Source organism: Glycine soja, chromosome 18 (assembly GCF_004193775.1).
Source record: "Glycine soja cultivar W05 chromosome 18, ASM419377v2, whole genome shotgun sequence".
NCBI lineage: Eukaryota > Viridiplantae > Streptophyta > Magnoliopsida > Fabales > Fabaceae > Glycine > Glycine soja.
Window position 1 is genome coordinate 55265765 of NC_041019.1, and position 250294 is coordinate 55516058.

Here is a 250294-nt window from a genome sequence, read left to right on the forward strand (position 1 = left end):
CTCTTACCATATTTTGTATAAACAGTTTCTATGTTTTTCTAAAGATTTTCATACAGTTATCAATATATTCTTCTTTTATATAAAAAAAATTGTTTATAAAAAAACACAATCTATTTTTCTTTAGTTAGTAGATTTCGGATAGAGAAAACAACAAAAACAAAATAGTTTTTTGGTATGTGCTACGGTGGAATTTTGCCATTGTTTTCACGTATGTTTACCTTAAAGATTTTTTTTTGGTGGTGGGATATACAACTTTCTATGATTGATGTAGATAATTAGCAATGGGAGGTTGATAAGTGCAACTTCTTCTCCATCCATATACTAATATTGATCCATGACATTTGGAGAATTATTAGGAAACTTTTTGAACAAGGGTCCTTACTTTGAATCAGAATTGTGCATATAACCCTCGAAGATGATGCCAGTTTACTTGTATTCATAAATAAGTTGAAAGAGCATCCAAGCTTTGAATAATTTATCTTACGAAGATCAAGGCTCTGTCGCCAATCTTTTACCCTTTATCTTTCTCTTGAGGATTTTCTCGAGGTCTTCTGAGTTTAAATTTTTTGTTCGATATTTGTTCTACATTGTATATCATGATCGCCGGCCATATAATGAATGTGAAACCAGCACGGAAAGAGAATTAGATTATATTAACGAAAAATTCTCTAACTTGATGAGATTAAGAGTCATAAGTTCAATCATATAAAATATAATATAGTAGTAGAATAACAAATCTTGGAGATACTGAATTAAGTATGAACATCAAAGTACGACTGGTTTTGAACGAAAGTTTTATAACTTTAATGTGACATAAATGATAGTATTATATACAAGCATGTTATAGTCGTACAAATCCTCTGCAAGCTGAACCTATTGCAAAGCAAAGTTTAGAAAATCAAACAAGATTCCAACATAAATCAGGGGATAGGGGAGTGAGCTTTTAAAGTTTAGTTTTTAATAACTTAAAAATGCCGTCTTGCTAACAATAGATAAGGTTCATAATGATGGGTTTATCAAGGGAGTTCTTGTATTAAACTTTAATACTTTTCTGATTGAGGTAGAATCACAGAGCAGTCATTGATCTAACTTCCAAATCTATCCCTAAAAATATAATATAACGCAAAAATTAGAGACACAATATCATATATACCACTTATGTTATTAAAGGTTTAATAAAAGATTTAGAGGGTTAAAACACAATAATATATACTGTGTTCTATGTATGTGTTTAGTTATAGTGAGGGTGTCTAGAAGAGGAAGAGCAAAAATTATAGACTGAAGTGATTTTAATATCAGTGTTCTTTTATTACTGGTTTTTTAGCATCCAGTTTCCTGCATTCCTTTCAAATTTATACTAGTACAAGATTCTTACAATGACAGCTACCAATATCTCAATTAAATTAAACATGATCACCCCAAAATGCTTACTGTGACTGTTTTGAGTCAAAATACTATACTTTCTTAAGCATCTCTGTCTTCTGTATTGTATTACTGTATCATTCCCAAGGGAATAATGGTTTTGGACAATAAGGTATAATGAGCATTGGTGTTTGTGATATCTGCTTGTTCCTGCAACAAAAGAGCATGCTCAAGTTGCACCTCTACTTCACCCATTTTTGGTCTCTCATCTGGTTTATTCTTCACGCATCTTTCAGTGATATCTATAAAGACTTGCCACCACTCTGGTGCAATCTTACCTTTGATGTTCGCATCAATATTCTAGTAGAACCACACCAAATGAGTAAACATCACATTTATCTGTGACGACACGCCCCTTGTAATACTCTGTAGCCATTAAGCAGTACTTGCTTAGTTTAACTGACAAAAATTCAGTGCATATAATGAGGTTTACTATATCTAACTATCTATCTATACAAATAGATATGGATTAGTTAGCCACCCCTATGCATATATCTATCTATACATATACAAAACAAAAGTTATTATTGAGGGTGTGTGAGAATATTCTAACGTAAATCAAAACAAGAAAAATCAGCTTTTACATCAGATAAGAGTAAATTTTACATCTGTAGTGAAAAATTACTACACTATCGTGTAAAGAAATGAATTTCTTTTTAATTATTCGAAAACGTTACCGATGATTGATCACGGAATCACAAACCTTCCAAGAAGAATTATATATAGAGACACATCTATTTAAAATCACGTGTTTCTTGTTAGTTTGTTAATAACCCGATTTTTATAGTATGGAGTAATAGTCAATAGTGATAAATGATTTTTCAATTTGTTCCTTTAATAAAAAATTATTAAATTGATCCTTATCAATCAAAAAGGCAGTCAAATTCTAATGTTTATAAATTAATTATATCACCTTTTAACACCAGAAACCTATCAATTCAAATGTTGTGATCTGAAAATTAATTTTATTGACGCCGAATGTTGTCTATGGTATAATTGAAGACACCTAATGTTTTACAATGATCGAAGAACTAAAAAAAAATATAAAATAAGATAATAATCCTAACATGATGTTAGCTAATAGCTGCAGTTCTCAACAGTTCAATGTTGGAGGAATATGTGGTTTACATGCAGGAAGGAGAGTAAGAGTTTGGTAATTGGTGGTTGACAAATTCTGATGTCCAAAAGGTTATCATAACAATGTTGGTGACCGCTGATTATTAATGCGCATGGGATTCATTCGGTGAAGTCATAGTGAAGGCTACTTTGTTAAGAAAAATCATTTTTAAGTAAGAGTTTGCATCCAGAGAATGGGGTTTGATGCTTACAGGAATCTTGCAAAATAGCTAATTGATCGTAAGGGATTTTGGCACCTTTAGCTTTATTTGATCTCTAGTATGTATCCTTGTAATTTCTCTAAACAATCTTGGCACTCCTTGTGCACTGCTTGGATCTTAATAATATTGCATTTGCCTACCAAAAAAAAACGATAATAATCCTTGAACAACAGCATTATGACTTATTAAATGTAGAAATTTGGATTCTGTATCATTATATCAAGCAAAACATGCATGAGTTATTTATTGAATCACTCTTAAGCAATTATACAAGGTACATATGTTACATGTTTCTAAAATTTGAAAACCTACTGAAACTGTCCACGATAAAGTAGTAGCAATTTGAGCAGACCAATTCCATGTAGTAAAACCATGCTCGCCTGCAGTAAGGATTGATGTATAAAGCTATTGCTGTTGCCAACAATGCTGCTGAGAATGACACTGCAAAGCTCACATAGAAAACATACATGTCCACCAAACTACCATCGTCTACATGAGTGTGTGAATCATTTGGTATAATACTAGGTGGAGGATTGCAACTTTTTGACAGTGGAGGTCCACAAAGGAAGGGGTTACCTTCATAGCTGCTATTTTCAAAGGTCGAAAATTGTCCTTTCCATTCAGGTGTTGTGCCCGATAAGTTGTTGTGTGCCACACTGAATACTTCAAGGGAGGTTAGCTTACTCAGTTGAGGAGGAATTTGACCACTCAACTTGTTAAATGAAAGGTCTAAACTCTCTGTTTGTACCAAATTGGAGAATGTAGCTGGAATTTGCCCAATCAAATCATTATGAGACAAGTTCAATGCTCGAATTCTTGTCAAATTTCCAAGATCAAATGGGATATTCCCATTCAGTTTATTGTGGGACAAGTCAATTCCAGACATATAAGCAAGGATGCTCCTTGTGTAAGTGTCGGTTCTCTTCTTTGAAGTGAAATTTACTTTCTCTTCCACATTTGGTAATTGTGATGGGAAAATTTTATTTTGGCCTGTAGAACCCCAACCGGACAATCTTTCCAAAAACCGTTCAGGATCCTTATTCTCAAAAGACATTTTTCCCAAGCAATTGGGTATTGCACCAGAAAAATTGTTATGAGAAAGGTCTAATATGCTTAAGTGTATCAATTGGCATAACTGCTTTGGTATGTCTCCAATAAAGTGATTACCTTTTAAAAGGAGAATGTTCAACCGTGTATATTTAAGTTCCTGTATGATATCCTGAACACTATTAGTTATTTCATTGTAGCTAAGATCTAGTGTCACTAGGGAAGATGTTCCATTGAACATTCTTTTGGGTAATCCTCTCAAATGATTGTTGCTCAAATGGATAAATCTCAAGGAAGGATTTACAAAAGATGGAACAGAACCAGTCAAGTTATTTTTCGAGAGATCTAAATAATTTAGATCTTCAAGTTTCGCCAATTCTAACGGAATTGAGCCTTCAAAATGGTTATTGAACAAAAATAGTTGCCTCAATCCAGAAAAGTTTTTTACGAGGCTTGGAATCTTTCCCATCAAATGATTATTGCTTACATCCAATGAAATGATGGATGCGTTAAAAATGTTGCTTGGGAGTCTACCGGTAAGTCTATTATCGTTCAATAACAAGGTCTCCAAACCATTAGGGATATTCAAAATAGGTCCCTCAAGCTTATTGTTTGATAGTTTCAAGAAGTTGAGTCGGTGACCAACTCCAAATATGTCCTTTGGTATTTCTCTAGACAAGTGATTGTCAGAAAGATCCAATGAATCCAATGAGTTCATTTGGCCTAACTCACGAGGGATTGAACCTTGGATGTTGTTTCTAGACAAGTTAAGAAATTGCAAATTTGGATAAATTGAACTGATATTGTTGCTAGGGATTTGGCCAACTATGATATTGTCAGACACATCAATTTTCGATAAGTTAGGAAGGGAACGCATTGGTAGCTGGAAAGTACCAGTGAAAGAGCAATTTCTAAACAGAGCTTCAGTCATTTTTGTGTTGTTTTCCAACAACCAATAAGGAAAGTCTCCTTCCAACTTCCAACTACTGAAGTCTAGGCTGATTAAACTGTTTTGGTATAGAAGAAAATTGGGGAGTGGAAGAGACTTAGTTTCAGTTGTTGAAGACACACTAAGCTCTTGTAACTGAAATTTTGGAATCCAAGTTGGTAAACTATGTTGTGAGTCCAATATGAATCTGTTTCCTCCACCGTCGATCAACTTGATCTTTGAATGATTGGCAAATGTTGAGAAAGAAACAGGAACTTCAAATTGGTTTTCTGTAAAACCAAAATATTCAAGTGATGTAAGGCTTGCAATGTTAGAATCGAAATTTCCAATGAAGTGATTATGAGAAATTTCCAACTCCCGAAGAGATGTCATGTTAACAAAAGACGAGGGAAGTGGTCCCTCAAATTCGTTGCCGGATAAATCTAACTCCTCTATCTTCTTTAGCTTTGACCAATCTGAAAAAAGAAATTTTGTCAAACAAAAAAAATCCACCTTATTAGTGAGATAATGAAAAGGATGATAATATTTGACCAAACTAAGAAAAAATTATATAAAATAAATGTCATGAATAAAAAAAATCAAATAATATAATTACCTGCAGGAGGAAGGGTGTCATTTATATTGCAATAACGAAGAGACAAAACTTTTAAAGATGTCAATTCTCCAATACTTTTGAAAAATTCATTCTTCAAGTTATTACTGTAATCCATTGTCAAATGTTCTAGGTTACTTAAATCATGAAAATCTGCATAATACACAAACAAAATTTGATATGAGCCTTAATGTGACAAAATTTTACCCATAGAAATTCATAAATATTTGTTACCTCCAGCAACAATTGTTCCTTTAAATTCATTTTCACTCATTGAAAGCATCCTAACAGATGAAAAAGCTCGCAACGAGTTTCTTAGCTTGCTTCCATCTATCATATTCCCATCTAAATATAGGGCATCCAATCTACCTAGACCTTTTGAGCCTGAAAGATTTAATGTGATCATCAACTAAAAAAATGTAAATAAGTTTTAATTTGGTAGATTATGGCAAAGTAGATAAGTCTCAAATATGAAGGATACATACATTTTGTTAGATGTAAATAAATGAACTTCGGCCAAGTAATGAGATTCAATAACTTGTAAACTTTTTAATTTTATTTTCTTAAATACCTTGATGGACCACAAAATCACTAATATTATTAAAACGTAGACCAAGAATCTCCAAGCTACTCAAAGCTGATAATCCTCTAAGAGATAAATAAATGGAGAACCGATAGTAATCACTAAACCATCAATCGTGTAGAATAACACTTTTCTTGTATAAAATTGAAGTATATACATAAGAGAACATGTTTTCGATACATACCACAACATAAAAATGGTTGGCATTTAATGGGTTGGAAACATTAAATCATAAAAATTTAGATATAAAAATTAAGATTTGCATCCTCTTTTACGTGGGAAATGACTCAGCCCTTGAAATAACAATAATGAAGTAGGCAAAAATATTTTGTTACAAATATAAATACATGAACTTCGGCTAAATAATGGGATTCAACAGCTTTTAGGTATCATGAATTTATCTATGTAATGTTCATCGCTAAACAATGAATTAAATTTTTTAATTTTATTTTCTTAAATACCTTGATGGACCGCAAAATCACTGATATTATTAAAACGAAGATCAAGAATCTCCAAGCTAATCAAACCTGATAGTCCTATAAGAGATAAATAGAAAACCAATCACTAAACCATTATTTGTGTAGAATAATACTTTTCTTCACTTATATAATTGAAGTATATACATTGGAGAAGGTGTTTCAATACATTAGTGATTCTCATTCATCTTACATAAGAAGTACAATAATCAATATGAAGATTAAAATAGGAGGTCTAAATTAAAAATATTTTAAATTTAAATTAAAACATCATTTAATCATTAAATTTTTAAAAAATTTACTAATTATAAAATCAAATATCTAAAATATTTAATTTATCACATCTTGCATTATCATGAACTATGATAATTTTTATTGTTGTAATCTTCATCACAATCATAATTATTACCACCACAATTGTTATTATTGTTATTGATGTTATTACTACCACCACCATCACTACCACGGTGATAACAATAACAACAGTGACATTTAATGTGATGATAACAATCACAGTGATAATGAAGGTAGTGATAATAAATTTGAAATATTTTAAAACATGATAAATTATATTTTTTATATATTTAATTTTTTAATTAAATCTTTTAGAGATTTTGTGATTAAATAAAATTTAAATTTAAAATATTTTTTATGTAGACCCTTCATTTTAATATCTCCTTTTATACATAAACGTACAAGTCAATGTATATTCACTTTCTTTTTTTTATCATTAATTTCTGTAAGTATCCAGATTCTTTTCTTTCTCTAATATTTCTCTAAGTACTTATTATGTCTACTTCCCTCTATCTTATGCTATTTTTTTTTCCAAATATTTCAGTTATAAGTTTTTTAATTATTTTTTAACTCCGGAGATTTCTCTCTATCATTAATAATTTCAAATCCTTATATCAGTTTATTTTTAAAGTTAATATTAAATCCTAATTTCATATAAAGTTATTTATTTTAATTTATTTCATCTTATTGTCCATTATCATTTTGCATAAAAAGGGATTAAAGTAAATAATGTTTTGCAAAGTAAACAATTATTATGTACGATATCTATTTTAAAAATAACATCAATAATGATTTCTATTTTGATATGGAAAGATAATAAATAATTAAGATTGATATTAATTTAGTGCATTAGAATTATTTGAAGAGAAATTTTTTCTTATTTTTTAAAATATTTAAAGTAAATTAAATTAATCCCATATATAGATTATTGTTATAGAATTTTTTCTTATTTTTTAATATGAAAAGTATTTGGTATACTAAAAATTGATTTCGAAGTCAATTCACAAGATACTAAATATAAATATTTGAGGGATGAAAGTCCACTCAAAACAAGTGCACTGATGTTGAAGTTGTTGTCGAACAAGTCAAAGATCTCTAAATAACTCAATTTTGATATATCTAACAATAGATACACCGAGTGCAGTTAGATTCAACCAAACACAAATGATGAAAATTTCTAATATGAAAAGTATAACTTACTGAAAATTGAGCTTGAAGTCAATTGATTATATCCTAAATTTAAAGATTTGAGGGATGAAAGTCCGCTCAGAGCAAATCCAATATCAGTGTCGTTGAAGTTGTTGTAGAACAAATCAAGGATCTCCAAAGAACTCAATTTTGATATATCTAACAATATATATACCGATTGCAGTTAGATATATATTTCAACCAAAAACACAAATGATGAAAATATCTAATATGAAAGGTATGACTTACTAAAAATTGATCTTGAAGTCAATTGATTATATCCTAAATTTAAAGATTTGAGGGATGAAAGTCCGCTGAGTGCAGATCCAATATTAATGTGGTTGAAGTTGTTGTAGGATAAATCAAGGATTTCCAAAGAACTCAATTTTGATATATCTAACAACAACATATACAATGATTGCAATTAGATACATTTTTCAACCAAACACAAATGATGGAAATTTCTAATATGAAAAGTATGACTTACTAAAAATTGATCTCGAAGTCAATTGATTATATCCTAAATTTAAAGATTTGAGAGATGAAAGTCTGCTGAGTGCATATCCAATATCAATGTGGTTGTAATTGTTATTAGATAGGTCAAGAACCTCAAGATTCCTTAACAATGAGCATAAACCTGCAAGGAATTGAATATATAGTTGTTACCTCTGAAGCAATCAACTAATTCCTCCATTAAAACACCAATGCTTAGCTTTATTAATTAATGAAATGGAAAAATGATCCTACCTTGAATATGAAGATCTGAGTCCAATTGAATTCCAGCCAAATTCAGCTCTTTCAAAGATGTGAATCCCCCGAGGGATGGCAGGATGTCATTAGTCAAATAGTTGTTACTTATGTTAAGGACCTCCAGATTACGCAACTTTGAAGATAGAGTTTCAAAAACTTAAATGGAATTTGTGGGAAAATAGTACCAAAAATTAGAAGAGGTTAACAACAACATTTTAAAACATATAAAAAAAAAAAAAGAAAGACAACTGTAGCTAGCCTCACCGTGGAATGAAGATGTATTCAACCTGTTTCCTCTTAAAGATAGAGACTTAAGAGATGAAAGCCCATCCAAACAAGATAGAATGCCAGCAGCATCCAAATAGTTGTAACTCATGTCAAGGACTTGCAGATTTTCCAGCCGCGCTGCAAAGTATGTAAATTAAAGTTGAAATAATGAGTATGCATGCCACATAATTAACAAGCTTCATTTTCAGATCGACAATGATATATAAATCAAGACATATATAGAATTTGTAGGAGAGATTAACCTTGATTCCCTACACAACCGGATATGGCATTCCATGACAAGTCGAGGTTGTTCAAATCTTTGAAGACAACAAAATGTGAGTAATTAATATATGGTTCGGGGAGGCAAGCAATATCAGTCCTCAAAATGAGTTGGGTGAGTCTCCCAGTGGAGGAGTTGCACTTCACTCCTTCCCATTGACAACAGTCTGGGCCTTCCAAAGAGAAACCCGAATTCAGGACCAAAAGAGCATCTCTCTCTTCCTTCCAACACCCTTCACACCACATCGCTTCCAACAAAACCAAAATCAACCAACACACCCCTACTACACTACTCTTCATTTTCCTATTCATAATCATATCCTGTAAGTAACACAATCGATTTGGTCTTCTTTAAATAACAAAACTAACACCAACTCGCTGCAGCCTATTTATTGTTTGTGGTCCTACGCGCAATCGCCAAGTCATATTTACGTTCAAACGTGGTTGACTGGTTTCATTAATTTTCGTCCCTTGCTTATTGCTTTTCTCTCAATACCATACAAAAAACAAGAAAAAAAGAAAAAGAGAAACAACACTTTGATTTCCACATCAAGGAAGCCTTCTCATTAGGATCTTGACTTGCCTCTGGTATGTATTTTTTGGGATCAAACAATAACATTAATAACATTAATGTGTTAAGTCAATTATGTTTGATGATGTTTTTTGGAAAGTCGAGTTGTTCCAATATCATTTATAATTAATGGAATTTCATATATAACTTCATATATCAGCTATCTATCCATTATATTGTTTGTTCCGTATTTTTATTTTTATTGGTTTGCATTCTGGCTAGCTTAATTAGCAGTTAGCTAGCATAAACCATGGCCACTTGCAAGTTGCAATTAATGTCGAATGCGACAGTGTTGGGCAACGTCAACTCTTTATTTTATTAAGTTGCTTTGTATAATTATATTTAAACTAAATAAAAGTGAGATAAAATAATTGATATGACACAAGAGAAAAAAGTTGAAGAAAGTATGTCTAGAAATAATTAATACTAGACTTTAAACCTGTGCAATGCACGGTTTTTTAAAATTATATATATATATAATTTTATATTTATTTATATAAATAAAAATTATAATTTTTAAATATTTTATATTATATCAAACATAATAATATTATTAATGAGATATTTGTTTAATTATATTTTTAATTGAATTAATTTTATCCTAAAAATTAAGTATATTAAAATTTATTATAATTTTTTATTTAAAGTAATAATAGTGATGTAATATCTTTTGAAAAATAAATATACATAAATAAAATTTTCCATTTTAAATATTTTTAGTATTAAAATAAATATATAAATATTAAAATTAAAAAATAATATCAAATATTATATTTTTAATAAATACATGTTAAACTTATCAAGTCTATTGAATTTCAGTGTAATTTATTTTTCTTCGAGTAATAATAGTAATGCAATATCAATATGAAACATAGAAGTTAAAGAATAATAAATAATATATATATAATATTTATTTAGATTTGAGAGTACATTTATGATAAAATTCAAATATTTTTTAAATTTGATAAAATGATATGAATTCTATTAAATAGACATGGTCATTAATTATTTTTAAAATTTTAATTTTAATTATTTTAAATATATTAGTTTTGTGTAATAATTTTAAAGTTTTAAAGTTTGAATTAACCTCACTATGTAATATAAATTGAATAATCTTGATATAATAATAATTATCATTATTATTATTTATTTCTTCTTAGTTTTAGTTTTATTTTCATTGCTTATTAATTTTCAAAATTTATTTATGAAAATAATTATATGTTTCAAACTTTAAATATTATCGTCTACGTATTTATTAAATTATTAAATATGTCACCAATTATTTGTATTTATTACTAATCTTTAATATGTTATTATTATTTATAATAATAATTATATTATTACATAAATTAGCTATTTCAAATTAATGATATTTAATTTATGCTTAGTTGGTGAAGCAGAAAGTGGTCTTCTTATTGTTAAATTGATTGTGTTAATGATAATTATTAAATTATTTACACTGATAGCATGTATTTTAAAGAAAATAAATTAAACAATTAATAGTTAAAAATTGTCATTCATATCATATGACAATTGATTTGAGTAGTAAAAATAAAAATTTCTAATAAAATTATTCAAAATATAATTGAGAAAAAAATAAAAATTATCAAAATAATAAAATCTCTTAATGTCTTGTTGAACAAATATAATGCAAAAGTAAAATTTCTAATACAATAGTTATAAAAAAAAACATAAAACATATATAAAAACATGAACAATAATAACAATTAAAACTTATAATAATATAACATTAAAATGAAGAAGAAAAAAGAAAATTAATAAAAGACAAAGAGAAACATAATTTATGTAAGAACTTTTTAATTAAAATATGATACTGATTCAAACGTTTACTCAATTTTATATAAATTATTTAAGAAAATAATTAGACCTAAAATCAAAATCTAAATATAAAAAACACTAAAAATAAAAATTTGAATGTTAAAGAATATTATACTTAATATTAAATTATAATCAATGACTATAAATATTATTAATTTTAAAAATAATTTCATTATCAAAAATTTTAAATAATAGTGAATTTTTATATAAAAAAAAACTAAGTGAAAAAAGGCAAGAAACAAATAATATATTATACTATTTTAATATATAATAATAATGTCTACTATTTTATTATATATATTAATAAAATTGTCTTAGACAATTTTAATATGTATTATTTTACCGTATATAATATTATAAATATTTTTAGTTATTTTATGAAGTAGTATATAAATTAATGTATCTTATTTTTTTAAAAAAAATATGTGAAGTCAAATATTACTTAATTTACAGTTAATGTGAAAATTATTATTTAAAATAATATAAAAATTATATAATTAGGTCTAATATATTTAAATGATTATGGATAAACTTAATTGAAAATTATATTTCATAAATAAGTTAAATTTGAGTTCAGATTTATTTATTTTATATAAAATTTAATCTTAAAACTCTTTCATATATATATAATGGTTTCCTATTAATCTTGTTTAATATGATTTAATAGTATTTTAATACATGTAATCGTTAAATCTTATTGGTATTCATTGTGTAATTTCATTGTGATATTAAAATAATTTAAAATATAATTAATTATTTTTATCATTGAACAAAAAATTATTTTAGAAAATATAATTTAAAATTAAAAAATATTGTTAACTTTATCATAAGATAAATTTTGTAACATATATTTTTACATATAGCTGTTTTTTTATAAAATTAAAACCAATAATATTTATTATTTTATTATTACATTTATAGTTTTAAAAAAAATTAGTTTATAAAATAAAATTTGTAATAAAAATAATATAAAAATTCTTATATTTATATTAATGTGAGAAGTTGTTGATTTTATTAAAATATATGATCAGCTACACATTGGTATTACTTTGAATTAATGTAGTGACACAAAATGTATAATGTTTTTCTTCCTCCAAATTACTAATTTTGATTATATAACAATTAATATTGAAAAAATTCAACTTATCCTCCTTTTTTCCAAATCATTAGTTTTGCTAACATCAGGGTGTGAAACTCGACTTTTATATAGTATAAATATATAGATACTTTTATGTTAGAGGTAGAATCACATAGCAGTTGTTGATCTAACCTTCGAACTCTATCCCTCCGAGTAAGTATAATATAACGCAAAAATTAGAGATACAATCATATATACCACTTATGTTATCAAAGGTTTAATAAAAGATTTAGAGGGTTAGAACACAATAATATATACTGTGTTCTATGTATGTGTTTAGTTATAGTGAGGGTGTCTAGAAGAGGAAGAGCAAAAATTATAGACTGAAGTGATTTTAATATCAGTGTACTATTATTACTGGTTTTTTAGCATCCAGTTTCCTGCATTCTTTTCAAATTTACACTAGTACAATATTCTTACAATGACAGCTTTTGGAAAAATCAAATGCTAGAAACAAGGATCTCAACAAAAGCTACCAATATCTCAATTAAATTAAACATGATCACCCCAAAATGCTTACTGTGACTGTTTTGAGTCAAAATACTATACTTTCTTAAGCATCTCTGTCTTCTGTATTGTATTACTGTATCATTCCCAAGGGAATAATGGTTTTGGACAATAAGGTATAATGAGCATTAGTGTTTGTGATATCTGCTTGTTCCTTCAACAAAAGAGCATGCTCAAGTTGCACCTCTACTTCACCCATTGTTGATCTCTTATCTGGTTTATTCTTCACCCATCTTTCAATGATATCCATAAAGACTTGCCAACACACTGGTGCAATCTTACCTTTGATGTTCGCATCAATATTCTAGTAGAACCACACCAAATGAGTAAACATCACATTTATCTGTGACGACATGCCCCTTATAATACTCTGTAGCCATGTAGTAAACAGTACCTATAAATAAAAGTATTTGCTTAGTTTAACTGACAAAAATTCAGTGCACTGAGCTCATAAATTAAAATATTACCCCTAGTGACGTGATCTATTTTAATTGGTTTTGGCTTTGACATAAAATGTGCTCCCTGTATGCTAGGTCGAAACTTGCAAGTTTTGGCTCCATGTTGTCATTCAAAAGAATGTTTGCAAGACCAACGTCACGGTGAATGATGATGCGCTTGACTCCTGCGTGAAGGTAGTGTAGTGCACGCGCTGTTCCTATGCAGATCTCTAGCCTTTTCTTCCATGACAGTGCTTCTGTATCTCTACCTCGTAGGTATCGATCTAGAGATCCGTTGGACATGAACTCATACACAAGAATCTTCCATTTTTTGTGGTTGCAGAATCCTATAATAGAGACACAATTAGGGTGACGAAGCTGGCAGAGCAACTCTATTTCATTCCTGAACTCTTTGCATCCTTCAACGTCTTCTGCATTAAATCTCTTTACTGCAACTGTATAATCAGAAGCACCATTATGTTGGAGATAACCTTTATATACTTCAGCAAATCCTCCACGTCCTAATACTCTTTTTTGATCAAAGTTGTTGGTTGATTTTCTAAGATCGGCCAGAGAAAATTGATGGCACAACTCTTCTATTACCGTTGGTACTTTCTCTGAGATGAACTTGAATGGCAAAAGCCCAAACAGTTGAGAAACATTATTCCAATTTGTGACTCCTGATTGGTTAAATACTTTTCACTTGCCAAAAGTATTCACTTCAAATCCTCTTCAATCTTCACAGCTAAGCTAACCTTATATATTCATCTCTAATTTCTAATTCATAATTAACATTTTTGCAGACCCCTCTTCTTTCATTTGCGTGTTTCTTGTTTCTCAAGTTTATGCTGAAAATATTGAAGTCTATGCAAAAAAATATTAAAAACATAACGTGGAGATTGACAGATTCAACAGATCGAGTTGAAAATAAAAGTTAAGTTACCAATTTGGACAACCAAACCGAATGAGTGTACGCTGCATACTCAAAGTTCCAATTTCTCTGTTTAATTAATGGTGGTAGTCAATGTGCTGCGCATATAATAATGTTTTTTCTATTACTTGATTTCTTTCAATAATACTATATAAAAGCAAAGGGCAATGCCGTTTCAAGATATATACAAAATTATACCTGCTCAAATAAATTAATACAAAAGACTTCTTCTATCTCATGTTAACTAAAAATTCCCGAACAGTTGAGATAGCGGGTCAAAAGTTCAACCATAAAATATAATATAGTAGCGGAATAACAAATGTTGGACTTGCAAAACAAAGTTTGGAAATCAGACAGGGTTGCAACGTGTTTCCCGAGGGCAGGAGTGTGAGCTTTCAAAATTTAGTTTTTAACAACTTATAGTTCCATCTTCAACTCCCATATACCGATCCATGACATTTGAAGGATCCTTACTTAAGACCAGAATTTCGCATAGAACCAGTTTTACTTGTATTCATAAATAAGTTGATTGAGTATCCAAAGTTCAAACTTAGAATAACTTATCTAGTGATTTTACTTCATGAAGTCCAAGGGTTTGTGGCCAAACTGTTATGGTCAATCTTTTTCTCTAAAGGAGAGAATTTTCTCGAGGTCTTTTGAGTGTCCATTATTTGTTCTACTTTGTGTGCACCTCCATGCATATAATGAAAGTGAAACTAGCAAGAAGGGAATTAGATTGTGTTAACAAAAAATAAAATTCTGTGGCACATGAGAGTGAGTGTCATAAGTTCAATCATATAAAATATAATATAGTAGTGGAATAACAAATGTTGGAGATGCTAAAGCATGAATGCAGAAGACTTGTTTAGAACGAAAGTTTTGTAGCTAAAGCATGAAGTGAGATCAAGCAGATGTTCATAGTCTTCCAAATCTAATGAAATTAAAGCTAAAAAACTTTCGATAAAGGTAGGAAGAGATTGATTACTTCAAGAAACTACAAGTTGAACCTATCACAATGCAATATTCCAACCTATCACAAAGCTGAGGTTTCAAAATTTAGTTTTTTAACATTATACAAGGCTAATGATGGGTTTATCAAACATACTTCTGTGAGGAGGTACAATCACACAGCAGTCATCTAACCCTTCAAATGTTCTATTAACATAGCTCGTCTATATGACCGTGTTGTATATATCAGTGTCTAGTTATAAAGTGAGGGTGTCCAGATTCCAGAAAAAGAAGAGCAAATTATAGAGGGAGTTCTGCCAAATATTTCTTGCATTAGTTTCAAATTTATAATAGTAAAAGATTATTAAAATGACAGCTTCTCATAAAATCAAAATGCTAGAAACAGTATCACAACAAAAGCTGCAAGTATCTTAATTCCTGTGACTGCTCTTACACAAAATACTAACCTGAATTTGATATTACCTAATCACCTATGAATAAGATACATTTATTAAGTATCACTTTCTTCTGGGTTGGATTCCAGTTCCAGTCCTAGGTGAATAGTGGTGGTGGAAAATAAGGTATAATCACTGTTGGTGTTTGTGATATCTGCTTGTTCCTGCATTGAAAGAGCATGCTCAAGTTGCACTTCTACTTCCCCCATCGTTGGTCGCTCATCCGGTTCATACTTCAAGCATCTTATTATGATATCTATAAAGACTTGCCAACACTCTGGTGCAATCTTTCCTTTGATATTCTGGTCAATATTCTCCTCAACAGGCTTCTCCAGAACTTCTGTTTCTGTTGGAATTATTAAACAGTTTCTTCCACACACAACTTCTAGTAAAACCATACCAAATGAAAAAACATCAAATTTATCTGTGATGGTACCATCAACGATATACTCCATAGGCATGTAGCCCAAACTACCTATAAGTGAAAGTATTAGTATGGTTTACAACAACAAAGCTTATCCTACTAAGTAAGGTCACATGAATCACACAACATCATTCAGCATGTTAAAAATCAAAGCCTCATAAAATAAAATCTTACCCTCAATAACATATACTTTAATTGGTTTTGGCTTTGACCCATAACGTGGTCCCTGTATGCTAAGGCGGAAATCAGTAAGTTTTGACTTCATGTTGTTATCCAAAAGAATGTTGCTAGGGTTGATGTTACGGTGAATGATGGTGCGTTTAGCTCCAGTGTGAAGGTAGTGTAGTCCATGCGCTGCTTCTATACAAATCTCTGGCCTTTTCTTCCATGACAATAGGCCACCTCGTAGGTGTTGATGTAGAGATCCATTAGACATGTACTCGTACACAAGAATCTTCTCTTTTTTGTGGTTGCAAAATCCTATAAGAGAGACACAATTAGGGTGGCGAAGCTGGCAGAGCAACTCTATTTCATTCTTGAACTGTTCCAATCCTCGACTATCTTTCACGTCCAATCGTTTTAATGTGACTGAATAATCAGAACCATCATTATGTTGAAGACAACCTTTGTATACTTTACCAAATCTTCCATATCCAATTACTCCATTTTCATCAAAATTGTTGGTTGATTTCTTAAGATTGGCCAGAGAAAATTGGTGGCACAGCTCTTCTATTACTGTTGGATATTTTGTTTGAGATGAACTTGTGTGCTTTGAACAGCAGAAGGCCAAACGATCGAACAACATCGTTCCAATTTGTGACACCCGCTTCCTTAATTCCTTGTCACTTACTAAGCTAACTTTATTTTATCTGTATTATTATTAGTTAGGTGGGAGTAATTTCTAATACATAAATGACATTTGGCAACCTCCTCTTCTTTCGTTTGCGCGTTTCCTGTTGCTGAAATTTCCTCAGCAGCTTCCACGTTTTGGATTTGGATCCACGTTTTGGATTTGGAAGCATTCAAATTTTACACGCAAAAAAAGTTAAACACGCATAAGGTGAAAAACTGAAAATTTGTCCCTCAGCACCTTCCACGTTTGTTCTTAGGTTGTCGGATCCAAAGCACTGTTTTTTCTTTTTTCTTTTTAATTAGCAGTGGTAGTTGATGTGCTGGGCTAATAGTATATAAAAACTAAAAACCACAGTCATTGCCATTTTAAATAGAAAAGTGATATCTGCTCACCCATGACAGATCTTACACAAAAGTCTTCCTCGAACTTTTGATTCTTAACAATTTATACGGATATTTAAAAATATATGCAGAATTTAAGAGAATAAAGTTCACTAAATTTATCAAATCTAACATTGAATTTTTTTTGTTTTCATCAAAGTTGGTTGTGGATTTCCTAAGATCGGCCAGAGAAAATTGATGCAACGGTTATTCTATTACGGTTGGATATTGTCTCTAAGATGAACTTGTGTTGCCCAAACATTTTAGAGGCATTGATTCAATTAGTGACACAACTGCTTGCTTAATTAGTTGTCACTTACACCACTACTCCTCTTCGATCTTCATAGCTAGATCCGGATTGCCTTGGAATCATGAATAAGTTACTTCCGGATTTTCTCAAGGTCTTTGAATTTAAACTTTTTGTCCTATATTTATTATACTCTCTGTTTCATGAACTCGGGACATAGTAATACCAGGGCATGAAGAGAATTAAATTGGATTAGCAAAAAATTTTGAAACACTTGAGATTGAGAATCATAACATAAGTTCAACCATACAATATAATGTAGTAACAGTTTAGAAATCAGACAGGATTCCAAGTCCCATCTTGGTAACATTAGATACAGATACAGCGAATTTTGTGTTTACTTTTCAGCTAAATTTTATTTTCATTTGTTATTAATTAAAACTAAAATAAAATTCATTAATTTATTATGAAATAAACATAAAATTCACTAAAATAGAGATACAGAATTAGGGTGATGAAGCTGGCAGAGCAACTCCATTTCATTCCTGAACTGTGTTCACTGGAGTTCACCTTAAATCTCTTTACTGCGACCGTACAATCAGAAGCATCATTATGTTTATGTTGGAGACAACATTTATATACTTTACCGAGTCCTCCACGTCCAATTAGGCAATTTTGATAATCAAAGTCATTGGTTGATTTTCTAAGATCGGCGGGAGAAAATTCATGACACAACTCTTCTATTACCGTTGGATACCGTCTCTTAGTCTTAGACCAACTTGTGTTAGTCTTCGCAAAGGGCATATTAGACATATTGATTTGAATATCTAAGACTAAGAGACGGTTTTTTTAGCGATTTTAATATATATATCAAGTTCTTTGCGAAGACTCAATAACTAAGATGCATTAAAATTACATTCTACATGTTTGCTAAAGCATGGGCATTGAGGCATTAAGTCATGTTGACCCAATAATTTCTTTCTTTTATTGTTCTATTAAGCGTTACCCTCTCCCGAGTGGTCTAACCCTTAAAATCGATTCACGCATTCATTCCTTATCCCTAATTAGGTTTTACCCTCTCCCGAGTGGCCTAAAGACTAACAGAAAACAAAGTCCGAGAGATGGAGAGTAGGCAAGAAAGAAAAGCAGATAAAAGATACCGGAAGAAAAACCCTTTAAAAGATAACCTGATAATTTCCAGCTTTTAGTGTTCTCTTAAGCGTTACCCTCTCCAAGTGGCCTAATCCTTAAAACAGATTCAAGTATTCATTTCTTACCCCTTATTAGGCTTTACCCTCTCCCGAGTGGACTAAACCCTAACAGAAATCAAGTTCAAAGATACAGGATGTAAAAAGAAAGAACGGTAAATAAATAAAGAACCTGGAGGGAATTCCTCTTTTTATTGATAACTCTTGAAATGCTCCATACATCATTTTTTTTATTGATAACTCTTGAAATGCTCCATACATCATTGGCTCCATACGCCATGAGGGCTTTACAATGAGAGGAGGGGTGAAAGAAAAGAGAGTAAATGAAACCCCTAGGAGAGGGGGTTCTGTGGTGGTGTGATCTTTTCCCTTGGACTCGCTTTCTATTTATAGCTGCTGAAGTGGGCTTTGGACCTTCGTAGGCGTGCGTATTGGACTGGGCCTTCTTCAAATTTTCTTCTTTTCTTCAATCCCTTTTTGCTTGTTACACCTCCAATTTTATATCTGCAACCAAAAATTCAATTTAATTAAATCTTTCCAAATTAAAGCATAAATAACTGCTAAATAATTAATTCTAAGTTAATTTTAGACCGATTTTCCACTATTAATTCACTATTATTTAGCAGTTATCAGAAGTGGAAGAAACTCACTTTCTCTAGCTATTCTCCCAATTAACATTTTTATATATTTTTCTTGTATGATTTCTTGATATTCTCGTATCCAAATATATTTATCAAATTATTTTTGAAAAGTAGTTTAGGAAATTATTTTATGTCATCTCCTTTTGAAACAAAAAAAAAATTATTAAAAAAATTCTCAACTACACAATAGAAACGTACATATTTCTATCGTTAATAGAGGATGTGAAAAAAATATGCTACAACCAAAATGCATTCTTGTTTTATGTAGCTAGACATTCAATTATATAATGGAAACAAGTTTCTTGTTGTATAAGTCATGGATATACCCAATGAAATTTTTGTTGTGGGGGCATTCTCATCAATATTTTTTTATAAAAAAAAATTGGAGGGGTATAGCAAGTCACGAGTGCCAATAGCAAAACCCTAACAAAAATGATACCACATTGGATCTAACTTGGTTAACAAATTACTATTTTTGAAACGTAGTATCGAATTTAAAAAAATTCATGGACTAATATGAAATAAGTGAAGTTTTTTAAAGACCAAAACTAATATTTTAGATACTTAACGTTATATTTTAAGAATCTAAAATTCAATTGGTTTCTTTTTTATCAGCAAAATAAACTTTATATATAAAAGAGGATAAAGGATACTTGGATTACTCAACCCTTACAAGCTATGAAACTAGTAAACTAGCACCCAGCTATAATTGGAATATTATCCTCTTTCCCCCTTGGGATGAACAAGAAAAAGACTTTGCTATTGGTATATACGTAAAACATTTCATGGATCAATTGCTTTTTAACTCTTCAACTTATTATTACCTGCATCAAGAAGATTTGACAATATTTGAACCTGAATCATACTTGCAAATGGAGGCAGAAGTTGCAACCAAAAATTAATCGTAGGCAAGCAGTTATTAATAAATAAAATTTCTAAATTGCAATTAACTTTTCAACGATAGGATGGGTACATATACTGGCTACACAACATACCCCGTAGCGTTTAAAAGTACAAAAATTACATCACAAATAATACTTCCTAAGGTGACAAACATATTGAATTCTTTAGATAAGCCACCGAAGATTATTCACGTGCAAACAAGATATGTATAAATTTGTATGAAATTTGAGAGGGGCATGCATTAACGTGTCTATAAAGTGCACTTTCCTACGAAGGTTTTAAGAGCAATTCTTGTTCAATTTCAGGACCCTTGCTCAAGAAATTTCTCAAGAACTCTTCATATGTAATGGACCCGTAGATTGGGCGAGCACCAGAACTTAACAAAGGCTTTGCAGGTTCTATAATCTGTTTATTTGTTGGACGGATGAAATATGCAACAGTGGTCCTCCCAATGCCTGAATTTGTGACAACACGGTGTTCAGCACCAACCAACCTTCCATTGCTAATGATCTGCACAGTGATAAGTCACAGACATTAAGTTGAATTTCATCATGCAAAACCTTATCAAATCATGAATGAGAATTAGGAACCAAATCACTTGACCTATTTACCCTTTTCATGTTTTCCTAATTAAAAATAACGCATGGTCGATCATTAAAAAAATAAAATTGGAAAAGACTATAAGAATATACTATTCATTCTTGGTACCACAACTCAATTTTTAATTTGAGAGAACAGAGAAAGAAATAAGACACGAGAGCTAGTAATTTCAATCCCATTAAGTAATTAATCATCATCTAACACTTAGATGTGATGTGTTAGAAAAAAGTGTACAAATACTATGTCAACTAAACATATTATAATTATCTTCTAAGAAAAGAAATTATATATAAAAAATTATTATTTAAATTTTAATATAATATTAATTATTTTTTTACTTATATTTTTTATAATATTAATAATCGATAAAAAAAATTATAAATAAAATAATGATAATATAAGATTAATTTTATAAAATTATTACTCTTTTTTTTATTTTTAATTGTATAAAATAATTTAAAATAACTATTATTTTGTAGAGTATATCAATGTCAAATAGTTTATTAATTTCTGAGCCGACATGATGGATAAATATGTACCTGCAACATAAGCCCAATGTTCACCACAAAAGCATAAGGAATTGGTTCAACAACAATCCATTCCCCATCCTTGAAGACTTGAAGTGCATTTATATCATTTTCTTGAAGCAGAATGGTTGCAAGGTTAGGATCTCGGTGCTTGGGAGCTCCCAAAGTTAAAGTTGGTTCTGGGCAAGGCGGGTAGTGATGAGCTAGCAATAATGGACTATCACTAAGTTCACCACAACAGTAATTTTGGTCAAGTCCTAATCCTTCACATAACAGCTCCAAAATTTTGAGTCCTAGTGTTCTCATTTCTTGTGCGTATTTCGCAACAACTTCACTGCAATGTGCCATCACCAAAAAAAAAGAAGTTAAATTATTGAACATTAAACTAATAGCCAATTTGTAGTGGACACCAATAACTTTTTCATTAATTTTTGTTTTCATTAATTAGAATGAGTTGAGTTTTAAAAGAAGATAAATAATACTCACTCAAGTCTTAAATATAAAAGAGAAAAAAAAATGATTCTCAATGACTAAAAAATTAGTTAATTACATTTAATTATATCAATCTCCGTTAGCAACTAAATTTTTCCTTATAATTTATTCTGCATTGAAACTAAATTAGTTAATTACATTTAACTATATCAAACTTGATATATGAAATAAAAAAGATTCATTGGAACTATAACCTTAATTAAATGAAGGATATTTTAAAATAATAGCATTAAATGAAATAAAATTAGTTAATTTTTTTATATTTAGGATAAAGAAAAATATATTTATTCTTTTTCTTATATATGAAATCTCAGAGAGAATATTATTTTTCTTGATAAGATTAGGATCATTGATAATACCAATAGTAATATAATAACAATTATAATTAAGACAATGACCCTTTAGAATGGGCTTTTTTTAAAAACAAAATAACTTTCTCATATACGGAAAAATTGTGAAGTATTTGTCAGCTGGATTTGTGTGTGTGTGTGTTTTCATGAAGAGGGAAGGTAGTTAGTTGTACGTAATGGGGTGGTAACTACTATATGAAAGTGTTGATGGCAATTGTACTGATGTTAGCAGAGACTATATATGGTGGATGTGCTCATTAATTGTGACTTTTTGGTAATTAAGACTAGATATGCAACAATAGTAACGGTAGGTAGAGATGATAATAATGGTTACCAACACAGTGATGAATGGAATGTACTTAGTGGTAATGACAGAAGTGGTCTTAATTAAACCTTTAGCTGCCCGTGGTATAAAGAATGCATACGGACATTGCAGAAGAATCAGTGGTGACTCATGGATGTTCAGACTAAACCAAGTGTAATGGTTAAAATCTCATTATATATCAACTATTTTAGGAAATGCCTGAAGCAAAAAAAAATAAAAAAAATTAGAAGAATTTGAAATATTGTAGAAATAAAATTTATAGGAATTAATTATGCTTCAAAGAATAGAATGGAATTAAAAAAATTGATTGTGACCTACTATAATTTTGTAAGACATCATTGTCAGCTGACCCGAGGACACATCAACTTCTACATTCAAATTAGCACCTCTTACTAGAATTGAAATTTATAGTATCATTATCAATGTCAAGGATTTATAATTTATTCAAATGCTGACTCAAAGATGAAATAAGATTGCATTTCGTGAAGCTCATTGAAATTAAGTTACAGAAGAAGCAATATATATATACTTCAAATTAAATACTATTATTTACACACACAAACTACATAAAATGAAAGCAATAGACAGAAATGAAGATTATTTTACTGATATTTTGCAGGTTTTTGAGGCAAAAATTCCATGAATTCTCCTGAAGGTGGACAGATGTGTCTTAATGTGTCCCTCCAAAACTGAACGACATCTTTGTCGTTAATCTCGCGGCTTGTATAAAGCCTGCAACTTCCATTTGGGTCCCGGGAGCTTTCCCTTATCTTTTCTTCAGCAGGCATGGCATGAAATTCCTTGAAAATATCCAGTGTTTCATCCATTAATTCCTTGGAAACTCCATGGTTGATAACCTACATCACAGTTTTTTCATATACATTAACCAAATCAGTTCACGATTTTAGCAGAGGTGAGGAGGAACTTTGACCTTAAGAGTCCTATAGACCCCATTATGTGGGAGTTATAATGTCATTTGGCTGCTCTTTTTTAATCATACATATTTGACTTAATTACATTTTTATTCGTATTGTACAACTTTGATCCTCCAAGTAATAGTTGTACAAATTAGGTTATTTAGATATATTAATTATGTGATTTTGATTCATATATCAAGCTTTCATTAAATATTTAATAGATTTTTACTAACATGATGTTAGAAGATGACAAAACAATTGAAGCTACTTCACACATGTTGGCATAGATTAATTACATTTTTAATCTCTATAATATTACATTAATAAGGAATTAAAAATACAATAAAATCACATTAACATGTGTTACATGACATATCATTTCCACATCATCATCAAGTATAATTTGAGTGGAGTTTGTGAAATTTATTTAATATATTTAACAAAAAACTAATGGAAGAAAAAGAAACCCTAAACTTACAATATCTTGAAGATCCTATTTATGCAATTGAAATTCTAGGTACCACAGTTGCACAATGTAATGCATAAAAGACTATAAGTATAATTAACTCTACATATTGTTAGCACATGAAAATGAAGCACTTTGTTATCTGGATTTTTTTTTACAATATAGTAATTACCTGCTACGCGTGCTGATTAATTTTAAAAAAGAGGAGTTCTGAGATATGATGGAAGTAGAAAATACATAGGTACTGAAATTACTTATGACAAAGGGAAAGAAAATTATTCAGAAAGAACCTGGAAAAATCCAAACTCCTCGGAGGCTTTCAAAATCTGTTTCAAGGTTTCAGCACGATCATGTAGCCCAAGATCCACCACCGGGATTTTTCTCTTGCTGGAAGCTTCAACCATGCCTGGTCTACTTTCCGGTGGTTGCACGTAGGATAAGGGCACTGAGGAATGAAGATGGAACCAGCTTGAGACAAGCTTTTGATCCATGTTATTGTTAACGCCTATATTCTCTTGAATGTGTGTGAATGTGTTTTCTATATATAGTGTACAAGGCAATGAAGGCCTAATTTGATTTCATAGATATATTCCTTATATATATATATATATAGAGAGAGAGAGAAAAAGAAAATTTTAAATTATGTATAAATTCCTTTTTTTATTTATAACGTATTAAGTCTGAATTCTGATTGGTGGAGTTTTGACTTTGAAAAAAAAAATAAGGCGTCACCTACTTAATAAATGTATAAGATTCATTTACGCAATTCACACATTGACTTTTGAAGTCTACTAAAAATACTAGTCTACTACTATAACATTATATTGCCACCTCACCGTTATCATCAACTTCGATAGATAATTATAGATAATTGTAGAAAATTTAGTCAATTCATTGAATTATAGTTACTTATCAAGTTGCAATTGAGAAGTAGATACATTATAACCCTAAAAATAGAGGTAGATATACTATAGACAGAAAAATCATATTTTATATTAATTAATTTTAACTGCTTTAGGCCATATTGGTACTATTTACAGAATATAAGTTTTTTTTATTGGTATTATTTTAACAGGAAACTGGCATTATTTTTATAAAGAAGTATATATCATATATAGTACCAAGAAACTGGTATTATTTTATTTTAAAGAGGTATAGTTAAATTAAAAAGATAAGGATTACCACTGTTTACACATTAATTAGTTGTCATGAGCTTACATCATAGTAATTAGTTTTAAAAAATAATAATAATTAACTTTAAGATATGTAAAAATAAAAATGATTAATCTATTTAAATATTAAAAAATGATCTTATAAAAAAATTCTTAAAATTAAGAATTTTTTTATAATTAGAAACAAATCAGATTACATTTTTATTACAATTTCGTGGGATGCGTAGCCCAGCAAGATAGAACAGAATATGTTGAAGTCGGCAATTTGGAACAGGTCAACTTATGGACGTTCATAATTAATTCATAAACAATGTCGTTTTTTAATTACTAAATTGATTATTGAAAAACATGAAGATTCCGAGAAAAGTTAAAATGGGTGGGAAAACAATGACTACATCACATGATGACTCAGAGTGAGCAATCTGTTCGTATTACCCCATGTTAAACAACTAGTTCATGACGTGGATGCTTTTTGCTTATGCTGTTAAATAAATGCCATTAAATTTAGCTGTTTTCCAGTAATCTTGATCTGACCGGCACCAGCATCTGTTTCCTAATGCCATTTGATTAATCTTGGATTAAATCTCGAGCCCATTATTACTTGTTACTTAACTTTTTTAAAATTACATATATGTGGTATCTGGAAAGACACATCCATTTGAAACCAAACATGTCAATAAAGTCTTAAACACGAATCAAGTTTACATTTATTGTTTCTCTTCCTTGACAAACATTTAGGGAAAAGGATAATGCTCAAAGAAAACAAAAACTAAACTAAAAATATATATTATCCTATATCAAAGAGAAAATTAAGTAGAAATTCCAAACTTAACATTATATCTTTCTCGACTCAACTTTGAAATTAGTCTACCTACATTGTTGAATGTTTTTTTCCCTTTAGTCTACTCTTTGGCCTATATCAAAATGCCAACCTAACTAACTCTATTTTACACATTAGCGAAATATATATGTGTACGGGCAAATTTATAGACCCACTTAGCATATAAAAAAGACATTTTCCATTTAGATTCATGGTAGTACTAGCTAGCTAGTCAAGATTATTACAGCAAACAACGTGGCGCAACATAAACAGATAGATGAATTTACAGTCATACAGCCATCCACGTTGGGCTAAATCATTAAATGTAGTACATGCGTGAAAATTTGACCCCAAGATATTCGTATACATTACAAATGCTTCCATACCCACTTTAATTTTGTATTAAGTGGTTTAAATAATGGCCATTGTTCTCTTACATGCATGCTTGATGTGCCAAAATATGGGTCATGTTGAAGGCTGGTGTAACATAATATTGTAATGATCAATATATTTTTTTATTCTTTATAATTTAGATGTTTTATTTTTTAATAGTTTCTATAATATTATTTTAGTTTTTAATATATATATTGTATTTTTTTTATAGAGAAGTTTCGTTAAAAAAAAGAAAACCAAACGGAGTGCCACTTTCCCACGGGATCATGAGAACGTCAGAGAGTGGTTGGCCAACCGTCCTTTGCCCGGAAGAAAAAGGTTTCGTTGGAAAAGACAGAAAACCGCTGGAAAGAGTATTGCCATGCATTTGTAATTAGCAAAGTCCTCTGTCGACCTCTTGTTTTCTACTTGCAAGTCAAACTAATATGAATTTTCCATTTTATGGTAGAAATAAAAGGATAAGTAAATAAATAAAACACAATATGAGAAGAAGAAAAAAACTCCAACTTTCGTTGTGTTTTTTAATTTATATTTTTTTAGGCATACATATAAGTAAAATTAACTAATTTTATATTAATTAAAAAAATTAATTAACATCATTTAATTTTATGATATAGAATATAAAAGAGTCTTTGAAAATAAAATTACAATAAAATGAATAATGTTTTAGGAAAGATATTATTAATATTTTTTTTATATTTGAGTCATAAACAAAATAAATAGGAATATTCAGTACAATTGTATAAGTAATTCACAACTTTGATTTGATCCAAAATCAGCCAATAAGTTTGGATTAGATTTATTGAGTGTTTGGTATTCAAACTCTATCATGATTGAATCGACTCCTGGGTTTTAAATTTTAAACTCATGAATTCATGCACCCAATCTGTTGATCCATTGATGCGATATTAAATTTTATTAAAATTACTATATATATACTAAATTAAAAAAAAAATCAAGTACTTTGTTAAGCAATCACTTTCTTTTAAAAAAAATCACTGGGATGATGCGTCAGTGATCCCAGGCTTAAGCTCTGATCCTGCACTTTTACAACTCCAATCTTTTATCATCCATATCTTCATCCCTTCATGTGGAAATTAATCCAAAAATTAATCAAACTACTTTTTATCATCCAAAGAAGATTTATTTTATTTTTTAAACCTTTTATTTGAAAATTAAAAAAAATCTAAAAATCATTTTAAAAAAATAATTACTCACAAAATAAGATATGAAAAACCATTATCTACCAATTAAGTGTCAATCTCTATTTATTAGTATACATAGGATATGAAATTGAATCTATGGAAGTCAATCTATCTTAATACCTAAATTCCCACCTAGTCATTTCCGTTTTTCATTTTGATTTTCTAAATAATGAGAATATTGCACTCCATACATTCATTGTCAAAGTAATCAGAATTTCTGTTGTCTACTATTTTTTGCCCTTATCAGAACTTCAGTTTTAGAATATTTAGCATAAAATTTAAATTGTCGAGGCCCAATTTGATCCAACTTAAATCAATTCATTTCTAATTGGATTGGGTTGAGTTTAAAAAAAAAAAACTTACAAAAATTCAACCTAACTCAACCAAGTGATTAATTTTGCTTGAATTGAGTAATGGGTTTAATTAGCCAAATTTAACTCAACCGACTATAAACACCTCTAAATATAAGAGGGAGAAACTAAACCTTGTTTTTTTTAAAAATAAAATTGTAATGGCTGATAATAAAAATAAAAAACAAATACCCAAGATTTTGAGTGTTCATCCAAATAAAATTAGGTTTTCACACACATACTTCGTAATGCACATCATAAATATTTATATAACTAAAATTTATAAGAAGCAAATATTTTGAATATATAAATTATATTATAATTAAAATTTAATAAATAAATATTTTTAACATACAAAGGATAAAATATATGTTTTCTGTTCTTATATACTTCCGGTAAAATTTGATTTTAGTCCTTCACTTGAACTTTAATAAATTTGGTACATAAACTTTACAAAAAGTATTGTTTTTCATCGCTTCTCATAGTGACAATCGCTTATGAAAAGGAATAAAAATCCTTGCTTTCTAAAGTTTCTGTACAAAATTGATCAAAGTTAAAATATAAAAATTAGCACCAATTTTCATAAAAAAAATATAAGGACCAAAAAATATTTTATGTTTATAGTAAATAATTAGATTGATAAAAAATTTAATTATTTAATTAGACAAATAAATAGAGTGACAAAAATCATATGGACAAACAAATAAATAGAGATATGCAGACAAACAAACAGAGAGATTGATATGGTTTGTTAGTCTTAAGTCTTAATTAACACAGTCTACTGAACGACGATCGATGGATTGCTCCTTCAAGAATTTAATTTCAAGAGCTAATCAAAGAGCAAGCTTTAGAAAGGTTTGTTAGCCTTAACACCGTCTATTATTCTCATGTTATGAGAAACTTTTTCTCGAACTTATCTATTAACGAGAATGGATTTATGAAAAATGATCTCTTGCCAAGGAAATTTATTATATACTCAATAATAAATTAACGCACGTTATGAGATGTTTAAAGTGTGTATTACACTAACAAAATTCGTGACCCTGATGATGTAGGTTATGTTTGGTAAAATTTATTGAAAAGTTAATTAAAAGTTGAAAAATTAATTGATAATTACAAGTTGAAAAAATCACTTATTAATTTGTAATTATTCAATAAAATCAACGGTTAAAATAATTAAAAAATATAAAATGACAAAAAACATAATAAAATAATAATTTATTTTAAAAAAGTAATTAAAAAATCTGATAAGCATATTAAGAATTAATAATAAAAACAAAAAAATATAAAAAAATAATATTTTAAAAAATATTAATTCAAATAGCATTTAAAAATATTAAACATTATTAAAAAAATTATTTATTAAATAATTAAACAAGTTTTTTAACTAATAAAAAAATAAAAATTAACTAAAATATTTTGTCCAATATAACTGACGAATACTATGATATTGGGCGGGGATAACATATATATTCATTTGTGCTGGATTTATCTAGGAGCTAAGGCATGCTGGGCGATGTACGTGCAATAATCTTCGATGCTCGACGCTATTATGAGCATAGAGTACGAAGGGTCGGCATATTCTTGCTACAGAATAAAACTTTGAAGTCAATTGTCGTTGATTTTGCATTATTGCTCAAAATTAGATTTGAGGAAGAAGATCGTAATCTTGCATATGTACACGTGCACGTAAACCCCACTAATATTGTCTACTTTGAATGGCCAAATTTTTTAGCCAAGAAGATCTAAAAAGCATTCCATTATCTTTCAGCACTATCAAATCAAGGATCCCATACCAAGCCTATGAAACTTTAGAAGATCTTGAAGTTTCCTTGCATCTTTTAGCAAACACCTTTACATTTTTCAATTGTTTCAGTTGCTATCAATACCTATTTACGGGCAAAACTCCTTTCATTATCATATGAATTAAGCAATTAAATTGCACCAAATATGCTACCAATTACAGTAGGAAGGCCACGTGTTGGCTAAGCGACTCACCTTTCACATAGTCATGTTCCCCCATTATACCTTAATTTGGAATCCTATGCTGAAAATTATGGTCAGTTTCATTGAACAATTTTAAAGCACACAACGAAGGTTGGTAAAAAAACAAAATATACCATTCTTTTCAAATGTATTCTAATAATAATCAATCTACATGCATGTAATCTAAATCCGGAATTAAGGATTTATAATTAATCATACAGCTGTTGGACTAGCATTGGACCAAAAGCCACTTTCAAGGGAACAACAAAGCACTCCTGTTTATTTTATTTTATTTTATTTGTCTTGATTAAAGATTATGTCGTGCATATATGATGAACCATTTTCACTGGAATATATCTGTACTTAGTTAATTATTATATTCCGTGCTGGATCTTAAGATTTGCTTTTGATCCACTAGCCCCATTCTCATTGGAAAGGTAATGAAGCTGTGAGACATGGAATTAATATATAGCTGACATCACAATAAAGAACACTGAGGAATTGATTTCAAAGTTCTCAATGATAATACTACCTATTTAAGATGGCCCCTTATAACATGATATAAATGGAGCATTATATGTTATAGAAATCGCAGATATAAGTAGGATCGTGTCGAAGAAGTTAATTAAAGTGAAATCATGGTAGCTATGAAGGGTTCACTTGCAACGCAGAAAGAGTGGAGGAAAGGCCCTTGGATTGGTGAAGAGGATAAGTTGCTATGTGAGTATGTTAGCTTGCATGGAGAAGGTAGGTGGAGTTCGGTGGCAAAGCTTACAGGTATATATAACTTACACTTTGATTCCCATATGTTATGAATTGTTTATGAATTGCACCGTACCACTCCTACATTATTAGGGTGTGCACGATAGAAGTGAAATTTGGGAATGTGAAAAACAAGGAGAAAAGTGAAAAATGGAGAGAAATATACATAGACAAAAAAAAGATTGAAATTAGTCCACTTTTTTGTATGCATGCATATATTTGTTTGCCCTTTTCGCAAACGTATTACATATATAGGTATATTATTTTACCCTAAAGTGAATGGTAAAATTTTACTCCTTTGCAATTTAGTTCAATCACTTGATTATAAGATCAGTGTGAATGAAATGTGACTATATAGGTGTGAAATTTTCCCTAGTTATTTTTGTGTGACTTATATGACACACACTTTTGATTGAAAATTAAGAAATTTCTACATATTTCCCTAGCTTCAACCTTCTTATTACACAGTGTTCTACCTTGTTAATTCTCCTTTAATTGAATTTCAGGATTAAACAGGAGCGGCAAAAGCTGCAGGTTAAGATGGGTAAATTATTTGAGACCCGGCCTCAAGAAAGCTCAATTAACACCTCGGGAAGAAGAGATGATTATTGAACTGCATGCAATCTTGGGTAACAAGTAATTAATATATAGACATCATATTCTCCTTTCCCTCTTTTTTCTTAATTTCTAAAACTTAATTATTATTATTTTAACGGGAATTACAAATACATGCAGGTGGTCTACAATCGCAAAGTACTTGCCAGGTAGAACTGATAACGAAATTAAGAACTACTGGAGAACCCACTCTGGGAAGAGGGAGAGATCCAAACACAACAAGAAGCTACAAAGGCCAAAAGTGAAAAACGTGCTTAAACAATTGAAACAAAAACAACAACATGAGCAACAACCTCAAGAATATGATATCAAAAGCAGCATGTCTCATGAAGAGACCGAAAACGAAACAAAATCCTTCCACACACAAAATAATAATCAGCAAGAAATCTTAGAAATGGGCTTCATGTATCCAACAACAATAGAGCACCAATATACCGTTCCTTCCATGCATGACGGATTCTCGTCCACGTGGCAAGACACTCTAGCGGATGATGGCTCATGGTTTAGTTTATGGGACTTTGATGAACCACAAGGTTTTTCTGATTATGTTGACCAGTTTGGCAAATGTGCCATGCCAAATCAAACTTCCTTTGGAGCTGGAGGGGATTATTCCATGCAAAATCATGTTAAAACTTCTTGTTTTGTTGATACATATGATAGCCTCTTCTATGGAAAAGACATGTTTGTATGAACTTTCGTATGTTTGGCTTTGCATGCAGCTAGTTGAATATACTTATATGCATGTTTTTACTAGGCTTTCCTGTGATTGGCATAAATTAACTTGTATTAATAAACAAAATATTATTTTTATGTAATGTATCATTTTAATACAAATATTAATTTATTTTCTTAGAAATATTGTTGTAAAAAAAAACTTACAAAAAATTTAAAGGAATCATTATTTTAGATAAAAAAAATAAAAAGCTAAAAAAAACCATTACTTGGGCCGTGTAATAAGTTATTCCACTTGCTATTGCTTTCTGCATTTTTTATGTTACTTCTTGTATTTTCTTTTTCCTTTCAGAATGTCTATTTTTTCATAATATAAAATTATATTTCAGAATGTACTTTCCTTTTGGATTCTGGAATAATCATTCTAAATTAAAGGTTAAAAAACATTTCGTAAAGAGTGCAGAAATCAACTTGGGAGGGCAGGAATTCGAAGCAATAGCCCATTTCACGTCTTGTCCCACAGATTCCTTGACTGGTGCAACATGCTTGTTGCCTTGTTCCACTGATGTGTTGGGCCTCGCTTTGGCCCATCTTAATTGAGACGATGCCCATATTCATTAACTTACTCACAATTTGGAACGCAATAGGTCTATTCCATTTACATTAAAACCCTAAAATTCATTGCACCATCCTTTATGATTTATTGCTATATTGATGTCGCAATGTCACATGATGCCTAGGTCTGCTAGTGTAAAAGAGAGAGCCATACTGTTGAATCTGAGTGTTGCATTTGCGTCGCATTGGTGCATTGGTGCCTGTGAGTGAGTGTGTGAAGAAGAAAACGGGTTATCAAGAGTATTTTAATATCGAGTTATATAGATATATTGTATAATTGAGGAGTGCTAGAAACATTTTTTTTCAAAAAAAATTTCTATAATTAATTAAATTTTATTAAAAATTATAAAATTAGGAGAAAAAATAAGTAAATATCATGTCAGACTAAAAAAAATTGTTATCTTTAATAAATTTTAACTAATAAAAGAAGATGCATTAAAAAAAATTGAGTTCCAAGCATTTTTTTCCTAATTTATTAAGAGCTATTTTAAAATTAAAATGCGAGAGGTAAGACTTAAATGAACTAAAGAAGCTTATTAGCAAAACAAAAAAAAAGAAGAAGAAGAAAGAAATAAAGCATAGAAGAATAGGTTGCTTTGCCCTCCCCATCTAGCTAGCACTTCTTTATTTCCTCTAAATTCAGGGTTAAACTATTCTACACTGTGCTATAGTTTTGTTAAGCTTTTAAATAAATTCTTATAATTTAAATTATACATATTCTACTTGTGAGAACTGTTGTGGAAGCTATCCTCTTATCAATTAAACCAAAATCTTCCGGCAAGTGTGTATGATTTCAATTTGGTGTGATCTCCTTTGCTCCTTCTTCTTGGAACCAACTGAATATTTATGTTTTCTTGAAAAATTAGCATCAATTTTATTTTCATAAGCACAATTATATACATGAATTAATGTAAGAACCAACAAACATGGATATCACTTGCCGCTTGTCTCTAGCTGGTACCATCTTAGTTCCTCGGTGTGCCCTTATCCTACGTACGTCGAGCCACCGGAATATAGACCAGGCATGCATGGTTGTTGCTTCCAGCAAGAATCCCCAAAATGAATATTTTTAATCTATTTCATTCTATTATATTCCAATTCATTTTAATCTCCAATTCACCTTGTTCTCATCTACCGCTAATTAAAACTAAGGCATACTCGGTGATGTATACTGTGTTGAGATAACATAGAAGAATCAATTCAATTCTACAAAATCATGATAATATCTTTAAAAAGTAAAATTAATTATTTATTATTTTCAATTTTATCATAAAAACAATTAATTATTTCTCATTATATAAAGCTAATCCAAACATATACTAGCTAGTAATCTCTGATACGGACATTCAGCATATTCTTCCTACTAGAATAAAAAATCACTTAATATACTATGCCAAACATTTATATGGAGAAAATTTGAAGTCAATTGTCCTTAATTTTGCATCACCAGTCCAAATTAGACTTGGGGAAGAAGATCATAATCTTCTCTTGCGTAACACGTGCACGTAAACGCCAATAAAATATGGTTTACTTAGAATGGTAAAATTCTGAATCGAAGAAGATCCTTAAAGTTTTCCATTATCTTTCACTACTATCAAATCGAGCATCCCATAAGAAACTTTAGAACATCTTGAAGCTTCCTTGCATCTTTTCGCCAACCCATTTACATTTTTCAATTGTTTCAGTTGCTATCAATACCTATTTATGGGCAAAACGCCTTGCATCATCATACGGATTAAGCAATTAAAAAATGTTCTAACTCACCAAACATGATACTAAAAGCAGTTAGGGAGGCCACGTGTTGGCTAAGTGACTCGCCTTGGACAAAGTCATGCTCCCCACTATACCATAATTGGAATATTATGCCAATAATTAAATGGTTAGTTTCATTCAACAGTTTTAAAGCACACATCCAAGGTTGGTAAAAAATAAACAAAACGAAATAAAAATGCCTTGCAAATATATTATAATAATAATCGATCTACATGTAATATCAATCCTAAATTAAGGATCATACACCTGTTGGATTAGCATTGGATCAAAAGCCATTTTCAAGTGAACAACAAGGCACTCAAGTTTTTTTTTTTAACCTTTTATTTATTAGCTTGATTAAAGATTATGTCCTGCATAAGATGAAACCATTCAATTTTCGCTAGAAAATTTATTTGTATTTAATATAATATTCCGCACGGCTACTTGAGGATTTCCTTGATCCACTTGGTCCATTCTCATTGGGAAGGCAATGTAGTGTGGTACGGTGAAGCACCGCGTTTAACACCGGGATTCAAACAAATTAACGTGGAGTATATATAGCTGACATCACAACAAAGAACACAGGAAAAAATTAGATTCAAAGATCTCAATGATAATACCTATTTGATATAATTATTAATGTGGCCCACTACAACATGGTATAAATATCGAGCATGATATGTTGTGGAATCACAGATATAATAAGGAGGATCAAACCGAAGAAGTTAATTAAAGTGAAATCATGGAAGCTATGATGGGTTCCCTAGCAACCGAGAAAGAGTGGAGGAAAGGCCCTTGGACTGGTGAAGAGGACAAGTTGCTAAGTGAATATGTTTGCTTGCATGGGGAGGGTAGATGGAGCTCGGTGGCCCAGTGTACAGGTATATATAACTTAATACTTTGATTCCCATGCAAGCTAATATATATATATATATATATATATATATATATATATATATATATATATATATATATATATATATATATTCCTGTTTAATTATTACATATGACAAAAGCTTGAATGGCAAAAGCTAATATATAAATATTCCTGTTATATATACTAATTAACCTTTAATTGAATTTCAGGATTAAAAAGAAATGGCAAAAGCTGCAGGTTAAGATGGGTAAATTATTTGAGGCCCGGCCTCAAGAGAGGTCAACTAACACCTATAGAAGTAGGAATCATTATTGAACTACATGCAATTTTTGGTAACAAGTAAGTAATTGACACCTTATTCTAGCTCGCTTCCCTCCTTTTTTCTGTCCTCAAACTTCTTAATTTACTGGAATTACAAATATATACAGGTGGTCTACAATTGCAAAGTACTTGCCAGGAAGAACTGATAACGATATTAAGAACTATTGGAGAACTCACTTCGAGAAGAGTGGGAAATCCAAACACAAGAAGCTAGAAATGCAAAAGGCAAAGGTGCTAAAACAGTTGAAACAAAAGCAACAACCTCAAGAGTATGATGTCAAAAGCATCAAGTCCCATGAAGAGACAAAAAATGAAACAAAATCCTATGAGACAGAAAATAATAAGCAAAAAGAAGTGGATTTCATGTGTCCAACAATGGAGCACCAATACATTGTTCCATCAATGCATGAGGGATTCTCATCCACGTGGCCAGACACAGTACTAGGGGATGATGGCTCATGGTTTAGTTTATGGGACTTTGATGATGAACCACAATGTTCTGCAGATTATGTTAACCAATTTAGCGAAAGTGTCGTGCCAAATCAAGCTACCTTTGGAGTTGGAGAGGATTCCATGCAAAATCACGATAAAATCTTTTATTTCGATGATATATAACCCTCTTCTACGAAAAAGACATGTTTAGATGAACTATTTCATATGTTTTGCTATGCAGCTAGTTGAATAAATAAGTTCAACCCAAACATAATATTGGAGTCAATAACTAATAAACCAGGCTATATATGTTCAACGACTCCATCTTATTAGTTTTTTCTTTTCTTTTTTCTTTTTGGTCATTCTCGGTACCATGTTGAATCCATCTTTTTGCTAGGCTTCCTGTGACGTAAACTTGTTAATTATAATGCGCACTAATATTACAATCATTGCTTTCACTCGTTGTCTGCCATCAAATCTCTTGCATTTTTTCAATTTGAGAAAAGAAAAAGAGAATAAATAACTAAATAAAGAATTTTATCAATAGAAAGAAACTAATAGGAAGACTAATTAATTTTTAAATGATTTAGTTTGAGGAAAAAATTTAGCATGAACAGTAACAAATAATTTTTTTCTTGAATATATAGATAATTATGTCCTTAAGACTTAATAAAATACGATTATTTATAATAGATAATCTTGTTTTCCCCTCTTTCTTGGGATGGATATATGAAGAGAAATCAAGACATGTGGAATGTTTTTATTTTTTATTTTGCTTTCTCTGCTACCTTTCGAAACCGTTGAACAAGATAATAATTTAAAAATATGCATTTTCTATATCTTCTTTTTCTTTCTTGGCAAATTTTTGTTTACCAAATAAAGTGTTAAAGTCTAAATACAAAGTTTAGGAATCATTACTCAAAAATTATACACTATTAGAAAACTAATCATAATTTCTTACATCCGTGCCACTAGCAAGCCTAGTTGAAGCCCACGTTGGTAAAGAAGATGAAGCCCAAGCTAATATAGCCAGCCACCTTCTATGGCCCAACTATGTTTCAAATACCTGATTTTTCTTTTCTGAAAAGCGATGTTATTACATACGGACCCAAAAAAATATTATATGAAAGAATAATATTGAGTGTTAACATGGTAATTTTTAATAATTTTTATTATTATAAAAAAAGATACGGGTATTTTATAAATAAAAAAACATCTTTTTTTTTATAAGCCAAGACAATTTATTGATGTGAAACCATTTAGACTTGAGAATAGGATGTACGTACGAGTAAGATACAATTATACAAATAACAATCTAAAATTAATTTCAATGTAATCAAGGGGGAAAAAAGCCAATTAATAATACAAATAGCTTGCAATACAGACTATAAGGATAACAACTAGAAAAAATTCAAATATTACAAGAAATTGTATGAAAGTAATGAACTGCCCTCCATTAATTTGTATTCCAAGTGTGCGTTACTACGTTTTAGTAAGAACAACCCAAGTACAACCAAAGTATGTTTGTCCATCCCTTCATCTTTCAATGAGTATTTGTTGTTGTATATCTCGAAAGAGCTAGCTATCTACATATCCTATTTTTGCAATTTGGATCCAGCTCTTCCGAAATAGGCAATTCATTTTAGAAGATAAATTAAGTAAGTTTAGTCATTAGTAATAAAAAATCAACTTAATCTTATGGTTAATTTTCACATCATAACCTAAAATTGCTTCTTTTTTTTTTGTCTCTAAAGTGAATTATTTATTTTAGAGGATATGAATCTTTTGTGTGTCTATATAATAGCAGCAATGAGATTCCAACTTAAGATTTTATACAAATCACTCAAATCGTTCCCCGTTAAACTAATCATAATTAATAGGTGATATAAAGTCCATATAACTCTAGGATAATAGGAAAAATAAAATGAAATCCTTTCATCCTAACTATCTTGCAGCATTAAAAAGCAATTGATGAAACCGATTCCATGGCCACTTGTTTTAGCTATGTTTTTTTGTTGTTGGCATGTGTGCATCTTTCTTAAGGATAAACAGGAATAATATTTTCGTCTTTCTACATTTTAAATTACAATCTTGGCAACATGGTAAATAGTCTCTTGATCAGCATCTGGCTTTAAATGTGGGGAAGTGCAAAACCATAGTAGCCTTTTGGAATGAAGAGGGGTGTAGAACGGGACCATAAGTTAGATTCTTTACGCAAATGACTCCTAGTTGAATTTGCTTTCTAGTCTAGGCTATTTAATCAAATTAATTAAGAGCGAATACTTTACAGCATGAAGCAAGCATAATCTTGAAATGGTTAAAGTGAACACAAATGCTGCAAGCATACTTCACATATATTCCAAAACATAATCCAAACTCTTTCCCTTAAAAAGATTGGCAAGCAAACCGTGTGAATAGAAGATTTTCCAGGTGCTTTTGGAAAATTAAGAAAAGTGCACATTTGCAGTTCTAATATATACTGTTAGGAGGCACAGCCATGAGGTTCAACTTTGGATAAGAAACAAAAAAAAAATCAAATTGGAAAATTAATGCTACCAATGCCCCAAAAATACTAGTTAAGGAATAAAAAGAAAAAAAAAGTATTTAAATGTTATTGATGCACTTTAACATGATCTCACATGCATCTTTCCGATTAAAACTTTTTATTTTGATTTCTTGATCAATATTATAGGAATGTTTGGTAGGGGATTCTTTTTAAGTTTTCCATGAATATTAGATTAGGTATATTAAATTTCTATGTTTAATATGAATATTTTAAAAACCATTCTTAAGAAAAAAATTTAATCAAGTTTCCTGCTAAAACTATGCTATGGATCAAAATTGCTTTCCAAGAAGGAATAGTAGTGATCGAGAAGAAAAAAAGAAAATCTCTTGCACCTTAGTTGCTACTGGACTTTAATTAACCTCTATCTATACCTAAATGCTGAGACAGCCTCACCCAAACTACATTGGAGCATTTTCGGTTTCAGTCGCTCGTTCAAAAGCGCTTCGGTTTGAAGCATGCGAATTCCAGATTTGCTAGTAATCATTTATTCATTCCTCATATATTTAATGGTAACTTCGAAAGAACATGATAATGTATACTAAAAGGAAGTAAAAGGTCAACAAACATTGGCATAGCTAGATAATAAAACTCCTTAAATATATTAATTAGAATTTGTTTCACATCTTTGTATAGAAAAAACTTTATAAAAAACATTATATTCACTTTTATTATCTTTCAAGTCTCAAAAGGAATTAAACTTCACTGTTAGTTGGACGACATTTTTGGAGTACAAATGAAAAAAAGAGTAAAAGAAAACAGTTTTCATTTATTGTGGTGAACATTAATAAATATAACTTTCACAAAAGGACCTGTTACTGCTAGCAATGCCGCGTCGATGTAAAAATTATTTACATTGATGACTGAGATTTTCTTGTGCAAATTTCGCCCATTTTTTTAGGTGGATTGTAAAAAGCTCCACCACAGGTCCAAAATGTCATGGCTTGGGACACATGGAGAACCTCAATACAATTTACTGCATGACAAGTTTTCCTTTGTTGGGTCTAATCATGGGAATTAATCCACATAGGATCGTAATGTTACAGAAATTTAATGCATGCAATTTGGTAAGTTAACATATTTACATTTATTTTGAAAAATAATAAATTTAATATATGAATCTTGTGAATGATTTCTTTAAAAAATTTAGTTAATTAAGAACGTTTACATATCTAATATACTGTATTAAATGCTTTTAATTATTTAAAAAAAACAATAAATGTTTTAATATAAAAAATTCAACTAAATAGTTTTTTTAGATCCTCACTATCGATCATCTGAGTTGAGCTTAGTAAATCTACTTAACTGAAAATTAAGTAAAGCTCTATTAACACTTACGTTCCATTTCTAATACCTAAACTCAGACTTGACTTACAAATAATTTGAGATTAAAATTTAGCCTAAATTAAAACTCAATTTCAAAAAAGTAATTATTGGAATACTTTTTCAAACTCAGATTATAAGCTTAACTTTTTTAGGTTATGTAACCCAAACATGGCATTAGATTTAATAAACATTGGTTAATTAAATGTATTTAAACATAAAGACACTTGTGAATATTTTTCAACATGAATGTCTGTATCATTTTCCATTTCATCTCATATTCATATCATTTTTCTTATCTCTTTTTTTTTCACTCTAATCTATACATCCCATTTTGTGAGTTTGAAGATGATGATTGGACGTTGTGAGTGAGCGATGGAAAATCTACAGAACAGAAGAGAAAAGAAGTGCTCTCATGCCTCGTACGTACATATTGCATTTCAGTTTCACGGCACCCGTCCTATCCTATAGAACAATAATATATAAACAATCATTTATTTTAAACAAAATATCAACATCTTTAATTTTTTTATATATCTCTTTTCTTATTGTGTAATAAATCTTATAATACTTATCTTAGTTGTTCATAAAATATTTTTCAACATAGAAATGCAATGACCTCGTGCTTCTGTTCTCCCGTCACGACACGTATCACATTATCCACGGCACACTTCACTCTGTAACTGGTGATTCTCTCTCTCTCTATCTATCTACGACGTCGTTGCACTGCTGCAGGGTTTTCGCATCAATCAACTTTGTGTCGCCTGCTACTTTACACTCTCCCATCCCATCCCATGTCGTCGTCGTCGCTCTCTCTCGGCATGGTTCTCTTCTGTGCCACCCACTTTTTTACCGTTGGAAATTGATCAGAATTTGAATCCACGTCCATCTTCTTATTCTTCTTATTATGCACCATGCATGTTAAGGTGTGTTAGCAATGCAACAGTGTACACAACGCTACGCTGTGTTGTTGGACTCGCAGAAAAATTATTAATTGCATCACAGAATCGTTAGTTATACATCGAATTAACGCATGTACTTTTAGTACGTACACATTTTGATTGACAGTTCAAAAAGTACATTTTGGATGTTAAATCTATTTTAGAGAGTAAATATGATTTCGTAACATATTTAGTTATTCTCAACGTTTGCACATTAAAATTTTACCTTAAAATTCAGTTTTATAAAAGTAGGATTTAGATTTAAGTTTAATTCAAAATTAAATTTTTAAACTTTAATTTAAATGTGTACTTATTTGACTTAATTCCATTGTTAGTTTCATATTATAAATGTGTGATTTTTATCGTGTGAATTAGATTCTTATAAATGTGATTTTGATTCTAAAATCATGTCAACCTTGAGTTAATTTTTTAAAATATTTTTAAAATAATTTAGTGACATATCAATTTTGTGTCAACTAATGTATTATCAATCATACATGTGTTAACTTGACTTAATTAGACATTTAATCCATTTGTAATCGCCATAATAAAGGATAAAAGTACAATTAAAACACATCACTAACATGTGTGAAACAATAGGTCAAGTGCTATATCTTCAATATTAATTAGTTAAATATTTAATAGAAAACTAATAAAGGGGACCTGAACCAAACAATTAATTGCGATGTCTAAAGATTAAAATTACACAATTATACAATTATAATATCTAAGTGAAAAAAAATGAAATTAAACCTTTTTATTTTTACCGTTTTATTTGTTGTTCAAAAACTTGGAATTATTTATTTTATTGAGAGGGATCTGAATATACTCTCAAATCTTCTACAAAAACATTTCCAGGTCCAAAAGGAGAAGAAAGATATTTTTTTAACCTGGATCTTAAATAATACAGTCTCAAATCTTCTACACTTACATTTCCAAGTCCAAAGGGAGAAGATAATTTATTTTTAACCTATAAAACTTTTGCCTTATACAATTTATATAAATTCTAAAAAGGAACTTACTTGTTACTAGATAAACCGGTGTGAAATTATTTTAATTTAATCAATACTTTTGAATTCAAATTTAAAGTATGTAATAGTGTTAAACACAAAAAAAAAGAGTTGTATAGTTTGTAATAGTACTCTTACTTTATGGACACTAGATTAATTAGTATGAAATTATTTCAACTTAATCAATAATTTTAAATTCAAAATTAAATATACAATTTTAAAAACTAAGAAAAAAATATAAATTATTAGATTATATTTAAATGATCAAAATTAGACCAAATCACATGTTTTTTAAGTGGATATATGTGACCGATAACTATTAATTTTAATTATTTATATATAGTTGTAAACTCCAAATTCATAACTTTCATTTCACACAACAGTTACAAGTTGTAAAAAATTATACACCTAAATCAATTTATTTTAAAACCAATTAACTAAAATAAAATTTATGAACTCGAGTTAATCTAAATTCAAGTTTATAAATATTCACTTAAATAGTAGAGTTAAAAGCTAAGATTATATCAAGATGACATTGATTTAAGAAATATTTTATTTTAATCAAACCACTTTTTGTAGAATGAGATTCTTAAAAATAGGATTGATAAAAAAGATTACAAAATTATTATTATTAAACTCCTTTTTAAAAATAATTAGTTTTGTTATTATTTTGGTGAAAAAGATTTAATAACTTTATAGTCAATTATTATGAAAAATGCTTTATTTTCTTTATATCAAACGCCACCTATTAATAGGTAAGACTTGGAAAAAGAAAAATAGAAAGTTTTGCCAGTGTAATAATTTTTGGATAATATTTTAGTTTTGTTTAAGAGAATGTGTAAAGCACCAGGCACCCGTAGCATGAATATAATATCATAATGTACTTGTTTTTTTTTTTCTTTTTTGTTGGTCTAATAATGGTACCTGCTGCCTTATAAATCATTATCAAAGAAGAAAGCAGCAAAATTGGGCTCTTTCTTCAGCCACGAAAAAAAGATGCAACACATTTGTCATTATCAATAATTCAATATGTACGTAGTTATGAGACTTTGAGTGGTGAATTTTATTAGATTAAAAAAAGCCCACATTTTTCTTACTCGTTTGGGATATATGGAACTATCAATTCTCACAAAAGCTGTATAATATCATGGAATCACCCAAAGCAGAATCCAACTAAACTTGTCCGTTGACCAAGTCGTGTTTTGCAACTAACTAACCTATCAAATTAAATTTTTTTGCCGTTTCTTTATAGGATGTGGTTTTGGTGTAATGATGGCACCAACAACAAGAAATGACAATTAGCTAGATTTGCAGCACCCAAAATAACTGAGGAAAAATATATTGTAGAACATAAGGTTGGCGTCATGAACTCATTATTTATGGAAACGAAGGTTGGAATTTATTCTATTAAAATCGATATTGGTATTCTTTCGTGTTTACAAATATTTAAAAGATTTTAACTTCTTCCTTTTAGTAGAATAGAATAGAATTTTGGTTCTTGAGAATGTAATGTGTTATCACATCAGTTCCTCAAATTAAAGAAATTCTAAATAAATTCTTAAAATTTTAATTGTTTCATTTAAATTTCTAAACTTAACAACGTATAGGTATTTTAATATTGTCACTTAAGTAAATAAAACAATTTTGCATTAATGAATGTTGAATTACACTTAAATGGACTTATTAAAAATTTCTTAGTTTTAAAGACCAATATAACAGTATCGCCATATATTTTCAGGACTAATTAAAATGGTGGTTTATTCGAATTTTTGGAGATTTCATTACAATGAAGTAAAACGGTATAATTACTTAAATTCGATTGGGCTTTAATTGTTCAAAGTATTCGAAAAATCAATGAAGAAGGCCAGGGTGTTAGTGGGCATTTTTATCAGTATAGATGTCAAAATCAATGAACGAATAATACCTAACGAATAATGCAATTCTTCATGTCTAGCCTCAAATTGATAGTTAGCGAAAAAACATTATTCCCACAAAATGTCTCATTGCACTAATTGGCTTGAACGCTTCCCGGACTTTGGAAGCTTTGTTCTATTCAACATAAATGTGGTTTTGTACCAAGTCAATTTCCGTGTATGACATGAGAAATGATTAAATTAACCATGACATGTACGTATTGGAAATGTATGTCCAACAAAATAAGGAAAGATAACTCAAAATTAGTAAGAGAATGGATTTCCCATATTTGTTCAAAAGCTTACTGCTTTGCCGTGCTATACTGCTATTGCACAGCTATATATATCTATATCCAAATACAATATAGCAAAATGAAATAAATTTAGCAAGATTAACATAAGTATAATAAGATGCTTTTTCTTTTAATTAGAAAGTATTTTGTACATTGAATAATTACTTATAAGTATAGATAAAATATACAAAACTAAAAATCATATTTCAAAAGTATTGGTTTATTTAATGAAAATAAAATATTTTACTACAAATAAAATATAAAATTAGGTATTTAGGAAATAAACAGTTATTTAATAAATAATTAATTAAAACATTAAATTGATACTCAAAATTAAACAACATATGAGAAAATCGATAATTACATGAGAACAGTATTTCTCACTCTCAAGAAAATGAAAACTAGGATTTATTAAATCGGTAAATAATATATTTTTAATATAGCTATGTTGAATGAACGAATTTATAATCACTTCTTGAATTTAAGAAAGATCAATGAACGAATTTTCCAAATTATTTTTCCATATTAGAAGCTACTTTTTCTAAATAATACTTTTTGACAAACAAAATTTTCTAAATAATAATCTCTTGTAGTTAAGAAATTAGTTCCACATCCTAGCGTAGGGAAGAGGTAGGTAGGTGCTAGAAATTGTAACCTTCAAGATCACATCTTATTTTTCATTGTACTGAGTGATGACAACGTGAGTTTCAATTTCAAAGATAACGACTAATATTAGGGATGTTAACAACTATAAATAGATTCAATGCATACCCACGAAAATTACTTATGATATATAGCAAGGTAATTATTACTATTAATAAAAAAAAAAGTATGAAACCGGATAAATATGATTTTTTTAAAACCCGGAGGATATTTTAGTAACCTTCATAGATCTACCCCATTGCCACCCTAATTAATAATGTACAGGAAAATATCTTACTAGTCACTTTCAAATTTCAACCAACAATGTAAATTCATTATTATTCCCATTGATTTTTTTTCACATCAAGTACAACTAGCGTTCCATTTAATGAAAAAAAAAAAAACTCATCTGTAGGAACCTTCATAGATCTACCCCATTGCCACCCTAAAAGTTTATGTAAATTATGGTAAATCTTCTATATTGTATTTTTATTTTTACAATAAAAAAATACACTGACGAATTTAAAGTGTATAGAAGCCAGTGATAAAGTGACACGTGTGGAATCCATTTTAAGGCATGGGACGACGTTATGATACACTTGACCTGCCTCTCTGAAGACAGTGGAAAATGACACAGATTTTCACTGCAAACAGTAAATTATACGTAAACGGAGAGATAGATTGAAAAAACAAGGTCACAAGAAAAGTAATAATGTAATAAAAAACGGTTAATGCATGAAAAAATTTATTAAGAATATCATTTTTGTTAAGTAATAGTATCTATCAATATGACAGCTGTCACTACGCGCCAGTGTTCACCCACGGGGGCAGCGAGTGTTGAGTGTCTCACACGCGCCAATGCTGCGTCGGGGGGAGGTGATTGTTTTCCAAAAATACGCTAGCATGGAAAATCATGGGAAAGAGAAGTTACATGAAACCAGAAAGAACTCAAACCCTAAGCTAAGCTGCACTCCATTTTTTTTTTCTGGTGGAGATGGAAAATCCTGAGGATAAAAAGGAAACTTAGAATAGAGAGTACATATAATACAGCACAAAAAAACTTCACACACACAACACAACACTTTCCTCTCTCTCTCTCTCTCTCTCTCTCTAGGGTTCCAAGTTTGAACTTGAAAGTGTTGAACTTTCTCTAGCTTTTTCACAAATTTGGTTGCACTTGCAACTGAGGCAGGAAAGAGGGATCACCAGGGGGCACGAGAGGAGGAAGAGGAAAGAGAAGAAAAAACAAGAAAAGTAGAGAAAGGGGTAGGTGTTGTACAGAAATAGAAATTAAAAAATTGAGTGAAAAATTAAAAGGGAAATTTTTTTAGAAGAAGAGTGATAGGGATATGGGGAGGGGAAGAGTGGAGTTGAAGAGGATAGAGAACAAGATAAACAGGCAAGTCACTTTTGCAAAGAGGAGAAATGGGCTTCTCAAGAAAGCCTATGAGCTATCTGTTCTCTGTGATGCTGAGGTTGCCCTCATCATCTTCTCCAACCGAGGCAAGCTTTATGAGTTCTGTAGCAGCTCTAGGTATGCAGTGTTTGTGTATGTGTTGATCCTTTTTTTTCTAGTTTGCTAGCTCTGTTTGTGAAATACTAAAACCACTTTTTCTTTGTTGACCTATGAGATCTACTTGCTTCATTGTTTTATATTTTATTTTTTTGGTGCCTTTAATTTCTTTGGATTTGTTTAATTTGTTTGCTTCAACAATTAAAGGGAAAATTATTTAGTGTCTTCATCTCTTTTATTATTATTATTATTATTATTATTATTATTATTATTATTATTATTATTATGTGAACTTGTGGATTTTATAAGAGGCCCTATATGTGCTTCATTGCTTCAGTAGAGTAGTAAGAGTTCAGTTCTAATTTGATATTTTTTGTCAGGGATGGTAGATTTATCAGATCTAGTAATATGGCACATGATCTGGTGAATATCTAATATTTTGTGTACTTGTACGGTAAATTTGTTGGATGATTGTTTACTTTTTTTATATATTTTTTCTTTGTCACCTTTCAGTTTTAACTTTTCCCCTTGAAATGTAGCTTTTGGTCAGCAATGAGATCAAGATCTTTACTGTTTATTGACCTAATTTTTGCTTGAGTTTTCTTCTTAATTGAGTAATTTTCGTTGGAAGTCGGTCTAGCTAGGTGAGTTTCTGACAGGTTCTGTATAACTACTTCTACTACACAGGTAGTCCCATGAAGCGGTTATAAAGAACTAAAGATGCAGTATTTTTTCCACTAGAAAAAAATAAAATTTCTATTCTCTTTTGTTAAAATTAATCCATGTTTTTATTTCGAAAGAATGAAGTGTTAATTTCAGCTTCCTACTTTGTATATATCGATGTGCTTATCCAAAAATTTTGCAATTACATTTTTTGTGCTTGTGGGGTTTTGGGAGGAGTGAGGGCGTGAAGATTATTATATCTGTGTATGCTAAAATGTTGGTTATCATGTCATTTTGGCATTTCCTTGCAAAATCTAGTTAGCTTTTTTTTTCATTATTTAATTTTGTATGATGTCCCAACTTATTTACGTACTTTATATCATTCCTTATTCGATCTTTTTTAATTCCTTCAAATCTCTGTATGTAGGGATTTAATTTATATATAAGTTTTTGGTAAAAAAATTATATATAAGTTTATATACTAAAGTGGTAAATAAACCAATAGAATAATCCTCGTTATAATTCGTATGATTGATGTAGACATAATTAAGTACCAACTAACAGAACAATGCTTAGGATAGTTATTAGAACATTTATAGTTGTGGACAATTATGTAATGTTGATAAAAATATGAAATTTAAATACAAATACAAGGAATAATAAGCTTCAGAATTTTGCTGCTGTACCATTAATATGTTGATGTTTTATTGAGTTAAATATGTATTTGGTTTATGTAAATATAAAAATGTTTACTTTTTAGTCTTTAGAAAAAGCATTTTTTATATCCTTTAATTTTGTATGATGTCCCAACTTATTTACGTACTTATTTACATGTTGATGTTCTACTTTTTTTTTATAAAAAAAAAAAAATGCGACAACTCCATGCACACATTCCCTTATGTATTTATATACATGTCAACCTCTACTAAAAACTTGAACTGTACGTGTTAGGCTAGGGCTCAAGTTTACAATTTATCTGAACATTTGAGTTGAGACTAGGCTCCAGGTGGAGCCCTGTGCACTATATATGAAGTCATATTTGCAGTTGTGTGGAACTGCCGTGAGTATTTACAAACTAATTTGAAGTAGTAGATCAAGGAACTTTCATTCATGCAAAACCGGAATAGCATTTCTTCCAATGTCTCGCAAATATCTTTCTGTCCAATGTAGCTAAACCAACAATGGAAAGGATATTGTCCAGCTTTTGAACCCTTAAAGGGTGTTAAACTTTCAGAGAACTTATTTAGACTTATATTTTTTTTTTAACTTCTTTCAATAAATTTCACCGAATAATATATCAAAATTAAATATTTATAACTTATTTTAACAAGTTCTTTAATCTTACTTATGAATAAGTTTTAATCTAAGATTTAAATATATTTTTGATCCCTAACAAATATTGATTTTTGTATTTATTTTTTAATAATTTTTTTTTTGCGTTAAATTCCTAATAAAATAATAATTTTATTTTTTATTCTTGATATTTTTTTAATTTCTGATAAATTAACGAAATTTATGTTTGATTCCTAACAAATTTATGTTTGTTTTTAGATAAATTAATGAATTTTGTTTTAGTTCCAATTAATAAAAAATGAATTTTTTATTGAGAAATAAATACAAAATTTAGTAATTTATTAAAGACTAAAAATAAATATCAAAAATCAAAAATAAAATTATTATTTTATTAAAAACTTAATATAAAATTAAAATTTATTAAAACACAAACATAAAATTCAAATATTTATTAAGAATAAAAATATATTTAAATCCATTTGTCAAAGATATAGATATTGTTACGAAGATAAAATTAAATTTGAACTTGTGTTGAGTTGAATCTTGTCAACTGAATTGATTAATTTGGTCTTTTACGAGACTGATAGAAAAAAAAAACTTATTATATTTATATATTCAACTTCTCTTACTTTCATTCGATTTTTCTTCCTGTCTCTTTCTTTATTTTCCATCAGTCATATCTATTAATTTCACCTATATACCCTAAAAATGATGTGTATGGTTACCATTTTTTATGTTATATATTTTTTAAACACAATTAATAACCAGTCACTTACAACTTCTTCATTTGATATATATAACAATATGCATTCATCCCAACTGGATCTTAATGTTCATTTCTTCCTTCTAAGATGTTAATTTAATGTTCTACATTTCCATTGTATTACATCAGATGCTATAATGAATCCACATGGAGCAAAAGATAGTGCATGTACATGCTAGCTCATAGTGGCCATTCAAGAATATTAGTATTTAATAATAGTATAGGAAAATTTCTTAAGGCAATGTTTTATGTTTTCATATTTGCGCATCAGTTGTCTAAAAGTAGAAGGGGAATACAACCATACGAATTTTTAAGCTTAACCTACAAACTTTTGTAGTGTAGTATTTAATTAATGTTAAGGAAGATTCAGGTTTGATATATATAAAATAAATGGTAACTAGTTTTCTTGGGTTGTAGTCTGCTCTTGGTATAACTGAACGATATGATCATATAGGTGCATCTCATGTGCTGATGTTAGATTTGTGTCATCAAAATCCATCTACTTGCAATGTAATTTTACCTTTAAGATACACAAGGAGTCCAGTACAATACTAAAATGGCACAAACACAAGATATGGAAGGTTGATTCATTGTTGATAACCTTTTAGTAATTGTGGTATGCATGGTTATCCATACATCATCTTAATTGATATGACTGTTCTTCCTTTCTTTGTCTACCTTCAAATCAGCATGCTCAAAACACTTGAAAGGTACCAGAAATGCAGCTATGGTGCTGTGGAAGTTAGCAAACCTGCCAAAGAGCTCGAGGTATATAGCAACTGCAGCTCTTGCTGTTTACTGGCATTACAGCTTATCTCAGAAAGTTCATATAGGAAACTATAATATAATTAATTATGTAACATACCATATATGTAGTTTTTCTTTATTATTGTTACATCTTTCAATTCTGGTTACTTTTCATTTGTAGCAGAGCAGCTACCGTGAATACTTGAAGCTGAAAGCAAGATTTGAATCACTTCAAAGGACCCAAAGGTGATTATAACAATTATAACTTTCGCCTATTTTCTGTTCTTTTCTTGTGCGTTAAGATTTAAGATCTGAGAAAAAACTTCTAGTGATCCTTTCACCAAATAAAATTTCATATTTTTTTTCATAATTAGTTTGCCAAGATTTAATTACTTAGACCGTTGCATTTGTCCCTGCTACTGCAGAAACCTTTTAGGGGAAGACTTAGGCCCACTGAATATCAAAGAACTTGAGCATCTTGAACGGCAATTGGATTCATCTCTAAAGCAAGTGAGGTCCACAAAGGTAATAATGGATAATTTATACATAAAAAATGTGTTAAGTTTTTGGCAAATTAATATATACATTAAGCTTATTAATGTAGTTCTTGATCAGTAGTTGCAGCAGCCTAGCGTAATTTCTCTATTTGATTTAAGCATCTTTCCGTTTTTCCGTACAATTTGTTTTTGCCAATACTATGGCCGATGCAACATTAGAATAGGATTTATCATTCATTAAAGATTTTGGATATTTTTATATGTGAAGAAAATGTACTGTTAAGGAGTCATATGTAACATATTCTTCTTTTTGTAATGAAAAAAAATAATGCATGTGGTAAATATATGATTTATTGTGTTTGTATCCTTTAATTTTTCACTACTGTGTAATTTTCTTAAGAAAAGCTTATTGTGACTCCTTTTGGTTACTTGGCACTGTCTGAAAAACCAATTTGCAGACACAATTCATGCTGGACCAGTTATCTGATCTTCAAACCAAGGTACATTGTTGGACACATATAATTAAAGGAATAGAGCAACTTTATGGGTACCTAATAATTTCAAGCTATTGTTTTGTTACAGGAGCAGATGTTAGTAGAAGCAAACAGATCCTTGACAGTGAAGGTAATTTTATTCCATTATCCTCGATGTTCTTCCCCTACCTATCAAGATCGATTTTGTAACACAAATATATATCCAGCTTAGATAATTTGATATTCTTTTTAGTTTTAATCAGTTTGGGAGTGTACTGTACTACCCTGCATCTGTATTTTGGCCTATCAGATTGGATACCTGCAAGTTAAAATTTTCTTCAAAATAGTCCTAACATTGTTTTAAGGTGGTGAAACAAAAATAAATAAAAACCTTAAGGTGGAAATATTATTCTGCATATTGTCGATATAAATAATCAATCTTAGTCATTTTACATTAAGGTCCTCTGCTGATGACATGATTCATGTCTAACTACTTGTTGTCAGCTGGAAGAAATCAATTCAAGAAACCACTACAGGCAATCATGGGAAGCTGGTGATCAAAGTATGCCATATGGTGGTGGTGGTCCAGAGAATTCTCACTCTCATTCTCACTCTCAGGGCTTCTTCCAACCATTGGAATGCAACCCTACACTACATATTGGGTAATATATGTTCAATTAATTACTTTTCTGTAATCTTCTAGCTAAATGTGATTTTGAACTATGTTTTAATGTGCCTCTTTCGTTCAGTCCTGATTACAGGTACAATGCTGTAGCTTCAGATCAGATAACTGCCACAACTCAACCTCAACAAGTGAGTGGCTTTATTCCAGGGTGGATGCTTTGAACTAATTAGACTCAGTGCATTCAGGTGGAGACATAAAAAAGCAAACACCTTACAAAGGGCAAAAGCCAAAAATGCATCTTGGTGTTGGCAAGGTGTAAATGCAACCCTGCTTCTACAGTTATTTTGGTGTATAAGAAACTGATGTTGTGACTTGTTCAAACTTTTGAACTTTTAGCCATAGACATATATGGCAATTTATAACATTAGGTATCTTTTAAAGGATCCCTTTTTATTATTAAATATCTGAACGACCGATTTCAATTTTCTTCTATTGCATTACATATTAATCTTGGCTTGATGTAAGCTCAGTTTTCTTCTAGGTTTTTGCTTGCATTATAAGTGAAAGATTGTAAAATTTCATGAAGCTCTGAAATCTCTTTTCAATCTTTCATATATAAAAAATATACATCAATGTCGGATCTGGTCTTCAGTTTTTATCTTTTGAGAAATAAACTAGTTTTGATTTTTGTTATTCATTTTGTCCCTGTAATTAAAATTGTCTTAATGTTAGAGTGCCATGTCTTAAGTGTCTTAAAATTGGCTTTACAGTTGAAAACTATATTTTAGGGCTTTAAAAAATTCCTAATTACTTTTAAACTTTTCTTGTTACGTAACAATTTTTTATTCCTTCTCAATTTTCAATGCTTGAGATTGCAAATTAATAACTTTCAACGGTATCTTTATATATATTGAAGTAATTTATTCTTTTGAAAGCAGCTTAAAGAATGACATTTCTTGTTTATTTTTTATTTTAATTTAACTCTCAATTCTCAAATAATTATGCATTCTTTTTTAATCTTGTTTATGCTATCTTATAATTTGAGTTTTTAGTATTACACATAAAACTAATTGTGCTCATTTTTATTTTATATATATTTTTAAAAATATATATTTAATAATACATGTACATACATGAAATATTTGTTAGTTTGTTTATTTGCTTTACGTAACCGTAACATGAGATTCAACTTCGGTAAGTAATTTCGTTATTTCATTTTAGTTGTAAAGACTGAGTTGCATTACTTATTTCATAAATAAATAGATTAATCGAACTCTTTTTCGTAAAAACACGGCATATTGGGCTTGATCAACCTTTGTTATAGGCCCAATAGCGTGAACATATAAATGTATGAATATTTATGAGCATAATTAAACAGGCCCGATACACCTAACAGACGTGATAAACACAGTCTCTCTCTCTCTCTCTCTCTCTTTTTTTTTTTGTACTAATCACACTATCCTTTTCTTTAATGGAATTTCAAAATTACTCTTTTCTATGCTAATTTAGACACCGTTCTCAAACCATTCATCTTTTTCTTGAAGCTATTTTCTCTTCATTCTCCAAAATTTTTATTCTTCTTTGGAAATTAAAGAGCTTTCATTCCTCTGGTTCTGCCTAAATAACCGATGTTTTAAAACTTAATCCCAGTCGCATATTTTGCTTTGGCCGAATTAGATCATGTTTATCACAGACAGATTAATAAGTCTGACTTTGTGATAAATTGTGCCTTTGAAATTTTAGTTTCTCCAGGGAAGGGGCAAAAAGTTATTTCAAAACTTGCTTCACTTAGATATACTGATCGAATTTGCCTTATTCCTAAACCAACCATACTCAGGGATTAGATATTCTTAAACCAAACATACTTAGGGATTAGATATTATTAAAATCTACCATAGTTACGAGTATATTACCGTTCAATTTCATGGTCCCCAATAACAATGAGTTCTATATGAAGCCTAGCTTAGATTCCTAATTACTTCAACTCAAAAGAAAAAAGAAAAAGAAACAAAGCATGTAATTATATTTTTGTTTAAAGGAAGGATGAGACCAATGTAGAGCACAAAACAATAAAACAAATATGGGACCACATAATAGTGTAGTCTTTTAATAGTACTACATATATTAAAATGGTGCTTCCATATTCAATTTCACTTGATGGCCCACAAGTGCACATGTACATCCGTTGTTGCCATAACAAGCATATAGCATATTTCTAAGTTTATGCCTGTTTTTTTATATATCTACATTTTTTACTGAGCACAATCCACTTGCTTTTTTTTATAAAAAAAATTAACGTAGGGAAATGAGTCCGGATTAGGTTCTTGACCAATGATTTGAGAGTCTCTTTTTTCTCCTATTTTCACTCATTAATACACGTAAACTAAATAAAAATAGACTGCCAGTGGATGATGGTAAACTTGGCACCACAACGGTTCCTCTATAAAATATTAACTGCGTGGTACTATATTTAAGTATCCAAATTAAAATGATTCTTGCACATGTTTCCTTGTTTTATTATACTCTACAATTTTTAATGGAAAATTGTATTTGTATAATAAATTTTTTATTATCTTTGTCCGGCAAAGAGATGATAACACTTAAGAGAGACAAATACGTTATAAAATAATTAATATGATAAAGAAAGATAATATATAGAGAGAAAAAAGAAATTAAGTTATTTTTAAAATTTATAATAAAAAATATTGTATTTATCTTAACTTTCAAGTTGGTTATATTTGTTGAGAGCATCCCAATATTAATAGTAGAAAAACATTATTTGTCTAACATGAAGATTTAATGAGAAAGGATGTAGAACAAATATTTGGTATGATTGTACATGATCCAATTTATACTTGACTCATAAATATAAATAAGCATATAATATACATGTGTATCTTATTGGTAATATGATTATTGAAGACAGACGATACATACAATATAATGACAATCTTAATTATCATCATGTAAAAATGATATTCTGAAGCACTGCATCTAATGAATGACCTTCATTCCGATTTTGCAACATATCTAGAAGAAGAACACGTTTTAGTATGAGATCCATGCTATGTGACTTCTTCCAAGTACAAGTAATGAATGATAATTAATTACTTTCTCCATTATAAAATTATTGTTGTTTGGGATTGATGCATATAGATAATAAATCATTAATTAACTAAAACAAAATTTATTACTAGTATATCTTAACTAAAATATTTTCATTTAATATTTTTTACTTTAAGTATTATTTAATTATTCTAATTTCTTCAACTTTTTATGAATATCAATTTATGTATATTGAGAATTATAGAGAGAAAGTGAAAGTGGCTACATTAAAGAGTGGGTAATTTAAAATTAATTGATAGTATAGTTAAGTGAGTGATTAGCACCAAAAGGAGATAAGAAAAATGAAAATATAATTATTAAAAAGTAAAGAAAGATGACGTGAAAAGAAGTGGTAGAAAGACAGAGACAGAGTTAAATATAGTTAGTCGAACATGATTTTTAATTAATTATCCTACAATTCATAAATAAGGATATAATTAAACAAATTATTAAGCTTGAATTAAAAAATAACACTAATTTTGAAAGAAAAAAAAATACAATGGTTTTGAAACAAAGGAAGTAAATTTCTAACTTTCCATATTCTTGTATATAGTAACTCTTTTGCGTTAAAAAGATAACTCGAAAATGACATCTCTTTAATTGAAAGCTTTCAAACTTTTTCAATTTTTTTTGAAAGAAAAACTTCAAACCTTTTTCAATTGTTCATCGTTATTATAATTTATAGACAAAAATACACTTAGTTTTTTTTATATTTTTAATTATATTTAATTTTATATCTTATCTTTTAAAAATTCAATTTTTATAAAAATTTTATATTTTTAAAGTAAGTTAAAATAGTTTTCTTGTAAAGCGACGATCATTTTCAATTTGGTACATACTTTTTAAATCATTTTTTATTTATTTGAGACATAACATTTGTTTCATTTAGATTTTCATGCATAAAAAATATAGAACTCAATCTATGTTCAAACTAAAAGAGATTATAAATATGATGAAAATGGCGTGAAAAGTGAATTCAACAAATAATTAAAAATACTTTTAACATAATTTTTATCATGTTAATGATTCTTTTTTTATCCGAATATTAATTAAATTTCATAATTTTTATACAAAGTGAACTCCATATGTCTAAAAATAAAAAATAATCATGGTTTTAGAAGGATATTTTTACTTATTCTAAAAACATAAAAGAGTAAAAATGTATTTTAATCTAATTTATATGAATATCTATTAATTTTAAATTTTTTAAGATAAACTTACTAAGATGATCTCTATGTGTTGTTAAAATTGGTTCTTCCTATTCAGCACATCATCTCATTAAGAGTTAAGACCCAACTGTTGGAGGCTGTTCATATCAAGTACTACTGCACTAGGTGATCTGATTACTTAAGAACCAGTGCTTGTCATTTTGTGTGGGATCCTGAAGGTACAAAACAAGGGAAAAATAATGTTGATGAAATGTAGAAATGTGAGAAATGTATAGGTCTTATTTAATAAAATAAAATAAAAATTGTAGAGTTGAAAAGAAAAATTGCTTAAACTATAAAAAAAAAAAATTACATGTAACAGTACAATTTATTTAAGGCGTATAAAAATTAATAAAAAAATATTTAATTACTCATTTAGTTCTTATAATTTTATAATTTATATTTTTTATTAAAAGCAATTTTTTTCATTTCTATAATTTATATTTTAATTTTCTTTTAATCTGTATAGTTTAAAAATGATTTTTTAGTCCTTTTTTGTTTGTATTTTAATTCTCTTTTATTCCTTATAATTTAAAAGTAATTTTTTAGTCTCTATAATTTGTATTTTAATTACCTTTTTAGTATATATATATATATATATATATATATATATATATATATATAATTAGCTACAAATTAGTTATAAATTATCAATTATTTTTTATTACAAAAATTATATTACAATAAATTAGTTATGAATTATTTGCTAATATTTTTATAGTTAATTTTAATTGATAATATTATTCATACTTTGATGGTAAAGATTAAAAGAGAATTAAAATATAAAATATAGGATTAAAAATAGCACTTTCAAACTATAAAAATTAAAAAATAATTAAGATGCAAATGATAAAAACTAAAAAGATTACTTTTAAATTATAGAGATTAAAAGAAAATTAAAATATAAATTATAGGAACTAAAATATTACTTTCAAACTATAAAGATTAAAATATATAAATTATGAAACTATAGAAATCAAATAAATAGTTAAACCATAAAAAAAAAGTATCCTAGTTGAAAATAGCCTAAGGCTATGTTTAATATACAAGAGAGAAATAAAAAAAATAAAAAAAAGTGAGAAATAAAATGATAAGTAAATATGTTTGATTTAAGAGAAATAAAAAAGAAATAAGAAGACACACAAAGAAATAAAAAAAAAGTCTGGATAGAAAATTTTATTCCTTGAATATATAATCATCAGGTTGGATCTCTCACTATTTTGTTAATCAAAGAATACCAAAATCTAATACAATAAGATCTAATAATTTTAAAATGATTTCTTCTCATTCACTTCCTCTCACCTACTTAACAAAATACTGAAATAGTATCAAAATAAGACAACACTTGTTTTCTTGTCGTGTTTGGCTAATAAAAGTATGCCCGATTCATAAGTTGAGTACAAATGGTTTGTTTACGCAGAAGGCATAAGAGAAATCATAAAGCTGATAAATGAAAAGACGCATGATAACAAAGTCACAATCATGGCAGCAGTGCAGAGTCGCTTCTTCCAGTTTTTGGGGGATTCATTTAGGGCAGCGAATATTTTTATTCCTTTTATTGCTGACTGAAATAGAGAAAAGAAAAATAATGGAATGTCAAATTATCAGCGAGAACTAAAAATATTTCTTTATATAAAAGTAAGGATAAAATTTTAAAAATACGGAAATCAAAATCTGATTAATTTTTTTTAACAAAACATATTTAATATTAAAAAGGTAGAAAAAAAACTCTGGGTTACATATGTTTTAAGTACTTAAACTATTAGCAAAATTCACATTTATAAACAAAACTTTTAATTTTTTTTGTTATTGTGCTTTTCCTATATTAATGTTTTGCTCTTTGTCATTAAATATAAATTCCCATTAAATGATTATGTGTGATATTTACCTGATTTGTTGATAACGGTAAATATGAGATATTTTTATAATAAAAATATATTAAAAATATCTTTAAAAATATTTATTTAGTAGTTATTTTTGGATTAAATGATAAAAATTGATATTTTTCTTATTTATGACTTACAGATATGAAAATGAGAGATTAAAAGCAAAAACAAATTCAAAAAATATCAAAAATATAAATAAGGAAGATTTTTTATATCAGACTCAAGTTCACTCCAATAGCTATAAAAAAGGAGTCAAGTCAAAGAGAAAACATACCACCCAAAAGACTCAGAGCTCTCGCTAATGAATACATCTAAGTCTGAGTGTCTCTGGCAAGGGAAATCTTTCTTTTTTCATCCCTTCTCTTCCATCAATTCCTAAACCCCTTTTCAAGTGTAAGGCATCGTGTGGCTATGAGAGACTAAACCCTTAGTTAAGGTCTAACAAGCCTAAAAAATCAAAAGATGTATCGTACACTTCATATCTATCAATGCAAACAGGTGTTTTCTTTCCTATTATCCTTTCTTATTTCATGTATAATTCATTCTTGCATCATCTTCGGAGGTTAGGTGCTCGACAGAGGGTAATCCTTAATAAAAATACAAGGAATGTCTTACATGCATCAGTTTTAGGGATTAATAGCTCGAAAGAGAATAATTTCTAATAGAACTAAAAGGAAGGGGTATATTAATAAAATCATTGTTAGACATAGAGTGATTGCATTATGTTCATGCATTAAAGCAAACATTTGGAATCAGAACTTCATGCATCTTAACTATTGAGTCTTTGCAAAGACATTTGGGAGATAGATAGGTAAGATATGCTTGTCATCCTGAGACATCAGGGGCAAGTCTAGGTCCCAACGTTATCACATTTTGAATTTAACTTTCTTTATCTTCATCTTCATCTTTTATTTTTCTTATCCTTTACTTTTTTATCTTTATCATCTTTTAATTTAAATATTTTATCTTCTTTATCTTTTATCTCTATCTTTTCTTTTAAATCTTTATCTTATCTTTTATTTTTCTGCATTTTTTATTTTAAATTCTTTATCTATTGCTTGTAATTTGGGTTTGCATCAACAAAGTCTATGTGGATTTAATACCCGGATTTCCGAGTACTTTATTACTTGTGACAAATTTGGTGCACTTGTCATCGAGTTAACAAGTTTTTGGCACTGTTGTCGTGGACTTTGTTCTTCATACTTTGTTCTTCGTGGACTTTGGCTTAAATATTAAGATTTGATATTTTTTTTATTTATGGCTTGCAGATATGAAAATGAGAGATTAAAAGAGAAAAAGATTAAAAAATATCCAAAATATCAAGAAGTCTCACGAAGATATGATTAAAAGCAAAACAAATCCAAAAAATATCAGAAAGGAAGATTTCTAGCATCAGGCCCAAGTCCACTACAACAAATATAAAAATGGAGTCAAGCCAAGCAGAAAAGAACACACCACTGAACCCCCTCTCGTAGGGGTTTCATTTACTCCCTTTCTTTCTTTCACCCTTCTTATCTCATCAGTTCTTATACCCCATCCATTTTAAAGCTCTCAATGGCCATAAATGGCTAAACCCCTAGTTAGGGCCTAACAGACCTAAAAAGCCAAAAGATGTATTGTACATTTCATATTTATCAATGCAAACCGGTGTTTTCTTTCCTATTATTTTTTCTGTTTATATTTTCATGCATTATTCATCTTTATATTATGTTAGGGGTTAGACCCTGGAGAGAGGGTAACTTCTAAGTAAGATTTAGAGAAAATATGCATGCATTAGTTTTAGGGGGACACTCGGAAAAGGGTAACTTTTAATAGAACAAAAAGAAAGGATTTCATAAGAAAGTCATTACTAGGCATAGAATGATTATTTTATGCCCATGCATTCTTGCAAACATCTAGAATTCATCCTTCATGCAATTTATTTGTTGAGTCTTTGCAAAAGAATTTGGAAGATAGATAAATAAAATAGGTTTGTCATCGTGAGGAATCATGGATAAGTAATTGAACAGATGTGGGTAGAATAGAATCACCTAAATTGATAAAGAAAAATCATAAACTCATACATCTTATGCAAACAAGGCAGACTTTCAACATTATCGTGTCCTGATTTTATTTCTTTTATCTTCTATTTTTATCTTTTATTTTTCTTATCTTATATTTTTATCTTTATCTTTTACTTTTATTTTCTTATTTTCTTTATCTTCTATTTTGATCTTTAAATCTTTATCTTATCTATTTTTTTATCTTTATTTTAAATTCTTTATCTATTGCTTTAAATTGGGTTTGCATTAATCTAAGTACAAACAAAGTCCTTGTGGATTCGACACTCGGACTTTCGAGTACTTTAATACCTGTGACAATTTGGTACACTTGCCAACAAGTTAACAAAGTCATTGTCAAAGCTTTTTCTGAAGGACTCAAACACTTGAAATGTTGCATACCAATTTTTGTGAAAATGTTGGTTCCATGAAGGTAAGTGTTAGTTCAAGTAGTGGAGTATGAATCACAACAAAGAGAGAAAAGGTTAGCTTGTTTGAAAGAAATCATGGTGTGGTAAGCCAACAACTTTGTTTTGTCCCGGTGAGTTGTGTGAAACTTACTTGTGAGAGAACGTATGTTTTTAATTTCCTGATTTAGCATCATTCTTAAACTGTTAGATTAATTACATGAGGTGAAAATTATCAAGGCCCTGTTTCTTCTTATTTTCCGCCACTTAGCCAAAAAGTCAACCTTTAATGATAATTTACCCCTTGCACCTTATTTAAGTAAAAAATGATAATAATGTTTTTTGTAAAACCCTTAAGCCTACTTTAATTATCTCCTACCTTATTTTAGGATTTAAGAAAGCATAAGGATGTTAATCATGATATGCCCCTTATTTGGCGGAGGGTTAAGGTAAAAATTGTCTCAGGAAGGTAAAACAACACACAATAAGGCGCCCTAAAAAAAGCTTGTAAGCCCAAAGTTTCTTTCCTGAAAAAAAAAATAAAAAAGAAAAAAAGAAGAAGAAAGAATAAAAAGAGAGAAGAATAATAAGGGCAAAAAATAAATAGGTGTCATAAGTGCTGTTAGAATAATAAATTGAGGCTGAAAAACAAATAACCCTAGGTTGAATAAGTGGAAGTTTTTCCAGTATAAATGCTTTCTTATAACCCTAATTTTTGAAATCCTAGAAAAACCATAATTTCTTTGATTATCCAAGCCACATTACAAGCCCTTAGTGATCCACCAAGTGTAAGCAGGATAACTTTAACTGAGTTGAAGTGAAAAAAATTGGGAACATTAATTGCAAGTTGTAGAAATTTAAACACTCACCAAAGACACTTGTGTGCAGAGGGAAATACTAAACCTTGTGAGGAAAAGTGAGGCAAGTCGACCTGATTGATTTATGCTACTAACCAATTCTATCTCAAGGTTTGTTTGTGCTTCCATTGTAAGATAATGACAAATGCAAGAAGGTCCAGCTAAGGGGAATTTGAAAAATTACAGTTTTGGAAAGTGTTTGAGCATTTGGAGTCTGCTCTCATATTTGTTTTTGCCTAAAGACAAACAAAATTTTTAATTTGGAGAATTTTGATAACCGCTAAATATGAGATATTTTTTATAATAAAATATATTGAAAATATCTTTAAAAATATTTATTTAGCATTTATTTTTGGATTAAATTATAGGAATTTATATTTTTCTTATTTATGATTTGCAAGTATGAAAATGAGGGATTAAAAGTAAAAAAGATCCAAAAAAATATAAAAAATATAAACAAAGAAGAATTTTGGCATCAGGTCCAAGTCCACTCCAACAGGTATAAAAAGAAAGTTAAGCCAAAGAGAAAACACACCACCCTGGAGACTCAGAGCTCTCTTATGAATACATCCTGTCTGGGTGTCTCTAGTAGGGGAAATCTTTCTTTTTCCATCCCTTCTCTTCCATTAGTTTCTAAACCCCTTTTCAAGTGTAAGGCTCCTTATGGCTATGAGAGACTAAACTCTTAGTTAGGGTCTGACAGGCCTAAAAAGCCAAAAGATGTATTGTACACTTCATATCTATCAATGCAAACAAGTGTTTTCTTTCCTATTATCCTTTCTTATTTTAATTTCATGTATCATTCATCATTGCACCATCTTCAGGGGTTAGGTGCTTGATAGAGAGTAATCCTTAATAAAAATACAAGAAAGCTCTTACATGCATCAGTTTTAAGGATTATTCGCTCGATAGAGGATAATTTCTAATAGAACTAAAGGGAAGAGGTATCTTAATAAAATCATTGTTAGACATATGGTGATTGCATTATGTCTATGCATCAAAGCAAACATCTAGAATTACAACTTCAAGCATCTTATCTATCGGGTCTTTACAAAGACATTTGGGAGATAGATAGATAGGTTTGTCATCATGTGACATCAGGGACAAAATATTCTAACAGATGTGTGTAGGAAAAAATCACTAAATTGATAGAGAAAAAATCTAAAATAATACATCTTAGACAAATAAAGCAGGCTAAGTCCCGACATTATCACATCTTGAATTTATCTTTCTTTATCTTCATCTTCATCTTTTATTTTTCTTTTCTTATCTTTTTTTTATCTTCTATTTTTTTATCTTTTTCATATTTTAATTTAAATATTTTATCTTTTATCTCTTATCTTTTCTTTTAAATCTTTATTTTATCTTTTATCTTTTCTGCATCTTTTATTTTAAATTTCTTATCTATTACTTTTAATTTGGGTATGGATCAATCTAAGTCCAAACAAATTTCGTGTGGATTCAACACTCAAACTTTCAAATACTTTACTACTTATGATAAATTTGATGCACTTGATAACGAGTTAACATTTGTCACCATATCAACTAGTCATATATGAAAAATTTGTGCAATTATATATATATATATATATATATATATATATAATATTTTTAGTTTCTTATATATTTATAAACTATTAAGTCGTGAAAAAATAAGGAACTAAAAATATAAATTACAAAAATTATAGACATAAGTAAATGATGTGTGAGTTCTTGTGTTTGTCAATGTAATTATCATATCATCAATTAGGGGTAATATAATTAATAATAGAGACCAAAAATTTGTTTAGGGATTTAAAACTATACATGTTCAAACAAGATTATGAAGACTAAAAAACATGTTTTTTTTAAAAAAAGATTACACATAATTATCCTATTAGATATTTGATAATAACAAATTAATGAATTGTCAATATATTGTGTGATAGTTAACACTCTTAATTAACAAAAGGGACTAAAAGTGGTAACTAATAAAAATTTAATTTAGATTAGGACTAAAAGCAAAAATTTTAAAATTTTAAGAAACAAAAAGATAATAAATTCAAACAAATAAATGCATGTTTAATTTGAAATTGAAATTATTATATTCTGTGTACTAATGCAGATCCATCGTATAAAAAAATGAAAACAAAAATAATGGTTATATATAATCCTTTTGCAAAAGTATTTTTACCTCAAAGCTATTTTTATTTGATTTCAAACGTGATTTAACACACATGCAATATGCAATACACAACTTATTTTTCCAAATATTTTAAAAAATAATAACACAACTCAGGGGTTTTGAACATAAAGATTCCATTGACATGTGAAAAATGGACCTAGTCCCTTCCATAGCATCTGATTGACATGTGAAAAATGGACCTAATCCCTTTCCATAGCATCTGATTGACATAAGCCAAACATGAATAGGAAATTAGACGAATTTAGTGACGGAGCCACAAGCTAGCAAGAGGCCAAACAAAGTAACAAAAACAATATTAACTTCATTTTTATAAATCAAGTTATTTATTATTCTAAACAAATCCCGAAAATCCAAATTACTAATTATCCAAGACCTAAAATTCCCAATTATAAACTAAAATTCCCTTCTAGTTACAAATGCTTTTTAACAAGCATTTTCCCGAATAGGACGTGTGAACCAACAAAACACACGTTAATGTAATGTTAACATATTATTTTTTAAAAAAACAATAACACATTCACACAAATACATATACACAAAAAGTGAAAAATAAACTCCAAATGAAATAAGAATTAATAGGGTTTATCATCTTTTTGTTTCAATTATAAAAAATTGTTTTTAGTCTCTTTAAAAAAATTGTTCCATTTTTGCTCCTATTTTGTGAGAGTAAAAACGGAATGAAAGTGTTTTTGAGAGAAAAAAATGAAACAGTTTTTTCAAGAACTAAAATTAGTCACTAAAAAATTGACAAGAGATTAAAAACAGAAATTCACGATGAAGACAAAAGAGTTAATAACCCTAAAATAATACTATTGTTGATATCCAGAATTCTGCATACACCTCACAAAATGACAACTGTTTTTTCTTCTTTTAATGTTCTCTTGATTTGTTGTTTGGTTTTTAATTATAAGATATAATTGATTAATTCTATTTATTAAAAAAGTTAATTATTAGTATTATGTTGGTTTATAAATATAGTATTTTTTAAATTTATTCTTAACTTTATTGAAAGTCTAACAATGTAAGTTTTTTAATTTTCATAAGAGAAAAAGAAAATCAAGAAATTTTAATTAAAAATAATTAATGTATATGAAAAATGAAATAAAGTCTTATAATATGTTGAAACAGAGAGTGTTTGGATAGAAATTAAAGAAAGGGCTAGGCTATACTATAGGGAAAGAGAAATAGGGAAGTGTGAAGTGAGGGGGCGCCGTCAACCAATGAGAGTGCCATAAACACAACAAAAACCCGTTTCCCGTTTCCCGTTTCTCACTTATCCATGGGACCCACATAACCGTACGGAGCGTCTCCCAACGTTACGCCCTGTCAACACGAGACATCAACACTCTCATACTTGCTCAATTCTAGCTCGACAACGCATTGTACCTTAACCCTTCAACTAATCACAACTCGACAACGCATCGTACCTTAAATTCTCATTCCTTTCCCCAATTTTTATTCTTATTCTTCTTTTTTCCTTCACAATTCAAAAATAGAAAAAGGAAATTCCCATGCTATCCTATTATTAGACACCCTCCACTTCTTTTGCTTTCGCGTTCGTTTTCTCTTTCTCGGTCTTGCTTTGCTCAGGTGAATACCACTCTCTCACTCTACTACTTCCTCTCTAGCTAGGGTTTCCTTCTTTATACAAAACACAACCTAACAAGTAACAACCTTCTTTATATGTACTTATTCCTTAACCCTCCTGTTACCCTTTTTAGCTATTTCTATTTGTGCTGCTTTCATAGAATTGCTAGTTACGTGGGAGAATTAAGCACTAAGAAGATGGGAAGGGGTAGGGTTCAGCTGAAGCGGATCGAGAACAAAACAAGCCAGCAAGTGACGTTTTTCAAGCGTAGATCGGGACTTCTCAAGAAAGCCAGCGAAATCTCTGTGCTATGTGATGCTCAAGTTGCTTTGATTATATTTTCTACCAAAGGCAAACTTTTTGAGTATTCCTCTGAACGCAGGTTCCTACTCGTTCATCATTTCTCACCTTTTTTTTTCTTCTCTTATTCCTTTTCGGTTTTATCATTTCTATATATTCATTTTTTTTTCTTGTTTTGGATCCACGCACTTTTTTTTCCTACTTTCTTTTGCTATATATCACTCATCTGGTTATGGAAATTAATATTTGTTAACACATATCATAATTAACTCTTAATTTTTTTTCTTGTTTTTCTATCTGATCTGTGCTCATCTTCTTCTTTGTTTATTATTTGTTTGTGTGTGTTTTTGTTTCACCTTACCCTGAACTATAGTGCCAAAGAAAGTTTCCACCAATACAATAGTAGCATTCACTATTCAGTACTACTACTTGCTGTAGGTTTTTTTTTTCTTTATCTTTATCAATTATGCTTTGTTTTCAACGATAAGTTTTTTATTATTATTTAAAAAAGGTCTATTTTTTGTCTGGTCTGGTCAAAAAAGTATTTCACAATCCTAGATATATACTTTTCTCTCATCACATATAGTTATGTCATAAGTAATAAACTCGTAATGGAAGATTTTTTTATTACTTTTTTAAAGACCTCTTTAAATGTTTTTTTTTTTTAGCATTTGTAGACATGAGAGTTTTATATGTCTGCGTCAGCGTGTGGTTTCTTGGTTATTTATAGATATACAAGACGTATATTTGTGGATATGTTTACTATATATATCAAGTCAATCACCTTGTTATTTTTCTATTAATATTAATATACGATGAAATCTAACCAACAAAATGATATCACCCTAGAGATTTGTGTCACCTTTTGGAAGGTAGTGATATTATGCTCTATACTTTGTAGCCCAGTAACATGGCTACTTTGATCCATTGGGTAATAAGAGGTCACAATCTATAAATGTGTGTGTGTTTGTTTGTAGTTGTTGTAACCTTAAACGGATGTATGTTCAAACGTACCAAGAAATATATTTTGTTGATGCAGTCTCAAACGATTAACCAAAGTGTCAAAAGGCATGATTCTGGGCTTGAATGTATAGGAATATGTGCAAACCAAGAACCAGACACAGCTCTAATATAATCCATGACTATTTTGTAATACTATTTGTATGTAACTGTTGGAAGAGGGTGACGCAAAACAGTATCTTTTGTTTTAGGATTTTACAAAAGTAGTCAGACAATATCTGAAAAAGGCTTCTGGAGTCTGGACTTCTGGTTTCAATAAAAATAGGAAAAACATAGCCTGACCGGAAGTTTTTATGTTTTGACAGAACCTACCGTAATTATTTTTTAAATACAAATGGAGTATGATTAAACCAAATCATCTAATATAAATGATTTTTATTGATTGAGCGTGAACTGTTATAAATTCTTTTATATTTATCTTTAGTTTTTATGAATGAAAAGCATTATAATATTTTATGTAACTCATTTGTAAGTTACCATGAAATTAAAAAGTGAGTTTGTTTAAATCTATTTACTGAAATAAGTGTTTTTTTAATAAAATAATTTTTTTTTTATTTTTTTTAGTGTGTTTGCTTAAACTATTACTGTTTAAAAAATAATTTTTTACTTGTTTTAAAAAAACAAATCTTATCCATTTCTTAAAAAATATACTTATTTTAAAATTATTATTTTTTAATCTTAAATAAATTCACACTGAATCTGAGTCTGGTGGAAGAAAAGATGTCTTCTATAAGAAATCATGTTCGAGAATTCTAAAAGAATATTCATATTTAATATTTGATAGAATCATGAACAGAATTACTCCGACCAAAAAAAAAAAAAAATCATTCGCAAGTAGTGTACGTAACAGTAGGGTTTTTTGGTGATCAGTGATATGTCTTGATGTTAGTATGAAACAACTCTTCAAATTTTTTTTTAAATTTAAAACTCATGTTATTATGATATTTAATACTTAAATTTGCTTTTAAAGATTAATATCGTTATTTTAAGTACCTAAGATCATAAGAAATTAAGATTACCTTGTTTCATAAGTACATATTAATTGTAAAATTAACTTAACAAGTTTTTTATCCTTAAACTATTAATGCGTTCATAAATATTATATTATCCAGTGATTAAAACTTAGCTACTAAAGAACATGCATGCAGAACCACTGTAGAGGATTTGATAGGAGCTTAAATTTGCAACATCTGATTTGATTGCATAGTAAATTTGATTTGATGACTTTAGGGTTAGGGTCATCAAATGATAGTGGTCTGGTGGAAAATATAATTTGATATATATATATATATATATATATATATATATATATATATAATTTGACAAAAAAAAGAGTTAAGGAAATACAACAGTTGTACGAGTCTATGATAGACAAAAGACTCTAAGCTCTATAATTGCATTGTTTTAATTATGTTTGGAAGTTAATATATGACATGAGAGAGACAATGGATCCTACCCGAGAGTTCAATTATCACTTTGTAGGGTATAAAACTACCACTTATCCTTTCATCTTTTATATACTATATATAACAAACAGAAAACAACAGATTGTTTTACCCTACTTCTCAAATCCCGAAATCAGATCAAAACACTGAAAGGTTTATTTTAATTCTTGTTGCAATTCTTAAGTGGAAGACATTCTAATTAAAAAGAGTAATGGGTTATCTCTTCCATGTCTAATCATTGCCACTTTCTATAAATGCACTAAAAGGTTTATTTTCCGACCACTAGATTCTTTTCTCTCAAGATTAATTATTAGAACCTAGCTAACAACAGTTTATTAATGGACTGGATACATATTTTCAGCCTAAGATAAATACATCTTTATATACATATTGCTTCTGAGTACATAGGTGGGTGCATGAGTTGTTTAATATTTGTGATTCTTTTGAATTTCACTCATTAAATTTCTCAAGTTTGTTTGTTGAAATAAACAAACAAACTCAATTTTATAGATAAAATTAAATAAGGTAAAATCAAGTTTTGTAAGTTTAACCTTAATAACTTAAGAATAAATATGAGATAATTGTAATTTTATTTATTAGATTTATTTAAAATTATCATTTTATTTCTTATTAATCGTGTGTATGCTATAAACTACACATTGTTCATTCTATATATATAAGTGAGGTAAAGTGGATTGCAAATCTCACAAGGACACTGGGAATCTTGAAAGCGAATTTGTAAAACTGGCATTGGAATATAGAAATTAGGAATGAAAAATACTACTCTAATTCTAATAGAATAGATGTAGAAAAATAATCTTGTTTAAAAAAATAACAGTATTATAAACTAGTTTGACTAGATCATAAGATATTTTATAGTTTAATTTGTTTGATATATGAGTTTATTTTAATATCTTAAAACTTAATTTATAAGTTATTTTAACTAGCTTATTAAAATAATATAACTTGTTAAAAATTAATTTTTTTTTCATTTATATTCTCTCTAATTTTATTTGTAATTTTTTTTTACCTCATTTAACTAAATATATCTCTTTATGTTATTTAATATTTATGAACTAACTTATTAGCTTATCGCAAAATATTTTTATAAACTTACAACTTTAATTTTATAACTTCTAACTAACTTATAAGTTTCTACTAGTTTATAATCTCTCAAGTAGTTGTTTTGATCTAGGAATCACGATTTTCAACTTGACCAGTGCTTTGTTTGTAGGGATTATACCTCGATTTAATTTATAAAAAAAAGGAAAATCTTCGATAAACATCTTTAGAATCTTCACAGGTTCGTAGTTATAGGCTGAACCACAGGACTAGTTGGTCGAACATTCGACTTCAATTAGTTGGCATGCGTGGTAGTCTGCACTCCAACAATCAGGAGTTCTGTATATAAGTGCCAACTCAAATTAAAGTTTAGCAAATACGTTGGTTAGTATCCTATGAGTCTCTTCAAGAACTCACAGTTCCCCCTCTTGTATATGTTTGAAAGTTAAATATGCAAAATATTACGAGTTATATTGTTTAAATATATTTTTTACAATATTTTATAGTATTATTTTTTATTTATCTATTATATTACTTATCTTTAATGTGTGCAAAAACGGGTTGAAGAAAACCAAACCAAACTAATTTTAAATCATTTTAACTTATTTGATTTTATATCTAAATAGTTGAATTTGTTTTGAATCAGTTTTAAATCATTTTTAGAATCAAACTGGTTTTAAAATGTTTTTTTCAAATAAACAAATTTGAAAAATAAGTTAGCTTATAGACTATTTTTTTTTTGTTTTATTTTTATCCTCGTTAAATTATTTGAATAGATTGGGTTACTTCTGTGGTTTTGTATATATATTCCGCTCAGCATAGGCTTATTAACTAATTAACTATTTTTCCAAATTACATGCCCGTTTGATGTAATTTTTGCTGAATGTGTTTAATTTTCCTCTCCAATGTCCTCAACATTTTTTAGTACTTCATAGAGAAAAACAAAATTACGAGTTTTCAAGTTTTTCTATTGGTTTTATAGTTTTTCATTGACTTGTGTAACAGCATGGAAGACCTCCTTGAACGTTACGAGAGATGTAGCCATACAGCACTTGCTGGAGCTAACAATGTCGAATCACCGGTACTTCATGATCTTAGATATATAATTTCTTTTTGATATCTTACAACCAGTTTCCTAATACATTAGTAGCTAGCTATTTATCCTTGTTTAAATTATAGATACGGGATATATTAAGAGTTTAACTTTTTTCCAACACACCACACTTATATCTAATCATATCTAATCAATGAAGGAATCCAATTTTTCTCAATACTACCGGGTAAGTATGTGGATAATATGATAAGTAACTATCAATAAATTTAAGATAGACGCAGATGTTATATTAGAATTTGAATTTATGATTTAATTTAATTTCATAAAACTAATTTATAAAGTGAGCATTATTTTTAGTTTTATATATTATTTTAGCTCAATCAAGGGATTCCTCAATTTATATGAGGTCATTGTAAAGTAAAAAATGAGAGGATAATCGAGTACTAAACTCGTGTGAGTGTATTTTACCCAGTTATAATTACTAACAGTCACTTCTTATTTTTTTATTGACACCTATTATAAATTAATTTATTAATTTTTTGTTGATGAGAAACTCGAATCCAGAATTTATTTTTTTTTCACTATCAAACCAACTTTATATCTATTACTATCAATTCATACTTAACATTTAATCAAGGTAGGTGGTATCCAAGGAAAAAAAATTAGGTACTGAAAATATCCCGATTGGTCTGATAGCCATGTGTCCTTGTTATACGCATGCATGAAAGTGAATATGAATATACTTCTTTCCATGTAAGTAAAATCACTAGTAACTGAAGCTCGTTTGATTGTGTAGGGATTTTGGTCTTTCGAACATATCAAGCTCACCGCTAAAGTTGAAGTCTTGGAGAGGAACATAATGTACGTACTTTATTTAGATTTCATGGGTAACATGTAAACTTGGCACGAGCTCCACACACTCACAATTAATTAGTCTGGCCACCAATTGAAAGTAACTTGCATTTTCCAAAGGTCATTTCAGTCTTCATAGCCATATAAATAAAGTGCTAACATAAGAATAATCTGGAAGGAAGAGGGCTAGTAATATACTTTGTAACACCAACTTTTTTAATATACTTTCTTTTATTAACAAAATTTTATGACTTTTAATACTAATACTAAAGAATTAATGTGTTTATAATAGTATGTGTATGTAAATAGCATTTCACAATGCCCAAATCTATCCTAAAAAGATTTCATAAACTGTGGGGTCAGACACTTGACAGGGCTAGTTACGTGCTATATGCTTCAAAATCAACATATAATGGAAAAGAATGATGTAGTTTATATAATCTTCAATATAGGAATTTCTTTGGAAATGATCTGGATCCCTTGAGTTTGAAAGAGCTTCACAGTTTGGAGCAGCAGATTGAGACATCTCTGAAGCGCATCCGAACTAGAAAGGTGACGAGTGCTTCTTCATTAGTTTACAAGAAATAATTAAGATAGAAGATATATAGCAACAACAAAAGAGAATAAATTTAATCTTAAAAATTAAAGAATTAACATTAGCACATATGACTTTTTTTCTTTTCAATCTTAACCTGACTGAACAATTTGTTTTTGCAGAATCAAGTTATGAATCAATCCGTCTCAGACCTGCATAAAAAGGTAAAATGTCTGTGTTGTAATTGTGGGTAAAGGCCTTAAGGGTGATATTGAATATTCGCTAGACTGCATGGCTTGTAAAATGATATGCTCTAGGGACATTGAATATATCCCTGAAAAATTCTCTAATATAATAGAATGTCTAATATAGATAAACAATAAACAATATACTATAGTTTAAATTGTCCCCCAGAAGGATGGATATAGTATGACACTGCCCAAAGTAATCTTAGATATCATTGTTAGTGGAGTTTATTAAAATAACTTTCTGCTTCTGAAGTGAAATTAATTAGTTTTCTTCCGACTGCTAGAAGGTTTGTACAATAAAAAACATTGGGATTTTTAAAGATAAATTTTTGTTGTGCATATATATGACATGACAGGCAAGGACATTACAAGTGCAAAACAGATGGCTAGGAAAGGTAGAAGCCACATATTCCTCTAGTCACATTTCAATCTAAAGTTTCTAGACAAAAAAGTACAAAGAAAAAGCAATTAATTTTTTCATTACATTTATGACTAGATGAAGGAGAAAGCGAAGACAGTGACTGAAGGTCCACACAACGGCCCAGAAACTCTAGGCTTTGATTCATCCACACTCAACTTATCTTCTCCACAGCTACCACCACCACCATCACCACAAAGACTGGTTCCTTCTCTAACTCTCAGGTACTTTTCCTGCTTCTCTCTTCTAAAGCACAGATATTATAGTGAAGGAACATCTTTCATTGTCAAACCCTTATGTTGTACATTCTAGCTAAAATGATTATTAGGGATACTAAATGTCAAACTAAGCAATAAAAACCGTTCAATACTGCAGCTTATTGGCAGGTGATTTTTTTTCTTTTCACTGGCAGAATACTTTTGAGCAAATATTAGTATTGCAAGTATACGTGTGAGATTATACGAGTAATAAGTTAAAATGACAATATAGACCATAAACAAGTTTGATGATATCTGATGCAAATGTGCCCATAGCAGCTGAATGCGGAGTGCGGGGTTATAATTTTTTTAAAAAAATTTAAAATTATGTTTTTAAAAATAAGGTTGTATCAGTTATGCGTTGTGTTATTTATATAGAGCTGTCTTAATAAAATATTATCAGCTTCTCTATAAACATTATTTTTCCTACTCATAAACCCCAAAAACAACAATATCTTATGGTCCAAATGTCAATTATAGATTCCTAGATTTCTCCCACGTTGTTATAAGCTTCGAAAATAAAATGGTTTTTCAATAACAAATTTAATAAATTAACATGAGAAAAATAATGCAGGTTGTTTTATATTAGCTAATTTGATTCATTAGGTACATTTAGTATATAGTTGTAGCTCGAATAAGATTACCTCGAAAACAAAAATAGCTAAGTTGATTAATCATTAAGTACATTGTTGTTTGAGATGATAAAAGTGACTAAATGATGCAGTGAGACAATGCAAGGAGGAACACCAGTGGAAGAAACGGGTGAGGCTCAAACAGTCCCTAGTGGCAATTCTCTCATCCCACCATGGATGCTGCGCTGCATGTCTGACTAGTTAGGCTGACATGATTCTGCCAAGTATGTGACATATGATATTATGTGCAAGGCTCAACTATATATATGTATGCTAGAACTTAGAATAGCTAATATGCCGAGCTTAATAACTGCTCAAACTTCTCGCATCGTGAACTGTGCCCTTCATTTTGAAATCAATGGTATTAAGCTGTTATTTTAACAAATGACACGTGATGGTTGGTGCTAGTTAAATTACAAGTCACCAAAGAAAACATTTGGACCACAGAAACACACTACGTGATGTGTACCCAAGAGTTTTTCCCTACAAAGCTCATCCTTTTGTTTTTTCTCCTGCGGTTTTAAAGGCTTCATTTATTTATTAAACTTAGTTAGTTAGATAAAGATGAATTAAAAGATTGAAATGATATGTAACTTTTTCCCTGCGCTTCAAGCAGTCATAAAGTTTTATTTTGTACTTGAGACAAACCAGTGATTACGTAGATTATAATTTGAAAAGGTTTTAACAGGCTCGAAACCGCAGGATTTCATTCGTATTCGTTTTTCTTGTAAAAACATAGTTAAATACAAAAGGTTATTAGATAATATAACAAAAAAGAATTTCATCTATGAAAAATCTAATTGACCATATTACAGTATTTTCCTCATTAATGTTAAGATTTACCAAACTCTCCATTAAAATGGATAATGCAAGCTATTAGATTAAATTAAAAGTCAAAAAACAAATCTCGCCAGAAAGACAGATCAAAGGCTATACCGAAATTATGCTAGGATGTAATGCTTTTTAGGCTGGATTATAGGAGAGCCAAAAGGGTTGCAACTTGCAATTGGCTTGGAACCTTTGTTACTGAAAGTTCAAAGTTGATTCTGATTAAAAAGCAGTGCACATCATCAATGTGCGGATAACCTTTCAACAAGGAGAATTGTTTTGTCTTAGATTAAGAAATATACAAAAGTAGAAACTCATCTACAGTAGCTATGCACAAGATAAAAGTAGCTAATCAACATAACTGGAGTCTCGTTTAAATCAAGAGTTATTCAGAATGTTTACGATGTTCACCCTACAAGAGTTAGTGATCTGTTGATTCGATATGGACAAATTCATTGTCTACGTAGCAAGTGATTTCTTGCTTGCGTCAATCGTGTGATTGCTTTTGTTCAATAATGACGACATTCCCCTTATGAATACATGTATCATACAACATGAGTATACATAAATAATTACTAATACTAACTTTATATGCTTAGTCAGATTTTACAGTTCATCTCCTCCTTTTGTTCAAGAGCTCCACCAGCAAGCATATACTCTCTGCCATGAAGTTATTGCCACAACATTAGCATTTCATTCATTGAGAAAATAACAAAGCAAAAATGTGAAATAAAAATGAAAGGGGAAACACTGTATCATAATAGGTGCCAGCATTTACTTTAAAGAAACATTTAACAGGAAGCCCCAACTCAATACAAGAATATGTCCAGTTTTACCATAAAATTTTATGCTCTTCCACCAACCCTGACAATTGTTTTTCCTTCCAACAATGAATTATAAATTGTTGACTAATAATCTTTGCCACATCCCAATAAAGTTAATGATACTCTAATTGAGTTGCAGTTTATTTAAAAATCATAAACAACACCCATATACCTAAGTCTTCCACAAAGGCGCGCCAAAGCATCTGATCCAGTTCTATATGCAATATCCTCAACCTTAGCAGCATTAGATAAAGTCATACTATCTGCAAGTACAAACTCGCATAACTCCTTTAATGAATAAGCATCAGTCAACACAGCTGAATGACCACCACCAGCAGCTAGTTTCCGAACCTCCCCAACACACCTGTGATTTAGTAACTTTAACATAAAAGCCCATGTGATCAAGAAGAAGTCACTTCAAGTTACTAATACATACCAGTCAATTGGTGATGGATACCAAGCATATGTACATTTCTCATTTGCTGCCTGACCATAATTATTGTAACCCCATCCATGAATTCGACCATCACTCATAGAGACAAGGGTGTGAGAATACCCACATGCAACAAGTTGCACACCTTTAGGAACTACTAAAACTGGAATGTTTCGGAAAAATGTCTGAGAGTCATTAGCAACACACGAGAATAATCCAGTTTGGGGGCCAAGCCCTAGCTGCCCAGACCGACCACCACCCCAGGCATAAAGTGCTCCTCCCTGAGTTACAGAACATGTGTGTACACCGCCACATGCCACGTCCTTTATGAAAATACCATCAAGGGTAACTACCCTCCTTGGCAGTAACTCTTTATCCCCGTACTGGAGTGAAGAATGCCCAAGCTGGCCCATATTTCCTAGCCCCCATGTGTAGCTGCAAGATCCAAGGACAAAATATAACAAGTGATGAAGTATTATCACAAGCACTCAAATTTAATAACAAATTATTGATAATACTGCTTATGGATCCCCAAATACATATAACCAGAAGAAAATCCTTACATGGCCTGGAAAGATACATGTAAGTATGAAGAATCCATATATCAAATAAGCAAAAGGAACTAAACAAAGATTGAGACCTTCTGTGCAATGAGAATACACACATATACCAGGTAGAAGAGACGAGAGGGGAAAGGAAGGAACCCAAAAGTTCTACACAAATTCATCAGGATAAGGTTTACTAATATAGATTTGGACTGCAAAAGAAAACTTTTAAATATTTAGAATAGTACACATCTAGCTTTTAATACCTACCCCCTGCCTCCCAACCACAAGCACCCTCATTAAATCCTAGGTTCACAGTTGACGTGCAAGATTGGAAGGAACAAGATCAATGAAGAAAAAGAACCACCATAAAACAGTCAAATATCACAATAGTAAGTGCTAATAGCAGCACCATTAAGGGAGGCTTGAAAGTTACAACTGTGTTAAGCAAAGACAAAGTAATGGTCCTTGCCAATGTTATGATTTGGAATAGAACACATGATACCACCTAAGAAAAGATGTAGGAACTTGAGATCTCAGTCTCAAGAATAAAACAAAATCTTAACTCCAGTCCTGTAACATGTGAATATTACTAACAATTGCCACTTCAGGGTGGGGGCCTCACTGTAAGCAAATTACACCTATTTATGAATTATGATGCATGCACATATGTTATACAACAACAGCAAACAACAATGAAAGCCTTATCCCACTAGGTTTTAATGGAGCTATGCCTATTAAAAAACATAGCAAAAACCACGATTGCAAGTCAATAGAATGACAAACCTTGCCGCAGACATTTTCAAACAGAACCTACATAAAACTAGGGACACTCAATGTATAATATAAAATGGTTGGCTCCAGGTATGTATAACTACAGTCAACTAGAGTTTTTTTATGTATAACCAAGCCAAGGGAATAGAAACTTGCATAATAGATGCAGCATTTCCATTGCATCTTGTCTCCTGAAGTGAGATTCCCTAATGTGTCATGCGGAAAACCACAATTCTCATGCTTAAATTTATAACTATCTCCATCTAGTAAGTCCTTCAAATCACTTACACCTCGCCCTTATCAGAAATGACTGCTGTGTGGTACTCCCCGCATGACACTTTGGCAATCTTCACAAGCTCAGGGGCTTCATCAAGGAATTTAGCATAAGAACTTATAATACAAGCCCCCTGTAGTCCTTCACAAGTAACACCTCGGCCAAGTTGACCATATTCATTGTAGCCTGGTTTATGGAAACAGTGAGAAAACCCTGATTAGTAGGTGGCAAGAAACCCCCCTTTGTAAGTGCTCAAGTTTTCTTTCCTACATTTAATGCTGTATAAATTTATAAATCTTCATCCATGTCGATCAATAAAGGCAATCCTTGACAAAAAATTTACAAATCATATATAAATAATATAATTTTAGAAAGAAAACTGTAAACAAAGAATGAAATTACTGAGTTACCCCAAGCTTGTAGTAGGCCTTCCTCAGACAAAGCAACCACATGGACAGCTCCACAGGACACTTCACGAATAATCTGCAAGTGTAATCATATAAATGATGGGAAGATAGGAAGTAAGCAAAAACAGACAGAAAATTGTAAAAGAATCCTATTCCATCATTTAAAAATTGTATCCCTATTAAAAAAGGAAGAGAAAATAATCATTTTACTTTGCATTTAATAAAATGAAATTAAACTCTACAAGAATGGATTCACTCATATATCATAATTCCCAGCAAGGCTACAAAGAAATTAGGCAAAAGGAAATGTTATGAAATAATTACATTCACTAAAGCAATTGCATCGACCAAAGGAATATATTTTGTTCGTAGTGAAAAAAAGACTCTGAGCATATTACAGAGTTTAGAAGTAAGATATAAACTATATAATAAGACAATGTTTAAAAATAAAAACTTAAAATCATTGTTAGGCATGGCAATAAATCATGAGTAACAAATATGCAAGAGAAGAAGTATCTAGTATGCAAATCCAATCAACAATCAGATGTGATGGCATGGTTGACTCTCGAGAAAAAAGGCAAATGAGAAGATGAAGCTTCGAAAGAGTCCATTCTAAGTATACTTTTCCTTTGTCTTTTTGACTCCTCTACACCTTGTCATGGACAAATAGCAGTAGGTATGTACTTAGGTCTATTTACATCTAAATAAGCCAAATAATAAAAAAAAAAATACAATCAAATAAATGACACATAATTTGTTTAAGTCGTCATGAATATACATGCAAATACGTGAGTAAGTGCTCAAACATATATACTTACAGTATTAGGTTTGAATGCCCCCCAGAACAACCTTGGAAGATTCGACCCCTGGAATACAAACAATATATTGAAGAAGAAAAAGATGGAGTGTTTTTGACATATTAAGAACATTGTATTAACCCTTTAAAAGGTATTACCTGATTTTGCCCCCACACCCAGAGCCTTCTTGTGGAGATGGTACCGTCATTTTCATGAGGTTCAGCAATGCAAGCAGAACAATGTGCTCCACAGGATACAGATTTTACAAACTCTGACTCTAATTGCTTTACTTTTTCTGGAAGTTTCCTTCGCTCCTCAGTTCCATCACCCAATTGACCAAAGTCATTAGCCCCTAAGATATGGGATATGTGCATCAGTCTCAGACACTTAGCACTTTTGTGTTTCCTAATCATTTGTAATATACACTATTAATAATAACAAACAAACAAACAACTAGATTGTGTACCTCTAAAGTACAAATAATTCATTAGAAATTTATTTATTCAGTATCCCTTTGAGTGCCTAAATAACACAAGCACGGAATAAAAATCAGGCGAGGCAAACAGTCCCAACACTACAAAATACAGTACTTGAACGAATGCATGAATGAACAATGAGTAAAACACACAAGAGAGTAAAAAAATCCAAACCCCAAGTGAAGAGTGAGCCATCAGAGGCAATCGCCGCCGTGTGCTCCCGACCACAGGCAACATCCAACCAGCGCGCATTGGTGCCAGCCGGACACCCAAACAGCTCAGGAGGAAGCTGTTTGGGAATCCTCAACTGATCCTCTTTCCCCTTTCTACCTGTCTGCCCTGATTGATTGTACCCCCACACATAAATGGCACTCTTCCTTGGAACACTCACGGGTCGAATGGTCCCAAAAATTGCATCAATATCCATAATTTGTTTACCTTAACATACAAAGACCAATAAGAGCAATTTGTAACAAACAACAACTAAATGGAAACAAAGTCCAATAATATTTCAATGATTAAATTAAACCAACGAAGAATAAAAAATAAAAATGAAACTGAATTTGATTCTACCTTCTATATTATTATCCTAGTTTAGTTTCTAGGAAATTGGGGGGAAAATAGCAGCAAATAGAACTCTTGTAATTAGGATGAAAAAATGAAAGAAGCTAAAAAAGGGAACGATTGAAACGAAGAAAGCTGAAATTTAGGGAAATATGGAGTGAGAAGGAAAAGGGAGAGGATAGGGTTCGAAATCCATTGCAATTGAATGAATGAGAGAGAGAGAGAAGCGTAGGATACCTGAAAATAAATGGGTGAAAAATGAGAAGGAAAGAAAGAAGAATGCTTAACGCACACAAATGAAGAACAGAACGGTAGACTCAGAGGCAGTGGCGGGTATCAAACGCTTTTTAGGAGACTTTTCCGGTTATTTAACACCATCAGTCCCTCACTGGTCACAATATTGGAATTTTCCAGATTACAATCACAAATACAAACCTCTTTTCTAGATTATAATGTTAATGAAAATATGAAAATAAAAATATATAATGAAAAAGATTCCGGTATTTAGAAAGAAAATTCTGATTACTATTATTTAAACTAGTTGAAAAAGAGATACTCTCTATCTTTATTTTTTAAGAATAAAAAAGAAAAAATAGTGGCAGTAATTTTTTTAGGAAAGATGAAAACCGTTAAATTTTGAAAGTTAAGAAAAATAAAAATAATTATATATATTATAGGATAATTTAAAAAAAAATATGTACATAAAAAAAATAATTATCTTTATTAATAGTTATAAATAGAAGAATTTTGTTTTTCATCCAATCACGTGCAACGCATGAATCGACTTACACGTAATTTACATAAAAATTGCTTTATCAATATATTGTAAACCATACACATTGTAGAAATTTATATTTTCTATGAATAAAAATTTATATAAAATTAAACTCTTATTGTAAACTGTTTGTCATCATGATAACTTTCTATAATGACAAGTATTGATAAAGCAATTTTCTTTTCTTTCTTGGAAGATTAGTATGTTTGTTTGTTTTTCAATTATCTTAAACATTTTTCATAAAATAAAAATAGCTAAAACTTTTAAAATAAATTGAATAAAAAAATTAAAAAATAAAACCGTGCCTAATAGTAATATAGGCTTGACTTAAGTCATGCTCTGGAACCTTTTTATTTTGTGTTATAATAACACTGTAACAGTGTAACCTGGCCACCTTATTATTAATGATCAATTGAAAACAAGAAGGAATTAGCTACCGAGAAGTTATCTATGCGCAACCATTTGATTTTGAAAGGATAAACACGTTTTCCATCTCCTCCTTTTCACCAAACGTGAAACGCGTAAATAAAATGAAGCATAAAGAGAACGTGCTTAGGCTTATCTATGATATATGAATATTGGAGAGGAGTAGAGGGGATCAATGTTTTTGGTAGTGACAGCCACAGTTAATCACAAATTGGAACTATGTTTCTGAAATGTTTTGGAGACACAAATTCATCTCGGAGACAGTAGTAAACAACAATAATAATACAAGAGCTGTGCCATCAGTTTTCTCGCGGATATTAGGAAATCAACCAACAACTTTGATAGCAGACTAATTCAAAGAAATGTAATTCTTAAGGATTCAGAACATTCATAATTATAAGAAATTAATAAGACATTTATCTTTGATTTTTTGAAAAATAAGATAAATAAAAGGTAAAATTGCATTTTTAGTCTCTCAATTTGTCTTTAATTTTGATTTTAGTCTCCTTTTAAAATTTTATCTCATCTAATAAAAACATAACACATGATTGTCAACATTCATTTGCAACCTCAACGTTCAATTCTAGATTGGGAGATCAAAATTGTGTGATTGAATAAAATAGAGGAACAAAATTAGTCAATAATTTTAAAAGAAAATCAAAATTAAAATTAAAAATAAATTAAGGAACCAAAAATATAATTTTACCTTAATAAAATTTAGTTTCTTTTAAGTGTTCTTTTTACGTTCATAATGACTAAAATTTTTGAAAGAATTCTTTAATGTCAAGAAGAAATCTTATTTGATTGACTTATTTCATTGAGTATTAATCCTTTTATAATTACTAATCACGTCAAATATAATTATTTCTAAAAGGTATTTCAATTTAACCTAATCACATGCCATGCCATTAATTCTTACAAGTGAAAGATTAGGTATTGAAGTATATAAAGGTTGTCTTGAGCATGACGATGCTTCAGAATATAGAGTTGCTCTGCCAGCTTCGTCACCCTAATATTGCCTCTCTTATAGGATTCTGCAACCATAAAAAAAAAACAAGATTGTTGTGCAAGAGTACATCTCCAATGGATCTTTAAGTCAACACCTACCAGGTGGGGATTTGGAAGCACTGTCATGGAAGAAAAGGCTAGAGATCTGCATAGGAGCTGCGCGTGGACTACACTACCTTCACGCTGGAGCCAAGCGCACCATCTTTCACTGTGACATCAAACCTTGCAACATTCTTTTGGATCACAACATGCAGCCAAAACTTGCAGGTTTCAACTGTAGCATACAAGGACCACATTCTATGTCAAAGCCAAAACCAATTCAAGCTAATGTTGTTGGTAAATATTTTTTTTATTTAAAAGCTTACTGTGATGAACTTTTGTCAGTTAAACTAAGCTAATACATTCACTTAGGTACTTTTGGCTACACGGCTATGGAGCATATTATTGATGGTACAGATAAATGTGATGCTTTCTCATTTGGTATGGTTCTACTAGAAGTTGTGTGTGGAAGGAAATATTTAATACACCCAAGAGAAACAGAATTTCTGGAGAAACCTATTGAGGAAAAAAATTGATCCGAATATCAGAGGAAAGATTGCACCCGATTGTTGGAAAGTCTTTAAAGATATCATTGCAATTGTAACTGCATTTTCTCGTAATTACTCGCAATGTAAAGGTTTATTTGACTCACCGCGATCACAACTGCAATTTAAAACCATGGCTACGACTATAAGATATCATTTTTTTTGTGTCCAGAGTTTTTAACGTTTTCTTTATACGTTATTATTAAAATCAAGTCAGCAACCACGTTTAATATGTGAAAAAGTAAGGAAAAATATTCTCGGAATTTATTTTACTAATTTCTTCAACTTATTTATGAATCCAAGTAAAGGCCCTTGCTCAGAAAGTTTCCCCTAAGGCCCTAACCTTTTCCTTAGTCATGTTGTGTAAAGTTGACTTTGTTATTTTGTGGAAATGAACCCACCTTATTAATTGAAAACTGAAGGAAACTACTGAGAAGTTATCTATGTCCACCCCAACTTAGATAATGAATGCACAAAAGCTGTCCTCATTGACCATTTATTTGATAATTTATGTATTAGTCCAATTAATGTAAGAAAAAGGAAGCAATCTCGTGGAGAAGGTACTACACATTTTCATCTCTAGTTTCTTACGAAACCGCATAAATGAAGAAAAACAGGACAAGCTTAGTTGCAAAGAATTGTGTCAGAATTTGGAACTATGTTTCTGAAATGTTTTGGTGACTCAAATTCTTGTCGGAGACAGTAACCAACAGTAATAGAAGAGCTGTGCCGTCATTTTTCTCATGATGATCTTAAGAAATCAACGAAAAGCTTTGATAGAAGCAGACTAATTGGACATGGAAGATTCGGTAGTGAATTATATAAAAGTTGTCTCCAACATAATGGTGCTTCTGATTATACAGTTGCAGTGAAGCGGTTCCAAAACCACTGTGTCGAAAAGTTCAAGAATGAAGTGGTGTTGCTCTGCCAGCTTCGTCATCGTCTCTCTTACAGGATTCTGCAACGACGAATATGAGAAGATTGTTGTGTACGAGTACATGTCCAATGGATCTCTAAATCGACACCTACGAGGTTAGGATACTGAAGCACTGCCATGGAAGAAAAGGGTAGAGATTGTTGGTAAATATTTGTGTTTTAATTTAAAATTTATAAATATATATTAATTTTATTTTATAAAATAATATTTATTTTAGATTCTCTTAAGATCAAACTAGTTCGTTATATTTGTTGTGACAACTGTAGGTTGATTTTCCAACTGTCATAATTCTAATCTCTTTTTTAGAAATGACAGACTGAGAGTTCTGGTTTCTTTCTGCCAAAAATTTATCTCTTTCTTTTCCTATACAAAACTTAATTTTTGTGAGAGCAAGAGCATTGGTATTCATAAGGTTCGGGGATCCTTTCGCCACGATCGGAACCAACGGGTTGTCGTATCTTGGGAGAGGAGCGCAATCAGAATTTCTTACCCGTGCAGTGGGGGCGTTTTCTCTCTAAGGATAGCGTTTACGCGCTTCAACCCAGGATATATCTTTCTTCCCTTAATTTATTTTCTTGTGTTTATTGTATGTTATAATGCATTTTTCATGTGCTGTCAATTAAATTTAATTTGCTACTGCTATTTTGTTATTTAATTCAAGACTGTGCATCTTCTTCATATTTATTTTCTTTCATTTTTTATTTTATTTTCTAACAGTCTTAGAGAGAAAATTGTTTTAGAGAGAAAATGTTTTATACTTTCTTCTTGCATAATCTTTTCTACAGTAGCATGATGTTGTATCAAAATATCTATAATAGATATGATTGAGTTCCTTTTTAGTAAGTGTGAAAAATTAATGGACGAAGACACAATGTATTATGCTTCATTAAAAATGTTTTATTATATTATTTCATTTCCTTAAATTTTACATAAGTGAGAGATTGTTGAAAATTATTTTCTTATAATTTGAAATTTAAAATATATTTTCTTCATTAATGATGGTTTTGAAGAGAAAATGCTTTTAGAATTAGTTTATGTGAAAAACTAAAAGCATACTTCTAATTTCATTCTTATATGATTAGAAAACTATCTTTTACTTGGTCAAATGATCCTGTGAACACAAGTCTTCAAAATCAGGACATTTGTTGTTTGGTTTTTAATTTTTATTGTTTAACGTTATTATTTCTACTGCAAGTATTTTGTTGTTACATGTTGACTGATTGTCTCTTTATTTATAACTCATTGATAAAAGATAAGCCTGTGAAAATATAACACACAAAAATAATAAAATAAACACTTTGGTGAAACTTTATATTTTGCATGTCGTATTCTTAAAAGAGTACCTTATAAACAAAAGAAAAATCTTTATGAGCTATGGAGAAAAAGAGAACCAAATCCGAAATATCTTAAAGTGTGGGGGTGTCTAGTAAAGGTTAATATCCCTATTAATAAGAAAAGGAAAATTGAAAAAAAATATTAATTATATTTTGTTGGATATTTTTTACATAATACTACTTATAGATTCTTAGTTATTAATTCAGAAGTCTCTGAAATTTCTAATGGTACTATTATGGAGTCTAGAGATGTGACTTTCTTTGAAAATATTTTTTCTTGAAAAATAAATTGTTAAATTTTTGTATGGTTTGAAACAAGCTCCAAAGCATTGACACAAAAGTTTGATTAAGTTATTCTTTTGTATGATTTTCAAATTAATGATAGTGATAAATGTGTGTATGTGAAACAATTTGATGATAATGGATGCGTCATTTTATGTTTGTATCTGGATGACATATTGATATTTGGTAGTAATATGAATTTCATAAATGATGTGAATTTTTTCTTGTTTAGAAATTTTGATATGAAAGACCTTGGTTGTGTAGATGTGATTTTGGATATTAAGCTTATAAAGAAAAATGATGACAAGACTTTTACCCAAACTTAGTATGTTGAAAAGCTATTGAAGAAGTTTAATTATTTTGATGCGAAACATGCTTTTACTCCTTATGACTCATCCATCAAGTTAAAAAAAAATTGAGTAAAGGAATTTCTTCACATAAATATTCTCAAATTATCGGTTCTTTGTTGCATTTGACAAACTTCTCTAGGCCTGATATTGCATATGCAGTTGGTAGATTGGAAAGTAATTGAGAGATTTAGTGATACAAACTTGAAGTTCTGATTTTGATGACATAAAATTGACAAGTGGTTATGTCTTTGCTTTAGATGGTTGTGTAGTATCATGAAAATCTACTAGACAAATTATTATTTCACATGAAAGCAAAAATTATTGCTTTAAATACTGCTACTAGTGAGGATGAATTTCTTAAAAATATATTATGTGATTTGTCATTGTTAAATAAGCGTATACCTCCAATTCCAATGCATTGTGATAGTCAAATTGCTATATCTAAAGGGACAAGCAAAATTTTAATGAAAAAAAGAAGACACTTAAGAGTGAGACATAAGTCTATAAGAAATTTGATTTCTCATGATGTCATTTCTCTTGACTTTGTCAGGTCAAAAAATAATATTGCGGATCCGCTTACAAAAGGGTTGATGTGTCAACAAGTATTTGAGTCGTCGAGGGGAATGAGATTAAAGTCCATTATTTAGTTACAACAATGGACACCCGTCTCCGTGTGATTGGTGATCCCATGAATGGAGTTCAACGGGTAACAACGAAATTGTTTGTTGACTAAAGTACACCAAAATGAAATTTGACGGAGCTGTTCCGTTTCTCATTCCTATGACGAGGCGTATTATAAATTGTGACAATATTAAGGTTGAGGTATTTATATATGTGTATTTTTGGTAAAAAAAAAAATACCTCTTAATGAATCCGATGACAATTATTGTAGGGGTGGGGGTCACAACTCACTCTTTGAGAATTCACCAAGTGAGTGTGGTGGTGGGGCCGCCACTGTGAGATATGGGCTAATCTCTAAGGGACACTCACGAAACAAGATACAAGCGCAAGGCCGTGTAACGCGCTACCACTGATTAGAACCTAATTGAACGCCAATATTGTAGGGATTGTGTACTAAAGTTCGGTTAAAGAATATGTAGTTCAAGACAATCAAGTCACTACATTTTTCTCGGATGGAAGTTCATAAACACTAGGTATAAGGCTCAAACCCGGAAGGTTCCTTATACCGAAATACAATATCACATGCTCTTTCTCTTATATTTTTATACAAATTATCTTTTAGAAAATATATTTTAAAATTTTAAATTATGTGGGGGAATGTTGGTAAATATTTGTGTTTTAATTTAAAATTTATAAATATATATTAATTCTATTTTATAAAATAATATTTATTTTAGATTCTCTTAAGATTTTGTTTTAATGAGTCAAACTAGTTTGTTATATTTGTTGTGACAACTGTAGGTTGGTTTTCCAACGGTCATATTTTGTTGTTGTAAAATGCCTATATATATCTCTGTCCTCTTTTCTAGAAATGACAGACTGAGAGTTCTTGTTTCTTTCTGCCAAAAATTTATCTCTTTCTTTTCCTATACAAAACTTAATTTTTGTGAGAGCAAGAGCATTGGTGTTCATAAGGTTCGGGGATCCTTTCGCTGCACACGATCGGAACCAACGGGTTGTCGTATCTTGGGAGAGGAGCGCAATCAGAATTTCTTACCCGTGCAGTAGGGGCGTTTTCTCTCTAAGGATAGCGTTTACGCGCTTCAACCCAGGATATATCTTTCTTCCCTTAATTTATTTTCTTGTACTTATTATATGTTATAATGCATTTTTCATATGCTGTCAATTAAATTTAATTTGCTACTGCTATTTTATTATTTAATTCAAGACTGTGCATCTTCTTCATATTTATTTTCTTTCATTTTTTATTTTATTTTCTAACAGAGATATGCATAGGAGCAGCAAGTGGACTACACTACCTTCACACCGACACTAACAACATTCTTTTGGATGATAACATGCAGCCAAAACTCACAGATTTCGACCTTGGCGTACACGGAGCATGTTTTATGTCAAAGCCAAAACCAATTAAAGTAGAGAATGATATTTATATGGGTAAATAATATTTTATTTTATGAGCTAACACTCACTGCAATTTTTGTCACTGAAACTAAGCTATTACTTTCACTTATGTCTTATAGGTACTTGTGTCTACATGGCTTTGGAGCATCTCAGGGAGCATATAGTCACAGATAAATCTGATGTCTACTCATTTGGTATAGTTCTACTAAAGTTGTGTGGGGAAGAAACTTTTATGGCATGGCAACAAGAGGAAAACTTGGCTGAAAATCTGTTGAGAGAGAAACTGATCCTGATATCAAAGGAAAGATTGCACCAGAGTGTTGGCAAGTCTTTATAGATATCACCCAAAGATGCTTGAAATTGGTGAAGTAGCTAGCTAGATATCACATTAATCCCCTATGCTGATTATAACTTATTTGTCCAAAACCAGTTTTCCCCTGGAGTGAAACTGAAGAAATGTACTAATATTTACCCGTTGTTAGCCTTATCTAATAATGTCATCAAGATGGGAGTTTAAATTGTTCAAACCTGTCTGATTTCTAAACTTTGCTTTGCAATAGCTTCAGCTAGTTTCTTGCAAGTTGAAGTAGGTCATGACAGGCAAAGTAAAAAAAACATAGGACAGAAAAATGCTCATCTTAATTCTTAAGAGAAAAGATTCACCATAAAAGTTTGGCCACAAACCCCTTTGGCCTTCACAAAGTAAACAAACTTACGAGATAATTTATTCGAAGTTTGGAAACTCCATATATCAACTTATTTATGAATACAATTAAAACTGGTACGGTGTGGTACCATCTGTAGATTTCTTTTTTATAGTCTCTTGGAAGGTTATATGCGCATTTTAATTTGTTTCTTAATAATTTTAAAAACATTTTAAAATGCTTAATACTTGTATTCAATGATTAAAATATTAGGAAGAAAAAGATTTAAAATATTTAAATGATTTTAATATAATAATAATAACATGTGAAAGATGAGATAATATCGGGAGTGGGTGGTTGGGTCTGAAGTCTGAACAAACAGCCTGAAACGACGACTTTCCAACACGTCCGGAAAAGAAAATAGGACAGAACATATTGTATAATAATAATAATAAAAAACAACAGACAAGTCTGTTGTTCCTGTTCTAATCTCTGGACCATGTCATACAACTGAATCTAATTGCAATTCCTGTGAGCCGTGGCAAAGCTTTTGAATTTAGTGCCTCTCCTCTCTGTTTACCCTTCCAGGTATTCTTCTTACTTTATTTTTCTCAACGCAAAAACTGGTTGGTTCTTAATTATGTTTCACTTTTCTTCTTGATTCTGGCTCAAAGCTTGCTTTTTTGTCTTCTCTTGTTAGTCAAACTTAGTCTTCTTTTTAGTTTGTTGTTTTCTGAATTGTTGTTGGGTTGTTTCTGAATCTGATCTCGAGATTAGTGTGGGGCAAAAGTTTTTCTGATATTTCCCAGCATCTTCTTTTTTGTATTGCAAATTAATAACTTGTTCTACAAAGATTGAGATTTTAGGGGGTGAAATTAGATGCTAGGTGCATACAGTTCTTTAGGTACTTGTGTGGTTGTTCGCCAATTAGAATTGAAGTTTTACCTCACTAATTTGTATTGATCTATAATGCAAACTTTTACTGTATGAAATTCTAATCTGACTGAAAAACAGGACTAAAAACACTTGAGAAATTGTATCTTTGTTTTGTCTGAGATTTTATTGTCTTTGTATTTTACCCAATCAAATTACGAAAAGGGAACTTTTGAAAGATCTCACATTTATTAGTTCAGACATAATCTATGAACAAGAGTGTACCTGTATGAAATTCGGGATCATAGTTCAAAAGGAAAAATAGAACTGTCTAGGGACATTAGGAGAAAATATGACTGATGAGTTTTTTTTTTCTTATTCTTAAAAATAATTGGTAGATTAAGATTATTCTTCCTCCTTGTCATATATATCTTACTTTATGTTTACTTGTTATGTTGTAAAGATATTGCAGATACAGCAAGATCATGAGTGGGACTTCGGAAAAGAAACTTGTAAGAATCGATGTTAGTTCTGATACTGTATGCCCATGGTGCTTTGTTGGCAAAAAAAATCTAGACAAGGCCATAGCTGCCTCCAAGGATAAATACAACTTTGAGGTATAACACTCTCCTCTTGTCTCCCTCTATGTTTGTGTGTGTCTTAGAACCAAATATGTCTGGCATTTCCCATGTTAATTTGCTGTTTAACTGAACTTTCAGATAATATGGCATCCCTTTCAACTTAGCCCTGATGCCCCTAAAGAAGGCATTGACAAGAGGGAGTATTACAGAAGAAAATTTGGATCTCAATCAGAACGGATGGAAGCTCGGATGTCAGAGGTTTATGTCTAGTCGATCACTCTTTGTGCCATCATTGGTTGTGTTGTTTATATTTCTTCCCAGCAGTGAATTTTGATCAAGTCATAATGTTAATTTGGTATTTGGCAGGTGTTCAAGAATGTTGGCTTGGAATATAGCTTGTCTGGACTCACGTAAGATTGAGCATGGTTTTACTATTCATCAATGGATAAACTTCTATAAACCACTTCAGAAGTAGTGTTCTGAAGAAGAGTTCTCTCACTGAGGTTCAGCTAACATTGTTTTGATTATCCACAGGGGAAACACTATTGACAGCCACAGGCTTATATATTTTGCTAGGCAGCAGGGTCTTGACAAGCAACATGATCTAGTTGAAGAACTTAACATTGGCTATTTCACACAGGGAAAATACATTGGTGACCAGTAAGTGCCTTTTTTTCTGTGATCCTTTAGGTTGTTTGCTTAATTAATGGCACTTTACTGTATGGATTTTTGTAGCTGAATGTTTTGCTCTTTTACAGATCAATGACTATGTAATATGAATACTCACTTGACACTTCTTTTTTTTGTTTCTTTGTGGTTGAATATCTCTCTTTTTTTTTTTACACACTGCTTATGGAATATTTAAACTGCCAGCTGATTTCTTTAATGGAGGTTCGTTTAAATATTAAGATTCATATATTAACAAGAACAATAAAAGTCTTATCTTACTAGGTGAAGTACTGAGGTTTATGTGCTATATATAATAAATCTAAAGACCAATAAAGAGGAATTAAATGTTCAGTATGAAAAAATGGGGCCATAGAAAATAGGATAATAGGTGGTCTTTTGTGGTAGGACATACAGGTATTGCAGGACATTTATATGTCTTCAAATTTAGTTCCGAAAATGACAGGCATTAATTATCATTTTCAATTTGTGTGCAGTAAGTTTCTTCTGGAATCTGCTGCAAAGGTTGGTATAGAAGGAGCAGAAGAGTTTCTTAAGGACCCCAACAATGGTTTGAAGGAGGTAAATTATTTTTATAAGCAAACTCCTTTATTCGGTTTCTAAATTCAAATCATAACTAAAACATGCTGTATTGTATTGATATTTGAATCATTAGGGGTTCTAACCTTCTAACTTAATTATAACCTTTTATAAATTTAAATAGCATACCGAAGCATACAGGTTATGTATACCCCCGCATACCAATTCTTCCTAAGGTTGCAAACCCAAACCCGTACCGCATATTGGAGCATACTGCAAATTATGTGACTATGCTTCTAAGTTCTAGCTTCAAAATGCTTAATGTATTCTCTTTTTTTGGATGTTAACGTCAAAATGTTAGTATGATCTTTAGTTGTTAGGCAGTCACAAAATGGCATCAATGCTGATCTTGCTTTCCATGGCTCTATAAACCTAGGTTGAGGAGGAGCTCAAAACTTACTCAGGAAACATTTCAGGGGTTCCATATTACGTGGTAGGTGTATACAATGTTGAAAAACCCTGTTTGTTTTTTCATATTCATAATGATAAGAACCGAAGTGACTGACTTATTCACTTGACAGATTAATGGGAATCACAAGTTGAGTGGTGGACAACCCCCTGAAGTCTTCTTGAGAGCTTTTCAAGTTGCTACAAGTTAGAATTTCACCTTCTCACATTTTCTGCTTCCCTCTATAAGAATGAAACCTTGGAAATAAAAAGTTGGCCATTCACTGCTTTATAATACTCTATCAAATGTGAAACTTGTATGGATATAATGTAAGACAATATTCATAATTCATGTCTTATATAATTATATCACCGTTTGTGTCTTTGAACGTGCACCGGATGCAACCATAATAAATTGAATGACTTACTGTTTAATTGGCATTGCAGTCAATCATCATTGTTTATATATTGCATGTAACTTTTATACCTATGCTAACCAAGCTTCTCTTCATTTGTCAATCATCATTGTTGTCAGTTCAATATTTCTGTCCTAGGTGTAATTGGACTTTTTTAGTGCATTAAATGGATAGCTTTTAACATGTTTTCAGTGTTTGATAAAAAAAAATTATAATAGAACGAGGAGGAAATATCATTATTGTTTTCATTAATATTATAAGAAATATAAGTAAAAAAATAATTAATATTACATTGAAAAACTAAAATAATAATTATTTTGAGATAAATTGTTTTTTTACATAATAATTATATAATTATAATAGAACGAGGAGGAAATATCTTTTCTATTATCGTTACCATTTCTTCTGAAATCAAAATAATTAAGTACATTTGCCACGGGTTGTCTCTTTGAAGAGAGTTGTTTCTTCTTGTTCTCCCATGCCCATTCTCTTCTTCACTTGTCACACGAAGGTTTTCCTTGCTCTACATTATCTTGTGTACTTTACAAATCCGCTCAACCTTTTCACATTTGGCAAGTGTTGCTTAGATAAATTTCTTTTATAGAAGAAGATAAAAGATAAAATGAATTAAATTTCTTTAAATTAAAATCAATTAATGTACCTTAGTTTTTGAAAAAAGTTAAATAAGACAAAATTGATAAAAATTGAAGTGCATAAATTAACTTATAAAAAAAGTATAATTTATTTTACATTGTTGTTTTCTTTTATAAATATTTCTGGAGAAATTTGTCTTAAAAAAATTCTAGTCTAATTGCAAATCTAACTATATTAACTTTTTTTCTTTTTCCTTGTCCATTTCATATACTGCTTTATTATTTTTCACACCTTGTGAGAAATGCTTATGCTTGGTTTAGCAAAGAATCTCAATTCCTCGTCCAATAGTACCATTCGGAGACAACAGTAAGATATGACAATTAGACACTGTTTAGGAGCGTGTTTACTTTATCGTTTCAAATGTTTCTGAGCACGGAGGTCGAAACCGACAATCCAAACATGCACATAGTCGTGCATGCTTTTATCTGTGGTGTTTAGCTTAGGATAACTTCTTGGAGCTTTGTGATTATCCAATAGTTAAGGCTATTGTTCTATTGTCATTGTAGTCACTTATTCAAGGGTTTTTGGCCTTTTCCTATTTCCTTGTTGATTAATAACATTGATCTGCCCTCAAATTATATTGAGGGTCAAGCACATATACTCTTTAGCGTATTCAGATTTTCATTTTACCCTTTTACTAAAACGAACAAATTTTAGCCTAGATAATGCTTCAGCATAGGTCTTGTTGCTTCCAATAAATTCACGTCTTTAAGCTTTTAGAAATACCACCTTGACACTGTTCACTGTTGCTAAAAAAACACGTTAAAACAGCATTGCGCTAATGAAGAATTTATTTGGATGAAAATGAAAATCAGAGTACACCAAATCTGTACAGATTACAATATTATATGATGAGTTGAGGCATATTAATTATAAAATTATAAGATAATTTTCAAATTTGCTTTTGCGTACTAATTTCGTTTAATTTTAAAAATTAGCATTATTTCAAGGATCCAACAAATTTATTCAAAGTACTAGTTGAATTAGTTCAATTTTGATCCCTTGAATTCCTTTTCTTGTTTGTATACAGCTCTCATCAGTTCCATTTAAACCGAACTTATGGATTACATATTGGTATCCCCCCTCACGTCATTGTTTTAAGCGGGGGGAACACCTTGGAAGAGTGGTTCCAAAATCCTAACTCATACATGACAACAAAAACAAAAAGTAAAAAGAAAAAGAGAGGAGGAAATCATTCTATTAAATGGCAAACTGTTGAAACCATGACAAAGTTCCCATCTAAAATGGCATTTTCTTTTAATGTTGGCAGTTTTGGCAAGGGAGAAAAGTATAAATATAGAAACAACTTGGATGAGATTGAACTTACAGTGATGGTTAATAAAAGTGTTATATACTTCCTATACATGATAAGCGCTTAATCTGATGTATTCACAATGTCTATATTTTATATTTGCTTTCCTCTGTTGTTGGTATCATCCACGACATAAACATTTTCAATCAGTCGTTTCATCAAATACCATCACCTACACCAAAATAAAAATAAATAAATGTCATGATTCATTATACTCCATCTTCTAGTGCAGCCTTTAGCTTACCCATAAAGAAATAGAATGCACACATTGTCAACAAAAATTATTATACAAGAAATAGCTTTCCAGTCATGCTCAGCACAAATATATTTGCATGCAGCACATTAGAACAGCTTGATCAATATAAGAGAAACAGTATAATCATAAATGATTGCACGAAAATTGAAAAAATATCATTAGAATCAAGCTTAAACAGTCAGACACGAAAATTTACAAACAAGTAGTATTTCACATATAAACAAGGCAAATCTAAAAGGAGAAAGATTTTTATTGGGATGCACAAAATTGCACTGTCCATGACTTTTTTTTACGTTCTCCTATGATTTTCATATTAAATACTTTTTTCTTTTTAGTTCCTTAACCAATGCCCTAAGAACACTAGTTAGCAAGACCCTATAAACAATCTGAGTTCTGAAATTTCTAAATACAAGCTGGGTGGAAGTCTGTCCCTAAAACAATCAGTATCAAGCTTAGGCGGGTTCAGACTCAAGCATGTTTTTGCCTTTCCATCTCCAATGATTATGCATAAACTTACATTGTATAATGCACATACTATTTCACAATGACAACAAAGTCTCACATCATATAAAGCCGTATCAAATACATCCCCAATGCAAATCCCATCTATTTGACAATCAAAAAGTGCTTATGTAGCCCCTTGTATGAAAAATATTTGACATAATGGCACATTCTCTGTTCAACATGATAATTATGTAGCAAAAACATAATTGTTTTTTTTATGATATGTGGCAATATGACAAGTCATTTCCCTCATCATCAACACCTATACTGTTTCTCTTACCCTTCCTATTTCCCCTGTTCTGAGAAGAACAAATCCGAGATTTCATGGGTTTTTTATGAAGCCACAAATGTTCCACTCACCAAAATCCAGAACAACGACCAGGAAATGCCTCAAAAATCACAGGGTGATATTTCTGTTAGACAGACTTAACAACTGGAATGAAATTACTAACGTGGCTTTATAGGTTGGATAGTACCCTAGAAAGTGAGGTGTCACTTTATTTTTGTGAAAATTGCAATCGTAAGAGTAGATCCTATGACATTTTTCTTATTATTCATATATTTCTTTTATTTATTATATTTTTACATAATGGCATGCATTGCACAGGTAATAAACTAGTATTCATAACAAGAATCTTGGTATTTGGTAGCCTGAAGTTTGCCATGCTACCATGCCAATTATATGTCTTTTGAATCCTAGCTTTTTCCATTTCGAAGATTTCCAATTGAAATATTCCAACTTCCAACTAAGTAGCATGTTTGTAAACAAGCCCATTTGAATGCGTATTGGATCTGTTTACCAGTTTGTTCTGGAACTGTCAGGTTAAAACCAGTTTGGAAGGGTTAGCACTCTAGACACCATACAGTTTACAGAACTGAACCAGAGACATGGTCAGTTTGCTGGTTTCTGGTTGAACTGACTGGTTCAGCCAGTCTTCCTACCTCGTTTATGTAGAACATGCATCAAATTCTGATGAACTTAGTCATTTCAGTGAGAAATAATTCAGAAAATACCAAGAAAATATTACCTTCCCACAAACGGGACAGTTGTCACTTCTTTCCATCCACTCATAAATACAACAAAGATGAAAATGATGAGAGCATTTTGTCACTATCTTCGGATTCTCTTCAGTGTATTCTGCAAGCAAAAACAATTGAAACAAATGTAAGAATTGTGGAGGTTATATTGCTTCCATAGTTGTCAATCCCGTCATCACGGAGCGGAGCAGGCGACCCCTAAAGTGCAATAGCAGGATGACCCCTAAAGTGGAGGTTATATTGTCTTGTCTACTTTACAAATCTGCTCAACCTTTTCACATTTCGCAAGTGTTGTTTAGATAAATTTCTTTTATAGAAGAAAATAAAAGATAAAATGAATTAAATTTCTATAAATTAAAATCAATTAATGTACCTTAGTTTTTGAAAAGTTAAATAAGAATTGAAGTGCATAAATTAACTTATAAAAAGACGTTTAATTTATTTTACATTTTTATTTTCTTTTATAAATGAGTAGAAATTTATCTAAAAACAATTCTAGTCAAATTGAAAATCTAACTATATTAACTTTTTTCTTCTTTTTCCTTATCCATTTCATATACTGCTTTTTTATTTTTCACACCTTGTGAGAAATGCTTATGCTTGATTTGGCAAAGAATCTCAATTCCCCGTCCAGTAGTACCATTCAGAGAGAGCAGTAAGATATCAAAATTAGATATTGTTTAGGAGCCTGTTTACTTTGTCGTTTCAAATGCAACAACATGAAATCCAACACACTTTCACCACAAAAGCAACAAAGAGGGTGACTGCTATTGTAATCATTTTTTTTACCTATTTTGAAATTTGTTTAATATATATAATTATATCTTACTCTTATGATTTAGAATTTTTTTTATTTAGCTCATTATATTATATATTGCATTTAATTTAGTTTTTGTTACTATTATTAGTTTGTTATATCATATATTATGCTTTATTTAGTTTACTATATAACATGTTATACTTACAATAGTTTTTATATATTTTTATAAATTGTATAGTTTATTATATTAACAGTTCACAGATTTTTCTTTACTTCCTAACAGTTCACGATAACAAGTTAAAAACCCACAGAAAAATGTTGGACTTGAGGCCCAAGGCCCAACAGAATAGAAATTAAGAAAACACACCCTAAAAGGCTAAAACCCCAAAGACCCAATCCATCTAACAAGGTTCTCTCTTCTCTGTTAGCTCTAGCCGCCACTCTGTTACCAAAAAGACCCTCATTAGTCATTAATGATGAAATTTGAGGGCATTTTTTGAATTTGCATTCAATTTCAAAGGATCCACGACAGAGACCGTGATATTGTCGTCCCTCTCCACAGAGATTGCGGAGAAAAGCGTCGCTCCTTTAATCTGCTCAGCTACAGTTGTACTTGTTGCAGGGAAGGGCCACTCCACACTGCTGCGATAGCAACCAGGACAGCCGCTATTGATAACATAGATTGCTTCCTTGTGACACAGAGTCGTGGAGGTCACAAGTTCAAATTCTGGGAATAGAATTTATACAGGATTAAGGTTGCATACATCTACCCTTTCCAAACCCTCACTAACCGGGCGCCTCATGCATTGAGCCACCTGTTTTGTTCCTTGACTTTTGTGGTAACTGTCTTGTGAATTTATCTCAAGACTACAATTTTTAATATTCATTATTTATAAATCTTTAATTTTGGGTATTTTTTATTTTTGAGCATTTTATATATCAGTACAAGTTATTTAACTTGTATCCATAATTTTCAGTATAACAGCCATCCTGCTATAGGCTATAGCAGCTCTGAAATTAGCCAAAAAAAAAAGAGAAAACACTCTTACCTTCAAGACAAGTTGGACAGACATCCTCCTCTTCTGATGATGAATAGACAACCCCAGCTCCAGTTGTAAGTTTTGCTGATGAGAGCCTTACAGTGGACTTAGAACGGTATTCCTTTGATCCATCTTCACTGGTATCATTCCATTTACCAGCAGAATTTAAAGATTCTGAGTCAGCATCTACATCACCTCTTAGAGGTTCTGACTCTTCATTCAAATGACTTGAACCCTTCTCACGTCTTGACACTAGTCCATCACGCTGTGAACGGAAAAACCTGTCTGCATCATAAGGCAGGGGCCTTGGAGGAGAACGGTACATGTCAGATAGAGAATTATCAAGTGAAGCTGTAGAAGTCATAGATGCTGCGCCCTGTATAGATGAAGGAATCGCATGCACTTCCCCTCTACGGAATATTGATTCATACTGAAATTTGAGGTAGATTGGAAAGAGTTATTATATATAATACATATGGAGTACAGTTCCCATGTTGTAAATGGATTTAGAACTAAAATATACTTTAAATGTTGTCTACTGAATACTAATGTACATGGCAATCAATACAATTGAATTAACATCAAAATTACTTATATTAATAGATGCAGCAAAGCTCTCCTAAACTAAATTATAGATGATTACAATTTTTTCTCATTTAATTTTTTATGGCCTTCTTACAAGCAAGTTAGCATCAGAGCATCAAGAAAAAATGCATGTATGAAATACATCACCATTTGTAATTTTTTGGAGGATTGGGACATATAGTTCAAGACTAAAGGTTTTCCAAAACATTTTATGAGTACTTTTTTCACAATATAGTCCTGAGCAACGGAACAATAAAGAGGAGGTGTATGTGCGTCAATACTAACAAAACACAACACAAGCTCCTGTTACTGTAACAGGTATGTTTGCCACTTGACAAGTATGGAATTACCGGCAAAAACAGTGCATGAAAACATGACCATGATGCAAGACATCAAATTCAAACTAAGGGCAACACATAAGACAGTGTCCAAAAGTGAATCAAAAGAAAACAAGGGAATGGAAGAGGACAGGGAGTTTGGAGTTAGAGACATACCATAGTGAAAAAGTTCTGTACAAAGCAACTGAGACACATACAGTTCCTATATACAGAACTATTTGGATTCATAAAATCTTCAAAATCATCAACATTGAAACAGCAACAAACAGCACCCATTGTTTTAGCTTCAATATCCCTCTCTCTTTCAACTTAAATTTTTCTCTCTTCTCAACTCAAAGATCACCAAAACATGGATACTGCTACAAGCACGCTTTGTGAAAAAGAGTCCCCAACAGCACTAGCCAAGACTAATGACTATGATTTCATTAATAAATAAAGGAGAGAGGATTCTAAGCTCGCAGAAGTCCAATTGCCTCCGCAAACCAGTACCCTCCCTCTTCTGTTCAAATGATCTGTTATATGGATAAGCAAACTCTGATTCTCTTAATCACCTGAAATATACACCAAAACCGCCTTAAATATCACTGAAAGCAAACAATTTGGGAAGATCGTAGTAGAAGCTTTCACTATGCAATTGACAAATCAAAATAACAGATTTTTCTAAGGGCCTGCGGTTGAACAATGCAATTCAATTAATGCATATACTTCAAATCCAAAGCGTCGCGTATACAAAACATCATTGGCAAATCAGGACTTCAAAATAAGATCAACATACTATTCTTTTCCCTCCAAGGATAAAAAATAAGTACAAAAAAACTTAGAGAACATCAAAAGCATGAAAAAAACCAATACAAATTTGAGTGTTTCAAGGGAAAGCTATAATCTGTTTGCAATGTTCCTTCAAATTGTGGCAAAAATGATTCGTTGCTTCACTGGTAAGCTATGCTAGTACATCAACCAGCAGAAGGATCATCATTTACCTTTCAGCGGAAAAATCACAATCACCAATTTTTACTATTTAGACAACAACCTTAAACATAGAAGCAAACGACGCCCTCCATTCTAGAAATTGAAACGTTAAAATATAAAATAAGAGAGACAAAATCACATGCATCAATTGTCTAGAGAGAGACCCCTGAATTCCCAACAAAAAAAAAAGATCAACCGAGAAAAACACTCAAATTTATGAACCCCAGAAAAGAAGAAACGGAAAAAAGTGATACCCAGTTGCGATTACCAAATAAGAAGGCAATCAAACGATCAAAAACGAAAGAGGGTATGCGAGAAAACGACAAAGGTAGAATATTTGGAAAAAGAAAAAAAAAGGCACCTGAGAGAGAGTTTTGAATGAAATTGCTGTTGGGGGAAGCGAAGAAGAGAGAGAGAGAGGATAAGCTGTAGAAGATTGAGATTGTTGTTAATCGAGTTTTCTAAAAGGGGGGGTTTTGGAGTTTTCGGCAAAATTTGCTAGAACGAATGATTCGCCAGATTAGAGGAAGCAAAACATCTATCTCTCTTGTAATATCCGTTCTTCGGTGGTAGGTGGGTGGAGGAATCTATAACCCTTCAAACTTTATGTTATTAATAAATTCTGAAGGACAATGACTATTAGTATTTTTTCTGATTAAATTAAAATATCTCTACCATACTCATTCATCGAGACAAGTTGCACCTCCCTCTGATGTTCTCATACTCCAAGTACAACAAGTATATGATAATGATATAAGACGTGTCTAGAGAGAGCAAGTACGCTACAGTGGGAAAAATATATGTACATTACTTCAAAATAAATTATTGTACGGAATAAATGTTTATTTTTTATATAATTATGATTGAATTGATATTTTTAAATTTATAAATTATATAATAACTTAAAATGTGAATAATAAATATCTTTAAATATATAACTATATTTTAAGTTTATTTTAAATAGTTTAAATTGAGAGTGAGAAGAGAAGTGAGTCTCAGTTTATAATAGGATAGGATTCAACTAGTAATTAAGCTCATTAATCCTCATAATGCATGATAATTTATTTTCTTAAATTTAATAATAAATAATATTTTTAGCATATGAATTATATTATAGTTAAAATACATGATGATTAAATTTTTTTAAACATATAAACTACTAATAACTTTTATTTATGATACAATATTATTTTTAGTTACTAATAACTTTTTAAAAATTAAATTTAAATTAATAACAAAGATGAAGATAATATATCGAAATACATAAGCGCTTAAAAATATTAAGTACTTGGATGAACATAAATTAAGATTGATTTGAAATGATTGAACAAATATAGACTAATTGTTAAATCAAATTAAATTAGTGAAATAGATAATGGGACTAATTAAATTAAGAACAGGTGAATTGGTTTAAAAATAAATTGTAAAATAAAAACAATTTTTTTAAAAAAAAAGTTGTTTTACAAAGATCACATCACAACTTTATGTTAAAAACAATATTGAGCTAATTACTCGAACACAATACTCTTTCGTTGAGGTGCACCAATTTAAAATATTTTTAAAATTTATCAGATTGATAAAGAATACATTAGAGAGAGAAAAGATAGATAACAAGATTAATATTGGTTCACTCTTTATTTCTAAAGAAATTAATTCAATTATCTAATTTAACTCGAAATAGATTTTCATTATGCAATGTGAGTTTTACCAGTAATCACAATCAATTTTAAATTATATCTAAAAAATGAAATTTAGGCACATAACTCTAAAGTCCTTCGTGAATCTAAGCCTAAGAGAAACCTACCCTTAGTTTCAAACTATAAACACTTATTCTAGCATGCTATACAAACTCTTGCACATGTAGTAGCAATGTGTAAAAGCCATATGGAACATAGTCAATGAGAGATGCAACATTTACATTCAAATGCATCAACAAAAGACTTAATTAATGGACCTTTCTTGATCTCAAATGTGTTTATAACTCATTTTCCTTTTGAAAGTTCCAAATGTGATTTTCGATTGCTTGAAAGTGAGAACACAAGATAGGTATATATAGAGAAAATAGTTATAATTGTCTATAATTGATTATATTGACAATGTAATCGATTAAATTTCTCATTTAATCGATTAAAGTGTTTTCCCCCGATTATGAAAAACATTCAAGAATAATATAATCAATTACAATCTTAATTTAATCGATTAAAGTATTCTTGATCATTTTTTGGAATACTTTAAAGAACAATGAATTCGATTACTATATTATTATAATCCGTTAAACCAAAAACCCAAGAAAACATACATGGTCTCAAAAGAGAATTGTGTAATCGATTACTAATATATGATAATTGATTGAACCGGAGTTATGAACTCTCTACAAGTTTCTCAAAGACTTATTTAATCAATTACACATGAGTGTTTATCAATTAAAACAGTGAGAAATATAGCGCTAATGTTTTTTTTTTATCTCATAAACTATCTTCCTACTTCTATATGATGATACATGATGTACACATAAATAGACTAAGACTAAAAAACAATAAGCAATACAAATGTCACTAAATAAGGAGTTAGACATGTAAAAGTCAAAACTCTTCTAAGCTTGATTTTCATATTGTTCTCCTATCTCTAACAATTAGAAATTAATAAAAAATATATATTTGAAAGGAATAAAAAAACTGAATAACTAAGATAAGACCCAATGTCTTAACAAAAGAAGTCAAAGGAGATAGAATAATCTCTAAAAATACTCATGTCAATCAAATATACAAGTTGATTGACGTTAGAAGACTTAATCTAGACTAGGAGGAAGATTCCAAAGTTCCTCGTGTTTAGGTTTCAAGGTCTATAATTTTAAAATTTGCTTGGAAGGTTGATCACAATAACTTCTTTTGATAGACCAAACATTACTTATGAACCAAGGATTTTAAAATTACCTTTTTAGGGTACTTTTAATTCACATGTTATCTTTGATCAATCACTAAGTATAAATGATACCATACTTTTACTTAGTCAGGCTAACACAATTAGAGTATGCTAGTAGTTGATAGACATGTTGGGACTAGATATGACACAATATTTTATTTCTCAATAATAATTAATGAGTTTCACCAACTTCACATCTCTTATATATACAAGAGTGTGATACAATTCAAATCTCAACCATATCTTATCTTATCAAATATTATTTATTTATATATAGTAAATTTTGATTTTACTAGTTGTTTCATCCATCATTTCACTTAATAGCTATTGGATTTAATTGAATTGAATGCTTTTTTTTTTTGTATTAATGCTGATAATTGTATTTAATGAATATTTAAGTTGTTGAGATTAATGTTATTTATACAACTTTGATAATTAAATACTAATTGTGATAATTTAATATTAAGCAATACAATTTTCTTTTAAATTAAAAATTAAGGAATTAAATAATAATATTATATATATATATATATATATATATATAAAAGCATACTCAATTTTTAATTTAATTTTATTCGTATCTTAAGAATTATTATAATCAATTTATTGAATTTTACAAAAATCAATAATCAATATCAATGATCAATAATATATTATAAAATAAGATTTTTTCATAAAGATTGAAATTTCGTGATAAAACCACATTCATTATTTTCTCTCCAAAATGTTATTAAATTATTTTATTTTATTCTTTAATTCATAAGAATATGGTCACGAGATGATTATTTAACTATATGAAGTACTTAATTATCATGGTCAATCATGAATATAATATTTTAATTAATAATATAATTATAAGTTTTGATTCAAAATAATAATAACAATAATATATATATATATATATTTTGATTAACATTTAGAGTAAATTTAATTTCAAATTCGATTTTAGAAAATCTTGCTAGATTTATTTTTGACAAATGCACCTTAGGAATTTTTTTTACTCAATATATAAATAATTTTGTTTGTTTTTAATTCCAAAAAAATGCATAATTATATTAATGAAGGCAAAACAATATGATCATTTGATAATTTGAAAATTGAAATTAATAACATAATTTTATTCTGATTCAAATTCATATATATTTTAATTCAAAATATATATATCATAAGCTTACTTAACTCACACTATAAATTTTAGCATTATTGTTGTGTTATACACTTTGCTTTGTTAAATTTATAATCTAAAATAAACTTATCCAAACTTTAGGCATTTCCTTTGCCATTATTTATTATGAACATTTTCTATATGTTATAATCATATGTCACTTTCCTTACAAACATTAGATTTGTAGTTATAAATATTAGGATTTTTGTGTTCGTTTGTCGCAAAGGAGAACATTTCCTTATAAAAATATTTTGACAGATTGTGAATTTGTGATGGAAAAAACCAAGAAACAATGATGAAGATTTAACCAAAAAAATCTATTTTAAAGAGAATAGATTAGACATATTTTGTATTTAGGTTTTGTGTTGGAGCTTGTCATTTGTGTTGGGCTTAAGCCTCTTTCATTAATTTGTTTGAGTTTTGATATTTTTAGCTTATGTTTAGGCTATTGATGATAGATCTTGGTAGTCTTTAGCTCCATAGTATAATAGAGAAAATATTGATTTTGTATTTAGTTTCTTCTCATTTTTAATAAAGCTTTTTACAAAAATGTCTCTTGCTCTTATGAATTTCACTTGATTCTTATTTTTTAATTTTTTAATTCAAAGTGAAAAATTTTCATCTCAACTTATTAATTTATTCGAATTATGATGTTATTTTTATCATTTCATCACAAGTCATCATATCGTTGAGTTGAAAGGGGATAATTTTTAAAACACGTATTAAATATAAGAATAACCACAATAATTGAATAGAAGTATATTTAAAGATGCATAAAAACTAAACCAAATAATTGTAAAAATATAATATTTTTTATTATTAACATTTATTTTTAAAATTTTATATAAATGTAAATCTAATCTAAATTTTAAATTATATACAAATGCAAATGTCTATACTATTAATATACTTTTCTTTAACTTCTAATTTTTTTATATTTAAAACAGACCCTAGTATTTATAAAAATAATATTTTTGAAAACAAACTATATAAGTCAATATAATATATATTAATGTTTTTAAATATGTTAATATATATTTTAAATATTTAATATACTAATATATACATAAAATTTAAAAATTATTGAAAAATACTTTTGAAATACAAATTGTAAACTTAATACTTGTGTAAGGCACGAATTATTATACTTTTTTTACAATACAAGAGTTATTACATTAGTTACATACAAATAATTCATCTATACATTTTTTTTTCATGTTGTTTTGAACATCGATGAAAATTTCATTTATTTTTCTGGTTCTAGAACATTCTATAAGGAAAGATATATATTTAACTAGAATAAATAAATATTATAAGCCAGTAGCGGGGATTGAACTTGCATCCCTAGCTTAAGGATCATCAACAATAAGGTTTTAGTGTCTTGTAGATTCTTATCAAGACTATCATTTGAAAATGTCGATTATTTCTTAACCATAAAGTAGTTGCGTAAATAGTTATATTAAAAAAAATTATCTTTTTATGATTGCCAATAATATCTTAAAAAAATCCCACAAGAATAATTATGAACCCCAATAATTCAAATTTCAATATAACTTTTATATATATATATATTATATTAGGTGTTTTGTAAACATATAAAATTCTAACCAAACCGAACAAATCTATTATAAAGATTTAACTCTTAAAGTAAGGAGATATTCATTATTAAATAATAAAATACACTCACGATTTTTTCAGCTAATCAAAAGTACACTCACAACCCCTTATTAGAAAATAAAAAATAAAAATTGATAATTGTGATAAAATGAAAGCTTAAATATATTTTGTTATGTCATATCATAATTTCAATCAATATAAACAAACATGTCACACTTTTTATTATGTTTAACATTTATGCTAAAAATGACAAAAATGAAATTGTTTTTAAATATAAATAATTTAAGATTTAATGAACTAAATTAAAAAAATACTAAAACATAAATATCAAAAGTGTCATTTAAGCTTTATTATACTGTTATTTAATGTAATAAAATATTTATTATTAAATATTTTCTTTCATATATTCTTGTCCCGAAACCTGTTGGTGAGGACACCATCATCATTATTCATTTTGAAAAATAAGAAAAGAAGTGTTCTTCACTTCTTCTCAATTGGCACAACACAGAGAGTGAAGAGCACATCAATTCAATCACCAACCACGCCACTCAAAATTCTCAGATCCACCCCTAACTAATAACAGTACACCACCAACTCGACCGAGTCAGCCAATGCCATCACCGCCATACTCTGCGCCATAGTCATCATCATCATCATGCAGAGCGCAGCGTCATCGTCGCCGTCGCCGGAGGCCATTCTGGAATGGCTGCACAAAGAAATGGGCTACCGTCCGCTCGGCACCTACGCCTCTGGCAAGTCGCACCTGCCGTCCGTCGACTCCATCCGCCGGATTTGCCGCGGCAACATGATTCCGGTCTTGAACTTCCTCGTCACGCGCGCCAAGTCCGAGAAGACCGTGCGGAACATCCGCCGGAACATCACCGTGCACGGCGGCGCAGACGGCGGCGGAGAGGCGAAGGAGGAAGGAAGGGGGAAGGGCGCGAGGAAGAAGGAGAGGGCGCTCGCCGGCGGCGGCGAGGGTTCCGAGACTGCGACGACGAGGGAGGCGGCGTTGCAAGAGCGGGATTTGGCCGCGAAGGAGGTGGACAGGCTGAGGAAAGTCGTGAGGAGGCAGAAGAAGGATTTGAGAGCGAGGATGCTCGAGGTTTCCAGAGAGGAGGCTGAGAGGAAGAGAATGCTCGATGAACGAGCCAATTACAGGTTTTGGCTTTTTCCTCAATTTGCCCTAAATTTTGAACAATTTGTGTTAATGTGGTTGGTAATTTTCATTCTGGTTGCTTGAAGTGGAATTTTCATATTTGTTGTTTATTAGGTAAGAGAAGATGAATGAAACATGTTAACATAAAAGTAGAAACTGATTTGTTTTGGGAAAAATGATGAATGTTGGAGTTATAGGTAGAAGGAAGTGAGAGATAGAGAGAAAAAATAAAGGAAGTAAGAGAAATTTGATAAATGTGATAAACATGTGATGAAAAATGAAGGGAGAGGTAGGAAAAAACGTAGGGTGGAAATGTGATGGGTTGAGAAAGTAATGATATAATAACGAATGACCCTTTGTTTTGTGTTGCAAAAGTTTAAGAGTGTCGATAAACATACACCCCAAAGGAAGAGAGAGATAAAAAACTTCGTACCCCATTGCCCGGAGGCTCTTCGCTATGCGAAGGTATGGGGGAGGGATATTGTACGCAGCCTTACCCTTGCATATGCAAAGAGGCTGTTTCCGGATTCGAACCCATGACCAACAAGTCACCAAGGTACAACTTTACCGCTGCACCAGGGCTCGCCCTCCCAAAGGAAGAGAGAGATAAAAAAAGAAAATGAAGAGAGAAAAATGACAGATTTGATGAGTGATGTGGTGGAAAAGGAAACGAGATAGGAAGAAAATAAGGTGAAAATGGGATGGAAGAGGTAGTGAGTGCATGTTTATAGTTTTTTTAATTTAATTTAATATCATAGTGTAGGCATGATGTTGTTGCTTGCTAGTATAATGTGTTTTGAGATTATTATCTCATTTTATGTGCTTTTGTCTCTACCAATAATTTGTTTGAGAGAGGGGAAAAGAAATGATGTGTTTATATTAGTTCTTTACCCATTTTGCAGGCATAAGCAAGTGATGTTGGAGGCCTATGATCGACAATGTGATGAGGCTGCAAAAATATTTGCTGAATATCATAAACGTCTCTGTTACTATGTAAATCAAGCGATGGATTCTCAAAGATCGGGTGTGGATTCTTCTGTTGAAATGGCCAAAAGTGAGAAGGAAGCTGTTTATTCTACTGTTAAGGGAAGTAAATCTGCAGATGATGTCATCCTCATTGAAACCACGAGGGAAAAGAATATTAGAAAGGCCTGTGAATCTCTTGTAGACCACATAATGGAAAAAATACGGAGTTCTTTTCCTGCTTATGAAGGAAGTGGCATTCATTTAAATCCTCAAGCAGAAACAGCAAAATTGGGGTTTGACTTTGATGGGCAAATTCCTGATGAGGTCAGAACTGTTATTATAAATTGCCTAAAGAGTCCTCCCCAATTGCTTCAGGCAATTACTGCATACACTTTGCGGCTGAAAAGTCTAATCTCCAGAGAAATAGAGAAAATTGATGTTAGAGCCGATGCAGAGACCTTGAGGTATCATTTATACATGGTTTTTGTTTTTCATATTCTGTTGGTGCTCTCATTGATGCCTCTGTGACCATAATATTTGAATTTTGGACCTTCTGTCATTAATCATTGTTACTATAACTTTCCAAAAATAAAAGTCTGTCCCAAATGCTATATTGGCCAAGCATGCCAAAGTTGCTTACAATGATTTAGTTCCCCTGCCAACCAGGAAAAAGTGTACGAAGTAGCTGTATGAATTTTCTTTTGTGTTTGGTTTTCTGTTAGATTGTCCAGAATCATGTTGAAATCCCAACCAACGTGATTTTAGATAAATGCCCATATGTTTGGTTCCACGTCGAGGAATTGATTTGAGTTGAAACAACTTTAGATGACTTTTGTATTGAATAAAATTTTTTATACTCAGCTTTACTACTAACTTGCTTTTAGAATAAAAAAATCCATTTATAATTCTTATCACTTCAAAATCAATTTTGCCAATGCTTACCCAAACTTACATTTTATGAATGTTCTGTTAGTTTGTTCTTATTGGCAAGGATATTACGTATGCCATTACTGTTATAATCAAAACTTGCATTTTTCAATCAGGTACAAATATGAAAATAACATTGTTATGGATGTTTCATCATCCGATGGGAGCTCTCCTCTACAGTATCAACTTTATGGCAATGGAAAGATTGGGGTTGATGTGCCTCCAGGAGGGAGTCAAAATCAGCTTCTTGATAGACAGGTCTTTATTCATCCTTAAACTGCATATTTTGTTGTCATAAGAGGAGTTATTGAACTGGTGCCGTATCTCTGTTCACAGAAAGCTCATGTTCAACAATTTTTGGCTACTGAAGATGCACTAAACAAAGCTGCAGAAGCAAGGGACATGTGTGAAAAACTTATGAAACGTTTGCATGGAGGCACTGATGTTTCGTCACGCTCACTTGGTATTGGAAGTAATTCCCAAAATGTTGGAAGTCTCAGGCAACTTGAGGTATTATTATGAAAAACTTACAGTGCATTAGGTTCTTTTTTAATTGAGTTGTACATTTTTTGAATCTATTGTCACCTTTGCTCATGATACTATCACTTGCAAGCTTTCTTTGAATTTTGAATAACTAACCAATAGTTAGATTGCATACATGTATGGTGGGAATAGGGCTGGGTTTTGTTGGCTTTTGGTGGCTGTTGGTTATTTTTCTGTGTTTTAGGGGATGTTACCCCTTGTATTTTCTGCAGTACCTCTGGTACTATGTTTCTTATATATATAATATTATCTTTGGCCGTTAAAAAAAAAAAACATGTATGGTGGGAAGCATTAGCATTCATTGACAGCTCATTAGAGAAATCAGAAATGTTTGACCTGGAGTATTGATGGATATTGTTTTGGCAGCATAACTTATGTTAGGAAGAATTAATGTTTAATCTTAAACCACTGCAAATTCTCTTTCTGATTGAGTGTTACAAATCAAACACTCAGAATATGAGTAAAGCTTGAATACCCTTGTAGGAATAAAGATACCAAATAGATGGATGTTAAGTGGGTAACTGAGTTAGCTGGGTGACTGGTTAATCATTATTGTTCCTAACAGATTCTTATTTTGTTTCAGGTAAAATTTTGTTTTCATAGATTCAAATGCTATCTTAAGCTTCTTTGAGCCATGAAGTACTCTTTTGGTAAAAATCATATGCATATATTATATGATGTATATGTATATTGTTGAGCTATTAGTGCTTAACATGTGTGTCTACATGATTGATTTGTTTATATGGCATTTTTTCCCTTCAAAAGGAGAAATTTTATTAGAGAAAAAAACAAACAGAATTACTAAAGATTTGTTTTTGTGACAAATTATCTCTGGTTCATCTTTTCACATCTAATTATTTTAATGTAGTCCTTGGGTAGGCCAAACAATCCAAGGTCATTCATCATTGATGGTTTATGTCAGGAAAAAAATGTCAGAATTAATGGGTAGTATTAGATAGTTATGTATTAGACATTTATGGTTTGTTATGTATTATACAGTTATATTTTGTGGTATGGATAGTTTTGACTTATTGTAGTGCAGTTTTAAGGGGTCTGTTATTGTAGACGGATTTAGATAGAATATGGCTTGCCTGTCTGTTATACATAAAGGATTATAAGACTCCTTGTTAGGGGGAAACCCTGTGAAGTTTTGTGTGCACTTGTAATCTGGCCTATAAACCAGATTATTTCAGTATTATTCAAATAAATTCTGTGTTCATCCCTTGAGTTCATCATCCATGAAACTGGCTTAATATTCTGGTTTTGTTATAAACTATAAAGTAAGACATGTTTTATATTTACTTCATCGGGGAAGATTATTAAATTTGATTCTCCCAGTAAAATCAAAATTCAGAAAACTTGGGGATTTTAGAAACACTTGTGATCTAAGATCTATTATTGTTGTTATTATGGCTAAATTGGGGACATCCAGACATGTTTAATCATGGATATATTTTTTTATATCAGCATTTAATGTGAGAGAAATAAAGAATTTATCTTTGGGGAATCTTTGCTTTCTGTAAGTTCAATTTAAATATTTAGGTTCTCGTTTTTAGATTTTCCAATTAGGAATTTTACAGCTTAAAAGTTGGAAGAAAAAAGGATAAAACATTTTGCCCCTTTTAATTCTATTCCTTTCCTAATGCTAGAAATATTTCTTCACAGCAACATTTGAGCTAGGAGTTTACCCACTTATTATGTATATTTTTTCCACGTGTTCAGCTAGATGTTTGGGCCAAGGAAAGAGAAGTTGCTGGTTTAAAGGCAAGCTTAAACACCTTAATGTCTGAAATACAACGCTTGAATAAGTTGTGTGCTGAGAGGAAAGAAGCTGAAGATTCTCTAAAGAAAAAATGGAAAAAGATTGAAGAGTTTGATGCTCGTAGATCAGAACTTGAGACTATATATATGGCACTCCTTAAAGCAAATATGGTAATGTTCCGTTATTTCAGTATTTCCCGTATTAGTGAAATACAACTGTGGTATATTTACAGCTTATCCTTGGGAATGGTGATACCTTGTTTGAATCCTAGAATAATTATTGGTTTTAAACTTGAATTATCCATTAATAGATTTGTCTTTGTGGGCACATTGATGCATTTCCCCTGGATTACAAAGTTGATTTGAACACATCTTTGTTCTTGTATTTTTTCCCTTTTTTTTGTTTCTAATAAACAGATTTGACTTTAGTTTTACTTTTGTTTTTGTTTATAATTTTTGTATCTTTTTATATAATGCAGGATGCTGCTTCATTTTGGAGTCAGCAACCATTAACTGCAAGGGAGTATGCTTTGAGCACTATAATTCCAGCATGTGCTGCTGTTGCCAAGGCTTCAAATAATGCAAAGGATCTCATTGAGAAAGAAGTGTCTACATTTTATCGAAGTCCAGATAATAGTCTCTACATGCTTCCTTCTTCCCCACAGGTTTATAATGCTCCAACAGACAACTTGTTCACTTGCTTGTTCAGTATAAAATATGTTAGAATAGAAATAAGAGAAATACTACCAATACACTCTCTTAACACTCTTTTGAACACTCTTTCTTGTTGGTTGAAATTTATTGGAAATCGCAAAATTTTGAGTTTCACATTTTATTTAATTTTGTAGTTTGCGGTAGAGTGTGTTTAAAAGAATGTGTTAGAGAGTGTTGCTAACACTCCTCTAGAGATAATGTTCTGAATTTATGGGATTTAATTTATGAAGTTAGTTTACATGGTCTACTTTTGAATCTTCTAATTCTACCTTTTGGTAGTTAAAGGTTTTGAGTTCATTTAAATATAAACTTGATCATATTTATTGTCTAGTTTTTAACACATTCCATTCTTTTTTGTTGGATAGAAAGAAATTATATAAAAGAAAGTGTATTTTCGAGTGGGGGAAGGGCAGGTTAAGATATCCTCAAGGAACATGGATTGATTAAAAAAAAAAACTAAAAATGCAGCAAGCCTACTCAATCTCTTTTGCATATTTAAAATGGAAACTTGCATTGAAGCAGACAGAAGTCATAGATATAATCCTACCTTATAACTAGTTTAGGGAAAGATATTCCTTGAAAGATATGTGCATTGCACTCCGACCAAATACACCCCTGAACTGCATAGACTGCACTCTGCCACTGAATTTCACCCACTTGCTTCTACCAGAAACTTTAAAATGTAGAATAAGAAACTGCTGCTCCAAAATTACAGAACAGAACCATTCCACCTGGTTAGCCAACTGGTTATCTGGATTGGGATGCTCTGAATCCAATTTCAATAACCTTACAACCTCTCTCATTTTGGATGGATGTTAAATTGTTTAAACTTTAAATAGGGTTTGTGTGAAAATTTAGTAGTGCAACTTAAATCTGTCACTAATTTTAAAAACTTGTAAGAAAGATGAAAGTTGGCAGATCCTATTAAAGAGGGGCCAGTCTGGACTAGTTAGTAAGAGAGGTAAAAATGGCAAGCTATAAATAATAGGAAGAAAAAAAAAAAGAGATCAATCTTTAGTTTTAGAATGGGAATTGGGAGCTAAAGTCCTAGTCTCTTGAATACCTGCAGTGTAGAGAGGAGATTCATTTCTATTGTACATTTGTGATCTCTTGCCTTTTATCACATTGATACTGGTAAGAGGGCATTCTTTCTGTGATAAAGATCGTTTGTTTTCCCTAATTCTAAACCGGTATCTGTCAGTGAGCTTTTTTAATGGTTTCACAGAATTTTGCTTGAAATATTTTAATTCTCTGTGTATATTGAGATGTGCTTCAACTTAATTGTCTTCAATTCTGGTTCAGGCACTGCTTGAGGCCATGGGTGCTAGTGGACCACCTGGCCAGGAAGCAGTTGCAAATGCAGAAATAAGTGCAGCTATGTTGACAGCAAGAGCTGGTGCTCGGGATCCATCAGCAATTCCATCAATATGTCGCGTTTCAGCTGCACTTCACTATCCTGCGGGTGAGTATATTATAGTTTGTGATTTGCTGATAGTTTCCTGGTGTACACTCTACCCATATCAGATCGGTTAATAGATTGCCATTGTAAAATGTCACTTCAGTAATTGCTATAGCACAAATGAATAGCCTATGACCTTTTTAAACAGAAACTACAGCTCTTGTAGTTTTCAGTTCCCCTTTTAACAGGAGTATGACTATGTTCTTGTGATTTTGTTTTGTTGGGACAGTTGGTTTATTTTATACACTTTTTTTATCTTCTCTAATTCTAAACAAGATAAATGTAATTTAGTAGATAGAACACGTTAAAACACTAATTATTGTTACTTTAAAAAAATTCATTTTGAATGAAATATCTGGGTATGCTTGCCAATGTATTAATATAATTGATGTTATAGTATTCGGAATGGCATAATAAAATGTTTTCAAACTTTCAAAACAATTACCCCCTCCATTCCAAAATAATAGTCTTTTTAGCTTTTTGTTCTGTTCCAACTTCCAAAATAATAGTCCTTTTAGCTTTTTTAAGCTATTTTTCAACAATACCCCTGTATATAACATAATTAAGAAGATAAGTTAATACTTGCATTGAAAAGAGACATCTGCCACAAAAATAAGTTGGTCTAGATAGTAGGATAGTTTATGATGAGTAGTTGAAAAACTTGGGGTATTTTGTCTATATTTTGTATAAATTGAATATTTCTTATTCAGTGTGCCATAACCTTAAAGGACTATTTTTTTAGAATGGAGGGAGTATAAGATTAGATTGATAATTTGTTGTCACAAATCAATGTTTTTACTACTAATTATTTTGTTAACTTGCAATTTGAAGAATATAAGGTTTTGTTGTGCATGGAATACTTTATGAGGGTTAAAAGCTATTATTGTATATTAAATGATTTTCTTGTTAAATGGACAGGCTTGGAGGGTTCAGATGCAGGTCTAGCATCTGTGCTGGAGTCCCTGGAGTTCTGTTTGAAACTTCGTGGTTCTGAAGCTAGTGTGTTGGAAGATTTATTAAGGGCTATTAATCTTGTCTATATTAGACGGGATCTTGTTCAAAGTGGTGAAGCCTTGTTGAATCATGCCAACCTTGTTCAACAAGAATATGAAAAGTAAATATGTTTCTAACCCCTGAATCCATTGTGCATTCATGGTTAATGTTTCTAGTAGATTCAAATTTATGTACTGGCAAACGATGTTGTTAATTTTTGAAAACCTTCTCTGACATTTGATATAATGATGCAGGACAACAAAATTTTGTTTGAGTAAGGCTGAAGAACAGGAGAAAACTATCATGGAAGAATGGTTGCCTGAACTTAAGAATGCTGTTTTGAGTGCTCAGCAGAGCTTGGAAGATTGCAAATATGTCAGGGGATTGGTGAGTTACCCTGCTATTATTACTATTATGCAAATATGACGGCCTTCAAAGAATATAAAATTTATTTAAAGCATAATATATAATATAATAAACTAAATAATAATGATAAACTAAATAAAACATAATATGATAATAAATTAAATAATAACCGTGATAAAAACTAAATAAAACATAATCTGTAATATAATAAATTAAATAGATATTTTTTTTGGGTATTTTATTATTATTATTTTTATATGAAATAAATTTTTACGAGTTTGAGTCGAGTTTGCAGAGCTCCCACGAGTTTATGTGAGCTCTCAAGTTTGACATTGCAAACATATCTAATGATACTTGACTGTTCATGATAGTGGTTATCAGTTCCCATCACTATTCTTGTCCTTGTTTTGTACCTCTTATTTTTCCTATTAAAGCACTTTTTAGTAAGGTAAGGGATGCAATTGTCTTTACAAGAATACATCACATTTCTTTTATATCAAACATCCTAAAATTTTATTCAATTTTTTTTATCACTATTCCTTTCCATTTTCTTTCACAAACCAAATCAAGTATAATGTCCCTAAAAATAGGGGACAAAAGAATACTCAGGAATGAGTTTTTTATACAATTTTTCTATGAAGCTTATTCTTGTTCATTCTCATTTTGTAATATGTCTGTGTTAGTTTAGGTGCAACTTAAGCTCAGTGTGTCTAATATACATATGGGTGAAACAGTGAATATTCCTCAAAGTTGCTTAATTTGATATTTCATCTGGCTGGTAGATTTTTCACGTTCCTATAAAATTTCTATTTCTATTATTAAATTGTAACCTCTTCTGCAGCTTGATGAGTGGTGGGAGCAGCCAGCATCGACAGTTGTTGACTGGGTAACAGTGGATGGGCAAAATGTAACTGCCTGGCATAATCATGTGAAACAGCTTCTGGCATTTTGTGACAAGGAGCTATTGTGATTTGTGATTAGAATTGTAAAGCACGTGGAGTGAACAAAGTTTTGTGAAGTCTTGTTCATCTTTAGATTTTTAGTAGTGGGGTGGTTTGTTCATGTTAATTGGCAGTGATTAATGGCATTGAATCTTATGATTGTAGAGCTTTGTAATGTAATTTGATTTATTATCTGGCAGTGATTAATTGAAGTTTATTTACTGATGGCTTCATTTACTGAACTCTGGTTTCGTCTGGTGTATACAATTAGAACCGATGAGGAAAAAGAAAAGATTAAGTTGAATGAATTTGCTGAGGGGATCCTAGTGCAGTATTATATTTTCTTTTATTCGAAAATCACAAGGTGTAATAACCCAAAAAACTATGGGTGATCACGGGTTAAATCCGTTCAAAATTTTACTGTTTGAGTTGGGCTTGAGTTGCATTTGTGTGTGTTTTTAAGATCCAATCCAAATTAATTCGATTATTGGATTGAATTAATTGGGTGTAAATATTTTTTTAGAATAATAATTTATTTTAGTCTAAAATTTTATAAGTATGTAATGATGATAATATTTGTATAAACAAATAAGCGAAGGCAGTTCAGCAATTAAGTAAAGTTATATATTGATTTGTCAAGTACTTCAGAAAAAAGTGACGACAATATTTGTATAAACAAAGCAGGTTGTAATAAAAATGATGTACGAATAATATTTTTGAAGAGTTGATGTAGGAATAATATTAGTTTATATTCAGTTGAGAATATTTTGCTGTTGTAACTTTTAATTGTGACGTGAAAAGTGAGAATAAGTGTGGTTTCTTCAACAACCTATTCTTTTCTCTGTTTTCTCGAACATGCTTATCTCCCATGTCTGCTACACAACCCATCATCTTAAACTCTCTAGATCATTTATTATAACAGTAAAAATACTCGCATGCATATCTGCATCTCAAGGTGCTCACATGTTGCAGCTCTTGGAATTCATTACCAAACATGTCACGCTAACACAGTTGATCTAGCTCTCGATGTTAATCCACCACGCTCATGTCTTGCTTGCTCACTGATTTTGTGGCTACTTTCTCTGTCTCGTGAACCAACAGGGTCCCAACCATTTTTTTTTTGTATTTTCATACCAACAAAAAAACAAACATCCAATTAAATAAAACAGCAGCAAGGAGTTTCTCTTTATCTAAACTTTCCACCCACCAAATTACCTTCTTTCCCAGCTGTTTGGTGATGGGAAAACAAGCCTACAAGTACTGCATTTTACTTTACAGTTGACAGGTTTTTGCACGATAGACATAAATAGCCTTGTTATTTGTCGGGCTATAAAAATTTGTTGTTTTGATTCTCTTTAACAAAGACAACAAGAGGGAACAAAGAAAATATAAGTAAAAGAAAGAGGTATAAACATACTTCAATAGTGTACAAGATATATAGCAGAATCAAGCACTATAGCCTTTAGTCCTTTACTCCCTGAGAATGTCTTGGTTCCTTGTAATTCTATTTCTCAGTCTCACATTTGGTATAACTCATTCTGAGGCTAGCCATGACAAGAAGCTTCCCTCTGCTGTTGTAGTTGGCACTGTTTACTGTGACACATGCTTCCAACAGGGTTTCTCCACGGGCAACCACTTCATTTCAGGTGCATTTCCACTGCTTGACTTATTTTTCTTAAAAAGGTTCAGTTTCATATCTCTTAACTCTTACACACATGCTCTAAATTTTGATTATGAAGTCATGTTGTCTTATGTTTTTCTATATTCATGATGGCAGGTGCATCAGTTGCTGTAGAATGCAAAGATGGGTATGGGAGGTCAAAGCCAAGGTTTAGGAAAGAAGTGAAGACAGATGAGCATGGGGAGTTCAAGGTGCAGTTGCCTTTCTCAGTGAGCAAACATGTGAAAAGAATAAAAGGATGCACTGTGAAACTAATAAATAGCAGTGAGCCTTATTGTGCTGTTGCCTCAGCAGCAACTTCTTCATCACTGTGCCTCAAGTCCAGAAAGGAAGGACTACACATATTCTCAGCCGGCTTTTTCTCATTCAAGCCTCTTAGACAGCCAGTTCTTTGCAACCAAAAACCAAGCATTCAAAACATCAAGGGCCCTGATTATGTGAAACACATATTTCCTCCAAAAATAGATCCATCATTTCCTCCTCCACTTCAAAATCCAAAAACACCTGGTGGTCTTCTTCCTCCCATTCCTGGATTACCCGACCTCCCACCATTGTTGCCACCCCTTTCAGGAATATTGTCACCACTAGTCCCTGCAGGAATCCCTAATGAGTCCCCAAATGTTCAGCCTTCAGATCAGAAACTACTTGACCCTAATAACCTCATATTTCCTCCTAACCCATTTCAGCCACCACCCTCAGTCCCCAACCCTCTTCAGCAGCCTCCTCTAATTCCTAACCCATTAGAACCATCAGGCCCATCATCACTTGTTCCTAACCCACTCCAGCCTCCCTCAACAGGAACATCACCACCACTGTTTCCGTTTCCAACAGTACCAGGTTTAACTCCCCCACCACCAGCTCTTCCCTTTCCTTTCCCTCCATTATTCCCTCCACCTAGCGGCCCTGGCACACCCTCTGTTTCCTCTTCAAAGAATGCTTCTCCTTAACTAAATAGTAGCTATCCATGCAATTCTCTAATAGCTCCTTCCACGTGATGAACTTACTTTCTTTATGGAAATTGTAATATGGTTATGATATGAATAGGAAAGTTAACATGGAGATCGATGTGCATCCATAGAGTGACTACTGCTGAAAAAATTGAAACATGAATAATGTATTATTAGTAATAAATTTTTGGACGTGGTCATTAATTGTGTTAATCCTTGAGTTGTTGTAGAAATGGAAACTTCTGATTATGATACTGCAGCTGTAGATTGATATGTCTTATTTGAAGCAAGGTTAATGTGAACGACAAAAGAATAGATGTCTAAAACCTCCTCGAGATTAAATAAATAAATTCTCTTACTAACATTGTATGGCTTTGAAATAAAATCTGAAAAGTTTGTCATAAAGAAACAACACCTTGCAATGGCATGCATGGTTATGGGGTCATTAACTAGTGAAATTAGGGCTAGGAGATTGGTTGTGGGGTTGGGAAAATAATCAAATAAGTAGGGTTTGAATTTAAAAACTACGTAAAAGAACCTTGGAGAAAAAAACTGCAAAACATAATAACATTAAGACAGAAAAAGATAAAGGCACTAAATAACATTTATATCATCAACTTGAATTTGCTAACTCCTACTTTGAAACATAATTAAAATGTAAAGTTTGTTGATACTCCAACTCTAGTGAAATCACCACCAACATAGACACTAGTTTTGCACGAACACGAGATGATTTAACATCACAAATATATATATGCCAGTCTCTTCCAAGTGCCATGCTTTCTGATAGCAGTGTCACCAATTGAAGGAAAGTGACATCAAGCTAAACTGTACATTTGTACTATCATTTTAAATTATTTTTTTTATATCTCTTTATTTATTTAATTGTTTTTTATTAATGTTTTTTATATCTCATAATTAATACATCTAAAAATTAAAAAAAAATCTTATAAAAATGAATAAATAAATTTCTGATTTTTTTTATAATTAAGAGCCAAAGAATACAAGTTTACCTAATACACCATGCTAAAAAAGTAAAAGCTGAACCACAATGAAAGCAACAAATTGTTTTACATTCATTGTTCATAATCATTGTAAGAAGTCTATGAAAGAACATTGACCTTTCTTGATGTATGTGTCATGTCATACCCTTAATATGCTTGATTCTCCCAGGGAGTTTCTGCCTTTAACCATGTCGTTGTCTACCACAAAATATAAACAAAAAAATAATAAATATAAGAAAAAGAGGTTAGTATCATAAATTATACATGACTACACACACTTCATGTTTTATCTTTTTACTTATCCATCAAATTGTTATAGCATATCCAGTACTCTTCATCAAGCACAGTTTCTCTTGCAACAAATTGCCCAGGCTCAAACCTTTTTACTCAAACTAATTCTTGATCCGATGCAACCTGTCAAATTGGAGAGCTTGTTGGAGGCTTGGAGTTTAAAGTTTCCCCTCAAGGAATGGTGGGGTTGAAAGCTACACAGAGAGTTCTCCCTTCTTCGTATTATAATTATTTTAATCATTATTATTCGACATTCGTCATTGTTGGAGCAAATTTTGCCATGATCCTAATCATGTCAAACATAAAACAGAAGCAAACTAAGAATGAATAATGGTTCTAAAACAAAAGAGGAAAAAAAATAGAAACTCTCATGGTCAATGAGACAGCAATTCTTGGGCATTTATAAGGACTTGGAGACCCATTGAAGAATAAAGTACAGAATTCAGGTATGTTCAAGCAAAACAAAGATGAATCCATTTGTGTCTTAGCTTTGGTCTAACCCTTTCAGATGTATGATGTGATCAATTAGTAGGGACATGTTGAGGTAAGAAGAGCCACCTTGTTCTATTGCTTTCCTTGCCATGTCCGCATACTTTCTAGCCCTTTCCCTTATCTCTTCTTTTTCTTGGCCATCTCCCATTACCTTCTCAATAGAATCCAGAACATTTTCTCTGGTCACCTGAACCCGAGACTTATCTTCTTCACCCAAGTGAACAACAGATTCAGCTCCCACACTCACGCCAATCTTCACCACTTGTACAAGTTTCTCATTGATGAACTGCTCAGCAAACAGAGGAAAAGTTACCAACGGCACGCCAGCACAAATCCCTTCGAGTGTGGAATTCCATCCGCAATGTGTCATGAACGCTCCTATTGCTCTATGTGATAAGATCAACACTTGTGGCACCCAACCCTTGATCAAAAGCCCTCTCCCTTTCACCCTCTCTTCAAACCCATCTTCCAACAGCCACTTCTCCATCTCCTCTCTTCCATATGCAACTCTAAGCACCCAAATGAATGGCCTTTTTGTCGCTTCCAATCCTAACCCGAGCTCTATCAACTGCTCTGGCGTTGCACGGTTTAGGCTACCAAGGCAAACATAAATCACTGACCTCGGAGGCCATGAATCAAGCCACTTCACATACTCACTCTCAATATCACTTGAGTTTCTCTTACTTCTCATAGCCTTGTCCTTGTCATCCTTATTTGACAGCGACACAGGCCCAACACACCATACCCTATGGTCCGTAAATCTTTGACACTCTTCAACATATTCTGCTTCCAACTCTTCAAAACTATTAACAACTATCCCATGTGCTTTTTCTGCAGCTTCCATTACCTTCTCACGGTAAGCATTCAGCTTGAGGTCTGCGCCAGGATTGAATAATCCGGGGAGTTGAGATCTTCGCAATTCAATTCTGTGGGGCATTCCGGGGACAAGAAATTTCTCTTCACCAGACACAGCTTCATAGACCTTATCCTTTTGTAAATTGTGGTTGCATAGTAGAAAGAAACAATTAGTCCCGTCGAATATTATTCTCGGGACATTCAACTTGTTGGCAACATCAGTCACACACATGATATATTTGTCGGCAATTATGCAACTTGGGTAGGGTCTTTGCTTTTCAAGTAGCTCTTCTAGTGGCTGCTGCAACAAGTCTAAAGCCATGTTGAAGTTGTTTAGCAGATCCATTGAAGGCAGAGTGTCTAGGCTCTCACATCCCTCTGGTAGTCCAGCCTCCGCGCAAGGAAATTGAACATGTAGAATTTGGATGGGTGAGCCAGATTGAATCTCTCTGTCTATGCTAGCTTGGAATTGGATGCAATTGAGGGGTGTGGTCACTATGCTCACTTTCACTTTGTGTCGTGCCAACAATTTGGCCATGTCTACCATAGGGAGAAGATGACCTGGGGCCATTAAAGGGATGAAAACAAAGTGGAGGTGGCTAAGGACCGTTGGGTCCATTTCAGGTTTCTGTGTCCTGGGAAATCACAAGGAAATTCATGTTAATTGTTCAATACATTAATAAAATCCACCTTATACATGCAAAAGCTTAATTATGTATGTAATTAACGTCAAATTTTCAGAAAGTAAAATAAAATTGTGTCATTGAGTATAATTAACATTTTGGTTCTCCTAAGTAATTACCAGGTGAAAATATCTCAATACTCCAGTTAAATACGACATATATAAAAGGGAGTACCTCTCAGTATTGGTATGAGAGATCGAATGTTCTAGTTTCGAAGCTTAATTATTAATGTCAACACGTGAGTGCAACAACTAATTAAATGGAATCGATGCAGGCAAGGAGATAACTCTGATTTCATACACAACTAGCCCAGCTGAGAAAAAATGCGTGGTTTAGACATGAAAAGTTAGTCCCTTCAAGCAAGTTTAGAGTACAAGATCTCAAGCATATATAAGTGGTTGAAAATGAAATGTATATGTAAGTATAACCCACTACATGGCACCTGAAAAAAAAAGAAAAAACAAAGTATAGCTTGAACTGATATCTGATCTTGCTATAATCACTATATATGTGTGAGGATTAATTGAACATCAAACTGTCCTCCAATTTCAAGGCACTAAGTTAAGATTCATATGATGGACCTAAAAGCTCCCAGTCATGTGACATAAACAAACAGAACATAAGCAGCAACCAGCAAATAAGAAACACACCATATATAGAATTGTTTAGAACACATTTGAGGAGTGAAATTAGCCCATATATATCACGAATCTGCAAAGTCTACAGATCTGAGAAATGAAATGAAGATGTATGAATTAACCTCAAGCTCAAGTGTTCCATGCAGTGTTGGAGAAGATGATAAGCCCGATATGTGAGTCACAAAGCTCGTGTGTCTTCTTGGTTCTTCAGGAGAAGGTGACTGACTTGCCTTGTGATGTTGTTCCGAGTCAACCCAAAAACAAGCAGAATAAATTAAAATTAAATTGGTGACTTTTACTTACTAATAATTACAAGTAGGCAATTAAACTGCAGAGAATGGATTGTGGAGAAACTATATAATTTTTTTTATCAAATATTTGCATTCAATTTTTGTAAGATTTATAAATAATAACTTAAATCTTAAAATAATATTTATTATTGAACTAAAAAACAAGATTTATAAAAAATATGATTAAGCAAAATGAGATGTTATGTTAAAAATACTCTCTCTTGGATTCTTTTACGTTTTTTCCGTGAACTTTTTGTGACAATAAACGTGAAAAGACATGACGTGACTTTTGAGTCATGTGTCTTCTTACTCCGGCAATGGATGTCTTAAGGAGTACTTGTTTTCAAGCTGTCTTATGATTAACTTTCAAAACAGATGCTGCCACAAGGGAAAGAAGGAAGGTTGAGTTGATCACGTCAAGCCATGCAAGTTTGTGCATTTTAACGAAAATTACCAATTTTACTGATTGTCGATATTTTTATTCTAAGTTTTTTTTTAATTAAGATACTATACATGTTCTCAGAAAATCTTGATTGAAAGCCTAGAGTTGATTTAGAATTTGAAGATTTAGAAGAAGCATGACAATTTTGTAAAGAATATGGTAAGAGAGTAGGTTTTGGAGTTAGAAAACAATTCAAAAACAAGTGAAAGAAAGATGGTTGTATAAATTTTAGTTATACAAAATAAATGTTTATCTTGTGCATTTTAGGGTGCTAAAATCCTAGTAACATTTAATTTGATTTAGAATTCAATTAAAATATATTAGTAATGCAAAAATCTTTCATAATATTGTTATTCGATCAATAAAAAAGTTATCTGGAAATTAAGTTAATTTTGTTTTAAAGAATTTTGGAATTATAGTTGAATACATTATTTTATAATAATACTGAAGTAAAGATCTGAATTTAAAGAAGTCGTTTCATTAAAAAGGTATTCCTGAAGAAAAAAACTTACATATCAAAAAAAGTATTATTGAAACCAAAAAATTAAAATCTTCAATTTACAAAAGACTTGTTTAAACATTTCTAAAATATTTATGAATAACTAAACAACTTTGAATTCTGATAAACAAAAACAAATTTTAATTATTATAATTTATTAGACATCGTGATATTCATGATTCATAATTTCAAATATGAAATTTTTTCTCATGTCCCTAAAGTGAAAGCAAATAACTCATCATATGTGAACATTGAATACCGAAAAAAAAGTAAGGATAACCACTTCTAAGAATTAGAAAAAAAAAACAATTTCATTTTAGACCAGAGGTATGTTTCACGGGATACAACCTGATGAAGCACGATACGAAAACCTACTTTTAAACTGTGTACTGAATTTTTAATATAATACTCGAAATTAAACTTCATTTTTGAACTCAATTTCATATCTCTACCAGCTAAATCAGCTAACAGTTACATGCATTGTCTAAAATTTGAGGCTGAAATTATATTATCTCATGTTTTTCTACATTCTTGAGTGCACTTGCCACCTTTTTTTTTTGCTAAACAAAAATATATATTCTTGAGCGCAGGTGCATCAGTTTCTGTATAGCTGTAGAATGAAAAGATAGATAAGGGAGTTCAAGGTGCATGTTGTTGGCTTTCTCAGTGAGCAAATATGTGAAAAGAAAAAGAAAAAGAAAAGATGTACTGTGAAATTAATAAGTAGCAGCAACTTCTTCCTCGTTGCTCCTCAATTCTAGAAAAGCAAGGACTGCACATATTCTTAACTGGCTTCTCATTCAAGCCTCTTAAACAACTAAATCTTTCTAACAAAAAATGCCCTTAGATTAAAAAAAAAAATCTCTTGCTAACATTGTAAGGCTTTGAAATAAAATCAAAAAATTCTTGTCATAAAAAAATAACACCATGCAATACTACAGCAATAGCCTGGAGTACATGGTGATTGGTAATTTAGCTTGCTTTACTGTAGTACTTAACCAAATTTCGAAGTTTTCAATATATATGTGATTTTTGACAAAGGATAGATTTTTGGTCATCGTTAAGAAGTTGAAGTATAGATTTTGTTTGAGCAACAAAAGTCACAGAATGTCAAGAAGGACACTTCCTTGAAGACTTAGAAACAGGGTAGGGGGCACACACATTGTTTCAACTAAGAACATCTAGTAAATATTGATGAATTTGACTGTTTAAAATCAACTTGCGATTGAGTGCAAACTAAACAGATAACATATATAATGCATTAAAGTAGAACTTCTAGGTATAAAGTGCATAAATAGTTTTAAAATAAATCAGAGATTCCTTATTTAAGTGTTAATAGCGGATCAAATTTCTCCATTTTTATTTCTTTTTCATGAGAAAATAACTTGCCAACTTAAGTTAGGTTAAGGAGAAAGTCAGAATTTGAATTCTAAATTTAATTTTTCACTCAATTGTGAGGTTAAGGAGAAAGTGAAAGAAGTAAACTTTAAACCTGTGGAGAATTAATATGTAATGAACCGATTAATTATAATAACTTAAAGTGTTTATTTTTTTAACAACATAAGAAACACATCCAACAACTTAAATTATAAAAAAATTAAAAGTTAGTATATTAATAAATAAAAAAAGTATATCATGTGAAAAGAATAGAAAATAGAAATAGAGAGTAAAAGAAAATGAAGAGGATTTTTAAAAAATAAAATTACATAAAAATATTATATATATATATATATATATATATATTGTGTATATCTTTTTTCTTTAAAGTTGACCTTCTATAAAAAAAAAAAATTATATATTAGATTTGTTTCTCTTAAACAAAATTTCAAGTTAAGTCTTAAATGAATAAAATATGATTGAAAAGAAACATCAAATTAAATACGATTAATAAGATTTTTTTATGGAAATCTTAGAAAAAATTAATAAATATTTTATATGAAAATCTTGGACATCCATTGTTTTGTAAAAATATAGACACGTGTGAATCAGATTCAATAATTAATAAAATGCTTGAACCCGAAACTCCAAGCAATTTTAATTCCAAGCAAAATTGTCCAGAGTTCAGCTATAACAACTGAGTACAAGAACCAATATCAGCAGCATAGGAAAACAAAAGCTGACCATTTGAATCCCTAAATACATCTCCAACAGCTTCTTTATTGAAAGCACTCACTGATCCATCGACTTTTAATTTATATTGTCCACAGGTTGGTTGCAACCAGCAAATGCTAGAATTGTCGTTACCATTCACACCGCCCAGCTGCAAGGAATTATGTACATGCATCATTTAATTTTAAGAATATAAAAAAAAAATGTATTGTTTGCAACGATGTGGTCATGTGGGAGAGTAGAAAATAGGTGAAATCATGATTTTTCGATCACATACCAAACAATGAGCATATTACAAGGTGAATAAGAATATAATGGTGAAAGGGATTGGAGAACAATGCATACCCTGATTTTTGTTGTCAGGGGAGCGATAGTTGACTCTCTCTATACATAGCAGACTGTTGATCTCGTAAGGAACAGTAGTACTCTTCACCTTCAGCAGCAACAATGGTGAAATGCTCAAACAACTCTCCTTTGTTATTATATTTCTCTAATCTTTCTCTAATATTTAATCCCAAAATTCCTCCATCTTTTGTGATGCATATTGGGGAAAAGTCATAAGGGATTACAAACCACTTAGTCCAAGATGATTCTTTCATCACCCATATTTCGGGCATTGCCCAGTATTGGACCAAACAACACACACAGAGACATCCTCCTATTACTCTTAAACTTAACACTTCAGGGATTTTCATAGTTAAATCATCTGAAGTGTTTTTCATAGTTAAATTATCAAATAGAGGAATCTCTGATAAACTCCTTTTTACCAAATCAAAGGCAATAATCACAAAAACCCTTTGGTACATAGAGAAAACTACCCAATAAAGAGCATCATTGAAGAATAACCCCATACTGAATTTCCGATCTAAATTAGAATAATATGGAACATTAATTTCTATCTTGTCTCTGTTCCAGCGATTAGTTTTGAAAGAGAAAACTTGGATTTCAGCTGTTTCCAAGGATAATCTGATCAATATTAGCAAGTAGTCATCTGTTGATGTGTCATACCCAAAACCATATAAAAATCGAAAGGTTAACATAAATTCAGAGTTAAGAAATAGTTTACGGTCTCTTGTCAATGGATTCCATATAATAAGATCTCGATTCATCTTGTAATATAAAAGTATAAACCCTCTGCACGAACCTAAAATCTCGGGTCTACGGGGAAAACCATCATAATCTTCATTGTCGTAGGGATTGCATGGGGATGAATGAAGGGGGAGAATCAAATGCTTTGCAGCAGAACATGTGTCTAGTGGTGCATTTGTATCAATGGATAGAACTCCATGAGAAGAATAGTTTGATCTGAGAATGAGTCTATGGGAGGGTGTGGCATCGAGATCATAATGGGAATTGCCAAATTGAGGATTGGAGATGATAAAATTCCATGACTTACACACGCACTTGCAACGCGAAACAGATCTCACAGGCAATCTTAGAAGAATTTCTCTCATCAACTCCATAGGGAGAGTGTGATTTTCGATGCTCGTTGCTCTTATACGGGTTCTCCAACGTTTAACTTGACTTGGATTCCTTGATGCTCCTATACCACATCAATTTCAAGAATATTAGAAATCACAACAACAACAAAATGCTAACAACATACTAAAATAATCTTATAAATAGCAAAAATGTAAGTCTCACTTCATATCAAATGAATTCCATTAAAAAAAATTATAGTTTTTAATATAAAAGAAAGTTTTGTACATCACCATTGACCCTGTATCTATCTTTCTCCATGACATTATTTATTATATTTTAAATTTCTGTCTTGATTGTAAAATTTGTTGTATTAGAAAAGTACGATAATTAGTGTTATGCTAACACTTTTCATCACAAAACTATACAAGTCTTGCTTGTTATTTAGTGGATCTCAATTTTGATTTCAGAAGAATTCATTAAGTGGGTGCATCAGATAAGTGATTTTGGAAATGAGAGACTCATGTGCTTTACAAACGCATTTGAAACGGAAGAGATCGAGATTTGACAGACAACCTCAATAAAATTTCTACTGTCATCAGATGACAGAAAATGGGGTTCATTTTCTTCTTACTTTGAGTAGCATAGACAGAAAGAGAATGCGATTTATAAGATACGTATTTAGCTTTTAAGAAACAGTAAGGGGTCATTAGCCTTTGTCTTTTCGTGTAAGATGGTAGCTAGTTTGTGAAATCATATTTTGGTTAGTAGCAAAAGGAAATTTCATGTCACATTTTAGGAGTTATGCCTTTTGATTGTTTGGTGTGGGTGGTTTTGAATTTACTCTGTCTTTTTCTTTAGAATTTAATCTATTGCAAGGTTCGTTCTACGTATTTTCATCGGCGAGCGTAATGATTATGACTTGTGCGTGTCTAATAAAAAGAATTAAACTAGCAGCATTAATTTGAAGTGCATATATACTTTTCAAATAGAAAATCATGAAAGGTTAAAAAATATTAACAATCTAAAATATTTATAACCTTTGTGTATTTTAATATTTAGACTAATGATTTATCTTATCTATAATAGTCACTTATATTTATCAATACATAAATGTTTAATTGTAAAATTTGTTTTCTTATATTTTAAAATACACTCATAGATTTTAAATGTTAACTATACTAGATAATTGATCCGTATTTTCTTAAAAAATAATAACTTTAAAGATACTTTCAAAAAAAAAATTAAAATCATGGTCTTTAAACTCAAAAACATACATTTTTACTATTACACTCAAGTGACCATGTGAATATTTGATATAAAATATAGTATTAATATATGTTTAATTTTATGAAAAAATAGTTCAAAATTCAATTTTTTTAATTTATTATATTTTTATAATCTCATATATTATCTTTCAAAATATAATATATAAGATTAAATTTTATTTTCACATAAATTAGAATATATATATATATATATATATATATATATATATTTATATAAGTTTTATTTTTATTTTATATATCATATTTATCTTTTAAAATAATGCTTGTGAGATAGTGACAATATTTTTTTAACTATATTAAAATATTCATTCTAAGGATCATGGTTTTAATCATTTCTCAAACATTTTTAAAGTTCTTATTTTTTTAAGAAAATGTAAGTTAACTTTTTAGTCTAGTCAATGTTTAAAATTTAACTGTCAATAATTAGTTAACAGTTAAACTTAGCTCTAAGGACTTGGATAGTGAATTTTAAAATATAAGAAAGTCAATTTGGTGAAACAGACAAAATAGGATGAATGAATTTTACAATTAAGCCATACATAAAAGGTTATAGAGAATAAGGTCCACCGAAAATGAACACTATGTCAATCCAAGTACAAAGTAGACATAAATGTAAGGGACTTTCTTCCTGCCATTTTTCTAACCCGAGTTTTTTATATATATATATATAAATTTTAAATAAAAATGATAGGTTTAATAAAAATTTATATATGAAAAAAAATATTATTAGATCAAAATTAATTATTACAAAATTTATTATGTAAACTTATATGTGTATTAAATATACATTAGAAATTTTATTGTTATATATAATGACATTAATTATTTTTAAAATAATTAACATATTAACTCAATTAGTTAGAGTGTCGTGCTGATAACACGAAAACCCCAAGTCCACTTATATTTCACTAATAAAACCAAATATTAGTTAAAAAAAATGACTTGCTAACTATGTGAGAATATAGCTATAGAGAAAAATGATAGATTATTCAACATATGTTATTCATGCATTCTTTAACATATTTTTTTAAACACATTTTTAATTGATGGCTAAAATTTATTAAAAGTTACAAAATTTTAGAAGTCTCACTTCTTACTTAATGAGTCTTGCTTCTGATTTTGTTTTTGATAAATTTTAACTATCAATAGAGAGTGGATTAGGAGTGTTTTTAGTTAACATCCTTTATAAGATTATGGAAGTATCTGAATTGAATTATTAGCAAATTCTTCATAAGCTCTAATTTATAGACAATCAAAGTACCTACATGTTGATAATCCAAGTAGAAATAAGCTCGATCCTCTAGAGCAAAATATTGAATTCAAACTTTATGAATTGAAAAAACATGTTGGAAGGGGTAACTTCACTGAAGGTGTCTAATAAGTTTCCATCAGAAATTAGTCATGTATACCCTGCACCAATATTATGATTTTTTTTTAAAATCAAAAACTCATTATTCAAATCTGACTAAACACAAGGTGTGAAAAATCAGTCCAAAACATTACAAAAGAGCAGAAAAAGGCTATAAAGAGCCTGTCAACCGCAAACAACACCAGTAACCGTATATAGAGGATACACCATACTGACCATAGCATATTTTAAGGAAGTTGCATGTGATATGCTCTATGCTGCCTATGATCCCATCCCTCAACCTCGATTTACCAGAATTAAGAGTTGTCTGCATATACCAATAACCATTCACAAGTCTAACAGCCATAATACCATGCTGCTGCCCGTGCCCTCCCTAGGAAACACCACCAGCAGCGTAATGAAGCGAAACCGACACACTAATATCATGGTAACTCAAAAAATTGGCAATCAAAGTATTTTTAGGGCCATTATGACAGAAACATTATCTAAAATAGATCAGAATGTGCACAGGTTAAACCAACTGCATGCAAGATCAGTAGTCAGTACATATTGCAACTTGATTAGTTACAACTTACAAGCCTATCGCTATCCTACTCCTTGCATTAGCTTCCAGGTGATTAATTAAGATCACCACATCTCCACAACTTCAAGTCAAAATGAGCAACAACACATTAACTTCTAAAAACCAGTAACTTTTCTTTTTTGGAAAGGAACCAATATCTGTTTTTAACCAGAAAAGGCACCTAATATTGTGAAATAATCCAATAAGTTGGGTTTGAATATGAAAACTGTGTAAAAGAGCCTAGGAGAAACGAACTGAAAATAATAACACTAAGAGAAAAAAAGATAGAGGGACTAAATAGCTTTGTATTAACACCAACTAGGATTTGGTAACTCCGACTCTGAAACATAGTTAAATTGTAAATTTTGTTCTGTTGATACTCAACTGTAATAAAACAGATTCTAGTTCTGTTCTAAGTTGAGATTATTTTATATGTGTGTGTTTGTGAAGGAAATAAAGTGACATCAAGGTAACTGTATATATTCTTGCATATTTCGTGGATGGAAAAAAATGGAGATTAAAAAAAACTAAAAGTAGATAAAAAAAAATAAGGATAAAATTCAAAATTTGAATTTTCTAAGAACTAAAACAAAAGTTAAGAATTTTCTACAGACGAAATATTTTAAAAACTGTAACTATCTAGCATATTCACCTGTTTGTTACTTGCTTTTTATGTCTGCACACGTAGGAATTTGTGATATCTTATACATAAAATGTAGTGTCAATTATCATTTACTAATACCACATGAAGTTGGAAACTATCATTGCAATTTTGTACTAGTTTCACCTTAATTTTGAGCAATCTTAGTGATTTCGGTTAAAATTTGGTATATAGGCTTATGTTGAACTCCTCGAGGAACAAGGCATAGAATCTTATGTGTGATTTTCTTTTAGTTTTAAAGATAAAAGCAATGTGGATGGTGGTGATTCTATCTTCGGATGTGCTTCAGTAGTTGGTTCATGTAGACAAATCGTTGCCCTTGGAGTTAATTGTACTGCTGCTGAATGATGCAGATGGGTTTGTGCCATGGATTGGTCCGGTCTGAACGAATTTAAAACCTAAACTAAAGTTCCTTTTGTTGATGGATTAGAAGTCGGATTATTAATTAAAGCCTAAAAGGATGAGGGGAATTACTTTGCGCACTCAACGTTTTTTCTTGTACGCCCAATAATTTTTCATTTTTTTCAAAATTACCCCTAACAAACTTATGAACTTCTGAATTCGTAATTCATAAGCTTATGAATTCATAACCATAAGTTTGTCAGGAATAATTTTAATAAAAGAAAAAATTGTTGGATGTACATGAAAAATATTAGATGCGTAAAGTAATTCCCAAGGATGAGGAGGTATATCAGCGTTCAGTATTGCACCAATTCCCCAAAATGTCAAAGAAACTCCTATTCACAACCCAAAGTCTCTTGAGTGATTTAGCTTAAGCTTATCAACATGAGTTTGGCAAATGTTAAAGCTTTTCTAGCTAGCCGATCAGTCACCATGTGATCAAGTGTATCTTATAGGAATTAATTGCTCACAGTAAGAATAAAATTGTACATATGCTAGATAGACACATGCATTTACTATGGAGAATCACAAATACAGTGGTATAGAGTTGCTTTGTATTGTAAAAAATAGTAACAAATAATCAAAATAATTATGGTTTGAATCAGAAAAAATGTAAGAGAGCGCAAGAGAACCAAAAAGCTGCAAAATATAATGAGATTAAGAGGGAAAAAGGTTAAGGCATTAAATAGTATGTATTACACCAATTAGGATTTGCCAAGTCTTACTTTGAATCCAACTTTACTGAAATAACCATTAAAACTGACACTTGTTCCACACTAACAATAGATAATTTAATAGCATATGTATGCCATTCTTTTCCAAGTGCCTATGCTTTCTACTAGCAGCTTCAATATTCTTGCATATTTCTTGGTCTGCAGGAAACATGAACGTACTATAAATGTTAGAATATTAATGTGACATTTTCTAAAATTTTAGCGGCGATATAATAAAATCTCATAGCAAATCCTAATTGTTTGCTTCTCTTGTATAATTTTTCACTCAATTTACCTTTGATGACTGTGGCTTCTGAGTAAGGAAGACATGAATTATTTTACTAAGTAAACTGAATCCACCATGACCATACCCCATCTCTGCATCCAATCTCACGAACCATTTAATTTAAAAACTAGAAATAAGTACTATTAGCTAGGTAAATTGAATCCAGCAAGCACCACCAAACCTCATCTTTCCAAAATTCCATGCACTGTCATGTATCATTTAATAAATTTCAAAAATATAAAAAGAAGTATTTTATTAGCAAGGATGACGAGAGTAAAAAATAGGTGAAAGCATGATTTTTCACACACATACCACACATTCTGCATACAATGTTCCATTTCCCATAGTGCAGCATGAATACGAATATAATGGTGAAAAGGATTGGAGAAACAATGCATACCCCAATTTTTGTTGCCTATTACTGTTGGTCATCTGCACTTGGTCCCACCAATGACACTGGGAGTGGCAGTAGACTCTCTGTATACAAAGCAGACTGTAGATTGGCACAGTTGAAACCTTGACATTCATTATCAATGAAATGCTCAAGCAGCTCCCCTTTGCCATTACGCTTCTCTAACATTCCAGTGCTATTTGATCCGAAAATTCCACCTTCTTTAGTGATGAATATTGGGGAAAAGCGATTAGAAATAGGGATAACAATGGTCTTAGTCCAAGATGAATGCACTTTATATTCATTCATCACCCATATCTCGGTCATTTCACTTCCTTGGACGGAGCAACACACACAGAGACATCCTCCCATTACCCTCAGACTATAAATTTCAAGTTTTTCCTCAGTAAAATGATCAAAGAGAGGAATCTCCGTAAAACTCCTTTGTGTGAGATCAAAGGCAATGATGAAAGGTACATATTCTTCAAAAGAGAAAGGAAGATCATCATGTTCAACAATACAGTTAGAGAAAACCAACCAATGAAAAGCCCCACTGAAGAGAGTCCCAGCTTGGAATTCACTGTCAGGATCCACATATCGAGCATGAAGATCGACTCTGCTCCAGGAATTGGTTTTGAAGGAGAAAAATAGAGCATATGCACCTAAACAAATCAGAATAAGCAAGTAGTCATCTGTTGATATGTCATAGCCAAAACCATATAGGTATCCATTGATTAAGTCATATTCGTCAGAGAAAGGTAACCGTTTGTATACACCAATTGATGGATTCCATAGAACGAGTTCACTGCTATTCCGGTAGTTTAAAAGTACGAGGCCTCTGCATGAGCCCAACATCCAATGTTTTCTATGAAAATCAATCCAATGTTGATGAAAAGCAGGAGTAAACAAAGATGCATAATCGGCAAGTGGGGGAGATGGAGGAGGGAGAGTGAAATGTACTGCACCGAAATCCATATCAATGGAATGAACGGAGAATTCATTTGATCTGAGAAGGAGTCGATGAGAGGGTACAGCGAGAGCTAGGTCAAAATGGGAAAAGCCAAATTGGGGGTCGGAAATCAGAGAGAGCCATGATTTACAGACACACTTGAAACGCGTAACAGATTTCACCGGCAATTTCAGGAGAATTAGCTCTATCAAATCGAGAGGGAGAGTCTGAGTATGGTTCTTCATGCTACGAGAGAAACAGATTCGAAACCCTAACCTGCTGCAAGTAGCTGATTGAATCCACAATGTTCGATTGTTCAGAATAGCGATGGAACCTTAGAAGCTGAGAGTGAGAGAGAAACTCAACACTCAACACTCAACACTCAACACTCAACACTGCACTGTTCAGTGTTCACTCTCAACTCTGTTGTGAGAGACAAGTCTGAACAACGTGCTCGGTGCGGTGGAAATGTGAGTTTTTTTTTTTTTTTTTGTTATCCAGAGTTCTGAATTCTGATATAAAAAATAAAAATAAAATTGACTGGTCACAATTGTATGGCCATGCTATTATTGCTATCCTCACCCACCCACATAACCTCTTCCCGCCCTTTTTTTTTTCTTTCAAAAAAGGTAATATGTATTATACTTAATTTGACTACAGTTAAAAATTACAAATTGTATCGTAATTAATTAATTTCAATTCAAAAAATATTATCATTAATTTATTCAAATTCAATTGAAAAGGATAATTTATATTATCATTAATTTTTTTGGTTTAAATATTATCATCAATTCTATATATAAGTTTTTTTTAAGTAATCAAAATATCAAATCAAATTAATGGGAACGCATATATTTCTTGTTGAGTAAAAGTATTTTTCTTTCAGTGGGAAAGCATTTGTAAAATGTAGGAACTACAGGCTATATATAACTCATACATAGTGTGATGATCTGAATTCTTTTGAGTGCAGCTAATTATGATGATTTGCATGCAGCGTGATGACTTCAAAGACGTGATGGTCGCAAATATTGAGTGCAGCTGATAATTCATAATTCATGTGAGATGCATGGTCTCAAATATTCCAAGTTTTGTTTGATGAATCAAAACGGTGCAAGTTCATGTGGTTTGTTGAACTTTCAAGCTTTCTCATTCATATCAAGAGCTCAGACTCAGACATAGAGAAGCCGAGACTCTGGAGTGAGTTGCAAAATATGCATATTACAGGCGCAAGTGAAGCCAATAATAATGGAAAGTACTGCAAAACAATAAAATGTGTTCCACATGCAACTGTTAAAATGTGTTCTAACATAATGAGCATGTAAATTCTCTTGTAATATTCACGTTGCGTTTACGTTGTGAGTATTCTCATTCATATATTAATATAAATTACTATAAATCACGGTTGCATGTGAAATATCAATGTTTAGTACCCGTATTTCGTTCTCTACATAAAAGGAATTACCCTTCTCTAAGGGATAAATATTAATTTATAAATTTGCATTATGAGCTTTTTATGTGACACTGAAATAGACAATTATAAAATTATCTAATATTTTATCTAAGCAGGTAAACCGAATCCACCATCACCAAACCTCATCTTTCCATGCAACCTCGTGTTTCATTTAATTTAAAAAACAGAAAAAAGAAGCTATATATATATATTCCTCATTGCATTAGGTGCACTGCTCTTTTTTTTTTTTTAATAAAACACTAAAACTGTACGGACCTTACTGGGTTGCCATTGGATAGTTTCACATATGCATATGCACTTAAGGTTTATGTGGTTTCCAAGATGTCAGCCTGTCCTCTCCTGAAGGGTAAGGAGATTCACACTTGAGGCTTATGTGATTTCCAAGATGTCAGTCTGCCCTCTCCAGAAGGGTAAAGAGATTAATGCCCACATTTTGCAACATGGATATGAAAATATTCATTCCATGACAACTCTGCTGGATGTATATACTAAGTTTGGCAGTGTTATCATCATTTGCAAATTATGCCCTTTGTGCAATGCCTGTCAAGAACTTTGAAACACACCGTTTCATTTAAAAAATAAAATAATAATAGTATAATAAAAACACAATCACCTTCCTTTTTTAAGAACACCCGAGACTTTCCCCCTCCCAACTCCTTCGTGCTTCTTTCTTTTTTTCTAACAGCAACACCCTTTCTCCTCTCCAATCCACCTTTATCTTCCTCTCATTTTCTTACTTTCTCCTCCATAGATTCACAATTTCTTGCACCCATGAGGCATGTGATTTGAGGATGGAGGTACAATATCCATCTCTTAAAACATTCTCTACTTGAGTTTTTTGAGGTAAATCTTTAACTTATTGGATTAGATGAGTATTTTTATGACATTGATTAATTATGGATTGTGTGTGAGGGGTTGAAAAAATTAAATAATAAAATTATTGTGATTTCTTCAAAACCCTAAACATGTTATATTTGGGGATTTTGTCTAATCTCTTATTCTTTTTATTTAAACGCCTCCATTTTGTGGACAATAAGATGGTGGCTGCTTCTCCCATCAACATTAGAAGGCATTGGTTATATTCTCCTTTATTATGGGTAGTTAATCTTAGTCTACTTAGTAACATTTGTAATATTTTTAGGAGAAGCAAGTAAACTTTAGAAAAAGTTCTTTTGGTGATTATGGATTCTATGAGCACTTGAGGATAAAGTATAATATTTATTTTTCTAAGTTGAAATTGATTCTTTGTGATCCTTAATGATTTGATGGATATTTTAATATAGTTTGATAATGTATTTTCAATGTGAAATTGGTTTATGATTGTGAATGTTGTGATTGATTTTTGTTTGCTATAAGGAAGAAATAATATAGCATATGAGTCTAAGACTCATACTATATTTATTTTTCATAATTCCTATTTTCCATTTGTTACAATAAAAAGATAAAGTGGTTTATGCATGCAGAGTAATAAATGAAAATTTATGTAAAGTTTATTACATTTGATTATAATGTTAATTATATTTTCAATGAGTTTTCAAGGGAATAAATATTAGTTTTCATGATAGTGAGTTTATTTATTTTCATTTTTATTAAATGACATTTCAATTCTTTTTAAATGAAAGACTTGTGCTATGTTTATTTTCTCTTAAATGTCCACTTTATATTTTATGCTCTTACTAAGTTTTTGTAACTTACTTCTTTTTTTTCATTTTACCCCTAAGATACATAGGTGGTTGAAGAGCTAACTTTTTGAGATTTGCTGACTTGACTAGGAATTTGTTTATCTTTTTTGTAGGCCTCCATTGCATATAATGGAGAACATATTTTGGTAACTTCAATATGATGCAACTATAGGGATATGGGTAGAAATAGAAAATGAGAAAATCCTTTTATTTTGAGTTATAGATGATCTTTTCATAGAAATATGTTAGTGATGTAATTATGATATTTTAAGACACTTAGATGATTACTATGTAAGACTTATATTACTATTAGTTGGTGTGTTGAATCAAGGGCCTATGTTGTGATATGTGACATTAATATTTAACGGTTGGATATATATATATATATATATATATATATATATATATATATATATATATAAATGATATGTTCTTACAAATTATTTAATATGTGATTTATTCTATTTTTAGGGAAAATTCTATCGAAATTTTGATAATTCTTTTGGATTATTCATTTATTTGTGTTTAGCATGAGATCCTATTAGGCTAGTCAGGCTAGGGAAATTATAGTCTATGCGCCAGTCATAAGTATGGGTTGTGACAAACTTTGTCTTGGGAGTAGTACTATGATTGCATGACATGCAAATAAGGAAATTCCAATGAAAACACATGGAACTGTTTTAACGAAATTCTGTTACAATGGTTAGGCCGTTAGGGTGCTTGGCCTTGCTGCATTGCAACAAGGGAAGTTGATTCATGGCTATATCCTTAGAAGGGGTTTTGATTCTATACTGCCAATTCTTGGCACCCTTATGATAATGTATGGAAGATGTGGTGAGATTTCAATGGAACAAAGAGTGCTTGATATTTATATTTCACTTATATCAAGAAGACCATTTAAGACCAAGTATGCGAATTGTGAGAACATATAGACTATGGATATTAAATGAGCAAAAGAGAAACTTGCCAACTCCTACTCAGATAGCTAAAGGCAAAAAATAGCATGCATAACACCAACCTGCCAACTCCTATTCAGAAACATAGTTCAATTATAAGGTTCGTTGATGCTCCAACTTCACTGATCGAAACCAACATTAAAACATACAATAGTTCTGCAGTAACACTAGATGATTTAATATCAGATATATGTCATTTTCTTCCAAGTTCTATGCTTTCTGCTAGCAGTGTCACCATTAGTAGGAAACTGACGTCAAGGTAATTACATACATTCTTGCATATTTCCTGGTGAAACATGAGCAAATGTTAGAATATTAATAGCAAATTCCCCAAGATTTTAGCAGTAAAACCAGGACATTGTAAAATTACATGGGAAATACTAATTGTTATACTCTCTACATTAGTTGTTTTTCTAGTATAATCTTTCACTCAATCTGCCTTTGATTATTGTGGCTTCTGAGCGAGCAAGACATCAAATATTTTATTTGAGCAAGGTAAATTGAATCCATCATCACCAAACCTCATCTTTCCATACAATCTCATGCATCATTTAATTTAAAAAAAAAATAGAAAAAGAAGTACTATCAGCAGCAAGGATGGAGAGAGTAGAAAATAGGTGAGAGTATGGTTTCTGCATACCAGTATACCACATTCTGCATATAACGTTTTATTTCTCATAATGCAAGATGAATAAGAATATAAAGGTGAAAGGAATTGGAGAACAATGCATACAATGATTTGGTCATCTTCCCTTGTTTGCCCTAATGGCAATGGGGAGCTACAGTAGACTCTCTCCATACATAGCAGACTGTATGACAAATTTCATGACTTGAGGGGGGATCTTAACATAGATATACTTTGATTATGGTTAATTCAGATTGATCACTTTATTACTAGAGTTAGCTTAATTAGCTACAAGTTAGTTATTCTTGTAACCAACTATATAAACTATAATAACCAACTCTCTTGTAAGCTAATTCTCATTCTATGCTAATTTTAGTTTCCTCTATCTTCTTTCTCATTTAAGCTGCTTCCTCTGCAAGTTTTCTTGCATCAATGGCAGACATGTATTCTAAATTTTTTTCCTATCAAAGTAAGAAGTATTCATTGTCAAAAATTGTGTTTGATCTTCATTGGATTTTGTGTGTGTTGTGTGAATCAAGATATTTTAAACCAAAAATCAAGGATTAATCCCCCAAGATATGAGATCTACATATGGGGTTGACTTCTCTCATCAAATGTTTCTTTACACGCACCAGTGAAGGATCTAACCCATGACTACATGCTTAAATGTTTATGGTCTCTTCATCAAAGACAATGAATGCACATAATATATGTTATCTTTTTAATATGATTTATTTCATACCTAATGTGAGCATTAGTATTTAATCTTAGTTCAATTACTACAATTAAAAATGGTAAATTGTAATGTAATTAAATAATTTAATTTAAAAAATATAGTTTATACCAACATTAAATTAGAAACTCCTTTCAAATAATTATAATACAAATTTATATATAATTAATTAATTTGATTGATATTAAAAAGGTAATTTTATAATAATTAATTCAATTACTATTATAAATAGTAACCTATGTCGTAATTTATTCAAATTCAATTAAAAAAGATAATTTACATTATACTTAATGCAACGACTATTAAAAAGGGTTAAATTGTATCTTAATTAATTTGATGATTTAATTAAAAAAATTTAAAAGTCATATTATCATTAATTTTTTTTTGTTACAATATTATCATTAATTTGATTACTTAAAAAAGCTTATATCTAGTACTAGTTGCCCGATGGAATCGCATTTCTTGTTGAGTAGAAGTATTTTTCTTTCAATGGGAAAGCATTTGTAAAACGTAGGAACTACAGGCCATATATAACTCATACATAGTGTGATGGTCTGAATTCTTTTGAGTGCAGCGAATTATGATGTGCATACAGCGTGATGACTTCAAAGATACGATGGTCTCAAATATTGAGTGAAGCTAATAATTCATGTGAGATGCATGGTCTCAAATATTCCAAGTTTTGTTTGATGAATAGAAACGGTGCCCAGAAGGTAAACCATGGGAGCAAGTTCATGTTGTTTGTTGAACTTTCGAGCTTTCTCATTCAGATCAAGAGCTCAGACTCGGACATAGAGAAGCCGAGATTCTGGAGTGAGTTGCAAAACATGCATATTAGAGACGCAAGTGAAGCCAATAATAATGGATGGGATTGGGAATAAGTACTGCAAAATTGTTTCTGCGAGGGGCACACGGTTATGCAAATGTCATTCACGTCTATTCTGCATCAGAATATAAATACTTGGGGGATGAGACTCTGCAACTTCTCATAGATCTGTTAAAAATGTGTTTTAACATAATGAACATATAAATTCTTGCGTAATACTCATGTTGCATTTTCTTTGGGAGTATTCTTATTCATATATAATAATAATAAAACACAATCGCATGTGAAACATCAATGATTATAGTACACGTATTTTGTTCTCTACATAAAACCTTTTCTAAAAACAATAAAAGCAGCCATGAGAAGATTACGGACCAATATTTATAAATTTGCATTATGAGCTTTTATCTGCCGCAAATAGACAATTATAAAATTTGTGTGCGGGGCTGAATCATGAATCAGACTTCAAATCGAATTTAACAAAAGTAAATGTTTGGAATTGGACTAGGATACAATCGGATAGGTTCACACACACACATATACATGAAGCCTTGAGTTGTTTAAGAGCTATCAGTCTGCCCTCTCCATAAGGTTAGGGAGATTCATGCCCATATTCTGCGACATGATTATGAAGCAAATATTCATCTTATGACAACTCCGCTAGAAGCATATGCTAAGTTTGGCAGTGTATCATATATGCAGATAATGTGTTTTGTGAAATGCAGCCAAGAACTTCATCTCTTGGGAGTGCTATGAATGCATGTTATTCAAAGAATGAAATATCAATGAAATCTCTACTACTGTTTCAGTTACAATGGTTAGAGTGCTTCAAGCAGCTTGAGCAATGAGCAGGTCTTGTTGCATTGGAACAAAAAAAATTGATTTGTGGCTATATCCTTAGAAGAGGTATTGATTCTATACTGTCAATTCTTAGCACCCTCATAACAATGTGTGGAAGAAGTGATGAGATTTCAATGGGACAAAGAATGATTGATATTTATATTATACTTATATCAAGAAGACCAAATATGAAGAAACAAGTATGCTAATTGTGACAATATAGCAGCAAATTATGGATCTATCTGATTCTATCCCACTATTATTGGTCATGCAGTTAAATAAACCGTAACGAAGGGAAAAAATGAACATTATCAACACTAGATCAGGATGTGAACAGGTTAACCCAGCTGGCATGCAAGATTGGAACATGTCACAACTTAAATAGTTACAACCTTTTCACCTTACCCCTTCTACTAGGTCCCAGGTGAACAAGATCAACGTCTCTGCAACTTCAGGTTGAAAAGAGCAATAACACATAAACTTATAATAACCAGTAACTGTTTTTTACCAAAAACAGAAGTCACCTAAATACTACAAAATAATCAAATTAGTACGCTTTGAACCCGAAAAACCACGTAAAAGAGCACAAGAGAAACGACAAACTGCAAAACATATACATTTAAGAGAGATAAAGATAAAGGCAAAACGACAAACTGCAAAACATATAACACCAATTGAGGTTTGCCAAATCCTACTCTGAAACAGTTGAATTATAAAGTTTCTTCAAACTCCAACTTTATTGAAATAGCATTAAAACTGACACTAGTTCTACACTGCAACAACAGCAATAAAGCCTTATTCCACTAGGTGAAGTTAGCTCCACTAGTTCTACCCCAACAATAGATAATTTAATATCATATATATGCCATTCTCTCCCAAGTGCAATGCCTTCTACCAACAGCTTCACCATTTATAGGAAAGTGACATCAAGATACTGTCTACATTATTTTGCATATTTCATGGCCTGCAGGAAACATGAAATTATTGTAAATGTTAGAACATTAATGTGACATTATCTAAGATTTTAGAAGTAAATGTCATCTTTCCATACAATCTCATGTGCCATTTAATTTTAAATATATATATATATATATAGAAAGAAGTACTATTAGCTAGGTAAATTGAATCCAGCAAGCACCACCAAACCTCATCTTTCCGTGCAATGCCAAGCATCATTTAATTCCAAAAATATTAAAAGTATCATTAGCAAGGATGGAGAGAGTAGAAAATAGATGAAAGCATGATGTTTCACACACATACCAAGCATTCTGCATATAATGGTGAAAAGGATTGGAGAACAATGCATACCCTGATTTTTGTTGTCTATTACAGTTAGTCCTCTTCACTTGTTTCCCAAAATGACGTTGGGAGTGGCAGTAGACTCTCTGTATACATAGCAGCCTGTAGATTGGCACAGCTGAACCGTTGACCTTTGGTGTCCATGAAATGCTCAAGCAGCTCTCCTTTGTCATTGCGTTTCTCTAATCTTCCAGTTCCCGCGCAATTTGATCCTAAAATCTCACCATCTTTGATTGTGCATATTGGGGAAATCCGATTAGAAGTATGGATAAGAAAGGTCATAGTCCAAGATGACCGCACTTTATATTCCTTCATCACCCATATCTCAGTCATTCCACAGCTGGAGCAACACACACTGAGACACCCTCCCATTATTCTCAGACCATAAACTGCATCTTTTTGCACAGTAGAACGATCAGCGAGAGGAAGAGGAATCTCGGATAGAGTCCTTTCCACGAGATCAAAGGCGATAATCACATGATCCTCTTTGCTCTCCGAGAAAACAAACCAATGAAGAGCCCCATTGAGGAGCGACCCTGCTCTGGCTATTCTATCCTCAGCCTTATACCTAACTAATGGATCATAAACAATAGTGTCTGTTTTCCAAGACTCGGTTTTGAAGGAGTAGATGTCAGCTCCAGTTTCAGGTCCAAACTTGGGCAATCCAATTAGAATCAGCAAGTACTCATCTTTTGATTCGTCATAGCCAAAACCATATGGGAATGAAGTTATGTCATCCCTGTAGTTTGGCAATCGTTTGTGACGGCCAAGGGACGGATTCCACAGAATGAGATTTGCGCTGTCGTCATAGTATAGAAGTACAAGGCCTCTGCATGAACCCAAAATCTTGGGTCGAATGCCAAAATCGTCAAGGCGAAGGCATGGAATTGATGGAAGAGGGAGAGGGAAATAAACCACGTCTCGGCTACAGGTTTTGAACACTGATTCCGTGGCGATGGATTGAGCATAAAAATCATGTGATCTAAGAATTAATCTATGGGTGGGCGAGGCAGCTAGGGCATAATGGGAAATCACAAATTGGGGATCCGAAATCAGAGACAGAAACGACTTACAGACGCACTTGAAACGCAGAAGAGATTTCACCGGTAATCTCAGAAGAATTTCTCTGATCAATTCCTGAGGCAGAGTTGTCAGAGATTGGTTCTGCTTCTTCTTCATGCTCCTTTTACGCTCCTTTTTGTCTTGGGCCATGATGCGATGCGATGCGAACCTTGGGTGGGTGGCGTTATTTGTTCTCCGTCGAAACGAAGCTCAGGTGCGCAAAAGAAAAAGCTATGTAGTAGACTAGAGAATTAATTGTACATTTATAGCCCCTTCCTTTTTTAGTTTAAAATTATGTATGAACATTTAAAACATGACTAGGTCAAAAGAGAAAAGTTTTGTATACTATTAAAATAAGACAAGTTTATTTGTTTTATTTATTTTTTAGTATTTTTAAAATGTGTGCGCACTTAGAATGGATTTGGATGCTTTGCGGTTGGGGAAGTTTGTGCATGAGCGTAGGAGATGGAGAGGTTTATGAATGAGTGTGACCAAAAGGAATTGGGGAAGTGAGGAGTGGAGAAGGAGAAAACTTGAAAAAAGAGTAAGGGTGAGACTTATGAAGAATATCTAGCATAATTTATAATATTTAAAGAAATATCTAAAAGGTTTTTTTTTTTACTTTAGAGACTGTTTAAAAGAAAAAGTAGTATATTAAAAATAAAATTGATAATATTTTTTAAAAATTTTGATGTTATAACACTTTAAGAACTTGAAATATCAAATGTGGATGTCTTTTTACTATATTTAACTTGAAACTTGAAATATTTTTTCTTCTTATTTTTTTATTTTAACATTATAATTCATTCAATTCTTTAACAATACATCAACAATTTGGTTTATATCTTTTTTTTCTAAGTAATTTTTTAAGTATTAAACATTAATTAATTTAATCTCTGAATTGACATATTTTTAATTAACAATCAAATCTTAATTTAAAAATCAACATATCATTAGTTCAAATAGAAATGAGTTTGTCTTGTTGAGGGGGATTATCATTGACCCCAACTCTATTTGTTATTGGCCCCTAAGGGGCTAACACTTTCCTCTCTTTTTTCACAAATAGTCTTTTCATGGAAACTTGATTCCATTGAACAATGGATTCATGGGTACGAATAAAAATAAGTAATGAAAATATGATTTTGTTGTATAATTGAACAACAGAAATATGACTCTATTGTACAATTATACAATGAAATCATGTTTTCGTTATTTTTTTTACACCTCCTTCAAAAAATTACAAAAATATGATTTTATTGCCTAATGTGAAAACCAATGTTTTTACTAAAAAAAAAAACAAAAAGGCAACTAAATGTTGGAAAATAAATAAGTAGGTTTTGAATATAAAAAAAACTACGTAATGTTGGAATTTTCAGTTCCTTTATAAATAAGTAGGTTTTGAATATAAAAAAACTATGTAATGTTGGAAATAAATAAGTAGGTTTTGAATATAAAAAAATTATGTAAGTGGATTTTTGTATATGGTCTATTTTCTTCTCATATTCAACCCTTACCTTTACAACATTCAGCAACAAACAACAACACGTTCTAATCGTTCTTATCCACGTATTTTGTTCTTATCATGGTGAGTTATGTGATGAACAAAACTCTATAAATAGAACAGGTTACTCTCAGTTTTGTATTATCAACTCCACTCCTCTCTATAGAATAATACACCATCAATTTGAGTGAGTGAAGGTTTGGAATAACAAAGCTAAAGTCAAGTTCAAACTTGAGCTGCAATGACGGGAGGTATGCGGAGGGGAAAATTTGTATATGAGCGTAGGAGATGGAGAGGTTTATGAATGAGTGTGACCAAAAGGAATTGGGGAAGTGAGGAGTGGAGAAGGAGAAAACTTGAAAAAAGAGAAAAGATGGGACTTATGGAGAAAATCTAGCATAATTTATAATATTTAAAGAAATACCTAAAAGGATTTTTTTTACTTTAGAGACTATTTAAAAGAAAAAGTAGTATATTAAAAATAAAATTGATGATATTTTTTAAAAAATTTTGATGTTATAACACTTTAAGAACTTGAAATATCACATGTGGATGCTTTTTACTATATTTAACTTGAAACTTGAAATATTTTTTTTTCTTATGTTTTTCATTTTAACATTATAATTCATTCAATTCTTTAACAATACATCAAAAATTTGATTTTTATCTTTTTTTCTAAATAATTTTTTAAGTATTAAACATCAATTAATTTAATCTCTAAATTGACATGTTTTTAATTAACAATCAAATCATAATTTAAAAATCAACATATCATTAGTTCAAATAGAAATGAGTTTGTCTTGTTGAAGGGGATTATTATTGGTCCCAACTCTATTTGTTATTGGCCCCTACTAAGGGACGAACACTTTTTTTTTTTTCACAAATAGCCTTTTCATGAAAACTTGATTCCATTGTATAATGGATTTGTGGTTCCGTTGTTTACTAAGGAGGTAGGAATAAAAATAAGTAATGTAAATATGATTTTGTATAATTGTACATCATAAATATGACTCTATTGTACAACTATACAATGGAATCGTGTTTTCATTATTTTTTTTTGCACCTCCTTTGAAAAATTGCAAAAATATGATTCCATTGCACAATGTGAGAACCATTGGGAAATAAATAAGTAGGTTTTGAATATAAAAAAACTATGTAATATTGGAATTTTGGGTTCCTTTATTCTTGAATTGTGTTTCTGTTTTAGTTGGTTGCAATTTCTATGAGAAGTGGGTTTTTGTATTTTATCTATTTTCCTCCTACATTCAACCCTTACCTTTACAAAGTTTAACAACAAGCAACAACACATTCCAATGGTTTTTATCCACTTATTTTGTTCTTATTATGGTGAACTCTGTGAATGGCAAAACTTTATAAATAGAACAAGTTGCTCTTAGTTTTGTATTATCAACTCTGCTCCTCTCTACAGAATAATACACTATTGATTGAGTGGGTGAGGATCTGGAATAACAAAGCTGAAGCCAGGTTCGAACTTGAGCTGCAATGGGAAGATACACGTTTTGTTCTGTTTAGCTTCCGTTGGTTAATCTAAATGTGTTGTTTAATTGTTTGAGATCAGTATATATTTGAATCACAAGTAAAAGAGCAGAAAAGAAACAAATAAACTGCAAACATAATAATATTAAGAGGAACAAAAGATAACAGCAACAAAAAGCATGTATAACGCCAACAAGAATTTGCCAACTTCTACTCCGATGTCTTAAACAAAGTTAAATTATAAAGTTTGTTGATAATCCAACTTTATTGAAATAACCAATGAAAAGTTCTACACTAACACTAGATAATTTAATATCATATATAATATAAGTCATCCTCTTCCAAGTGTTATGCATTCTACTGGCAGTGCCACCATTTGTAAGAAAGTGACATCAAGATATTGTATACATTCTTGCATATTTCGTAGCCTGCAGGAAACGTAAGCTTGTTGTAAATGTTAGAATATTAATGTGACGTTCTCTAAGATTTTAGTTTAGCAGTAAAATGGTGATATGGTAAAATCTCATGGGAATCCTAATTGTTTTCCTCTAAACAATAGTCGTGTCATGGACATTTGGAATTTTTGTTACTCACGGGCAAACCGAAACACCGAACCGTACTGCATAATTTGCCTATATATTCTCCATTTCTGACAGCATGAATTTCTTAGGCCCCTAGAACTAACAGATACGTCTGGTGGTGTATTTCGTGTGCTATAGTGTCATCTATTTGGAAGAGAAGGAACAACTGTGCTTCAGGCTGAACGTTTTGATAAAGATCTGGTTATACAGGGTATTATATTCTATAGTTGGTTGTAGCTTAAGTCTTATGTGAGTAAATTGGAAAATTCTATCAACCTTTGGCAGGCCAATCCACAACCCTTTGCTTAAGCTGGAGGTCAGTAGTATTGGAGACCAACTTCTTAAATGCATATTTTTATTTGTATAGATTAAGATAAGATGCTTAATGGGTTGCAGTTAGCAAAGGGTTTTATTTGTTTTCACAGTGGGTGTGAGATTGTTAGTTGATTCTGTTTCTAGTTTTAACTCTTTACCACTTCTTGTGCTGTTTATTAATATATTAGTTGTTAGCTGATAAAATAAAATAAAAATGAATAGGAATATAAAGGTGAAAGAAATTGGAGAACAATGCATACCTGATTTGTTATTGTTGGTCATCTTCACTTGTTTTCCCATGATCATCTTTACTTGGTACCCGAACAACACTGGGGAGTGAGAGTAGACTCTCTCTATACACAGCAGACTGTAGATTGGCAGAGTACAACCATTGACCTCCACCATAATTGAGATGCTCATGCAGCTCTCCTTTGTAATTAAGTTTCTCTAATCTTCCACAGGTATTTGATCCAAGAATTCCACCATCTTTGGTGATGCGTAGCGGGGAAAATCCGCTAGTAGGGATAACAATGGATTTAGTCCAAGATGACTGCACTTTATATTCTTTCATCACCCATATTTCAGCATTTTCATAGCCTTGGACCAAGCAACACACGCAGAGACATCCTCCCATCACCCTCAAACTGTAAATTTCATATTTCTCCATAGTAAAATGATCAAATAGAGGAATCTCTGAGAAACTCCTTAGTATCAGATCAAAGGCTAGAATGACAGGAATCTTTTTATCCTCGGAGAAAACCAACCAGTGAAGAGTCTCATCGAAGAGTGACCCAGCTCTGAATTTATCACCAAGATCCTTGTATGGAACAAAGACATCATCGATATACCAGGAATCAGTTTTGAAAGAGAAAATCTGATAGTTACCTTTGCATTCATGATCTTCAGACTCGTTACCATTATCATACTTGTAATTTCCAGACTCATACAATCCAATCATCATTAGCAGGTACTCATCTGTTGATGGGTCATACCCAAAGCCATATAGAAATTGAAAGGTTATATCATATGCAAAGTTTGGTGATCGTTTGTGGGCACCTATTGATGGATTCCATAGAATGAGATCACAGTATCTCTTATAGTATAAAAGTACGAGGCCTCTGCATGATCCCAAGATCTCATGTTTATCCTGATAATCAGCGTAATTGTCGTATTCACCATGGTGTGGGGGTGATGGAGGGGGGAGAAGGAAATGCACTGCACTAGAATATTTCTTAAGTGGTGCCTCTGTGTCAATGGATTCAGCGTAAAAATGATTACATCTCTGAAGAAGTCGGTGGGTGGGTGAGGCAGCCAGATCAAAATGTGAAATACCGAATTGGGGATCGGAAATAAGAGAAAACCATGATTTACAGACACACTTGAAACCCAAAACAGATCTCACTGGCAATCTCATCAGAATTTCTATGATCAACTCCAGAGGGAGAGTCTGAGTGTCGTTCTTCATGCTCCTTACACGCCCCACTCGATGAAATAAAAGCAACAAGAAAAATATATTCCAAACCTTTAATATATATATATATATATATATGTATGTATATTTGTGTGTGTGGTTAAGAAATTCGACCAAACGCTGATTAATTCCTTGAATTTCTGCCAAAGCCTCCACGTGGTTGTGATGACCAACAGAAAGAAGGTCTTTGAGGGCGACAATTCAGGTTTCTTTCCCCCAAGAGATCTTGTCGCTACGATCCCAAATGTTCGCGTGGAATTGAGACAAGACAAGATCTGATGAAGCAAGCACACTGCCATAAACATTACTCTGCTCTCCACGAATCATTAGCATTGGTAAATGCATGCATGCATGAAACGCAGAGCCTAATACACCTGGCGCTGCATTGTCCTCTTTAAGTACAATTCTCTTGTGTGACAGTAATAACTTATCCGACCAATGATCGACAAATTTCTCAAGATTACATTCTTCAATTGCACGACTTTTGTAATAGTAACGACATTGATATTGATTTTAGTGGGATAAAAAGTAAGATTGGAGTGATTTTAAAAAAACGAAAGATTAAATTAAACTTTTTTTTAATAATAGAGGGGTCACCTTATTGAAAGGTGTTGATATAAATTATTTAATATTTAGATTTTTTAATTAAGGTTTAAGGTTTTATCCAAGACATATGGACTTTCAACCGGAGATATTTCTCACAATGACATTTAATTTCAATTGGACAAAAATAACATATTGAAGTGATTTTAGAAATTAAATTCAACTTTTTAATTATGGAATGATCAAAATGAACAAATAAATAATTAGATGTACTATATTAGTAAGAAAAAAAGAATAAAATAGTTATATGGCTAAGCTAGGTAGTTTATAAGTAAGCTAAAGATTAAAAATAATAATAATTGAAAAGTTAAAAATTATTAAACTAACTTATTCTAAGGGTTTATATAATGCCTCGAAATAGTTTATTATCTTGTAATTAAAAATGTAATTTTAAGTGATTATATTGGCATTCATGACTACATTTTATATTCTTTCATCACCCATATTTCATCAGTTGCACCGTCTTGGACCGAGCAACATACACTGAGACATTCTCCCATTACCCTCAAACTACAAACTTCATATTTCTCCATAGTGAAATGATCAAAGAGAGAAATCTCTCGAAAACTCCTTTTTATCAGATCAAAGACAAGAATGGCAATAACCTGAAGAACCTCATTGAAGAGCGAGTCAGCTCCAAATTTATCATCGAGACGCTTATACATAGCAGAAATATGATCCATCTCCCACAAATCAACTTCAAAGGAGAAAATCTAGTAATCAACTTTGCACTCATTATCTTTAGACTCATCATCATCTTCTTTGTACTCATCCAACAATCCAATAAGAATTAGTAGGCAATTTGAGGATATGTCATACCCAAAACCATATAGATACACAAGGGTTAGACCATAGTCGACATGAGATCACTACTTCTATCGTAGTATAAAAGTATGAGCCCTCTGCATGAACCCAAAATCTCAAGTTTATCACGATAATCATCATCGTATTGATCACGGTACGGGGTTGATGTAGAGGGGAGAATCAAATGCCCTGCACCCATAAGAAGCAGTAAATGGATTCAGCACATGAAAATCATTTGCTAGGAGAAGGAGTTTATGGGAGGGTGCGACTACAAGGTCGTAATGGGAATTGCCGAATTGGGGATCGGAAATAAGAGAAAGTCATGCCTTACACAGATGCTTGCATTGCAAAATAGAATTTCACCGACAATCTGAGGAGAATTTCTATTATCAACTCTTGAGGGAGAGTGCCCATGCTCTACCCCACTCTTCGTCTTTCGCTGCAGCACAAACAAATAGAAAACTCGACATAAGAGCTTCTTATCCTTAACTAGGGTTGCTATGTTGCTTGCTTTTACAATGGTAAACTCAACTTTGTTTCTAGGGTTCTTATCACATTGAACCAAACGCAAAGGTATTTGCCGCCAATATTGGGTGTTTGCCACCGTGCTTAATTCATAATTAAAATATTGAGGGAAAAATAAGACAAATTTAATTTTTAGCCTAAAACTAAATTCAGTTATTTACGCATTTTGGTGGGTCATTGTTATATTTAATTTATAGATGGGTCATTTTAACTAAACAATTAAAAATATATTTGAAATGTTTCATCCCTTGTTTTATATAAAAAAAATGAATAATTATATTGACTAATTTTAATTAATAATGTCATAAACTTAAATTTTATTTAAAAAATTCAAAAATTAAATAATTTAAGTAATAATTATATTTAATGATATTATACGGAAATTCAAGGAATGCCTTATCAATTTTAAAAAGGATCAAAATTATGATGTCAGGGACAAATAGAGGTCTTCATGATTCGAAATACGTTGTTGAAATTTTCAATTGTTTCATGGTCGATGCCCTAAGACTCAACTAAGGTGGTTTGGTATAGCATAAGGTTAGTGATAGTTGCGTGAAATATAATGTTGGAGTGAACAAAATTGATGATGTTGGGGGCAAATGGAGTCCTTCATGATGTTAGGGAGAGGGATGATAGAGGTTATATGTACCACTCTTTAGGGTTTGACATCCCATGGACGTACATATTCTTAGTCAGCATAAAAAAACATATCCTTAGTTTTAGTAACTAATTAATATGACAACGCTTATCATTTCCAAAGACTAAAGTGATTATTAACTCAAATTTCAGATGAGTCATTGAATTTCTAGTTGTTTCATTTAAATCCATTAATTTAACCACTTACTATATCTTGGTACTTAAACATATGTTAATCACTAGCGAACTCTCCTAACACACATTTTTGAAATAAATTAATGTGGTTGACAAATTGCATTTTCAGTAATTTTATTTTAGATTTAGGGATTGACATGTCAATGTTATACACTTTCAAAGATGAAAATAATATTTTTATCTTATAATATTAAAGAAAACATTATATTAAAATAATAAGTTTTATATTTAAAAATAATGAAAAATCAAAGTTGATATATTTTCTAATATTCAACTATTAATTTGAAAGATTTTCTAAATACTTAAAATACTACTTAGATGATTTGTAATATTGAGGAATTACTTATATAAATAGCTTCTTTTTTTTTTTACTTTTTTACTGTAGATAATGTTTAGGACAAAAAGCAGTATATTAAAAATAAAATTGATAAATTATTGTTTTTTTATTTTAATGTTATACTGTAACAATTTAAGAACTTGAAATATCACATGTGCATGTTTACTTATATATTTATATTTAACTTCAAATTTTCAATTTAACTTATTAAAAACATATTAATAAATTTATTTTGCTTCTTTAATTATTTTTTCATCTATAATTTTTTAATGTATTTTTAATTCTATTAATTGAATATTTAAAAGATAAAATAAAAGTAAGAGGAAAAGGAGAATAAAAAGTAGTTGTAATTGGCAAAAATATACTGTAAAATTAACAGACAGATGTCAAGTTTTGATTGATTCAGAGGATTATTCGACTTTTTGTATTCGGTATTTTTAGCATTACTCATCTAAAATTTGTCCAATTTGTATGTCCTGTGCTGTGGTCCATTCAGTATCTACAACACATTTTTTCCTTCGAAAAATAACGACACCACTTCACTCTCGTAATGAGCACAGAGATATGCTAAACCCACAACACAAACAACTTTTGCCCAAACTTGAACCTTTTACCTCACAACATATCGCCTCTGGTAACCCAAACTAATTTCTTCATCTTTTTCGTTATTTAATTTTATGTTCTTTTTTGGTGAAATTTTATCATATTACATAGTCTATTCATTACACAATTAGCTGCACTAAAATGGTGTTATAAAGTAGAACTTGAACGACCTAGGGATCCTATTTGTTGTTCCTGAAGTAAAAACTGTGCTAGAGCTTATTCGTTGCCTCTTGTTGCATCTTATGTCATATTATTTTTTTTTTAATTTGGGTTGTTTTTGGTTTCTTGCTTAATGTTACTTGCAGATATGCCATAGCTTTGGATGTTATTGCAACTGGACATACAAACTATTGAACTTATTTCTGTAAAACAGCAGAAACACTGACGAAGCCATTAAGGAGAACAATTGCATCAAAACATTGTCTGATGTGGGTGCTTCAGATTTCCCAAATTGTTAGACATGCTCCATCTCAAAGTCACCTCTGTTACAATTCCCATGTCTCGTCAAGAGTGCCGGTTTCTTTTGTTTCGTTGAACCCTTCAGCCAATCTCATGAATGACATAAAGGGCAACAACAACCAACTGATACAATCATTATGCAAAGGGGGGAACCTTAAGCAGGCTATTCATCTCCTGTGTTGTGAGCCCAATCCAACTCAGCGGACTTTTGAGCATTTAATTTGTTCTTGTGCACAGCAGAACTCACTCTCCGATGGCCTTGATGTTCATCGCCGCCTTGTCAGTAGTGGTTTTGACCAAGACCCTTTTTTAGCTACTAAACTAATCAATATGTACTATGAGCTTGGGTCTATCGACCGTGCTCGCAAGGTATTTGATGAAACTCGGGAAAGAACCATATATGTCTGGAATGCACTCTTCCGAGCGCTGGCAATGGTGGGTTGTGGTAAGGAACTGCTAGATTTGTATGTTCAGATGAATTGGATTGGGATCCCATCAGATAGGTTCACATATACATTTGTCCTTAAGGCTTGTGTTGTTTCAGAGCTGTCAGTCTCCCCTCTCCAGAAGGGTAAGGAGATTCATGCCCATATTCTGCGACATGGCTATGAAGCAAATATTCATGTTATGACAACTCTGTTAGATGTATACGCTAAGTTTGGCAGTGTGTCATATGCAAATTCTGTGTTTTGTGCAATGCCTACCAAGAACTTTGTCTCATGGAGTGCTATGATTGCATGCTTTGCAAAGAATGAAATGCCTATGAAAGCACTGGAACTGTTTCAGTTAATGATGCTTGAGGCACATGATTCAGTTCCAAATTCAGTTACAATGGTTAACGTGCTTCAAGCCTGTGCAGGTCTTGCTGCATTGGAACAAGGGAAGTTGATTCATGGCTATATCCTTAGAAGGGGACTTGATTCTATACTGCCAGTTCTTAATGCCCTTATAACAATGTATGGAAGATGTGGTGAGATTTTGATGGGACAAAGAGTTTTTGATAACATGAAGAATCGTGATGTTGTTTCATGGAATTCTTTGATTTCTATTTATGGTATGCATGGTTTTGGAAAGAAAGCAATCCAAATTTTTGAAAACATGATTCACCAAGGAGGTTCACCGAGTTATATATCATTCATTACTGTTCTGGGTGCTTGCAGCCATGCAGGCCTTGTTGAGGAGGGAAAGATTTTGTTTGAATCCATGCTTAGTAAGTACAGGATCCATCCAGGTATGGAGCATTATGCTTGTATGGTGGATCTTCTTGGCCGAGCTAACAGGTTAGATGAAGCAATAAAACTAATAGAAGATATGCATTTTGAACCTGGACCTACGGTTTGGGGTTCCCTTCTTGGATCTTGTAGGATTCACTGTAATGTTGAACTTGCGGAGAGAGCAAGCACTTTGCTTTTTGAGTTGGAGCCAAGGAATGCTGGGAATTATGTGCTTTTAGCAGATATTTATGCAGAAGCTAAGATGTGGAGTGAAGCAAAGAGTGTGATGAAGCTATTGGAAGCTCGTGGCCTGCAAAAGCTACCAGGTTGCAGCTGGATTGAAGTGAAAAGGAAGGTATACTCATTTGTCTCTGTTGATGAGCATAACCCACAAATTGAAGAAATTCATGCTTTGCTAGTTAAATTGTCAAATGAGATGAAGGCACAGGGTTATGTCCCACAAACGAACGTTGTTCTCTATGATCTTGACGAAGAAGAGAAAGAAAGAATTGTATTGGGACATAGCGAAAAGCTTGCAGTTGCTTTTGGACTCATTAATACTGTAAAAGGTGAAACCATAAGGATCAGAAAAAACTTGAGATTATGTGAAGACTGTCATGCCGTTACAAAATTTATTTCTAAATTTGCTAATAGAGAGATTCTTGTTAGAGATGTGAATCGCTTCCATCATTTTAAAGATGGAGTTTGTTCCTGTGGTGACTATTGGTAGTTTGTGGCAGAATACCATGCTGTTAAAATACTTGAGAAAGTAATTATAATATAGTGGCCGAGATTGACTGATGCTATTGTTATGTCTTCAAACACTTCTACTCCCCATTCTGCTGTAGATTTTGTCTTTTTTACATGTACAGGAATTTAACTTTTATTTTTAAAACATCAAGAACTGCTTGATGATAAAAGCTTTTATACCATGTCAAACAATTAATTTTTCCAAAAAGTTTATGCTATTGGGTTAAGACATAAATACTTTTATGGCATTTCTTAACATAGTGTTATCATTGCTATTGCTGGGTACTTAATTGTGAGGAATTCACTGATCCATGTCTTTCTGGAACTGGAGCTCTCACGCGTTCCATCTTGGGTTATTCTAACTCTTGGATCTGAGGTCTTCTCCAATTTGCAGCAAGGGTATGATGTAGATTATCATTGAAATCTTGCAAAGTTGATTAAGCGAGATTAATCAATAACAATTGCTGGTTTACCTTCCAATTTTTGGTTCAGCTATACCATTGATAAAGCTATCTTATAGATGCATGACGTGAACTAAATTGCATTTGCTTAACATAGTTGAGTATTAATTTAACCTTTTTAAGCTGAAGGAGCTTATATTTATATTTTTCTCAGGAAGATGAGAGATATATATCTGGTTTACATGGATTAACATGGTATGCTGGGAGAACATGTGCCACCCAAGTTGGTATATAGCAATAGCGGGTAGGGTAGTACTGATACTCTTTTGCCTATAAATTAGGACAATGAGGACCACAAAATTGTCTTTGCATAGCAGTTAGGCAAATCAAAAGCCGCTGACATTTCAATTTTTCCTCTTTTAATATATATGATATTCATATGAAAATTAGAAAAGCATTAAACTAGAAAAATTTTATAATCAGTTGACAAACATGTGATGCTACACCTTAGCTGGAAGAACAGCAGCAAATGCAATACAGGTTCCGAAAGGACCATATTCTGTTTCTTCACAAAGCATTGACATTGATGAAGCTATTAGTATTACATTGGCTGGGAAATGTGGGGCCTGCAGGCATTAATAGACAGGGAAAGATTTATTTATAAATTTCAAGCTAGTCTGTGTTGCTTATTTTAGGTAGAGCTTTAAAATGATTCAATTTGCATTCTTTGTCTAGGACCATAAAAAATTATTTGCTAGTTATTTTGGAATAAAACGGGTACAAAAACTATAGTTTCAGCTATTGGTATTGTTTTCTTTAAAAAAAAAAAAAAACTATTGGTATTGTTTCAACCCTTTCCCACACATGAATATAGCTGACCACCGACATTGATTTTGACAATTGTCCAGCTAGGATATTGCTCTAATCAAGTTCCACATCAAGCATATTGCTCTAATCAAGTTTGGGTTTAGGGTTCCTTTTTCTTTCCATCTTTCTACTAAAATATTTTCAATTGATTTATACATAGTTTACACTCTTTGTATGGTTCAACATTTTCCTTAATGACAAACTGCTAAATATTTCGAATTCGTTAAGTGTGTACAATGCACGAAAGCACGTGTTTGCATTCCATTGGATGTTTTAAATAAAAAAATTGTAAAATAATAAAGAATTTGGTAGAAATCACACAGTACAATTGTGTAGTATCTATTCCTACAATCAACCATTTTTGTTGTGTTTGGTTGAGGGGATGGGAGAGAAATAGAAAAAAAAATTGTGAGATTTCATGTGGACTTTTTGTACTTTATTTTAATTTAAATATTTATCTTTTATTTTCATCCTCTGTCAAACACAATATTTCTTTAATGAGAACGGCTATAGTATAGATACTTTAAGTAACAACAATGCAGGAAAGTACATCTTTGTTTGTATTTCATTGAATAATTTTAAATAGGAAATAGATTTGGCAAAATCAAGGGTATATCTATCATATGTTGATTTCGTTGAATTTGTGTAGTATCTATTTGTACAAACATTTTCCTTAATGATAGCATGTGTTTACATTTTATTGGATAATTTTAAATAAAAATTGAAAAATAAAAAATAATTTTGGCAGAAATCATGCAATATAGTTACCATATACTCCTACTGTTTTCATCAAATTCGTGGTTTATCTATTTGTATAATTAAGCATTATGAGAAAAAAAATAATATGTAGTGATTATGTGAAATAATTTTATACAATCATTCAATCATAATTTACTTCAACCATAATTTATTGTACATGATAAATTTATTAACTTTTATTATAACTTCTCTACAAGTCATGATTGATGATTGGATAAGATTACTTATCATATATAATAAGATATTTTTTCATACATATAAATTAAAAATAAAACACATGATCACATGTTTAAAAGATAAGATTATTTATCAATTATATTATACCTTATTGATAATTAAGCATTTTTCTTGATGTAATTACTAAAAATCACAATTGCATGTTTAGCTGGGTATATGGATTTGTGTCCACTTAACACGAGTCAAGCGAGTTAATACCAGCTAAAATATCAATTTATTTAAACACATATTTATTAGGCTCTATCAAGCTAGCCTACAAACCAATTATTTTTAAAATATTATTTATTACTTTATAGTTTTATTGGTGTATTTGAATAATTACTGCTTCCTATTTGATTAATATAACGACCTTTTTGTTAGAATTTGAAAATTTATAATTTATTAACGTAAAAAGTTAGATATATTAAGTTTTTTATGTTTTATTTTATGTCTGGGTTATGTAGACGAAGTTTTCTTTTAGATTCTACTATTTCATTAATCCATATTTTTTATATGTTTTTGTTAATCTTATGTTAGGTATTTACCAAATTTTTGTTTCAAGTTTCAATAGTTTTGAGGCTTTTTTGTCATTTTTCATTTAACAATTAAAAAAAATATTTATTAAATATAAAATTATTATGTAAACTTATATGTGTATTAAATATACATTAGAAATTTTAGTGGTATATATATCGACGTTAATTATTTTTTAACATAATTGATCTATTAGCTCAATTGGTTAGAATGTCGTGTCAATAACTCAGAAGTCACAAGTTCAAGACCTTATATATTACGAAACCGTATTTTATTAACAAGGATAATTTTGAAAAATTCAAAAAAGTATTGGGTGTAGAAGAAATCTACATGGTGCATGAAGAAAAGGCCGAGTATACATGGTTTAGTCCATTTAAATTTGGACCAAAGTGGACAAGTTGATCCACATATCTACTTATAGTCATATGTGAAACATCAATTGTTGTGTGTGTGTAATATAAAGAGGCTAGGAGCCCAAAAAATAGAATCATTGAGGGAATACAATTGAATTAAAACACAACCCCAAGCATGATTAGGAAGGGGAGCTACATAAAAAAATCCTAGTGTTATTGTTTATAATTAGTTTCATGGGAGGTTTTGCTAGGGTTTTAGAAGGCGATTTAGGACAAAAAGATTACCTTTTAAGTCAAAGTATGAAGAAAGTGAAAATAGGATCCATAGATGGTCCTTATATAAGAGATCACCACATAGAGATGAGAGAAAAAACTCAACAAGATAAACTCTATTAAACCCTAAAGGGTTTATTGATGTTGTTACACAAGATCTTGATAATACTATTGAGAAAGATTTCCTGGTAATAAGTGGTATAAGAAAGATATGATATAAATATTTCATGCAATACCTTGTTGTCCCTGTCTCGAATGAAGAATTTGATGAATAGTGTGCTTAGTGGCATGACTCTTATGTTGTTTGTCTTTTGGGCAATAATCTCAATTACAAGGTATTGGCAAATAAAATACAAAGAGATTAGGTGGAAATAGGATCCATAAAGTTATAATTCTTCTTGGTGCACTTTGTTCGTAAAATGGTGATTATAAGCATGTCTTTTTTTAAGGGTTATAAATAATAGTAAATTGTTGTCCAATAATGAAGTTTTTTTCTTGATTTGTTTGAAACTTGTTCATTGTCGATTCTGATCAAATAAAAACTCATAAAAGTAACCGAGAGAGATTATGTACCAAATTACAAGCTTTTATCTTATTGAAATAGATAATAGTAAATTGTTGTTCAATAATGAAGATATTTTTTTCTTGATTTTTTTGAAACCCGTCCATTGTCGATTCTAGTCAAATAAAAACTCATAAAAGCAACCAAGAGAGTTATGTACCAAATTACAAGTTTTTTTATCTTATTAAAATAGACAATAAATGATTTGAGAAAATGATAAAATTTTCCTTATCGAACACAACATACATCTATCTATTGTATTGTGCTCTCCAAGTGTGTTTGTTCACCCTTCTTTACCATAGATTTTTTTTGCAAAATAACTTTGATGAGAAGAAAAAAAAGGCATTAAAAGAACCACCTATCACAACCCTAGATCCTCTTAAATCAGATGAAAGAGTTAATAACGTGAATATGTGAAATTACTCTTCCAATTAAGTAAGTCTTAAGAAATTTAACATTGAAATTTACCTTTTTGTGTGTATTATAACATCCTAGGTTGGTTTTCTTGGGCATAGTGTATGTTTGGTTTATTGACATCACACTTTTTAATATAGTTGATCGAAAAACATTGAATTTATCTTAACATTAGTTTTAACTCTCTAAATAAACATCGAAACACACTACAATATAAAATATTATAATGTTGCATTGGTTTTTATATTGAAACACCCAAATCTTTTGTGTGTATCATAACTTCCTAGGTTAGTTACCTTGGACATTGTGTATTTGCTTTATTGACATCACACTTTTCAATACAATTTAACAAAAAATCTTATTATAAAGAAGATATACTAATGTTGCATTATTTTTTGATTTTGGAACACTGGAAAAGAAGATAGCTTAATGCTGCATTGTTTTTTGATTTTGAAACACTCGAACCATTTATGTATATTATAACGTCTTAAGATGGTTACCTTGGGCATTATGTGTGGTTTATTGAACGAAAAATCTTACATCATCAAATAGGTTATAACATCCATTTCAAATATCTAAAAAAATTAAAACACACCAGGAACGAGATATCTTATCCTAATGTTGCATTAGTCTTTTTTTATTTATTTTGAAATACCTAAACTTTCATATGTGTTGTAACGTCTTAAGTTGATTATCCTCAATATTATGTGTTTATTTGGTTTGTTGATATCACACTTTTCAATACAATTGAATAGAAATTTTTATCTCACATTGAATTGATTTTAAAGTTTCAGTTCTCTAAACAAACATAAAACACGCTAGAAATAAAATATTGCATTGGTTTTTGTTTTTGAAACTCACAAACAACATGAGTTGGCTACTACATTATAATATTTAATATCTCATGCTAACTTTAAACTATTTTTGAATTGATCTAAAAGAGACTACATGAAATAAAATGAATTAACATATAGGGTGGTGAAATGAAGCATAATGAAATAAAATCTATGTTCTATTATTTGAATATGTTAATGATGAAATAGAACAAAAATCCCATTCCATTTCATTCTTCTTAAATTGAGAGAAAATAAAAAAACAAGCAATGACAAAGTGAACACACAAAAATGAGATTACAATGTATTTCCATATAAAATTAAAATTAAAACGTAGAATAAAATACTACAACAACAACAACTAGACAGAATAAAATACGTGTTAAATAAAAAAACACAAAAAAATATAATCTAAAAAAAAACAATAAAAACCCTAGTCTTGTAAAAAGTCAAAACCCTTGTGTTTTATGGTGTCGTAGCCTCCTCCAAAAACAGAGAAGCACCATCTCCTAACACTGCTCAAAAGGTAGGTCTCGGTTTCGTTGATTCTTTGTTTTTGTTATTCCACTGTTTGACGTTGAACAACGTCTCTTACGTTACGAACTGTGGTTCCAGCGAAGGATGGAGGTTGTTTTGGCGTCGTCGTCCGTCGACGGCGGAATAGGGTGCTGGGACCTTCACACCGGCGCGGAGCAGCTCCGCTACAAATCTTGCACCTCCCCTTCTCATGGCCTCATCTCTGTCGCTGCTCGCTTCATCGCTTCGTCGCAGCTTCGAGAAGATCAATCAGCCCCTGGCTCTGTTCTCTTCTGGTCCTGGTCCAAGGTCTTTTTCTCTTTTTCCCCTTATATTTCATAATTATCATTAGTTATCATTTTCTTAGATGATGGAATATCAATGAATGATGACATTGTTACTTGCATGTCACATGTGCTGCAGCCTCAAGTTGAAGTGAAGAGTTTTCCTGCTGAACAAATTAAACCTCTTGCTACTAATCACCCGGGAACCTTTATAGCTGCTGGAGCTCCGTCTGGTGACATTTACTTGTGGGAGGTAAATTTTTATTCATTTATTTGTTAATAATTATGCATCAAGAAGAGAGAGAGAGAGAGAGACAGAGCTATTTTTTCAATATAGGTTAATCTAGACCGATGAGTGAGCAATTCACTTTGGAGCATAGTTGTGAAACCCGGTCCGATCATTGATCCAATCGAGATAGTGGGTCAGTAGTCCAACCGGTGGGCCAGTAATTAGTCCGATTGGACCTAGTATATATTAAAAATTCAAAATTACATATGTATCTATTATATATAAGTATATAATTAACATTATTTGAGTAACAAAAGTTCATCCATATTCCAAAATCCAAAATAACAATTGATAATAATGAGACATTAAGACGACGTCGTAGAGGTGGTCCATTTTTTTTAAAATTTTTTATAAAACCGGCCGAGTCGGACTGGTCCAACCGGGATTTGGTACCTAACCGGCCGGGTTTGACCGGGTCATCTCAGGTCCATTGCATGACCGATCCAATAGTGGAACCAGTCTGGTTAGGCCATTAGGTCCCGGTTAGACCAGTCCGACCGACCGGGTCGGGCAGAACCGGATTTCACAACTATGCTTTAGAGAGTAAAGTAAGTAATCTCGGTTGTTAATCATTGATTGACTGATATTACTTACTCCATCCTTAGTTTAGAGGAATCAAATCTAATCTAAACATGTGTTGAAGATTTGCGGCATTAGATGTAGTTTATGTCTGTGACTGTTTTATGTTTATTGTACTGTATTTTTTATAAGGTTGAAACGGGTAGGTTGCTTAAGAAGTGGCATGCTCATTTTAGGGCGGTTTCTTGCTTGGTGTTTTCCGAAGATGACTCGCTGCTGGTATCTGGTTCTGAAGATGGATCCGTAAGAGTTTGGTCTCTCTTCATGTACTAGTCTCTCCCTTTTTCTATTTTTCTTCCTTTCATAGTGATTTTTCCTTTTAGGATAGCGTGCTGCTTGGGTGCTTGCAGTGCTAATTACGATGGCATATGCTGCTCTACTTTTTGTGGTTCAGGATATTTGATGATTTGCGAAATCAGCAAGCAAGTAGTCTTTATGAGTATAGTTTTTCAGAGCACACCCTGACTGTGACTGATGTTGTTATTGGTAATGGAGGGTGCAATGCGATTATCGTGTCAGCTTCAAAGGATCGGACTTGTAAGGTTTGTTTGCTGTTTCTGTGTGGTGGTGCAGTAGAAAAATAGATAATCAGTGAAGTATGTTTGCTCAAGAATTATGTTTACTATTGCTAGCATGAATGGTCTATCTCTGCTATTTGTAAATTCTAATAACCTTGACATACCACGATGACATGTTTTTTGAAATGGGTGGAAGCTGGCTGTTCTTGTTTTTGTCTGATGGGTATTGTGGTCAAAATTGCAATTTTGATTGTGGGAGCAGCAGTATCACACAATCCTATGATTTTTCGTGCTCCCTGCAATTCAATCTACATGAAAAATGAAATTTGGTGTGATCAGTGGGATTGCACGATTTTGGATGTAGAATCTCAGGAATTGGAGGATCCCACTGTGCATAGGAAAGCCCATTTTCTGGAAAAACAAAAATTCAAAACCCACCCCAACTCACTTGGAAAAAACCCTTGAATGTTGTTTCTTTGTTCATTTCAACTTGTCTGTGCCTCTTATTCTCTTTTCTGCAGTTCAGATCTGCTTTCATCTTATATGGCTCCTTGCCCCTGTTTGACTAGTTCTGGTTTGACTGATTTGCAAATACGCACAAGATCAACTGACCCTTAATGTGAAATTTTGTAAAACACCCGTAATAAATTTTTACAAAATATTAATTTTATCAATTCAACGGTTAGTTTTAAAGTTCTCATTGAAGTCTACAAAATTGGATATAATTTAGAAATTAATTGATTCTTCAATGCACCACTTTATTTTAATGTGCTGATGTACAGTATGCTATTTAAATTTAAAATATAAATAAATCAATACCTATTATTAAATTAGATATGTGCGGATTTCTAAATCATCTAAAATTTGTTCTATTGATCATATGATGATAACATCATATGAGTTAACATTTAGATTAATAAAATTTACTTCATGAAAAACTGTTATTAAATGTGTCATTTTATAGAGTTTGACACTTGGTGTCAATTGATATATATATATATACACACACACACACAAAATATAGCATATTGTCGTTTGTATGCTTTGTGATTCACTGATCTGGATTGTAATTTGTTCTCTTTTCTAGGTATGGAGCTTATCTAGGGGAATGCTACTAAGAAATATAGTATTCCCTTCAATAATTAATTGCATTGCATTGGATCCAGCCGAACATGTCTTTTATGCTGGCAGTGAAGATGGAAAGATATTTATCGCAGCACTTAACACTGAAAGCATCGCCACTAATAATTATGGGATGCATATCATCGGTTCTTTTTCTAACCACAGGTTATCATTTCTTCTCTTGTGATGTTAGTTTTTCAAATATGCATCAGTTTTGATCCTTTTATCTCTTTGGATTGCGTATTTATTTTGTAAGATTGGATAGTGTAGTTGACACATTTTGACCATCTCTTGCTTTCTTCTAGCTACATATGTGGTAGTTGCTACTTGCTAATTGAAATAGTTTAGTTCTTAGAGAGTGATGGAACTGGATCATATATAATCAGAAAATGGATAATTTATTCAAATCAATCCTCACTTGTATCTCCGTGGAGATGGATTCATAAACTGGAATGGATAAGACAAATTACTGAAAACAGAAAATATAACCCAGGCATTCGAGAGACCTGGACTCTCACACTGAAATTCTGATTCAAATCTTATGTACCCACTAAGTCTCCCCTTTTCCAATTATTCCAGACTTTTCTTTACTGTCTGCTGGACAGTTACAGAATTCCCTCTCTTCCCTATTTATTCTCACCCTCTTTATTACAATTATTTCCCCACTAAATATTTACTGCTATTAATAAATCCTTATGACTCTAATATTCTGTTACACTCTTCCTCTTCCTGCTATAAAATATAATAAACCTTCTTAATGGGTGGTTTACTAACAGAGAGCAACATCTTGGGACTTGGGAGCATTCAATCTTCTTGTTAAGAATGTATGGATAACTTCAATGAGTATCTGGTTTACACAGAATTTAATTCTTTGGTATGATGAATTCAAGCAAACATTTAGTCCTCTTACTGATTACAATAGGTGATGGATTTGAGATAGTCTATTAAAATTATTTGTTTGTACACAGAGCTGACTCTAATTTATTAGCTTGACCTATTTCGAAAAACAAATTATTATTCTTCACTGATTATCCTTTTTCTTACTACATAACAATCCAATTTGATCAGTTGTTGCTTTTGGACAAAACATCAATCCATGTTTGATTTGAGTTTGGCTTCAAATTAAAATTCATTTCCTTTAATGCAGTAGTAGTTCTAGGCTTCTAGCTAGGGTTGTCAATATCAATCATGCACAATACCGCCGTCAGGACATATTATGGCTATTGGTCATTCCATTGAAGCCTGTTGTGTCACAGCTTGCTGCCACACCTGAAGTGGCATAAATCACGACTACTATCAAGACCATTCATGGTTACTAGCCATTGCAACATTGATTAATGGTTGAAAACCCTTGTACCCCCACAGTTCTGGATTGTTTAAGGTTTATTCTGGGGGACAATTTTGTGACTTCACAGCTGTTCTGCACAATTTTTTTCAATTTGTTTTTCATTATTATTAAGTAAAAGTTAATGAAGATTAATTACAAGCTTGTTTTATAGCAATCATAAAAATAATTGCTGTTTTAAGGTCAATGTATTCATGTATCACCTACAAGATATCTTTCCTTGTTTACTATTAAATTGACTAATCAAACACCCATGTCCCCCACACGTATCAATCCCAAGTTGAAGCCACTGATACATAAAAATGTATTGGAATATTTTGATTACCAGAAATTACGTAGTAAACAAGTGAATGAACCATGCTTTATACATAAGCAGATACACACTCTATAATTTGTAGTTTGTTTGTAACATCTCACATACTTCTGCTACCGACCATGTTAATTACAAAAAAGGTTTGTTCAAGCTGTGCAGTGTCATTTAACTAATTTCGTTCCTCATTGTAACAGCAACCAAGTTACTTGCTTAGCATATGGCTCAAGTGAGAATTTGTTAATATCTGGGTCAGAGGATGGAATGGTTCGTGTTTGGAATGCGAGAACTCGTAACATTGTCCGCATGTTTAAACATTCTAAAGGTATTGTATAAACTTTGTGAAATATGTCTTGTTTTGCAGAATGAGCTTTGATTGCACATCTATGATTAGTAATGCTCATATTTTGTGCTATTTATTATAAACTTTTTTTATCGAATGAATTTCTGCTTTATCCAATGCTCGAGTTGTTTTTTGCCAAATTAGAATTGTTATCGACAACTGGCAATTTATGTGATATGTTACCATACTTATGATACCTAAGTTTTTTGTGTGCAAATGAGCTTTTACTTGATTAAAACAAACACCAGGACCTAATTGTTCTACTCATCTCGTAGCACATGGACAGCATTTTTATTATATATGTTTAACTCGTATTTTTATCATATCTGCAATTGCCATTCTTTTTGCCTAATGGCTTTTTGATTTGCGATGCACTGTTATTTAACTTTGATGAGGATACCATATTTTTTTTTCTCAATATATTCTGCATGATTATATGAATAGATGATACTTTTTATATGCTTTTCTCAGATGGCATATTTCATAACTAAATCACCCATGAGACGGTATCAATTACATGCTTGTTTTCAAATTGAGTCTGATAAAGCCTACATTTATTTATATATTGTTAAATATTGTGGATGCTGCAGGACCTGTAAATAACATTCTCGTTGTTAGACGAGAAAATGACTCCAGTAATCACATATCTTCTAATGTACAAGCATCATCAAGAAAGCAGGGATCTAATTTACCCCCTCCATTGGAAAAATATGCAAATTCAATAGATGACGACTCAGATATGAAGACTATGATCAGCCTTGGGGGTGGCAGGAAATCTGTGGATCCTTCATACATCAGTTCTCATGTGATATCTAATTACATTAAGGAACTTCAGGTTTGTGAGTCCTGATGAATAGTTTTACTTATTAAAGAATGAGCAGTATCTGATCCTGATTGTAATTTAAACTCTGTTTTTAACCTATGTTTCAGCATCAAGGTTCAGCTGCTGCTTCTGAAATGGAGATGGAGAAACTAAAACATGATTACCAAGAGTCAGTGCAAATGGCTAACCAGTTGAAGAAAATGAATGAAAAATTGCATCAATTTTGTGTAAAGGAGCTGTTGGATGGTAGTCAAGCTAGAACCTTGGGTGAAAATGACAATTAAGACATTTTTTTTCTCTTGCCAGTCACTTTTCTATTTTGTAGGTAAAATGTGTAGGATCTCTGGCATCAGTAGATTCCCTTCTGCGAGTTTGCAATTCTTCAATGCTGCTATTATATTATTTTTGTTGCCCCTCGTCCCCTTTCTCTCGGTGTGTTTTGCTGCTGAATGTTGTAAAAAGAATTTTCATCTTTTGTGGATACGATAAAAGAATTGATTTCTATATGATTTCGGAATTTTGGTCGGAAGGACAACATTGAACATTTTAAAAATAGAGATATTAAATTAAATAATATTAGTGAAAGAAAGAAACTAATTTAACCTAGATTTAAGGTGTAAGAATGAAGAATCACTTATAAAAGATTTATAACAATTTTAAACAAAGAAATTGTTATTAATTTAAAATATGAAATCATAAAAATGTAAAAAATATATTCAATATCATGAAGCATTAAATTATATATACTTTTTTAAAAAAGAATTTATACTCTATCACATTACTATTAGTCATCTATATGTATATCATCATATAATATATTCTAAAAAAAAATCATCATATAATAAAGACGAGTAGTTAAAATTTCTTTCACGAATAACCATTAAGTCAGTCATCAAAATTGTATTAATGCATCTTCTTATTACTAGCCTACCATGAATGTTTGTAAAAGGATCTCATGTTTCAAATGTATTATGTTGTCACGTTAAAAAAATTTAAAAATGTTTGGAAACTTGTTAAAGACGGAGGAATTATGTTTAGAATGCAAAACTCTAACTTTTTTATTTTTAAAAAATTACATCTAAAACGTGAAAAATCATATCAAAATGTGAAAAAAACATGTTATTACTTTTGAATTGAGGTAAATCCTCTCTCGTAAAACAAAAGTGAAACAAAAATATTATTTCTTTCTTACTCATTCATGCATTCACAATTATTATGTTAATACAAACATGTCTTTAGATATTTTAATTCTTAAATTTTAAATTTTTAAAAAAATATCTAGTCAAATCTAAATTTGTAAGAAGCGATCAGTCTAGCATTGATAGGGGATTATTAACACATATAAAATGTGTATTTTTTTCTTAACATAATTTTTTCATATTAGAATTCGAAGCTGAATTAAAATTCAAACTTATTAACACTTGTGCTTAGACAAAAAAAAAAGTAATTTTAGTGTTTTAAAGTAGAAAACAACAATGAAAAACCAAAATAAAAACAGACCAACGAGTTTAACAAAATGGGAGAGTAAGAAATGGTTTTTAGATTTTTTTTTACCGGGTTTACTCTTTGGCAGAGGCAACACGTTTAGTTTAGTTCAGAACAACAGTGAGCGAGCGTGCCATGAAAATTCTCAAATTCCTGCTTTCCGGTTAAGCAAACTCGGAAAGCAGCAGCAATAGTCTCTGTCCCTTTCTTCTTCTCCAATTCATCACGCTCTATAAATATAAATTCCATAAACCCCTCAGTTCTCTTTTTCGTTTACTCGATTCCATTCCACTTCGCTAAAAACCGCACTCACTCTTCACTCTCTCTCTCTCTCTTGATTCGTTCCGTCATGGCCGCCGATAGCCTCGCCGTCCTCGCCGAGGCTCTGTCGCCGCCGGTCTCGTCCGGTGACTTTCTATTGAAGCTCCGCTCCGACGACGCCGTCCGGTTAGGTCTCAACGCGTTCTGCTCCGTTCTCCGCCGCGGTCTCCAATCCTCCGATGACGGAACCTCGCGCTTCCTCTGCTGGACCGATGCGCAGATTCACGCGATTTCCTCGCTCGCCTACGAAATCACTTTCGCTTCTCGATCTTTGTCAGGTAACTCCTCTCTCTTTGCAACAACATCGCAACTTGATTTTCGGTTGCGTTTTGCTGCTGTCGTACTATTTCGCTTGTGCGATCCTTGTTCTGACGAGTGTGATGTCTGCAAATGAGAGAGCGAGCTTTTTTTGAAAACTTATAAGTAGCTTTGGTGTTGTTTTCCAATCAGATTGGAGTTTCACCTCAGTAATATCGGTAATCTGTGTTGAGTTTTTAATGGAAACCTTCATTACGTAGATTACTGATACGAAACTATTTCTATTCTGATTGGAGGAAGCACCGAAAGCATCTATGAAACTGCATCTAAGTTTTGTCTTCTTTTTTACTATCTTCTTCTACTTCTTTTTTATATTTTTTTGCATTTTTTGTTGTGTTTCAAATGATTTGTTTTTTTTTCCTTTAAGTTTTAATTGTCATTTTGTGTTGTGTTTTGATTGTTTGCATGAATAGTGGAGCAAGCGGAGGGCGTGCTGGTTGCGATTGTGCAACAGTCTATAGAATTTGCTCTGTGCTATTTGGAGAATTCTGGATTCGATAGTGACGATCTAGGAATTCAGGTATGTTTGCTAGTGCTGAAGTTCTGTAGTATGGAAATTTTATGAAAGCAGGGTGCAGACTTTGCTGAATTATCTGCAAGATTTTGGAGAAGTCTAATTTGGTCTCCAAATTCTCAAATAAGTCATATGATACAACAAGATCAGTTGCTATTATTGTAATGAAATTTAAAGGTTATTTTATAGGGCACATCAGTGGCACAAATCTATTAAGTAAACAGTTGCATATGATTTTATAGAAACTCATTATATAATCAATCTGAATCAACAATTTTTTCCATAGATAAATAAGAATACATCAAAGAAGCTTGGAGGCCATACAATAGTGGGTAGCTTATCCCCTTCACAATTGGTCGCAATGGGATTTGAGTGTTGCACCTCTAAGATGGAGTATTCACTACCCAATGCTTAATTGTTAGGATGGAGAAAGGAAAGAAATTAACAAAATTACATAAAAGATGATGAGCAACCTCTAAAGAACAGAAAATTGAAAATAGACAAATAGAAAAAAAGAGATAATTTATATGTAATACCAGAATAGCACTGTTCTTTAACCCCACTGGATATTTGCCAAAAGAATTGTCTCTAGAATAAGTTAGATGGACAAATCTATCTCATAATAGATTAGGCGATAGATTCTAAAGTCATCATATGTTCATTTTTGCCCAAGTTGCCTTAAGCCTTTGTGAGATATTTATTAAGTTGAATGACAAAATTGTATATTGGGCCCAATTTTGTTGTTTCCATTGTTTCCTGCTTTCTACATCATGATATTGTATGCCAATAGGTTTTTCTGATTTCTATCCCTGACTGAGGAAGCAAAAAGGTTCCTTTGCTAATATACATTTAGAACAAAATACTGTCCAGCAGGCTTAGGTTAAATTGATTTCCTTCTGTATTTAGTGTTTTGACCTGTGTTCTTTTCTGTTAATGTTGTGGGTATTGTTTTTTGCATTACTCATTATTGTTGGATCTTCCAGAACAACATGTTACATCTTTTAGAGATGGCTTTGGTTGATGGAATAAATATGGTAGCAGACATGTTGCAACCCACAATTGCTAGTGCCTTGGTAGATATGTTGCCAATGGTAGATGATTGTTGTGGTAGTTTTGTGGATGACTACAAAAAATGCCATCTAGAAGGTACAATTTTACTGCCCAAAATCACTCAATTGTTATCTTGTCATAGTTTTTCTTCTATCCTAACCATGTGCCCTATTTTTTTCTTATCAAAAGGTTTCAAATGCTCAAAGGAAGAAAAATCAATGGATTGGCTTTTAAAGACTTTGGCTTCTGAACGTGTGCCTCATGATAGGCAAGAATCTGGATTCATTGAACAGACTTATTATCAATATTTCAATAATTTTGTCTTTCTATCCCAGCACTGGGCAGTTGTCCATGGAAAATGCACTCCTCGCCTGATCTTGCTATGCAATAAGCTAGCTAAAGTAAAAAATGTATTTGATGAGAAGGCCATGAGTCAAAATTTTCGAAGGAGACTGTCATTCATTTTGAGGATGTTAAAGATACTTGGAAGTCTCTTGAAGGATGTTCCATATGTTGAATATGATGCCTCATTGATGGGGGCAGTTGCCACATTTTCTAATACTCTGTTTAGTTTGTTTAGAATTAAATTTGAGTATGTGAATACCTTTTCTGTTACTGAGGGAAGTTTTGAGAGCATTATTTTAATGGTTATAGAAGAATTTCTTCACAGTGTTCAGGTTATTTTTGGCAATAGCAATGTTTCCAAGAATATCCAAACATGTATTATAGCAGCTATATTGGAGAGTTTGGATTCTTCTGTTTGGACATATGACAAATTTGCTCCCAATTTGAAGCCCCCCTTAGCTTACTTCCCCCGATTTATTGTTTATACACTGAAACTCATTACTGATCTGAAAAGACAAAGGCATCTGGTTCCTTTTGAGTGGAAAGACTTTGATGTGGAACTTGTTGGCAGTTCTACTGACTCACAGATCGGTTCTCCTTCGTGCCTTGTTCATCTGGAGCCTGTTCCTTTGCTGAAGGGATTTACTTTGGAAGAGCTTCTAAAATTAATGTTTCCTGTGTCGAGCCAATGGATTGCCAATTTGACGCAACTTGCTTTGTTCCTTCATTGTGAAGGTCTGAAATTAAGGCCAAAAATGGAAAGGTCCCATTCTAGTTTGGCAAAAGTTGCTGGGACATCTGAAGTTGAAAATGCAGTATGCCATGAGGATGAGGCTCTTTTTGGAGATCTTTTTTCTGAAACTGGGCGTTCTGTTGGATCTACAGATGGATGTGAACAAGCACCTGTTGCTGCTTTAATTTCTAGTTCCAGCTATCAAAATATGCCAACACAAGCTGCTATAGAACTTTTGAACTTTCTTAAAACGTGCATCTTCTCTGCTGAATGGCATCCTTCTCTTTATGTTGATGCCTGCAACAAACTCAGCAGTAGAGACATTGATATTTTGCTTTCCTTACTCAATTGTCAGGGCTGTTGTTCTGAAGATAATATTTCTGATAGTTGTACCCCATTACTTGTAGATGGAAAGATTGGGCATATCCATGATCTGTGCTTTGATATTTTACACAACCTTCTCACTAGCCATGCTTTGAATGATTCACTTGAAGACTACCTTGTAGATAAAATCCTAACTGTTGAGAATGGTTCTTTTAGTTATAATGACAGAACCCTGACCCTGCTTGCTCACACACTGTTTTGTAGGGTTGGTTCTTCTGGTAGTCAGTTGAGAACCAAGATTTGCAGGGTATATGTTGCCTTTGTTGTTGAGAAGGCAAAAACTGTGTGCATAAATTGCCCAAGTATCAATGATCTTGTAGGTACTCTTCCCTCGCTGTTTCACATTGAGGTGGTTCTTATGGCATTCCACTTGTCTTCTGAAGGAGAAAAGGCAGTGATGGCAAAATTAATCTTTTCAACCCTCAAAGAAGTTGCAAGTTTGACATTAGATTTGAACAGCACACATTTAACATGTTGGGCTTTAGTAGTTTCAAGGTTGATCTTAATTCTTCGTCATATGATATTTCACCAACAGACTTGTCCAACATCATTGCTCATAGATGTGCGATCTAAGTTGAGGGAAGCACCACTTTCTGGCTCATCTATGCCAAACAAAGTTAATGATCACATGCCATCTTGGTCTTCAACTGCATTTAAAAACATTGCAGGTGGATTGATTGGAGAGGAAGCTTTTGTTAGTAGCTTGATTGGACACCTAGTTGATATTTCTGGGTCTTCTGCTTCTCTTGTTAGGGAAGATCTGGCAATTGACAGCTTAACTTTGAATTGGGGAGAGATATACTGTACTTTTTCTCTGATTTTGGGGTTTTGGAGTGGTAAAATGGCCACTGCAGTTGAGGATCTAATTGTTGAACGATATGTTTTCTCCCTTTGTTGGGATATTCCTTATGTAGGCTCTGAAGCAGACCATACAATTAAATCTTGGGATCAAGATCACCCTATGGATCCATCTAATATGTTGCATTTTTTCCACTTCAGCCATTTACTCCATGGCCATCCAGAGGGCATTGGGAAGTTCACTATTTCTCCAGATGCTATATTGAGCCTGCTTCAGCATTTAAATGATGCTTTGCCCATACCAAAAGGCATTGAGCAATTAGGTTGGTATTTCCTCAGAAGTGGAATGTGGCTATCTCTGGTGATCTCCTTCATTAACGTTGGCATATGGAGATATTGTATGGATAATGCTATTTCTGGACATGGTCTAACCTGGACTGGGAATGCTTTGGGGGATGATAAATATGTTAAAGTTGCTGGAAGCATGATTTCCTCCATGATTGAGTCTGGCCAATTTGCATTGCTTGTAAAGCTGTTCTCATCATTGCTGAACAAGCATTTACAAGTTTGTCAGAACGCTTTCCTTGATATCCTTAATGACAAGCAAAAGCTGGCTCCTGGATTTTCACCATTCTTGCTTCTGAAACATACTGAAATGGACCAAAGCCTACAGGATGAGCTCCTAGAGAGGAGTGGTTCGAATGCAGGTGAGCTGCAGTCTGTTCTTAGCCTCATTTTGAGGTTGGATGTTGTTGTTGATAAAAAAGCTTCTGGAATTCTTTCTAGAGCTTCTTGGGAGTGCCTGTTGCATGGCTTTCCTTTTAATCTCTGTACTCCTAGTTCTACTATGTTTTCTTGTGTCCTTAGCATAAGAGGAATTATCTTTGTTTTAGATGGGTTACTTAGAGTAAAAGAAGGAGGCAGTATTAGTAATTTGGAGGATGAAATCCTTGGGCAAGTTCTTGATGCAGTAATGATCATCAAGTATGATAGGACCTTTGAAAGTGTTCATGGGAAATGTAACACTATCTATCACAGCTTGAGTGCTGAACTGGATTTTTCGTGTTATGAAGATTTAATTCTAATGAAGCAAATGGAAGGGTTTCTGAAGGATGTCAATGCTGGAGGAGCAAGTGATTGCAGTGTTCGTGAATGGATAATCTGTAAAATTATTGAAATATTAAACAGCCTAAGAAAAGACCCTTCGAAGTCTGTTATATTTCATTTTTATCTTGGTGCTGAAAATGTGCCTGAGAAGATGAATAGGCTTTTGCATTTGCATCTTGGAGACTGTTTGGTTCTAATTGATGCTTTAGATTCATGCTTCTCTGAATCAGTGAATGTGAAGGTTCTTGGATTCTTTGTGGATCTTTTGTCTGGAGAGCAATTTCCTGACCTTAGAATGAGGATACAAAGGAAATTTCTGGATAGAGACATACATTGTGTATCTAAGTGGTTGGAGAAGAGGCTTTTAGGAAGCATAATGAAATCAGATTGTGGGGTGGACTGTGCAAAGGGGAGCTCCATTTCTCTTAGGGAATCAACAATGAATTTTATTCTGTGTCTTGTATCACCACCCTCTGAACAACAATCAAAAGAATTGCAACAACATATTTTTAATTCTGCACTGGGGTCACTTGATTCTGCTTTTTTGTTGTTTGATATACATGTAGCAAAGTCTTTTTTCAATTTCATTGTTCAAATTTCTAGAGGAGAGTTCTTGATGAAACAGGTTTTGACAAGGACTGCAATGTTGATGGAGAAACTGGTGGCCAATGAAAATCTGCTTCCAGGACTGAAGTTTCTTTTTGCCTTTATTGAAACTGTCTTGAGTGATTGTGGATCCAGTAAAATTTCCTTGCAAAAGACAACTAAGAAGTCTTCTGGCAATAGTCTTGGGGTAGGACATTCTTCTGCTCAACTGGTTGGATCCAGAAAAAATTCTGAGACATTTATCCTTTCTGCCAATCAAGAAGGGGGGTCAACCTCTCTCGAATGTGATGCAACTTCTATGGATGAGGATGAGGATGAGGATGATGCAACTTCTGATGGAGAGGTTCTTAGCATAGATAAGGACGATGAAGATGATGCTAACAGTGAAAGAGTCCTTGCCTCTAAAGTTTGCACATTTACTTCCAGTGGCAGCAATTTCATGGAGCAACATTGGTATTTCTGCTATACGTGTGACTTGACTGTATCAAAAGGCTGCTGCTCAGTCTGTGCCAAGGTTTGTCATCGGGGTCATCGTGTTGTCTATTCACGTTCAAGCCGGTTCTTTTGTGACTGTGGAGCTGGGGGTGTGAGGGGTAGTAATTGTCAATGCCTGAAACCTCGAAAGTTTACTGGAGATAGCAGTGCACCTGTTCGTGGCTCAAATACTTTTCAGTCATTTTTATCCTTCCCTGAGGATGGAGATCAGCTGCCGGACAGTGATTCAGATTTTGAAGAAGAAATCAGTTCAGATGCAGATAACTCTCTCAGGCTATGTATTCCAAAAGAACTTCAAGAACGGATTCCGTTGTTATTGGAAGAACTTGATATTGAGAGTCGGGTGCTCAATCTTTGCTCTTCTTTGTTGCCATTTATACTTAGCAGACGAGACTCTCACCATTCTAAGGATAAGAAAATAAGTTTGGGTGAAGACAAGGTGATTTCTCATGGCATTGATCTCTTGCAATTAAAGAAAACATATAAAAGTGGATCATTTGATCTCAAGATAAAGGTTGATTATTCAAATGCCAAAGAGCTTAAATCACATTTAGCTAATGGTTCTCTTGTGAAGTCCTTACTCAGTGTGAGTGGACGAGGTCGACTTGCTGTTGGTGAAGGTGATAAAGTTGCTATATATGATGTTGAGCAGTTGATTGGTCAAGCCACCATTGCACCTGTGACAGCCGACAAGACCAATGTGAAACCTCTTTCTAAAAATATTGTCCGCTTTGAAATTGTACAACTTGCATTCAACCCTTTTGTTGAGAACTATCTTCTTGTAGCAGGATATGAGGATTGCCAGGTCCTGACATTGAATCCTCGGGGTGAAGTGATTGACCGCCTTGCCATTGAACTAGCTTTGCAAGGTGCATATATTAGACGGGTGGATTGGGTTCCAAGCTCACAAGTTCAGTTAATGGTTGTGACTAACAGATTTGTTAGGATATATGACCTGTCCTTGGACAACATCAGTCCAATGCAGTACTTCACTTTGCAAGATGACATGATTGTGGATGCAGTTCTTTGTCCAGCTTCCCAAGGAAGAATGTTTCTCCTTGTTCTTTCAGAAAATGGAAACATATTCAGGTTTGAGTTGTCAGTTAAGGGTAATGTTGGGGCTGTGCCATTGAAAGAACTTGTACACCTTCAGGGAAAAGAGATTCATGCAAAGGGATCATCATTATACTTCTCTTCAACTTGTAAGCTACTCTTTGTATCTTTTCAAGATGGCACCACAGTGGTGGGTCGCCCAAGCCCTGATGCAGCCTCTCTAGTTGAGATGTCTTTTGTATACGAGGAACAAGAAAGTAAGCTGCAGCCTGCTGGAGTACATCATTGGAAAGAATTGCTGGCTGGCAGTGGATTATTTGTTTGCTTATCAACAATGAAATCAAATTCTGCGCTCACTGTGTCAATGGGGGAATATGAGATAATTGCACAGTGTATGCGACATTCAGTGGGTTCAACCTCACCTATAGTTGGTATGATTGCATGCCAACCACTATCAAAGGATAAAATCCACTGTCTTGTCTTACATGATGATGGTAGCCTTCAAATATATTCTCATGCTCCTGCTGGTGTGGATTCTGGTGTGATTGCAGCATCCGAGAAAGTTAAGAAATTGGGTTCTGGAATCCTCAATAAAGCCTATGCTGGTACAAATCCTGAATTTCCTCTTGATTTCTTTGAGAAGACTGTGTGCATTACGCAGGATTTGAAACTGGGTGGTGATGCTGTCAGGAATGGAGATTCAGAAGGAGCTAAACAGAGTTTGGGAAATGATGATGGTTTTCTAGAAAGCCCAAGTCCTGCTGGTTTTAAGGTATCTTTTATTCTTTTGGAATTACTTTTATTTCAAAGTGAATATTTATAATTAGTTTTACCTTGTGACATACTCTGTTTTGTGACTGGGGGGTTGACATCTTTTATGTATTTTTACAGATATCTGTCTTCAATTCAAATCCTGATATAGTCATGGTTGGTTTTCGAGTTCATGTGGGAAATACATCAGCAAGTCACATACCGTCTAGCATTTCTATTTTCCAAAGGGTTGTTAAATTTGATGAAGGAATGAGGTCCTGGTACGATATTCCATTTACTGTTGCAGAATCTCTTCTTGCAGATGAAGAATTTACAATCTCAGTTGGGCCAACCTTTAATGGCTCAACACTCCCCAGAATAGACTCGCTTGAAGTTTATGGCCGAGCTAAAGATGAATTTGGTTGGAAAGAGAAAATGGATGCAGTTTTAGATATGGAAGCAAGAGTACTTGGTTCAAATTCGTCACTTAGTGGGTCTGCAAAGAAGCGCCGATCGATGCAGTCTGCTCCTATTCAGGAGCAAGTAATAGCAGATGGACTCAGGCTAATTACTAAGTTCTACTCATCATGTAAGCAACAGGATATCTCAAGGTTTGAGGAAGCAAGGACAGAACTTGGAAAACTCAAGTGCAAGCCAATACTAGAAACGATATTCGAGTGTGATAGGGAACCAATTCTGCAGGCTTCTGCTAGTCGTGTCTTACAAGCAGTTTTTCCCAAGAAAGAGATATATCATCAAGTAATCTATAGTGTCATTTGGTTCTCCTTTACCAAGTCTGTTTTGTTCAGTATTTCTGCTTATCTATGTTAATGTCATGCTAATTATTACCATGTGCATTCCAACATTAGGTTAAGGATACTATGCAACTTCTTGGAGTTGTAAAATCCTCATCACTACTATCATCAAGGCTTGGGATAGGTGGTGCTGCAGGAAGTTGGATCATTGAAGAGTTCACCATCCAGATGCATGCAGTCTGTAAGATTGCATTGCAACGTCGCTCAAATTTAGCAACATTTCTGGAGACAAAGGGTACTGTTGTCTTTACTGATTGAATCGTAAAATACATAGAAATTAGCTTTTCCTTGTCTATATTTAAATGCACAGTGGGGAGATAAGAATAAGCATCTGTTGATATAAACATCCATGTTTGCTGCATGCTATGACTAATTGATTACAATGAGATTTCTCTCTACTAAAGTCCTAGGTTTACGTCCTTGATTTAATGTGGGCATATTTATTCTATTTGCTACCATTTTATTATGATATAATCTTTTTTTTTCCCTTTTTTTTTCCTGGTGTAGGCTCAGAAGTGGTGGATGTACTTATGCAAGTTTTATGGGGAATTTTGGATTTTGAGCAGCCTGACACACAAACCATGAACAACATTGTTATGTCTGCAGTTGAACTCATTTATTGCTATGCTGAATGCTTAGCCCTACACGGAAAAGATGCAGGAGTGCATTCTGTGGCGCCTGCTGTTGTGTTACTTAAGAAGCTTCTCTTTTCGTCCAATGAGGCTGTACAAACTGCTAGCAGGTATTTTAGCTTACTTTTTTTTTTTTGGCTCTGAATTTGATATTCACGTTTTCACACATTTCCTCCCCAGTTTGGCCATATCTTCAAGATTGCTTCAGGTCCCTTTTCCAAAGCAAACCATGTTGGCTACAGATGATGCTGTTGAGAGTGTGGTGTCAGTTCCTGGCCCTGCTGACCCAAGTACTGGAAATAACCAAATCATGATTGAGGACGATACTATTACTTCATCTGTCCAATATTGTTGTGATGGTTGCTCTACAGTACCTATACAAAGGCGGAGATGGCATTGTACTGTTTGTCCTGATTTTGACTTGTGTGAGGCTTGCTATGAAGTACCAGATGCAGATCGTCTTCCTCCACCACACTCTAGAGATCATCCTATGACAGCAATTCCGATAGAAGTGGACTCAGTGGGAGATGGAAATGAATTTCAGTTCACAGCTGATGATGTTAGTGACCAGAACTTGTTGCCTTTACCTGCTGATAGCAACATGCAAAATTCTTCTCCATCAATTCATGTCTTGGAACCAAATGATTCTGGGGATTTTGCTGCTTCTTTAACTGATCCTGTCTCAATCAGTGCTTCAAAAAGGGCCATAAATTCTTTACTTCTTTCTGAGCTTCTTGAACAATTGAAAGGATGGATGGATACGACCTCTGGAGTTCAAGCAATCCCTGTTATGCAGCTTTTCTACAGGTTGTCATCTGCTGTAGGTGGACCTTTTATAGACAGCTCCAAGCCAGATAGCTTAGATTTGGAGAAGCTAATCAAGTGGTTTTTGGATGAGATTAATCTCGACAGACCATTTGTAGGCAAAACCCGTTCATCATTTGGTGAAGTTGCAATCCTGGTCTTCATGTTTTTCACATTGATGCTTAGAAACTGGCATCAGCCTGGTAGTGATGGTTCCATTCCTAGACAGAGTGGAACTACTGACATGCATGATAAAAATGTAGTCCAATTTCCACCATCCACCTCTGCTTGTGCTAAGACTTCAGTAGATGACCAACAGAAGATTGACTTTGCATCACAACTGCTTCGAGCTTGTGATTCTCTTAGGCAGCAATCTTTTGTAAACTATTTAATGGATATATTACAGCAGCTAGTGTATGTTTTCAAATCTCCTGTTAACAACGAAGGTGTGCACAGCAATGCTGGGCCTGGATGTGGAGCTCTACTAGCAGTACGTAGAGATTTACCAGCTGGTAATTTTTTACCTTTCTTTTCCGATTCGTATGCCAAAGTGCATCGAAAAGATATCTTCATGGACTACCACAGGCTTCTATTAGAGAATGCTTTCCGGCTGGTGTACACCCTTGTTCGGCCAGAAAAGCATGACAAAACTGGGGAAAAGGAAAAGGTCTACAAGTTATCACATGGTAAGGATTTGAAGCTTGATGGTTATCAAGATGTTCTCTGCACTTACATCAACAATCCTCACACCAATTTTGTAAGAAGATATGCCAGGAGGCTTTTTCTGCATCTCTGTGGCAGCAAGTCTCATTATTACAGTGTTCGAGACTCTTGGCAGTTCTCTACTGAAGCCAAAAGACTTTATAAACACACAAACAAATCTGGTGGTTTTCAAAATAATCCTATCCCATATGAAAGAAGTGTAAAGATTGTGAAATGCCTTTCCACTATGGCCGAAGTTGCAGCTGCACGTCCTCGTAACTGGCAAAAGTACTGTTTAAGGCATGGAGATATTTTGTCTTTCCTGATGAATGGAATATTTTATTTCGGTGAAGAGTCTGTTATTCAGACTCTTAAACTTCTCAATTTTGCCTTCTATACAGGAAAAGATGTTGGTCACACTCCACAAAAAATGGAGTCAGGAGACATAAGTTCAAGCAAATCAGGTACCATATCTCAAGAATCAAAGAAGAAAAAGAAAGGTGAAGATGGAGGTGAATCTGGTTCAGAGAAGTCCTATTTGGATATGGAGGCAGCTGTAGATGTCTTCACTGACAAGAGTAGCAATATTTTGAAACAGCTCATTGATGGTTTCCTTCTGGAGTGGAATTCAATTACTGTGCGTGCAGAGGCTAAGTTAGTTTTATTTGGTGTCTGGCATCATGCCAAGCCAACATTTAAGGAAACCATTCTAGTGGCACTCTTGCAGAAAGTTAAGTTCCTCCCAATGTATGGTCAGAATATTGTGGAGTATACAGAACTTGTTACTTGGTTGCTTGGAAGATCCTCTGATACTAGTTCAAAACACAAGATTTCTGAACTTGTGGGCCGATGCTTGACACCTGATGTAATTAAATGCATCTTTGAGACACTCCATTCACAGAATGAGCTGTTAGCTAACCATCCAAATTCTCGCATATATAATACTTTGAGTGGCTTAGTGGAATTTGATGGATACTATCTTGAGAGTGAGCCTTGTGTTGCCTGCAGCACTCCTGAAGTACCTTACAGCAGGATGAAGCTAGACTCTCTGAAATCTGAAACAAAATTCACTGACAACCGGATCATAGTGAAGTGCACTGGGAGTTACACGATCCAGACTGTGACAATGAATGTTCATGATGCCAGAAAGTCAAAATCAGTGAAGGTTTTGAACCTATACTATAATAACAGGCCAGTCACTGACATATCAGAGTTGAAAAATAACTGGTCTTTATGGAAGCGTGCAAAGAGTTGTCATCTTGCATTCAATCAGACAGAACTTAAAGTTGAATTTCCGATTCCTATTACTGCTTGTAACTTCATGATTGAACTGGATTCATTCTATGAAAATCTTCAGGCATTGTCTCTTGAACCATTGCAATGTCCACGTTGTAGTCGTCCAGTCACAGATAAACATGGTTTATGTAGCAATTGTCATGAAAATGCTTATCAATGTAGGCAATGTCGCAACATCAATTATGAGAATTTGGATTCTTTTCTATGCAATGAGTGCGGATACAGTAAATATGGGCGGTTTGAGTTTAACTTCATGGCGAAGCCAAGTTTTACGTTTGATAATATGGAGAATGATGAAGATATGAAGAAGGGATTGGCAGCCATAGAATCTGAGTCAGAGAATGCTCATAGGAGATACCAGCAACTTTTGGGCTTCAAGAAACACTTGCTAAAAATTGTATCAAGCATTGGTGACAGTGAAATAGACTCACAGCAGAAGGACTCTGTACAGCAAATGATGGTTTCTTTACCTGGTCCATCATGTAAGATCAACAAGAAGATTGCTCTTCTTGGAGTTCTATATGGTGAAAAATGCAAAGCAGCTTTTGATTCTGTCAGCAAAAGTGTCCAGACACTGCAAGGGCTACGTAAGGTGTTGATGAGTTATCTGCACCAGAAGCTTTCTGATACTAGTGTGGGTTCAAGATTTGTGGTTTCCAGATCACCAAATGATTGCTATGGCTGTGCAACTACATTTGTAACACAATGTCTGGAACTATTACAGGTGCTAGCAAGGCATCCAAATTCTAAGAAACAACTTGTTTCAGCTGGCATTTTGTCCGAGTTATTTGAGAATAACATTCATCAAGGTGCTAAAGCTGCCCGCGTCCAAGCAAGGATTGTACTTTGTTCTTTATCTGAAGGTGATGTAAATGCAGTTACTGAGTTGAACGGTCTGATACAAAAGAAAGTTTTGTACTGCCTTGAGCATCATCGCTCCATGGACATTGCAGTGACTACTCGTGAGGAATTGCTATTACTTTCTGAGGTGTGTTCTTTGGCTGATGAATTCTGGGAATCAAGACTTCGTGTTGTGTTTCAATTATTATTCTCTTCCATCAAGTTAGGTGCCAAGCATCCTGCCATATCTGAGCATGTCATTCTTCCTTGTCTGAGAATTATATCTCAAGCATGCACACCTCCAAAACCTGAGACACCAGACAAAGAGCAAAGCCTTGGGAAATCTTCTACAAATACAAAGGATGAGAGTAATCAAAATGTATCTGGGTCCTTGACTGGTGCAGTCACTGTCAGTGGAACAAAAACATTCCCAGACTCATCAGAAAGAAATTGGGATGCCACACCCAAGACTCGAGATATTCAATTATTGAGCTATTCAGAATGGGAGAGGGGAGCTTCCTATCTTGATTTTGTTAGAAGGCAATATAAAGTGTCTCAGGCAGTCAAAGGTACTGGCCAGAGGTCACGACCCCAAAGGCATGATTACCTGGCAGTTAAATATGCTCTGAGGTGGAAGCGTCATGCTGGTAAAGCAGCTAAAAGTGACTTATCGGTGTTTGAGTTGGGTTCATGGGTTAAAGAACTTGTTTTGAGTGCTTGTTCTCAGTCCATTAGATCAGAGATGTGCACACTCATAACCATGCTTTGTACTCAAAGTTCATCCAGACGATTTCGGTTGCTGAACCTAGTGCTTTCTTTGTTACCAGCAACACTTTCTTCGGGTGAAAGTGCTGCAGAGTATTTTGAGTTGCTATTCAAGATGGTAGATTCAGAGGAGGCTCTTTTATTTTTGACTGTTCGGGGGTGTCTACGGACCATTTGTACTCTAATTACCCAAGAAGTGAGTAATGTTGAGTCGTTGGAGCGGAGTCTACACATTGATATAACCCAGGGGTTTATCCTTCACAAGCTCATAGAGCTTCTTGGTAAATTTTTGGAGGTTCCAAATATCAGATCAAGGTACAATTGCTACTTGAATAAGTTTACTTGTGGTTGAAATTTTGGTTTACATGATTTTATTAAATTTTTTTTGTTTTCCAGATTCATGCGAGATGACTTACTTTCTGAAATTCTTGAGGCCCTTATTGTAATTCGTGGCTTGATAGTTCAAAAGACAAAGTTGATTAGTGATTGCAATCGGCTCCTTAAAGATCTTTTAGATAGTCTGCTGCTAGAAAGCGGTGAAAACAAGCGACAATTCATAAGGGCATGCATCAATGGTCTGGAAATACACAGAGAGGAGAGAAAGGGGCGTGCTTGTTTGGTATGGATGGATTTTATTTTTCAATTTCCTAACTTATTTATCCTCTAAATCAGTTGCAGTAATTTTCTATCCAACAAAGTATCAATTTGGTTACATGGGAATATGATTAACATGTAAATATTGAATGGTAAATTTATAATAGACTCTTACATTGGCTCATTGTGAACTTGATGGAATCTACACCTACATTTGCAGTTTATCTTAGAGCAACTCTGCAATGTGATCTGCCCCTCAAAACCGGAGCCTGTATATTTGGTGGTCCTGAACAAAGCACATACCCAGGAAGAGTTTATCAGGGGATCAATGACTAAGAATCCATATTCGAGTGTTGAAATTGGCCCATTAATGCGCGATGTTAAGAACAAGATCTGCCATCAGTTGGATTTGTTAGATTTTCTTGAGGATGACTATGGAATGGAATTGTTAGTTGCTGGCAATATTATCTCTCTTGATTTGAGCATTGCACAAGTTTATGAGCAAGTCTGGAAGAAATCAAATCACTCATCAAATGTGACTAATTCCAACTTGTTATCTCCAAATGCTGTCAACTCATCCAGAGATTGCCCACCAATGACAGTGACTTATCGGCTCCAGGTTTGTTTCTATCATTGAACATGTGATTTTCCTTATTTGTTAAACATCTGGTTTTGAATTTATATACTATATTTTATGATATTCCAGGGATTGGATGGTGAAGCAACTGAACCTATGATTAAAGAGTTGGAGGAAGATAGGGAGGAGTCTCAAGATCCAGAGGTTGAGTTTTCCATAGCAGGTGCTGTTCGTGAGTGTGGTGGACTGGAGATACTATTAAGGATGATTCAGGTTAGCACTTTTTTCTTTGATATCTGTAGACTTGAACATTGTTGTTGTATTTGGAAATTTGAACTATTAAGTATTATCATAATAATACTTTTGGTTGTAGCGTTTGGAATTGATGAATTAGTCTCTCTGTTTGACAACCTGTATGTGAATTTTGACGTTTAAGTTCATTCCTATCTGCCTACAACAATGTAGCACACTAGCACTTATAGCAGTAGAAGTATTAATGACAAGAAATGAAGCAAAGCAATATTAACATGTATATATCGAAAATTTCATCCAAAATGAGTTGCATTTCTTTAGTTATATGGGGCAAAACCAATTGGGTATATGATCCATTTATGATATATGTGCCATATCACCATATGGAATTTTATTTTGATTTAATTTTACAATTTAAAATTCTATTTTGTTAGTTATCCTTTAAAGAATACTCACCAATTTCAAATACAAGGAGATTTATTTAAGGTTAGGAGAAAATCCTATCTCATCACTAAACATCATGGTTCTTGTCACCGAGAATGGTGTAGTTTTGAAGTATAATTCTTTCTCTATTTTTTATATTATTTTTTCTTATTTCACATTGACCAGACCATGCCATTGTTCTTGACAGCATCATTTAGTAGTTGCTTTGATGATTTATTGTGTTGGAATGAAAACTAATGCAGTTTGTGTAGGATGTTCATTTTCATTTTTCAGATTTTTCTCATGCATTGTTACTGATGTTTTTGTAAAATGTCTAATCCTGCAGTATGCAACCTTAAAATTGTTAATATAATTTTCTCACTTTTTCCTGATGTACAGCATCTGCGAGATGATTTCAAGTCCAATCAGGAACAACTGGTTGCAGTTCTTAATCTTCTTATGTACTGTTGCAAAATCAGAGAGAACAGACGTGCTTTGTTGAAGCTAGGAGCTTTAAGTTTGCTTCTTGAGACTGCAAGGAGAGCTTTCTCAGTTGATGCCATGGAGCCAGCTGAAGGCATACTTTTGATTGTTGAAAGTCTGACTTTAGAAGGAAATGAAAGTGACAATATAAGCATCACACAAAGTGCCCTTACTGTCACTAGTGAAGAAGCTGGGACAGGGGAACAAGCCAAGAAGATAGTTCTTATGTTCTTGGAGAGATTGTCTCATCCATTGGGCCTTAGGAAATCAAACAAACAGCAGAGAAACACAGAGATGATTGCTCGAATATTGCCTTACCTAACCTATGGTGAACCTGCTGCAATGGATGTGCTTGTCCATCATTTTAGTCCTTACTTGCAAGATTGGGGTACATTTGACCATTTGCAGAAACAACATTTGGATAATCCAAAGGATGATAATATTGCTCAGCAAGCTGCAAAGCAGAGATTCACACTGGAAAATTTTGTTAGGCTTTCAGAGTCGCTTAAGACAAGTTCTTGTGGAGAGAGAATAAAGGACATTATCCTGGAGAAGGGTATAACTAAAACTGCAATGACACATTTGAAAGATAGTTTTGCCAATACTGGGCAGGCTGGCTTTAAGAACAGTGCTGAATGGGCACAGGGTTTAACACTGCCATCTGTTCCTCTTATATTGTCTATGCTGAGAGGTTTGTCAATGGGGCATCTGCTCACTCAAAAGTGTATTGATGAGGAAGGTATCTTACCTTTGTTGCATGCCTTGGAAGGAGTTTCTGGAGAAAATGAAATTTGGGAAAGGGCTGAAAATTTGTTGGACACATTATCTAACAAGGAGGGAAAAGGAGATGGATTCTTGGAGGAGAAGGTGTGTAAGCTGCGAGATGCAACTAGGGATGAAATGAAGCGTCGTGCTTTGCGGAAGAGAGAGGAATTGCTTCAGGTATTTATACAAATACCTTTAGTTTACTTAGTTCGGGTATATAAACAACGGTGTTTAAAATGGTAAAACTAAGTTAACTGTTGAGTTTTTTTTTTTTACCTTGGGTAAGAATCATGTTCTATGACTGGAAACAGTAATTGGGGATTCTAAGTGCTTACTTTTGCAGGTTCTTCTCTGTTTCTCTTTATTCCGACTTCCAAACATAATGTTTGATATGAAATTGGTTATTGTACTTTTTGCTGCCTTGGTCAATTTAAGTTCAGCAAAAGTTTTCTGCTGCCTTGGTTATTGTACTCCTTTCCTTCACCAGATTGGATTTTCATTCAGATTTGACGATTCATATGGCATGTGTTGTATATTCTACTTTAAACTCTAATGAAGTCTGATTTTCTGTTCCCTTCTGAATTGTCCTTTATATCTGATACAGGGGCTTAGAATGCGTCTAGAACCGTCTTCAGATGGAGGAGAACGTATTGTTGTTTCCCAGCCTGTCCTTGAAGGTTTAGAAGATGTCCAGGAGGAGGATGGGCTGGCATGCATGGTATGCCAGGAAGGATACAGTTTAAGACCTGCTGATTTATTGGGTGCTTACTCTTATAGTAAGCGTGTGAATCTAGGGGTTGGTTCTTCGGGAAGTGCTCGTGGAGGAGAGTGTGTTTATACCACTGTAAGTTACTGCAATATTATTCATTTCCAGTGCCATCAAGAGGCCAAGAGAACTGATGCTGCTTTGAAGAATCCGAAGAAAGAGTGGGATGGAGCAACACGTAGAAACAATGAATGTCTCTGTAATTCTTTATTCCCTGTCAGAGGTCCATCTGTTCCTCTGGCACAGTATGTTCGCTATGTTGACCAGTATTGGGACAACCTTAATGCTCTTGGACGTGCTGATGGAAGTAGACTCCGCCTGCTGACTTATGACATTGTTCTGGTATGTTATTCAGCTGCAATATGTTCTGTCTTTCCTGTTTCTTGAGTGGTGAATTTGACTGACAAGATTATAATAAAAAAAAACTGATGAAGGAATCTTGTTTGTGCCATTTACAACTGATGTAAATGGTTCATTTAGATAACTTGCGTCCCTGGTTTCAAATAATTTCTCTAGAAAAGGATATAACTAGAGTTATCTTTATAGTGCTTGAATCAAGTGATTTTGTCTCACTCTGGTGTTCATGCATCCCCCCCCACCCCATCTTTGTAGATGTTAGCTCGGTTTGCAACAGGAGCATCATTCAGTGCAGATTGCCGAGGTGGTGGACGAGAAAGTAATTCCCGGTTCCTCCCATTTATGATCCAAATGGCATGCCATCTCCTTGATCAAGGAAACCCCTCCCAGTGTCGAACCATGGCCAGGGCCGTATCAGCATACATATCCTCTTCCTCATCAGATCTCAGACCCTCTTCTCCATCTGGCACCCAACCTATGCCGGGGACTGAAGAGACTGTCCAATTTATGATGGTAAACTCATTTCTCTCAGAGTCGTACGGGTCCTGGCTGCAGCATCGTTGTGCTTTTCTGCAGCGTGGAATTTACCATGCATACATGCAGCACACACATTCTCGGTCTGCTACCCGTGCACCATCCGTTACAGCTCCTGCACAAGGTGTGGAATCTGGAAGCATGGACCAAACTGCTACTACCGAAACAGGGCAGAGTGATCTTTTGTCTATTATACGTCCAATGCTTGTTTATACAGGCTTGATTGAACAGTTACAACGTTTCTTCAAGGTCAAGAAATCAACTAGTGCAACACCACCTGCAAGGACTGAAGGGGCATCATCTACTATAGAAGGGGAAGATGAAAGTGGAATTCTGGAAGGCTGGGAAGTGGTAATGAAAGAGCGACTCTTGAATGTAAAAGAACTGCTCGAGTTCCCCAAGGAGATGCTGTCATGGCTTGATGAGATTAATTCTGCCACTGACTTGCAGGAAGCCTTTGACATAGTTGGTGTTCTAGCTGAGGTCCTGTCCGGCGGGTTCACCCGGTGTGAAGATTTTGTGCAGGCTGCAATTAACGCAGGGAAAAGCTGAAAGATTTTGTGTCCCTTTTTGTAATAATGAAATATTAAAAGCATAACATATATTCCGAGGGAATGTAAAACGCTTGGCTACTATGTTCTTTTGAACGTATGAAGCTGATGGAGAATGCAAGGGCGGATATTTATGATGGTGTGGTGAAAAATATCTTTCTTAATGCTCTGCATTCAATTGACATGCTTATGCATCTACGCATTATAACTGATAACTGATTTAAAGGATAAAGAACACTAATAACAGTTGATTTTATAGTAACATTAATAACTCAACTCAATAGAGGTTCCGCACCCCGAATGATTAAGAAATGGTACACTGTAGTTTTAAGGACGGAACACCCTCAGACATGGTACACTTCGTCTCATGTAATTTCTAATTCTATCTTTCAAAGGCACTAGTTAACTTGAACGAGTGTCTTTTAGTAGCATCTATTCTCTCGCCCTCTTCATGAAAATAGAATGCATTTGGGTAAGTAACAACACATTTGAGCGTTCGTTCGATAAATTTATACAAGAGAACATGTTGTATATTGATCTGTTTATAAAATAATTATAATTCATTTTTTCATTAGTCTAAAAACTTCCATACACCAGTGGTCTATGGTTTCAGGAATTGATATTTGTGTGAAACAGGATTGTTCATTCTGGTGGTGAAAACAGAGGACTCTTAAAACGATAACTCCACTCATCTGTAGTTTCTAAGTTACCAACACTGTCCTATATCTTCTCTCGTCCGAACAAGTAGCCCCGATCTCAACGTGTAAGTGCAGCCAGTCTCCAAGTAAACTATTAACTTATAAGACACGAATGACTTCTATTTGTCACCAACCTTGATGTTCATCTATACTTCACCAAAAAGTTACAAATATTTGGAAGTCTGGTTGTTTGCCCACTTATTTTTCCATTAAATTATAATTAAAGGCAAGAGTATTGTAAGCAAATAACACTTATAATGCAATTAATAAATAAAAAATATTTAGTAAAACACAATTTTTAATATATTCATATTTAAAAAAAAAATCATTTACTCATTTTTAGTTTTAATTTTCAATAATTTTTTAAATATTCATTATAATTTCATTTTGATCTTGAGAGACTTTGATGAGTACAATTGAAGTTGGATCTCTTAAGTTTTGTGTTTGAGTTTTATAAATAAAATATATATATATATTTCAGAGAATTTTTTTATTAAAGGCGATCAATCAAATTTTATGATAAAAATTAATGAATATTTTATTCCACCAATAAAATGTTAACAAGAAATGTTAACAAGAAGAAAAATCAGTCTGATAAGTATTGTAACAAGATACAGATATCCCAAAGCCGTATCTAAGTTGATCCAATTGAAATTGAAATTTATTATCAAGTTACATTGCGGACCCTTTATGATTGAATATTATACTATATAGCAGTATAAATTAAAAGGAAAAAGTGTTGCACCATGCCTGTGACTTAATATAACTATTATCACATGCTGTTTTAGATGGAAAAAGGTAACTTTACGATCACGGGAATTTGTCACGTATAGCACACAAGTTGCAAAATAACGTCTCTTTCCCTCTGAAAAGTACACTTCGGAACTTAACTTTACCACTTGCTTGCTGCCTCTAAATTTGTTCACGTTGTTCCCACAAGTCGTTATGTCCATGTTTCAGCCAAAATTTTAAATTTCATGAGCTACAAGTTCCTCCATCTTCTTTTTTTTCCGATTATTCCAACATCAACTATCTTAATGTTTTATTCTTCTTAACATAAGATTTAAAAACAATTATACAAAATATAGTCTGTACTAGACTAACCCTAGTGGATTATCTGTATATGATTATGAAGCATATAAAAATGTAGAAATCCTACACCTGGAATATCCGTCATTCTTATGCTTTGATTGAGAATATTTTTCATTTTAGCATAACGAAAACTCGACGGATATCCCAACGCATTATGTAATGTAATATTTTCTCATCACTATACATTTATCAGTAATAAATGACAAGGAGGTGGTCCTCCCACATATATATATTATTATATTTTATATTATATATATACAAACATGTGTTTTTTATAGTAAAAAAGAAAATACAGACATATGTTTCCATTTTTTATTTTCACTCTCATATATAAAGTTTTAATAAAAACAGAAACATGGAAAACAAAAATGTTTTCCCAAATGAAACCACCCTGGATAGATTATATATGCAAATAATTTTTGCATGTAAAAGAATGTAGTTTTATAAGTTATTAACATAATTATGTATTTATTCATTTTTCATTCCCCTAATATGTTTTTAATCCGTCATGAGTAATTCTACCAAGACATCCTAATCACAAGAATAGTAGAGCTTATTTTACTTCTTTTTTTTTAAAAAAAAAAGGTGCAAAATAAAAATTAAAAATATAGATAGTGACATTTGTTACAGTTAACCAGGGTTCCATGTCACAATGCCTCACCATCTCTCTCGTGATTAACATTTGCATTTACAATTGTGACTTCGTACACTTTCCCGTTTCATTTGTAGTTTCTGTTATTTGTTTGTTTGGTGTTCAACTCAGGAACCCACCAAGATTGGACCCAGTTGAGGGAGTTCCAATAGGAACCCACATTTTCTTTTACTAGATTTTCTTCATTATTTGACTCTTCAAGCTCACATAGTCATATGAAAGCCACATTGCCAATGTTGTAGTTGTTTAAGCCTCAAAGGTTTAGAAGAAGTCAAGGAAGTTTTGGAATTTCAAGGTGTAGGTGATGTGAGTCAGTGCAGCGCACCTTGTCTGGTGGGTGGGTAGATAACATTTTTTGCCTTAGAATAACTACAGTCCACAGGTCAAATTGGCTTGGCTTTATTAGCATTTATTTCAGGTTTGAGGATCCAAATGTGAAGTGGCATTATATAGTTTAGTCTTGGTTTCTGGGCATTTACTAAGTATCACTAAGTTCAAGGAGTTTTATAAGATTTTGATGAGTTAAGTTGAAGTGATAGTGTGATACCAAATCAATGGTGTTGAAATTGGCAAAAGACTACTGCTTTGACAGTAAAGGGATAAAGATGGAGCTCAAAGTTTTGGCTACAGACAAAGTTGAGAAGCATGAGAGTTTTATTATAAGGCCAAGAATCAAGGTGTGGATGGCTAGGGCCATTACATTTGTGGTGCTTTGGACTAGTCTTGTTCAGCTGATTGCACTGGGAGAATTGTTGGGACCTAGTTTGTTAAAGGGCATGCCTTATTGTTTCAGTTCCCCACCTGTAGAAAAGTCTTTGGCTCAAGCCAAAGTTGTGCTCCCTCCCAAAAGTAAGTCCTTGGCTTGTCTTAATAATGATTATTTGTAGTCCTCTTTTGAGTACTATGATTTATTTTTTTAAAAGAAAATTGTCATATGAATAATGATTTGTAGAGTTATCTGATTTGATGCTGGTTGTTTTTTCTCCAACAGTTTTCGTTATTTCAGTTTTCTGCTCTTTTTCTTTTCTTTTTTTTCCCCCTCATTGAAGATTGAACTTTCCCCCCCCCTACCTTTGATTTTCTTCTTTTTTGCTAACATTTTATGATTGCTCATGAGTGTCTCTTTTGAATTTGATAACTTTTGTCATCAGGGATTTATAGGAATAATGGTTATCTTCTGGTTTCATGTAATGGAGGACTCAACCAAATGCGATCAGCAGTAAGTTATTTGTTTCGCTATCTTTACTGCAATCAACATCACTATTGACATTAAAAGTCTGATCCAATTTTTTTAAAAAATCTTTTCTTCACATTGTTTTTCCTGCAGATATGTGACATGGTTGCTATTGCCAGACACTTAAATGTCACTCTCATAGTTCCAGAGCTGGACAAAGCCTCTTTCTGGGCTGATTTAAGGTTTGCACATTATTCATTCTGTCATAACTTCAATTTTGGAAACGCCTTCTTTTAGGACTATCATGATTGAAATATCTCCATTTCTGTGACATTCTGTCTCTTCGATGTGGCAGTGACTTCAAAGATATATTTGATGTAGATCACTTCATTACCTCCTTGAGAGATGAGGTTCGAATAATAAAGCAACTACCACCTAAGGTCAAGAGAAGAGTTGAACTAGGATTATTCTACTCAATGCCACCCATTAGCTGGTCTAATATCTCATACTATGAAAACCAGGTCTTTTGCTTGGTTCATATTATCTTTGCACTTATCATATTTTGACTAGGTTCTTTATTGCAAGTTAGCAACTAATTTTCCTTAACTACTTAAACAGGTCCTTCCTCTGTTGCTGAAACACAAGGTCATACACCTAAATAGAACAGATGCAAGACTTGCAAATAATGGACTACCTGCTGAGATTCAAAAGCTACGATGCCGAGTAAACTTCAATGCTCTAAGGTTTACTACTCAGATAGAAGAACTTGGCAGAAGGATAGTCAAGGTTTTGAGGGAAAAGGGTCCTTTCCTTGCACTTCATCTTAGATATGAGATGGACATGTTGGCCTTCTCTGGTTGTGCCCATGGTTGTGACATCAAAGAGGAGGAGGAACTAACAAGAATGAGGTAATATAAATCTTGCATTAATGTGTTACAACATCCATTTTGTTTTTCTAGTTTTCCTTTGAATGTAATTTTGGCTAATGGTATTTTCTTAGATATGCATACCCTGGGTGGAAGGAAAAAGTTATTAATTCTGAGCTTAAGAGGAAAGAAGGTTTGTGCCCTATAACACCTGAGGAAACTGCACTAGTATTGTCAGCACTTGGAATAGATCGCAATGTTCAAATTTATATTGCTTCTGGAGAAATTTATGGTGGAGAGAAAAGAATGGCAAGTTTACTAGGAGAGTTTCCTAATCTGGTAAGCCGAAGGAAGTAAATCATATATGCTGTTTTTGTATGCAAATTCATCAGTTGTTAACTTGTTACTAACATTTTCTCTAACTGAAATAGATAAGGAAAGAAATTCTGTTGGGACCTTCAGAGTTGATGTATTTCCAAAATCACTCCTCACAAATGGCTGCAGTGGATTATCTTGTCTCCCTAGAGAGTGATATATTTATTCCAACATATGACGGGAACATGGCTAAAGTAGTGGAAGGCCATCGCAGGTATTACCTTGTTGCATACAATGTGCCTTTCTACATTCTATCTGTTATCTACTTAGTGATCTGATCCTTTGATGAGGTGAAGAAATGTTTTGATTTCATTCATTCTTTAGTTGATGTATAATGATGTAAGAAGAGTTCACAGAATAATTTGCACTTCTGACACATCCTATTACTATTATTAGATGATAAAAGCAGATTTCATGATCATGAAAGAATACACAAATCACATAATGAACCTCTTCTAAAAAAACTCTATTAACTTCTTTTTTTAATTTAATTTCTACACACTACTAATGTAAAAAATTTACGCTGTCAACCAATCAGAAATCATGATAAGTGTGAATTTTGAGGTGTTTATTACTGAATTCAACAAATTATCTGAATTATTTTGGGTAATTATCTGAAGTCATAATTGCACATATCATTTACTCTTTTATTCTATATTTTTCATTTAATTTACATGATATCACGTGTAATGATGGGATCTAAATTACTTTGGGTAATTATCTGAAGTCATAATTGCTGCTCTTCAGATTTCTAGGATTCAAGAAAACTATACTACTGGATAGAAGGCTTCTGGTACACCTGATAGACCAATACTATAACGGGTTGTTGAGTTGGGATGAGTTTTCCACTGCTATGAAGGAAGCTCATGCCTATCGTATGGGAAGCCCCAAGAGAAGAGTTATCATTCCAGACAAACCCAAAGAAGAAGACTATTTTTATGCCAACCCTCAGGAATGTTTGCAATTGTTAGATGAACCATTAGAAAGCACATAATCTTGGCTAGACACACCTGGCTCTGATTTAATCACTGTTCTCAATCAGAAGGCAAAGGCAATTGTTATTGATTATTCTGTACATGAAATATTCTCTTAATGAACTAAGAGAACTGTGCCACTGCCAAATAATATAAATTTCTTGTATTAGGGAACTAGTTCTTGTATAAAGAAATGGCAAAGTGGCGTCACATCTTCCTCAATGCAAAGAAGTGCAAAAGATAACAGTACTTTATTTCTCTAGTAATATTTCCATAGATAGTTCTTTATCATACAAATAGTAATATATACTTTTACTATGTTTTCTTACTAATTTTCCTAATACTTAAAGGATTAAATAAAGAATTGAATGCATTTAATATTTTAAAAACATAAAATGCATTCATTGTTTTTTGGTTTAATAAGAAAAATTATAAGATATTATAGGAAAATTTAGAATTATTCTTTACCTTACCATATTCTACATATTAAATTTTGAGCCTTGCACACATCAATGATTTAGAAGAACAACAATGAATTTTCTCTCTTTCTGTATTAATAAATTTTAATTGCAAATTACTGCATCAGATAAGTATACATTATGTTTGTGGACCAAACTACATTTTTTAAGTGGGAAGATTCACATGAGTGTCGGCGATTGATTTGGTTATTGGAGTGCCCGAAGTCATGACTAGGCTCTAGCATCGTGATATTTTTCTGTATCATTATCATCTAAGGATAAGCCTTGATTGTTGACACAACGATATAGTATTGCCTTATTTAGTTACAAAATAGCCTCTTCCCTCATGTAATAAGGTTGCATACATACACATTATCCTATCTACATTTCTATTCTTACATGTAATAACAACAAGCTAGGTAGTGGTTTAGGCAAGCATAGGATGAATTGGAGTAGTTAAGATAAGTATGATTGATTATTAAAAAAATTAGTAGTCAATTCAAAATTATTAATATTAAACATTAATAAATTTAAGACTTTTTAATATTGTTATATCTAGACTTTCATTAATCATAGTTTAACTAGATATCTTTTCACCCCAGGCCATTTGATTTGCCATATGGCCTACTTTCAAATTCTTCCTCTGAAGTGCTGGGGTTGTTGATTTTGGTTGACTTTTACATCTCAATGTTTTTGGTGGGGTCCACAAGGGAAAGCCATGTCATCTCCAACTTTGTTTAGTCAAGGATGGCACTGTTGTAAATTTCGACTCCAATTTTATATTGTAACAGTAAAAACTGGATGTTTACGTAATGGTTATGGTCCTCAATAAGTGCCTCATATTTTAATCACAATAAGGAGACATGCATCTGTTGTTTTTTATTTAATCCATCATTCACAGATCCCAAAATTACTAATACTCAATTTTGGAGCCTGGAGGATAGTGTTTATGAGTTAGTGATCCAAAAAGGCTTAGAATTTCTAGGAAAAAGCATCTATCACCGAGATCACCTTCCAAGAATATACATTTTTCCATAAACCTTGCTTTATCCGATTTGTTGATTAATTAAGTAATTTGCTTAATTCCATGCTTTCTTTTAAGAAAAATATGTTCCAGCATACTGCTTGTCTGCTTCTGATTGGCCACGAGTGCTTTTAATTTTGCAATCTGATCACTTCACTCCAGCAAACACATGCAACATTCTAAGTTAGGAATTTTAGAGTCTCCAGTACAGTCTTGATGAATTATTTTTTAGGATCTGATCCTATTGCTATCAGCAGCATCATTTTTGTTTCCAATTAAACTTAATGGGTTACAATTTTCTAGTTTGGCCTGTGTATTTGGTTTGTATATATATTAATGTAAATGGATAAATTAATAGTTTTTTCCATGTTAGTTTATGTAATTTAGTGATTTGGGTTCTAGAAAAATCATATATTTGCAAAGAATAATGTTATTTTGATAGCAATTTTTCATAATGCTTTTTAAATCTTTTTAAATTGCATTATATATTTTATTTAATATTTTTATTTTTATTATCTCTCCTTATCCTAAAGATTACTTACACAAGTTTTAATAAAAATAGCATTACTCATTGGCAAATGTGACCAAGTAATTATGTTGGTTGGTGATACCTTTCTCTAGTGGATGGATATTGAGTATGACTTCTATTTAAGATGATAGAATCTTCCCTTCACATGCTTTCTTGCTTTGCACTGCTGCATGAAGTGACAGATACTGTTAAGGAGGAGTTCAAATAGAAGACATTAGTCCTAAAATGCTCTGGCCAAAAAATGTCTTTTAACAATTGAGAAATATATACATTATTTACATATATTAGTAATTTTGGTATTTTAAATCCTAGCGTAAATCTAATTTTAATTTTAACACCTATTAAGTGTCATATGATTGTTCCAGCCTAGGACATTTTTATTGAATATTTCTTTGCATTATTATGTTGACTTACGTGACTTGTACCTTAAGTACACGTATCATTATTTCAATTCTAATGTATTCCCCGTTTTTGTGCTTTTATGTCTGGTACTGTAATTTGGTGCTCTTTCAGTAGAATAATTTACAAGAGTAATAAGTATAACATATAAATATTTCTATACACTTCATCATTTTTATTTTTTTTCTTTCTTTCACATATTATTTATTATATATAGTCTATTCCAAATTCCATTTAACATCTACAGAATATATATATATATATATATATATATATATATATATATATATATTAGAACAAAAGAGAATGTTGAAAGAAAAAAAAGAAAAAGAAAAAAGGCTCAAGTCTCACATTATTTAGGATAAACACTTGAATAGTATTTCATTCTCTATATATAGAGCTCCTTTCTTCATTTTTTTTTTGCCCCAGTTGAAAAACATTTTCTCAACTTTTCTTTCTCTCTCTCATATTTTAATCGATGCATTTCCGGCAAACTCCTCCCTCTTTCTTTTTGTCGCTCTAAAAATTTCGGTTGGCTATAAGAGTGACTTTTTAAGTCATATTTTCGGTTGGCTATAAGAGTGACTTTTTAAGTCATATTTTCGGTTGGCTATAAGAGCGATTTTTTAAGTCATAATTTCGGTTGGTTATAAAAGTGACTTTTTAAGTCATATTTTTGGTTGGCTATTATAGTAACTTTTCAAGTCATATTTTCGGTTGGAGTGACTTTTCAAGTCATATTTTTGGGTGACTTTAGAGTGACTTTTCAAAGTCATACAAGAGGGTGTAATTCTAGAAAAGGTTCCCTCAGTGCACTGAGAATCTTATACAGTGATTTGGGCTGGTTTATCCTGGGGACTTCGTGGTTGATAGTCTGCTTGCACATTTTTTTGCAATGTCACGAAACGTCTTAAAGAAAGCAACATTATCTACGACTCAGTCATTAATTTTTTCGGTTTGTCATAAACTATTGTTACAACAATATATATATATATATATATATATATTGCAATCTTCTTTAAGTGAATTGTTATTGCAAAACTTAATGAAAACCCACAGAAAAGTTAGATGGAGACAAGGAGGAGAGTCCAAATGTCCAATTAAGAACACTTAACAATGCTAATATCCCATGTTATTAAGGAAAAAGTACAATGTATTATAAATAAAAAGTACAATAGAATAATACTAACTAGCTAGCAGCTGTCAGAAAAAACTCTTACTTGCACCTGGATGCAAACAAAGAACGAAATTCGAGGTTTTCTTGTTCCCTCAACTACAACTACTAAGCTGGCTTCAGGTCCTAAAAGTTGTTATATTTATGGATGATATCATAACAACAAATTGTATATAAACTCATTCTAAGGGAAATGTTATTTGTTATTGTAAGATTGACTTTAATGTGAATACTCTGTTGTGAACTTGATCCGCATATATGAAATTAAAAATATACACCAACTAAAGGGGTTGTTGATTTGTAATTAAGGAAGCATGCAGCGAAGGATATTAATGCTTACTTAAGTTTGGACTTTATGATTCTATTCTTTGGTATCAGTGGGGCGATATAGATAATGGCAGCTACGAGTATTTAAGTGATATATAACTTTAATTTTAGATAAATAGGTTTAAAGGGAAGTGATTTATGTTTCCAAAGTTTTATTTTAAAAAAGAAATATATAATAAACTTAGGGTAGGGGTTTGTGATGTCAAACTAATCTAAAATAAAATAATCTATAAATTGAAATATTTGTGATATATTAAACACAAAACATAAAATATATAGTTTTGTTAAAAAATTTGAAGAAAATTATAATAATATTATTCAAATCCTAACTTTGAGTATGAAATAAATTTTATGTACATTTATAGTCTCTAATAAATATTAGTCATTGTTTTTTTGACAAATATTTCATGGTTCATAACAATACAATGATTTAAAAAAATCTTATTCAACTCAATAAAGATTACCTCTCTCTCTTTAAAAAAAAACTTATGTATAGCAGAAAAGATAAAAGAACAAAATATATTTTAAACTTATTTTTTTCTATATGTCCTATAAGACAATTCAACAAAAGTAGAATTTTTTTATATATAATCTTAGTAGTTGAAATATGCAAAACAACCAATATGAATATGCAAATATCAAATTTTAATTATTAGAACAATTTTATAATTTACATATTATGATAAATTGATAATTAGTAAAATTCCTGTTTTTGCAAATATTAATAATATAAGTTCTTATATTATTATGTGCATTATGTTATTTTAAAAATTTTCAAGATATATATTAATTGATAGATATATAAATATTTACATATATATATATATATACACATATTTATATTTAAATAGTTCTACATTTATATTTTTGTACTATTCTAATTTATATAAATGTTTTTGTTAAATATTTTGTTTGGTAATTTTATATATATATATATATATATATATATATATATATATATATATATATATATATAATTTTAATAAATCATTAAAAATGAAAAAAAAAAGTGCACACACAAACATACACAACAAACCTTTAAATATGTAGAAATAACATAATAATATCAAAATGCAAATGTTAATTATTGAAATTACATATTTAAAGATAATGAAGAAAAGTTAGAATTTTATCTCAATGAAACATAATAAAAAAAATGAAACTATAAAAAAAATTTGAAAATGATGTACAATAAAAAAAAAAAGATAAAGTAAGTACGTACAATGAAAAAATATGGGAAAGAAACTGTATTAGAAAGTCTAAGATTTGGAAATTATCGTGTATAGATAATCTTAAGTTGTAATTTCAAAATATTTGATTATTTTAATAAGTTTTAAAATAAGCTATTTTAATCATTAATACCTATGGAATCATTTTTCTTAAATGTCCAAAAAATTTATTATATATACATGAATTGACAAATTAAAAGAAATAAAGAAAATATATGTTGTTTCAGGACCGGGAATAACTTTATTAGTAATGAAGGTCATCATTTATAATTATATACCATATATTAGTCTATGTGATCAAAGCCTAACTAAACCGAATTCATATGTTCATAATTTATTTATTTTTTGACAGAAAAACATTAATTTTTTTTCAGAATAAGAAGTATCACATTAAGGTTTACAATAATACACTCATCTTATTTCAATCAACTAATTGTGTGGGAACCTGAAAAATATCAGATGGTAATGGTGGTGCATAATTTTATAACTCAAATATTATGACAATTAGATCAAAATTCATTTGTTTGATAAAAGAATTTGGTTAGATTAGGTATCGATTCAGTTAAAACACGTCGTGTCCTCAGACTACTGGTACTAACTAGGTAGGTTGTACAGATTACATTACACTTCTCTTCATCTGGAGAAACAAATGGCTAGGTCTGCGAAAGGGCATCAAGATGAATTCGACGACGATGATGAAGAAGAACTCTTAACTGCTAATAACACCTCTTCCAAAGGTTTCTCTCTCTCTGTGTTTGGTTTGGTTGTGCAACACCCACCAGGGTTTATCGATTGATTCATTGATGGGTGTCTCAAAGTTCTTATCTTTTTACCTCTTCAATTGCATTCCGCAATTCAATTTGCAATTTTTAACACAATTATTTATTATTACGTTGTGACTTGGCAGTGAAGGTGGATGAACCCAGCACGGGGAAGAGGGTGAACCCACAGCGTTCAAAGCATTCAGAAACCGAGCAACGTAGAAGGAGCAAGATTAACGAAAGGCAAGCTTTAAAGAAAAGAAGAAGAAAAAATTCTTTTTGTTGAGTTAATTGTTTGTGTGTAGGTTTTGAGTGGAAGTTTGATGTAATTCTATATTATTTGGCAATATATGCTCGCTTGAAAAAATTATGTTTTTGAGCCAGGTTTCAGGTTCTGAGAGATCTCATACCTCAAAATGATCAAAAAAGAGATAAGGCATCCTTCTTGTTGGAGGTACCACATTCAACTTTCAACCATTTGTTTCTTGTGTTCATCTTAATGGTTAATTGTATTTTTGTGTGAACTAAATTAAGCAATTTTCCCCCCTTTATTTATATATGCAGGTCATTGAGTATATTCAGTTCCTACAGGAAAAATTACAAATTTATGAACAGACTTATGAAGGATGGAATCAGGAGCCCACGAAATTAACTCCATGGGTAAAGTTATTTGGAATGGTGCAATGCGAACATTTTTTGTATCTGTATACTCTGGACCTTGATTTATGAAATGTTAGGCAATGCATTATGCATGGCAATGCAAGTGTGCACTATAGCAGCTTTCCCGACTGATAGTGGTGCCACCTCAACATTGTTAGACTTGTGATTTTCTGATTGTATAAGGATTCATTTTGTATAGACTGCAAAAGAAAGAGCATCAACTAGGAAGCCTTATTCCCACTAAGTAGGGTCACCAACATGGATTTGGGAACACCGATGTACTTGGTCATGTGCCATGTACTCATGATGCCAACTGCAAAAAAATTCTCATAAAGAGTTTAAGTTCCTTTCATGTTTAGGATTTCACTACTTTATGCTGTTTCTTTGAATTCATGTCTGCTTGTTTTCTTTTTTTATTTATTTACAATGTCCTTTTCTTCCAGAGCTAGTAGCCCAGTATGCATATTTGAATGAGTTCAGGATGGCATTGTGGCAACTTCAGTGATCTATTTGTCACAATGGTTGGTTGTGACTTAGTGTCTTGAAATTGTAACAATGGCTTTTTATCTGAAGTTTATTGTTCTCATCTGTTTTTTTTTTCAGAGAAATAATCACGGGCCTGCAGAAAATACTACAGATCCTTCTCAAGCTACTCAAAATGGGTCTGTTGATGAGAAAAATAACAATGTCTCTCCATTGTTGCCCAAAAATGTACAGAACCCGATAGAGTCTGACTTCTCAATGACAACTATTCAGAAGGGCAACATCCCTGGTTCAACTACAGAAGCAGTTCCCCTGCCCATGCAAATGCGATTGGACATGTTTGATCCAGTTGTTAGCAGTAGTATGGCAACCCAACATCTGCTGGAACCTGTATCTAATGTTAACATGCTTTCCCATACCCAGCCTCAATTGTGGCTTGATAAACGAAACAAGGGCAACTATATTCTTCCACATAATGATACAATGAAGGAACAGGAGGAGCTGGTGAATGAAAGTGGGTCAGATAGCATCTCAAGTGCCTATTCTCAGGGGTGAGTCTCTTTCTTATATAAGTTCAACAGTAGTTTTTCTTCACCAATATTTTGTTAATTATTTGCTTGAAACTACATTTAGCGAGGGTGAACAGTGTGTGTGTGCAGCTGCACGCGCATAAACATGACCATTCCCCAATCTCTTTTTTTAAAAATAAAAAAATAAAATAAAATATTGAGTGAATTGTTTTAAATCGGATAGTGAATTTTTCTTCATCTCTGTCTGTTATTTCAGCCATTGTTCTCTCTTGTACCATATTAGAATTTGGGCTTAAGGCCTAACTCAACCTTACAAAATCGACTTGTAAGGTGAGGGTTGTCCAAATTTTTTTGAGCACCACTTAAGGTGAGGATTCACCCCCTCACAGCTTGATATGAAGGTGCATGAGGCTGCAAATTAAGACAGACCAAGGGTCTTTGCAATTAAGTCGGTTTTCAACTTACAAAATTTATTAGAGTCTACATATATTTTAGAAAAATAAAAATAGGAGGAGAGGGGTGGGTCAAGTTAGTCTTCATTTTTCCTCCCAATTAACATAGGTGGAAAACCTTTAATTGGATGAGAAATATCCAGTGGGAGAGTGCAGGATGGAGAGGGAGTGAGATACTAATTTAAAAGGAAGTTACTGATATGATAGTGAGAAGAATGGGAGCAATCTATATACGTGCCATTTAGGGCTCAAAATATCATATGAATAAACTGTTGTCAGCTCACATTTGCAATTAATCCCTTTGCTTGTGCTGTTCTTCATGGCATGGAATTATGCTCTCTAAACCAATCAAGACTTTTTTTTGTTTTTCTTTGTTCTTACTTGTTTGAGATTGTTTTTATCAATTTAAAAATATCATCAAAGTCCTTCAAAAAAACCTGGAAAGCAATTTCTGAATAATAATAACAGCAGAATGCAGAAGTGTCTCTGTGAAGTTGTTGGCCATATATTCTTCATTCAGTAACTACATTTCTGAAATCTGATAGCTGGTTCCTTCTATCTTAAATATGCTGAAGCTTGCCATTCCACTTCAAATCATAAGGCAATTAAGGATGATACCTAGTGGATTGGTGTAATGTGCAATGATATAGTTTGATAATCAATTTTTTGCATCTTTTTCTCCACTTGAATCTTGTCAAATACTCTTTGCAATTTGAGAGGACATTTTTATCGATCCAAATTTTGTGAACATGACCCCACCCAAAATAAATTACTGGAAATCCACTCGTACTTACAATTGAGCATGAGAATCCATCATCCTCAAAAAAAGGGGAGGAAATTTGGCACGAGAAATTTTTTAGGTTCCCACAAACTTGTTGCAGTTGACATTGTTTTCTTTCTTGCCTGCTTATATGATGCAAAATAAGTGGTGCAACTGTACCTTTTAGGGAAATTAATTGTTTAGCACTTGAGTTTATTACCTCAAGCATCATTGAAGTGAATGTATCATTTGTGCCACTGTTGACCAAGTTTTTATGTGTTTTAACAGAATTTTAGATTCTCTCACACAAGCACTGCACTCTTCAGGCGTAGATATGTCCCAGACTAATGTCTCAGTGCAAATTGATGTTGGTAGACAAGAAAATGCTGGGCTGATCCCCTCTGCATCTACTTCAAAGGTTCGTTTAGACTTCAGTTTTGGGCACCAAGTTTCTTAAGTCTTGAATTAATTTTTGAAGATATTTTGCAACATTGATATTTCCTTTTTGACATAGAATTAGCATATGACAGTATTATTCATTAGAAAGAAAGAGTAAGAAATTGCGGCCAATGAATATCATTATATTTGAACTAGCCAATTTAGAAATAGTAAACCAAGTATATTGTCACTGTTGTTAACAGTTCTAAGGATTACATCATAATCTCTCATTTCCTATTAAACTTAAGAGTTTAATTTTGGTATTGATAATATAAAAAACTGTATGCTGTTAACTAATTGGATGACAGTCAGTGCATTCTAATTAAATTCTAAAATTAATACCATAAATTATTTGTACATTCAGGGTCATGAAAACCAATCTGTGAGCAATCCAGCAATAGCACGTTCCGGAGTTGATTACTGCAATATTGATTCTGAACAAAGTTCAAAGAGGCTCAGACAAGAAGCAAGCTAGAGATTCCTCTCATGTTCATTTTGTCAGGAGTTTCTTTTTTTGCTGTTTGTCTTCAGATGAGAGTAAGAGGAATTGGGTGGATCGGTTCATTTTTGCCATGCTGGTTAGGGCCAGATCAAATGTAAATTTTCACGATTCTGGTTTTGGGACTAAGACATTCTGAAATAAAATGTTATATATGCTTGCTTCTACTTCAATTTTCCATTTTAATGCCTTCGAGTATGCTTGATATTTTAATGCCATATATTCATGGTTTTGACATTTCTTTAATGGATAATTTTTGGTAGCAATGCTGGATGAGAGTTTACGTTTGTGAGATTTACATCATGTTGTATGTCACATCAAAATTTTGTTTACACGCAAAATAGTATTGTTTAAAAAATTGTTTAAAATGAGATTATTTGAGGTAAACGATATGTATCCAGAACTTGTTCAAGTAGGGTCACCTAAAAAAACGTTATGGTAACAAGTCATGAAATTGATAAATCATTATCAATATTTTTGTTTGCCAAGTACTCTACCATTAATACGAGTCTAGAAGCCAATTAAGGGTACGTTGGGAAGGCTGTGAATGGACATTTGCCACAAAATACGGATCTTCCCCCCTTATTCGTTCATTCGTTAGATCTACCTTGGAACACATGTTGCAACAAAACGAACGGGGATACTTGCATTGGAATCCATGTTGCAACAAAATGAACGGGGAACAAACGTGCACGAAGTTATGCAAATTCAATGCATCCAACTCCGTTGCATGCAAGAGAAAACAGTGGATAAATAGATAGATAGTTTATAATCCAAGCTAGAGATTCTAACATAGCCTAAAGCCTTGTCAGGAAAGCATTCGTGGACTACTATGCATGAACCGCAAACATTGTGAAGTCTTTTTCTTGACTGAACCTTAATTGATTCTGTTATTTGCAGTTACTCACAATCTGGCCTAAAATTCTGCCAATCAATGGCTTAACCATGAGCCTTCTGCTCATCCTTCTGGCTCACACAGCTAGTCCTTTCCTTCAACATGTTTCTTTGACTGTTCTTGTCACACAAGTGCAGTGTTGAGTAGGAGAGCTTGTATCATATGCTTTAAGATTATCATCATAGAGCAAGGCCAATTCGAGCTTGCATAAGTTTTCCAGGACCACACTTTGGACGTATTGCTACACCATAAACCAGATTTAGGTATTGAACAAACACCATTCTGCCCTATGCCAATACCTCCACTCTGATACTTAAGATTATATAAGTTTATTCTTAGTTTCCACGTGCATCCAAGAAAGCATAGCAAGCCTTCACTTTGATGCTTAAGATTATAGACGTTTATTATCTGATTTTACAACACTTTCACTTTAGCTCCTAACTTCATAAAATATTGTACAATTCCATATATTTCAATCCTTAATTCCAGTGAAAAAATTAAGTGAGAAGCGTCTAAAGTGAATGAATTTTTTTATAAAAAAAAATGCAAAATAAAAAATTATAAGTTATATAGAATTAGGAACTAAAGTAAATAATGGCTACATTCTTAGGAACCGGGGTACAGGTTTACTTGAAAGAAATGGGAGAAATTTTATTACACCAATTGTCATATCTTAGTTCTACTCATTCAATAAATAAAATGGGTGACGATTTACTTCTCTCATCAGGTACAAAAATGAGTTAAATAAGTACAGTCTGAGTATGTGCAGCAGAGATAACCAATAAGTTTTACTAGCAAAGAATTCAAACTGCGCTAAAACTTAATATTAACTAGGAAGATCATGCAAATAACTGAGATGTCGTCAACAAATTAGCCTATATATTTGAGGACCTGAGCCAAAGAAAAAAAACACTGATGTCATAAGATGATTCTCAGCTAGCGAACATGTTTTCTGATTGAGAATTTCAGAGCCACATTTATATGGCTTTGGTGCTTCTCTCACCCAAAACTGAATCCAGTAAGCAACAGTTGGAAGCAACAGTTGATTATGTACATGAATCTGAAGAATGCAAATCCATTATTGTCAGATGAACCATCAAAAATGAACTTGATGTCATCTTTCCCCACCGTCATCTTCTTGATCCTCAAACTGATTTTCTTCTTTAATGTTCACTTCTGCATCACCTTCGTGATTTTCAGCATTTTGTTTAAAGAATAACTCGGATACAGAATCATCCTCGTCGACATCCTCTTCATTTTCCTTATCTTTTGATTGAGAAATTGGACCAGTGTCCATCCATGCAGGACACTGGTGAGCTACACTAAGAGCTGTCCATAATTGGGAAGTTAAAGGGCTAGAAGAATTCTTTGATACTTCAAAGGAGTCACGCCGTGAACAAGAGCATTCAGGGACTGGATGAGAGAGAAAGGATAGTGGTTTTGATTTATTTGATGCTTCTATAATTCCATCAAGTAATGTTTTTGTCAAATGCCTTCGAACTGTTTCTAGCCATGTATGATTTGCATGATGCCTATGGTCACAAATCTCGTCTAGAAGTTTAGCCACTTCCTTTCTGCATCAGCATAAATACTATTACTAAGTATTAAAATTGCAAATCTTCAACTTTAAATGGCATTACTGAAGCTTCTGTTTCATAATTACACATCAATTCAGCAAAGTTCCCTAATCATGTAGCTCTAATGCTTTGCTTTAGGTTGTCTTGGATTTTTAATGGCACAGTTGACAAGAAACATTATATTCAGCCTTTATTTGGAAACACCTACAACCTTATGTCTTATCTTTCAGTTACTAAGTAGGAGAGATTTTTTTTTTTTTTTGAAAAAGGCATGAAAGTGGCAACACCATATAACCTTGCATCCCAATTAGGTTGGCACCCAAGGTCATAGAGATCCTTTGCCAAAACAGACCTGAATTTATTGATTATGAACAAAAACAGAACAAACAAGGACATGGTGGGAGTGGGACTAGGCCAAAACCCATGTCAAACATCCAAGCATTTGATATCTAACTTGGCTGATTATAAAAACATTCTGTGTGGTGTTTCAGAGTTATTTCCAGGCAAAAAAACTGCATTTACATACATTGAAAATATACAGGCTCAAAAAATAGAGGCATGTACCTGTCAGGTCTAAATGTCTTTGATGCAGCTGACTGATATAGCCTGTGCCCCATCACCAAGCTAGCAAAATTTGGATGCCCCTTCCCGTCACGGTCAAATCCAGGGATGAATACATCAGCCTCAACACAGATCACATAGTCAATAGCCTCCCATAGTAATTTATGGGCATTGGTCCTCAGTTCTATAACTGTACTATCAGGCTCATTATCACTCTCAGCTACCCAACCCCACCAACCTTCTATGTTGTATGATTTTGGCCTAGCTGGAGGTGGAGGAAGTGGGCGAGGACGTGGACCTGCATTTTTCCAAGCTGCACGCTTTGTTACTTCTTCAACGAAAGGTGGCGGTCCAGGAGTATCAACAAGGTTCACCTCTTTCCCATAGAGCCTAATCATTTCCCAAGGAGTGCTTAGAGAAGTTCTATCAATAACATTTTCAAACATAGCATGAAGAGGAATCAATGTTCTTTGACCTCCAAAGACTTCTCCTCCAGATACATAAATAATTGCATCCTTTGAGTATCCATAAGCACGAAGAAGAATACCAATCTGAAAGAGATCACAATGGTAGAGCATATAATCAGCCAGGGTAGTTCTCCAAATATATGGCCTTAGTATAAATTTGCAATAAATGTGAATGACCAGAATTTTCTGAGTCTATCCAACCAATTCATTGACAATGAACAATTTGACTATCTAAAATTTAAAAATATTTTCTTACCTCCTGAGGCATTAAAGGACAGGAGCCTTTTAGTCTTTCTTCGGCTGAGTTGACTGAAAGCTTCCCCTTGACAATCCCACGTTTTATCATCCATGATCGTTTGTGTTGAATAAGTTCGGTATGTACATCCTAGAAAATAATTCATGGCCATCATAGCTCATATGATAAGCAGAGGAAGAGTAAGATACAGTTATCACAGATTGATCATATACCTGGAACAGTTCTGCACAACCATGATACGCTAAAGATTCTCTAGTCATGCCAGGGTCAAAGGCAATGAATGGACGACCAGGAGCTCGTAACCTACAATCATATCATGAACTATTCTACATAAGCCAAAAGGAGAAAAAGAGTATGAAAGAGAAGAACAAACTTAAAAGAGAGGTGATGATGAAATTCCTCTTGCCTCTGCAAAATCTTAGCAGAAAGTTCCTGGACTTCCTGTCGAAACTGAAGAGCATGAAAAGAAACTCTACATCTCAGTCTTTGATATTCTTCAAAATTGGGAGGAAGAGTGGCCTAAGAAGGGAGGGGAAGCAAAGAGAAACGATCATTTATAGGTGCATCTAATAAAGGCACAATAAAAACCATTTTAAACAAACAACCTGCACAGTGTAGAACAAGAGGAGAAATAGAGCAAAGGAAAAGGGGAGACAGTGAGCTGAAGAACTAGATACAGAAGAAAGATAGCAGCATGAATGCTGTATATCACTCAATATGGCAAACACTTGCGTAGTCGTTCCGAAATAAGCTCATCACAAGCAAACCCCCAATTCAGAAATTAAGAATATAAATCCCTAAAAAGTAATAAAAGAAAGGTCCTCAAATTATGACCCGCGTCTAAGTTGTCCTTCAAATAAGTTTGGTCAAAATTTAATCCCAAATAACATTTGCAACGTGAACAAAATGGTCAACTGCATTGCACTCTGAAAGGGAGCCTACTAATCCATTGAATCTTGGCTTAGTCAATTCCATTCAAACAAAAACAAACAAGTCTGCACAAATAAACCTTTGCATTTGAAATCTGGAAGGAAGAATTTAGATCAAAACAGGCTATGGATCAAATAGGTTAAGCAAAAGCTGCCTTTACCTTCAAGCATCCACCTTCAGAAACAACTAGTTCAACCACCGAATGCTTCTTTAATACAGGGAGAACATGATGAAAATAATAAAAAGGTGATGCTGAATATGGAACTTTAAAAACAGGAATCTCCTTCTTTCTCCTTGCACCTTTCAGATCTTTCGGAAGAGTTCTCACAACAGTGACATCTTTTGCTAATGAGAGGACAAATTGCTCTTCATTATATAGGTATGCAAAACTCTTGAACTGAGAGCTGGATAAAAATAATTATACAAAGAAATAGAGAAATAGTTTAAACTCATAATTTATATCACATTAGACTGAGTTAATATAAATTTTAATTCCTTGAAAGAATAGTAACCTTATTCCCTTGCTGCTGGTTGTTGATTGGATCTCAGGCATAGCTAATGTAGCATTGAGAAGTCGAGCAACCACAACAACATCACATATCTGGGATAAAAAACAGATAATGCTACAGTTTAAGTTTGATATAAATATAATAGGATACAGATCCTGAACTTGATACCCTTACCGAATTCCTGATCTCATGAAAACCCCCTTGTATCCGGACAAAAATAAACCCATTTGTTTCTGAAACAGGATCTGACAGGAAAGATAGACACAATTTCTTTCAGAGAGATAAAGGATTAACAGTAATTTACAGAAATACAAGCTTCTTCCCTCCTGCAAAGACCTTGTTTGGTTTTAAATATAATCGAAAGTACGAAAATAAAGGCAATGGTATTTAAATTAAGATAAATCTTGTATACAAAAATATAGAGAAACGAGATTAAATGAATATAGTGAGTGAATGGTGAGCAACATATGTGAAGATCCAAATATTTGATAATTTGCATTGTGAAATCTGTCACTGAGAAACAAAAATCTGACAATCTGGGAATATATTATACACATCAAACATCACAGAAAATGAAAAGAAATACACGTGTGGAGGCAAAATAAATTCAGGGCAACAAATTATCATACAGGTCAAACTTTCTTGCAGAAGACATTATTATGGAGACACACAAATGAAAGTCCAAACTCCACAACAACAACAACAACGACAACAAAGCCTTATCCCATTAGGCAAAGTCCAAACTCCACATATCCCTTCAAATAATTTGATATCTTCTATTATCAAAGAAGCATCTTATTATAGGTGATATTATTTCTCAGCAATGAGAAAGACAGACATTGCAGTACTACTCTAAGGATTGGGATGGTAAACATATTTAGAAACCGACCATCATGCTTTGTTTACCCATCCATAGGTGAAAGACAGAAAGCCAATTTTGCTTCAAGAAGAAACACACTAAACAGAAGGGAATTTGAGTCTCGGTCACACAATATCACATCACATGGTTATATATGATAGAGGCACTGCATATATGCTTACATAAAAAGATAATCTTATATAGTAGTACAAAAGAAGCAACTCATCCTAAATTTTTCTATACACGCCCTTTTTATGTATAGTTCAGAATCAAATACTCAACTCATTTTGGCAAATAAACAACCAGAAAATTAAAGAAACAATAGTTCATACGTTTGGTAAACAAAAAAATTAATGGCACATAGACCAGCACAGAATCCTCGTAAGTTTGAAGCAGTAGAATGTTGAGCACTAAAATGAAATGTTGAACTCACCAGCATAATATCCTCGTGGATTTGAATCCGGATACAATGATTCGAGACGCTTCACCGGACCCCATAATTTTCTATAAGAGGGAGTCTGCAGCACAAATAACAGCCAAAAATTTTGAAACCGAAAAATTAAAGAAAAAATTGCACACAAATGAAAACAAAGTCCAAAAGCTCATTAGCCTATGACTCCGAATACATAGGAGCCACATCGTACTCCAAATTCAGTTAAACGTAGCAACCGACAGATCCAAGCCAATGAACAAAAAACAACGTAGTTCAATGTTGAGCCAATTTCCATGAACATGGAGAAAAACAAAAAACAAACACAGCATCTGACTAGACCCATATGCAGAAAATGACACTAAATGCAACACAACACCCTTTGTCATTTTCCGGAGCACAAAGCCAAAATTTTGAACCACGAACACTCCTCCAGAATATAGGGGGTTACCAAAGCAATGCAAAGTAGAAGAAAAAAACCCACTTGGAATTTGGATAAAAAAGGTGAGATCTTTGTGTGAATAGAAAAAGATTACATTTGTGGGGGGAATTGGTTTCTCAAAGATGGGTCTCCAAGAGAAGATTGTGACAGAGGACTCATAGTCTGCAACACCCATTTGAGTGAATCTAGCAAGGAGGAAGTGAATGAAGATGGAAAAAGCTGAGAGCACAAGGCCGAACAGACCAACCCATTTCATCTTTGACTTCATTTTCACTTCCCCTTTCATTGAGAAGTGAGAGAAAACTCTTTATTTTCTCTCTCTGAAGAAGAAGAAGAAGAAGAAGAAGAAGGAAACTGAGGAAGGAAGTGTAGAAAAATCAGAAGAGAAGTGTTGGAGCCAATGGGACTGAAAAAGCACGTGTTAAAGCATGCTTTCTTCTGTCTTCATACACAACATAGGCCACAAACAAGGGAGTGTGTTGTATGAGTTTGGATCAGGACAGGACCAGTTTCACTATCTTCTTCTTCTTCTCTCTCTATCTCTCTCCGTTTTTTTTTTCTTCAATATTTTTTTATTTATTTTGCTGTTTTACTTTCTTCCAGGGAAAAATTGGCAGTTTCAAGGACATGGAAACGGATGATGCGCCTTCTGTTTAAATGTTTGTGAGTAATACAAAGCAGGTCAATTGTTAATGGAATGATGATAACTATTCTCTCAAAATAGGAAAAATTATTGGGTACTAATTCTCAACCACTATGTGATTATAGTCCTAAGTAGTAATTTTTATATTATTAAAAAAATTTAAAGTATAAGAGAAATTAATAAAAAAAAAAACACTTTTTAACCTTCCTAATTTTTAAGAAACTACAACATATATTCAAAAAGAGTGTGTTATTCATATTTCTTAGAATTAATACTATCTTAATCATGTGTCATGTGTATATTAATTGAAATAATAATAATAGCTAGGACCATTTATTGATTTCGTTCAAAATGATAAATGTTACTATATGTTATGTAATGAAAAATAAAAAAGAGAGAGAAATGAAAGAAAAAAAAGTATATGTTAAATATTTTTCTTGAGAAAAATTAACTAAGGTTTTCTAAGTATGGGTCTAAGAAATTCGGTAGTATAAATTTATTAATTCTTACAGTAGTTTTGTCTATACTTATAACATATTTATTTATTTATTTTTATAATAATTACTGTACTTTAAAAAGTAATATTAGCATTTATGAGTGGTTGAAAATATAACTTTTTTTCCACTAACATATTTAAATCATACTCTTTTTTTTGCAGCATTGTACTCATACTGTTAAATCTTAATTTTACCGATATTTCATTTTTAGTACAAGGGTGGTCCATTATTGAGATGGGCCATGTGGAATGCTCGGAAGAGATGTAGTATATGGCGGTGACAAAGAAAAAGGACAAAAACATGTTTCCTGTCTTGATTGTGATTTTTCAATTAGAATTAGAATTTTTATTTTAATAATTTGTATTGATTTTTAATGTAATTTTAAAAGGATAAATTTATATGTTCTATAATAGTTTTTAATATCGTATAAAATTATTAATAAAAAGTATAAGTTAATTAATAGAGTTATTAAGAATATATGTGATAGAAGAATTTAAAATTAAACATCTCTTTATTAATTATTTTAATCTCAAAACTACCTGCTTAGTTAACGACGGAAAGAAAACTTTTTTTTTGTTGACCCTACCTGACAAGTAGTCAAGTACTTAAATCTTATTGGACAACAATGGCAAATCTTGCTTTTGATATTAAAAAAATATTGTTTTCCTTTTTTAACAAAAAAAATGTGTTTTATTGTAAACGGGTAACTTTTTTCTTTTCAAGGACAATGTAAACTTATAGTTAAGAATAATTTAAACACATAATTCATTTGTGCTTAATAACTTAAAATAAACCTTATCAAAAATAATATTAAAATAAATAGATCCTAAATAATAAAGTCAAATAAGATAATTTTGCATTCAAACAAAAACAAAACAATTGAAGAAAAAAAAGTAAACAATGTAAGCAACAACAACATAGAAAATTTTTATCTAATTATAAAGTATCGTGAATAGTAAATATATTAACTTTTAAAATAATAATTTGATCCTCCTAAAGTATGAAAAATGTACTTTATATATATAAACTTTGTCACAGCTTTTAATTATTATTTTTATTAAACAATTATAAGTGTAATTTATCCTTTGAACTATATTTTTTTCACTTTAAATGAGTTAAATCATTAAAATAATTCCCTTAAAAAGAATTAATTGATAGTAGTATTTTTTTTTACACTACAGGAAATAGAAAATAAAGTCTAAAAGAGAAATTCTATGAGCAGAGAATCACGTGAGGAGGGATTGGCTCTACTCGTGGGGCCTTCTAGAAATGGACGTATGAGGATTTCGTGAGATGAATCAAACGCACGAATTATTAAAGAAAGAAAGAAAAGTTTAAAGAAAGTGGGAAAGTTGAATCTCTCTATGTCTGTGTAAAATGAGAGGAATTTTTTTTTAAATTATAAGAAGATAAAAAAAATGGGAGGAACACTTTTTACAACGGGGGAAAGTGGATACAGATGTTGAGCATTAAGCATCGTGTTGAAAATTGTCATGTCATAGATATATGATGCATCTTTCTACTTTCAAAATATTTTGTGACGGTGGGTTAGGGTTGATAAAGATGTTATTTACTGCTGATTTGGAACGGTTTGGCATTTTATGCAAGGAGGGATATTTTGGGTCGAAAACTACTAGAGAGGGATGGAATTGAATGTACCACAATACCAGTGCAATCAAATCAATACTTAATAAGGAGTCAAATGAAAGCAACTTTTAATACATTATTCTTTTCATTTTAGGAAAACATAAACTAAAGTAGAGAGTACTTTGTTATAGTCTTATCAATTTGACAAAACTTAAGTGTAATTTGTGTAGTGTTCCTTAATAACAAGTTTTACCGTGAAAACCAATGTTAAACTTCACGTCTTGACCCTTACTGTACATGATATTGAGATTAAATTTTAATTTTAATTAGAGATTGATGTTTAAAGCATCTAATAACTTATGCCTACTCTTATTCCTTTCGAAAAACTTATGCCTACTATTAAAAAAAAAAAAACGTATGCCTAAGTGTTGTCCTTATTAAATTCTCAATTATTGTCGGTCAATACATTAACAAAACATTTTGAAAGAGTTTACGAGAAATTTATTTAGCTTTATGGAAATAACTTGACTCTCATAAATTATTTTTATTTGTATTTGAATAAGTTTCTTTGGGCGGTTTATCAAAATAAATTCTTTTAAACTTACTTTGGGAGTGGCTGGTGTTTTGTAGACAAGAGTTGAATTTTACTAAATTTATTATCCAACCCGATAAAAATTTATGGGTTAGGTTGGATTATATTTGTGTAAAAAAAATTATAAATCCAACTCAACTCAATCCAATAATGAAATTTTCTTTTTGTAAGAAATAATTGAAAATTAATTATTCATGCATATCTTAAACCTGTGATCTTTAAGTTATTAACACAACACTCTAATCAACTTAATTAATAGGTTAATTATGTCAAAAATAATTAATGTCACTATATATAATACTAAATTTTGTAATATATATTTAATTTACATAATAAATTTTATAACAATTAATTTTGATCTAATAATATATTTTTTACATATATAAATTTTAAATACAAATCATAAGTTTAATAAAAAAAATTATATATGTAAAAAAACACATTATTAGATCAAAATTAATTATGTAAACTTATATATGTATTAAATATACATTAGAAAATTTTAGTATTATATATAACGACATTAATTATTTTTAATATAATTGACCTATTAATTTAATTGGTTAAAATATCATATTAATAACACAAAAATCACATGTTCAAGACAATTAGTTTTAAATTATTTCATAAAACATATTTTTAATATAATATTGACAATACGAATTGTCAACCCGTATAAACTTTATGAACTAAGAATTGGACTTATGGATTGTTGAGATATATGTAAATGTATTTTTTATTTTTCTCTCTCATTGGGTGTGTGAGGAAATATGCTAGTGCAAAAAGAAAACCCCTCCAATCTTAAGAACATTTGGTTAATTGGTTCTAAATATCTAAAATGTTTTTTATTTAAAAAAATTAGAATAATTATTTATTTTTGTTTAAAGTTTTTTAAGTATAAAATAATTAAATGCACTCAAAAGAAATCAAATTATAAAAATATTTGACTAATAGAATTAATAATTTTAATGCTAATCCCATATTTTTATTTTAGATAAAAATAAAATATGTTATTAACATGTAAAAAATATAAACAGAATTAAGACAAAGATACAAAATAACTTTAAAAAAATAATTGATGGTTTAATTTAATAATTTAATAAATAAATATGTTTTATATTTAATCACTAATTTATATATATATATATATATAATAAATTAAATTATATAATATGGAATAGATCAATTTGGATCCCAAACTAATTCGGAGGCATAATCACCCCTACATGCTGTGAACAAACCCAAAAGAGAGGGAAAGGAAAAAAAATTAATAGACCAACATTAAATTGCAATTTAACACCTAACTGACGTTAAACATGTTTATTTTATATAACTATTGCTGACAAAAGTTCTTATATAGTAAGAATTTATTAAATAAACATGTACTTGAGTTATTTAATTGTTTGAGTTATTTAATTAAATAATAAATTACACGGAATAACTTTTAGATTTTCTCTTATTACATGTCAATTTGATCCATTTTATTTTATAATTATTTTATTTTGATAAATTAAGTTTTAAAAAATTTGTATTATTTTCTTTTCATGATTATTTTGTCCCATTAGATTTTTTTGATAATTTTTTTAATGAGTTAGATGATAACATATTAAAAAATAATATATTTTTTCTTCTTTTATTAGATTTTAGCCTAGAAGATTTTTTCTAGTGTAAGATTTTAATCAGAGAGATTCTTATATAATAAATATTTAAGGAAAAGTGTTATAAGTAATCTATTGTCTATATCTTTTATAATCTTTCATTGTTTATATTTATCTTTTATAACTTCTTCTAGAATTATTATTTTTACCTATAAATAGACTATATTGAAAATGAATATACATAATTGTGATTTTGTATATACTCTTTTTTTCTCTCTACTATTCTTATTTTATTCAACAGTTTTAATATTTTTTATGGAAAAAATTATTAACACAACCTCTTTTTAACTTATTTTAAGAAGTTTGTAATTAAATTTTGAATATTTATTTAATAAGTGGGCTAATATTGAATAGTAATAAAAAGAACGTTGATTGCAATCACCTAAATGGATTGATATAGACCCCGCATTTTTCTTTTATAGTCACTCGTTAGCAAACTTGCGTCCATTATTCCTCAGTAAGCCCTATACACACTTACTAGATTTGTTTTTTTTTTTTACTGCAACTGTAACTTTTTCCCCACTTTAGTTTCACAAAGACTCCCTTATAAATTATAATCAATCACAATCAAAGTTGTGTAAAAACCACTAATAATCCACTAACTGTATAACAAAAAATTGTTTTGTCATATACCTTTTTCTGTCCATTATATTATTTTCTCCCACCTGCTCCTTAATCATCACTCACATAAAATTCACTGTTTCACTATCTTACAACTCACAATTATTAGATTGAGTCATTCTCCAAAACCAAAATAAAATAAAACCTTTTGTTGTTGCAGTTTGGGAGTAAACCAGAGTGAAAGTTTAGTTATTTTTTTATTACTCTCGATCTTTCAATCTCTCACAAATGACAATAATAATATATAGAAAGAAATAGACAACTTCTTTATTATATATTTGTTGTATAATCAGGTTCATTTAAATTGAAACCAGTGAGTACATTATCCAATTCAATTTTAATTGGATACACTAATTAAAAAAACTTAATATGTAAAAATGTAATTTGTGTTTGTAGGTTAGGCATAATCCGCTTACATCCCTATTTCTTATTATTTATAAATAGGAACATTATTATTAATCTCATTTCTATCTTAAATTATTTACAAAGAGAATAACTTCTATATTTTATTCAATATATCGACAATGCTTCCATGTTTTTATATTTTGTATATATATATGTATGTCTCATGTGGTTATATTGAAATTTTATAAAAAATATATATATATAGGCTCAGATATTTCATCAATACTTATCAAACATATAGACGTATCCAAAAATATAGATATTGAATACCTACTTAATACGGATAAGTAAAAGAAATTTAAGTATTGATAGTTCATAGGTCAACACTTTTCATATTGATAGAATTTTTTAATAATTCGTGCAAGATAATATTTTTCCTTTTGCCTGATATTCAGTGAAATAATTTTTTTCGTTTATGTAATTTTATATTCATTTGCATTATTGAATTTGTTTCTTTGCCACGCCTAAAAAATATTTTGTCTGCAGACTAGACCACCAAGGCACGGGCATACAATGTGAAAAAGAAAACAAGTGTCAGTAGGGACGTAGCCAATACAATGATTGGACGTAGAATTAACGTTTTGCAGAACTTAGATAAGCGAATAGTATACTGATTTTTTTTTTTTTACGATATGTTTAGATATTAAAAACAACAAAAAAAGATAATATTAAAAGGAGTGAAGAAAAGGGGGAATGAGAGAAATAAAAAAACAAAAGTTTAGATTGTTTAAAAATTAAATTGAAAAAAAAGTAAGAATCGCCACATTTAAGATATTAGTGGCAATTTTTCCTTTAAACGATTATAATTAAGATAATTTTGTGATGTTTTTTAATTAATTGTAGCATTTTTTATATTGGAACAAAATTTGCAATGTTTTCTAAGTTGAAGTGCAAAATTTGTGATATGGTAAATGACTAGGGACAAATAATATAATTAAGCTTGTCCGTTACTAACAAAACAAGGGAGTTAGCAAATTTAATAAGAAATAATATGATTTGGATTTGCAAATTATCCAAAGTTAATAATGCAAGTCAATTTAAGGAGATGGTGGACTTGATAGTAAATAAAAAGGAAAAAAATGAATGATCTTAAATTTAAATTTTTTACTAATAAAAACTAATAAGTTAATAACTAATATTTATTCATAAAAAATAATATAATGCGAGTCAATTTAGAGTTCTATTGCCCACTAGGTCAATTAGATTTGAGCCCTTGTGGAAAGAACATGTATACCTCTTCCAATGAATCATAATGGAGGAAAAGGACACTAGCTAGTAGTCACAGACTTACACCTAATTCTCGATGGCCTGATAGCAAAGTTGGCCAAATCGGGTCCTGAAATTATTAGTTTTTCGTTTTAATTTTTATTTAATTAAATAAGTGAAGAAAAATATTTAAATTTTTTATTTAGTGGCAATTTTTCTATGTGGAAACAAAATTCACAATATTTTGTAAACTCGAGGCAAAAATTATGGGAAAAGGGGAATAAAATTCACAATATTGTAAAACTTTGGAAAAAAAATCCAATTAACCCTAATAGATAATTAGCTTTCTTTTACACAATTAATTATGGTATATTTCATATTACTTCTTTTGTGCATCAAGTATTGTATAAATATTTTTTTTATACATGAAAATAAAAAATAATATTAGAGGTTTATAATCACTCGCACACTTTGTTTAATTACCTAGATCCTTTGCTATATAAATACTCCTTAGTTGAAGTAATAATACAACTTTTTACATTTTGCTAATAATTCTCGCAAGGCATAACAATAATTTTAAAAAGTGATGACAAAATTGTGGTTGATTAACAATTGGTTTTAAATGCTATATGATGTTATGATTGTACACAACACTTAGACAACGCCTTAAAGATAATCATAAATATTTTTGGAGCTAATAATGATTTAATTAGTCCTTAAAAAATTATCAAATTTTAATTTTAATTCTCATGTCATGGGGGTGAGGAGATAAAGAAAAAGTGATAGATGAAAATTGTACAATATTAAGTACTAAAAATCTTGATCATCAATGTCTCTGATGACATCATTCGCAAAGACTTTGATGCATGTTGAAGTAAATTAAAAAAAGAAAAATATTTGACAAAGTCAATATTAATCATATACTTGTTGATGAGTCCCTTTTATATAGGTTTGGAGAGAGAAGTCATTAGAATTGTTAGGTTATCACATGGCTTGCATTTGAGTGTCAGGTTATTTGGTTCCACAGTAGGATTAACTATTGTTGGATTGAGTAAAGATTGGGATTTATCCTATGATTGTTTGTAAGTTTGTATTACCAAGGCACCAGATTATAAGTCTATAGGTCAAAATGACCTACAAAATAATTGCCTTCAAGTTGAGATTGGTTTAACAAAGTAATGGCAGCTTAGATGTCTAAAACTTAAAAACTGATATACAGAATAGTTAATCCCAAGTCGGCATTCCTTTAGCAGAAGCAATTCTGACTTAGAAGTCTAAAGGTTAAAAAATCTCCACATCATTTATCTCCAAATTGGCGTTGCTTCTTTGATGTAATAGAATATCAAATAATTTTATATTAATCTAAATTTTGTATATATAATCTAAAGCTGAGCGTAATAAGTTATCGAAAAAATAAGTTGAGTGTTACAACGATTAAAAATAAAAAATTGGTATCCTCACATACATACATCATAAAAACTTGGAACCCCATGTAACAGAGTGTGCAATTACTTTTGAAGTGTTAAATGACTCCAAAGAATACAAAAACGAAGGGTATTAATTGCGATTGCCTATGATTTTCAGGGGCTTTGAATATAATTTTAGCAAGGAAATTGCTTAATGGTACGAAAGATGCCATGCACGAAAATATAAAAACTTAAATCAACGGCTTTTCCTTATTTTTCTCAAATCTATCTTTTATCTTTTTTTCTTCTAATCAATCATTAACCAATCAAATTCATAGAATATTATACATTCCGTACTGTATATCATTACTGTTTTTGCAACTATAAAGATAAATGAAGGAAAAAATGTCCTAAAGAAAAGTGTACACTAAAAAGTTACTATTCCCTCAACTATCCATTTCTTTTATTTTATTTTGTTTTAATTTTTAAAAAAAGATGGCCGATAGATATAAATAAGTGTCATGTGAGTTATCTTTTATACTAGCTGATTTAGAGGTAATTTTAGAATAGTTAAATGGCAAAATATTTTCAAAAAAACATGTATAGAAAATATGGATATTTCTTTTATAATCAGTACAGGCAATAATAATAATAATAATAATAATAATAATATATTGCTATAAATATTAAAATTAAAAATAATGATGTGTGAACATCAAACAGGCTAGTTAACACGCTATTTTACCACATTATATTTCTTGTTTTTATCTTCTTCTTTTTTCATCTGTCTGTTATTAGGTGCATGATTGTCCATCAAACAATAAACATTATTCTATTTTTCTAATAATAAAGATTAAGCTGATGGTAGATACAAAGTACAAACTGCAATCTACATTGGATTTTCAACGACCACAACAAAAAAAATAAGGTTATTATGATCAATTATCATGCTAAACTATCTTAAAGATGAGATCACATATCCATTTGAAGTACTGCCACTTGACCCCACGTGTCTAAACTTTGTGCATGCAGTGTGCTGTTTCATTAAATAAAAAATATTAAACTGTTACAAAAAAATAGTAATAAGAAAAAGGAGTTATTAGTTTTTTTATTTAATGAAAATCAGTTAAAGCATAGACCGTACTATCTCGTTATCAAGAAAACGATAAATCCTGCGGCGGGACAGTACCAACTGACGCACATCATTCCCTCTCTCTTCGGATCTCACAGCCGCCGCTCACGGCGGTGCCGCCGTTGCACTCGCCGCTGCTCTCTCTTCGATCTCCCCCTCGCCGGTGACTATTTCTTCCTTTTAAATTCTTTTCCTTGTGGTTTTTAGATTATACGTCTAATCAAGTTTCTGAACCGTATCGTTTTCTGTTTTTTTAGGAATCGAATGGTTTGAATTTTTTCTTTCATTCTCGTTTTCTTTTTCTTCGAAATTAAAATTAAAGATTGGTTTATAATTTTCGTCGTTGCTGTTGTTGATGTAGATACTGAGAAGGTAAAGTCCTTAACGATGGTCGAAGTCTCTGGTAGTAAGACTTGTGGCACTTTGGCTCTTTCTGGAGGTTGATGAAGGCGAGAATCTTATCCGATTTTATTTGTTTGTTCGTTAATTTTAAAATCTCTGTGTAACGAATAGATTTTTTTAAAAAAAATGTCTAAAATCTATTACGCATGTGGATCTTTAAGCATTTTAATCATTTTATAGTATTTTTACCATATGCTTCTTTAATCACAATTTATCGTGTAATAAATTACAAATTAATAATAATAACGATAATTTAATTCTAATACTTTACTATTGATTATTGAAAAGATCTGTACGTTGTCAACTATCCTACTAATGATTTTAAAATCAATCATCATAAAAGCCAACAAATTTATTGTTATGTAAAAATATGTGATTGGATGATAATATGAAAACTTTGTTGTCACTTTCTAGTTAAATTCATAATAAGATATGTGAATTCTTACTTTTTGTGTCCTCTAATTTGTGCAGTGGCAAGAAAAAAATGTGTTTTCTCTTAGAATATGAGACTGTCATGTTTCTAAACAGAAGGAGGATCCATATCCATTGTTCTCATAGTTTCGTTCACACATGGCCATGCCAATTCTCATGATACAGTCAGATTTTACACATCAATTTAGGTTGTGGACTTCAGTCATGAGATAGAATATGCATGGAGTGACTTTAGTGCCAGGTTTATGGTCGGTTTGTTTTAAATATAATATAGTGGTGGACGGTTTGTCTTTAGTTGAGTGAGTGGTTAGGGAAGTTAGAGCTTAGAACTTCTTAATTAATTAAGCTTTTCAAAGATGTTTCAAATAGTCCTTTCTTGTGGGGGCCACTTCATATGAGGAAATGCAAGCCAGAATAAGTTATATTTTTTTGATTCTGTTGAGATTAGGTTGAGCAAGGAAAATGAAAGAAAAATAAACTCCTTTGAAAGATCGTACTTTCCTCTTTCCAGTGAATGGTCCTAATTTGATTATCCACTTGTGATTACTCATATAAAGATCAATTGCCTCTTTTTCTTTTCATCAAGCACCAACTACCCTGGTGCTTACTGTCACTGTTGGACACTGAATTCTTTGGTAGGGAGTAGCCAAATTTAGATGTCATTATATTGCACTGATGGAGGTGATCTACATCTGCCAAATTTAGATGTCATTATATTTCACTGATGGAGGTGAAATACGTCAGCTTCTTTTAATCTTTTTCTTTGGATTACTATGATTGATTTGATACCTCTGATCCTTCAATAACTAATAAAAAATCCATTGTTAAATTCATCAGATTGTTCATTAAGGATAAAGTTTAACATCCTTTCTTGTGCTTGACTGAAAATTAATATTTGGAAAATGAATTTGACTTCATTTGTTATCATCTTTGGTAATATATCTGTATGGTGATTTTATTTTTCATTTTCTATCATCTTGTATTATCAGGTGACATCTCCGATGTAGCGGTTTCGTTGAGTGAAATCTGTGTTGAAGAGTAAGCTGTTGTCATGTGAGAACTTTTTAAGAGTTTTTTTTATTTTACAGAATTTACTATGATTGTTTATGGAAAAAACTCTTCTCTGCAACATCAAGTGCTGGCATTCGACTTTGGTGTTTGCTTGACAGAGAAACTCTCTGCCACTGCCACCTTCGCTGCTGGCATTCAAGTTTGCCTCTTCTCTTTTTCCTTACATGTATCCTGATTTGGACACCTGTTTACATGATGAGATGGCGGTTACAACCTTTAAAGTACCTCCTAGTGAGTGTTGTGGGAATAAGAAAATGGAAAGAAAGCCTTCTGGGAGGAGACGTGTATTTGTTCAGACTGAAACTGGGTGTGTTTTGGGAATGGAATTAGATAGAAGTGACAATGCCCATACCGTGAAAAGGAAATTGCAGGTTGCCTTCAATGTCCCAACTGAGGCAAGCTCGCTTATATGTGGGGACATGGTCTTGAAGAATGACCTAAGTGTGGTTAGAAATGATTCTCCACTTCTACTCACTAGGACCTTTTTACATAGGAGTTCATCTACCCCATGCCTTTCACCTACTGGCAGGGATCTTCAGCAGAGGGATCAGAGTGGACCAATTGAGGTTATAGGTTGCTCAGATATGTTTTCAGGAACCAAACAGCTGGTTGAGGATATTATGAAGGCAATAAAAGTTGGCATTGAACCAATCCCCATTCAGAGTGGATTAGGAGGTGCATATTATTTTAGGAACAGCAATGGTGAAAATGCTGCTATTGTGAAACCAACTGATGAGGAGCCTTATGCACCAAACAATCCTAAAGGTTTTGTTGGCAAAGCCCTTGGACAACCAGGACTGAAACGTTCAGTGAGGGTTGGGGAGACAGGTTTCAGAGAAGTTGCAGCTTACCTTCTTGACCATGATCATTTTGCCAATGTGCCCTCTACTGCCCTTGTAAAGGTCACACATTCTATTTTTAATATTAATGACAGGGTCAATGGTAGTATGCATCATAACAAAAAGCAAATAAGCAAGATTGCATCACTGCAGCAGTTCATTCCTCATGATTTTGATGCAAGTGATCATGGAACTTCTAGTTTCTCTGTTGCTGCTGTTCATAGGATTGGGATTTTGGATGTACGAATTTTAAACACAGACAGACATGCAGGAAATCTTCTGGTCAGGAAGCTTGAAGGGTTTGGAAAGTTTGACCAAGTGGAGCTTTTTCCCATTGATCATGGTCTTTGTCTCCCTGAAACTTTGGAAGATCCTTATTTTGAATGGATCCATTGGCCTCAAGCATCAATTCCTTTCTCAGATGATGAGCTCGACTATATATATCATCTAGACCCATTTCGTGATTCAGAAATGCTTAGAATGGAGCTTCCCATGATTCGAGAAGCATGCTTGCGGGTTTTGGTTCTCTGCACTATCTTCCTCAAGGAATCCGCAGCTTTTGGTCTTTGCCTAGCAGAGATTGGCGACATGATGAGTAGGGAATTTCAGGGTCTCGATGAAGAGCCAAGTGAGCTTGAGCTTATCTGTATTGAAGCAAAGAAACTGTTAGATCAGGAAGAATTATTTTCCTTTGAAGCTGAGGTAGGAGACAAAGATGTGACTCAGTTTCAGTTAGATTGTGAGGATCAGGATTTGGATTTCACTACAAACATAGAAGAGAAACTGACTGTAATGCCACCATTTCAAGTTGGAGCAAGAAATGGAAACATTAGAAACACACTTTCTAGACTAGAGGAAAGCATGATGGAGGACGAGGCTGAGAGTGAAGGGGAGTTACCCGTAGGTGGTGGTGAATACAATGGTCCTGTGTTAAATGGGGTGCCTAATGTTTCAAAGCTTTCTGTGTCTCTGCAAAACACGAGAACTAGTGAAAAAAGTTGGCAGCAGATGGGTGTAAAGCAAAAGAGTGACTTTTTGGCTGGGACATCATCTGGAAACACAACTGTGAATGAGTTACCTGCAAGCTCAAGTTTCGTGAAGCTAACAGATATGGATGAAGAGAGGTGGAATCAGTTTCTTGAGAATTTCCAAAGGTTGTTGATCCCAGATTTTGTTAATTACAAACGAGGAAATGTGAGCAAGAAGCAGAGGCAGAGGCTTGGAACTTCATGCCAGTTTTAGGGGGACCATAAATGAAATGTGAAGTGAACCAATAAATATTAGAGGCTTGTACAATGTGTCATACGGCACACATGGAACTATATATAAATAAATAAATACAGAGGCTTTATATTCGCAACACTGAGGAGGAGGGAGTATTCAGGAGTAAATAGTAAATGAAGATTATCAGGTAGTAAGGTCTTGCATCAGCAAATAGAGGGAGAGCTTATTCACCAGTAGAAGTGAAGACTATGTCCTGATTTACTCCTTTTAATTTTACTCGCTTTATGTTCACTGGTTAGTATGTTGAATAATTCAGAGTAGATGCCAAAATAAATTTGTATATACCTATGTTTTCCTGAAGATATAAATAATACTTGTAGTGTGGTTTGTTTGTCGCCTTTAAATTCTTCTGTTTTTATCTTTTGGTGAATTTCCATTCAATCCTTCTATATACCGGCAATCTATTTGTTGTCCAAATCATTCCCTCGTTTGGAAAAAAGTAGGATAGAAGAGAAAATGAGTAGAAAAGGAAGTTTTTGGGTTCTTTAGATTAAAAGAAATTAGAAATAAAAATGAAGAGAAAGAAAAATTGACTTTTCCTTTTACTTGATAGAGAAAATATAATCATAATAAAGGCATTTGAAATTTACATAATATAATAAAATAAAAGTAAGGACATTTTGATCATTTTCTTTAAAGCTTTCGTCTCGATTATTTTCTTTTAAAATCGAAGAGTTATTTTTATGAAAAAGTTACATTTTTCTTCTTCTTTATCTTCACCTCTTTACACAAGTAAAAAGGAAACATTTTCCTTCAATCATCTATATTATCTTTATTTGTTCCACATAAAGTGTACATTTATTGGTATAAATGGTTGGTGGTCATGCATAGAATTTATGTGTTGTTTAGCTACAAAAACTCACAAGACAGAATTGATCATTCATGCTTCAGAGTAGCATGGGATCTGCCCTTATCTGTACATCTTGACTCACATTTTACAGCTAGTGACATCGATGGTTTTTTCTACAAACTTCCTTGGTTACCAAAGGACTACCGAAAAAAAAAATCGCCCCAAAACATATGAATGAGTTCACCCCATTTCCCTGTGGTTCATGGTGGTTATTTTACTTAATTCAACCTGTTGCTCCTCTATTTGACTCACACTTCGGGAGAAGTTGCTGCTTGCAAATGACATGGTGTCTTCTTTCATGAGGCGTCTTTGCTTAATCCTCAATATACCCTGCGAAACCTCACCAATGGATGGGCGTTTCCTAGGTGATTTGTGCAAACATTTGTGTGCAATTTTAGCAAGCTGTCTCACTTCTTCAAGATTGCATTTTCCCACAAGTTGCTTGTCAAGAATCCCATCTACACCATCATAATCCATTGCAGCCTTGCAGTAAATGAAAAATAAAGATGTGAAGAAGAAATCATCTGTCTAAAGATTTACTACACTAGAACTGAGAACTCAAGACGAAGTAGTTCCTTTCCAAAGCAAAAATAACTTACAAGATGGATATATTCCATCAAATTTTGATGTGGGTGGATGGCAGTGATCAGCTCAAAAATTATTATACCAAAACTGTAAATGTCACTCTTCACTGTGAACTTGCTTGAGGAAATGTATGCAGGGTCCATGTACCCATATGTACCTTTAAGGCCAGAATTACGGCCATCAAAGACCTCTTCCTTTGAGAGCCCAAAATCAGAAACCTACAAAATCAGTAATTCAGGAGATAATCAATACCAAACAAGAAAAGGAAGATAATTTACACTTGTCATTATGTTAATACTCCAGGATAGAAGGAAAAATTTGCTTTAGAATTCAGTCGCTGTTGGGCAAATTCCAACATTGAAATTGTTCAATTCAATTCCATTTCCATGTTGTTGAGATATGTAGCATAATTAGGGATATGTTGTCCAAATGTAATTAAGGAAATTCTAATCTCTTTCCATTATTTCTATATGTAGATTGATTTTAGTCCTTGATTCTAATTCCTAAATTTATGGAATTGATTCTCTCAATCTAGTGTACAAATACAATGTTATTATTATGAAATAAATAAATCATTCTTTAGTCTCAACATGGTATTAGAGCAGTACCATCCCCAAAGATTTGTTGGTTATTATTTCCCTGTTACGTTCCTAAAGATAATGGTTTTATTTGTTTGGTGTGTCTCCTCCAACATGTTTTCCCTGTTTGGATTTTTAGTTGCATCCTTAGTTTTGCTTTGTTTCTAATTGGCAGCTTCACCCTTCTTTCTCTTAGACGATTGTGTTTGGTTTGTTGTGCCCCTCTTTGTTGTGTTTTGTGACTGCGGTTGTGCTCAGTTTGCTGTGACCCTCTTCTAGTTTGGATGCTGCACTTGGAATGTTGCATTTCCCTTCTTATTTGTCAACTGCATTTGGTTAACTGCGCTCCTCTTCTAGTTTAGCGACTGAGCTTGCATCCCTCTTGTTTGGCGGCTGCGCATGTTTTGTTGTGTCCCTTTTCTTGTTTGGCAGCTTCCCTTGATTTGTTAGGGCCCTCTTGTTGGATGACTGTGCTTAGTTTGCCGCACCCCTCTTCTTGTTTGGCGGCTGCAGTTGGTTTGCTTTTCCCCTCTTCTAGTTCAGTTGCTGTGATTAGTTTGTTGCGCCCCTCTCTTCTTACTTGAAAGTTGCTATTGGTTTGTTACACCTCTCTTCTTGTTTGACTACTCTATGTTTGGTTTGTTGCAACCCTCTTCTTGTTTGGGGTTTGTTGTACTCATCTTCTTGTTTGGTGGCTATGCTTGGTTTCTTGGGCCAACTCTAGTTGTTTTGTGGTTGTGCTTAGAATCTAGACTGTTTTTACCCCAACCTAGTTTAGGATTTGTTTGTTTTATAAAAAAAAGGATTTAATTATAAAACGCTTAAAGCTTAATAAGCTTCAGCCTTCATTTTGAATGAGTGTTGAGATAGTGAGGGAAATATCATTGAGATATTTGGTATAATTAGGGAATACTGTCCATTCATGTAATTAAGGAAATTCCGGAAATGATTATAGTGTTTGAGTTGATACCATATCAAAACCTTAGAAAATGAATAAAAGAAACTGTCTACCAAAAAGCGATAGTAGGAAAAGGCTTACCTTAGCTCTCATTGAGTGATCAAGCAATATATTAGCAGATTTCAAATCACGATGAACAACGGGTGGGACTGCCTGTTCCATGCATATTCATGTTAACCAAGGACACTTTCATATAGAATAAGAGAAAATATAAGATTAAATATACCCCTTCATGAAGGTATTCTATTCCGTGTGAAATATCAACAGCAATTTGCAGCCTTTCATCCCAACTCAGTTCCTTTTCTTCACCTACATGCATGCACAACACCAACTATTCTCAATAGATATTAAAGACAGTTTTATGTATAAGATTAAAGGGTTAAAACTTCAAATATAAAGAAAAATTCTTTTGCTGTGTCTCATACAGGGAAAAGGTGAAAAATACATTACATATACTAATAATTGTGGACTACTAAAAACATGTAAAAGAAAGCAAGATCTTCCAGTCTCTTTGGTGAGATTATCATGCAAGTCTTGATATATAACTATCACATAAAAAAAATCCTAAGAGGAACGTGAAAGATCTTCTGCTTACCATATAAAAGGTTTTCTAAACTTCCATTACTCATGAACTCGTAAACCAGCATAAACTGTCCTTTATCTATGCAGTATCCTAACAAATTTACAAGATTCCGATGATGCAGTCTTCCAAGCAGAAGCACCTGGATCAACATCTCATTAAAAACAGTGGAAATAAGTGGTGATTAATGTTAAATTCATGGAGTAATACTAGGAGTGGCTCCAATAAGAACCAATATCATTACGTTAAGTGAAACCCAGTAGAAATAAGTGGCATCCCCATCATTTTAATTAATTATATCATCTGGCAAATAAAGGAACTTATTGCCTCAGTAAGATTTTATGTGCCAATGATGATGACCATATGCTCAATGCAAATATAAACTCAAATAAATTTTCAGGTCATTTTTAGGAATGTATGTTTCAAAACAGAGTTCAAAACTTCAAATCAACCAGCACACCATACCATACCTTCCGGGAAATGACTAAAGTTGGGTTAAACTATGAACATCAGACTATTTAATGTATATGGTATATAAATCACAAGTGAAGTTCTTGTATTAAAGTAATCCTTTGTGAAGATCTTTTTCTGTAACCCAAAAAACCAAGTAAAAAGTTGTTAGCATATACCTCTGTTTGAAATTCTTTCTCCCCTTGTTTGGAATTGGGTCCAAGCATCTTCACAGCTACCACCTCTCCTGTAGGCATCATGGCTTTATAAACTGTGCCAAAGGATCCTTCTCCCAAAGTATTTGTGAAGTTTTGTGTAGCCTTTTGAATTTCTCTATAACATGTAAAATGTCAGATAGCCCATTGCAAATATTGATGTCCTTGGATGCTTTTTTTTTTATCTAAGAAATCCCAAGTCCTATTTTCTCTTTTTTCTTCCAAACTAACATGCAATGTAAATAAAGTTTTGCAAGGTGGTTGCTCTTACATACAATGGAACTTCATCATAAAAGGACATCAGAAACATCCCATTTCCACAAATCAAGTAATCAACACTTTCTTAATGCAGCAAGTATAAGGTTTAAATCCTAATAGTAGCTAACAAAACATTTTAGAAGAAAGAAAGAAAGAGCAGGGTTCATGCTCAAGAGAGAAATGTACTTATATGAGTACTTCAGAATGCCTGATACTGAAGCAAAACCATCTTTATTCTGATGACTCCACCAAGTTGAATGCGAGCTTTTGTGAGGATTTGGTGACCTTGAAGTGGCTATGGAACTGGTGAGAGAAGCACTAAAGTCAATGCTAGTTTCTAATCCATTTGTTCGTATAGGGATAGTTGTTAAACTAGGCTCGTTCGCAGATCGGCTAAGATGAGCTCGCTTTTTGTACCACCTTATGCCAACATATATGAGATAAGCTATCAAAACTCCAAGGGCCACCCCAACAGAGACACAAATGATAACTAAATCAGCTTGATCAACCATCACTTGACCTCTCTTGATACTCAAACAACTCAATCATCTTGCACAAGACTCTCTCTAGAGAGGTTCACTGCCACAAAATTAACACAATTTCAACTTTTAAAGCTAATTCAACACTCTATCCAGCTACAACTGACACCAATTCAACACTTTATCCACAACCAACTTGAAAGATGAATCTAAACAAAATTACAAAATTACAAATCAATATACAATATTGAAACATCAAATTATTCAACAATCATTAGCATACCAATAATAAGTCATTTTACTCTTATAAACAACGGAAATAAAATTGTCCACCAAATAAACCCCCATCACCCATAAAACTCAAAAACCCACGAACCAAAATTCAAAAACAACAATAAAAAACTTTTTCAACTCGGACAGCAAAATCAGGAAAGAAATTAAGAACCTTGTGATTCAGAAAACTGCCCCCACTTTTGGTAGTTGTGCTTATTAAGAATGAGGTAGCCAGAAGAAGAAGAAGAAGAGAAAAGGAAAGTGCAAAGGGAAATGAATACTGAAAAAAATGGAAGAGGTCTGAGTTGGAGGCTTCTTCATGCTTTGAAGCGGAAACGAAAGAAAAAGGAAAACGCGGATTAATTTGATGGGTCTTTCCCCAAACACAGCGACTGCGCCTTCATTTTTCAATTAAAGAAAAAGAAAGGCATGTCAATCCAATAATTGCCCAATTTCTGTTCATAAATTATTACATCTCTTCAATAGTTTTAATCCTAATTGTGCATCCATTTTCGTAATTTCTTCGTTTTGAATCAGATTAATTTTAACAGTTTACTAGAAAATATCTCAGCGTAAACCGTAATAAAATGGTTAATGATCTATCATCATTCATACTTATTATTTGTCACAAAGATTCATGGTTATTATATTTTTATTTTTATGTTTTATTTTCTTCTTAATATGTTAAATATTCATTTTTTTTTAAAAATGTCACATTTTTTTAACATTCTAAAATTAAATTTTATTTTTTCATTCTTTGGAAATTAATTTACTAGCATCTCACACTATTAAAAATGATTTTTTTTTTTAAAAAAGCATTCCAATAACTTGGTCAAGTCAATACGTAAATATTAAAAGATTATCAAAAGCGACAAAGTCATAGAGTATATTTTTTGTTAAAAGATCAAATTGACTAATTTTTTAATCTTGTTAATAGCATATGTTTTTGGGTGCTTAAAATATATTCAGTCGAGAATTAAAAGATTAATTTTTAAGATATGAAGATTTATTTAAAGAATTTCAACAAATATTTTATATATACATTAATTTGAGAAACAAAATCCTCACCATATACACGTCGGTATATTTTAAAGACTAAGTTTTCAATAATTTGACAAGACTAAGAAAACTAAAATTCAATCTATTATAACTTTCTGTTTTTATTTATAATATCATGCTTATTTAATTCATAACAAATATAAATACTAATTTAAAATAAAAATAATAAGATAATTATATTATTCATCATCTTTTTTACGTTTTTATATAATTTATATAATAAATATTTTTTTTCTTGGTCAATAACATTAATTAAAAAGACCCTTATTTCATTTCCATCCTCCCCATTCAAACAAGCACGAGGTTATATAATTCATTCATGAAGCCCGTAATATTACGTGCCTCTTTTATTTATTTATTTGCTGTGGGACCCGTTTCATGTAAACGAAATATCGTGTGCATTTATTCTTTGTGCTAATTTATGCATGCATTGCAATTAGCAACTACTTTTTGTTTAGTATTTTATTAAATGTTTATTTCTTCCATTTCAACGTACTTTGATATGAAACGAACAGTGATTTAAGTAAGGAGATGCTACATCTTCCTATAAATTTGTCTATTTTTCTAAAAAGAATTTATTAAATAAAAATAAATATTTTAATATGTTAAAAATATAAAATGTATTTAATACAAACTATATAAAAGAAGTAGGATGATTAATATATAAGAATAATTATTGCAAGAGAAGTTAGAATTATTCTTTAAATAAATAAGTTTGTGAGATTTCTACAAAACAAGTTTTTAGGTCGCTAACCATACACAGTTTCTCTTAATCCTCTGCTGTAACTTTTCTGTTTTGTTGAGGAGTGATTTGGTGACGGATGATCAATTTCGTAATTTTGCCATCGATTCTCTTCATAGTTAGTTATACAAATTAAAATTTTCCTTACATAAAAAACTTAAATATTTCTAAATTTTATTTTTGATAATATAAAGCAATTTTACTTATATACCATCATCATCCAATCATAATTTATCATATGATAGATTTATTAATTTTTTATGATAATTACTTTAAAAAATTTGTTGATGGTGTAAAAATATTTTATATTATAAAGTCTCATCATTAAACTCATTACAAGAAAAATATATATATACTAATAGTATAATATATTTTTATATCATCATTTCATTTCAATTTATCGTATATGATAAGATTATTGACTTATAATAATTATTTTAAAAATTATATTAATAGTAATTTATAATTATAAGATAGTGTATAAGTGTTTTACATTATTAATATATGATCATTAAACTTTTATATTAATAGTAAAAAAAAGTTTATATTTGTGTTTAAGATTAAAAAAAATGATAGGAAAGATATATTTTATTAAAATCATTTATAAATTTTATGTATATTATAATATATAATTATATAATAAACGTAAATTTATAAAAAAAATTTTTTATTTAATTGCTATTTTTAATTAAATTAAAATAATTATTTTAACAAGTGTAAACGTGACGATTAATTTTTTTCTATTAAAGTGTAACTATTTTTATAGTAAATAAATAAATGTAAATGAAACATATACAATAAGTATTATGTGTATTAGATGTATATTTTTAAATATAAGTATAATAAGAACAATTAAATTTAATAGAAATTGAAAATTTTTATGAATAAAATATTACTTTTCTGGTAGTAAAGGTTAAATTAAAATTACATGTACTTGAAAATTTTAATTTATTTATTTTAAAAGCATTTCCATTAATAAAAGTTCATTTAATTTTAAATATGAGGTGTATATTAGCAAAACATTTTTTAATACATTTTGAATTATTAATTAAAATTTATTAAATACTACAAAACAATAAATAAGATTCACATCAAATAAAAAATATAGCTAGTAAAATTTAGTAAATAAAAGTTTTTGCAATGCAAGAGCTCACGTTGAGTTTTTAAATCTTAATACTAATTAATTTTTATTCTAATTGCAAAATATAACTAAAGTTTTTTTATTTATTCACGATTCCAACAAAGATTAATCATGACTTTCAGCGACATCTATCTTGTACTATAATCGATAACAAAAAAATTCTTTCTTTTTTTTTAACACATCTCATTTTAAATATTTCTCTATCTAAATCTTACAATAACTCTCATTTTAACTTAATTTTTTTAAGTTTTTTAAGCAATTTTGATATAGTTACTTATATATAAGCAACTTCCATATAAAAATCAATTCTATAAAAACTCATTTACTCAAATGGTACTCTCTTAAGTTGTTTATCATTAAGAATCAATTGAAGACTCTAATATATTAAATGGAGTTTGATAAAGGGTTTTTTGGTAGCATTTCTGTTTAAACATTAAAGGAAGAAAAATTAAGAAAGTTACAATTAATCTTCTTTAAAACTGCTTACTTTGCATTTGATAGCAACAGTAAAATGGGAACTTTGTCAAAGGAGCAAACTTGGACGCCAAAGCTGGTGATTAGTGAAGAAATTAAGGCTTTTACGGTGGAAGATGTTGGTTATAGCTTTGCCTACAATTTCGATATATAATATAGCGAGACTTAAGAGTTTAAAGAATATAGATCAAAGATGTGATAAAATGACTTGTTCGGTTGAGATGAAAATTCAAGAAAGAAATAAAACCAAAGATACCATATTCTCCTCCACTTTGGCCGTGAGGGGAAAAGCCCAAAACGAGAGAAAAGAAAGATGGTATTGATGTGAAAATGTTTATTAAGTAACTATAATCTTAACATCACATTCAACATTATTTATGAATTTTATCTTCATGATGTTTAGTTTTTTAATTTTTATCTGATGTGAGTATTCAATAAAAATATTTTTACGAAAAGATTTTTTTATTGGAAGTTAACCAACTAACAATATTGATTTTGACTTTCAAATTAAAGTGTTTTCTCCTGTTTACGAACCAATTAATAATGATTCCATTTATTAAAGGAACTCTTTATTATTATTTTTTTTTTCTGTGAATTAGTTTAATTTCATCCTCTCGTATATATAATTCACTTTAGACAAAATTATATATTAATATTGGTACTTAATTTGGCGTCTCAGATATAAGTATAATCCCAATTAACATGTACTCAATGAGCCATGATCATCCCGATCAGCACTACAATATTTGTCTCTTTGTGTGCCGTCTTTTTCTATTCTCACAAGCTAGGCATCGCTTCAATATTCTAATAATTAAGAGGATAAGAACCATGTAGATACTCATATGAGTATCTATGATCTGTCCTCATACAGCTATATTAATTTTTCACTAAAGAGAATACGTGTCTCATGCATGTGGCAATACTGAATTAGTTGGGTTAAATAACCAGACCATAATATATAGATCGATATACTTGAAATCTCTAGGCTCTAGGTAACTAGCATTGCGATCTAATTTCTTATTTCAAAGGCATAATTAATTCACATAATTATCATTGAAAAAAAAATTAACTCACATAATTAAAGATGTAACGATGATACACTTAATAATTACAACACTCAAAACTGCATGCGTTCTACATATATCTATTTTTTAGTATGAAAAAGAAACGACCGAACAACTATTTGTTACTTAAGTCCTATGGTTTTGCTTGCCTTTGTGCCACATATTAAACTATAATATAAAGCAAACTATATCATATATATATCTAGGCCATTACCAAGAAGTAGTTGCTAACGCAACAACTTGGTGCAAAACTGTGAGCCTATATATATATATATATATCCATGCTATTAATTACTCATGATAATCTCAATTAATTTCTAGGCTCATTGTTATTTATGGGTGGCCTGTGACTCGGTCTTCCATGATAATCCTTATTCATCATGTATGCAATCTCTTTTGCAGCGTCAGCAAATCTTTGTGTCTCATCTTTCTGAGTACTATTTTGAGGTGTTTCTTCAGAAATTTTCTGTTCATGACTTGAGGAACTCCCTAAGCTGGATTTAACTACTGGCGCAGCAATATTGCAATATTGTGAACTTGACTTCGGGTACGTGCTGGTGGGAATTCTTCTTGGAACTACAAACTTGGTGGATTTCAAATATTCCTTTGGTCCCATTATCACAAGCTTCTGCATGAATATAAAAACTAGCTATATGTCAACATTGGATCTGTACAAAATGTGTATCTAACGATCCATTATATGGAAGCTAGCTAGGCTATAAGTTTTGCATGAATATTGGCTTTGGTTCCATTATCATACGCTCTCTTTAATTATTTCCAATATATGGTTTTGTAAGGACAGAGGTTCAACTTATTTTAAAGAAAGAATTATTTATGAACTAATTTTGTGAAACTCTACACAGTTATATATATGAACCATATGTATATATGATGATGACTCTAAAGTTTGCTACACACATATATAAGCTTTCTTGAAAAGAAATTAAAACAGACATAGAAATTTTATGCAATGTATATAGGTATCATCGAATAGAACCTGATCATCATTCTTTTGGTCTCGTGATCCAGAAGACTTCTTCAAACCATCATTATCCTTACCTGCCATAGAAGCAAACAATACGAGCGAGGAGCCATCAGTACAATTTCTTTGATATAAATTAGATAACCCACTACTATAATGACTGAACAGAAGAATAAGATGTGTTTAATTCGTTTGGTAAGATGTTCTATATATTGCATAAATATTTACAATTTTCCTTAACAAAAAAGACAAGGATGTTGGGTTTCAAAGTTTAGGAATTATTGCTGCACATTAATTCACACATGAATTAATTAAAATATATGTACATGAAATCAACAAACAAGTTTCCACTCCAACAAGACTAGTGATGCATGAATGCTAACTAGTACACTCACAAGGGATTTCAATGCTTTTTCAATTAATTATGTTTCGGAAGGTGGTGCCTGGGTCCATGATAATCATCAGTTAAAGCAACAAAACCATCCATTTTGAGCTTTCTTGGTTTAATACTTTTCTTCCCTTTACATTTTACTATTTTATGATCTCCCTTTTCATCAAAGTCACATATTCCATCGGAATAGGTTGCACCTGAAGTCTTTGAAGTCTCTCCTCCATCTGCTCCTTTTCCATTCTTAGAGTCCACACTTGTCACCTCATTTGTGCTAAATTTCTTTCCCCCAAGCCCTTGCTTCCTCATGTGATGACCAGCTCCAGTTCTCATAAATGGTTCCTATATCATCCCCATAATAATTAATGATCATTAAATATGCTGAAAAAATCAATTAATAAGATGAAACAACATAGGAATACAGTTAGAAAGTGACATATATATACCTTTTGAGATGACACTCCAAGCTTGTTTATATTCCCTACCTCAACTGCAGTTACAGCTATGGTAATCAGATCGTGCAATCTTTAATTAGCTTGATCTTTAGTTTTTGGGAACTAATTAATAAATGAGAATATAAATTTACCTGGAAGAACTCTTGCTGATGAATCTCCTTGGACAGCCATGACCAAGAGACATCCTAGTAAAAAGATCGAGAGCGCCGTGATCTTCATCTGATCCATGTTTCTTCTTTTCATGAGTTTGTGTTTTTCTTTAACTGAAAGAGAGAAAACTTAGCTAGTACAACATGGTTTTATACAGTGTTCAAAGTTCGACCAAGTCAAAGCTAGGGTTCCGACTCCTGTTCTTTTAATCGTTATATTATTCCTCGATATGTCAAAAACTTAGGAAATCTCAATATATCAGATTAATTAATAAATTAATAGAAAAGAAATTAAGTTTGTTTTTTTTAACTTAAGAATAAATGATTATTAAAATAAGGGTGTTACTCAATCTCAAGTTTGAATGTGATTGTATGGTTCGAATTGAAACTGAGCAAGCAGTCATAAAAAGTCATAATTTGGTCTTTATATTCAAATAGAGTAATGTTTTTTTATATAAAAATATAAAGTGAAGAATTGCGAAATAAAATAGATATGTGATTAAAAATAAGTGGGTAAAAATTGTTAAAAAATTGTTATGTAAACAACATTTCTCATTTTACATACTGTACTGCCTAATCCTCATACTTTATAAGCAACATATATTATATTATTATTATTTAAATTTTCTCTAACTACAAGTAAAAATAGCATACTATTTTTATTAAATTATTTAATATGATAATTAATTAAAGTAACGGATAAAATATTGCTTATTTTAGTAAATGTTACAAAATACACTATTCAAAAGCCTCACCGGTAACATTTGTTTTAATATATAAATGCTATGGAAAAAAATCAATAAGCTATTGCAACATTCGGTTCAATAAATGTTAGGAAAAACTATTTTTAACAAAGCAATAGCAACATTTTTACAAACGTGAACTCTTAAATGTTGCAAAATGTCTTAGAATTGAAGTAGTAGTGGTTGTGGTCCAATATATATATATATTGAGCGGCAATGAACACTTTCCTCTATAGAATTTTTTTTATAAAAAAATGACTTTTATTTTTAAGGTTTTCTCCCTTATTTTTTTTCTTGATTGATCTGTTTTTCTAAGGGAATAACTCATTTGCAACATATAAATGCATATATATGTTATTACCTTGGAAAAGCAAACCATGAGAATGAGGGAGATAACGTTGAAAATGGATGTCATTTGAGCTGTAATAATATATTTGAACCTTTTTTTTCTTTAGAGGAAAGTATTCAATTGCCACTCAATATATATAGGACCACAACCACTACTACATCTAAGACATTTTGCAACATTTAAGAGATAACGTTTGTAAAAATGTTGCTATTGCTTTGTTAAAATTTAAAACAGTTTTTCCTAACATTTATTGAACCGAATGTTGCGATTGCTTGTTAATTTTTATTTTTTTTGCAACATTTATTAAAACAAATGTTATCGGTGAGACTTTTGAATGGTATATTTTGTAACATTTACTAAAATAATCCTTTTATAAGTGTTCCTTATGGTATTATGCTCCTTTTGAGCCAAAAGGAATTTTAAGGTCCGTTTATATGATCACTAAATCATCCTATTAATTGTATGTTAGGTTTTGTTGAAATCCCAAATAATTTTAAATATTAAGATAATATTTCTTATTTTTTAAAAGCTAAATTAATTACTGCCTAGTAATTCTATAGAATAATATGTTTGTTGATTGGAGCTTTACACTTGCACTTGCGGCTCCAAAGAGTTGAACAACTAAGGCCATAGATTCCCCAACTATTGTAGCAACAAAGAAAGAAAAGAATCACTATGAAGACTAAGAAAGGACGACTTGGGGAGTGAGAGAGAGAACTAAATAGCTAGATTGCTTTTCAGGATTTTCAGCCTTGTGTATAGAAAAGTTTGTTGTAAGTATATTTTAATCTAGTTCTAGTTGCCTTTCTCTCCAAGGTATACACAATTTCAATATTGTTAAGAGCTCCAAGCAAGTAGAGGTGCATGTGCTACAAATGGCGGTCCCTTCAATGCTATTAGATTTAGACATTTTGTATCATTAACATTGTATTATTATTCTTTATATATTATTAACATGTTCATTGAACTACATATTCGAGATGACGAGATATATGTAACAATCCATTAAAAAAAGTATAAATTATATATTTAAAATATTACAAAAAATTAAATTTTATTGTATTTTAAAAGAAACAAATTAGTAATATTTCTTGAATGTTATAAAAGATATATGTTTGCAACATTTTTAGAGTGTTGCTTATGTATTGAAAAAATATTACTAAAAGTTTTTAGCAACATGTTTTATAAATGTTGTTATTAGTATGAAATTTTTTTACTAAAATTAAGTCTTTAGAAATATTTTATAAATATTATTATTAGTATGAAAAAGTGTTGTTAAAAATCTTTAACAACATAAGTTATATACAGCATTCCATAAAATGTCATAAAAATATATTACTAACATTTATTTATGTTTTGACGAATGTTAAAAAAAAAATACTTTGTTGTAGTGCTTCAAATCCATTGATCAATAAGAATGATCTAGTAACAATAATAAAGTTTTACTTTTTTATAATAAGATTGATTATATGAATCACACACGATGTTATTCTGTCAAGTTAAAAAAAAAAAAAAACCGGAAATATTATCCATGGCAAGAAGGCCAAAGATCGAATGTAACACTACTGTCCTCTAATTAAATTAATGTCAATATTCATGTGACAATCCAAGCAAAGAGGTAAAAGAAATAAAAGGATTGTCACGAAACAAATACTCACCAAAAAGTGTTGAATTGCAAGGACATAATTCCCCAAAAGGCTTGATATACATAGCATCAAATTAAGAGCCTATGAAACATGGGCTATGATTTTGCATGTGCATGGAATTGCGAAGTCATATGATATGTACAAAACATTTTTAACAACCAATGAATACATTAATAATTAATTAAACAGCAAGCTTGTGTTGTACAGTAAAGTTTAAGAACACGAGGGCGTGACCTCCAACTTCAAGCTAGTGGTCTCTTTTTGAGAACAGCGTACCAATCACGACCAAAGTCGGTTTGTTTTGAATGTTTTTTAAGTTGATGATAAGCTAGCTAGTGGTGTCTTGTTACTAATTCTGCTACTTATTGCAAAGAAAATATTATAAATGTTTTTTAAGTTTTTAAGATGTTACATATATTTATTTTTTGATAAAATATTAAAAAAATTGTAGAAAGATTAATTTATAGACAAAAATATAACGTTACTCTTTTAAAACTAGAATAAACGGATCTAGTTGAAATTAGTCTTTATCATAATTTTTTTCCCTCTTATGAGAACTCTCGTGAGCTTCTTTACTAATCCAGTAGTAGTGAACTGTGAAGTGTGAATCTCTCCAAGTATAAATAAATAACTGTTTATATATAAAATAGATTCACCGACACCAAGCACGTTTCATATTATAATTTATATATTTTCCGTTCGAAGCCTTATTTCGAGAGGAAATCGATCACATTGAGGTCCATTGTCCTATTCGATTGGTATTTGGGGACAATCCATTTTTAAACATTTGAAAATATATTTATATGACATTTCTATAAAATTTTACGTTTTCAAAATCATAATATTGTACTTGTCTACATACTCCTATATTACAATGTAATGATACTTGATTATATATCATATATACAACGCGTACGTGTACATATATTATGTGCATGTAAAAGTGGTATATGCATACTATAGCTTTGTACAAATATAAGTTTTCTCAAAACACACGCACACGCATTACGCATAGGTTGGTTATGACATGGCAAATGTGGAGTCTCTTAGTTGAAACAACATTTAAAAAATTAAACGCATAGTAATGTTTGTGAAAATCTTGGTCCAAAACAAAAAAAAAAAAATCTTGGTCATAATAGTGTTTAATTAATTAATGGTAAGAGATGAGAGGAGAGAGAATTGGAAAAATTAATCGTAAGCGATTTTAAAAGAAATGCATAGTGTGTGATTTTCTTCCGTTTACCGGTTGAAACATTTAAAAACATGTTTGGAATTTATTTGAAACATTATGATCGACTTAGAAGCTTGCTATTTTCTCACTAAAATAAGGCATATTAATCTCTTTATTTTTCATTTGTTTTTATTGAGACTTAAGATTAAGGAAATCAATACACGTGGTCACTTTAAAATTCTCCAAGAGTGTAGAGAGAAGTAACATCTTGCAAAATTTTGCTTATGAGTATGATTTTTTATTCGTATAAATTGAATATAGAGATATTAGAGAATCTATAACAATAACTTATGCTTCATACTCAATAAGTTGAACTAAAGCCCTTATTTGCCTATAATTATGATGACAATTAAAGAAAATAACCAAAATTTATGTTCAAATTAAGCTTATATACCAAACCATATGTACCAAAAAAATCAAGTTTTAATTTGTTATATATGAATAACCATGGTCATTGTAAGCTACGTATGTTTGGGGAGCTTTTGAGGTTTGGGGACTTGTAATTTAAGAGTGAACCAGTTAGGTTGTTGTTTCTGGGGCTTTAAAATTAGTTCAATTTTCAAAGAAAAGAAAAATTGTTTACCTTTAAAGAACATAGGCACATGCAATGCCACCAAAATCGCATTTAGAAGCACTACAAGAGGATTATTTAACAACCCATGAAAAGATTCCCCTAAGAGTCTAAGACTATACAGTACCTTATTTCTCATTGATCGCTAATTGCACGGTACATATATAACTCTTAGAAAGTATCAAAGGGCCTGCTCGAATGACAATATCTTCTTGATGATTCAAACTCTGACACAGTACTAGTAGTCATCTTTGTCAACACTTGCTTCAGTCTACTGCAATGGATATTGGAAGTTCATCAAGCATCCCTTCAGAAAAGCTTCCTTAAAAGGCACTTCCTGCTCCTAATGCTAGTTATTAATTGGATATGATAACTAAATTGGTCGGAAAAACGGTAAATTGATTAAGTTTTTGGTTCAGATAAACTATAGAATAATTAGTTCATTGAAAAATCAATGTAAAAACTAGAGAGAGAAAATTAAAGGAGGTCAATGAAAAATGTTTAATACAATATTTTACTTTATTTTCTTTGAAATATGAAAAATCAACTTAAATTATTTATGATTTTGTTTTTTTATCTTAAATGTAAAGTTGCTATTATTAATAATTAATAATGTATAATGTTGAAACCTAGACTTTTTTAACGGTAGAATATAAAAAACAAACAAAAATTACAATCCCAACGTAGAAATCCTAAGAAAATGGTCGACAAAATGTGAAAAGTATATAAAGGAGTAGTTGATGAAGAGCCTAGTCTCACCACTCAATCTGCGCATTTATTATCCTCTCTATAAACATGCTGGAAACTTTGGATTTAAATCATCAGTCTCATTTTTTAGCCCCAATTCATGTTCCACAAAATGTGTAGGAGTAGTTGATGTCATGTGTATTTTTTGTTCAATTCACAAAATGTCCTTGACAGAATTCCTAGCATCTTCTTAGGTTAATATGTAAATCAGCTCAATCAGTGTGATTCACAAACCCGAAACATCAAGCTTAAAAGGTGAAGATGATCGAATACCAAAAACAAAAAGGTGAAGATGATCTAACTTTATTAATTTAATACCAATATATCCATTTATATTATCACCTGATCACGTGTATATGTAACCATCCAATCATAAATTACTCCTAACATTTTTAATTAGTAATACTAGTAAAACTGAAGGGTTAATTACTTGAAAAATAAGAAGAAATCAATTTTCACGTGTTGTTGGAATAAAAAAATTACATTATAAAATAATTTTAAAATATAACTTTTAAATAATTATCGTAAAAAATTAACTCTTTAAAAAAAACATAAAAAAAAATCAACATTCTCATACATTATAATTTGTGAATAGATAACATTATAAGAAATATTTACACTATTAAAATTGAATTTAAAAAATAATTACTTCATGTTAATGGCAAGTATGCTCCAGCATATAATTGAAAACAGAAAGAATAAAAAAACTCTGTTTTCTGATCCTTCCAGGGCATTCTATAGTGGACCCATGTCCCTCCCCCTTTTGTTTTCAGCTGCAATATCACCGACACTTTCGATTTGGAGATGGTAAAAGAGAATGCAACGAGGAAAAATGCATTATAATAAAAACAAATAAATTTATCATATATTAGATTGTTTGTAATTAAATGATAGTGTATAAAATTTTTACATGCAGAAGTGCTTTCTATGCTTTGCCCTTTTGAATTTCTTCATCACTCATTCATTTATAAAAAGCCGAAATTATTATAAAGGACGTGCTGGTTAATGTTATAACTTATGGCTCAAGATGGTGTCTGTCTACCCGCAAACGAGTACTTTTGCATTGTACAATACATATTTTATTTGTGTTGTATAAGACTTCTAATATCCTAGCCAGCTCTGGAAGCATTTGTTATAAGATCAAAAGTTCTTGTTATTTTCAGAAGGGGCAAGTTCTTGTTCTATATTGTGGATTTAGGATGCATTTGGTAAAGAGGAATGAAAAAGAATAAAAGTATAAAGAATGAAAAGAAATGAAAAAGAGTGTAAAGTAAAATGATTTGGTAGAGATAAAAGAGAGTGTAAAGTAAAGTGATTTGGTGGAGATGAAAGAAAATGTAAAAGAAATAAAAGATTTAAATTAAAGTAATTTGTTTGGTAAAAAAAAAATTGAACAACGAGAGATAATTGATTACACAAAATGCATAATTAGTTATGCTAGTTTTGAAACTGTATAAGAGATTCATTTCTCTCTCTCCTCTCTCGTGTCACTCTCCTTTAAAAAATGTAGCTACAATTGACCCCACCAAACACTCATTCTCACAACTTTCATCCCAAAATAGTCTGAATCAATTGCACTCAACATTCACCCCCTTAAATCAAACACCCCCTCAGGGAACCAATTTTGTTGGTGAAACCTGCGGTATTTCAACAAAATATGTCAGTTCTTAGGTTATACAGTGCTCAGTGTAAATGAAAAAATTGTCACTGAAATTGATCACATGCTCTTGACGCAATATTGTACACTATCCAAAAGAAAAGGAAAAATAAAAAAACTTTCAGCCATATCTATTGGATGAAGTATAAGGAAAGGAAAATAATAATTTTACATCCTTGATACATACGCGTATAAACTGCACCATTAAAAAAAATAGTACAGAAAATAAAGTATTATCAATATATACAGGTGACCAATTTTATAACTGTACATGAAAGAAACAAAGATCAAACTCAGAATCACTAAGTCATCAAGTTATCAATCAAATTATGATACAAATTTTATACCCTGAAGTAACCTCATGTTGATATTAATAACTACAAATGGAAGAAACAAATATCAGACTTGCAATCACCTAGTCATTCAAGGTATCAATCAAACTGCTATTCGTTGACATGAACCAACTTTTCTAGCCACATAAACTCTGTCTATGGTAGGAAGCCAAAAACAGTTGGGAGTGGAGTTCACATGCAGTTCCTGGCAGCAGGCACAGATTAGCAAGCATCTATCAGGTAACTGGATTGTATTCATAGAGGAAAATAGCTACTTTATCCATTTATCCATTTGTGCAAAAAATTGTCATTCAACGTGATGCACTCAGCTCTAAGTAAAACTATTTACAATTAAAGTCCACATTGCTGAGTTATTGAAACCTCAGCTTCCTGAAAATACGGGATGTATTATATTACTGCTAGGAGAACTTAGCCCTAGCCATAGGCCAAAAAAATATTTAAAAGAAACTGTCAACAATTTATCTTAAATACAGAAATCACTGAGATCTAATTCCTTCCAATTAATGATTGCAAGGCATACATCAAAATCTGGGAAAACAACCACAAACACTGGCTACTAGCATAAATATATAAAAGAATCAAAATGGTATACATAGATCTGTTTGCACAAAGTTACTATTGGTAGAATCTATAAAATATAATTAAGAAAATCAACTGAACAAAGCTTCAGATAAGCCATATATAGGTAGATAATCTTTATTTGATATTAGATCACATTAACCTTTTCCTATCAATCTACAATATTGGCAACAGTGGAGTGAATAATTCCAAAACTTTGTTCTCCACTAAATTGACATAGAATGCTAGATGCCTGCACATAGGTGAGAGCGAGAGAGAGGCCATAATATGAAAACATAACAGAAGACAGGGTTGGCAGAAAGAAATAGTAGCTCTAGCATTCATTTGAATATTGCATCGCAACTTTAAAAATGTATTGGCATCAAAACTAGAAAAATAGTATAGATACTTAACAAGATCAATTTCTATAATATGATCAAGATCAAGATTACAAAATTATAAAGTTAACCATTTTCTTCATGAGTTCTCTTTTTCAAAAATAAAAAAAGGTTGGGAGAATCCATTTGCATGAGAAAGTTACATATGGTCAATGTTTCAAGACAAGATTTAAAACAGTTACATTACACTGGTAAGCCATTGATCAGAAAAGCAGTGAAAGTTGATGCACAATTTCAATGCCCTAAGCATTTCCAAATGATAATGTCCCCAAAAAATGTTCCCCAAACATCATCAGCTGCATATCCCCTTTTAAGCATTCAAACCCTTATGTATAAGTTTATAACCTTTCCTTCAGCAGCGTACATCAGCTTCATATCCCAGCCACACTGTCACACTAGCTCTTGCATTATGTTTCACCTTGAATTTCATTCACAAAAATCTGTCTATGGAGCTGAACCAGCATTCACAGTCAGGCATGCTGTTTATTACAGATTGTGAGTAAGATATTTTACTGATAAACACAATCAGCCCATTGTGAGGAAATAACATTATGAATGGTCAGAGAGAATGTCATTGCGAAGAAAACACGAGAAGAAAATAACTGGTAATCCTCGGTTTTGTAAATGTTGATGTACAACAGACATCATGTCATAATACTCTAGCTTAGTAGATAGAAGCATCAAACCTTGGCTCATAGAAACAAACTTGATTGTTGTATGACTGCAGAGCACACCCACCAATCCATGACCAGATCTTTTTATCCACATCATATAGAAGGCCCTTCCCTTGGTTCCAAGAGGTGAAGCAGATTAAATTATCCTGCCCGAAGCATTCAAATCTCTCCGCTGATAATCTCAATAAAGCACGGAAATACTTTGGGGGCATCCTACTGATCTCCACCCATGTAATTTTGGTATGATCCAATTCCCAAATTCTCATACTCTGTAGAGTACTATAAAGGCCAATCCTTCCAACAAGAAAAAGACGCTTCTGGGTACCAGCAACCAAATAACCATCCAACAAAGATCGAGGGAACTTAGCCGGAATATGTTCCCAATGACCTGTGTCTAGTCTGTACATCATCAGACCAAGGGGTGAAAGGGTTTCCAAGTACAATCTAGAGTCACAATATGCCATTTTTGAAGAGCAGAGATTAACTGCCGGCATAATCTGATGAACTGTCCAGCTGTCTGTATTTGAGTCATAAACTTCAGTTGGCAATGACTTGTCACCATAAATATCACTAGTGGCTATCACTTTAAACGACTGATCCACCCGATCAACAACCAATACTAGTTGCCTTTGTTGATTGTAATGCATACTAGGCAATGCCCTCCAAGTTTGAGTTAGGGGATTACACACCAGGGTCTTAAACGTTAGCCCATCATGCCCAGAAAAGCAAACAAGACCACCAGAAGAGCCAACCAACCAGAATGCCCACGGTGGCAAAAAAGTGAAAGGTATTCTATTCCAAGTTTTCAGCGGCAAGCTGAAGACTGAACACTGTGGGGTCTGCGTGTTCTTCCAAAACGTAAAGAGGCACGGCCCATGTGATGGCACACTGGAATGGAATTTGAGAAAACTACTGTCTTGAAGCAGCGAATTCCACCGTTTACAAACCAAACGAAGCCGGAAAATCAGAAAAGGGGGTACCCTAGCTAGGATCTCATGCAACAGGTCCTCTGGCAACATTGCCCATATATTATCCTCCATTTGAACATCAGCATGCACTACCTTACCAAACGTGGCAAGTGTTTCCTCATCCAAACCCCTAGGCTTGGTCTTAACAACCTTCTGCCGCAAAGGGCTCGTGTTCCTGGATCCGGCCCGGCTCATTGGACTAGTATTCCTAGACCCACCACTCCTTGGAGGGGAAGCTTGCTTGCAGCACCTCCCATCTCCACCAAAACCTCCATTTTCTACTGATTGAGCAACACAAACTCCAGGCCCTGATTCAGAAGAATGCCCTAAACAATCCATGTCCTCTAATTCCATAAAACTCCCAAATCAAGCAAAATTTCAGATTCAGACATCTACTCCACCCTTCACACCAACCACATAACATAGACACATAATTGTTTCAATCACCGATACCCCAGAGCTAAAAATTCTGATACCCTAGATCAAGATCCAAAATGATAATAATTTCAAAACCCCAGATGAACATATAAATCACCCAATGAAAAAAGATTAATTTTTTAAGCAGAGAGCATAGAAAGGCAGAGTGTAGCTAAGGTGGGGTTGAAGACAGATAATTACCTCGGATTTTGGAACCATTCGGTTCCCATTGATAGAGCTTGAAGAATAGAGAGATTCTGATATTAAGATTGGAAGAAGGAACAACCTGAATAGGTTCGGGTAGAAATAGAGTCTCTCGCTCTCTTTGGTTGGATTTGATTTACTTTGTCGCTATTCGACAAAGGGAACAACAAAATTCAAGATTACTTACTATGTGGTACTTAACCCCTAAGTTGTCGCCACGTCAGCAGCTCTATGTTAATGATTTGGAGTTAAACTACCATAGCTAATAAGAAACAACACATCTTAGAAGTGAATTCGATTTTTTTTATAAATGTTTCTTGAGGTTTACTTTAAACTATCATAGTTAATAAGAAATAACACATACTTAATTCACTTAAACTTTTAGTAAAAAGAATAATAAAATTTATTATGTGCATAAAAATTTGATTTTGATTCTATGCTTAATATTTAAAGAACAATTTTTATGTTGGAAAACGTATATAATTTTTTTAATAGTAATAAATCTTCACAAAAAATTGCCTAGAAACTAAAATTTATAGGATTTTATATGAATTAAAACATAAAATTAAGATAATTATATGAATTTATTTATATCGCTAATATCATTTAAAAATAATAATTTATGCATTGATAGTTTAATTTTTTTATATTATCATTCAATAAAAATTAATATATATAGTAAATTTATTGGTTTTTAGAATAATTATGTTAAAACTTATATTTGTCATGCCTTTAAAAAAATTATTTATTATGATTTTTAATTGTTTGATAATGTAATTTTTTTTACACTAACTAACGATGTATAAAAATTAATGTTGTTTCTAAAAGACAAAATAGGTATTTTGCACATGAATTTGGAATTTTTACCTTTAGTTAATGTTATTGATTTTTTTTCAATGGTTTGTGCAATTATTCTTAGTTTAATTTATGTTGATATGAAGAAGAAAATATGTAGGCATAATCATAATACGACAATCAAGTAATCATCAATCTATGTAGGATGAGTTTATGATTATCATTTAATTTATTTATAGATTATATTTGAAAAAATTTGCTAAAAGTTATAAAGTTAGTGAAAGTTGAAAAGCTTAGTTGGTAAATTAACTTTACGTTGAAAATTTATTTTATTGAATTAATGTTAAAAATTATCTTAATCAATTATATATTAAAGTAGTTGAAAAATATAAAATTATATAAATGATAAAAATAATATTTTTTAAAAAAAAATCTAATAAAAATTGAAGGACGGACAAAAGATAAATATAAAAAAATTTAGAAACAAAGATAAAAGTTAATGTATTAAAAAATATTATTTCAAGTAATATTTTATTAAATATTAAAATGATAGAAATTATTTAAAAAAAACTTATTTATGATAAAATCAAACAAATTTCAACTAGAAAAAAATTATAAATTAATTAAAATATTTTATGAAATCCACTCATAAATGGATTGAGGCTTAGCTGGTTGGTTCTGATAATGATGCACAGTTGTGGTCAGAGGGAGCATAACCTTTCGTAAAAACATCACTATAAAAAATATACATAGTTTTGGTGGTGTTGTTGGGGTCCACTGTTGGTTGGTGGTGATTCTGATAGATAAAAATATAACAAGACTTGTACATAAGTACATTAAAGTAATGGAAATAATTTATGATAACATCTTCTTTTGGGGTGAAAAATTCAAATATCAGCTTTGCCTATTCTTTGTTGTGAGTCTCACCATGACCCCTTCGTGTTTTATCAACTAAAATTGAAACCTTTTTCAAACATAGACCTTTTAGTTATGTTTGTTGTTACTAATACATTATGAACGAAAATTCAAAATACCAAATGGAAATTAAGGAAATGGAACATTGTTGGAACGTCAAGACTGGAGAAATTTTATGTGCCCAAAGAGGAAGAAAGGTTCGGCTTGTATGGATGCCAGAAAAATAAAATATTTTCCATTGCTTGTGAGGGTGACGGAAGTAACTAAGGATTTTGAAGTGCAATAAATTATACATTTTTTTGTTAATTAACTTCAGTTATTTTACATTTTATTTTAATTAACTTTATTTAAATGTGCATAAATAAGACTTTCTTATATTTTTATGTTTAATTTGAGTTTTTAAGAATCTTTAAGGAAAATTTAGATTAAAGTTAAAGACAACTTGTGGAAATTTAAAGGGATTTTACGCATAAGTTTAATGTGAATATCAAAATTTATAGAAATGATCAAGAAGAAATCAAAGAGTTGGGCTTAAAAAGACTAGAAGACAACATAAATCAAGAAATAATAAGACTGGAAACTTTGCTTTTTTTTTTACAAGAATAAGGCTGAAAACTTAAGATGATGTTATGGAGGGATTGTGGGGATTGTGTCCCCCCTCCACCTGGACTAATTTATTTTTTAAAACAAGTGTTTATTTTAATAAAAATAAGTATATATTTCTTTAATTTTTTTAGTGTTTACTTAAAAAAATAATTTTATGTTTATTTTAGTAAATAAATCCTATTTGCTACTTAAGAAATATTTATTTTAAAGTTATTTTTAAAAAAATTAAAACAAATTCACCCTAGAATGAATCTAAAAACACGAGGTGTTCCATGCCCTCTAACTTGTTCATTCTGCACAACCATCTCTTGGCCTTGGTCACAAAGTTGTTCATTTGCTCGATCAGGTAGAAGACATTTATATGTAACTTATCAAATTCAGGAGATTCATTTTGCACACCTTGAATTATATAGAGGTCCGTTAATGGCTTAATGTATAATATTGTCTTTTGATTTCTTAAGTTTGACGAAATTTCCAGTCATTAGAGTGATTGAATTTAAATTTAATGTTTCTAACTTTAGAGACTAAAAAACTGTCATTCATTAATGCACAAAATACGTTAATTAGATGTTAGGTGTAAGAAATTATAAATTCTTCTAAAAAAGGAAATTATATATAAGAAATTAAACTCCTTTTTCTGTAATTGATTGAAGCCATATGAGTTGTTTCAAAATTTACTTTGCTTTGTCCTTTGTGTGAAGTTCCAGCTTCCCAGTCATAAAAGGCAAGACACCACTCTAAGAAGTTGCATTCAACAATAAATTGAATAGAACATCAAGGAATTAAAATAAAGTAAATTCTCTCTCCCCGTCTCTCTTAAAATTTATCTAAATAAATATAATGTGCCATTCTAATTTGTCAACCTAGAAAACAAAGTTGGATGCAGCTAAGGCCTCAAATAATATAATTGAGCACATCATGCATCTCCCTCTTCTTCTTTTTTTTCTTAATTATATCATGGTATGCTCTACACCTATGTGATAAATATTGTATTGGGACTTGCCAGGGTTAAGGGGTAAGGGACTAAGGGTGTGTCTCTGATAAGAGTTCTGATCTACAAGTCCATATTATCAAAACAGAAAGTCCAGTTTGTATTAGACAATTTTGTTATTTTGTCATATAGAGTGAAACCAAATTCTTATATCCTGGTCTGTATATTTGAATTAGACCTAGGAGGTTAGTTTCACAACCTTATCAATTGATGTGTATATTATTATATATCAGTTTCTCACTCAATAGCAGTAATGCAACCAGATTATTCCTCCTCAACTTCTTTTTTGTTACATTCTCATATCCCTTGCTTGTTACATCCCTTATTGTGCAGTTTATTTTAATCCTTAGGAGAAAGTTAGCTTTTGAGATGTCTAACTAGTTTTATTATGTTAGGATATTTGTAGTTGTGGTTTAAAGCTTGTTTTTTGAGATGTATTAACTATGTATAGATTTATTTATGTAAAGTTGATCAATCAAACCGTTAAAAAAAATTACTAGTAAGTACGGATAAGGGTGTAACAGTTGGCCTAGTCCTCATAGAGTAATTATATTATAAATTTAATTTCAGTAAACTATATTAAGTTAATACATATAAAAATGGCATTATTTTTTTAAAAATATTTTTTAATTTTCAATTTTGAAAATTCTGTTTCTCTTTTTTTTTTCTCTTATTAATAAAATTAGTTGTAATTTTTTAAGCAATGATCTAAAGATATTTGTTAAAATTATCCTTTTTTTTTACACGAATTCTCCTTTATTTAAACAAGTTCCCTGAAATCAATCAATTTGAATAACTTTTCCGTTACGAGAAGAAATAAATTATGTATAAAATATATATAGGTTGGGTGTATCTAATTAATTTAATTTGTTTTACGTGGAAATTTTTAATGAAGGCTCTCTGTACTCTTACAGTTGAATCCCAACCAGATTCCTGAAAATCATGATGACTCTTGAAAACACAGATCTGTCTTTGATGCTCTTGATTTAGCTTTCACCGCAATCCTTTAGCCAATTTAATTTTGGTTTGCAGTTAATATATATTTCCTAGAGTTTTTCTTTTTTATATAAATATATATTTTTATTTTATATACTGTAATACATAATTATTGAAGTTTAATATACAGTGAATTTCCTTTAACTTTTTTGTTTATTTAAATAATTGCCTTGATTGTTTAATTTATGTTCAGTTTTTAATCAATCTTAAACGCAATAAGATATTTGTAACACACTAGTGGAATAATATTTGTTTCTTCTCATTTTTAAAAATTTGTAATATTGGAAATTTTAAATATTTAAAGTTTATATTTAATTATTATTTTACTAGTATTTTTTTTAAAAAAATGTCTTGTGTTTTTTAAAAATATCGGTACAATTCGTAAAAAAATTGTTGGAATTCTCAATCATGTAAGAATCTTTTGTTTGATTATGTGCCACTTGCAACCACACACGACAAAGAAAAAGTGTTGCTAACCTTGCCGAATGGGCCATGCCTTAACCAATTTTGGCAAGTAGGTGGCATCATAATATTTATATATGATAGGAACAAATACACTTTTTTTTTATGACTTCATAGGAGCGTATAATTGAACTGTGGGGACAAAATCTTTAAATTAAAATATTATTTTTTTCTCACATAAATCAAATTACTTTAGGCTAAAATATTAATTTTACCTTATATTATTATTAATTAGTTATTTAATCTTCTAAAAAAAGTTCTTTAATAATAAATTACCAAATAGGATTATAGTTGTGTGAATTAGGACACCAAATTAATGAGACAAGGTTAATAGTACTTATTTTTTTGAAGTTATTGTTGCTTTAATATTTTTAAGTTATTGCAATCCACTTGAATATCTTTGAATGCACTTGAATTGACTTTAAATTTAGGATAGGATTGAGCTTCTCTTTTGTCTTAATTTTGATGGTTAAATGTAAATATTATAAGTTTATTATCATTCATATATGAAAGTGAATTTTATCTCTTCCAACAAAGTCTTCTTCATAAGTACGATCAGAAAATCAAACCTTAGTCAACATTTTTAAGAAATTCAATTATCTACCAATTATGCTAGACTTTGCTAGTATCTGAAACATATATAAATGGTAATAGTAATTTTATTGTCATTCATATATGTTTCAGATACCAACAAAGTCTAACACAATTGGTAGATGATGGGTTTCCTTGAACATGTTGACAGAAGTTTGATTCTCTGATCATGCGTATGGAGAAGATTTTGTTGAAAGAGACAAAATTTATTTTTATGATCTTTATGTCTTGAAGTTTAATTCCATGACTTACGGCTATGAGAATATCTTATTTCAAATATATTCATAGAGAAAGTAAAGAAGAAAACTTACTCTTCCATAAAAGGACATAATAATTTGTTCATATCTCGTAATCAATCGTCATGTTCTTTCAAACTACACCCTTTTGTAAAAGAGTCATAATCTTTCAAAATTAAGAGTCGTTTCTTCATTAAGAGTTGTGCTCTTTTAGACTACACCCTCTTGTAAAAAGTCATAATCATTCAAGACATCTCTTCATAAAGAGTTGTAGTGATTCTTCCACAAAGTTCCATCACAACTCATAAGGTAATACAACCATTTAACCACATGATGCAAATAGAAAATAAACTTATTTTTATTATTTATTCAAGCATTATTCCTTACATCATTAGGAAAAAAATTGTAAATTACTTCCTCCCTCCATTTCAGAATATACGACATTAAGATTTTCACATAAATATTAAAAAATATAATTATTTTGTTGAATTTCAAAAAAAACATTGAACAACTTTCTAATATACCACTTATTTTTCTAATTAATGACTTATTTACTCTTCCTATACATTACTCTCACTAAAAATTTATTAAGGGTAGTCTTAGAAAAAACATTTGATGTAGTATTGGTTTTCTAAAATGCTATATATTTTGGAACATTTTTTTTTATCTAAAAAGTCGTATTCTAAAACGAAGGGAGTATATTAAACAAATAATATATTTAAAACTTATCTCATCTATTTAAAATAAAGCTTAAACCTCTAGAAATCCATTTCCCTCCCAAGAAAATTTTAAGGCATTTATTGAGAAACAATTCAAAACTTTGATTTGAAATTCTTTTAATATTGGTTGCGTGTATTTTGAAATCCATTTAATTTTCTGTATAAGGAGGATATTGGCTTTTAAGTTACCCCTCAAACCATTAGACACATGATATCTATATCAAGCAAGATGTCTCCTATCTGATCATCTACTACATAGGCCTTAACGACGAATTAAAACTGAAGTAGAAATTTTTAAAGGTGTGTAGGTGAGTGTCCGAAATTATGTGAAGAAATTGATTGAACGGACTTGTTTGATCAAAAATTAATAATTTGAATAATTATTTGATTTGTTGAATTTAAAAATGATTTTTTAGATATATTTTAATGCAAATTAAAAAAACATTTAAACTTAATTTCTAATAAAAAATTTAGATTATCAATCAGTTAACCAGTACTAGCATTTTTTATCCATAAGTTTGATATACTCTAATAATAAAATTAATATTTATTGAGAAGATATATAAGGTGAATAGAAGGGAGAAGGAAAAAATGAAAAAGATAATAAGTTTGATCTACTCTAGTAAT

At 31.6% G+C, this 250294-nt stretch overlaps 28 protein-coding genes, 1 long non-coding RNA gene and 2 pseudogenes across 51 annotated transcripts; 16 read left to right on the top strand and 15 right to left on the bottom strand.

Moving 5' to 3' along the window:
- Positions 1-2973: 2973 nt before the first annotated feature.
- Positions 2974-9504, bottom strand: LOC114394574 (receptor like protein 21-like). The gene is made up of 10 exons (XM_028356189.1): positions 9169-9504; positions 8903-9043; positions 8636-8794; positions 8376-8525; positions 8138-8284; positions 7901-8047; positions 6392-6466; positions 5582-5731; positions 5351-5500; positions 2974-5210 (listed from the first exon to the last, which is right to left on the bottom strand). The coding sequence occupies exons 1-10, from the start codon at positions 9497-9499 to the stop codon at positions 3043-3045; spliced, it is 3618 nt and encodes a 1205-aa protein (XP_028211990.1). The 5' UTR covers positions 9500-9504; the 3' UTR covers positions 2974-3042.
- A 3560-nt stretch (positions 9505-13064) lies between these two features.
- Positions 13065-15211, bottom strand: LOC114394577 (annotated as a pseudogene).
- Positions 15212-15385: 174 nt separating this feature from the next.
- Positions 15386-17324, bottom strand: LOC114394575 (receptor-like protein kinase ANXUR2). 3 transcript variants are annotated; one of them, XM_028356192.1, is made up of 3 exons: positions 16612-17323; positions 16025-16488; positions 15386-15885 (listed from the first exon to the last, which is right to left on the bottom strand). In XM_028356192.1, the coding sequence occupies exons 1-2, from the start codon at positions 17240-17242 to the stop codon at positions 16070-16072; spliced, it is 1050 nt and encodes a 349-aa protein (XP_028211993.1). In that variant the 5' UTR covers positions 17243-17323; the 3' UTR covers positions 15386-15885; positions 16025-16069. The 3 variants fall into 3 exon arrangements, with proteins under 3 accessions (XP_028211993.1, XP_028211994.1, XP_028211992.1); XM_028356193.1 differs by lacking the exon at positions 15386-15885 and having other exon boundaries at positions 15920-16398; positions 16612-17324; XM_028356191.1 differs by lacking the exon at positions 15386-15885 and having other exon boundaries at positions 15920-16488.
- Positions 17325-20682: 3358 nt separating this feature from the next.
- LOC114394928 (protein DOWNY MILDEW RESISTANCE 6-like) lies at positions 20683-24912 on the bottom strand. Its single transcript, XM_028356612.1, has 4 exons — positions 24637-24912; positions 23570-23820; positions 21809-22130; positions 20683-21179 (listed from the first exon to the last, which is right to left on the bottom strand). The coding sequence occupies exons 1-4, from the start codon at positions 24835-24837 to the stop codon at positions 20937-20939; spliced, it is 1017 nt and encodes a 338-aa protein (XP_028212413.1). The 5' UTR covers positions 24838-24912; the 3' UTR covers positions 20683-20936.
- A 5836-nt stretch (positions 24913-30748) lies between these two features.
- On the top strand, positions 30749-32459 carry LOC114394671 (myb-related protein 340-like). The gene is made up of 3 exons (XM_028356343.1): positions 30749-31049; positions 31541-31670; positions 31770-32459. The coding sequence occupies exons 1-3, from the start codon at positions 30911-30913 to the stop codon at positions 32338-32340; spliced, it is 840 nt and encodes a 279-aa protein (XP_028212144.1). The 5' UTR covers positions 30749-30910; the 3' UTR covers positions 32341-32459.
- A 2943-nt stretch (positions 32460-35402) lies between these two features.
- On the top strand, positions 35403-36634 carry LOC114394856 (transcription factor WER-like). Its single transcript, XM_028356523.1, has 3 exons — positions 35403-35569; positions 35775-35904; positions 35994-36634. Exons 1-3 carry the CDS (start codon positions 35431-35433, stop codon positions 36499-36501), a joined length of 777 nt encoding a protein of 258 aa, XP_028212324.1. The 5' UTR covers positions 35403-35430; the 3' UTR covers positions 36502-36634.
- Positions 36635-46035: 9401 nt separating this feature from the next.
- Positions 46036-52067, top strand: LOC114395474 (developmental protein SEPALLATA 1-like). Of its 2 annotated transcripts, none has more exons than XM_028357264.1 (8): positions 46036-46537; positions 49925-50003; positions 50164-50228; positions 50408-50507; positions 50938-50979; positions 51062-51103; positions 51457-51614; positions 51702-52067. In XM_028357264.1, the coding sequence occupies exons 1-8, from the start codon at positions 46353-46355 to the stop codon at positions 51796-51798; spliced, it is 768 nt and encodes a 255-aa protein (XP_028213065.1). In that variant the 5' UTR covers positions 46036-46352; the 3' UTR covers positions 51799-52067. The 2 variants fall into 2 exon arrangements, with proteins under 2 accessions (XP_028213065.1, XP_028213066.1); XM_028357265.1 differs by having other exon boundaries at positions 46037-46537; positions 50167-50228.
- Positions 52068-64750: 12683 nt separating this feature from the next.
- LOC114395473 (truncated transcription factor CAULIFLOWER A-like) lies at positions 64751-73063 on the top strand. 2 transcript variants are annotated; one of them, XM_028357263.1, is made up of 9 exons: positions 64751-64854; positions 65013-65234; positions 69685-69760; positions 70530-70594; positions 71038-71137; positions 71303-71344; positions 71725-71763; positions 71865-72010; positions 72768-73063. In XM_028357263.1, the coding sequence occupies exons 2-9, from the start codon at positions 65050-65052 to the stop codon at positions 72874-72876; spliced, it is 762 nt and encodes a 253-aa protein (XP_028213064.1). In that variant the 5' UTR covers positions 64751-64854; positions 65013-65049; the 3' UTR covers positions 72877-73063. The 2 variants fall into 2 exon arrangements, with proteins under 2 accessions (XP_028213064.1, XP_028213063.1); XM_028357262.1 differs by lacking the exon at positions 64751-64854 and having other exon boundaries at positions 64878-65234.
- A 781-nt stretch (positions 73064-73844) lies between these two features.
- LOC114397622 (ultraviolet-B receptor UVR8-like) lies at positions 73845-79011 on the bottom strand. Of its 4 annotated transcripts, XM_028359754.1 has the most exons (10): positions 78835-79011; positions 78607-78671; positions 78208-78471; positions 77716-77909; positions 77579-77626; positions 76764-76836; positions 76368-76539; positions 74764-75195; positions 74500-74691; positions 73845-74163 (listed from the first exon to the last, which is right to left on the bottom strand). In XM_028359754.1, the coding sequence occupies exons 3-10, from the start codon at positions 78458-78460 to the stop codon at positions 74103-74105; spliced, it is 1425 nt and encodes a 474-aa protein (XP_028215555.1). In that variant the 5' UTR covers positions 78461-78471; positions 78607-78671; positions 78835-79011; the 3' UTR covers positions 73845-74102. The 4 variants fall into 4 exon arrangements, with proteins under 4 accessions (XP_028215555.1, XP_028215554.1, XP_028215556.1 ...); XM_028359753.1 differs by lacking the exon at positions 78607-78671 and having other exon boundaries at positions 78835-79010; XM_028359755.1 differs by lacking the exons at positions 78607-78671; positions 78835-79011 and adding an exon at positions 78024-78079 and having other exon boundaries at positions 78208-78347.
- Positions 79012-80755: 1744 nt separating this feature from the next.
- On the top strand, positions 80756-81571 carry LOC114397433 (annotated as a pseudogene).
- A 727-nt stretch (positions 81572-82298) lies between these two features.
- Positions 82299-86673, top strand: LOC114397434 (probable receptor-like protein kinase At5g24010). Its single transcript, XM_028359469.1, has 3 exons — positions 82299-82422; positions 86199-86369; positions 86456-86673. Exons 1-3 carry the CDS (start codon positions 82299-82301, stop codon positions 86671-86673), a joined length of 513 nt encoding a protein of 170 aa, XP_028215270.1.
- Positions 86674-87347: 674 nt separating this feature from the next.
- Positions 87348-90528, top strand: LOC114397741 (uncharacterized protein YwbO). Of its 2 annotated transcripts, none has more exons than XM_028359928.1 (8): positions 87348-87568; positions 88317-88470; positions 88573-88692; positions 88801-88844; positions 88969-89094; positions 89598-89682; positions 90077-90133; positions 90222-90528. In XM_028359928.1, exons 2-8 carry the CDS (start codon positions 88339-88341, stop codon positions 90297-90299), a joined length of 642 nt encoding a protein of 213 aa, XP_028215729.1. In that variant the 5' UTR covers positions 87348-87568; positions 88317-88338; the 3' UTR covers positions 90300-90528. The 2 variants fall into 2 exon arrangements, with proteins under 2 accessions (XP_028215729.1, XP_028215730.1); XM_028359929.1 differs by having other exon boundaries at positions 87352-87568; positions 88326-88470.
- A 1797-nt stretch (positions 90529-92325) lies between these two features.
- LOC114396666 (E3 ubiquitin-protein ligase At3g02290-like) lies at positions 92326-98613 on the bottom strand. 3 transcript variants are annotated; one of them, XM_028358761.1, is made up of 5 exons: positions 98321-98613; positions 97147-97541; positions 96077-96497; positions 94258-94367; positions 92326-92641 (listed from the first exon to the last, which is right to left on the bottom strand). In XM_028358761.1, the coding sequence occupies exons 2-5, from the start codon at positions 97264-97266 to the stop codon at positions 92612-92614; spliced, it is 681 nt and encodes a 226-aa protein (XP_028214562.1). In that variant the 5' UTR covers positions 97267-97541; positions 98321-98613; the 3' UTR covers positions 92326-92611. The 3 variants fall into 3 exon arrangements, with proteins under 3 accessions (XP_028214562.1, XP_028214563.1, XP_028214564.1); XM_028358762.1 differs by lacking the exon at positions 98321-98613 and adding an exon at positions 97971-98224; XM_028358763.1 differs by lacking the exon at positions 97147-97541 and having other exon boundaries at positions 98321-98611.
- A 5478-nt stretch (positions 98614-104091) lies between these two features.
- LOC114396419 (AUGMIN subunit 5-like) lies at positions 104092-113734 on the top strand. Its single transcript, XM_028358389.1, has 10 exons — positions 104092-104824; positions 105725-106252; positions 106832-106973; positions 107052-107225; positions 108981-109190; positions 109499-109684; positions 111036-111195; positions 112111-112306; positions 112440-112572; positions 113393-113734. Exons 1-10 carry the CDS (start codon positions 104319-104321, stop codon positions 113519-113521), a joined length of 2364 nt encoding a protein of 787 aa, XP_028214190.1. The 5' UTR covers positions 104092-104318; the 3' UTR covers positions 113522-113734.
- A 1057-nt stretch (positions 113735-114791) lies between these two features.
- Positions 114792-123505, bottom strand: LOC114396411 (UDP-glycosyltransferase 73C3-like). 6 transcript variants are annotated; one of them, XM_028358380.1, is made up of 4 exons: positions 120206-120501; positions 117974-119397; positions 117242-117322; positions 114792-116259 (listed from the first exon to the last, which is right to left on the bottom strand). In XM_028358380.1, the coding sequence occupies exons 1-3, from the start codon at positions 120223-120225 to the stop codon at positions 117264-117266; spliced, it is 1503 nt and encodes a 500-aa protein (XP_028214181.1). In that variant the 5' UTR covers positions 120226-120501; the 3' UTR covers positions 114792-116259; positions 117242-117263. The 6 variants fall into 6 exon arrangements, with proteins under 6 accessions (XP_028214181.1, XP_028214179.1, XP_028214180.1 ...); XM_028358378.1 differs by having other exon boundaries at positions 114792-116262; XM_028358379.1 differs by lacking the exon at positions 114792-116259 and having other exon boundaries at positions 117077-117322.
- On the top strand, positions 114797-116642 carry LOC114396414 (proline-rich protein 36-like). The gene is made up of 2 exons (XM_028358384.1): positions 114797-115138; positions 115270-116642. The coding sequence occupies exons 1-2, from the start codon at positions 114976-114978 to the stop codon at positions 116118-116120; spliced, it is 1014 nt and encodes a 337-aa protein (XP_028214185.1). The 5' UTR covers positions 114797-114975; the 3' UTR covers positions 116121-116642.
- Positions 123313-125502, bottom strand: LOC114396413 (F-box/kelch-repeat protein At3g23880-like). The gene is made up of 3 exons (XM_028358383.1): positions 125419-125502; positions 123769-124966; positions 123313-123574 (listed from the first exon to the last, which is right to left on the bottom strand). The coding sequence occupies exon 2, from the start codon at positions 124884-124886 to the stop codon at positions 123783-123785; it is 1104 nt and encodes a 367-aa protein (XP_028214184.1). The 5' UTR covers positions 124887-124966; positions 125419-125502; the 3' UTR covers positions 123313-123574; positions 123769-123782.
- Positions 125503-129763: 4261 nt separating this feature from the next.
- Positions 129764-131946, bottom strand: LOC114394498 (F-box/kelch-repeat protein At3g06240-like). Of its 4 annotated transcripts, none has more exons than XR_003662780.1 (3): positions 130525-131946; positions 130134-130216; positions 129764-129997 (listed from the first exon to the last, which is right to left on the bottom strand). XR_003662780.1 is itself a non-coding variant. In XM_028356091.1 (2 exons), exon 1 carries the CDS (start codon positions 131707-131709, stop codon positions 130543-130545), a length of 1167 nt encoding a protein of 388 aa, XP_028211892.1. In that variant the 5' UTR covers positions 131710-131946; the 3' UTR covers positions 129764-129997; positions 130525-130542. The 4 variants fall into 4 exon arrangements, 2 of the variants coding, with proteins under 2 accessions (XP_028211892.1, XP_028211893.1); XR_003662779.1 differs by having other exon boundaries at positions 130134-130329; XM_028356091.1 differs by lacking the exon at positions 130134-130216.
- Positions 131947-133174: 1228 nt separating this feature from the next.
- LOC114396080 lies at positions 133175-134964 on the top strand. The gene is made up of 2 exons (XR_003663208.1): positions 133175-133778; positions 134731-134964. It is a non-coding gene; the product is annotated as an uncharacterized LOC114396080 (long non-coding RNA).
- A 4229-nt stretch (positions 134965-139193) lies between these two features.
- Positions 139194-141230, bottom strand: LOC114394530 (F-box/kelch-repeat protein At3g23880-like). 2 transcript variants are annotated; one of them, XM_028356139.1, is made up of 3 exons: positions 140970-141230; positions 139906-140837; positions 139194-139561 (listed from the first exon to the last, which is right to left on the bottom strand). In XM_028356139.1, the coding sequence occupies exons 1-2, from the start codon at positions 141106-141108 to the stop codon at positions 139930-139932; spliced, it is 1047 nt and encodes a 348-aa protein (XP_028211940.1). In that variant the 5' UTR covers positions 141109-141230; the 3' UTR covers positions 139194-139561; positions 139906-139929. The 2 variants fall into 2 exon arrangements, with proteins under 2 accessions (XP_028211940.1, XP_028211938.1); XM_028356137.1 differs by having other exon boundaries at positions 139906-141227.
- A 3890-nt stretch (positions 141231-145120) lies between these two features.
- Positions 145121-146317, bottom strand: LOC114397435 (F-box/kelch-repeat protein At3g23880-like). Its single transcript, XM_028359470.1, has one exon. The coding sequence runs from the start codon at positions 146315-146317 to the stop codon at positions 145121-145123; it is 1197 nt and encodes a 398-aa protein (XP_028215271.1).
- A 3597-nt stretch (positions 146318-149914) lies between these two features.
- Positions 149915-152507, top strand: LOC114395125 (pentatricopeptide repeat-containing protein At3g46790, chloroplastic-like). The gene is made up of 2 exons (XM_028356832.1): positions 149915-150057; positions 150332-152507. The coding sequence occupies exon 2, from the start codon at positions 150453-150455 to the stop codon at positions 152427-152429; it is 1977 nt and encodes a 658-aa protein (XP_028212633.1). The 5' UTR covers positions 149915-150057; positions 150332-150452; the 3' UTR covers positions 152430-152507.
- A 5589-nt stretch (positions 152508-158096) lies between these two features.
- LOC114394926 (protein ROOT INITIATION DEFECTIVE 3-like) lies at positions 158097-164299 on the top strand. The gene is made up of 9 exons (XM_028356610.1): positions 158097-158187; positions 158277-158486; positions 158601-158714; positions 159462-159595; positions 159724-159871; positions 160935-161134; positions 162822-162949; positions 163558-163802; positions 163898-164299. Exons 2-9 carry the CDS (start codon positions 158283-158285, stop codon positions 164072-164074), a joined length of 1350 nt encoding a protein of 449 aa, XP_028212411.1. The 5' UTR covers positions 158097-158187; positions 158277-158282; the 3' UTR covers positions 164075-164299.
- A 1042-nt stretch (positions 164300-165341) lies between these two features.
- Positions 165342-185057, top strand: LOC114395626 (auxin transport protein BIG-like). Its single transcript, XM_028357455.1, has 14 exons — positions 165342-165874; positions 166328-166434; positions 167412-167574; positions 167668-173771; positions 173891-174508; positions 174619-174799; positions 175072-175306; positions 175377-179918; positions 180000-180222; positions 180418-180816; positions 180904-181047; positions 181849-182874; positions 183302-183805; positions 184076-185057. The coding sequence occupies exons 1-14, from the start codon at positions 165625-165627 to the stop codon at positions 184904-184906; spliced, it is 15327 nt and encodes a 5108-aa protein (XP_028213256.1). The 5' UTR covers positions 165342-165624; the 3' UTR covers positions 184907-185057.
- Positions 185058-187372: 2315 nt separating this feature from the next.
- LOC114395721 (rhamnogalacturonan I rhamnosyltransferase 1-like) lies at positions 187373-190998 on the top strand. The gene is made up of 8 exons (XM_028357560.1): positions 187373-188196; positions 188499-188566; positions 188675-188763; positions 188877-189042; positions 189140-189429; positions 189522-189726; positions 189819-189976; positions 190510-190998. Exons 1-8 carry the CDS (start codon positions 187902-187904, stop codon positions 190754-190756), a joined length of 1518 nt encoding a protein of 505 aa, XP_028213361.1. The 5' UTR covers positions 187373-187901; the 3' UTR covers positions 190757-190998.
- A 5433-nt stretch (positions 190999-196431) lies between these two features.
- On the top strand, positions 196432-200652 carry LOC114394559 (transcription factor BIM2-like). The gene is made up of 7 exons (XM_028356176.1): positions 196432-196613; positions 196784-196880; positions 197022-197091; positions 197202-197297; positions 197901-198331; positions 199811-199940; positions 200325-200652. The coding sequence occupies exons 1-7, from the start codon at positions 196526-196528 to the stop codon at positions 200433-200435; spliced, it is 1023 nt and encodes a 340-aa protein (XP_028211977.1). The 5' UTR covers positions 196432-196525; the 3' UTR covers positions 200436-200652.
- Positions 200653-201979: 1327 nt separating this feature from the next.
- On the bottom strand, positions 201980-207671 carry LOC114396495 (O-fucosyltransferase 27-like). The gene is made up of 10 exons (XM_028358505.1): positions 207480-207671; positions 206947-207031; positions 205829-205899; positions 205658-205746; positions 205306-205549; positions 204622-204734; positions 204428-204518; positions 204216-204344; positions 203496-204043; positions 201980-202928 (listed from the first exon to the last, which is right to left on the bottom strand). The coding sequence occupies exons 1-10, from the start codon at positions 207669-207671 to the stop codon at positions 202469-202471; spliced, it is 2022 nt and encodes a 673-aa protein (XP_028214306.1). The 3' UTR covers positions 201980-202468.
- A 10303-nt stretch (positions 207672-217974) lies between these two features.
- On the top strand, positions 217975-221504 carry LOC114396337 (phosphatidylinositol 4-kinase gamma 7-like). The gene is made up of 2 exons (XM_028358251.1): positions 217975-218696; positions 218956-221504. The coding sequence occupies exon 2, from the start codon at positions 219202-219204 to the stop codon at positions 221116-221118; it is 1917 nt and encodes a 638-aa protein (XP_028214052.1). The 5' UTR covers positions 217975-218696; positions 218956-219201; the 3' UTR covers positions 221119-221504.
- Positions 221505-221912: 408 nt separating this feature from the next.
- On the bottom strand, positions 221913-226886 carry LOC114396338 (calcium/calmodulin-regulated receptor-like kinase 2). Of its 2 annotated transcripts, none has more exons than XM_028358252.1 (8): positions 226559-226886; positions 225821-226213; positions 225341-225494; positions 224727-224853; positions 224358-224440; positions 224213-224284; positions 222610-222813; positions 221913-222493 (listed from the first exon to the last, which is right to left on the bottom strand). In XM_028358252.1, the coding sequence occupies exons 2-8, from the start codon at positions 226144-226146 to the stop codon at positions 222191-222193; spliced, it is 1269 nt and encodes a 422-aa protein (XP_028214053.1). In that variant the 5' UTR covers positions 226147-226213; positions 226559-226886; the 3' UTR covers positions 221913-222190. The 2 variants fall into 2 exon arrangements, with proteins under 2 accessions (XP_028214053.1, XP_028214054.1); XM_028358253.1 differs by having other exon boundaries at positions 225821-226322; positions 226559-226838.
- Positions 226887-230855: 3969 nt separating this feature from the next.
- Positions 230856-232970, bottom strand: LOC114395878. Of its 2 annotated transcripts, none has more exons than XM_028357747.1 (5): positions 232823-232970; positions 232683-232738; positions 232437-232578; positions 231864-231925; positions 230856-231494 (listed from the first exon to the last, which is right to left on the bottom strand). In XM_028357747.1, the coding sequence occupies exons 1-5, from the start codon at positions 232932-232934 to the stop codon at positions 231177-231179; spliced, it is 690 nt and encodes a 229-aa protein (XP_028213548.1). In that variant the 5' UTR covers positions 232935-232970; the 3' UTR covers positions 230856-231176. The 2 variants fall into 2 exon arrangements, with proteins under 2 accessions (XP_028213548.1, XP_028213549.1); XM_028357748.1 differs by having other exon boundaries at positions 232683-232726; positions 232823-232969.
- A 6565-nt stretch (positions 232971-239535) lies between these two features.
- Positions 239536-243510, bottom strand: LOC114396835 (F-box/kelch-repeat protein At5g15710-like). Of its 2 annotated transcripts, XR_003663335.1 has the most exons (3): positions 243354-243510; positions 240200-240321; positions 239536-239764 (listed from the first exon to the last, which is right to left on the bottom strand). XR_003663335.1 is itself a non-coding variant. In XM_028359026.1 (2 exons), exon 2 carries the CDS (start codon positions 243087-243089, stop codon positions 241758-241760), a length of 1332 nt encoding a protein of 443 aa, XP_028214827.1. In that variant the 5' UTR covers positions 243090-243212; positions 243354-243510; the 3' UTR covers positions 241098-241757. The 2 variants fall into 2 exon arrangements, 1 of the variants encoding a protein (XP_028214827.1); XM_028359026.1 differs by lacking the exons at positions 239536-239764; positions 240200-240321 and adding an exon at positions 241098-243212.
- Positions 243511-250294: the final 6784 nt, after the last annotated feature.

What these genes read in the sequence shown, in the direction of transcription:
- LOC114394574 (XM_028356189.1), bottom strand. Translation starts at nt 9,499, where the DNA reads ATGAATAGGAAAATGAAGAGTAGTGTAGTAGGGGTGTGTTGGTTGATT. An exon ending in CTCAGATCTTCATATTCAAG is followed by an intron (nt 8,526 to 8,635) that starts GTAGGATCATTT and finishes AATTCCTTGCAG; the next exon opens with GTTTATGCTCATTGTTAAGG. An exon ending in GACTTCAAGATCAATTTTTA is followed by an intron (nt 8,048 to 8,137) that starts GTAAGTCATACC and finishes ATATATTGTTAG; the next exon opens with ATATATCAAAATTGAGTTCT.
- LOC114394575 (XM_028356192.1), bottom strand. Translation starts at nt 17,242, where the DNA reads ATGTTGTTCGATCGTTTGGCCTTCTGCTGTTCAAAGCACACAAGTTCA. An exon ending in TAAAGTATATGTTATTGAGG is followed by an intron (nt 16,489 to 16,611) that starts GTAAGATTTTAT and finishes TTTCACTTATAG; the next exon opens with GTAGTTTGGGCTACATGCCT.
- LOC114394928 (XM_028356612.1), bottom strand. Translation starts at nt 24,837, where the DNA reads ATGGATCAAAAGCTTGTCTCAAGCTGGTTCCATCTTCATTCCTCAGTG. An exon ending in AGGAGTTTGGATTTTTCCAG is followed by an intron (nt 23,821 to 24,636) that starts GTTCTTTCTGAA and finishes ACTGTGATGTAG; the next exon opens with GTTATCAACCATGGAGTTTC. An exon ending in CAAAAACCTGCAAAATATCA is followed by an intron (nt 22,131 to 23,569) that starts GTAAAATAATCT and finishes GGCACATTGCAG; the next exon opens with TGAAGTTGTTGCGAAATACG.
- LOC114394671 (XM_028356343.1), top strand. Translation starts at nt 30,911, where the DNA reads ATGGTAGCTATGAAGGGTTCACTTGCAACGCAGAAAGAGTGGAGGAAA. An exon ending in TTCGGTGGCAAAGCTTACAG is followed by an intron (nt 31,050 to 31,540) that starts GTATATATAACT and finishes ATTGAATTTCAG; the next exon opens with GATTAAACAGGAGCGGCAAA. An exon ending in CATGCAATCTTGGGTAACAA is followed by an intron (nt 31,671 to 31,769) that starts GTAATTAATATA and finishes AAATACATGCAG; the next exon opens with GTGGTCTACAATCGCAAAGT.
- LOC114394856 (XM_028356523.1), top strand. Translation starts at nt 35,431, where the DNA reads ATGGAAGCTATGATGGGTTCCCTAGCAACCGAGAAAGAGTGGAGGAAA. An exon ending in CTCGGTGGCCCAGTGTACAG is followed by an intron (nt 35,570 to 35,774) that starts GTATATATAACT and finishes ATTGAATTTCAG; the next exon opens with GATTAAAAAGAAATGGCAAA. An exon ending in CATGCAATTTTTGGTAACAA is followed by an intron (nt 35,905 to 35,993) that starts GTAAGTAATTGA and finishes AAATATATACAG; the next exon opens with GTGGTCTACAATTGCAAAGT.
- LOC114395474 (XM_028357264.1), top strand. Translation starts at nt 46,353, where the DNA reads ATGGGGAGGGGAAGAGTGGAGTTGAAGAGGATAGAGAACAAGATAAAC. An exon ending in GAGTTCTGTAGCAGCTCTAG is followed by an intron (nt 46,538 to 49,924) that starts GTATGCAGTGTT and finishes CCTTCAAATCAG; the next exon opens with CATGCTCAAAACACTTGAAA. An exon ending in AACCCTACACTACATATTGG is followed by an intron (nt 51,615 to 51,701) that starts GTAATATATGTT and finishes TCTTTCGTTCAG; the next exon opens with TCCTGATTACAGGTACAATG.
- LOC114395473 (XM_028357262.1), top strand. Translation starts at nt 64,948, where the DNA reads ATGTACTTATTCCTTAACCCTCCTGTTACCCTTTTTAGCTATTTCTAT. An exon ending in CTAACAATGTCGAATCACCG is followed by an intron (nt 69,761 to 70,529) that starts GTACTTCATGAT and finishes TTGATTGTGTAG; the next exon opens with GGATTTTGGTCTTTCGAACA. An exon ending in TCTCAGACCTGCATAAAAAG is followed by an intron (nt 71,345 to 71,724) that starts GTAAAATGTCTG and finishes ATGACATGACAG; the next exon opens with GCAAGGACATTACAAGTGCA.
- LOC114397622 (XM_028359754.1), bottom strand. Translation starts at nt 78,460, where the DNA reads ATGGATATTGATGCAATTTTTGGGACCATTCGACCCGTGAGTGTTCCA. An exon ending in TGGCTCACTCTTCACTTGGG is followed by an intron (nt 77,910 to 78,207) that starts GTTTGGATTTTT and finishes CCCATATCTTAG; the next exon opens with GGGCTAATGACTTTGGTCAA. An exon ending in ATTTCTGATAAGGGCGAGGT is followed by an intron (nt 75,196 to 76,367) that starts GTAAGTGATTTG and finishes TGGATCTTGCAG; the next exon opens with CTACACATGGGGGCTAGGAA.
- LOC114397434 (XM_028359469.1), top strand. Translation starts at nt 82,299, where the DNA reads ATGAAGTGGTGTTGCTCTGCCAGCTTCGTCATCGTCTCTCTTACAGGA. An exon ending in TCTAAATCGACACCTACGAG is followed by an intron (nt 82,423 to 86,198) that starts GTTAGGATACTG and finishes ATTTTCTAACAG; the next exon opens with AGATATGCATAGGAGCAGCA. An exon ending in AGAGAATGATATTTATATGG is followed by an intron (nt 86,370 to 86,455) that starts GTAAATAATATT and finishes TATGTCTTATAG; the next exon opens with GTACTTGTGTCTACATGGCT.
- LOC114397741 (XM_028359928.1), top strand. Translation starts at nt 88,339, where the DNA reads ATGAGTGGGACTTCGGAAAAGAAACTTGTAAGAATCGATGTTAGTTCT. An exon ending in TGGAAGCTCGGATGTCAGAG is followed by an intron (nt 88,693 to 88,800) that starts GTTTATGTCTAG and finishes GGTATTTGGCAG; the next exon opens with GTGTTCAAGAATGTTGGCTT. An exon ending in CCAACAATGGTTTGAAGGAG is followed by an intron (nt 89,683 to 90,076) that starts GTAAATTATTTT and finishes CTATAAACCTAG; the next exon opens with GTTGAGGAGGAGCTCAAAAC.
- LOC114396666 (XM_028358761.1), bottom strand. Translation starts at nt 97,266, where the DNA reads ATGGGTGCTGTTTGTTGCTGTTTCAATGTTGATGATTTTGAAGATTTT. An exon ending in TACAGAACTTTTTCACTATG is followed by an intron (nt 96,498 to 97,146) that starts GTATGTCTCTAA and finishes CTCAAATTTCAG; the next exon opens with TATGAATCAATATTCCGTAG. An exon ending in ACTGTCCCGTTTGTGGGAAG is followed by an intron (nt 92,642 to 94,257) that starts GTAATATTTTCT and finishes ATTTTGGTGTAG; the next exon opens with GTGATGGTATTTGATGAAAC.
- LOC114396419 (XM_028358389.1), top strand. Translation starts at nt 104,319, where the DNA reads ATGCAGAGCGCAGCGTCATCGTCGCCGTCGCCGGAGGCCATTCTGGAA. An exon ending in TGCTTCCTTCTTCCCCACAG is followed by an intron (nt 109,685 to 111,035) that starts GTTTATAATGCT and finishes ATTCTGGTTCAG; the next exon opens with GCACTGCTTGAGGCCATGGG. An exon ending in TGCACTTCACTATCCTGCGG is followed by an intron (nt 111,196 to 112,110) that starts GTGAGTATATTA and finishes TTAAATGGACAG; the next exon opens with GCTTGGAGGGTTCAGATGCA.
- LOC114396414 (XM_028358384.1), top strand. Translation starts at nt 114,976, where the DNA reads ATGTCTTGGTTCCTTGTAATTCTATTTCTCAGTCTCACATTTGGTATA. An exon ending in GGGCAACCACTTCATTTCAG is followed by an intron (nt 115,139 to 115,269) that starts GTGCATTTCCAC and finishes TCATGATGGCAG; the next exon opens with GTGCATCAGTTGCTGTAGAA.
- LOC114396411 (XM_028358377.1), bottom strand. Translation starts at nt 120,225, where the DNA reads ATGGAACACTTGAGCTTGAG. An exon ending in ATGGAACACTTGAGCTTGAG is followed by an intron (nt 119,398 to 120,205) that starts GTTAATTCATAC and finishes GTGATTTCCCAG; the next exon opens with GACACAGAAACCTGAAATGG.
- LOC114396413 (XM_028358383.1), bottom strand. Translation starts at nt 124,886, where the DNA reads ATGGAGTTGATGAGAGAAATTCTTCTAAGATTGCCTGTGAGATCTGTT.
- LOC114394498 (XM_028356091.1), bottom strand. Translation starts at nt 131,709, where the DNA reads ATGAAGAACCATACTCAGACTCTCCCTCTCGATTTGATAGAGCTAATT.
- LOC114394530 (XM_028356137.1), bottom strand. Translation starts at nt 141,108, where the DNA reads ATGGCCCAAGACAAAAAGGAGCGTAAAAGGAGCATGAAGAAGAAGCAG.
- LOC114397435 (XM_028359470.1), bottom strand. Translation starts at nt 146,317, where the DNA reads ATGAAGAACGACACTCAGACTCTCCCTCTGGAGTTGATCATAGAAATT.
- LOC114395125 (XM_028356832.1), top strand. Translation starts at nt 150,453, where the DNA reads ATGTGGGTGCTTCAGATTTCCCAAATTGTTAGACATGCTCCATCTCAA.
- LOC114394926 (XM_028356610.1), top strand. Translation starts at nt 158,283, where the DNA reads ATGGAGGTTGTTTTGGCGTCGTCGTCCGTCGACGGCGGAATAGGGTGC. An exon ending in TCTTCTGGTCCTGGTCCAAG is followed by an intron (nt 158,487 to 158,600) that starts GTCTTTTTCTCT and finishes CATGTGCTGCAG; the next exon opens with CCTCAAGTTGAAGTGAAGAG. An exon ending in GTGACATTTACTTGTGGGAG is followed by an intron (nt 158,715 to 159,461) that starts GTAAATTTTTAT and finishes ATTTTTTATAAG; the next exon opens with GTTGAAACGGGTAGGTTGCT.
- LOC114395626 (XM_028357455.1), top strand. Translation starts at nt 165,625, where the DNA reads ATGGCCGCCGATAGCCTCGCCGTCCTCGCCGAGGCTCTGTCGCCGCCG. An exon ending in CGCTTCTCGATCTTTGTCAG is followed by an intron (nt 165,875 to 166,327) that starts GTAACTCCTCTC and finishes TTGCATGAATAG; the next exon opens with TGGAGCAAGCGGAGGGCGTG. An exon ending in AACATTTCTGGAGACAAAGG is followed by an intron (nt 174,800 to 175,071) that starts GTACTGTTGTCT and finishes TTCCTGGTGTAG; the next exon opens with GCTCAGAAGTGGTGGATGTA.
- LOC114395721 (XM_028357560.1), top strand. Translation starts at nt 187,902, where the DNA reads ATGGTGTTGAAATTGGCAAAAGACTACTGCTTTGACAGTAAAGGGATA. An exon ending in AGTTGTGCTCCCTCCCAAAA is followed by an intron (nt 188,197 to 188,498) that starts GTAAGTCCTTGG and finishes TTTTGTCATCAG; the next exon opens with GGATTTATAGGAATAATGGT. An exon ending in TCTTTCTGGGCTGATTTAAG is followed by an intron (nt 188,764 to 188,876) that starts GTTTGCACATTA and finishes TCGATGTGGCAG; the next exon opens with TGACTTCAAAGATATATTTG.
- LOC114394559 (XM_028356176.1), top strand. Translation starts at nt 196,526, where the DNA reads ATGGCTAGGTCTGCGAAAGGGCATCAAGATGAATTCGACGACGATGAT. An exon ending in TAATAACACCTCTTCCAAAG is followed by an intron (nt 196,614 to 196,783) that starts GTTTCTCTCTCT and finishes GTGACTTGGCAG; the next exon opens with TGAAGGTGGATGAACCCAGC. An exon ending in AGGAGCAAGATTAACGAAAG is followed by an intron (nt 196,881 to 197,021) that starts GCAAGCTTTAAA and finishes TTTTTGAGCCAG; the next exon opens with GTTTCAGGTTCTGAGAGATC.
- LOC114396495 (XM_028358505.1), bottom strand. Translation starts at nt 207,671, where the DNA reads ATGAAAGGGGAAGTGAAAATGAAGTCAAAGATGAAATGGGTTGGTCTG. An exon ending in AACCAATTCCCCCCACAAAT is followed by an intron (nt 207,032 to 207,479) that starts GTAATCTTTTTC and finishes TTTGTGCTGCAG; the next exon opens with ACTCCCTCTTATAGAAAATT. An exon ending in GTCCTTTAATGCCTCAGGAG is followed by an intron (nt 204,044 to 204,215) that starts GTAAGAAAATAT and finishes GATCTCTTTCAG; the next exon opens with ATTGGTATTCTTCTTCGTGC.
- LOC114396337 (XM_028358251.1), top strand. Translation starts at nt 219,202, where the DNA reads ATGTATCCTGATTTGGACACCTGTTTACATGATGAGATGGCGGTTACA.
- LOC114396338 (XM_028358252.1), bottom strand. Translation starts at nt 226,146, where the DNA reads ATGGTTGATCAAGCTGATTTAGTTATCATTTGTGTCTCTGTTGGGGTG. An exon ending in AGAAAGAATTTCAAACAGAG is followed by an intron (nt 224,854 to 225,340) that starts GTATATGCTAAC and finishes ATGTTGATCCAG; the next exon opens with GTGCTTCTGCTTGGAAGACT. An exon ending in ATCACTCAATGAGAGCTAAG is followed by an intron (nt 222,814 to 224,212) that starts GTAAGCCTTTTC and finishes CTGATTTTGTAG; the next exon opens with GTTTCTGATTTTGGGCTCTC.
- LOC114395878 (XM_028357747.1), bottom strand. Translation starts at nt 232,934, where the DNA reads ATGAAAAGAAGAAACATGGATCAGATGAAGATCACGGCGCTCTCGATC. An exon ending in ATCAGCAAGAGTTCTTCCAG is followed by an intron (nt 232,739 to 232,822) that starts GTAAATTTATAT and finishes TGATTACCATAG; the next exon opens with CTGTAACTGCAGTTGAGGTA. An exon ending in AGAGACTTCAAAGACTTCAG is followed by an intron (nt 231,926 to 232,436) that starts GTGCAACCTATT and finishes CTTCTATGGCAG; the next exon opens with GTAAGGATAATGATGGTTTG.
- LOC114396835 (XM_028359026.1), bottom strand. Translation starts at nt 243,089, where the DNA reads ATGGAATTAGAGGACATGGATTGTTTAGGGCATTCTTCTGAATCAGGG.